This window comes from Loxodonta africana, chromosome 8 (assembly GCF_030014295.1).
Source record: "Loxodonta africana isolate mLoxAfr1 chromosome 8, mLoxAfr1.hap2, whole genome shotgun sequence".
Classification (NCBI taxonomy): domain Eukaryota; kingdom Metazoa; phylum Chordata; class Mammalia; order Proboscidea; family Elephantidae; genus Loxodonta; species Loxodonta africana.
In genome coordinates this window covers 8,240,309-8,521,104 of record NC_087349.1, presented here as the reverse complement: position 1 = coordinate 8,521,104, position 280,796 = coordinate 8,240,309, and the positions used below count along the sequence as shown (strand labels likewise).

The window sequence follows — 280,796 nt, the reverse complement described above, 5'->3', positions numbered from 1 at the left end:
AAACAGCAGCATCGACTGCTGCTGCTGCTGGGGAGATCAAACAGTCTGCTGCCTCAGGAGATCGAAGCTGACACACAGGTGCAAAACACGTGGAGTCCAACTGGCGAAGTCCCTTTCGGGTAGTAAAAAGTTGACATTTAAAAAAAAATAATGCCCAGCTTTCCCGACTTCATTTGCCACTGTGTGGATTGACAGCTCTACTCTGCCACATGGGCTGCAGTGAGTCGGCCTGGACTTGACAGAACCCAACAACAACAGTGAAGGACCATATTCCGTAGGGAGAGCTGTCACCCAAGAAAAAATGGGGCTTGCAGCAGCCTTACCAGAGCCTGTGAAGTTATGGAGGGTGGGGGCTTTCTACATGTTTTTTTGTTTGTTGTGCTACTGCATCATTAATTAACCCAAACGTACAAGTACATTAAAGCTGAGTATAGAGAAAAGATTACCCCCAAAACGCGGGCAAACACTTTGACGAACTTGACGCACAAGGAGTTCCTGTGGCTTTTCCCTTGCTCTGTTTGCTGGCACTCCTTGTCGGACATCACGGGGGCCTCCATGTTCTGCCGCAGGTCGGGGTGCCTGCCTGAGGAGGGTGGGACCAGGGAGCCCTCCTGCTCACAGCTGTCACGTAGCCTTTCCCCCACCCACAGTCTCACTGGTCTTCTCTCTCTCTCTCTCTCTCTCTGTGTGTGTGTGTGTGTGTGTGTGTGTGGAGGGGTGGGGATAAGGGATGAGGAAGCGGGGAGAAGTGGCCGTAGGCACATTCGTGGGAGTACCGCTGAGGATGGTGAAAGCAGTTTTCTTTCTCCCAGGTCTGTCTTGGAGGAGGACAGGGTTCATGCTCTCAAGACCTGTTCATGCTCTTGGAGCTGTGTGCTACGTGGAAGTGGGGCACAGCCTCCCGGATGGAGTGGCCTCTGCCGGCCAAAACCCAAGGGGGAGGCAGCAGAGCTCTCAGCCCTGGGGAACGTGGTGGCGTGGCCTTTGGGCAGGGCCCCTGTGACAGCCCCCTCGGGTGGGATCTCCTATGGTCCCTGCCCTCCTTCACGCACAACCATGGGCATGTAGCCATCTGCAGGGAGAACCGAGAATTCCGGCACCTGTGTGAAGCACTCACCACCGTTGTCGTGGCTCCAGTCCAGCCCTGAGAGCAGACACTTGGTACCTGGCTTCACATTGCTTGTAGCGAGGGGGAGAGGCTGGACCTTCTGGTTGAGGATGGCTGGCTTGGCCAACTTGATGAGCATGAGGTCGTCCTGGGGGTTGCTGTGATTGTAGTTCCAGTAGTGCACTATCTGGATGGGGTTGATCACCTGCTCCGTCCCATCTCTGACTCTGGTCTTCAAGTTCCCCAGCAACACTTTCAGGTTTCTGGGGGGAGAAGGGGCTGAAAGTCATTGTCATCATCATTGTCATCAGCATCATCATTGTCATCATCATCCTTATAGCTAAGGTATTGATTCGTTATAATGTGCAGGTGCCGTGCCAATTGTTTTATCTGGTCTCCTCATTCAATATTCACAGCAAGCCTATGGGGTGGATGCTGTTTTTGTCCACATTTTACAGATGGAGTCATAGAGACCCATTCGCACACTGGGTGGTAGAGCCGTTAACCTGAGCTCCAGTAATGAGAGAACGCGACCTGGCAGAGACTGCTTCTGTCCCTGCTCTCTGGAGCCAGCCTGTCCCATGGGAGAGGCAGGAGAACAGGTGACCAGGTGCGGATATCTCCTGGCCTCTTGCCAGATCCACTTACATCCTGACTCCACCTGCTCTGCACCTTCCTAAGGGACACATGGGATCAGTCATGGGCTTGCCTGACCTCTGGGCTCCCACTGGTTGTGTTCCTAATGGGAAGCAGCAGAAGGAAGCTGCAAGGAGAAGAGTGAAGATGGACTCTTCATTGTCCCAGCCCTTCCTGAAGTGTGGCCACACATGGGGTCCCTGAGCAAGGGGTGCATCTCCAGGTAGTTCCCTCTCTCTGTCTTCCTGGAGCCATGATTTTCTCTTGCCCCTCTAGATCTAGGGTGATATCTGAGGCTGGGTTCCAGGACACAGAGAGAGCAAAAGCTAGTGAGCTTGCCAGAACATCCATATACATTGGATGCAAGCCACAACCCCAAGGAAACTCCCCTTACAATTGATCACATCATGAGATCACATCATGGAGGTGATTACATTATATCACAAAATAGAGGATAGTAACATCATTACATAACTGCCAAATTAAATCATTACATAACTGCCAAACCACTGAGAATCATGGCCCAGTCAAGTTGACACCACAGCCTTAACCATCGCAGTCTATCCCTTGTTGACTTGGCATCTGGACACATCTCCTTAAACCATACATAATCTCTAAATAAAGACAATTACAAAGCCATTTTTGCACCTAACATGATGCAACTAACATGTCTACAACCAAAAATGCACTAGCCCCATTTACATCTCATACTTTATAGGTGAAGAAAACAAAAACATTTGATGCACACATACAAGGAAAAAATACTCAACATTTACAGTCCTTGTTTCTGCAACTGGTCATGAGGTCATAACTAGTATTAGAACTACCTAAATCTTAATTCCTCAAAGGTCTGGGCCATTAGTAGTCGTGTCAGAATTGGGGTGCTGTAGTTTCCATTGACTTCAATCACAGGCCATGGTAGTACTAAGAGATGCCCTAAGGGATTTCCTGTATTCCAGACATACTCTTCTTTACTTCCATTATGCAGCACCAAACCAATTTCCACTTGGTAATCAGGATCAATCACACCAGCCAATACAGTAACTCCCTTCTTTGCCCATTGATCCAGATGCATGAGGAGCCCAAAATGGTTGGGTGGCATTCTTAACTTCCAGTTCAATGGAATCAGTAATGTGTCTCCAGATGGGAGCATTCTTTCCTTTGGAACTAAGACCTAGAGACTCGCGAAACATAGGGTCACAGGGACAGGAAGCAAAAATTTTGCGAATGGGCCACTAAGAGTAGTGGTGAGTGGAGCCACTCCCATTTTGACCCCTTGATTCCTATAACCATGAATCCTGTTTATGGGAGAAACAGCACCATATACTGGACACTGGTTTAGAGCATATACAGTCTCCTGGAGAATGTTTTCCCAACCTTGCAAAGTATTGCCACCTAGCTGGTGCCATAATTGTGTCTTTAGGAGACCATTCCATCATTCTGTCAGGCCATCTTCTGGATGATGGTGAACATGGTAAGATCAGTGAATTCCATGAGCATGGGCCCAATGCCGCACTTCATTTGCTGAGAAATGAGTCTCTTGATTTGAGGCAATGCTGTGTGGGATACCGTGGCCGTGGATAAGGTACTCTATGAGTCCACAGATGGTAGTTTTGGCAGAAGTGTTGCATGCAGGGAAGGCAAATCCATATCCAGAGCAAGTATCTATCCCAGTAAGAATGAAATGCTGCCGTTTCCGTGATAAAAGCAGTCCAATGCATCAACTTGCCACCAGGTTGCTGGCTAATCACCTTGAGGAATAGTACCATATTGGGGACCCAGTACTGGTCTCTGCTGCTGGCAGATTGGGCACTTAGCAGCAGCTGTAGCCAAATCATCTTTGGTGAGTGGAAATCTATGTTGCTGAGCCCATGCATAACCTCCAATCCTGTCACCATGGCCACTTTGTTCATGAGCCCATTGGGCAATGATGGGTGTGGCTAGGGAAAGAGAATGACTGGTTTCCACAGAATGTATCATCCTATCCACTTGATTTTAAAATCCTCCTCTGCCGAGGTCACCTTTTGGTGAGCATACACATGAGACACAAATATCTTCACTTCTTTGGCCTGTTCAGACAGGTCCGTCCACAAGCCTCTTCCCCATACCCCCTCGTCACCAATTTTCCAATCCTGTTCCTTCCAAGTCCCTGACCATCCAGCCAAACCATTGGCCACAGCCCATGGATCAGTATATAGTTGCATATCTGGCCATTTCTCCTTTCAAGCAAAGTGAACAACCCAGGGCACTGCTCTAAGTTCTGCCCGTTGGGAGAATTTCCCTTCACCACTGTTCTTCAGGGAGGTCCCAGAAAGTGGCTATGGTGCTGCCACTGTCCCCTTTTAAGTGGTGCCTGTGTATTGCGCAGAACCATCTGTAAACCAGGCATGAGTTTTCTCTTCCTCAGTCAAATGATCATAAAGAACTTCCCACGAGGTCACAGGTGCAGACTGGGAGATGGAATGTAATGTGACAGGAGTGGAGACCATGGGCATTTGGGCCACTTTCTCATGTAACTTACTTGTGTCTTCAGATCCTGCTTGGGCCCGATTTTGTATATACCATTTCCATTTAATGATGGAGCGCTGCTGTGCATGTCTGACTTTATGGCTCTGTGAGTCAGACAACACCCAGTTCATGACGGGCAGCTCAGGCTGCACGGTGACTTGGTGGCCCATGGTTAAGCATTCTGTCTCTACTAAGGCCCAGTAAAAAGTCAAAATCAACTGCCAAAGCATTGAGAATCATGGCCCAGTCAAGTTGACATACAACCTTAACCATAACAGGTGGTAATTACATCTTTCTAACAGCAACCCTGGGGGGACTTCACTGTTCTTTGTGTTTTCTGCATAACTTGTCCATACCTTTGTAAATAGTTCCCTCATTAAACACTTCTCAATCCACCCAATGTGAGGACACTGTCAGCATCCTGGGGGACCCCTACCTGATACAGTGTATTCATATTGCCAGTAAAAAACTTGAAAAACACTGAGGGGAGTTGAGGAGGCATAATAGGTAGAGAAGGGCTCCTGACAGTGAGGGCACTGCTGGTGTTTGAGTGGGCAGTTCTCTGTCTGGGCACTGTCCAGCAGCACCTGTGCCCGGCCTCTCTCCACTGGTTGCCAGAAGCACTATCCCCACCCTCCAGTGGGACAACAAAAATGTTGTCTTCCACCATTGTCAAATGTCCCCATAGGAAAATGGCCCATTTGAGGACTGCTGAGGTAGAAGGAGCAGCAGCTGCTTTGGACTGGGGGTGCCACCACTCACGGTAAGTAGCAGTGGGCTGGGGCTAGCACCCAGCTACTTTTGATGAGGACGCCCACACAGGGACCGAAGTGAGACTTGAGGTACACCAAATAGGGGGCGGGGTCTTCTTTCTGCACCGCCGAGTGAGCAGAGAAAAATGTACCTGAGAAAATAATTAATATTTTTAACACAAAACCCTCTCAGAACAAATAAGACAATCAACTGTTTCCTAGTAGAAAAGGAATATGGACAACTTTGAAGAAGCAATCAGTTGGTCAAGAAATGCTAACACATTTATATTTGTTATAATAAAAATGTAAATTAAAGGGCTATACCATTGTATCATTTTTGTTTAAAATTGATAATATTCAATCCAAGGAAGACTATGAGACAGACTGTCATTAGTGCTTATGGGAATGTCAATTAATTCTATTGATACTCCTTGAAAAGCAGTTTATGAGGAGGCGTCAGGAATTGTCAGTTTTTCACCACCCAAGACTTAGTAATTCCAATCCCAAGAACCCATTCTAAAGAAATAATCCAATGTTGACAAAGACTATGTTCCTTTTCCTGCTGTTTAGTATTTCTAAATTTTCTAATATGAATATGTAATATTTTAATAAATGAGTTACTTAAAAAATAATCTATAGAGGAGCAGGGAGTAAGGCTGGTTCCAGTATCAGGAATAACGTGCCTCTGTTGCCTTTGCTGCCCTTGTCCTCTTGTTCCTCCTGGGCCTGCACCTCACCACACCCTTCTCTGTGTGATCAGACACCTCAAGGGGAAATGGTGTCTGCGTAACAAGGAGAGGGCATCGGTAGCTCAGGGGTAGAATTTTCACCTTCCAGGCTAGAGACCCCAAATTTGATTCCTGGCCAATGAACCTCATGCATGGCCACCACCCGTCTGTCAGTCGAGGTGTGCATGTTGCTATGATGCTGAACAGATTTCAGCGGAGCTTCCAGATAAGATGGGCTAGGAAGGAAGGCCTGGTGATCTACTTCAGAAAACCAGCCAATGAAATCCATATGGATCACAAATATCTGATCCAAAACTGGCCATGGGGAAAGTGCAGGATCCAGCAGAGTTTCGTTCCATTGTGCATGGAGTTACCATGAGTAGGGGGCCGACTTGATGGCAGATAACAACAACATTAATAAGGGCAAGGGCTAGCATGTATTACTGACCACTAACTCTGTACCAGACACTGTCCCTCTCCAGAATATGGAGCTGTTTGAGGTTTCATTTTATCTTCAGAACAACTTGATTGTTGTTGTTGGGTGCCATCGAGTTGATTATGACTCATAGTGACCCCACATGACAAAGTCTAAGAGAGGGGAGAAGGACATCGTGCTTGGTAAAGTGGAAGGTCAGTGAAAAAGAAGAAAACCCTCGATGAAATGGATTGACAGTGGCTGCAACAATGGGCTCAAGCATAGCAATGATCGTGATGATGGCAAAGGACCAGGCAGTCTTTTGTTCTGTTGTACATAGGGTTGCTATGAGTCAGAACCGGCTAGGCTGTACCTAACAACAACAACAACAGGTGGGGGGGACCCCTTCTTCCACTCCCGACAGTGTTTCTTGTCTCCTTCCTCACTCCACACTTCCCCTGTCCCTCACTTCCTCCTACATAGCCTGTGCCTTACAGGAAGGAGTAGAAGGCCATGGGTACATACCAGCAAGGACCCCCACAAAGAGGAGAAGTTCCATGGTGATCCAGGTCTTGTCCTGCAAGACATAGAAGAAGGTCGGCCAAGTAGGGGCCTCAGCCCAGGCTTCTCAGGAGTGCCATGGAATCAGTGGGTAGGGTTTGGTGTGGGACATCTAGCGGGTTTGGAAAGTAGCTCTGGACAGGCAGGGCAGGAAAAGGGCTCGGGAGGACAGATGGAAGCTTTCTGCCTTGGGAGGGTGGGGCTGTGCCTCTATCCTATCCAGTCCTAGGGGGCCGGGTCGGGGAGAAGCCTGGCTCCTTCACTGCCTGGCTGCAAATCCCTCCACCCGCTGCCCCCAAATCCCATCAGTTTAAAAGTAGCCTAGCTGCCTGTGGAAAAGAGAGCTTGGGGCTCAGGCCTTCTACCTTACAGAGTTCCCAGGTCGGGACTGTGGGGAGAGGAGTCTCCACCTTAGCTCAAGGGGACAGTGTCCCTGAAGTTTGCTCTGAACCCACTGATCCTCCCCTGAAGCCCCTCCCATCTTTGTTACACTGGCTCACCTGCCCTTGATGACTATGTCATCACCCTGTCATCACCACCCTCTGGGCCTGTGTTGTGTTGGCAGCAGCTCTGAGCCAGCAGGACACAGCTGGGATGAACATCACAAAGCAGCTATCCTGGCATGGGTTGGCTCACAGGTCTAGGAGCTGATGTGTTCTGGGGCAACTCAGAAGGCAGCGCTCGTAAATACTTTCACCTGATTGAAAGATTCCTCAGGCAATGACATCAAAGAGATTACCAATTGAGCAGCTGATGTTCTGAGCCTTCCCAAGCCCAAGCTAGGCTCTTCACACCTTGTCAGTGTGACTTGGCAGCAGGTTCATCTGAGTTGTAACTTAATCACACTTGGTATCTTTCCAGTCCTGTAAAGTTTCTGAGGCCCCTCATTTCACCCAATCTCAGAACAACCCTGGAGAGGGACTATAGGGCTGAGGCCGGTATCATTCCTTCCAGGTCTGTAGGTGATCGAAATGAAGCACAGAGAACTTCAGTGCATTTCCCAAAGCCTTGCACTGTGGCAATAGTTTGATCTTGTTCTCAACACCCACTGCCTTTCCATTGTATCCTCTCAGTTTCTGCACCTCAGCCAGTGTCATGAATTGAATTGTGTCCCCCCAAAATATGTGTATCAATTTGGCTGGGCCATGATCCCCAGTATTGTGTGATTGTCCACCATTTTGTCATCTGATGTGATTTTCCTATGTGTTGTAAATACTGCCTCTATGATGTTAATGGACGGGCGGGGGGGGGCGGATAGACGGCAGTTATGTGAATGAGGCAGGACTCAATCTACAAGATTGGATTTTGTTTTGAGCCAATTTATTTTGCGATATAAAAGAGAGAAGTGAGCAGAGAGACAGGGGAACCTCATGCAGCCAAGAAAGCAGTGTCAGGAGCAGAGCGTGTCCTTTGGATCCGCGGTTCCTGTGTGGAGAAGCTCCTAGTCCAGGGGAAGATTGATGAGAAGGACCCTCCTCCAGGGCTGACAGAGAGAGAAAGCCTCACCCTGGAGCAGATGCCCTGATTTTGGACTTCTAGCCTACTTTACTGTGAGGAAATAAATTTCTCTTTGTTAAAGCCATCCACTTGATAACTAAGACAGCCAGTGTTCACTGATCTTGTAGACCATGTGATCCCTCATGAAAGGGCCCTAAGTGTGGAATGAAGATCAGAAATGGCAGTGCTCCCCTGAGCAGTACCACAAATGTAGGGCTGTATTGGGGAGTAAGACTGGCCAACGACATGCACTTCGGGTTTGAAGGTGGGGTAGGGCTGGGGAAGATCTTCTGTGGTGGTGGTGGTGTTAGTTAAGACAGATGAAAAGTTGAGAAAGATATACCTAATCATGAGGCTGTTTCTCCTAGATCTTTTGGGCCAGGAAGGGAGGTTGAGGCCTGGCTTGGGAGTTTGAGGGCTAAGAAGCAGGGTCATTTCTGGGAGAAGGTCTCCTCAGATTTTTCTGGGGGAGGTTGGTCCTGGGGACTCCTGCCTGTCTATGGCTTTTGAATTGGCCTCTCCAGCCCGTACCATCAGTCCCACATGTATAACTGTCTCATAGAAACCACTGTTTGTAACTCTTGAAGCCCTTGAAACTTAGCCTGGCATCATTAAATCCTCACTTCTCTAGCCTTTCAATTCCCTTCCTTACTTCTTCAGCCTTTCAATTCCTTTCTTTTGGGAATAACTTTACTTTTCCCTTGTTTAATGTCTCCCTTTTCCTCACCACTCCCCTTGCCAACCCAACAATCACAAAATCCACCCTCCTTGCAGGAGCATTGTGAATCCACCCATCTTTCCACTCCCACTGTGGTCATCCCAATCTAGGCCGTCATCTCATCTCACCTCAGCTAAGGTGGACACTTTCTACAGGGCACAGTCAGACATTCTATCTTTTGCTCAGAGCTGTTTCTTTCTAAATTGTCCTGTTGCCTCAGAACAAGGCCAGACCCGCGATGCGGTGTGAGGGCCTCTCTGGACCCCCCCATCCCGTTTTTGCCTCCTTCGTCCCCCTTCACACCCAGACCTACTGAATCACTTTCAAGAATGTGTTTTCTGGATTCAATACTGATGACTTTTTATATTACTCGTAGTCTTTGGATGGCATCCTTTAGTTTTCCAATCCTATTTTTTTTTTAACTCCTTTTTGTTTTAGGATGCTAATATCTCATATTTGAAACTGCTTCTCTTTGAAAAAATAACTTTAGAACCCTAAGGATATGAGTGTGTGTGTGTCTGCGTGTATGATAGTTAACATTTCTATATACTTTTGTAATTGTTTTGTTATTAATCTATTAGTGTCTTCATAGATTTATAGATTTCACGTGCATATGCTGCCGTCTGTTTCCAATCTCATTCCACAGAATGTCTCAGGTTTATAGAGTTCCTAACTGTATTTCCTAATATATTCTTGTTGTCCCACCATCCTAGCTGATTTTCTTTTTAGATAATATTATTGCTATATTTGACCACCAAAGTTCAGTTTCTACTCACACTTACTGATGAACAGCAGCTAAGAGAGTGGGAAGAGAGTGTGTCAGAGAGGACAGTGTGGAGGTGGGGACAGATTGAGGGTTCTCTCCAACCATAACGACTGGCATGGTGGAAACTTATGCACATGGTGTCTGTTGCTATGGGCTATAATCTGTACAGGGGAAACACTTCTGAGGGACTGGACTCAGTGTAACATCCACAAAGGGAAGGGTCAGAGGGATGGGTCACTGAGGCATCATCAGAGCAAGGCAGGCAGGAGATAGACCCATGGACTGGATGCTGGTCACACATCACAGAGAAGGAACTAGTGAGGAGAGGAGCAGATCTGGGGAAGGCACCGGGGGTGAGTTTTGACCCCACAGAAGTGACTCCATAGACAATCTGCTTGGGTCCTACTTGGAATTCTTTTCCCCAGTTGAGGAAGATGAGGTGCAGATTCCTGGACTCATTTTCATAACACAGAATGTTTCCATGCCCACTGATAGAGAGATAGAGAGCGTGTGACGGATGACTCCTTTTCTGTACTAAGGATCAAGACATTCAAAGTGAACCCCTGAAAGGAGAGACCTCGAGATGACGGGCTTTTCTAGAATCCACACCCCCAGTTCTCACACCTAAACCTCCTCCTGCTGTTTAAGGATCCCCATGTCTTAGACTGGGTTCTCTAGAGAAGGAAAACCAATAAAGTGTATAAATATATCTATAGATAGAGATTTGTATTAAGGAGATGGCTCACGCGGTTGTAGAGGCTGGAGTGTCCCAAGTCCATGGGTCAGGCATGAGGCTTCTTCTGAATCACGTAGCCACACAGGCTGGCAAACCTAAGATCAGCAGGTCAGACAGCAGGGCTCTGACTTGCAGGGTGCGAAAACCAAGGAATTCCAAGATGGGCAGGCAAGACGTCAGGTAAGCTGCTAGCTCAAATCCCAAGAGCTGGAGGACAGATGAACAGGGGCCAGTTGTAGGATCCAGAGCAAGCAACAGCCCACAAGCCTTGCCAGAAAATCCACTTATATTGGATGCAGGCCACACTCCCAAGAAAACTGCCTTTCAACTGACTGGCTACTCACAGTAGATCCCATCATGGAGGTAATCACATTGTATTAAATCTCATCATGGAAGTGATCACATCATCATATGACTGCCAAACTACATCATAACTTCCAAACCACTGAGAATCATGGCCCAGCCAAGTTGACACACAATCTTTATGATCACACCCAGGCAGGACAGAAGTCCTGTCCATGTTCCGTGGTGGGAGTTCTCTTGGTAGCCTTACCCTCATGACAGGACTCAGGTGTCAACATGAAGTGTGTCATTTCATCCTTGCTGATAGAGACAAGTGGCCGGTAGCATCTCTTTGTACATTTGTTTAGGACTCTATTGGGGGGTGAGACTGTGGAGTTGTTGGAGTGTGAGTGTGGGTGGGCCAGGTGAGTGGCTGAAACTTAGCTTGGCAACTCTCTTTGTCAAATTGATTAGGACTCTACCAGGGATGAGGCCATGGGGCTGTTGGAGAGCAAGGGTGGGTAGGCCAGGATCATGAGAGTTTGGGAAATAGATAGCACATTGGTCAAACCTTTTCTGTACCAGCACAGTGATTTCCAGACCTGGAATGGAGACCTTTTTTTTTCTGGGCTCAACACCTCTTCTAATGTCTGATGAGATTCTTGGGCTGAAGCATGAAGGCTAGAGGGAGGATGGAGGTGGGGGCTTGGGAATCTATAAAAGACATAAAGAGCAGAAGCAGCAGGCTTTTCCTCTCTGGGCTTTGAAACAAGATGCATAGTTATAATCACCATCATCATCATCATCACCCCCATTACCATCATTGCCTCCACCACCACCACCACCACTGTAAAAGCCCATACTTACATAGTGCTTGTATGCCAGGCAATGCTCTAAGTGCTTTCTACACATTAACTCTTTTAATTCTCATAGCAAATTTATAAGATAAATATTATTATTGTTCCCATTTTATAGTTAGAAAAAACTGAGGCACAGAATACACAAGTACCTTTCCCATAACAAAATTAATGTGACTTTGTAACTAGGAAATTCTGAAACCGGCCATTTTGGAGTCAGGAGGGGACCTGGCTGTGTCTTCTGAGCATTCAGGTTGCAGCACCTTGGTCTGCTTGCTGAAGGGCTGTTTTGCACTTTCTCAACAGAAAAAGATTCTTGAAACTATATTAGAGAGCTGACAGTTACTGAGCACACATTATTTATATGCCAAACGCTCTTCTAGTAATTACATACATCGACACCTTCAATCCTCTTACCAGTCCTGGGAGGGAGTTCAGTTATGATCTCAGGGTCCACATAGACAATTAAGATGCAGGCGTCTACGTTTGGTTGCCCAAGTTCACACTGGTAGAATGGGTGGTGCCGGGATTTGAATCCAGGCTCCCATGGACAGAGAATGACTATTGTATCGCACGTAATTGCTGTCTCTACAGTCTCTCCCCATGGAAGCTCATGCCAGTGAAAGTGTCATTGTCTTCCATTCCTTTCTGGGGGAGTCATGATGCCTGGTCTCAGGGAACCCCTGCCATTGACTAGTAAGAAAGGTGGGAAGCCATAGGAAAGGCTGCCTGACTGGGACTGAGGGTGGAGTTCAGAGCCCTTAGCCTCTGAGTGACTGGAAACGGTTCAGCACTCTGGGCAGCAGAAGGACAGGTGAAGCAGTAGCGTGGGGTCAGGATCCTTGAGTCAACCACCATTCACCAATGGTGGGACTTTCGGTGAGGGTCCTTATGTCATGTTCTTATCTGTAAGATAATGTAAAATTTACCCATCTCACTTTTTTTTTTTTGGTGGGGGAGGGACATGTGTGTCTGTAAAAATTAAACAATAAAAACCTCCAATTATGTAAAAGGTTGTCTCACATACCTTGGACATGTTATCAGGAGGGATCAGTCCCTGGAGAAGGAAGTTATGCTTGGTAAAGTAGAGGGTCAGTGAAAAAGAGGAAGACTCTCAAGGAGATGGAATGACACAGTGGCTGCAACAGTGGGCTCAAACATAACAAAGATTGTGAAGTTGGCACAGGACCGGGCGATGTTTCCTTCTCTCGTACTTTGGGTCGCTAGGAGTTGGAACCGACTCATGGGCACCTAAGGACAGGTGCTCGATGAGCCCTGTTGTAGTAGCGAAGTGGCTGAAGAGCTCCACTGCTAACAGAAAGGTCGGTGGTTTGAGCCGACCAGGTGCTCCATGGGAGAAGGATGTGGCAGTCTGCTTTCTTTAAAGATTACAGCCTTGGAAACCATATGGGTCAGTTCTACTCTTTCCTATAGGGTCCATATGTGTCAGAATTGACCCAAGAGTGATGGGTTTGGTTTTGTTTTTTTTAGGTGCTCAATAAAGGTATATATTGATATTATCTGACACCAAACAAACAAACAAAGAAACAAACAAACCAGTTGCCTTCCAATTGATTCTGACCCATTCGATCCCGTGTATGTAAGAGTAGAACTCTGCTCCGTAGGATTTTCAGTGACTGTGACCTTTCAGAAGTAGATCAGCAGATCTTTCTTCTGAGGTGCCTCTGGGTGGGGTCCAATCTTTTGATGGTAGCTGAGTGTTTAACTATTTGTGCTGCCCAGCAACTCCTGTCTGGCGCCGGTGTCCTGGTATCTTCATATCCTCCCAGGTTCCCTTTAATTGGCTCAGTTTTTATCCCTTGATCCCCTTCTCTGTGTCCCAGGTGTCACTTCATTTCCTGTGAAGACCTGGGAAGGTTGAATCATCTCCTCTACCTGACATACCTGAATTCAAGTTACCAGCCCTTCGTGAGGACCCTGATGGCCCCTTGCCCTCCCGTGAGTGCTAAAGCCAGCTCACTGCCTCTTACTGTAAGTGAGGGTGCTACAAGGTTGGCATGAAACACTCTGGGAATCCTACCCAACCTGTGCTGCCAGGGTGTCCTAGGGCCATGACCGTGAAGGGGAGCTCAGCTTCTTGACACACCTGCCTAAGGAACATCCCACTTTACCACTAGCAAGGAAAAATAATTAGGATATAATGCAAGGTCTTCCATACATGTAAAAGTAGCCCCCAAGACCTGTTCTGCTGTTTCTCTCTGCAGTTTTTAATATTATATCCATTATAAATACTGACCTTAAGCTTCCTTTGTTCCACTTACTGTTTTACAAATAGAAGGAAGGGCCTTGCCCGATGGTTCATCACAATATGGAGAGAGATAGATGTCGGAGCCATTTTCAGGAATCTCTGCCTATTTTGAGACACTTTTTATAAGTTGGGTCCATTCTTATTAACTTACTTTTGGGTCATATGCAACATTTTGGCTTTGTGCATGCCGTTTATTTAAAAAAAATATTAGCCAGTTTTTTTTTTTATATAAAAACAATGCATGCACATAATAAAAAAATAGAGTAGGCAATGAAAAGCAAATTTCCCTTTTAACCGAGATCCTTGTGAGTTTGGAATTGGTCCATTTCATCTAAGTTGTTAAATTTATGTGTGAAGAGTTTTTGATAGTATTGCCTTATTATCTTCTGTTATTGTCCTGTTGATGTCTGCAGTATCTGTAGTGATCCCAAAACCTACTGCCGTCGAGTTGATTGAGACTCATAGTCACCCTATAAGACAGAGTGGAACTGCTTCATAGGGTTTCCAAGGCTTTCATCTTTACGGAAGCAAACTGCCACATCTTTCTCCCACGGAGTTGCTGGTAGGTTTGCACAGCTGACCTCTAACCACTGGGTCACTGGGCCACCGGGGCTCCTTCTGTAATGATAAAAAAAAAAAAAATAGCTTCTGTTTAATTTCTAATCTTGGCAATTCGTGTATTTTCATTTTCTTTCTCTCTTTCTTGCTCTTTTCTGGGTTTGACTTGATAGAGGTTTGTTAATTTTATGGATATTTTCTCTCTAGCAACTTTTCGTTTCATTGATTATTCTCTATTTTTTGTTGTTCTTTTTTTTTTTCTTACTTGTATTATTTCCTCCTATTTGCTTTGAGTTTAGTTCACCCTTTTTCTTTCTTTCTTTTTTTTTTTTTTGAGCGGGGGAACTGAAATTACTGAAATTACTGAAATTACTAATGTTATGCATTTCCCTCTCAGTGCTTTTTTAGTTGTGGTCCACAGATTTGACATTTTGTATTTCACTTTCTATCTGTTCTATGTATTTTTAAAATTTCCCTGGAGACTTTCCCTTTGATTCATGGGTTATTTAGAGGTGTATTGTTTAATTTATATGTTATTCCATGTGTTTGGAGATTTCCCTGTTGTATTTTTATCGATTTTTAGTGTGATTCCATTGTGGTCAGACAATACACTCTGTGTGATTTCAGTTCTTTAAAATTTGTTGAGGTTTTGTTTTATGAACCAGGATATAGTCTAGCTTAGTAAATAACCCATGGGTGCTGGAAAAGAATTCATATTTTGTTGGATGGAATGTGCTATACATGCCAATTAGATCCTGTTGTTTGATGGTGTTGTTGAGTTCTTCTGTATCTTTGATGATCTTTCATCTAGTTGTTCTGTCAAATGCTGAGAGAGGGGTGTTGAGATCACCAGCTATAATGGTGGATTTGTGTATTTCTCCTTTCAACTCATATCAGTTTTTGTTTCATGTATTTTGAAGCTCTGTTGTTTGGTTGCATTCGCATTTAGGATTGCTTTGTTTTCCCGGTGGATTGACTTTTTATCCTTATATAATGTTTCTCTCTGTCCCCGGTAATTTGCTTTACTCTAAAGTCTACTTTATTTGGTATTAATATAGCCAATGCTGCTTTCTTTTGATTAGTGTTAGCATGGTATATCTTTTTTTATCCTTTTACATTTAACAATCTATATCAATATATTTGAAGTGAGTTTATTGAAGATGGAAACCCTGGAGGCATACTGGGTAAGAGCTACAGCTACCAACCAAAAGGTCTGCAGTTCGAATCCACCAGGCGCTCCTTGGAAACTCTATGGGGCAGCTCTACTCTGTCCTATAGGGTTGCTATGAGTTGGAATCAACTCGACAGTGGTGGGTTTCGTTTGGTTTTTATTGTAGATGGATATAATTGGGTCATTTTTTAAAAATCCATTTTGTTCATCTTTGTCTTTTAATTGATATATTTAGAACTTAAGTAATTATTGATATTTTAGGGCTTCAGTTGGCCATTTTATTTTTTTGTTTTCTGTTTGTTCCTTCTGTTTTTCATTTCTTTCTCTTCTTTACCTTTCTGTGGGTTACTTGAACATTTTTTAGAATTCCATTTTGGTTTAATCTGTAGGTGGGCAGCACCCACCAGTCAACGGATGGGAACCTCGACTTCCACATGCGTAGGTTGTTGTTGTTCAGTACCGTCAAGTCCGTTCTGACTCAGCGACCCCATGTAGAACAGAAGGAAACTTTGCTCTGTCCTGCACCATCCTCATAATTGTTGTTACGCTTGAGCCCATTGTTGCAGCCACTGGATCAATCCATCTCAATAAAAGTCTTCCTCTTTTTCACTCACCCTCTACTTTACCAAGCATGACGTCATTCTCCAGGGACTGGACCCCCTGATAACATGTCCAAAGTATATGAGATGAAGCCTTGCCATCCTTGCTTCTAAGGCGATTTCTGGCTCTACTTCTCTAAGGCAGATCTGTTTGTTCTTCTGGAAGTCCATGGTATATTTAATATTCTATACCAACATCATAATTCAAAGGCACCAATTCTTCTTCAGTCTTCTTTATTCACTGTCCAGCTTTTGCATGCATATGAGGGAACTGAAGATACCAAGGCTTGGGTCAGGCACACCTTAAAGTGGCATCTTTGCTTTTGAACATGTTAAAAAGGTCTTTTGCAGCAGATTTGGCCAATACAATGCACATTTCTTCTGCCAGAAATTCAATCTGAATTCAGAAATGGATGTGGAATGAGGAATATCATTGCTAATGTCAGAAGAATCTTGGCTGAAAGCGGAGAATACCAAAAAGTCATTTACCTGGTTTTATTGACTATGCAAAGGCATTCAACTGTGTGGATCATAACAAATTATGGACAACATCAAGAAGAATGGGAATTCCAGAACACTTCATTGTGCTCATGAGGAACCTGTACTTAAACCAAAAGGTAGCTGTTCAAACAGAACAAGGGGATACTGGATGGTTTAAAATTAGGAAAAGTGTATGTTAGGGTTGTATCCTTTTACCATACCTGTTCAATATGTATGCTGAGCAGATAATCCGAGAAGCTGAACTATATGAAGAAGAACACGGAATCAGGTTTGCAGGAGGACTCATTATCAACCTGCAACATGCAGATGACACAACCTTCCTTGCTGAAAGTGAAGAGGACTTGAAGCACTTACTGACGAAGATCAATGACTACACTCTTCAGTGTGGATTACACCCTAATATAAAAAAAAGAGAGAAAACAAAAATCCTCACACCTGGACCAATAAGCAAGTTCAGGATAAATGGAGAGAAGATTGAAGTTGTCAAGGATTTAATTTTACTTGGATCCACAATGAACACCCATGGAAGCAGCAGTCAAGAAATCAAAAGACACATTGCATTGGGCAAATCTGCTGCAAAAGACCTCTTCAAGTGTTAAAAAGCAAAGATGTCACTTTGAGGACAAGGGTGCACCTGACTCTAGCCATAGTGTTTTTAATCGCCTTATATGTATGTGAAAACTGGACAATGAACAAGGAAGACCAAAGAAGAATTGATGCCTTTGAATTATGGTGTTGGTGAAGAATATTGAATATACCATGGACTGCCAAGAGAACAAACAGATCTGTCTTGGAAGAGGTACAGCCAGAATGCTCCTTGGAAGCAAGGAAGACAAGATTTTGTCTCACATACTTTGAACATGTTATCAGTAGGGATCAGGTCCTGGAGAGGACATCAAGCTTTGTAAAGTAGCGGGTGAGTGAAAAAGAGAAAGTCCCTTATCGTGATGGATTGATCCAGTGGCTGCAACAGTGGGCTCAAGCATAAGAACAATTGTGAGGATGGTGCAGGACCGGGCAGTGTTTCATTCTCTTGTATATGGGGTCACTGTGAGTTGGAACCAACTTGATGGCACCTAACAACAACAACATAGTTGTGTGGAAGTCCAGATTTCCCTCTATTGACTGGTGGAGGAGGGGGGAGGAGTGCCTTGTTACTTCTGGGGGGGAAGTTCAGGCTCTTCACTAAGCCTTCATTGATACTACCCTAGATGGAGAAGGAGGGCTGCCTCATTACTCTTCTCCGCGTGCAGCCTCCATTGACACAGATGTGGTGGGGTGGCTTACTGTAGCTGGGAGGTGGTGACTCCAAGTTCCCCACTCAGCCTTCTCTGATACCACTCTAGTGGGGGAAGGAGAGGTGCCTCATTATTGCTGGGTGAGGGGATCAGTCTAGGCTCTCTACATAGCCTCTGCTGACACTGGCTTGGAGGGATGGATGTGGGGAGCCTTATTAGTTCTGGCTGTAGTGAGAATCCAGACTTTCCACTAAGCCTCCTCTGACACCATCCCAGCAGGGATTTGGAGGGTTTCCTCACTATGGACAGATTGTATTGGAAGTCCAGGCAACCCATGTGGTCTTCACTGACACCATGAGCGTGAGGGGGCTGAGGGTAGTCTTGTTAGCTATTGGGGATGGAATTCTGGCTCTCTACTCAGCCTTCTCTGACATCATCTCCACCAGAGCTGGAAGGGTGCCTGGGTACAGGTGGGCAAGAGTGGAGATCTAGGCTTCCTTTCGGCCTTTGCTGCTGCTGTACAAGGGGGCCATTCTTCTTCCTATGGTGTTTGGCTGGATTGTAACAGTTATAGTTTATAAGTTTTTTATATTGCTAGGCTGATCATTTCCTGGTCCGTTGGCAGGAGAGAGCAGGCTCTTTTGGGGATTTTTTAAAAAAAATTATATTTCGTTTTGTTTTCAGTGAAGGTTTACACATTAGTTTAGGTTCCCATTCAACAATTTCTACACAGATTGTTAAGTGACATTGGTTACATTTTTTACAGTATGTGAATATTCTCAATATTTCTGTTCTGGTTGTTCAGTTTCCATTAATCCTGTTTCCCTGTCCCCTTATATTCTCATCTTTGCTTTAAAGTAGTAGTTGGCTGTTTAGTCTCATATAGATGATTTTTTAAAGGAGCACAGTACTCATGGATGATGTTCTCCATTTTGTGAGCCAATATGTTACTTAGCTACAAGGTGACCTCAGGGGCTAGTTTTGTTTCAATGTTTAAGAGTATCTCAGCACAATCCATTAAGTCTATTTTTTACTTTTCTTTTCCTTTCTTTCTGTTTTTTTTTTAGGAATTGCAGGTTCCATTCCACATTTTTATACTCCTCTTTCAGGATCCCTTTATTGTGGCCTTAAAAAAAAAAAAAGTCTGTATCAATAGTATCTGGGTGGCAGGTTTCTCCAGCACCCCATCCCAGATATTTGAGGCTAAAAGAAATCCCAGGGAACTCACTACCACGTCGTTCCTTGGATTCCAAGATCCTGGGATCACTGCTCTTTTCTCTCCACCTTTCAGAGTCTTATGTTTGTTCTGCATCTAATGTCCAGGGGTTTTAGCTATGCTTATCAGACAACTACAGAGAAGCGCGTCTTTTTTGTTCAGAACTAGAAGCACTCTTGCCTTAAAAAAATGTATGTGTGTGTGTGTTTAAATCACATATGTTTGTATGTCTAAACAGAAATTGTTTAAGTTAGCTGTTGTTGAACTTTATAAAAATGAAATCAGAGTATAGGAAATCTTCTGGACTTATTTTTTTTAACTCAGTATTTTTATACAATATTATGATTTTAAGATTTACTCTTTAAAAGTTGCTTTATTGCAGGTCTTCTAGTGGTAAACTCCCTGGGTGTATAATTTTATGTTGTCATTAATTTTCTCCCACTCTTTTGAGCATATTATCTCACAGTCTTTTGGTTTCTGCTGTTTTTGAGAGGTCTTTTGTAATTCTTTTAATCATTCATTTGTAAATTATTATTTATATTGAAGATGATCTGTCTTTCAGTTTACTATTTTTCAAAAAACATTTTTGTTGAAGCAAAAGAGACAAACTATAGGTGCACAAATCATGAAGTGATTTTGCCCATGTAAACACCAGTTAGGTGAAGAAATTAGAACATTGCCAGCATCCTAGAAACCTCTCTCATGCCTTCTCCCAATTATCATCCACTCCCTCTTTTCCAAAGCTATTGATTTTTCCTGCTTTGAAACATTCTATGAATGGAGCCATAGCATGTAATCTTTCTAGTCTGGATTGTTTCACTCCACATTATGTTTGTGAAATTAATCAGTGTGGTCAAGTATACCTGCAGTTCACTCATTTTCATTATTGAATAGTATTCCTTTATATGAGTGTACCACAATTGATTTATCCTTTCTGATCTTGATGGACAATTGAGTTTTCGGATATTTATACTACACAAATGTCACTGTGAACAGTCTTGAATATGTCTTTTGGTAAATGTATGTGTGAATTTCTGAGAGTACATATATTGGAGTGGAATTTCTGAATCGTATTTTGTTCAGGTTTAGTAACTAGCTGTCAGTGATATTGCAAATGTACTTACTAATTTAGACTCCCACCAGCAATGTAAGAGATTAGTTCCAGTGGCTTCAAATCTTCCCCAACATTTAGCCAATCTGGTTGTGTGTAATTGTACCTCACTGTGGTTTCAATTTCATTTCCCTGATGAAGTTGAATATATTTTCAAATGTCCTTTGATCTTTGAAGTCTCTTGAACATATTCTTTCTTTCTTTTGTTTTTTGAGTTTGACAATTTACTGGTATTTTAGTAAAGACATTCGTCTCAGCCGTTTCTCTCTGGCATCTTGACCTTAGGTAAATATTTCAATTGGGTCAAGAAAAGGATATGTAGGAGAGGGATAATTATTATTTTACCATAAATAGTAGAATGAATGAAAATAGAAAATTTGCCTACATTAAAGTAAGTTAAAATTAAATTCACATATCTTGAGACAAACAAACCACATAAGTAAGAACTAATAGTTCTAGATACATTTCCATTGTTCTGTCCTTAAGTGCCCTTGAGGTTTGTTTCAATTCATGGTGACTCCACGTGCAATAGAATGAAACACTACCTGGTCCTGTTTCATCCTCTCAAATGTTATGCTTAAGCCCATTGTTGAAGCCGCTGTGTCAGTCCATCTTGTAGAGGGTCTTCCTCTTTTTCACTGACCCTCTACTCTACCAAGCGTGATGTCCTTCTCCAGGATGATCCCTCCTGATAACATGTCCAAAGTATGTGAAATGAAGTCTTGCCATCCTCACTTCTAATGAGCATCTTCGCTGCACTTCTTCCAAGACAGATTTGTTTGTTCTTCTGGCAGTCCATGGTACATTCAATATCATGGCAGCTCCCAACACCATCATTCAGTGGTATTGCTGAAGATAATTCAAAATCTATTGCAGCAGTAGGTCACCACCCATGGAAACAGCAGTGAAGACATCAAGTAACTTATTGGATTGGGCAAATCTGCTGCAAAAGACCTCTTTAAAGGGTTCAAAAGCAAAGATGTCACTTTGAGGACGAAGTTGCACCTGACCAAAGCCATGATATTTTCAATCACCTGGTATGCATGTGAAAGCTGGGCAGTGAATAGGAAGACCGAAGAAGAACTGTTGTTCTTGTTGTTAGGTGCTGTCGAGTCGGTTCTGACTCATAGCGACCCTATGCACAACAGAATGAAACACTCCCCGGTCCTGTGCCATCCTTACAATCGTTGTTATGCTTGAGCCCATTGTTGCAGCCACTGTGTCAATCCACCTCGTTGAGGGTCTTCCTCTTTTCCGCTGACCCTGTACTCTGCCAAGCATGATGTCTTTCTCCAGGGACTGATCCCTCCTGACAACATGTCCAAAGTATGTAAGATGCAGTCTTGCCATCCTTGCTTCTAAGGAGCATTCTGATTGTACTTCTTCCAAGATAGATTTGTTCATTCTTCTGGCAGTCCATGGAATATTCAATATTCTTCACCAACACCACAATGTAAAGGCATCAATTCTTCTTCGGTCTTCCTTATTCATTGTCCAGCTTTCACATGCATATGATGCGATTGAAAATACCATGGCTTGGGTCTGGCGCACCTTAGTCTTCAAGGTGACATCTTTGCTCTTCGACACTTTAAAGAGGTCCTTTGCAGCAGATTTACCTAATTCAACGCGTCTTTTGATTTCTTGACTGCTGCTTCTATGGCTGTTGACTGTGGATCCAAGTAAAATGAAATCCTTGACAACTTCAATCTTTTCTCTGTTTATCATAATGTTACTCATTGGCCCAGTTGTGAGGATTTTTGTTTTTTTATGTTGAGGTGCAATCCATACTGAGGGCTGTGGTCTTTGATCTTCATCAGTAAGTGCTTCAAGTCCTTTTCACTTTCAGCAAGCAGGGCTGTGTCATCTGCATAACACAGGTTGTTAATGAGTCTTTCTCCAATCCTGATGCCCCGTTCTTCTTCATATAGCCCAGCTTCTCGGATTATTTGCTCAGCATACAGTTTGAATAGGTATGGTGAAAGACTACAATCCTGGCACACACCTTTCCTGACTGTAAACCAATCAGTATCCCCTTGTTCTGTCCGAACAGCTGCCTCTTCATCTATCTAAACGTTACTCATGAGCACAATTAAGTGTTCTGGAATTCTCATTCTTTGCAATGTTAGTCATAATTTGTTATGATCCACAGAGTCGAATGCCTTTGCATAGTCAAAAAAACACATGTAAACATCCTTCTGGTATTCCCTGCTTTCAGCCAGGATCCATCTGACATCAGCAATGATATCCCTAGTTCCCCGTCCTTTTCTGAAACCGGCCTGAATTTCTGGCAGTTCCCTGTCGATATACTGCTGCAGCCGTTTTTGAATGATCTTCAGCAAAATTTTGCTTGCATGTGATATTAATGATATTGTTCTATAATTTCCACATTTGGTTGGGTCACCTTTCTTGGGAATAGGCATAAATATGGATCTCTTCTAGTCAGTTGGCCAGGAAGCTGTCTTCCATATTTCTTGGCATAGACGAGTGAGCACCTCCAGCACTGCATACGCTTGTTGAAACATCTCAATTGATATTCCATCAATTCCTGGAGCCTTGTTTTTCCCCAATGCCTTCAGAGCAGCTTGGACTTCTTCCTTCAGTACCATCGGTTCCTGATCATATGACACCCCTTGAAATGGTTGAACATCGACTAATTCTTTTTGGTATAATGACTCTGTGTATTCCTTCCATTTTCTTTTGATGCTTCCAGCATCATTTAATCTTTTCCCCATAGAATCCTTCACTATTGCAACTGGAGGCTTGAATTTTTTCTTCAGTTCTTTCAGCTTGAGAAACGCCGAGCGTGTTCTTCCCTTTTGGTTTCCCATCTCGAGCTCTTTGCACATGTCATTATAATACTTTACTTTGTCTTCTCGAGCTGCCCTTTGAAATCTTCTGTTCAGTTCTTCTACTTCATCAATTCTGCCTTTTGCTTTAGCAGCTCGACGTTCAAGAGCAAGTTTCAGAGTCTCCTCTGACATCCATCTTGGTCTTTTCTTTCTTTCCGGTCTTTTCAGTGACCGCTTGCTTTCTTCATGATGATGTCCTTGATATCATTCCACAGCTCATCTTGTCTTTGGTCACTAGTGTTCAATGCATCAAATCTATTCTTGAGATGGTCTCTAAATATACTCAAGGTCATATTTTGGCTATCGTGGACTTGCTCTGATTTTCTTCAATTTCAGCTTGAACTTGCATATGAGCAATTGATGGTCTCTTCCACAGTTTTTTTTTTTTTCCACCGTCGGCCCCAGGCCTTGTTCTCACTGATGATATTGGGCTTTTCCATTGTCTCTTTCCACAGATGTAGTCAATTTGATTTCTGTGTGTTCCATCTGGTGAGGTGCCTGTGTATAGTCGCCGTTTATGTTGGTGAAAGAAGGTATTTGCAATGAAGAAGTCGTTGGTCTTGCAAAATTCTATCATTCGATCTCTGGCATTGCTTCTATCACGAAGGCCATATTTTCCAACTACTGATCCTTCTTCTTTGTTTCCAACTTTCGCATTCCAATCACCAGTAATTATCAATGCATCTTGATTGCATGTTTGATCAATTTCAGACTGCAGCAGCTGAAAAAAATCTTCTATTTCCTCATCTTAGGCCCTAGTGGTTGGTACATATATTTGAATAATAGCCGTATTACCTGGTCTTCCTTGTAGGCATATGGATATTATCCTATCACTGACAGCATTGTACTTTAGGATAGATCTTGAAATGTTCTTTTTGACGATGAGTGCAATACCATTCCTCTTCAAGTTGTCATTCCCAGCATAGCAGACTATATGATTGTCTGATTCAAAATGGCCAGTACCAGTCCATTTGAGTTCCCTAATGCCTAGGATATTGATATTTATGCATTCCATTTCATTTTTGACGATTTCTAATTTTCCTAGATTCATATTTCGCACATTTGAGGTTCCGATTATCAATGGATGTTTCCAGCTGCTTCTTCTCGTTTTGAGTCATGGCACATCCACAAAAGAATTAAGGCCTGTGAATTATGGTGTTGGTGAAGAAAACTGAATACACCATGGACTGCCAGAGGAATGAACAAGTCTGTCCTGGAGTACAGCCAGAGTGCTCCTTGGAAGCGAGGATGGCCAGACTTGGTAAAGTAGGGGGCCGATGGACAAAAGGAATACTCTCAAGGAAATGGATTGACACAGTGGCTGCAACAATGGCCTCAAACATAGCAGTGATTGTGTAGGTGGCGGAGGACCAGCCAGTATTTCGTTCTGTTGTACATAGGGTTGTTATGAGTCAAAACTGACTCAATGCACCTAAGAAGAACAACAACAGTGCAATGGAAAGAAACCCCCACACTATTTTCTTATGTCCTAGACACCATTGCATAGGGTTTTGTTTTGGTTCAAGCACTGACGAGTTCTCAGGTGGGAGGGAAGTTCTGATCCCTCTGTTCTCTCTGGCTTGTGGTCACAGCTGCACCAGTCATATGTGGAAATGAATTACAAGGAATTTTGTCTTAGGCAATTGACGTATTTTGAGAGGATACCTTAGTATCTTCACTGACCTTCACAGTGACATTCCATGGATCAAAAATGTTATTTCTTCAAAGTCCACTGACACCCACCTCCACTGATATCCTTACCTCCCAGCTGATCCAGGGCAACCATGTTGGGCACCCCAGGTGCAGCCCTTTCCTCGGATCTAGGGTTCGTTGGAATTTCCTCAGAGGTCATGATGACCCATGAGTGTTAGTATGACTCCAGTTCCTTTAGTGGCATTTTTGTTCATTCTCACAGCATGAGCAACTGTTTGAACCATTGAAATTATAAATGCTGGGCTGAAGAAGTGGAGCGCACCTAAGAAGTTTTCTGAACTCCACCAACTCAAAAGCTCTGTTAAAATACTCTCTGATTTATGCTAAGAGCACAAAAGACAAGTGGAAATTGAGGACAATAACTACCAGGAGTTTATTTTGGCAGGACATGGACCAAATAGCTGAGCAGCAATTTACTGAGAGGTGATTAGATGATTTAGTAATTCTTCAAATGACCAAGTGCCTCCAGGGTGTGTGTGAATGTGTGCCTGTGTGATTGCTGTTAATGTTTCCGTTAGCTATTTTTATGATCTATATAATTCAGGTTTTGCTGAAGTTTGCTGAGGTCACCCAAAGGTCAGAGTAATTTTTGGAATAAAAATTTCTGCAGTTTAAACTGTAGCCGTAATACACGTTATGAATATCAAGGATTTTATAAATGGTAGGATGAGCTTTTTCCCAGCGTATTTTCCTTCCAGTTTGCTGCTCCTTTGTTTGTTTCAATCACGTGTGCTTTCTGATAGGAGAGCAGAGGAGTGGACACTGAGGATTTTGCCTGGGCGTTTTCATACCTGTCCTGAATGCAACTCTGTACCATGCATGCATTCATGAACACACACTTTCATATCCAAGCACACCCAAAAGATACTTGGTACTCCAAAAATGTGTTCTCTAAATGTTATTTTCATGAATCCATGATAGTTTAAAGTGAATTTAAATTAAAGCTTATCCATTTTCATATAAAATATTGATCAACATCGTGATAAATGGGGAAAAGATTGAAGTTGTCAAGGATTTCATTTTACTTGGATCCACATCAACACCCATGGAAGCACTGTCAAGAAATCAAAAGATGCATTGCATTGGGCAAGTCTGTTGCAAAAGACCTCTTGAAAGTGTTGAAAAGCAAAGATGTCACCTTGAAGACTAAAGCGTGCCTGACACAAGCCACGGTGTTTTCAATCGCCTCCTGTGTGTGTGAAAGCTGGATGATGAATAAGGAAGACCAAAGAGGAATTGACGTCTTTGAACTGTGGTGTTGGAGAATATTGAATATACCATAGACTGCCAAAAGAACGAACAAATCTGTCTTGGAAGAAGTACAACCAGAATGCTCCTTAGAAGTAAGGATGGCAAGACTGCATCTTACATACTTCGGTCATGTTGTCAGGAGGGATCAGTCCCTGGAGAAGGGCATCATGCTTGGTAAAGTGGAGGGTCTGTGAAAAAGAGGAAGACCCTCAATGAGATGGATTGGCCAAGTGGCTGCAACAATGGGCTTAAGCATAACAACGATTGTGATGATGGTGTAGGACCAGGCAGAGTTTCGTTCTGTTGTCCGTAGGGTTGCTATGAGTAGGAACTGACTCAATGGCACCTAACAATGACAACAAAGTGGTTGGACATGGGAAGTATGTTTCTACTTTGTTCTATGTTGTGAAACATTGGGATTCTTTTTGTACAAATTGCTATCCAGTTGATATAGATCACCTCCTCTTTATTTTTACAAAGCTTCACAAAGCCAAGAACTCTTGCTTTTGAGAATGTTATGAAGATTAAGTACTGACGTCACTCACTTCTGAGTTTCACCCTTCAGCCCAAGATTAGACAGGCCCATCAAACAAACAATAATACACATAGCTCAGCCACATATAGGAGACTAAATGGGCACACCAGCACAGGGGCAAAGATGAGGAAGCAGGAGGGGACAGGAAAGCTGGACAAATGGAAATGGGGAACCCAAGGTTGAGGAGGGTAGAGTGTTGATACGCCATGGGGTTGGCAACCAATGTCACAAAACAATGTGTATTAAGTGTTTAATGAGAAACTAATTTGTTTTGTAAACCTTCAACTAAAGCACATACACACACATAGAAAAGAATGTCATAGAGATTAATGTGGGGAATGCTCAGGGTATGCAGAGTAGGAGAACAAGACTTGATAGTGGTTAGTAATGTTAACAATACCAAACCTCTCACCCTTTTGTTACCTAGTTAATTCATACTTCAAGTTGCTAGAGAAAACCATTATCCTTACTTATTGGATGGGAGATTGTGTGTTGCCCTCAAGCAACTAAGGTGGTGGGAACCTGAACTTCTCATTGAGAAGTTCTTTCTAACCACCTACCCTCACCCCTGTCATCATAATATAACGTCCCTTTATTTTTTCTGGCCTCATACTCACAGAAGAGCTCACTGCCTCCATACTACTGCAGAGGTTCTAAACCAAATCACGTTCTTTAATTACAAGTCTTCCTCACTGATTGGGTCATCCATTCCTCAATTATGGGTTATGTGTACTTCCTCATCTCTTCTGGCCTTGAATTTTCTTGGTATGAATTTCCTTCTCTCCATCTCATCTTACTCCCCAATATAAAAAAGGAAAATTTCTCTTTCTGTCTATCTACCTAGCTACCTAGTTGTCTGTCTGTCTATCTGTCTGTCTGTCTGTCTATCTATCTAATCTGTCTATCTTCTGTCTGTCTCTCTGTCTGCCTGCCTGCCAGCCTGCCTACCTCCCTATCATCTATCACTTAGATGGAGCAGTTCAGAACACCATTCATTCTTGGAGAGTGTGAATACTTTTCTAGTTATTGTATCAATTTCCCCTAAACTCTTCTTCTGTATGTGATTAGTTGCTAGTTGGCTTCTCCATAACTTCTATTTTGACTTGGCCTACTATGAACTTCAGGGAGCCTGGATGCATACTAGTTGGGGAGATTGGAGTGGTACATGGACTTAGCATACCGTGACCTTAGATTGGTAGCCTATCCCTAACTGTAGGCAGAGGATATCAGGTAGAGTGTCGCAGGGTTTCTCTGAGGACTTGGGCCTCAGGAGAACTGGGTGATGACGAGAAAATTATTCACAGAAACCCATTTGGTGGCCTCTGAGTTACTGATGTGTGTCTTGGAGCTTTTGTGGGATCTTTTGCTCAGGGGCAGCTTCAAGTCTATAGGGCTAAAGAAATCAGGGAGAGGCCTAGAGGAGAGCAGGACCTGGCCCTTCACAGCTGGGACTGGTGGTGATGATGAGGGCTTGGGAGGAAGGCAGCCTGGCGTTGAGAGGCTCCTGACTGGGGAAATTTCAAGTTTGTCCACTAGACTAAACTTTTCAGCATCTAGAACTTGATTAGACTCAGGAGGGAAGGGCAGAAAATTTCTCTGGCTTTCCCTTGACTGCATCCCTAGGGTTCCTGTGAACCTGAGAAAATTTAGCTCCTCAGTGAATAATGCTCTTTGGGGACAGGTAAGGAAGAGAAAGGTGGGAGAGAGAGAAGGAGATGGGGAGACAATCAGGCACTCTACAGAACTGTGATTTCTGGACTTGTCCTGAAGTGCTGGTGTGAAGATACCTCCTGTGTTCTTGATGGTAAAGCAGCAGCTGCTGGCCCACAGAGCATGCTCACCACTTGTTGGGCAGGAGGTGGCCTGGGCTGACCCAGACAGCTGTAGAACTTTCCACCCAGTCCCTTTCTTTGGAGGTGAGTGTCTTCTCAGGGGTTCAGGCAGAGGACAGCATCGGCGTGGGAGGTCCTTGGCTGCCTCCTAGAATGAGGACCACAGGAGCCTAAGAAGTGGCTCAGAGAGCTGCAGAGAGGACAGCTCATCTCCCAGTCACTCCTGCTCAGCAGAAGGCAGGTCAGTCCTTCTTTGCCCAACCCAGGGATACACACAGCTCTTGCCATCACCTAAGGCCCTGATTGCTCCTTTCTCTTCTGGTTCTGGCTAGAGATTGTGGAAATTAGACTACTGAGCTCTCCTCACAAATCTGTTTTGCTCCAGTTGCCATTCTGTAAGGGGTCTCAGGGAAAGGGCTGCATGTTGAAACGGTGGTCTCAGTGAGGATAGAGAGAAGCAGAGCTTGTCTCAGAGTTCACCACAGCCAGCACTGGATGATCTTTGTTCATAGAGTCATTCATTAACTAATGGATTCACCAATTCTTCATTCCAAGGTATTCGAGTGGCAGCTCACATGTATCAGACACAGTGGTTAGGAACGAATGACAGAGCCCCTCTTTCACGGTGCTTACTTTCTAAAATGGAGAAAGAAAATAAGCAGAGAGTACACACACAACCTCCGGTGATGAGCACTAAGCACATCAGCAGATCCTGCAGAGGTGGTAGAGGGTAGAGTGCAGAGTGGGCCTTTAGTGAGGATGGGGAGGGAAAGCTTCCTGTGCTTGGATGCTTGAGCCAAGACATGAAGGAAATGAGGGCTGGAAACCCAAATCCTAGGCACTCAGGGCTTAGGAACTATTCTCTGTTAGTGACAGATGACTGTTAATTTCTCATATAGTTTTGGAGGGAAGACACAGATGTAGAAGAAACATTGTCTCTGGGGGAAACTTTCAAGATTTCTGTTGGACTGAGGCCCTGGCCAGTTGTTTATAGAGTGTGCACTGGACCGAGTCCACATTAGGTGTCTTTGACTCCTGCTGGATTCAGGGCTTCAAGCTTTCCTGAAAGCAGAGAAGGAACGGTGCCATTGGACCTGAAGCCCCTTGTCTGCTGGCCCCAACATGAGGTTGGTGAGGGACAGATGGAGGCTGAGTATGGAAGTTCCTCCAATGCTCTCCTCTGGACCCTTCTCCATCAGTCTGGTGATGAGGGAGTCAGAGTCTGGAGAGAGAAGACCCTCACTGACTCAGCCCAGGCTCTGTCCTGATTTGGCCTCCTGAGAGAAAACACATTCACCAGGGAGAGAAGTGAGAAAGGCTACCAACACAAGACAGAGAAGGGGAAAGGCAGTAGACTGGACTGTGGGCTGGGAACACTCGGTCCTTGCCTTCATAATAGCTCAGATTGTATGGAAAATATTCTGGAGGACTCCCCACCCTCACTCTTGCCAACACACAGCATGATGATCCAAGTGAAGCAAAAGTTTTAAAAGGATGTAGGGAAAAACTATAATGTAAACCAGGAATGGGGCCTCGGTGGGGTTGCACAAGAATACTCTTTTGCAGGGAGAGTTAGTAGAACTGGAGTTGAAAGGAGAGAGTACTCTTGGCAGACAAGACAGATTCAGGCATTCTAGATGGATTGGGTTAGTGTTAAAAGGAACCCACTGTGGCCAAGGCATAGAGTGGGAGGTAGGTGACCTGTGGATGGAGAGATGTGAGATGGCATGCTGGGGTGAGTGGAGATTTCATGCCTATAGTACAGCACTGGTAACTGGGCTCATCTTCTTGGCCACATTCAATTTTTATTCATGCACTGTGTATGTTCTTAAATAATTTAGCACTGGCAGTGCACAGAGAAGAGTAGAATATGAAGGCTGTCTGGTCATGTTGTGGAGCCTGGGAGCAGGAGGGGATATTTCCTCAGCCTCAGATATTTCCTCAGAGATATTTAGTTCTTTGAGATCAGAAGGAGTATTATCTCTCCTTTGCTTTCTAGATTTCACAAGGAGTAAGAGCAGACTCAATGTTGGAGAACTACTCTAGTGCCACTGAATTTTACCTCCTTGGCTTCTCTGGCTCCCAAGAACATCGCCATATCCTTTTTGCCACCTTCTTGTTCCTCTACTCAGTGACAGTAATGGGGAACTCAGTCATCATTGTGATTGTGCTGATAAGCATCTGAAGTCCCCCATGTACTTCTTCCTCAGCCACCTCTTTTTCCTGGAGATCCTGGTCACATCCATTGCAGTACCAGTGATGCTCTGGGGGCTGGTGCTTCCTGGGATGCAGACAATATCATTGACTGTCTGTGTTGCCCAACTCTACTTGTACCTTTCTTTGGGGACCTCCGAGTTTGCATTACTGGGAGCAATGGCTGTGGACCGTTATGTAGCTGTTTGTAACCCTTTGAGGTACAACATCATCATGAACAGCCGAACCTGCACCTGGGTGGTGATTTTGTCATGGGTGTTTGGGTTTGTTTTTCAGATCCGGCCCATCTACGCCACGTTTCAGCTTAGCTTCTGCAAATCCAATGTGTTAGATCATTTTTACTGTGACAGAGGGCAGTTGTTCAAACTATCCTGTAATGACACTCTGTTCACAGAGTTCATCCTCTTCTTAATGGCTGTTTTTGTTCTTTTCAGTTCTTTGATCCCCACAATCATTTCCTACATCTGCGTCATTTCCACCATCCTCAAGATTCCCTCAGCCTCTGGCCAGAGGAAAGCCTTCTCCACCTGTGTTTCTCACTTCACCTCTGTTGTCATTGGCTATGGCAGCTGCTTTTTCCTCTATGTGAAACCCAAGCAAACTCAGGCAGCTGAGTACAACAGGGTAGCATCACTGATGGTTTTAGTGGTGACACCTTTTCTGAACCCTTTTATCTTCACTCTCCGGAATGAAAAATTCTTAGTGGCCTTTGGAGATGGCATGAGACACTGCTATCAACTCCTCCAGGATTAACTCTGTCCTAAGGACATTCCTGTTCATGGATTTGAGTCTCACTCCAATCTGAAGTGGTCATTGTCACCATCAAATAGTTTGTGATCTACAAGGGAATTTTAAGGTACTGGCAGTACTCCATTTTGTAACTAGCTGGTTCTTCTGTGGTAGTTCACTTTGTTTGTTTTTTGTTTAGTAGAATAAAGACATTTAGTACTCCTGGTGGTGCAGTGGCTAAGAGCTTGGCTGCTAACCAAAAGGTAGGCAGTTTGAATCCACCAACCACTCCTTGATAACCCTATGGGGCAGTACTAGTCTGTCCTAAAATGTTGCTATGAATCAGAATCATCTCCGCGCCAAAGACTTTGGTTTTGGTTCTATAGTCATAATACATCTCACAATAGAAAGATGGCAATTGCAAATATACCAATTATTGGTGACTCCTTTTGAACAGTCAGCCCATGAAGGGGAAAAGCCAGAAACAGAATTCATTCTCTGATAGCAGTGGCTGCTTGATCCTGGGTGCTGGGATCATCTTCATGCATGTAGCCCTGTACTCTCACGGTGTCTCATAGTTACCTAAAGCTCCTTGTTACTTTCCTGAGTGAGCCCAGTTCCAGCCTCAAACTTTGACCATCTTTACCTGCACCGCAAGGATGCAATCAACAAAGTCCAGACTATGGGAAACTCTATAGTCAAAAGACCTTGGGTCTTCAACAGCTAGGTTGTAAGGAAAAGAAAAAGACATAGAGAAAATCTGTAGATAAAAGAGGACTGAGAAGATATCAAATAAAAAAAAAATGGGCAAGACTAACTAAGCTATGGTGTCTCCTGATGTAGAGTTAAGTGATGTAACCATCAAGAAATGCAAAGAAGTGATTACTACAAAACAGTGATAGTAGTTACTTTTGTAGCAATCACTTTTGGAGAAGTAAAGACTGGAATTGGAATGGGGCACATGGAAATGTTCTGGAGTTGCTATCAAAGTTGTATTTCTTGATCTGTATGGTGGTAACAAGGGTTCCCACCCCAGAATAATTTATTAAGCTATACATATGTTTGGTGTGATGTTTCTCTATCAGTGTTGTATATAAAATAAAATGATTATAAACAAGCATTTTATATATTCTACTAGTTTTTTTTTTTTTTTTAGTTTTTGATTTTGAAGTCTATGGTTTTAAATGAATGATTATCTATTTTGGGGCATGGTGAATGGTTGGTGGCAGCCTGCATTCTCTAAGCAGTATTTCTGGTGATGGAGTGGTTAAGCACTTGGCTGCTAATCAGAAGGCCAGTGGTTTGAATCCACTAACTGCTCTATAGGAGAAATATGTGGCAGCCTAAAACAGAACCTTAGGGAAGGATTAAAGGGTGCAATCCCAGTGTAGGGAAAATGAAAGAAGGGGGACAGGGACACATACGCAATGTGATGAGTTACCACTCTTCCCTAATGAGTTACAGTCTTGGCCATGCATGATCACTGTGGCCAGGCTATATGGAGAACTGAGGCCACAGAAGTTCATGGAAGTGAGGAAGGGAGAGAGAATTTATTTCTCCCATTATATGTCTCCTAACTTTCAACTGATTTGTCATCCAACCCTTCCCAGTATAGCATCCCAAGTCCTGGGATGTAGCATTTCATCTGAAATGCAAGTAACTAGAGAAGAGGATTCTGGGAGGGGAGCCGGTTTGCCTGAGGAAGTATAATCGAGCCAGAGGCTGAGGAAACAGGTAAGGTTGACAGTATGTGAGAAGAAACATAATAAAGCAATAGGGATCTAAGGATAGTTTCCCATATAGATAATAGTCCCAAAACAATTTATTGAAAAAAACCCCAAGCCTTTGCACATTGATTTGAAATGCCATTCTATTATATAAGTGCTTTTATTTCATGGGTTTGTTTCTGGGATTTCTATTCTATTTGCATGATTTATGCTTCTAGTACAAATGCCATACAGCTTTATAATAACACAATATTAGTAGGGAATGGCCAACCTTTTTTTTTTTTAATTAGTTTGACTAATTTTGAATATGTTCAAAATGCTTTCATATGAATTTTTTTCAATTTTCTGCAAGAACACTGTAAAGATTTTGATAAATTTTTCATTGATACTTCCCCAATCATTTTATGTGACCAGCAGCACCCTAACACAAAACGAAGACAACACAAGAAAAAAGTGTTAACCAGTGTCTCTCATGAAAATACATACACACAGACACACACCAAACCTCAGCACAATATTAGCAAATCCAGCAATACACAGGAAGGAAAACGCTTCATGAACAAGTGGGGTTCATTTCAAGAATGCTAAACTGTTTCAATGTTACAAAAAAACAAAAACAATATAGTCTGTTATTTTATCAGACTAAATATGAAAAATTATACAATCTTATTAATCAATATAGGGAGATTTTAAAAAATAATATTCAACATCCATTCATTATAAACACTCTTAAAAAAAATAAACTAGCAGTAGAAAGGAACTTCCTTACCTAAAGGGTATGTTGTTGTTGTTGTTAGGTGCCGTCGAGTCGATTCTGACTCATAGTGACCCTATGCTCAACACAATGAAACACTGCCCGGTCCTGCGCCATCCTTACAATCATTGTTATGCTTGAGCTCATTGTTGCAGCCACCACGTCAATCCACCTTGTTGAGGGTCTTCCTCTTTTCTGCTGACCCTGTACTCTGCCAAGCATGATGTCCTTCTCCAGGGACTGATCCCTCCTGACAACATGTCCAAAGTATGTAAGACGCAGTCTCACCATCCTTGCCTCTAAGGACCATTCTGGGTGCACTTTTTCCAAGACAGATTTGTTCATTCTTATGGCAGTCCATGGTATATTCAATATTCTTCCCTGACACCACAATTCAAAAGCGTCAACTCTTCTTCGGTTTTCCTTATTCATTGTCCAGCTTTCACATGCATATGGTGTGATTGAAAATACCATGGTTTGGGTCAGGTGCACCTTAGTCTTCAGGGTGACATCTTTGCTCTTCAACACTTTGAAGAGGTCCTTTGCAGCAGATTTGCCCAAAGCAATGCGTCTTTTGATTTCTTGACTTCTGCTGCCATGGTTGTTGATTGTGGATCCAAGTAAAATGAAATCCTTGACAACTTCAATCTTTTCTCCATTTATCATGATGTTGCTCATGGGTCCAGTTGTGAGGATTTTTGTTTTCTTATGTTGAGGTGTAATCCATACTGAAGGCTGTGGTCTTTGGTCTTCATTAGTAAGTGCTTCAAATCCTCTTCACTTTCAGCAAGCAAGGTTGTGTTATCTGCATAACACAGGCTGTTAATGAGTCTTCCTCCAACCCTGATGCCCTGTTCTTCTTCATATAGTCCAGCTTCTCGTATTATATGTTCAGCATACAGATTAGACAGGTATGGTGAAAGAATACAACTCTGACGCACACCTTTCCTGACTTTAAACCAATCAGTATCCCCTTGTTCCATCCGAACAACTGCTTCTTGATCTATGTAAAGGTTCCTCATGAGCACAATTAAGTGTTCTGGAATTCCCATTCTTCACAGACTAAGACAGACTAGGAAGAAGGACCCAGCAGTCTACTTCTGAAAAGCATTAGTCAGTGAAAACCTTATGAATAGCAGCAGAACATTGTCTGATACAGTGCTGGAAGATGAGCCCCCCGGTTGGAAGGCACTCAAAAGATGACTGGGGAAGAGCTGCCTCCTCAAAGTAGAGTTGACCTTAATGACGTGGATGGAGTAAGCTTTCAGAACCTTCACTTGCTGATGTGACACGACTCAAAATGAGAAGAAACAGCTGCAAACATCCATTAATAATCGGAACCTGGAATGTACAAAGTATGAATCTAGGAAAATTGGAAATCATCAGAAATGAAATGGAATGCATAAACATCAATATCCTAGGCATCAGTGAGCTGAAATGGACTGGTACTGGCCATTTTGAATCAGACAATCATATAGTCTACTATGCTGAGAATGACAACTCGAAAAGGAATGATGTTGCATTCATCATCAAAAAGAACATTTCAAGATCTATCCTGAAGTACAATGCTGTCAGTGATAGGGTAATATCCATACGCCTACAAAGAAGACCAGTTAATACGCCTATTATTCAAATTTATGCACCAACCTCTAGGGCCAAAGATGAAGAAATAGAAGATTTTTTTCAGCTGCTGCAGTCTGAAATTGATCAAACATGCAATCAAGATGCATTGATAATTATTGGCATTTGGAATGTGAAAGTTGGAAACAAAGAAGAAGGATCAGTAGTTGGAAAATATGGCCTTGGTGATAGAAACAATGCCAGAGATCGAATGATAGAATTTTGCAAGACCAACGACTTCTTCACTGCAAATACCTGTTTCACCAACATAAGTGGTGACTATACACATGGGCCTCGCCAGGTGGAACACACAGAAATCAAATTGACTACGTCTGTGGAAAGAAATGATGGAAAAGCTCAATATCATCAGTGAGAACAAGGCCTGGGGCCGACTGTGGAACAGACCATCAATTGCTCATATGCAAGTTCAACCTGAAACTGAAGAAAATCAGAGCAAGTCCATGAAAGCCAAAATATGACCTTGAGTATATCCCACCTGAATTCAGAGACCATCTGAAGAATAGACTTGAGGCATTGAACACTAGTGACCGAAGACCAGATGAGTTGTGGAATGACATCAAGGACATCACCCATGAAGAAAGCAAGAGGTTACTGAAAAGACAGGAAGGAAAGAAAAGACCAAGACGGATGTCAGAGGAGACTCTGAAACTTGCTCTCGAATGTTGAGCAGCTAAAGCAAAAGGAAGAATTGATGAAGTAGAAGAGCTGAACAGAAGATTTCAAAGGGCCTTTCGAGAAGACAAAGTAAAGTATTATAATGACACGTGCAAAGAGCTGGAGATGGAAAACCAAAAGGGAAGAACACGCTTGGCGTTTCTCAAGCTGAAAGAACTGAAGAAAAAATTCAAGCCTCGAGTTGCAACAGTGAAGGATTCCATGGGGAAAATATTAAATGACGGAGGAAACATCAAAAGAAGATGGAAAGAATACACAACATCATTATACCAAAAGAATTAGTCGATATTCAACCATTTCAAGAGGTGGCATATGATCAGGAACCGATGGTACTGAAGGAAGAAGTCCAAGCTGCTCTGAAGGCATTGGGGAAAAACAAGGCTCCAGGAATTGATGGAATATCAATTGAGATGTTTCAACAAGCGTATGCAGTGCTGGAGGTGCTCACTCGTCTATGCCAAGAAATATGGAAGACAGCTTCCTGGCCAACTGACTAGAAGAGATCCATATTTATGCCTATTCCCAAGAAAGGTGATCCAACTGAATGTGGAAATTATAGAACAATATCATTAATACCACACGCAAGCAAAATTTTGCTGAAGATCATTCAAAAACAGCTGCAGCAGTATATCGACAGGGAACTGCCAGAAATTCAGGCCAGTTTCAGAAGAGGACGTGGAACCCGGGATATCATTGCTGATGTCAGATGGATCCTGGCTGAAAGCAGAGAATACCAGAAGGATGTTTACCTGTGTTTTATTGACTACGCAAAGGCATTTGACTGTGTGGATCATAACAAGTATGGATAACGCGAAGAATGAGAATTCCAGAACACTTAATTGTGCTCATGAGGAACCTAAAGGGCATATTAAGGAAAAAAAAAAAAAAAAAAGTAAAAAATTTTGAACCTTCTGCTAATATCATACTTTGTAATGAGAGGTTGAATACTTTCTCTGTCAGATTGGAAACAAGGCCAGGAAATCCTCTCTTACTATTCTTATTCAACATTGTACTGGGTGCCCTAGCTAGTGCAATTGAGTAAGAAAAGTAAATACAGGACATATGGATTGGAAAGGAAGAAAATAAACTGTCTTTAATTGCAGATGATATAATTAATTGTCAGTGTAGAAAGCCCGCAAGAGTCTATGGAAAAACTCCTGTATCTATTAAGTGAGTTTAGCATGGTCACAGGATACAAGTTCAATATGCAAATGTCAATTGTTTTCCTATATATTACAATGAAAAATTAGAATTTGAAATAAAAAATACCATGTACAATAGCATCCAGACAAAGGGAAGTACCGGGTATAAATCTAATATGTTTAGCATCTCTATGAGGAAAACTATAAACTACTAATGAAAAAAATCAAAGAAACTCTAAATAAATGGAGAGATAGATCATGTTCATGGGTTGGAGGACTCAATATTGTCAAGATGTTAATTCCTCCAAATTTAATCTATAAAAAAGATTCAACAAAATCCCAATAAAATTCCAGCAAGCTTCTATGTAGATATTGATGAAAAAATTAAAATTTATATGGAAAAGCAAGTTAATATAAGAGCCAAAACAATTCTGAAAATGAGGAAAGAAGTCAAAGGACTTACACTGCCCAATCTCAGGACTTTATATAAAGCTACAAAGATCAAGACAGTGAGATATTGTAAAAATAACAGACACATAGATTAATGGAAGAGATTAGAGAGGCCAAAAACTGACCTAAACAAATACAGGCAACTTATTTTTGATAAAGTTGCAAAAGCAATTCAATAAGAGTTACTATTTATTTTTTTTAATAGTGTTGTACTGGAACAATTGGATGTTCATATGCATTAAAATGAACGTCAACACATATCTGGCACCTTACACAAGAATTAGCTAAAATGACCAAATGTAAAATGCGTAACTATAAAACTTATAGGATAAAATCTGCATGACCTTGGGCGATGCACTTTGACGTACAACACCAAAAGCATGATCCATGAAAGAAAAAAATGAAAAATTGAACTTTATAAAAGTTGAAAACTTTTGCTCTTCAAAAGACACTGCAAAGAGAATGAAAAGACAAGGCACAGACTGGAAGAGAATATTTGGAAATCATATATTTGATTAAGGGCTCGTATCAAGAATGTATAAAAAATTCTAAATAAAACAAACAAAAAAAATCCCAATAACAAAGTGGGCAAAAGATCTGAACAGACACACCCCAAAGAAGGCATAAGGATGGTAAGTCAGCACATGAAAAGATGATCAACATCACTTGTCATTAGGAAAATGCAAATTAAACCACAATGAGATAGGAAAAACAGACAATCCCAAATGTTGGGGAGAACATGGAGTAACAGGAAATTTTGTTGATTGCGACTTGGAATGAAAAATGTTACAATCATGTCGGAAGGCGTTTTGGCAGCTTCTTATAAAGTTAAACAGACTTAGCGTACAATCTGCAATTGTACTCCCTGGACATTTACCCAAGTGAACTGAAAACTTATGCTCACACAAAAACCTACACATGGATGTTTATAGTTCTATTCAAATTTCCAACACTTAGAAACAACCCAACTACCCTTTGAATAGATTACCCGAATGGATGAATGAAGAAGAGTGGTACATCCACCCAGGGTAAAAAAGATGCTGCTATTCAGTAATAAAAAGTAAAGAGCTACAAGGAATCCAGACTTTTTGGAGTCATTTAGGCTGGGTGAGCCCCAAAACTATTGCCCTGAGATAATTTTTAAACTTTTAATCCAAAACTATCCCCTGAAGTCTTCTTTGAGTCAAGAGTTAGTTTATCTTAGTTGGTAAAGTACACCTGCTTTGAGAATTATGCTCTTTTAAGAAATTATCTATATGAGATAAAATTGACCATGCCAACACGAAAGGTTGGGCGGCAAGTGTTGCCTGATTAGGACGCCAGTGGTTAATGTGACAGCAACACAGGCTGTCTTTATGGAGTCCCGAAAGGCAATTTTACATTCTTGTTGTTCTTGTTAGGTGCTGTCGAGTGTGGTCCGACTCGTAGAGACCCTATGCGCCACAGAAGGAAACACTGCCTGGTCCTTTATCATGGTCACAATTGTTATGTGTGAGCCCATTGTTGCGGCCGCTGTGTCAGTCCACCTCGTTGAGGGTCTTCCTCTTTTCCGCTGACCCTGTACTCTACCAAGCATGATGTCCTTCTCCAGGGACTGATCCGTCCTGACAACATGACCAAAGTATGTGAGATGCAGTCTCTCCACCCTTGCTTCTAAGGAGCATTCTGGTTGTACTTCTTCCAAGACAGGTTTGTTGGTTCCTTTGGCAGTCCATATATAATATTCTTCTCCAGCACAACAATTCAAAGGCATCAATTCTTCTTCAGTCTTCCTTATTCATTGTTCAGCTCTTACATGCATATCATGTGATTGAAAATGCCATGGCTTGGTTCAGGTGCACCTTATTCTTCAAGGTGACATCTTTGCTTTTCAATACTTTAAAGAGGTCTTTTGCAGCAGATTTGCCAAATGCAATGTGTCTCTTGATTTTTTTATTGTACTTTAGATGAAGGTTTACAGAATAAACTAGTTTCTTATCAAACAGTACAACCGCATGACATATCAACACTCTTCCTTCTCAAACTTGGGTTTCCTGTTACCAGATTTCCTGTCCCCTACTGCCTTCTAGTCCTTGACTCAGGGCTAGTGTGCACCTTTAGTCTCGTTTTGCTTTATGAGTGTTTTGCTTTATGAGACTTTCTGATCTTTGGCTGAAAGATGAACCTCAGGAGTGATTTCATCACAAAGCTGAAAGGGTGTCCAGGGGCCATCCCGTCAGGGTTTCTCTAGCCTACGTCCACCCAGCAAGTCTGGTCTTTCTGTTTTGAGTTAGAATTTTGTTCTTCATTTTTCTCCGGCTCTGTCCAGGTTCCTCTATTGTGACCCCTGTCAGAGCAGGCATATATATATATGTCCATCCTTTGATTTTTAATAACTTTATGTCTTTGTTTCTAATGTGTGTCTCTTGTAGACAGCATATTAATGGATCCAGTTTTTCATCCATTCTGTCAATCCATGTCTCTTTGTGGATGCATTTAGGCCATTCACATTCAGTGTAATTATTGATAGGTGTGAGTGTATTGCTGTGATTTTGTAGTGCTTTTTTTTTTGTGGTGTTGACATTTTGTCTGTTCCTCTTACTCTCCTTTGGTGAATTCCTTTTGTTTGTGGGTTTCTTTTTCATTTCTTTTGTTTTTACTGGGACTTTATGTTTTTCTTCTTTATTTTGATGAGTAGGTTTGTTAACTTTCTTTGTGGTTACCTTGAAATTCACCTTTATCTTCCTAGGTTTAAACTAGTCTGTTAGTACTTGCTATTGCCTTGTCTTCCTTTCCATTAAAAAGTTCTATACCGACACCATTTATTCCCTTTTTTATTGTTTTTACCTAGTTGTTGTTTATAGATTAACCTCTCGGGTTCCGTGTTGCAATTCTTTTGTTTTTGGATAGTCCTTGAGATTTCATTTCCTATATTGGTAACTGGCTGGTACAATCTTGCATCCGATGTTGATCTGATGTTGTTTCTTTTCAGACCAATGGACTCTCTTTAATAATTCTTGTAAGTTTGGTTTTTACATATTCCCTTAATTTCTATTTATCTGGAAATGTTGTAATTTCAGTATCATATTTGAACGAGAGTTGTGCAGGATATATTAATCGTGGTTGGTAATTTTTTTCTGTCCATGTTTTATATATGTCATCCCATTGCCTTCTTGCCTGCATGGTTTCTGCTGAATAGTCAGAGCTTAGTCTTATTGTTTCTCCTCTGTAAGTGACTTTTTGTTTTTCTCAAGCTGCTCTCAGGATTTTTTCTTTGTATTGATATTAGCAAGTGTGATTATGATATGCCTTGCTGATTTTCTTTTGTGGTCTATCCTATATTGGGTTCATTGATATTCTCGGATGGTCGGCTTTTCATCTTTCAGGATATTAGGGAAGTTTTCTGTCAGCAATTCTTCAATGATCCTTTCTGTGTTTTCCGTTTTCTCCCCCGTTCTGGGACTCACTAGGAAATTTTTGCTTTTAATTGTACCCCCACATAATTCTCAGGGTTTCTTCATTGTTCTTCATTCTTTTTTCTGATTTTTCCTCAAGCAGAGTTGTATCCAAGTGCTTGACTTCAATTTCACTGATCTTGTCTTCCATTGTTTCAGGCCTGTTCCTCAGACTTCCTATGACACTCTCCGTATCTGAAATCTCATTGTTTATCTTTTGGATTTCTAATTGTTGTTTTTGCATGGTTTGTAGTTGTGAATTTATTTTGGCATTTTGTTCCTGTATTGTTTTCCTGAATTATCCCATTTTTTGGTCTGTATTTTCCACAAATTTGTCTATGTTTTCCTCATTTTTATATGCTTTTTGCTTCAACCCTTGGATAGTTCTGAATATTAGAGATTTGAATTCCCTGTCAGGTAGTTCTAGTGCCTTTTCTTCTACTGAAATGTCATCTGGTGTTTTATTTTGGACGCCTACTGGAACCATCCTGTCTTTTTTTTTTTTTTTATAAGTTTGGAAATTGTCTGCTATCTTCAGGCTATTTAGTGGTTATTCATTTATTTATTGTAGTTTTGTTTGTTTTGTCTTGCTCTTTTGTTTTATTTTGTTATGTCTGAGCAGGTGGGCTGTGCATTTTTTGTTGTTTGCTTGTTTCTGGTCACGATACTTTTCACTTCCTTGTCCAATGAATAGGACTTGTCACTCAGCTATGGTGCAGCAAGGCAAGTGCAGCTGAAGGGGAGAGGTGGAATGGGTTGTTTGTGGCATGTACTAGGGCTGACAGGGCGGACTGGGAATCAGTGTTGGGTAGGTTCTGGTATGCTGTGCCTGTGCTGCTCAGCTCACCGTGCAGGTAGGCAGTAAGCAGGGAGGAGTTTGTGATGTGTGGAGCTAATATGGGTATGGGGAAGAGAAGAGAGAGAAGAGAGAATCAGGAGCCAAAAACAAAAAAACAAAATGATAAAAAGGGTGCTAAGCGTTCTTGCCATTTGAGTGGAGAGATGAGAAACTGAGAAATAGAGAAAAACATAAAAGAAAAAAGGGAAAAAGAAAGAAAAAATAACTAGATAAAAATTTTGGGGAAAAAAAAAGAAGTGGGTCTGAGGCTATGCAGTATAGCCTGGCTAGAGAGGGCTTAGATATCAAAGAGTACTAGGTATTCAGGAGACAGGAAAAGAAAGTAAGTATAGAGAGATGAAAACTGAGAAATGAAGAAAGACAGAAAGGAAAAAAGAGAGAAGAATAAAGAGAAAGAAAAACAAAATACCCCCAGGGGATGTGCAGACTGGGGTAGTGGCTCTTAAGCCATGCAGTGCAGCATGGCTAGAAGGGGTTCCCAAGCAGTGGAAAGAAAAAGAAAACAAAGAAGCAAATGAAACAAAACAGAACAAAATAAAACAAATCAAAGAAAAAACCCTGGAGTTCACACCAGCATGGTGTCATGGGCTGGGGGAGTGGTTCCCCAGTTGAGCAGTGCTTCATAGCCTTTCAAGCAGAAGCAAAGATGGCACACAGAGCCAGGTGTTTGAGAGAAAGGAAGGGGAGGTGGTGAGAGGCATGGAAGAAACCAAAAGAAACAGAGGAAAAGCAACATCAGCAACAGAGAAATGGCACTAAGTGAGTCAGCCATTGTGGGTGGGGTGAATCCAAGCCTTCTGGCCAAAGCAGTTGCCTTCTGGCCAAGAGACTGTGGCTGTTGAGAAAGCATATATCGCTGATTATTGGGTGTTCTGTCTCCTGTTGGGAACTTCATGAAGCTGCTTTCCTGTGCTCCCTGTCTGAAGATCTCTGACAGGGGTCCAAGATGGTGAATCCATGCTGTGTTAGCTGATAGGGATCCTCTGCATGTACCTATCCTTGCTCTCTGTTCTCTGTCAATTTCATAGTCCATTCAGTGTTTGGCTGAGTTCTTTATCTCTTAATTTGACACTTTGGGTTCCAGGAATGAAGTTTGTCTAAGTTTTACTTAGTTTTTCGGGTTTTGCTGTGAGGGACAGTGTGGTGCTTCTGACTATGGAGCCATGTTGGGCAGAAGTCTCTGTCTCTTGATTTCTTGACTGCTGCTTCCATGATGTTGATTGTGGATCCCAGTAAAATGAAATCATTGACAAATTCAGTCTTTTCTCTGTTTGTCGTGATGTTGCTTATTGGTCCAGTTGTGAGTATTTTTGTTTTATTTTGAGGTGTAATCCATACTGAAGGCTGTGGTCTTTGATCTTCATCAGTAGGTGCTTCAAGTCCTCTTCACTTTCAGCAAACAAGATTATGTCATCTGCATAATGGAGGTTGTTAATGAGCCTTCCTCCAATCCTGATGCCCTGTTCTTAGTACAGTCCAGCCTTTTGGATTATCTGCTCAGCATACGGATCAAACAGGTATAGTAAAAGGATACAACCCCAACGCACATGTTTCCTGACTTTAAACCACACAGTATCCCTTTGTTCTGTTCAAATAACCGCCTCTTCATCTATGTAATTTTGCATTAGAACTTATATATCACTGTCGCAATGGTTAGAAGTGTCTTTTTTGGCACGTAGCCCTCAGATGGAGTGGCTGGATAATTACAAAAGACTCAATTAGACTAAAGAGATACATGCTGGACATTTCCTCATTAGGCTAAAGATTTACAGACCAGACACCTGGGTTCTAATCTTCATGTGAGGGCTCATAAGTCACAGGTGTCTGACAGAACAAAACACAGTCATTAACAAAAGTATGCAGGAAGGAGAAGGCGGGCAGAAAAAAAACTTATAGGTTCATCATGGCGTTAGTTATATCAAGCTCTCAATCGCCCGTTTTGAAAAGAAGCTTAGATGGCAGTGATTTTACAATAATGATGGTGGAATAATTTGGAGAAGGATAGCAAGAATGGTAGCATAACTTGAAGAATATAACTGATAATGAATTATACATGTAGAAATTGTTGAAATGGTATATCTTTGGCTATGTGTACTTTCACTAAAAAAAAAAAATTTAAAAAGTAATGAGTTAACAGTTCACGTAACAAGACAGATGAATTTTAAGTGCACTTCACTAAGTGAAAGAAGCCGTACATGGACACATATACTCTAATTTCTCTAAATAAGAATATATGTATCCGTATATTCTAATATCCACATCTAAGGATGTTAATGATAGTGGCTTTTGTTAGTTTTGTTTTGCTCCCTCAATGATCTCTGTTTTCCTTGAAATTTCTTTTTTCCATTTGCTTCTTTTTCTCAAATACCTGATCCTTCACTATTGTGTACTTTTTGTTTATTTTTTTCTCTCACTGTTTAAGGTTATAAATTTTTTGTCTGTAGTCCTTGGAGCCAGAGCTTTCCCAGTTCAGTGGTTTTTCTGAGAATGAAAGCCTTGCCTCCTCTAGGTATTGTGGGTGGGAGGAATGTGAATGGGGTGAACAACTGTCTTGGTTTCCCCTGAACAGAGCAGGTTCTCAAATGGAGGACAGTCCTGGGCAAAGTGAGACCATTTCGTCCCCCTAACTGTGGAGCAGGCATTTCTTTGGCTACACAGAAAATGCAAGGGGACTTGGTCTAATTGCTCTGTATACAGACTCTTAGCCAATATCCTTGGTTTAACCCAAGCTTCACCCTGCTACCCAAAGCAGGTCCTGCTTGGTGAGGCTTCTGGTCAATAAAGACACAGCGAGGTGAGGAGGGAGGAAAAGCCTTTATTGCAAGCACACAGGCAAAGATCAAGGATGTGTATACCTCAAATCAGGCTCTCTGAACAAAGGGAGGCAGAACTTTTTATACGGTCTCTCCTGAGGGAGTACATACAAACATTATGGGCTACATAGGTTATCATGGTGCTTAGGGGCAAAAAGACTAATTGCATTTTTTTTCCTTGTCATGTAGACAAGTTAGACTAGTAAACTGGGTTTGACTGGCTTGAACCATGTGTAGCACTTGGAGGGCAATGGACAGAAGGGGGCAGGTTCTGCTTGGTGTCAGCAGCTGCTAATTGGGCTGCACCCAGTGCTGTCACTTAAAGCTTTGTTAAAAGCTAAGTGACTCCCGGCTGCCTTGGCTATCAAGTCCACCTCCCATGGGAGCTGTGCTCTCCATCTGCAAGCCCATGGGTGGTTCCCTTGTGTGAATGGACTTGCTTCCTTTCGGCATCTCCCTTTGCAGGCACTTAGTTTGCATTTCACAAACTCTTTCTTATCTAGGAAGCATTCTTCCATCTGCTTTCAATTATCAAAAATGAAGTGCAACATATTCATTGTATCTTTTTTCCCATTCTCTTTGTCCTAGTTGATTAATTCCTTTTTCTTCCTGTAGCATCTTTGAGGAGGGAGTAGAAATAGTCAACAGTAAGTCAGGCAGCTGAATTCTTCTTTCCCTTGGAACCTTAACTATCCTGGAGAAAGGCCAACTGTGTATGCTTCAGGAATCTTGATCTGCCATATAGCCTTGATTTCCGGTCTTCTGGCCCCTGATTGATTTGGGCACGTGGGAGTTATTAGGGTACTCAGGGGAGTGAATGTGGTCCGGCATGGCCCAAAGGGAGAGAGTGAACTAGACTTGCATATGTGTTTTGGGGGAGAGGAGGATGTAAGGAACAAAGAGTGGAATGGTTCAGGAGCTGTGCCTCCTCTGAGATCCCTCTGGTGTTTAATCTGTTTCTGGATTCATGGGGAGAGGATGTGTGCATGAATAGCTCTGGTCACAGAGCCTTGGATAATATCTTCTTTTCTTGGACTAAATTGAGCCTGGAAAAAGGGCCAGGATTAGGAAAGTATGAAAAGAATAGATTTAAGTAGGCCCTAAATAGCACAACACACCAGATTAGGTCATTTGCAAGTCAATGTCATTGACACTATAAGCCCAGAAACAAATTGCAGCAGAGATATTCACGGAGCTGGTACCCACTGGTCTAAAGCTGGTCATGGTTGGTGGGGAGGTGGAGAGGGCCTGTGCACGTATGTATGCATGTACACATATAAGGATATCTCAGAAACACAACCTGTGGACATGAATCTCTAGTTAAGATTAAGCTTCTTCCTCCTTAATTAAGGTTCTTCTACAAATGCACTGGACAGTAGATGGAGTGCTGTCCATCTCTGAGCATCTGTGAATCAGATGAAATGTTTTTCTCCACCTGAAAACTTTCTCTGTACTAACTCACAAAGGACTAATTATTTCCTCACTTGGAAAACTTTGTAAGGAGTTAGAGCAATTATCTCCTTCTTAGTACAAAACTTCACTCAACTTGTTCATGAAAACACTCAGCCTTTTCTCTTGGGAGGCTCTCCTGCAACTCTCCCAACCTCTTAATCATCTACCTCCATCAGCAATCAAGTACAAAAACATCTCTCCTTCTATCTCACACTCCCCTTTTGAAGTGATAAAATTCTTGACTTCTGAGCTTAGAATAAAATAATTTTCCCTAATTTCTGTTGTACATTGGGTTGTTATGAGCTGGAACGGACTCGATGGCACCTAACAACAACAACAATTTCCCCATAAGGAGCCCAGGTGGTGCAATGATCAAGTGCCCTGTTGCCAACAGAAAGGTTGGTGATTTGAACCCACCTAGCCACTCCCTGGGGGAAAGACCTGATGATCTCCTACTCTAAAGATTACAGCTTATGAAACTCTATGGGGCAGTTCTACTCTTTCTTATAGGATCACTATTTGTTGAAATCGACTTGAGGGCACCTAACAACGATTTTCCCATATCACCAGCATCACACTGAACAGTTCTGTCTGAGATTTAGACTAACCTAAAATAAAATATATTAGGCACCTATTGTTGTTGGAAAACCTGGTGGTATAGTGGTTAAGAGCTATGGCTGCTCACCAAAAGGTTAGCAGTTCGAATCCACCAGGCGCTCCTTGGAAACTCTATGGAGCAGTTCCCTGTCCTACAGGATCATTATGAGTCGGAGCCAACTCGAACGTAACAGGTTTTGTTTTGTTTTTATTATTGTTGTTGTTGTTAGGTGCCATCGAGTTGGCTCTGACTCATAGCAACCCTATGTACAACAGAACAAAACACTGCCTGGTCCTGTGCCATGTCATAATGATTTTTATGCTTGAACCCATTGTTGCAGCCACTGTGTCAATCCATCTCCTCAAGGGTCTTCCTCTTTTGGGCTTACCCTCTACTTTACCAATCATGAAGTCCTTCTCCAGGGACTGGTCCCTCCTGATAACATGTCCAAAGAATGTGAGACAAAGTCTCACCATTCTTGCTTCCAAGGAGCCCCATGGCTGTGTTTTTCCAGGACAGACTTGTTTGTTCTTCTGACAGTCCATGTTATAGTCAATATTCTTTACCAATGGTGTTGGTGAAGGCATCTATTAGGCAGATATTTTCCTAATCTCAGGGATCTGAAGACCCCTGCTTAAGGGATATTTTAGGAAACATTTGCCGTTAATTTTCTGAAGACCTCCTTCCTTGGCAGCTGTCTCCCAGATCCTATTTCTGGAGATAGGACCTGAAAATTAGAACCCCAGGATTCTTAAGTCACACTTTATGTTAACTTGTTAGCTGAACTACACCAAATGTTTCAGTGTCTATAGCCTCATTAGAATTGGAGGGAAAGGCGTGATAGAGGTTGTGGGACACCAGCCCTGGTGAGTCTGATGCACGGTGTATTTGGTTCCCTTATATTTTCTCTTGCTGGGCAGGGGCCATGGTGTGTGGAATGCCATGTGAGAAACTCATGTGTGGTGTTCACGTAACAGGACTTACCAGCCTGCTGATGGAATCCTTATAACTGAGCAGCATCTAGGAAAGACTCCTCAAATGTAAGAGGTGTGGGCTGAGTCAGAGATTCAGGTTGAAAGGGACTTTGGAAGTCACTAGTGAGAGGTGGGTCTGACAGGAAGCATCAAAAGGAGATGGAAGGAACACACAGAGTCATTAAACCAAAAAAGAATTGGTCAATGTTCAACCTTTTCAAGAGGTGGCATATCATCAGGAACCAATGGTACTGAAGGAAGAAGTCCGAGCTGCACTGAAGGCATTGGGGAAAAACAAGCCTCTAGGAATTGACGGTATAGCAATCTAGATGTTTCAACAAATGGACGCAGCGCTGGAGGTGCTCACTTGTCTATGCCAAGAAATATGGAAGACAGCTTCCTGGCCAACTGACTGGAAGATATACATATTTCTGTCTGTTCCCAGGAAAGGTGATCCAACCAAATGTGGAAATTATAGAACAATATCATTAATATCACATGCAAGCAAAATTTTGCTGAAGATCATTCAAAAATGGCTGTAGCAGTATATCGACTGGGAACTGCCAGAAATCCAGGCTGTATTCAGTGAGAACATGGAACTAGGGATATCATTGCTGAAGTCAGATGGGTCCTGGCTGAAAGCAGAGAATACCAGAAAGATGTTTACCTGTGTTTTATTGACTATACAAAGGCATTCGACTGTGTGGATCATAACAAATTACGGGTAACATTGCAAAGAATGGGAATTCCAGAATACTTAATTGTGCACATGAGGAACCTGTACATAGATCAAGAGCAGTTGTTTGGATGGAACAAGGGAATACTGATTGGTTTAAAGTCAGGAAAGGTGTGCGTCAAGGTTGTATCCTTTCACTATGCCTATTCAGTCTGTATGCTGAGCAAATAATCTGAGAAGCTGGACTGTACGTAGAAGAATGAGGCATCAGCGTTGGAGGAAGACTCGTTAACAACATGCATTACGCAGATTACTGAACCTTCCTTGCTGAAAGTGAAAAAGACTTGAAGAACTTACTGATGAAGATCAAAGAGCACAGCCTTCATTATTGATTGCACCTCAACATAAAGAAAACAATCTTCACAACTGGACCCATGAGCAACATCATGATAAATGGAGAAAAGACTGAAGTTGTCAAGGATTTCATTTTACTTGGATCCACAATCAACAGCCATAGAAGCAGCAGTTAAGAAATCAAAGGACCCATTGCATTGGGTAAATGTGCTGCAAAGGACCTTTTTAAAGTGTTGAAAAGCAAAGATGTCACCTTGAAGACTAAGGTGTGCCTGACCCAAGCCATGGTATTTTAAATTGCATCATATGCATGTGAAAGCTGGACGATGAAAAAGGAAGACCGAAAAAGAATTGATGCCTTTGAATCGTGGTGTTGGCGCAGAATAATGAATATACCATGGACTGCCAAAAGAACAAACAATGAGCTCAAGCATAACAACAGCTGTAAGGATGGCGCATGACCAGGTAGCGTTTCATTCTGTTGTGCACAGGGTCACTATGAGTCGGAAATGACTCAAAGGCACCTAACAACAACAACACCACCACAATAATATAAAATTTATACCAAAAACAAACAAGCAAAAACCTTTTGGTTAGTGCCAAGCTCTTAACAACTGTGCTATCAGGGCTCCATAAAATGTCTTTTGTTGTTGTTGTTAGGTGCTTTCCTTATGGTTTCATCTCATAGAATCCCTATGTACAACAAACGAAACACTGCCCAGTCCTGCACCTTCCTCACAAGCATTGCTACGTTTGAGCCCATTGTCGTAGCCTCTGTGTCAACACATCTCATAGAGGGTCTTCCCCATTTTCACTGACGCTTCGCTTTACCAAGCATGGTGTCCTTCTCCAGGAACTGGTCCCTCCTGATAGTATGTACAAAGTAGGTGAGACAAAGTCTCACCATCTTTGCTTCTAAGGAGCAGTCTGGCTGTACTTCTTCCAAGACAGATCTGTTCATTCTTCTGGCAGTCCGTGTCATGTTCAATATTCTTCACCAATACCACAATTCAAATGTGTCAATTCTTCTTTGTTCTTCCATATTCACTATCAGGCTTTCTCATGCCTATGAAGAAATTGAAAACACCATGGCTTGAGTCAGGTGCACCTTAGTCCTCAAAGTGACATCTTTGCTTTTTAACACTTTTAAGAGGTCTTTTGCAGCAGATTTGCCCAGTGCAATGCGTCTTTTGGTTTCTTTTTTTTTGAGCACATTACTTTTTTTTTTTTTCAGGTGTACTTTAGATGAAGGTTTACAGAACAAACTAGTTTCTCACCAAACAGGTAGTACACACTTTGTTCTATGACATTGGTTAACAACTCCACAACATGTCAACACTCCCCCTTCTCAACCCTGGGTTCTCTATTGCCAGCTTTCCTATTTCCTCCTGCCTTCCAGTCCCTGCTCCTGGGCTAGTGTGCCTCTCTAGTCTCGTTTTGTTCCGTGGGCCTGTTCCATCTTTGGCTGAAGTGTGCATCACAGTAGTGACCACATTACTGAGCTGAAAGGATGTTCCGGGGCCATACTCTCAGGATTTCTCCAGCCTCTGTCAGGCCAGCAAGTCTGGTCTTTCTTTTTGAGTTAGAATTTTGTTCTGTGTTTTTCTCCAGCTCTATCTGGGACCCTCTACTGTGATTCCTGTCAGAGCAGTCAGTGGTGGTAGCTGGGCACCATTTAATTGTTCTGGCATCAGTCTGGTGGAGGCTGTGGTAGATGTGGTCCATTAGTCCTTTGGATTAATCTTTCCCTCGTATCTTTAGTTTTCTTCATTCTTCCTTGCTCCTGAAGGGGTGAGACCAGTGCAGTATCTTAGATGGCCGCCCACAGGCTTTTAAGACCCCAGATCCTACTCACCAAAGTAGAAAGTAGAACATTTTCTTTATAAACTACGTTATGCCAATTGAGCTAGATGTTCCCCGTGACCTTGGTCCCCACAGCCCTCAGCCCAGCAATTCAGTCCCTCAGAGAGTTTGGATGTTTCCATGTAGCTTCATAACCTTGCCTTGTACAGGTTGTGCTGGCTTCTATGAAATGTTTTTCCATCCCCATCCCTCCCCTCCCTGGTAACCATCAAAGATTGTTTCTTTTTGTAAGTTTTTACAGTAGTGGTCTCATACAATATTTGTCCTTTTGTGATTGATTTATTTCACTCAGCATAATGTCCTCCAGTTTCATCCATGTTATGAGATTCTTCACAGATTATCATTGTTCTTTATCGTTGGGTAATAATCCATTTTGTGTAGGTACCACAGTTTGTTTATCCATTCATTTGTTGAAGGGCATGTAGGTTGTTTCTATCTTTTTGCTATTGTGAACAATGCTGCAATGAGCATAGGTGTGTGTATGTCTATTTGTGTGACGACTCATTTCTCTAGGATATATTCCTAGGAGTGGGATTGCTGGATCATATGGTATTTCTATTTCTAGCTCTCTAAGGAAGGTCCATATCGTCTTCCAAAATGGTTATATCATTTTGCATTCCCACCAGCAGTGCATAGGAGTTCTGATCTCCTGGCTGCCTCTCCAACATTTATTTCCTGTTTTATTGATTTGTGCCAGTAATGCTGGGGTGAGATGGTATCTCATTGTGGTTTTTTCATTACTCTAATGGCTACAGATCGTGAGCACTTCCTTATGTGTCTGTTGGCCACTGGAATGTCTTCTTTGGTGAAGTGTCTGTTCATTTCTTTTGCCCATTTTTTAATTGGATTATTTGTCTTTTTCTTGTAGAGGTGTTAGATTTTCTTGTAGATTTTAGAGATTAGACCTTTATCTGATTCGTAATAGCCAATTTTTTTTCCCCTGTCTATATATTCTGTTTTTACTCTTTTGGTGAAGTCTTTCGATGAGCATAAGTGTTTAATTTTTTAGAAGATCCCAGTTATCTAGCTTAGCCTCTGGAGCTTGTGTGTTGATGGTTGTGGTTTATATCCTGTTAATGCTGTGTATTACGGCCTCTAGCATTGATCCTATTTTTTCTTCTATGAACTTCATAGTTTTTGGCTTTCTATTTAAGTCTTTGATCCATTTTGAGTTAGTTTTTGAATATTGTGTGAGGTATGAGTCCTGTTTCATTTTTTTTTTTTTTGCAGAGGGACATCAGTTTTGCCAGCACCATTTGTTAATAAGACTGTCTTTTCCCCATTCGATAGACTTTGGGCCCTTGTTGAAGAACAGATGACCGTAGGTGGATGGATTTACATCTGGGTTCTCAATTCTGTTCCATTGGTCAATGTATTTGTCATTGTACCAGTACGAGGCTGTTTTGACTACTGTAGCTATATATTAGGTTCTGAGGTCAGGAGGTGCAAGTCGTCCTGTTTTATTCTTCTTCAATAGTGTTTTACTTATCTGGGGCTTCTTCCCTTTCCATATAAAGTTAATGATAAGTTTTCCATCTCTTTAAAGAATGTTCTTGGTATTTGGATAGGGATTGCATTATATTTCTAAATCACTTGGGTAGAATTGTCATTTTCACAATGTGGAGTCTACCTATCCATGAGCATGATATGTTTTTCCATTTATGCAGATCTCTTTTGGTTTCTTGCAGTAGTGTTTTGTATTTTTTTTGTACAGGTCTTTTACATCCCTGGTTATATTTATTTCCAAGTATTTTATTTTTTTAGGGACTATTATAAATGATGTTGTTTTCCTGATTTCCTTTTCATCTTTCTCTTTATTGGTGTATAGGAATCCAACTGATTTTTGTATATTTATCTTGTATCCTCTACTCTGTGGAATCTTTCTATTAGTTCCAGTAGTTTTCTGGTGCAGTCTTTTGGGTTTTCTATGTAAACTATCATATCATATGCAAATAGGGACAGTTTAACTTCTTCATTGCCAATTTGGATGCCCTTTATTTATTTTTTCTTGTCTTATTGCTCCAGCTAGGACTTCCAACACAGTGTTAAATAAGAGTTGTGATAAAGGGCATCTTTGTCTTGTTCCTATTCTCAGGGGGAATGTTTTCAGCCTCTCTCCATTGAGAATGATGTTGGTCGTTGGTTTTGCATAGATGCCTTTTATTATATTGAGAAATTTCCCTTCTATACGTATTTTATTGAGAGTTTTTAATCAGAAATACGTGTTGGACTTTGTCAAAAGCCTTCTGTGCATCGATTGAGATGATCATGTCATTCTTTTCTTTCCTTTTATTTAAGTGGTGAATCACGTTGATTGATTTTCTAATGTTGAACCATCCTCGTGTACATTGTAGGAATCCTACTTGGTTGTGGTATATTGTAGTTTTGATATTATGCTGAATTCTATTGGCTAGAATTTTGTTGAGAATTTTTGTGTCTATATTCATGATAGATTTTGGTCCATAATTTTCTTTTTTTGTGGTTTCTTTGCCTGGTTTTTGTATCAGGGTTATGCTGGCTTCATAGAATGAATTCAGAAGTATTGCTTCCTTTTCTATGTTCTGAAATATTTTGAATAGTACTGGTATAAGCTTTTCTCTGAATGTTTGGTAGAATTCTTCAGTGAAGCCTTCCGGGCCAGGGCTTTTTTTTGTTGGGAGTTTTTTTTTTTTTTTTTTAATTACCTTTTCGATCTCTTCTCTTGTTATGGGTCTGTTCAGATTTTCAACATCATTTTGTGTTAGTTTGGGTAGGTAGTGTGTCACTTGAAATTTGTCCATTTCCTCTAGGTTTTCAAATTTCTTGGAGTATGGTTTTTCATAATACTCTGTTATGATCCTTTTTATTTCAGTTGTGTCTGTTGTAGTGTCCCACATTACATTTCTTATTTGGGTTATTTGCATCCTCTCCTCTTTTCTTTTGTCAGTTGGTCCTGTGGTTTGTTGATCCTTTCGAATAACAAACTTTTAGTTTTGTTGATTCTTTCTATTGTTTTTCTATTCTTGATTTCATTTATTTCTGTTCCAATCTTTATTATTTCCTTTCTTCTGGTGGGTGTGGATTTCTTTTGCTGTTCTTTTTCTATTTGTTTGAGTTGTGTAGTTAGTGTTTTGATTTTGTCTCTTTCTTCTTTTTTGACGTGTGCATCTGTTGCTATAAATTGACCTCTGAGGACTGCCTTTGCTGTGTCCCAAAGGTTTTGGTATGATCTGTTTCATTCTCATTTAATTCTAGGAATTTTTTATTCGATCCCTGATTTCTTCTATTACTCAGTACTTTTTAAGCAAGGTGTTATTCAGTTTCCATGTAATTGATTTTTTTACCTTACTCTTCCTGTTGTTAATTTTTACTTTGATGGCATTGTGGTCAGAGAAGATACTTTGTATCAGCTCAGTGTTATGGATTTTGTTGAGGGTTGCTCTGTGTTCTAAGACGTGGTCTATTCTGGAGAACGTTCCAAGTGCGTTGGAAAAGAATGTGTGCTTTTCAGCCATTGGGTAGAGTGTTCTATATATGTCCATGAGGTCAAGTTGGCTGATTGTGCCCTTTAGCTCTTCTGTATCTGTTGAGTTTCTTTCTAGATGCTCTGTCCTTTAATGAGAGTGGTGGGTTGAAGTCTCCTACCATCACCGTGGCACTGTCAGTTTCTCTTTTCAGTGCTATTAGAGTTTGTTTTATGTATTTTGGAGCCCTGTCATTGGGTGTGTAGATGTTTATTATGGTTAAGTCTTCTTGATGGATTATCCTTTTAATCAATATATAGTGCTCTTCTTTGTCTTTTATGGTGGATTTTGCTTTAAAGTCTATTTTGTCTGAGGTTAGTGTTGTCATTCTTGTTCTTTTTTGGTAGTTATTTGTTTGATATGTTTTTTCCCTTCCTTTGATTTTTAATAAATTTATGTCTTTGTTTCTAAGGTGTATGTCTTGTAGACAATGTATTGATGGATCCTGCTTTTTTATCCATTCTGTCACCCTGTGTCTCTTTATGGGAGCATTTAGGCCATTTACATTCAGTGTAATTACTGATATGTGTGAGCTTATTGCCGTCATTTTGTAGTTTTTTTTTTTTTTTTCCTGTGGTGCTAACATTTTGTTTGTTCCTCTTACTCTCCTGTGCTGAGTTCCTTTTGTTTGTGGATTTTTTGGATTTCTTTTGTTTTTGTTAAGAGTTTATGTTTTTTTGTCTTTATTTTCATGAGTAGGTTTGTTAACTTTCTTTACGGTTACCTTGAAATTTACCCTTATCTTCCTAGGTTTGAACCAGTCTACCAATACTAGGTATCACCTTGTCTTCCTCTGCATTAGAAAGTTCTATACCTAGACCATTTAGTCCCTCTTTTATTGTTCTGACGTCATTGTCATTTACAGATTAATCTCTCTGGTTCCATGTTGCAATTGTTTTGGTTTTGGATCATCCTTGAAAGGTCATTTCCTACTTTGATAACTGGCTGGTACAATCTTGCATCCTACCTTCAGGCTGTGGTCTGATGTTATTTGTTCTCAGACCCAAAGACTCTCTTTGATAATTCTTGCAGGCTTGGTTTGGTTTTTACATGTTCCCTTAATTTTTGTTTATCTGGAAATGTCCTCATTTCACTGTCATATTTGAATGAAATTTTTGCAGTATGTATTATTCATGGTTGGAAATTTTTTCTTTCAAGGTCTTATATATATCATCCCATTGCCTTCTTGCCTGCATAGTTTCTACTGAATAATCAGAGGTTAGTCTTATTTTTTTCTCTTCTGTATGTGACTTTTTGGTTTTTTTGAGCTGCTTTCAGGATTTTTTCTTTGTCCTTGTTTTTAGTAAGTGTGATTATGATATGCCTTGGCGTTTTTCTTTTGAGGTCTTTCCTATATGAGGTTCATTGTGCTTCTTGGATGGTCAGCTTTTCATCAAGATATTACAGAAGTTTTCTGTCAGCAATTTTTCAATGATTCTTTCTAAGTTTTCCATTTTCTTTCCCTGTTCTGGAAGTCCAATCACTAGGAAACTTCTGCTTTTGATAGTATCTCACACAATTCTTAGGGTTTCCTCATTTTTCTTCATTCTTTTTTCCTCAAACAGAGTTGTATCCAAGAGTTTGTCTTAAATTTCACTGATACTGTCTTCCATCATTTCAAACCTTCTCCTCAGCCCTTCTATGACACTGTCCATTTCTGAAATCTTGTTTATCTTTTGGATTTCTAATTGTTGTTTTTGTATGATTTGTAGTTGTGAATTAATTTTGTTCCTGTATTATTTCCTGAATTTTTCCATTTTTTTGTCTGTATTTTCCATGAATATGTCTGTCTTTCCCATAAATTTGTCTAATTTTTCCTCATTTTTGTCTGTTTTTGCTTCAACTCTTGTATAGCTCTGAATATTAGAGATTTGGATTCCCTGTCAGGTAGTTCCAGTGCCTTCTCTTCTACTGGAAAGTCATCTGGTGTTTTATTTTCGATGCCTACTGGAACAATCCAGTCCTTTTTTTTTTTTTTTAAATATATTTTGATATCGTCTGCTGTCTTCAGGACATTCAGTAGTTACTTTCTTCATTTTAGACTAATTTGTTTCATTCTGTTTTTTTTTAATTTGGCTACATATGAGCACGTGGGCTGTGCATTCTTTGTTGTTTGCTCATCTGTAATCGTGATATTTTCACCTCCTACCCAATGGGCAGGGCCTGTCACTCAGCTCTGGTGCAGCAGGGCAGGTCCAGCTGATGGGGACGGGTGAGATGGGTTTTCTGTGGCATGTACTAGGGCCAACAGGACGAGCCAGAAATCAGTGTGGGACAGGTTTTGGTAGGCCATGCCTGTGCTCCTTGGAGGTGTAATGTTCAGTGCATGGTGCAGGTAGGCAGGAAAATGGGGGCAGTTGTGATGTATGGTGCTAATATGGGTATAGGAGAGAGGGGAGAGAAACAGGAGGGAAAAACAAACAAAGAAAAAAAAGAGTGCAAAGGGAGTTTGCCATTAGAGTGGAGGCATGAGAAACCAAGAAATTGAGAAAAGGAAAAAGAAAAAAAGAAAGGGCAGTAGAAAAAAATAACTGGATAAAGATTGGGGGAAAAAAAAAAAAGGAATGAAAAGCCCCTGGGGGTCCCACTGGTGTGGCCACAAAGCTTGGGGAAGTTTCCCAGGCTGCACCGTATAGTCTGGCTAGAGGAGTTATAGATGTCACACAGCACCAGGTATTCAGGAGACTAGAAAAGAAGACAAGTATAGACAGGCAAGAACTGAAAAATGAAGGAAGGCAGAAAGGGAAAAAGATTGTGGAAAAAAGAAAAAAAAAAAAAGGAAAGAAAAAAAAAACAGAAATGCCCCCTGGGATCCCACCTATGTGGCTGTGCAGATTGGGAGAGTGGCCTCTAAGCTGTGCAGTGCAGCCTGGGAAGACGGGGGTCCCAAGCAGCCAAAAGAAAAAGAAAACAAACAAAGCAAAAGAGAACAAAACATAACAAGCAAAAAATAAATAAATAAAGCCCCATGGATGCCACCAGCAAGGTGTTGCAGGCCAGGGGAATTGTTCCCCACTTGAGCAGGACTTCACAGGCTTTCAAGGAGAAGCAAAAATGGCACATGGAGCCAGGTGTTTGAGAGAAAGAAGAGGGAAGTTGTGGGAGGCATGGAAGAAGCCAAAGGAGTTGGAAAGAAGCAACACCAGCTCAGGGACCACGCCGGCGGGGGAAGTCCAAGCAGCCCCTGGTGGAAGTAGTTGCCTCCTAGCCAAAAGACTGTAGTTGGTGGGAAACAGAGGAGGACAAAGGGAGAGGAAGAAGAGTTGGGTTAGGAAAGTGTATATTGCTCGTTACCGGGTGCTCTGTCTCCTGCTAGGAACTTCATGAAGCTGCTTTCCCGTACTCCCTGTCTGCTGATCTGCTTCTTGTCATTGCTAGTATATAGAAATACAACAGATTTTTTTCTGCATCAATCTTGTGTCCAGCAACATTGCTGTATTTATTAGCTTTAACCGTTTTATATTGTGGTTTCTTTAGGGTAAAGCCAGGTTGTTGATCTGAGCTGCTGCTTCTTTTTTGCATGTGCATTTATAGCTATAAATTTTCCTTTGAGAACTGTTTTTGCTGCATCCCATAAGTTTTGGTTTGTTGCTTTTTCATTTTCATTCATTTCAAAGTATTTTATAATATCCTCTGTGATTTCTTCTTAAACCCATTGGTTGTTTAAGAGTATGTGTTTAGTTTCCACATATTTGTGACTGTCCAGTACTCCTTTTTTTTTTTTTTTTTTATTGATTTTTAGCTTTATTTCATTGTGCTTGGAGAAGATAGTTTGCATGATTTCTGTGTTTTTAAATTCATTGAGTTATTTTGTTTGTGGCTACCCTAGGGATTATAATGAATCTTTTAAGGACCTAACAATCTATTCTGAACGGATACCAACTTAACTTCAATAGCATTTTGAAAACGTGATTTCTATACAGCTCTGCTCCTTCCTTTTTATGTTGTTGTTATCACAAATTACATCTTTATTCACTGTGTGCCCATTACATAGATTTATAATTATTGTTTTCTGCACTTGCCTTTTAAATAATATAGGAAAAAGTGAAGTTACAATAAAAAACATGATGGTACTTGCTTTTTTGTTCATCTATGTTTTTTTTTATGTAACTACCTTTACCAGTGTTTTTTATTTCTTCATATGGATATGACTTTGAGTTACTGTCTAGAGTTCTGTCATTAAAAAAAAAATTGTTGTTGTTTTATAGATATGTAACATAAATTTGCCTTTTTAACCATTTTTAAATGTACAATTCAGTGGCATTAATTATAGTCACAATGTTGTCCAACCACCACCACTATTTACTTCCAACTGTTTTTCATCACTCCAAGCAGAAACTTAGGAACACTGTGAGGAATACCTGTCCCTGTATTCCCTCCCATTAGCCCCTGGTAACCACTAATTTGTGAATAAATAAATAAATGGAAATGAAAGAAAAGCCCTACTTTAGAGTACAATGCTAAGTAAAAGTATAGAAGGATTGATGTATTTAGACTATCACAGCAGATACTAAAGCTGGTTAACGAAGGTTGGATGAACATGATATTTACATATCTTAAAATTACAAAGTTACTTGTTAATTACAAAGAAAAAATAGTGACTTTAAAGCATTGAATTTTGGTGGATACAACCAAAAAGAATAGATGACAGATGGCATCACCAATATTGTAACACAATGATACGTACTTTGATATCATGCACCAAAACGGTCACACCATCATAGCATCTGCAAATTAGGCTTATTTTGAATCTAATTATAAGGAAACTTTAGAAAAACACACAGTGAGAGATAGTCTACAAAACAGCTATCCTATTCTCTTCAAAATATTAAGGTCTAGAAAGACAAAGAAAGCAGAAAAACTCTTTCTGAACTAAGGAAAACTAAAGGGACATGGCAACTGAGTGCATTGCAGGATCCTGGATTGATCCTAGACTTGGGGAGAGATATTCATGAGGACCATCAAAAATATTTTAAGCTAAATTATAAACATCACTTATCAATTAATATGATATATGATTAATATGACATATCAAAACTTCCTGGATGCACCTAAAGCATTGCATATAGGTAAATATGTTTATATGCATATATCATAAACGATGAAAAGGTTGAAAAAGCAATAATATATATTTTCATCTCAGAAAGCTAGAAAAAGAACAGCAAATTTAACCCAAAGAAAATAGAATTAAGGAAGTAATTATGGTGAGAGTATAAGCCAATGAAATATAAACCAGGCAAGTAATAGAGAAAAACAAAGTTAAATGTAGCATCTTTGAAAAGATTAATAAAATTGATAAATCCTTAGTAAGAATGATCAAGGGGGAAAAAAAAGAGAGAGAACGAAAGAACATAAATTACCAGTGTCTGAAATGGAAACAAGTGTTATCACAGTAGATAAAACAAGCATTAAAAGTATAAAAATGGGTATTATGAACAACTTTATGACAATGATCTTGACTATTAGATGAATTAGACAACTCACTTGAAAAACACAATTTATCAAATGGACACAAACTGAAATAGACATTCTCAATAGTCCTATATGTATTAAAGACATCGAATGTGTAATTAAAAACTCCCACAAAGGAAACACCTAGCCTGCATGTTCTCACTGATGAATAATCCCAGACAATTCAGAAGGAAATAATCCAATATTTTTTCCATAAAATGGAAAAACAGGGCACATTTTTCAATATATTTAATGATCATCAAAATGACCTTGATACCCAAATCTGATGGGACCTTACAAAAAGGAAACAGGACCAGCCAATATCTCCTAAGTGCGTAGAGGAAACAACCCTAAATGAAAAGTTCACAAGTAGAATTCAGCAATGTGTAGTAGGGATAATAGATGTCAGAATTTCCTCAGAACCTTTCCCAGCCAGTCTCCCCTCAGCATCACGACAGTCACATCAAACGCAGGTTATTTTGCCCGCACTAGCTTTTTTAGAGCATTACGTGAGTTGGAAATGACTCGACAGCTAAAGGTTTGGTTTGGTTTAGGTTTACAGCACTACATGATATCATGTACACAGTGTTTGGTAGTTGCCTTTTTTCATTCAGGGATCTGTATCTGAGATCCATCAGGTTACATACAGTAATAGTTAAGTCTCATGAGGACTGGGAGATAAAAAGAAAGGTTTTCACGGAAGCCCATTTGATGGTCTCTGCGTTATTGATGGGTGTCTTGGTGTTTGTGTGGGGCCTTCTGCTTGGGGGCAGCTTCAGCTCTGTAGGGCTGAGAGAACCTACAGAGGTAAAGGGAAAGGCCCAAAGGGGCAGAGCCTGGCTCTTCAGAGCTGAGAAGGTTGGTGATGACCAGGACTTGGGAGGAAAGCAGCCTGGTGTAGAAACCTCCTGATTAGGGAGGTTTCAAGTTTGCCCACGAGAACAAACTTTTCAGTGTTTAGAACTTTATTAGCCTCAGGAGGGAAGGGTGGAAATTTTCTCTGACTTTCCTTTGACTGCATTCCGAGGGTTCCTGTGAACCTGGGAAAATTTAGCTCCTTGGTGAATAACGCTCCTTGGGGACAGGTAGGAAAAAGGAAGGAGGGAGAGAAAGGGAGAGAGGCCGCTGGACTCCCCTCAGCACCCTATTTCTGGACTTTCTCCTGAACTCCTGTGTGAGGACGGTGTTCTTTTTCCCTGAGAGTGCAGACAGCACAGTCTCCATCCCCTGATCATGTTTCCGTACTAGCAAGGCAGGGGGTAGCCTGGGTTGACCTGGAGAGCCATAGAGTTTCCATCCAGTCCCCTCCTCTAGATGTGTCTACTCAGGGGTTCAGAGCGAGGAGAACATCAGCACAGTAGGCTCTGCCTTGGGTACTTTTAGCATAAGGACAACGGGAGCCTGAGGAGAGGCTCGAGAAGCTGCCGAGAGGACAGCACATTGCTGAGTCCCTCCTGCTCCGCAGAAGACAGATCAGCCCTTCTCTGCCCAAGCCAGTGACAGGCAGAGGTCCTGCCATCACCTATGACCCTACTTGTCCCTTTCTCTTCATCTCTTCCTTACATCTGCTTGCCTTTTCATAGGGAATCTGCAGGAAGAGAGATTCAAGGTTGACTGGGCAACACCTTACTGAAGAGTGGATGCAGGGAGAGCTGGTCAGGATGGTCATCTGTTCATTCATTGATATGTTCTTTGACTCATTCAGTCAATAGTAAAGAGCATACACGTACTGTGCTAGGACTTTGTTCTTTGCACTGTCAATTGGACAGTGGACAAGAAAGACAAAGCCCCTGCACTCGAGGTACTTACCTCTAATGTGGGGTTCGTATGGCAAGTGAGTAAGCAATATAATTTCAAATATTGGTGAGAGCCCATCAGAAGAAAAATGCACCCTGGTGGGCAGTCAGAGTAAAAGTGAATGTGTTGTTTTAGGGAGGCCAGTTGGTGAGGACCCATGAGGAGGAGACAGTTGAGCAAAGACCTGAATGAGGTGAGGATAGACCCAGACATCCCATGGAGCTCAGTGTGGTCCATTTTGTTGTCTGGTGACACTTTTCCTTACTGCCAGTGCTCTGGAGAAAATAGGTGGTCACAGACAAGCTGACCTGCTCTGGAAACATTTCCAAACTGCTCTTTCGGACTGAGACCACAGCAGGTGGGATAAGGGAGAAGACTGCCCAGTTGGAGGTCTTGGGCCTTGGGAACTGAGAAGTCAGGGGACGTCGACTCTACCACACAGCCTTCCATCTCCCAGCCCCAGGTGATGACTGTGCAGGGCAGATAAGAGTGGAGATTAAAGGTCCAGCATCTTCATCCTCCTGGAGTCCTCCCCAGTGCCATCTGGTGACAAGAGGAATCAGAATCTCAGAGTTTGTGGCTACTAAGTGGGAGCTGGCCAGGCTCTGCCTGCTCAGAGGAGACACATCACTCAGGATAGAGGTGGGCACAGCTTTTTGTCTAAGAACACATAGGAAGAAGTGGGTAATCTACCCCAGAGAGCCAGCTCCCTGAATCAGGGAAAGCCCTACTACTCTGAAAATAGCTCTTATATGATAATGTGCTAGACAGTCCCCACTTCCCAGGTAAAGATACCTGACATGAAACCTTTGACACAAATGGAATGCAAATGGAACCTACAGTCAGAGGGCAGAAGGGAAAGAAGTAACCAGGCCTGGGTGACGTTGGTGAAGAGCAATTTCTTATAACCGCTGAAATGCAGCAGGATTTTGCAGACAGGAACTTCACAGGAGAGAAGACAGGTTAGGGCATTTAAGGTGGAAGGGATGGTGGTAAATAAGCATGCTGTGGTCAGGGGTTAGACATGGAGGTGGAGGCAGGATGTCCAGGGAGGGGTACATGCTGGGTGGGGGCTTTCTTGCCTATGGTTTGGGCTCATCTTTTTGGACTTTTATCTGTATGTATTACATAGACTCCTCTTAAAATATCTAGCACCAACCTTGTGCAGAGAGTAGTAGATCAGACTGTGGAGCCTGGAAGCAGGAGACGATATTCTCTCAACCTGGAGATACCTCTATCTCTTTCAGACCAGAAGCAGCATTGTCTGTTCTTTGCTTTCTAGATTTCACAAGGAGCAAGAGAAGAATCAATGTTGGGGAACTACTCCAGTACCACTGAATTTTATCTCCTTGGCTTCCCTGGCTCCCAAGAACTACACCATGTCCTTTTTGCCACCTTCTTGTTCCTCTACTCAGTGGCATTAATGGGAAACTCGGTCATCATCATGATTGTCTGTGTGGATAAGCGTCTGCAGTCCCCCATGTACTTCTTCCTCAGCCATCTCGCTGTCCTGGAGATCCTGACCACATCCATTGTTGTTCCCGTGATGCTCTGGGGGCTTCTGCTCCCTGGGATGCAGACAATATCCCTGACTGCCTGTGTTGCTCAGCTCTTCTTATACCTTGCTTTGGGGACCACAGAGTTTTCGTTAATGGGAGTGATGGCTGTGGACCGTTATGTAGCTGTCTGTAACCCTTTGAGGTACAACATCATCATGAACAGCTGCACCTGCACCTGGGTAGTGATTGTGTCATGGGTGTTTGGGTTCCTTCTTCAGATCTGGCCCGTCTATCCTACATTTCAGTTTACCTTCTGCAAACCCAACATGGTGAACAATTTTTTCTGTGACAGAGGACAATTGCTCAAACTATCTTGTGATGACACTCTGTTCACAGAGTTCATCTTCTTCTTAATGGCTGTTTTCATTATTGTTGGCTCTTTGATCCCTACAATTATCTCCTACACCTATATCATCTCCACCATCCTCAAGATTCCTTTAGCCTCTGGCAGGAGGAAAGCCTTCTCCACTTGTGCCTCACACTTCACTTTTGTTGTCATTGGCTATGGCACCTGCTTCTTCCTCTATGTGAAGCCCAAGCAAACACAGGCGTCTGAGTACAACAGGGTTGTTTCCCTGATGGTTGCCGTAGTAACTCCTTTCTTCAACCCTTTCATCTTCACCTTCCGGAATGACAAAGTTGTAGAAGTCCTGCGGGATGGGGTGAAACACTGCTGCCACCTATTCAGGAACCAGCCCTGCCCTAGGGCAGCTTTATGAATGAAAACATTTGTTATGGATTCTAGAGTAATCCGGAAATCACATATTCATCTTTGAACTAGTCATAATCGTAATCATCATCTAATAGTCTGTGTGCAAGCAAAGACATAAGCTCTATTAGCCATGGTTTTTAACATGGTTGATTGTTACACAAAATTCACTTTACTGTTTTTAAGTTCTCTGTATATACATGTGGAAACCCTGGTGGCATGGTGGTTAAGTGCTAAGGCTGCTAACCAAAGGGTCGGCAGTTTGAATCCACCAGGCGCTCCTTGGAAACTCTATGGGGCAGTTCTATGTGTTGGAATCGACTCAACGACACTGGGTTTGGTTTTGGTTTGGTTATATATACATACAGATGTGTATATCTGTATGTGTGTGTATGTACCTTTTATACCCTCTATATGTGTTATGTACTCTTCTCTAGTCATAGTACACCTCACAATTGTTTTTGTTAGTTGCTTTTGAGGCTCCAATGCATGGCAACTTTACGTTTAACAGAATGAAATGCCACCTGGCCCTGCACCATCTTCATGATCATTGCTATATTCGAGTCCATTTTTTTTGAGGTTATTGTGTTGATCCATCCATTGAGGATTTCTCTCGCTTTTGCTGACCCTCTACTTTACCAAACATGAAATAGACATCTCACAATAACGCTTTTAAATATCAAATATAGAAAACAACATGCATGATATCTAGAGTTTGGAAGAAAAACCCAGTAAATCTAGAGTTTGGAAGAGGAGAAGCAAAACATTCTTTGACTGCAGGGTGACGACTGGATTCTAGATCCCTGGATTGTCTTCCCATAAATTGTCCTGCGCTTTATGAATTCTGGCTGTGTGCATCCCCTATGCCTTCCCTGGTCTAGACCTCAAGCTTAAAAATATTTCTTGATTTCCTATCCCTAAATCCTGTTGCCTCAGTACCTTCAGGGGGTGAGAAGAAGGTCTCAGAGAGGAGGCTCTTCTCCGACATCACCCATATCACCATCCCAGCCTGAATGCATGTGGGCTGTGGAGCTGCGGTGCTGGGAGTTGAGTGGACAGGAGAGAGCTGACCTTGCTGTGCCCTGGGCTGAGAAGAGTGCAGAGAGGGAGAGAAGGGGCAGCCTTGGCCATCTCCCTGCATGTCCCACAGTCTTCAACCCTGACATGGCCCAGGCAACCTCACAGTTCCCTTCCTCTACCACCTCTCCTGCCTACTTTTGTTCTTGATTTCTTTTCATGGCTCTCTGTGGTTCCATTTCCAACTTCATTTCTAGGTTCCCTTTGCCTCTCTTCCCTTACAACTCCAAGTTTGCCAACGCTATTATCCAGCTCTTCAAGCACCGCCCTAACACTTCATTGCCAGAATTGCTCAACCTCGGCCCTGCCCCTTGTCAGACCTACTTTGTCCCCCAAAATGTGTTCATTTTTTATCATATAAGCAGCATTTTTTGTAGTAAGAAAATATTGATATTCCAATGGAATATCCATCAGTGCCTGGTTAAAAAAATTGTTTCATCTCTACAATGAGGTAGTACGCAGCTGTTAAAAAAAAAAAAAGTGGGAAAACTCTGCAGTAATTAGAAAAGATCTCCAAGGTATTCTGTTAAGCGAGAAAAGCAAAGTGCAAAACACTGACTTTAGTATGCTACCGTTTGTGTAAGAAGGAGATAAAAACGAGTATGTATTTGTATTTGCTTGTGGAAGGTAACAAGAAGCCAGTAAGTTGTTTCCTGTGGGATTGTGGGAGTGGAAAGCGGGCAGATGGAGTACGGGAGGGGGCAAGACTTTTCACTGTAGGCCTTCTAATATTCTTTTTATTTTTGCAAACGTGTGTATTGCCTACGCAAAAATAAAAATAAATCCATTTATCTTATGTGTCTTAAGGAATGTATTGATTCAGCCTCACACCTCTTTTAATGATCCAAGGATACCTGCTTATTAGAATACGTATATGTTCCTAAGAATTTTCTTGGCTATACTTAAATATTGACTCATATAATTTTTAGAACCAAATTTTCAAGTTCCAAACAACTGCTATTGGGATTTTGATTGGAATTTCATTGAGTTCACAGATAAATTTGTCAAGAATGCACACTTTTATGACATGGAGGTTTTCTTTCCTTGAAATAGTATTACTCTTTTCATTCAGACCATTTAAAATGTCCTTTTATAATGTTCCTCTTAAATGTTGAGTAGATCTTTTGTTATGTTTATGCCTGGTTATCTTATAGTTTTATTGCTGTTGTGAATGGTAATTTTTCTATTCTATTTTATGATTGCTGATTAATATTTATTTGAACATTGTTTATTTTTGAATGTTGATCTATGTCTTGCAATATTGCCAAGTTTTTACGGAGTGTGATAGTTCATCATTTGCCTTGGATTTTCAATGTAGATAATCATATCATCTGGGGAAAATGAGAACTTTGTAACTTCTATTTTTGATTTTTGTAGTTTTTCTTTTTTGTCATATTGCAGTGGCTGGGGCCTCTAGCTCATTAATAAGTAATGGTGACAGCAGACATTTCTTGCCTTGCCTGTTTACTGCTTTATGATTCTACACTTTCACGGGATTTCTATAGGTTTTGGTAGGTACTTTTTATCAGACTAAAAAAGTTTTTCTTTTTTTTTTTTTTAAATAGCATGAATAGGAAGTAAATTTTCTGTATGTTCTTTCTGCATGTATTGAGATAAACACATAGTTTTTCTCATTTAATCTGATTTTGCTGACCTTTACTTTGATTGGTTTTCTAGTGCGAAACTCTCCTTGGAGCCCTGGTGGCTCAGTGGTTAAGAGTTCAGCTTCTAACCAAAGGATCGGCAGCTCAAATTCATTAGCTGCTCCTTGAAAACACTATGGGGCACTTCTACTCTGTCCTATAGGGTCACTAGGAGTAGGAACCGACTTAATGGCACCTAACAACAACAACAAACTCCTTTGCATTTTTTGAATAAAAGCTGTAAGATACATAATACATTGTTTAAATACATGTTTGTATAGTGTTGGATTGCATTGGCTAATGTTGTATTTATACTTTTAGCTAAGTGAAATAAGTATATTCTTTTTCTTTTCTTTTCTGAGTATTATTGTCCAATTTTACATTCAGTGCAATAATGCTGGGCTTAGAAAATGAGTTGTGTAACTTCCTCTGTGTATTGGACACCCCTTTTGTCCACCTCATGTCATTGTGCTCTGCCTGTTACCCCAACTATTGCTGCAGCAACAAGATTTGCATGACATGCCCCAGCTGTATCTCTCCCTTTCTACTTCATGGCTTCTTTTATGCTGTGGTGGGGGTACCTGCAGGAACATGCTTAGCGCTCGCATATGTGCAAGCGTAGTAGGTACAACAGGATGAATGTACTAGCTGTAGTCTCTGGTCAGTGGGGAATGGGAGCTGGTGTATAAATGCTCTCCTCTCTCATTCATTAGGTGGACAGTTCTGAGATACTTTGTATACGGTCCTTCAGGGAGGATTGGACCCCAATTTTCAACTACAGTGGCCAGATTAATAATTTACCCTTTATGACTTTCTCTGTTTTACTCTTTCCAGTCACCAGTCTGATTCTTTAGGGTCGTTTCCACACACTGCCTGCACATAAGCCCTTATTTAAGACTCTGTTCTGGTGTAGACCTAGAAAGCAGTTTCTCAGGATGGGATTCTGGACCTGGCTGCTTCACTGGTCAGGTGGCAGTAAGGATCCTGGGGGTGGTGATAACCTTTGCCATGATGATTGCTGTGATTTCCAAGGTGCTAGAAAGAAATGAGGTTCAGATCAAAGGTGAAGCATTAGTGTCACAGGCTGGGCTCTCTGGAAGCAGATGCTGAGACACAGTTTGGGGTACCAGATATGTATCAGGAATCAATATTTGTGAAAGGAATGAGGGGAGACAGAATTGGCAGGAGCGACAAAGATCCAACCAACCCACCCCAGAGCCCTGGAGCAAAAATTGCCTGTTAGAGTTCTTCCCTGTCAAGAACTCCTGCATATGAACTTCTGAAAAATGCTCATGATAGCACTCTTCACATTAGCAAAGACCTGTCAGCAACCCAATTGCACATCAACAGGAATAGTCATGATTTAGTCACATAATGGAATATTATGCAGTAGTCAAAATGAATGAACATCAACAATATGGATGCATCTTATAATATTAAGTGAAAAAGAGGAGGTTCCAAAAGATTCCTTGTAGCAAAATACCTGTTTATAAAGAGAAAAATAATATATACACAACAATGAGATGAAACTGAATAAAAAGAAAAGCAATTGAATGATGAACACAGGATTCAGGATGGTGGTTACCTGAGCTGGGTATAGGAGACCTCACAGGTAGATATTTTATTATAAAAATTCTTGTTTCCATGTTGGGTGGTTTCATGGTGATTATGACATTTTTGTAGTTAAATAAACAACAAAAAAGTACATAAAAGAGGACCATGCATGTGCCAATTATAGGAGTGTTTCATGAATGAAAGATTATGATTAATTCAATTCTTTGCAACAGAAATTGAGAGAGAGACCATGGGTTGTGGCTTGAGAGATAATTAGACACTTCTGCTGCCCCAGACCCACGAGCTGGCAGTGAAGATGGCCTGAGGGATCATGAGACCCATTACAGGGGCTTGGGCTACTGAATGCTGAATTCCAGTCTGTCAGAGGTGAGGGTGGAATTGAGGGGTGCTATTTTTTTTTTTTAAGAGTATTACTGCACTATTATTCAGTCTGTGCTGAGACTCAAGAAGTGAAGCAGGGCTAACCAAAAAGGCAAAGATCCCCAGAGGACAGGGCTTCTGGGGGTGAGCTGGCAACAGTAGGCAAAATAAGCAAAGGCAACCTGTAGCTAAGGAGTCGCTGGATGGTGCAATGGTTAACACGAAAGATTGGAGATTCATATCCACACAGAGGTGCTCCAGAAACAGGGCCAGGTGATCTACTTATGAAAACTCAGCCATTAAAAGCCTTATGGAGCCCGGTTCTACTCTGATACACATGGGTTCACCATGAGTTGGAGTTGACCTATAGCTAATGCTTTCAATCATGAATCCAGGGATGATCTGTAAACTTCTGAGGACAGTGGTCAGCGACTTTGGTCATGAGACTAGTTACTCACACAGAGAGTAGGGTAATGTGTACATACTCCAGAGCTGTGAAAAGTAGAATTTTTTAGGCACCCTTCCTTGACGTGGGCTGATTTTCATTCCCGTAGTAACCCAATTCCCATAGTATAGGTATGTAAACTTCTAAGAAGTTATGTGGCTTGTCTAAATTCAGCTTCCAACAAAATGCATGGTCACATGCTGGTTGAAGACCTCAACTTCAGACCTTCTACAAAGTGCTCCCCCTATTGTTTATTGCCACTAAGGCACAGAGAGATGATCTTCTTTAAATTTATATACAACATCTTCTGTACAATGCATACAACATTTTTGTGAGGTGTGTATGACTGCCCCATTTTATAGGTAAAGAAACTAAGGCACGAAAAGGGTAAGGAATCTGTACAGACTCATGAAGGAAGCATAATTAGTAGCAATGTTAGAACTCAAACCCAATGGTTTATTAACATTCCATTGTTTTCTTTTTAAATTGTACCACTGCTGCCTAACAAGGACCACATTGACCTACTCTTCTAAGGATCCCACAACTCCCCCAGTAATGAACTTAGACCTGTATAGACACACCTCCTCATCTTAGGGGACTTTCAGGCTGTCTACTTGGGAGATCGCTGATGGTGCTTATGACATTTTTATAGTTAAATGAACAACAAAGCAAATACCTAAAAGAGGACCATGCACGTACAAATTATGGGAGTGTTTCATGAATGAAAGATTATGATTAATTCAATTCTTTGTACCAGAAATTGAGAGAGAGACCATGGGCTGAGGCTGTGGCTCATTTTCTGACTGTAAAAAGTTGCAATTATTCTGTCATAAATCAGGAAATGTGCCAGCTAGAGTTCTCCCTTCTAGAAGCAGGAGGATTGCAGTTCCCTCTGTGTTGTCTGAATTCTGGGGCTTGCTCTTGTTTGGAATTCTGTTTATTCTTCTCTCTACCACAGTCTCAGCCTCTCTTTCCTTAGCTCTGGTTCTTATTCTTTGCTGGCCCAATCAGAGAACGCACATCTCCACAGGGCACTAATATTCTAATTTCAACATCCACCCCCTACAACACAGATTATTTCCAGTAACTTCCTTCAAGCAAGCTGTACACCTGATGTATTATCTCATTTTTTTTAATTGCAAGTGGCTGTGCTAAGGAACCCAAAACTATGAAACTTAGAAATATAGAAACAGAGCTTTCTGTTGCAATAAAAATGAAACCACGGCAATTTAGTGTGATATACATGTAATGATATGCACAGTTGTTATTGGGGTACATTATTAGACACAAATGGCAAGCAGCTTATGTAGGTGACTATGATTCCCGTTGATTTTATACAGCCTTCCATGGTGGTTTAGTTCTTATTGCTCCAAATGCACAAGGCTGCCCATGTCTCCTTTCTATGCATGGAGGAGTGGGTGGCTAAGGTTGTGTCAGGAGTGTGGAGAAGAGTCAGGGCCTCAAAACTTTTTACCTGCCTTCTGCCTTTCTTTGAGGATGACCAAATGAATTCCCCGTTCCCTCCCTCACATGGCTTCCATTTGTCTCTCGTGTCCCCCTTCCACTTTCTGCCTCTCCTTGCTTCACCCAATACTTCCTCTTGGGTCAGCTGGACCAGTCTGGGTCAGTGGGATGCCAACCGGTTCAAGGCTTGGGCCTTCGGATCAATAGGCTATCCCCGGCAGCAGGAGTCTCTCTAGAACTGAAGGGAGGACTGTGTTGTGATCTGTGGGGCCCAAGTGTCTCTCCCAAATTCTTAAAATATACTCAACACAACATGGTCAGGTCATCAAACCTGCAGAGCAAAGGGAATCTGCTTATTCAAATTATGGTTGCACAGGAGCTATATTCAGCTCAAGTGTCTCTTCAGGGCTTTGCTGAAGAGCAGACAGCCAGTTTTTCTGGGCACTTGGCTGCCTGATCATCTTCCGAGGGACCTCTGGGCAGAGTCCTGTTCTAAGCAGACCCCTCTCCATCCCCATGAGCAATGCTTTCCCTGCGCCAGGCTCTGCTCCAGGTGCCCTTCACTAGGCCTGGCCTTGCTTCAGACTGAGGAGGCCTCTGCTGTCCCACCCAGGGACTCACGTGGACAGGGGTCTCTTGGGAACAGGGGTGGGGTCACAGAAGCTGAGTTTATCCTCTTCCACCAATGAGGCTCTCTAAATAACCTTCACACCTGAGCTGTCTGCAGTTTCTCCCTCATGGTGTGGTCACAGCGATGATAAAGCAAACCCTGGCCACAGGCTAAACTCTGCCTGCTGGTCAGTCAGCAATGCCAAGTTCTCTAGAAACAGATTAGTTTCCATAGCACATGAGTTGTCTCCATAAAACTGACTCTTTTCCTGAGAAGGCTATCACCTAGCCCCAAAGCAGAGCCTAGAAGCTCATGCCCCCAAATAGACAGGGACCTCTACCATTGACAGATGGCAAAGAGGTCATTGACCAGACAGCCTTGTGGATCTAAAGTGGGCCACAGGTAAAACTCTCACAGGAAGGGGTCTTGGGAACTGCTGGACAGAACAGGGATTTAGCCCAGGTGTATCATGTGAGTGTGTTTGTGGAGGGATGCCTGAGCTCTGGGGTCTACGAGGGAGCTGGGCAGTAGCCTGTGGGTGACTGGCGCAGTGGTCTGATGCTCTGCATTTCCTGGACTAGTTGTAAATATTCTTTCTGCTGCCTCCCTGAATGTATTTGGTGATCTCGTCAGACACCACGGGGACTGTGGTCATTTGGCATTCTTCTCGCAGATCCAGCGGTGGTTGATGTCGCAGAACGCTGCATCGAATGTCTTTGTTAGGCCTATGGTCGCACAGTTGAAATTCTGGCGGTAGTTGGTGACACTAGTGAGAAAGAAGGCACGGTTAAGGCCCCACTGGGTCCAGAGTGCGGGTCTCAGAGGAGTGTGAGGGAGGCGTGGGCGGCTGACCAGGTCCATGCTCTCATCCTTGGAACCAGCCTTTTTTCCCACTCAGGACCCTCTGCTGCCCTCAGCTGCCCCCATGAGCTTCTGTGGATTCAGAGTGTTGGATTAATTCACTCTTGTGTTTGGTCAAGAACATCTCATGAGCGTCCTCCTTTCTCCCAGAAACAATGTTGTAGACACTAGAGTATGTACTGAGTTTACAGCAGGAGGACAGAAAGGAGAGGGAAGAGATTCCTCCTCTTGTCCTAAGTACCAGCTGTCTTTAGACATGACCTGGTGATGGTAATGGTCATCCTTTTATCTGTCATTCAGCCTCTCACACTCTGACAGGAAAGGATGTGGTTTCATGGAAAGACCATGAGCTTTGGAGTCAAGTGGATGAGGGATCAAATTGTGGCTCTACCATCTCCCAGTTTGGGGATACTCAGCACACTTCTAAACATCTCCGTTTCTCAATTCTACCATCTGTTAAATGAAGGCTGATGAGAGCTCTTTTTTTTTTTTGGTGATCTGATGAGACCACCCTCATGAATACTGCAGGAAATATAATGCGTGTGGAGAACTCTAAAAATTTGAGGTGCCATAGGTCTAACTGGGGAGATTTCAGAACTAAAATTAAGCACTCCATTCAGAAATTAAACTGAGAGCTTTACTTCTACGTTCCTCATAACCTTTGCTGTTATTGTGTGTGCTGTTGAGTAGATTCCAACTCATAGCCAACCCTATAGGAAGAGTAGAACTGCCCCATAGAGTTTGAACTGCTGACATTTGGTTAGCAGTCTGCGCTCTTAACCACTTTGCCACTAGAGCTTCTCGTAATGATTAGGCTTCCATTAAAGTTTGCTGTTTTAAAAACAAAGCTCAGTCATGTTTATGTTAAGAGTGTTCCTACAACTGGCCTTAGAAAAAGCTTCATTGAATTGTTAAGATAAATTAGAGCCTATATGTAAACATACTGTTTTAACTGCCTTAAAGAAGTTCCCCAGCAAGCACCTAGGCATTATCTCTTTTCTCTCAGTTAAATAAGCAGAGTTTATTTACAGTTTCCTAACTATTGGTCGGAAACCTGGTGGTGTAGTGGTTAAGTGCTACAGCTGCTAACCAAAGGGTCGGCAGTTCAAATTCGTCAGGCGCTCCTTGGAAACCTTATGGGGCAGTTCTACTCTGTCCTATAGGGTCGCTATAAGTCAGAATCGACTCGACTAGATGGCACTGGGTTTGTTTTTTTTTTTTTAAACTAATGGTCAAAGATTCTAATTAAGTTGGCCCAGCTGCAATTGTATTACTACCTTCTATATTGCTAAACCTGCATGTCAAAATTGTTTATACTTTTCATTTAAGAAACATGGCCTTAGTTAAAATGAATCAAGTATGAGAGGTTTATGTTAGACTAGAAACTGATATAAAGAAAGTTTTATAGTTAACTGTCACCCTTGTAATACCTCCTCCTTTCCCACCGTTGCTTTGATGTGAAGTTGTTATCTCCACTCACTCTATTTGTTAAATATCTCTTTGTTTTGCCTGTAAGACAGAGCATACCTCTACAGACAAACTGAATGCGTGCTCTCCGGTGGTTCATTCCTTCAATGAATTTTATTTGTTTAAATATCAGATTGAAGTGTTGGTTCAATGACTTCATGAGGACAATGTGTAAAGTGTTTACCATGGTACTTGGTCTTTTCTAGACATGTATGAATGCTAATTTCCTCCCCTCTTTGGGGAAGCCCTGGAAACCCTGGTGGCATAGTGGTTAAGTGCTAGGGCTGCTAACCAAAAGGTCAGCAGTTCGAATACACCAAGTGCTCCTTGGAAACTCTATGGGGCAGTTCCACTCTGTCCTATAGGGTTGCTTTGAGTTGGAATCCACTTGAAGACAACGAGTTTGGTTTGGTTTGGGGAAAGCCAGTTAGAAGTTAGAGAACTGACTTGCTCTCTGTCAGACTCAACATTCTCATATAAGCCCTGGAATGTTGTGTTCTCCACCAACTATGGAATCATTCATAGGAGACAGCATTTGGGAGTTGGAAGTTCATGGCTTTAAGGCATAGACAAGTTTGTTATAACCTTTCTTTAGATAAAGAAGCCATTGCTGAGGAAACCTCTAGGAATGCAGTAATCAAGTGTGATCTATGGGTTAAAAGAGACCTGTGAGATGTACCAACCGGATGCTCTGTGGATAGATTTGCTCGGATCCTGATTTGGACAAAATGTTCCATTATATGAATACTCTTCTCCCTACTTACGAATGTTTGATGTTTTCCATAATAATTACAAAAATTGTGTCTCCAGAAATAGATGGTGCTATAGATGGAATTATGTCCCCCCAAAAGTTATGCTGAAGTCCCAAACCCTGTACCTGTGGATGTGATCCTGTTTGGAAATGGGGTTTTTCCTTTTGTTATGTTATGTCATACCAGAGTGGGGTGGTTCTAAACCTAAGCCCTTCTGAGTAGTTTTATAAAAAGAGAAAACAGACACATATAAGGGGAGACACCGTGTGAAGATGGAGGCAGATGAATCTACAAATGTGGTAACGCTAAAGATTGCCAGTAGCTATTAGAGCTGAAAGGAATAAATAAGGGCCTTCCCCTAGAACTAGTGCCCTGAATTTGGACTTCTAGTCTTCTGAACTGTGAGAAAATATGTATCTGTTCTTTTTCTGTTTTTTTTTTTTTTTTTTTGTTGTTGTTATAGCAGCACTAGCAACTAAGACAGATACTCTGGAAGAAAAGAGACACATAGAACAAAGACCCACATCCCAGCTTTGTGCTGTGCCAGACAAACCCGCTGAACCTCAGGTCTGGTCTGTCGGGGCAAACCGAGGTGCCCAGGGAATGTGGGGTGTTCACGTACTTGCCGTTGAACTCGTAGTTGTTGATCCATCGCCATCTTTTCTCTGCAGGCTGGTATGTTAAGCCAATGAAGTACATCTCAGCACCAGCTATGTCCTGGAGAAACTTCTAGATATTAAAAACAAAAACCAGTTTGACAACAAGTTCTTTACAGCTGCCTCCCTTGTGCCAACAGGCCTGTGACTGCATCTGATTCTGGGAATCAAGAATGCTGGTAGGGCTATGGGGCTGGCTGGCCCTGGCACTCACCATCAACCCCCGAAAAGTGGCTCTTAGACTCAAGAGAGCATCAGGACCACCTGGAAGGCTTGCTAAGACAGGGACTTCTGGGCTTCTGGGTCAGTAGGTCTGGTGTAGGAACCAAGAACTTAATGCATCTAACAACTTCCAGGTGATGCTGCCGCTCTCTGAGTACCACACTTTGAGATGAAGGGGAAGGGACACTGTGCCATCTAAACCAGGTTTTCAAGTAAATCCTTTTAATTTTGCATGCCTCTCTGCATAGGATTGTTTTCATTGCCAGAAATTCTACCTACCAAACGAGGGTGGGTCAGGCAATAGTAAATTGTGCTCATGTTCCCTGAGTACTTAGCAAGGGGACATAGCTTCGGAATTTTAAAAGTGTGGTGCCAAAGCAGATAATCCAAGGAGAAATAACCAAGTATTGGGTATTTGCTAAACTGATACTAGCCCAAGGCATCTTCTTTTGTGTATTAAGTTAATGAATCACAGATCACCAAGCCAGAAATCTGAGAGTTCCCTGGACTCCTTCCTGTCCTCTTCACATACCTCCCACGATCAGTGAGCATCCAAGTCTTATTCTCTTCACCCTCTAGACTACTGCCTTAGTTCCTTCTTCTTCAAAACTCTCTTTCCCTGAAATATCTCATTTTCTTAATTTTTAAAATTAATTGCTGAATTTACTCACTTAACAAAAATTTTTGAGTGTTTATCATGTGTCAGGCATTGTGCAAGGCTGGGGACATGGAAACAGGCCTATTCCTCCTCAAAGAAATTAGAGTCTAACAAGTCTTGGCAAAGTATAGCCAAGGCGCCAAATCTAGACTGCAGCCTGTTTTTAAAAATAAAATTTTATTGGAACACAGCCGCACTCATTTGTTTACATATTGTCTGTGGCTGCCTTCGAGCTAAAACGACAGACTTGAGTAGTTATGATGGAGACTATGTGGTTAGAGGCAAAGCCTACAATATTTACTATCTGGTCTTTTAAAAAAAAAATTGTTGGCTCATTGTCTAACACAAGGGTTCTTAATCCTTGACTGTCTACTGGAAGCCATGGATGGTTTTCAAGGAAACCTGTGAAGCCCCTGAAATTTGACTCAAAATATTGTGTTTATGTTATGTTTCTGGGAAGAGGTACACAGCTTCATCACACTTTTTAAAAAAATCAGTGACGCCAACAAGTTTGAGAACTGTGAGTCTAACAGGAGAAGACAGGTGGTTAACTGGCATTCTAAGATGTCACAGGCATGGTGGTAAGAAACATCTGGCCCAGGCACAAAGAGGGAATGACCGATTCTATGTGGATTTGGGGTTTTCTGAAAGATCATAGACGAGGTGGTACTTGAGCTGAATTTTGGGAGATAGCTAACTCTTTATCAGGTGAACGGTAGACAGGGTGTGGGTCAGGATTGGGCTTCCTAGAAGAGGGGGCTTTGGAAGCCACATGTGGAGCAGTCTGGAGTGTTTGGGAACTATGAGATGTTCAGTCTGGTAGGTGCAGAGGTGGACCTGAGGTGTGTTGAGAGATGAGGTTGGAGAGAAGTCAGAGGCTGGACTGTGCAAAGTCTATATGCCATGCTAGGAAAACTGGACATTAACCCATCTAATTTGGAAAACAGCAGAGACCGTTTAAAGTCTCAGAGATGTTATTATGTTAGTTCTGTGGAAGGCAGGCCAGAAAGGAACACGACTGGGGGTTAAGAGGTGAGCTAGAGGAATTCTAAAAGTATCCAATTGCAAGCTGAACTAATGACTGTGGGGACCGAGAGGACAGGACTTGGTTAGTAGCCTATTTAGGAAGTTAAGAAGAAGGTGAAATCCTAGAAAACTGAGCTTCTGTCTTGAGGGATAGGACTACTCACCCAGATTGAGCATACAAGAGGAGGAGTAGGTGGGCCAGTCAAACATAACTGACTTGGTTTTGAACATGTTGAGTTAGTGGTGCTTTTGAAACATCAAGATGAGACTTGATGTACTGTATGATCTAGAGAAGAAGGCTGAGCTGGGGATACAGACTTCAGTGTCATCAGCAAACCACCAATGTGATGAGCTTTTCCTGGGGCAAGCAGGGAGTTTAAGAGGTGGAGAAAGCCAAGGATGGGACTGGGATGCACCAAAACTTAAGGATGACATCCTCTTCCTGTCTGATTTCCCTCTACCCCTCTTTTCCCCTTCCTTTCCCTTTTCTCCTCCCGTCTGGGTCCTGGTCTTCTACTGTAGGACATTTTTCCTACCCCCCTGGGCTCTTAAGCCTAGAGCATCTGTAGCATCTATCCGGACCCTTGTCCTGTGTTGGAAAGCTAAGTACCAAGATTCGGTGAGGAAGATCCTCTTCCAAGTTCTTCTATATCAGAAGACTTTTAGAGGAGGGGCTGGGGGATGGAAGGAGAGAAGCAAGTAATAGGGTATCTAGCACAGTGCCTGACACTCAGCAAATGTTAAGGGTTTGCAGGAGAGATGACTATAAGTAAGCTTAGTTAAGAGTATGCATTTTGGGCAGGTAGATTTGAATTCAATTTCATGTTCTGTCACTTTATAGTAGTATGACCTTGGTCAAATTATTTTCCGTGCCCTAATTTCCTCATATATAAAATGTGGCTGATAATACCTCCTTCTCAGAGGTTATGAGGAAAAAAGAAGATGATAAATTTAAGCTCTGTGCATAGTGTTAGGTATTTTTGTTATCATTATCATAAACTGCAATCCCAGTTCTATGACTTCTCTGTTTTTCATATTACTAATTTTTGTTTTGTTGTACATAGGGTTGCTAATGTGTTGGAACTGACTCAACGGCACCTAACAACAACAACAACAACAATTTGTTAGTTCACATCTTCCTTCATTTACTAGGCAGACATTGACATTTCACATCCATGGACTGTTCTGTAGTTTTTGAACAACTGTTACACACAGCAGCTCATTGGGTCATCCCTGCATGTGTTGGACCATACCCAGAACGCTAGCCCATGCCGTGCCTGACGGGAAAGGCCACCAAGAGCAGATTTCTGTGGCTCAGCTGGACCCGAGAAACACACCCCACTCTAATGAGGAAAGTCTGCACCCCAGGCTCAGAACGAGGGGCCTCAGCTGTCCTTTCCCACATCCCCATCATCCTACCATCTCCCCCGACAGCAGCTGCTGCAGGATGGGCTGTGCTCCCGACCCCCCCATACTCTCACCAGCTTCTCTGGGGTGTTGACTATTGCCAGGGTAGATCCTTCTTCTTTACAAAAGCTCCTGCTTTTGTTCCAAGGTGATTCAAAGATGGACAAGAGGAAGCATTTCCCTTGATGCAGATCCCACCCAGCGGGGCAGACTAGAAACACCGGAGAAGAGAGAGCATGAGAAGTTATACTAGCTGTGTGATATTGGGCAAGTTACTTAACGTCTTTGTGCTTCCATTCCCTTATCTGCAAAATAGGATTTTACCTCACGTCTTAAACACAGTTTAAATAATAGATGAAAGTGCTTAGAACAGTGCCTGGTGCACAGTAAATGATCCATAAGAGTTAGCCAGTGTTGTCCCTTAATATATTACAGTGTAATGGATTGCTTTTGTGTGGCCTTTCATGCCGTGGTCTTGTAACTCCCACCCAGGTGATCGGGGCGGGGCGGGGGCGGGGGGACTGTGTGATAGGGTAATTGTGGCCCACCAAAGGGAATGATCAGTTTTACCATCCTGCTAGGCTTGAAATGAGCCACCCCAGTGGTGGGAAGGAGAAGAGCCCACCTGCCAAGGTAGGAAGGACTGGCAGGAGAGACTGCCAGGGGAGACCCACAGGAGACGGCACATTGGGCTTCCCAGCACATGGAGAGAGAAAGTTGAGCGTCTTTGGGCAGAGACTGAGGGCCTGGGAGAGGTGTACCTGCAAGTATGGCTGGGAAGAGGCAGTCTTGATGGAAGGCCTGTATTCTTGAGTGTTCCTGAGCCTGAACTGTAAACTGTTACTTCCCTGATAAACCCCATAGTCACGAAAAAAAAAAAAAAAGAAGTTAGTGGTTGGGGTGGGACCGCTGCCGTATAGTGTTTTCTAGGCTGTAATCTTTATGGAAGCAGATGGCCAGGTCTTTTTCCCTCAGAGACACTGGATGGACTTGAACTGCCAACCTTTTAGTTAGCAGCCAAGCACTTAACCGTTGAGCTACCAGGGCTCCTTTGCATTTACAGAAATCAACCTCAACCCAAGATGAACTCCGAGGCTCAGAAATTTTGCGCCATCTGGCCTCAGTTTCCCTGTCTGTAACACAAAGGGAATGAATTTGAAGTCTGGGGGCCCCTTTGAGCAAAGCAATTCTGTGGGAAAAGGGGCAGTGGGAGCCTCTGAGGATTCGGCACATAAGAACTGGGGGCGCGGAGGTTAGAACCATGCACTTTGCCTGTTCCGGAGCTCCCTGTGGGGGTGAAGCTGGCAGTGACCGTCTGTGGGACTGAGAAGAGAGGCGAAGCTGGAGGTGGCTGCGTGGGGAGCACAGCGCTCGAACCTCCCAGCAGCCTGCGACTAGTTGTGGCAGCAGTGAGCTCTGCCTCTCTGTGCTAGGATCTTCAGCCACCTTCCTTCTCTGATCCTCCCATCTCCCTACCACCATTATGTGCCTCACCATACCTGGGGCCTATTTCTTGTCCTTTGGGAATGCGTTAAAAAACAAATAAACAAACAAAAAAAACCCCATTGCCAGTCAGTTGATTTCGACCCATAGCAACCCTATAGCACAGAGTAGAACTTCCCCATAGGATTTCCAAGGAGTGGCTGGTGCATTTGAACTGCTGACCTTTTGGCTAGCAGCTGAGCTCTTAACCACCGCGCCACCAGGACTCCTTGGATGTGGTAATAGGTGTGAAATGCTGAGGAAAAAAACCCAAAACAAAACAGAAGAAAGGAAGAATAATGGCAGAATTCAGCATCAGAGGGAAACCCTCTTGCTTCTTGCCTAAAGACACACCGTTTGGCATTGTTTTCCCAAAGAGCTGTTTGGAGCACTTCCGCCCTGACACCCACACAGCATCCTATTTCTGGGGTCCCAGTACCTATGGGAGCACTCATATTCCTGACAGGCCAATCATGGGCTCTTCTCTCATCTTTACGCAGTGGCTGATTTTTTATAAAGAAATTGTTCTATATCTCACTGTGGTGAGTAGCGTCTGGGGTCTTAAAAGCCTTCAAGTGGCCTTCTAAGATACATCTACTAGTTCCATCCTGGCTGGAGCAAAGGAGAATGAGGAAAACCAAAGACACAAGGGAAAGATTATTCCAAAGGACTAACGGACCACAAGTACCTCAACCTCTGCTAGACTGAGCCCAGAACAACTAAATGGTGCCCAGCTACTACCACCAACTACTCTTACAGGGAACACAATACAGGGTCCCAGACAGAGTGGGAGAAAAATGTAGAACAAAATTCAAATTCACAAACAAAACAAAACAGACTTGCTGGTCAGACAGAGACTGAAAAAACCCAAGAGTGTGGCCCCTGGACACACTTTTAACTCAATACTGAAGTCACTCCTGAGGTTCACCCTTCAGCCAAAGATTAGACAGGTCTACACCAGCCACTCTTTGGAAATCCTATGGGGCAGTTCTACACTGTCCTATAGGGTTGCTAGGAGTCGGAATTGACTCTATGGCAATGGGTTTTTTTTTTTTTTTTATTAATAGAGTTGTTATGAGTTGAAATCGGCTTGATGGCAATAGGGCAAACAAAAACACATGTGGGGAATGTGCTTGGTAGTTCAATCATGTATACGAGACTAAATGGGCACATCAGCCCCAAATCAAAGATGAGAAGGCAGGAAGGGACAGGAAAACTGTACGAATGGAAACAGGGAGCCTGGGGTGGAGAAGGGGAGAGTGTTGACACATTGTAGGGTTGGCAACCAATGTCACAAAACAAAATGTGTATTAACTGTTTAACGAGAAATGAATTTGCTCTGTAAATGTTCACCTAAAGCACACACAGAGTCCTTTCACATTATATGACAATGGTTACACACAAATCATTCCCATGCCTGGGAGGGAAACTGAGGCTCAGAACGTTCCTGCAGTCTGGCCTTGGTTTCCACGTCTATAAAAGGAAGGGAATTAATTAGAAGAACTTTATGGATTCTTTGAGCAAAAAAAAAAAAAAACTCTTGTGAAAGGAGGCCCTGAGAAAGCTTTCAAAAAATGGAGCAGAAATGCTGAGTTTTTCAGGTATATAAGAAGTGGTAGTGGAGGGTCAGCATCATGCACTTTACCTGTTCCGTAGCTCTCTGTGGGGATGAAGCTGAAATTACTTTTGCCAAAAATCTGTGGGACTGCAAAGAAAATCAGTAGTTGGTCAGCCTGGAAGGCGGCCACATGAGGCACATGAAAACAGACGTCACCAGGGGGGCTGCCGGCCCCTGTGACTATTACTGTGAAATATTGAATTCCTCGGCTCAGGTCAGCAGGGGCGTGCTGGGTTTGTGGTGCAGAGGCTCACTGATTCATAGTTCTTTCCTGCTTTCTGAAGTGACAGGAATTGCACCTTCAGACTGGGCAATGAGAACAGCATCCCCTACCCAACCGCTGTCTCCTAATCACACTTCCTTCCTCATTTATTTTTTTTTCCACCGAGTCTGGGCTGCGGAAGAGTCGGCTGGCTGCGATTGCAGTAAAATCCCATGGTATGAACCCTCTTTTTCCAAGCATTTGGATGAATTAATTTCTATGTACAGAGAGAGAAATTTCCCTCTTGGGTAAATGCCGTTACAGTATAATGCAGCTGTTACCTCAGCCTTAACACCAGTCAATCTTGAACTCTATTTTCAGAATTTGTCAACAATAACCACCATCTCTGAGTACTTTGGCTCAGCTTACCCAACTAATTCTTTCATAGCAAAAGCTTTGTGTAGGCTTCTAAGTATCAGAGTCTGTTCCATTCTTTTTTTTTTTTTTGAGTTTTTTTTTTCATTTTTATTAAGCTTCAAGTGAACATTTACCATTCCAATCAGTCTGTCACATGTAGGTTTACATATATCTTACTCCCTTCTCCCACTTGCTCTCCCCCTATTGAGTCAGCCCTTACAGTCTCTCGTTTCGTGCCAATTTTGCCATCTTCCCTCTCTCTCTATCTTCCCATCCCCCCTCCAGTCAAGAGTTGCCAACACACTTTCCCGCGTCCACCTGATTTAATTAGCTCACTCTTCATCAGTATCTCTCTCCCCTCCACTGACCAGTCCTTTTCATGCCTGATGATTTGTCTTCGGGGATGGTTCCTGTCCTGTGCCATCAGAAGTTCTGGGGAGCATTGTCTCTGGGATTCCTCTAGTCGCAATCATACCATTAGGTGTGGTCTTTTAATGAGAATTTGGGGTCTGTATCCCATTGGTCTCCTGCTCCCTCAAGAGTTGTCTGTTGTGTTCCCTGATAGGGCAGACATTGATTGTGGCCGGGCACCAACTAGTTCTTCTGGTCTCAGGATAATGTAGGTCTCTGGTTCATGTGGCCCTTTCTGTCTCTTGGGTTCTTAGTTGTCGTGTGACCTTGGTGTGTTCCATTCTTTATCTCCAAGGCAGAGCAAGGAACCTGGTCCATTTTGTGAGCCAGGAAGGGAGAAGGGCGTTGTCAACTGACCTCAGGGTGTCAGAGACTCTCAGGTGGAAAGATTTGAGCAATTAACCTTTACATGCTACCTTGCCTTCTCTGAGGAGTCAACAAGAGCACATGGGGCTGGGGTAGGAGGTTGCTCGAATACTCACAATGCAGCAGGAATAAGGTCATTCCGACAACTTTTAGGACCACCACGATCAGCACCGAGATGATCATGCACCAGTTCATGGTGGAGAAGGGGAAGGTGCTGTAGGGACCAGAGCAGAGAGCTGTCAGAATCTGGGCGCATGGCTTATTATCACCAGGCCACATCCCGGCCTGTTTCTCGGAGCACTCTTGGGGGCTTGGAAGATAGGGATGCCATGGCAGGTCCCAGGAAGGAACCCAGCATCAGCCCAGCTGGTGGGGAGGCTTTAAGACTGGCAAGCTGCCTCTCTCCACCCATCCCCAGCTCTGCGCCTCATCCCCATCCTAGTCTGTGGGCCCTGAACTCTTTGCAAATATACTGTGGACTGTTAGAAGAACAAGCAAATTGGTCTTAGGGAAATACAACCATAACGCTCCTTAGAAGCAAGACTACAGAGACTTCCATTTGCTTACTTTGGACACGTCATCAGGAAAGACTAATGGCTAGAAAAGGATATCATGGTTGGTAAAGTAGAGGGTCATCGAAAATAAAGGAATGCCTCAATGAGATGGATTAACACAGTAACCTCAATAGTCAATGATCATGAAGATCGCACAGGACTGGGCAACGTTTCGTTCTGTTGTACGTGGGGTTATCATGAATCAGAGCAGACTCAATGGCAACTAACAACAACAACAGCAGCAGCAAACTCTTGTGATAAAATAAATCCTCTCCCTGGCGTTGAGAACCCTCAGTCCTGAAGTGAGCCTTGCTCCACAGGACCCTGATTTGTAGGCCTGGCTATACTGTCTTCAGCTGTTGGAATCCTCAGTTTTGAAAAGACTGTGCCAGAGGTCTCTGACAGCTAGGGCAGGTGTCCCTGAGGGTCTTGGCATTAGGAAAGAACCCACCATTTGTGCAGCTAGGACAGACAGAGAGACTTACCTGCTCTCCCCCGGAGGGCTGGCTGGCTGGCAGACGGTGTGGTAGGCAGAGGCTCCTTCTTTCAGGAAGATGACCCTTCTGTTCTGGTGACACCCTTTCTCCTTTACAGTTTCTCTGTGTGGGCAGCATCCCTGGACAAGCATTGCTTCCTGTTCTGTGATCTTGGCAAAAGGGGGGGGTGGGTAAGAAGGGGAAGGAGTCTGTAGCTTCCGCAAGAGGAAGGTCACTGCTTGGGAGTCCGGAGGCTATCATCCAGGGGAACATCTTTAGGAGAATTTGGAGAATAAAGCACCTCGACATTAACTTGCCTCGTCTCTGATTCCCCTTGAAATACAGTGGGAAGAACATGTAAAACGGTAACAAACAGGGAGTCTGAATGAAGCATGTCTGGAAATTCTTTGTACTGTTCTGGCAACCTTTCTGTAAGTCTGAAATGATGTCAAAACAAAAATTCTTATAAAAGAGACACAGTTGAAACCATTGATATTAGAGGGCAGGTCCTCTTGTGTCCATCTGCTCCATTCCTTGCCCCACAGCTCTACCCTCCCCCCTTTGTCATGGACCCCTCCTCTCTGGTCCCACTGCTCATGTTCCTGAGCATGTGCTGTGGTGTGAAGATTGTGCCCACCTCAGACCATCAATGTGATGCCTCCTTCAGAATGATCTGAGCACGGCACTGTCCTCAATGCGGGGTGCACAGGGTGGAGGGTGGGGAATACCATGATGAACAAGACTTCAGTCTTGTCATCCGGGAGTTTTTCTTGCATATTAAATTCAAAGTTTTCCTTTTATTATATTTTCCCTACTATAAAAGCTACATGTGCTCATTTCAAAAAAAATGATTAGAAAATGTTGGCAAGGAAAAACAAGGAACTGAAACCATCCATGCTGTTGTTGTTAGTTGCCAACTCATGGTGACCCTGTGGGTGCAAAGTGGAATTGCTCCATAGAGTTTTCAAGGTTGCAACCTTTCAGAAGCAGATCGCCATGCCTATCTTTTGAGGTGCCTCTGGGTGGGTTTGAACAACCAACTTTTCAGTTAGTAGTGGAGCGCTTAACCTTTTGTGCCATTTGGCTGTAATCACTGTTGTCACCTGTGGGTGTATTCTGTTTTGGAAAAGTTGGAAGGTAAAATGTAGAGAGATCAGAGGCAGAGATTCCTCTGAAACTTGCATGGCCACTCCCGCTTTGAGCAGGTGAGTAAATTGGAAGTTCTACTGTGGAGGGGCGATGGGGCAACAATCATTTAAGTTAGCTGACATGGACATCCATCCGTTGTTAACCAGGTACTATAGCACCTGGGAAGGGAACATGTATGCTCAGCAGTAAGGCTTCCTGCTTAGGTTGCCTCTAGCCTGGCAAAATAGAGCCAAAGCAAATAAATAACTCCCCCCACCTTCCTTCATCAGGTCCTAGAAGATTTGGCCCTTATTTTAAATATCTATAGGGTTCTTTTGGGTTGGAATCAACTCTGTGTTAACAGGGATTTTTTTTTTTTTTTTTTAATATCTATCAGAACCCACCACAATTCTGAATATGGGGAAAACTCATCTCCCCTGCAAAGATTACAAACAGGAAAAGACATATGAAAATACACAGTAGCTCAAGATAAGGTGACCAATATGAAGAAAGAGATCAATGTCTGCCTGTGAGATGAAGTCATTACAAGGCACAGAGGATGTTAGAAAACATCCCATTCATGTTTTCATTAAGATTTTAGAGACACTGATTCTATAAGGAATATGACTTAATATCATGAAATGGACAAGCAAACGCTTTGAGATTAAAAATGCAATTGCTGATTTTTCAAATCGTTGGCGTGTAGGGCACTGAACAGCAGGTTAGATACTGCAGAAACAGAGTGGGTGAATTAAAAGATGTTACTGAAATTCTAATTCAGAAGTCCTAAGAAAAGGAAAAAAAGAAAGAAACATGATTAGAGCAGAAAGAGAGCAAGGCATTGCTATGAGATCCAAGAGACCCTTTATCTATGCTAGTAGATACAGAAGAACAATAATCAAAGAAATCATAGAAGAAAATGTAAGTGAAAGAGGTGAGGATTAGGCAAATTTAATGAAAAAGAGATCCTCTAGATAAATACTGGTGATTTTTTTTTAATTAAAAAAGAAAGGAAAAAAGAAATACTATTCAGACCTCTGGGTAGAAAAATGAATGAAGGAAATAAAATGCTAACTTTGTTTCAGATTTTTATTCAAAAATTCTAAATCCCAGGAGATCACAGATCTTGGTGGAGAAGCTTTGAGCCTCAGATGCTAGTAATTTCAGCCAAGTGCAATCCAGTGTTTAACCTTGAGTTGCTCATGGGGTGACCCAAGCTTGTGGCCATTCCCCACCCCTTGTATCAGGAGCTCTCAGAGCACGCCTGTGATTTCTGGACTCCAGGCCTCACTGTCAGAACCTAGGAAGAGGAAGGAGCTTGTCTTCTCTCTGGTCTGGAAAATCAGTTGCCCTCAGGGGAATTCCTCAGGGCCTTGTGTTTGCCCATGACCCCTCAAGAGAAAAATGTCAGCAGCATATCACAGTCCATCGTTGTATTCTGGATGTTGTTGTTAGGAGATGTTGAGTAGATTCCAACTCATGGCGACCCCATGCGTTACAAAGTAGAACTGCACCATAGGGTTTTCTAGGCTGAAGTCTTCACAGGAGCAAATCGACAGGTCTTTCTCTCAAGGAGCCACTGGGTGGGTTCAAACTGCTAACCTGTCAGCTAGCAGCTAAGCTCAACCTAAATAGCACCATCTTAAGAGCTCATTTCACGGTTCTGTCTCAGCTCCTCGTCTTGTGTGAGAGAGTATTCCAACAAAAACCCTCTCTTTCATCCCATGGGAGAGAGGCTGCAAAGGGGTGGCCTGCATTTTGCATTCTGCATGCAGCTATATTTCATTTGATCCAATCAGCATTAAAAAAAAATTGTATCCTTATTTTGAAATTTGGGAGATGTCCTCAGATATCCAGGTTTGTAGAAGACCTGACACTACCAAGCACATATTCCCACAGGATGGACATTGGCTGGAGCAGGGGCCAGGGCTCACCCCATCCGCAGCGTCCGCACCTCAAAGGGAGAATCCAGTCGCCACTTATCATCATGACTGCAGGCTGTTTTTTCTTAGAGACATAGTTGTTTGAATTCTTGCTTCTACCAAAAGAGGGAACCAAAAGATAGAATGAAGGGGCCACATGGTTCCAGAAGAGTAGGAGAGAACATAGTCTTTTGTGAGAATAAGATATTTTTATGTATTGAAAATGTAAAATATGTCTTTGCCAGTCAGGAATGAAAAGGCAGGAGGGGACTGGAAAACTGGTAATGGGGAATCCAAGGTCGAGGAGGGCAGAGTGTTTACATGTTCTGGGGTTGGCAACTAATGTCACGAAACGATATGTGTATTACTTGTTTAATGAGAAACTAATTTGCTCTGTAAACCTTCATCTAAAGTACAATTTAAAAAAAAATGTGTCTTTGCCAAAAAAGACAACTTCAAAAAATTAAAGAACTGCAATTGCTACATAGAAAAGACACACAATGAAAACTTTACTAGCTGAAGGAACGAGGATTTCCACAGGGTTAATTTCTGAATGCAAATAAAATGAGACGCCGTAGTGAAAAAATTGCCATAAAACCTTTTATAAGCGATGAGTTTGTGAAAGATGGTCTATGGAGTGAAGAAGAAATTATATGACTCATGCAGAATTAAACATTCACAAACACATCCTAGCGAGAAATATTGTTGCTCAGAAGATTGAGAATGGCTGAGAACTTTCTAGAGAAAAACTATGCAATCTGTGATGTTTTCTACCACAGATGATCAAAGCAAAGATATAAATAATAATTCCAGCAAGTTAGAATACTTACTTGTAGTATTTATGAAAAATTTTATGTAACCAATGAATGTATGAACATGGTACCCATAATACAACAACATCAAGAAATGACTTAATATTGTGTGCTAAGAAGTCTTGTGGAAAAGTCAAATGCGTGAGCATGACTCGGGAGAAATTCTGTGATGGTGCGTGTTAAAGTGAGACATGTTGATGAACTTAAAGCCGTTGAAGGAACATTTCACAATGCAAGGAACTGAAGTCTGTTGCATAATTCACCAGGAAGCATGTTGTGCTAAAATACTCATGGCCACAGTCATTCACACAATATACCAGACATGACCCAATGTCTGGAACCTCGTAATATTCGATGTTTCAATGATGAGTTGGATTCACAATCCAATAGTCTGTTGTCCTCCATGCACACACTAAACAACATTTGTTGTTGTTATTAGGTGCCGTCAGGTCAGTTCCGACCCTGTGTACAACAGAATGAAACATTACCAGGTTACAATTTTTGTCATGCTAGAGCCCATTTTTGCAGCCACTGTACCAATCCGTCTTGTCGAGGGTATTGCTCTTTTTTGCTGACCCTCTACTTTACCAAGCATGATGTCCTTCTCCAGGGACTGGTCCCTCCTGATAATGTGTCCATGGTATGTGAAACGAAGTCTTGCCGTCTTCGTTTCTAATGAACGTTCTGGCAGTACTTCTTCCAAGACAGCATTAGAAATGAACAAAAGGAAATACACACACAGAAAGATTTAAAATATACCATATTTCATTGACTCTGAGATGGACATTGTTGTTGTACCATGGTGGCATGTTGCTGTGATGCTGGAAGGTATGGCCACCAGTATTTCACGTACCAGCAGGGCCACCCTTGGTGGACAGTTTTCAGCAAAGCTTCCAGCGTAAGACAGGCTAGGAGGAAAAGCCTGGCAATCTACTTCTAGAAATTAGCCAAAGAAAACCTTATACATCACAACAAAATATTGTCTGACTTGCTTGCTTTGGATACATCATCAGGAGGTATCAATCAATGGAGGAGGACATCCTGTTTGGTGAAGTATGGGACCAGTGAGGGTCAGAGCCACCCTTGGTGAGATGGATTGGCACAACAGCTTCGACGATAAACTTGAACATCCTGGTGATAGAAAGGATGGTGCAGGGCTGGGCAACGTTTTGTTCTGTTGTATGTAAGGCACCATGAGTCGAAGTTGACTCAATGGAGACTATCTCTCTCTCTATCTTTTTATTTCTCTTCTGTGAAATATGATAGCAAGAGAATACTATGAACGAATTTAAGCCATTGAAAATCTAAGCTTAGACAAAGTAACTACCTATGCAAATATAATACGTGAAAATTGTCTCAAAAAATAGGAAACCTGGAATGGTTTTGCTACAAGCTGGTCTTAGGATTTAGGAGGACTTGTGAGGTATAAGCTGCAAAAAAGGTTTATTTTAAAGTGGCAATTTTTGTGTTGTTAGAATTAAGTTCCTAGTCACTTTTTGGGAAGATTATTCACTGGTTTTAGAAAAACTTTTGAATGGGCCAGATACACAGGTGTAAAGGCAGGACCCATACATTTTATGGTGGCGGCTGGTGCAAGCAGTGACTCCACTGCTCTAGAGCTGCATAAGCTGTGACTTTCATCATTTTGTTTGGTAATGGATGTTGTGTATAATATACTACCAGAGGTAGGCCTCAGGAATTTCACATCCCCTTCTTTTCTTAGTGAAGAAATACTTTTTCCTTTAGATGTTTCCATAGCGTTGTGGCCAGGAAACCAGTGGTTTACAAACTCAAATACCTACAAAGGCCTGCAAATTAAGGTAACAAATGAAGTGAACTGTGTTTAAGGAGAACACCTGTCAAAACTATAATGAAACTTAATTTTTGCTGAATTGAGCTCATTAACACAAGCATGTCTGATATCGGAGATGATAGGTTAAATTCATTGAAAAACACAAACTGAAAATTGGAAATGTCTCATTACTAAATCATACTTTCTTAATTTTCCATGCCTCTGATTTGGAACTGGAAATCTAATAGTTTTTCTTCAACAGATTACAATTCCAGGTTCATACTGTGCGTTCTCATGGTTAGTATAGAATTCAGCCTGGATCCTTTAGCTAGCAGTGATATTGCATTCCTCTTCATAACAAGAATTAGTTGTTTTTGGGTAGAGTTTTTCTAAATATGAACAGAATCTTTGTCCGATAATAGTGAAATCAGAGAACATATGCTAGAATTTCATCTTTTATTTTATAATCTTAGATATTTATTTCATGTTATCTTTTCATTTCTGAAAACTAATATTGGTGTAGGAAAGTAAACTAGATTATTTCTTGCTAAATAAGTTTTCAAAAAACACATTTTTTCTAGGCAAGAGAGATTGCAGCTATACAATTGTGTATCAACATATGAGTGCCCTGGTAGAGAAATATTCAAAGTGGTTAGATGCGTGTAATGTCTTAGAAGAAATATAACTGGAATGCTCCTTAAAAGTAAGGATGACGAAACTTGGGCTTTCTTACTTTGGACACATCATCAGGAAAGACCAGTCGCTAGAAAAGAACATAATGTTTGGTAAAGTAGAGGATCAGCAAAAATGAGGAAAATAAGAAGCGTTGACACCAGAGTCTCAACAATGGGCTTAAATGAATCACAAAGATGGCCCAGGGCCAGGCAATGTTTCTTTATGTCATGCATAAGGTCAGGAATCCTTGGGTGGAGCCAACAGTTAAGTGTCTGACTACTAACTGAAAGGTTGGCGATTCAAACCCACTCAGAGGCACCTCAGGAATAAAGCCTGGTGACCTGCTTCTGAAAGGTCACAGCCAAGAAAACCCTATGGAGCAGTTCTACTTGGCACACCTTGGGTCACCATGAGTTGGAATAAACTCGACCGCAACAAACACCAATATTGTCAACCAATCAGAGCCACGGTTTTGATGAAATCTTTAAAAATGTATATATCATGAAATATTTCAGGCCTACAAATAAATAAAAAGGATAATACAATAACCACCACCTATATCCCCATCGCCTAACCTAAAAACATTACATTATAGTGAAATCCCTGTTGTATTACTCACCAATTTATCCCTCTTTTCTTTCATCAGCGGCAACCACCCTCCTGAATTTGGTGTTTATAATTCTTTCACAGTTCTTCGTACACTTACCACACACCTGTGTAACCCTATAGAATATGTGATTGTGGTTTGCAGGTATTTAGCTCTACATAAATGGGATCATACCATATAAATTTGCTTAAAACCTTTTTTGTTCAACAATATGTTTGTGAGATCACCCATGTTCAATTTCTCTGCGGTGCGGTATACCATCAGATGGCTGTATCACAGTTTATTTTTCCATTTATCTATGAATAGATATTTTGGTGCTTCGAACTTAGTCAGTGTTGGAGCTGAGATGTGGAACTGTGAGGCCCAGTGGCTCCAGAACCCCTGAGCTTCACCACTGACTACCCTATCCTGATAAGGCAGTAGTGCTTCTGTGGTAGCCTTCCTGCTTTCCCTGTGGGAGGCTATGCTCAACTCCTGGCCAATGTGTCTCAGGCACGGCAGCCACCTGTCTGTTGTGGAGGCCCGTGTGCTTCTATGATGTTGAGCAGGTTTCAGTGGGTCATCCAGAGTAAGACAGACTAGGAAGACAGGTGTGCCAACCTACTTCTGAAAATAAGCCAGTGAAAACCCTGTGGATCACAATGGTCTGATCCATAACTGATCATGGAGGTGGTACACGACCTGGCAGTGTTTTATTCTGTTGTGCATGGGGTCACTGTGAGTTAGAGGCTGACTCGAGGGTAGCTAACAACAACAATCCTATCCCAAACTGAATTGTCTCCCTGAAATTTCATATCCTACAAGTAAAGAGTAGTGAGAAAAAGCATCTGTACCTGATTTCAAAGTCACTGCTCAAGGATCCAAATGAAAAATAAAGGATAAAATGTGCAGTGGGAAATCCCGAGAGAGAGATTGACTTCAACGAAATTGTTCACAGGCAGTTGTGGGGCTGTAAGTCCCTAATCTGTAAGTCAGGCTGCAGACTAGAGACTTCTGCTGGCTCACAGGGTTGCAAGGCCTGACGACCCCAAATCTGCAGGTCAGAGACTTCTGCAGGCTTATGTCCCAGGAGTCAGAGGTCAGGCAATGAGAAGAGTGCAGGTTGAGAAAGAGCTTTGCCAGAACATCCATTTATATGTTGGGGCAGGCCACACCCCGAGGAAACTCCCCTTTTCAATTGATTGGCTGATCCTATCAGATCCCATCATGGAAAATTATTCTGTTATATTACTATGGAAGAGCAACCAATCCAGAGGCTGCTAAACCACGGAGAACCACAGCCCAGCCAAACTGACACATAGTGTTCACCATCATTGGATCCATCAGGGTAATTCAGGTTGATATCCTCATCTCGGGATCCTTAATACCTTTGCAAAGACCCTTTTTCCCAATCAGGTCACTGAAATCAGGTTCTGGGAATTAGGACGCAGACATACCTTTTTTGGGGGGATATAATTCAACCTGCTATAGATACTTTGTCATCAGCAGTTCTCCTTTTTCAGTTTCCCCCACCTCCACTTCTGGCCTGGATACTCTGGCACTCAGAGCCTATCTGCTGAATGACTGGGAGGAGAGATCCTAGGGGATGAACAGGATTTGGGGGTCATTTTCCCTAATATAAAAGCATGTATGGCCTTCCCTGAGCAGACAAGTGTATGTTTTTGACAGCTTTGTCATTCCCTCCTCTTCCCCACCCCCTTTTAAGCACAACATCTTCTGAGGCAGTATTTAAGTAAGCAGCACCATTCATTACATAAATATACTTTTATCTAAACTTAATCACATGTCAAGTTAAATATGTCTTGCAAACACAATGGGCCAAGTAGAATAAAATGTATTATGAAAGTGGCTCTAACAATAACCCACTCCCTAGATCCTGGCTGACTGTTCACCTGTTTTGGATCACTGAAGTTGTTGTTACTCTTAGGTGCCATTGTGTCAGTTCCGACTCATAGATGCCCTATGCACAACAGAACAAATCATGGCCCCGGTTCTGCGCCATCCTCACAGTCTGTTATGCTTGAGCCCGTTGTTGAAGCCACTGTGTCAATCCATCTCGTTGAGGGTTTTCCTCTTTTTTGCTGACCCTTTACCTTACCAAGCACGATGTCCTTCTCCAGGGACTGATCCCTCCTGATAACATGTCCAAAGAATGTGAGACAGTCTCTGCACGCTTGCTTCTAAGGAGCATTCTGGCTGGACTTTTTCCAAGACAGATTTTTTTTGTTCTTCTGGCAGTCCACAGTATATTCAATATTTTTCACCAACACCACAGTTCAAAGGTGTCAGCTCTTCTTTGATCTTCCTTATTCTTTGGCCAGCTTTTGCTTGCACATGAGGCAATTGAAAACACCATGGCTTGGGTCAGGTGCACCTTAGTCTTCAAGGTGACATCTTTGACACTGAAGTTAGTCCTCCATTATGTAGCTCTCCCCGAGTCTGAGCTAGGGCATCCTAAGAATAAAGCTTTTTCCTCATCCACAACTAACTTAGGTGGTTGTTTCTTCTCTAGATGTCTGATCATGGCCTAATTTGTCCCATTTCTGTGCTTTTGTACCACACGTTGTGTCTTAACTCTTTTGATTGTGAGTGTCAGCAATTTAATTCAAATGAACTTAGGCATCGATGGGATATACTGGCTCACGAATATGGTGAAGGATCATGCGATGAAAGCAAAGTGGGGCAAGGGTGCAGCTGGGACTCAGGAACATTGGGAACCGAATAAAGCCAGGTTTTGTCATCTCCACCTCTTGCCTCTGCTCATTTCTGCTGGGGATAGGAGACATGGCGGGGGGACAGAGCTGGGGGAAGCTGCTGGATTTCATCCCTCATGACTTTTTGTTTTTTGAATGAAGTTAGAGAAATTCCAAGAATGGACTTCGGCAGGCCTGGAATATCCCCACTAAATATGGTCAGGGAAAGAATCACGGGGCATATCCTGGTTGGAGTAGTAGGAGGAACAGTTACCTTTGGAGAAGGTGCTTGTTCTCAGAAGAAAGAAGGTGCTGGGAAAACCAAAAAAAAAAAAAAAAGGGAAGACAAGAAAAAGTCCATTGCAACCATCCTCACTATCTCTGGCCCTCTTGCTCCTTCTAGAACCTCTCTATTCTTGCCAACATTTTTACTTTACCAACTCAAAAATACCTTTTTCAGCCTCGTCTCTCTTTTGATGACCACAAAGTCATTTCTAGTTCTAACCTTTAATCTAAATTTTAGCTCTTCATTTCCAAAAATCTGTTGGTGTTCTCCAACTAGACAACATGATGTCAACCCAGTGATAATAAACCCAAGCCATATTTATCCTTTCTGCCACGTTCAGACCAACTTCCTCTCTTAACTTCTTTATTTTTATTGGTGATTACATATTGCAACTCACACTCACATGCTGAAACCCTCCTTGCTTCTTCCTTCTGTATCAACCACCATATTAAGACACTAGTTGAGGATGTTTTTCAAAATCTCCCTCACATCTGTTCCACCTTCTCCATTTCCACTACCCCATCTGGTTCAAATCTCCTTTCATTGCATTCAGAGTGCAAATGGCTCAAGCTCCCTGTCTTCTCCCCTTCAAACCAGACCAACTCAATGCCACTAGAGAAATATTTATAAAATCACTGCTGTAATCATATCACTTCTCTATTTAAGGTTCTATTATAACCAAAACAAAACTAGTTGCCGTTGAGTCAATTCCAACTCATGGTAACCCATGTGTGTCAGAACTGTACTCCATAGGGTTATCAGTGGCTGATTTTTTTGGAAGTAGGCTGCCAGATCTTGCTTCAGAGGCGTCTGTGGGTAAATTTGAACCTCCAACCTTTTGGTCCGCGGTCATACACATAACCTTTTGCACTACCTAGGGACTCTAAACCATTTAACCCTTTGCCGTCGAGTTGGGTCCGACTCATAGTGACCCTATAGGGCAGAGTAGAACTGCCCCATAGAGCTTCCAAGGAGCACCTGGTGGATTTGAAATGCTGACCTTTTGGCTAGCAGCCATAGCACTTAACCACGATGCCACCAGGCTAGGGACTCTAGCACCGTGAAAAAGCCTCGGCTCTTGAGTTTGACCCCATAACCTGAACTTGACTTACCTGTACAGAACATGCCAGGTTTATTCCCACCTCTACACATTTGTCCTTGCTATTTCACTTAAGCTTTGACCTGAACTCTACTCACACTTTTTACTTATGCCAGTAATTTTGGCATTTAATTCCAGACAGCCTCTTATCATTACTTAAGCATTTCATACATGTTTGTGTGTCTCCCCCAACTAAGTTATAAGATTCTACTATAAACAGATAATGTTTTGTTACTCTTTGCACCAGAGCTAACTCGAATTCCCTAAGTCGTCTACTCAACTGCAATCCCCCTGCTGCTTTGCACTCTCCTTCCCCTAAGGTGTTTCTTGTTAAATACTTGAATACAGAAAGCTCAAGGGAGGAACTCCTTGTGGAATGTTTTATTAAAGGAAACTTCAAAGAGATTCAATTGGAACACAAAAATAGGTTTGAAATGGCACTTGAGTCTTATCCCACGAGTCCCAGTGTGGGCTGATTGGGTCTCCGGTGGAGAAATGACTCAGGGAGGGGCAATTGGTCAACTAGCCTAGGTGTGCAAAACGCTGAGTGTGTCTTCATGGTGAAGACTTGATCAGTGGGGCATCTACACTGGGTGGGCTCTCTGAAGAGTTCAGTGCTAATAGTTTAATTGCAAATAAGGATCAGAATGAGACTAGAGGTCTAAGAGTTTGCATTCAGAATGTGGTCTAGCCCCAGACTTAGGTGATGGGTAAAGTATTTGAATAGATAATCTCTGAGGGTGCCCTCAGTCTGGCATTTGATTAGGTATCTAAGATATGGTTTGATGATGTATGGCCTTGGCATGAAAATTAGGCTTTAGTACCAAATTGGCCAGAGTACATGGTAAAATTAGGGTTCCCCTTGGATCAGGATTAAAGATCATAGGGAGATTCCCTCCCTTGGAACACATGGGCAGAAAAAAATCAAAAGATAGAAAGAAAATGTTTTTTTTAAAAAAGTGAAAAATAGGAAAAGATAATACTTCAATGACTTCCCATTAGCTCTCTCTCCAAGTTTTGGACCAGTTGACATCACTGAGGCTCTTGGGGGTCTAACTTGTGAAATGTAGTAATGAGGTTGGGGAGGTAGATGAGAAGGTGGTGACTCCCCTGGGGGCCTTGGAAACAAACTCCAGATAGGGTCAATGCAATGAAATTTACACCCAGGTACATCATAGTCAAATTTCTGAAAACCAAAAAAAAGTCTTCCAAATGGCCGTAGAAAACTGACACATTGCGTGTAGGAGAACAGCAAGAGAAGTGAGGACTAATTTTTCACCAGAAAAAACTGGAGTTAAGGACATAATGGAGTGACATTTTTAAAATGCTGAAAGAAAAAAAAATTAGCAGTATTCTATATTTAGCAAAAATATCTTTAAAAAATGATGTCTCAGTAGAGATGTTTTCATGGACACACAAAAAAATGAGACATATGTAGCCAGCAGACTTGCACTGCACAAAATGTCAAAGAAAAATTTTCTGGCTGAAGGGATACGACATGAGATAGAAAAACCCGTGATCTACAGAAAGGACTGGAGAGTACCAGAATAGTAAATAAGTGGGCAAGTATAAACAACTAACTTTTTTCTTCTCTTCATTTCTTTAAAAGATAACAGACAGTTTAAAGTAAAATTTACAACATTTTATTGTTGGGCTTACAATTAATGCAGACGTAAAATTTATGGCAAACATAGCACAAGGGATGGGGGATAGTGGTAATTGTATTGACATAAAGTGGTACAATATTAACTGTAAATAGACAGTGATGAGGACTGGTACTGTCATCCCTAGAGCAACCACTAAAAACTTAATGAAAAGACGTATAGCTAAGACACCAAGAGAAGATTTAAAATAAAATACTAAAAGAGCTTTATTATCAAAAAAGAAGGCAAGAAAGAAGAAACAGAAGAGCGAATACTAATGGGACAAAACAAAAACAAATACTAAAATGGTAGACCTAAATCCAACCATATAAAAAGCATTCTAGTTGCCTGAATTCTCCTTAGAAGCAAGGGTGGTGAGGCTTCGTCTCACATACTTTAGATGTGTTATCAGGAGGGGCCAGTCCCTGGAGAAGGACATAGTATTTGGTAAAGTAGAGGGTCACTAAAAAAGAGGAAGACCCTTAACGAGATGGACTGACACAGTGGTTGCAACCATGAGCTCAAACATAGCACTGATTATGAGGTTGGCATAGCACCGGGCAATGTTTCATTCTCCTGTGCATGGGGTTGCTGTAAGTTGGAACTGACTCAATGGCAACTAAAAACAACTACTTGCCTAGGCCATGCAGAGAGCTATAATTATTTTATTCTTCTATGGGTGAGTCCATTGTTGTAAAGTGGAGAGATTCCCCTTTATGTTTTAGGGAAGAAATTGGAACAGTTTGAAGGCTTCATGGAGAATCAGAGGCATGTCCACAAAGAGGCCCTTTTCATGCCCGTGCTCAGCACAGTGCCCGGGGGTCTGCCTTTTGCTTGACCCTTACGTTTAGGCTTCTCTGCATCCAGAGTAGAATGGTCTCCACGGCCCTCCTTAGCTTGCTGCTGCCTGAGATCAGGATAATTGAATGACCAGAGGGACATACTGCCATGACTGCAACACAAACCATGACCCCTATCTTGTTTTGCCACCACATAATTAAGGGCACTGAGAGAAGGGCAGTGCAGAATGCCACCACATAGAAGCAGAGGAAGGAGATGAGCAACTTGAGAGCTTTGATGTGGGCCTCCAGGCTGGGGTCATGAAAGCCACTGGCATTGGCCCTCATTGTCCTCATGTGCCTCCCCAGCGAGACAATCAGCAGCCCTGAAGAAGCCAGAAAATAGAGAGAAGGGAGGATGGACCCCAGATTGCAGAAGAGGAAGGAATAAAAGAAACGGATCTTTGCATTTTCTTCTTCTGTACTATTCATGAACAGCAGAGTTGTGACCATTAAGCGAGATCTCTTGCTGAAGTCCCATAAGCAGAGGAACGTGCAAGCACAGGAGAAAAGAATAACTCCCAGCAGCACCTGGGGGATCTTCCTGGAGAACCTGTGAACCACGCAAAACAGGGTGGTATGGGAGATGTGGATGATCTTGGAGCAGCAGAGAATGCTGAGGCTGGTGGCGAGCCAGAGGCTGACTTGATTGGTGACCATCCAGAGAACGAGGATGGTCTGGTAGCTATGGCTCAAAGGGGCCTTCATCCGTTGGAAGTGGGTGAGCTGGATGGCATCCAGAAACAGCAGCCCTTGCAGGAATAGCCGGATGACACTGAGACTCAGCAACACCAGGTCACAGTTGCTCAGCGGCTGCCTCTTCACCATGTCCCAGAAGTTCACCAGGAAAATGAAGGCATTGGCCAGGACGCTGACCACAAACTCCAGGATTGAAAGCAACTGAAATGCACTCTTGACCTCATGGGGCACAGTTACGGTGGGAGTCAGAGTCAACATGACGTCTCTTCTCTAGTTGGTAGATGGTCTAAGACTGAGATGTCACCTGGAAGGGAGGATAAGTGTGTATCCTGAACTAGGACCATCCAAGCACAAAGTGTTTTCTCTTGGCCTATCCCAAATGGGGCACATACAAAGTTCTGACAGGCAACCTAGAAGAATGTTGTTGCTGTAGAAGCTATCTTGGATACGCACAAGGACTCATCGTTAGAAGTGGAAAACTGATGATTTTACCTCTTGGCTGGGACAGACGTTTCTAACAAACTCAAGTGTTCCTTGTGCTACGGTCTCCCCAGAAGGCCTCATCACAGTATCAGGGATGCAAACAAGATCGACTCTTAATTTCCCAATCCTAGCTTTGCATATCCACCTGGACTGGTTGGTTGGATACAAGAGTAGCATTTGCTTATGGGTTTCAAGGACACTGGGAGCAGGCAAAGCAGATATTCTTGGTGGACGAGGGCTTGGTATGGTGTTTCTTTTACCTTCTATCACCTCTGAGGCATCACTTTTATCGTTGGTGACATTTTCTTATAGACAAAAGTGCATTTCCCCAGTGGCACCTGTGTCTGACTGCAGGTTGAGTTGTCATTGGCAAAGGTTTTGTTCAACCATCTTTATTTTGCCAGGTGCTGTGCTTGGCAAGAGGAGCATTAAGATGAACAAGACCAGCACTTTGCCAAGAAGGGAGAAAGTGGGAAATCTTGCCTGGATTATGGCTGACACTCTTAACTACTCTCCCTGCTTCCCACTCCTCCATTGTCTCACTCCCAAGTCCCAAAAAGGAACCACAGTGATCATTAAAACACAACTCAGATCATGCCATTGTTGTGCTCAAACCATCCAGGGGTGCCCCTCTCATCAGAACAAAGCCACGTCCTTACAATGGCCACAGAGCCCTCTGTAACCGGAGTCCTGTTCCTTCTCAGATGTTGTCTGGGGTACTTGCTCCCTTCCTCTGTCTACTCCACCCACAGTGACCCTGCCCTGTGAACTTACCAAGCACATTCCAACCCCAGGCCATTGTCACTGCTCTTGTGCTTCCCTCTGCCTGGAGTTCTCCTCCCTATACACTCTTGTGTTTTGCTTTCTTCTAATCTACTCTCAGAAGTTACCTCATCAGAGAGAGCTACTCTGACCACCCGATGAACGACCCCCTCATCCCATCTTGGGTGCTACGATCACAGTTAAAACAAACAAACGAATGAACAAACAGTTGCCATTGAGTCAACTCCAACTCATGGTGACCCATGTGTGTCAGAGTAGAACTGCGCTGTAGCGTTTTCAATGGCTGTAATCTTGTGGAAGCAGATTGTCTTAGTTATCTAGTGCTGCTATAACAGAAATACCACAAGTGGATGGCTTTAACAAAGAGAAATTAATTTTCTTACAACCTAGGAGGGTAGAAGTCTGAATTCAGGACACCAGCTCCAGGGGAAACTGTTCTCTCTGCTGGCTCTGGGGGAAAGTCCTTGTCATCGATCTAGCAGCTTCTCAGCTCAGGGACCCCTGCTCCCGGCTCTGCTTTCTTGATGATAGGAGTTCCCCAGTCTCTCTGCATGCTTCTCTTTTTCATATCTCAAAAGAGATTGACTCAAGATACAACCTAGTCTCGTAGATTGAGTCCTGCTTCATTAACATAACTGCCTCTAATCCTGCCTCATTCATATCATAGAGATTAGGATTTATAACATATAGGATGATCACTTCAGACCACAAAATGGTGGATAACTACAATACAGGGAATCATGGCCTAGCCAAGCTGACACACATTTCTGGGGAATACAATTCAATCCATAACACAAATCACCCAGACTTCCTTCTGAGGTGCCTTTGAGTGAGTTTGAATAGCCTACCTTTCAGTTAACAGTCAAACACTCAGCCATTTGCCTTGCCCAGGGACTCCTCGTTAACCTGTTGTATATTCCTGCATATAGTCAATTGTTCATCTTCTTTATCCACCCTAACCACACTAAAATGTTAAGTTTCATGAGGGCATGTCCTAGGTAGTCAATACTTTTTGAATGAATAAAATTTTTGCAAATGAAACATTTAGTAGTCTATAGCATCTCATGGATTGCATCTAGGACATTCTTTCACATTTCTAGAGATTATATTCTAATGTTGTTGTTGTTAGGTGTCATCGAGTTGGTTCTGACTCATAGCAAACTTCCGTACATCAGAACAAAGCACTGTCTGGTCCTGTGCCATCCTCACAATGGTTATGTTTGAGCCCATTGCTGCAGCCACGGTGTCGATTCATCTTGTCAAGAGTCTTTTCTCTTTTTTTGCTGACCCTCTACTTTACCAAGCATGTGTCCTTCTCCAGGGACTGATCTCTCCTGATAACATGTCCAAAGTATGTGAGAGGAAGTCTTGCCATCTCCGCTTTTAAGGAGCATTCTGGCTGGATTTCTTCCAAGACAAATTTGTTCATTCTTCTGGCAGTCTATGGTATATTCAATATTCTTTGCCAACACCATAATTCAAAGGCATCAATTCTTCTTTGGTCTTCCTTATTCATTGTCTAGCTTTTGCACGCATATGAGGCTATTGAAAATACCATGGCTTGGGTCAGGCTCACCTTAGTCCTCAAAGAGACATGTTTGCCTTTTAACACTTTAAAGAGGTCTTTTGCAGGAGATTTACCCAATGTAATGCATTGTTTGATTTCTTGGCTGCTACTTCTACGGGTCTTGATTGTGGATCCAAGTAAAATGAAATCCTTGACGACTTCAATCTTTCTCCGTTTGTCATGATGTTGCTTATTGGTTCAGTTGTGAGGATTTTTGTTTTCTTTACTTTTAGGTGTAATGCATACTGAAGGCTCTAGTCTTTGATCCTCATCAATAAATTCTTCAAGTCCTCTCCACTTTCAGCAAGCAAGTTTGTTTCATCTGCATATCGAAGGTTGTCCTGATGCAACTTTCTTCTTCATATAGTCCAGCTTCTCAGATTATTTGCTCAACATACAGACTGAATATGTATGGTAAAGGTTACAATCCAGACACACGCCTTTTCTGATTTTAAACCATGCAGCATCCCATTGTTCTGTTTGGACCACTGCCTGTTGGTTTATGTACATGTTCCTCATGAGCACAATTAAGTTGTACCAGAATTCCCATTATTCGTTATGTTACCCATAATTTGTTGTGAGCCACACAGTTGAATGCCTTTGCTTAGTTAATAAAACACAGGTAACATATTTGGCTGTAATTTTTGAAATCCAGCTTTCTCCCCCTTTAAACATTTCCATATATGTAGTGAACTCTGGTCTTCTGGCATCTCTATTTCTCCTTGATCTCTAAAGGAATATGGACTGATTTCCCGATCACTTCTGCACACTCTGTGAACATTCTGGCTAGTTGATTATCTGAGCTTGAACACTGACGCTATTCAGAGACTAGATGCTATTTTGTGACACTTCCCCTGGGTCTGAGGTATCTTTTCTAAACTCTTAGAAATGTTGTTGTTGTTGTTTTTTTTTAAATAATTTTTATTGTGCTTTAAGTGAAAGTTTACAAATCAAGTCAGTCTCTCACACAAAAACCCACATACACCTTGCTACACACTCCCAATTACTCTCTCCCTAATGAGACAGCCCGCTATCTCCCTCCACTATCTCTTTTCGAGTCCATTTCGCCAGCTTCTAAACTGCTCCCCCCCATCTCCCCTCCAGGCAGGAGATGCCAACATAGTCTCAAGTGTCCACCTGATCCAAGAAGCTCACTCCTCACCAGCATCCTTCTCCAACCCATTGTCCAGTCCAATCCATGTCTGAAGAGTTGGCTTCGGGAATGGTTCCTGTCCTGGGGCAACAGAAGGTCTGGGGGCCATGACCACCGGGGTCCTTCTAGTCTCAGTCAGACCATTAAGTCTGGTCTTATGAGAATTTGGGGTCTGCCTCCCACTGCTCTCCTGCTCCCTCAAGGGCTCTCTGTTGTGTTCCCTGTCAGGGCAGTTATCGGTTGTAGCCAGGCACCATCTAGTTCTTCTGGTCTCAGGATGATGTAGTCGCTGGTTCATGTGGCCCTTTCTGTCTCTTGGGCTCATAATCGCCTTGTGTCCTTGGTGTTCTTCATTCTCCTTTGATCCAGGTGGGTTGAGACCAATTGATGCATCTTAGATGGCTGCTTGCTAGCGTTTAAGACCCCAGATGCCACTCTTCAAAGTGGGATGCAGAATGTTTTGTTAATAGATTTTATTATGCCAATTGACTTAGATGTCCCCTGAAACCATGGTCCCCAGACCCCTGCCCCTGCTCTGCTGGCCTTTGAGGCATTCAGTTTATTCAGGAAACTGCTTTTGGTTTAGTCCAGTTGTGCTGACCTCCCCTGTATTGTGTGCTGTCTTTCCCTTCACCTAAAGCAGTTCTTATCTACTATCTAATTAGTGAATGCCCCTGTCCCACCCTCCCTCCCTCCACCCTCTCGTAACCACAAAAGAAGGTGTTCTTCTCAGTTTAAACTATTTCTCAAGTTCTTAGAATAGTGGTCTTATACAATATTTGTCCTTTTGCAACTGACTAATTTCACTCAGCATAATGCCTTCCAGGTTCCTCCATCTTATGAAATGTTTCACAGGTTCCTCACTGTTCTTTATTGATGCATAGTATTCCACTGTGTGAATATACCAAAATTTATTTACCCATTCAGCCATTGATGGGCACCTTGGTTGCTTCCATCTTTTTGCTATTGTAAACAGTGCTGCAATAAACATGAATGTGCATATATCTGTTTGTATAAAGGATCTTATTTCTCTAGGATATATTCCAAGGAGTGGGATTGCTGGATCGTATGGTAGTTCTATTTCTAGCTTTTTAAGGAAGCGTCAAATCGATTTCCAAAGTGGTTGTACCATTTTACATTCCCACCAGCAGTGTATAAGTGTTCCAATCTCTCCACAGCCTCTCCAACATTTATTATTTTTTGTGTTTTGGATTAATGCCAGCCTTGTTGGAGTGAGAAGAAATCTCATTGTAGTTTTGATCTGCATTTCTCTAATGGCTGATGACTGTGAACATTTCCTCATGTATCTGTTAGCTACCTGAATATCTTCTTTAGTTAAGTGTCTGTTCATATCTTTTGCCCATTTTTTAACTGGGTTATTTGTCTTTTTGCAGTTGAGTTTTTGCAGTATCATGTAGAGTTTAGAGATCAGGCACTAATGTCATAGCTAAAAACTTTTTCCCAGTCTGCACTGGGTTTCTGGGTTGGGTAGGTAGTCTTTTTACTCTTTTGATGAAGTCTTTGGATGAACACAGGTGTCTGATTTTTAGGAGCTCCCAGTTATCTAGTTTTTCTTCTGCATTCTTAATAATGTTTTCTATACTGTTTATACCATGTATTAGGGCTCTTAACGTTGTCCCTATTTTTTCTTTCATGATCTTTATCATTTTAGATTTTATATTTAGGCCTTTGATCCATTTTGAGTTAGTTTTTGTGCATGGAGTGAGGTATGGGTCTTGTTTCATTTTTTTGCAGATGGATATCCAGTTATGCCAGCACCTTTTGTTAAAAAGACTGTCTTTTCCCCATTTAACTGTTTTGGGGCCTTTGTCAAAAATCAACTGCTCATATGTGGATGGATTTATGTCTGGATTCTCAATTCTGTTCCATTGGTCTATGTATTTGTTGTTGTACCAGTACCAGGCTGTTTTGACTACTGTGGCATTATAATAGGTTCTAAAATCAGGTAAAGTAAGGCCTCCCACTTTGTTCTTCTTTTTCAGTAATGCCTTATTTATCTGGGGTCTCTTTGCCTTCCATATGAAGTTGGTGATTTGTTTCTCCATCTCATTAAAGAATGTCCTTGGGATTTGGATTGGAATTGCATTAAATGTATAGATCACTTTTGGTAGAATAGACATTTTTATAATGTTAAGTCTTCCTATCCATGAGCAAGGTATGTTCTTCCACTTATGTAAGTCCCTTTTGGTTTCTTGTAGAAGTGTACTGTAGTTTTCTTTGTATAAGTCTTTTACATCTCTGGTAAGATTTATTCCTAAGTATTTTATCTTCTTGGGGGCTACTGTAAATGGCATTGATTTGGTGATTTCCTCTTCAATGTTCTTTTTGTTGGTGTAGAGGAATCCAACTGATTTTTATATGTTTACCTTGTATCCTGATACTCTGCTGAACTCTTCTATTAGTTTCAGTAGTTTTCTGGAGACTTCCTTAGGATTTTCTGTGTATAAGATCAAGTCATCTGCAAATAGAGATACTTTGACTTCTTCCTTGCTAATCTGGATGCGCTTTATTTCTTTATCTAGCCTAAATGCTCTGGCTAGGACTTCCAGCACCATGTTGAATAAGAGTGGTGATAAAGGGCATCCTTGTCTGGTTCCCGATCTCAGTGGGAATATTTTCAGGCTCTCTCCATTTAGGGTCATGTTGGCTGTTGGCTTTGTATAAATGCCCTTTATTATGTTGAGAAATTTTCCTTCTATTCCTATTTTGCTGAGAGTTTTTATCATGAATGAGTATTGAATTTTGTCAAATGCCTTTTCTGCATCAATTGATAAAATCATGTGATTCTTACCTTTTGTTTTATTTATGTGGTGGATTACATTAATTGTTTTTCTAATGTTGAACCATCCTTGCATACCTGGTATGAATCCCACTTGGTCATGGTGAATTATTTTTTTGATATGTTGTTGAATTCCATTGGCTAGAATTTTGTTGAGGATTTTTGCATCTACATTCATGAGGGATATAGGTCTATAATTTTCTTTTCTTGTGGTGTCTTTTTTACCTGGCTTTGGTATCAGGGATATGGTGGCTTCATAGAATGAGTTCGGTAGTATTCCATCCTTTTCTATGCTCTGAAATACCTTTACTAGTAGTGGCGTTAACGTTTCTCTGAAAGTTTGGTAGAACTCTGCAGTGAAGCCGTCCGGACCAGGGCTTTTTTTGGGAGGGAGTTTTTTGATTACCTTTTCAATCTCTTCTTTTGTTATGGGTCTCTTTAGTTTTTCTACCTCTGTTTGTGTTAGTTTAGGTAGGTAGTGTGTTCTTAGGAATTCATCCATTTCTTCTAGGTTTTCAAATTTGAGTATAGTTTTTCATAGTAATCTGATATGATTCTTTTAATTTCGGTTGGGTCTGTTGTAATATTGCCCATCTCATTTCTTATTTGGGTTATTTGCTTCCTCTCCTGTTTTTCTTTTGTCAGTTTGGCCAGTGGCTTATCAATTTTGTTGATTTTTTCAAAAAAACAGCTTTTGGTCTTGTTAATTCTTTCCATTGTTTTTCTGTTTTCTATTTCATTTAGTTCAGCTCTAATTTTTATTATTTGTTTTCTTCTGGTACCTGTGGGTTTCTTTTGTTGCTCCCTTTCTATTTGTTCAAGTTGTAGGGATAATTCTTTGATTTTGGCCCTTTCTTCTTTTTGGACGTGTGCATTTATTGATATAAATTGGCCTCTGAGCACCACTTTTGCTGTGTTCCAAAGGTTCTGATAGGAAGTGTTTTCATTCTTATTGGATTCTATGAATTTCTTTATTCCATCCTTAATGTCTTCTATAATCCAGTCTTTTTTGAGCAGGGTATTGTTCCGTTTCCAAGTGTTTGATTTTTTTCCCCTGCTTTTCCTGTTATTGATTTCCACTTTTATGGCCTTATGGTCAGAGAAGATGCTTTGTAATATTTCAGTGTTTTGGACTCTGCTAAGGCTTGCTTTATGGTCTAATATGTGGTCTATTCTAGAGAATGTTCCATGTGCAGTAGAAAAGAAAGTATATTTGGTTGCTGTTGGGTGGAGTGTTCTGTATATGTCTACGAGGTCAAGTTGGTTGATTGTGGCATTTAGATCTTCCGTGTCTTTATTGAGCTTCTTTCTGGATGTTCTGTCCTTCACCGAAAGTGGTGTGTTGAAGTCTCCTACTATTACCGTGGAGGTGTCTATCTCACTTTTCAATGCCGATGGAGTTTGTTTTATGTATCTTGCAGCCCTGTCATTGGGTGCATAAATATTTAATATGGTTATATCTTCTTGGTGTATTGTCCCTTTAATCATTATATGTATCCTTCCTTATCCTTTCTGACGGATTTAACTTTGAAGTCTATCTTGTCAGAAATTAATATTGCCATTCCTGCTCTTTTTTGATTGTTGTTTGCTTGATATATTTTTTTCCATCCTTTGAGTTTTAGTATGTTTGTGTCTCTAAGTCTAAGGTATGTCTCTTGTAGGCAGCATATAGACGGATCTTGTTTTTTAATCCATTCTGCCACTCTCTGTCTCTTTATTGGTACATTTAGTCCATTTACATTCAGGGTAATTATGGGTAGGTATGAATTTAGTGCTATCATTTTGATGTCTTTTTTTGTGTGCTGTTGACACCTTCTTTTTCCCACTTGATTTTATGTGCTGAGTAGATTTCCTTTATATATTGTCTTTTCCTCATATTTGTTGTTGTTGATTTTGTTTCTGCTGAGTCTGTGTTTTTCCCTTGTATTTTATTTTGATGAGTAGGATGGTTTGTCTCCTTTGTGGTTACCTTATTATTTATCCCAATTTTTCTAAATTTAAGCCTAACTTTTATTTCTTTGTATCGCCGTATCTGCCTCTCTGTATGGAAGGTGTATGATTACATTTCTTAGTCCCTCTTTATTGTTTTAATGTTGTCTTCTTTTATATAATAACATTGGTGTTACCCTGTGTTGGGCTTTTTTTTTTTTTTTTAAATCTTGCTTTGTTTTTTTTGATTTTCCTGTCTGGGTTGACTTCTGGTTGCTCTGCCCAGTGTTCTAGTCTTGGGTCGATACCTGATATTATTGATTTTCTAACCAAAGAACTCCCTTTAGTACTGCTTGTAGTTTTGGTTTGGTTTCGATGAATTCCCTCAACTTGTGTTTATCTGGAAATGTCTTAATTTCACCTTTGTATTTAAGAGACAGTTATAATGGATATATGATTCTTAGCAGGCAATTTTTTTCCTTCAATTTTTAAAATATGTCATCCCATTGCCTTCCTGACTGCATGGTTTCTGCAGAGTAGTCCGAGCTTATTCTTATTGGCTCTCCCTTGTAGGTGACTTTCCTTTTATCCCTCGCTGCTCTTATAATTGTCTCCTTATCTTTGGTTTTGGCAAGCTTGATTATAATATGTCTTGATGACTTTTTTAAAAGATTTTTTTATGTGGAGTTTGAAGAGCATCTTGGATAGATATCTTCTCATCTTTCATAATATCAGGGAAGTTTTCTGCCAACAAATCTTCAGCAATTTTCTCTGTATTTTCTGTTATCCCTCCCTGTTCTGGTACTCCAATCACTCGTAGGTTCTTTCTCTTGATAGAGTCCCACATGATTCTTAAGGGTTCTTCATTTTTTTTAATTCTTTTTTCTGATTTTTCTTCAAATATATTAGTGCCAAGTGATTTATCTTTGAGAAATTACAGCTTGTACTTGCTCAATTCTGCTCCTCTGACTTTCTATTGAGTTATCTAATTCTGTAATTTTTTTGTTAATCTTCTGAATTTCTGGTTGCTGTCTGTCTACGGATTTTTCCAGCTTATTAAACTATAAGGTATTGTATTAGTTTATGCTTGCTTACTGTGTCGTAGCTACTTACTTTGTTTTGTTTTGGTATACCCCTATGGGTTGCTTGAGTGAACTAGCTTGATTATTTTCACCTTTGGAGCTCTGGTGTCCTGTCCCCAGCCCAGCTGGCTAGGGCTGTTATCAGGTATATCAGTCTAGGAGTCCATTCAGTTTTCTTGTATTAATTCAGCTCAGGTTTCCAGGTAGCTGATATCAAGTGTGTGGTACAGGCTCTGTCCTACAGTCTTAGAGGGGCAGGGGTGATTGGTGTATATACTGGTATCTTATTGCAGGAGGGGGTCACACTCTGAACAAGGCAGGGTGCTGAGAACCGACCCCCAAATGTCTCTGAGGAAAATGCATCTCTGTTCCCTAGAGTGTGCTGGTGGGTGGGTTCTGCAGAGGGACCTTGGGCACCCAAAGTTTTTGGTTGTAAGGACTGGGAGGTACCAGTTCTTTTTGGACCCCTGTCGCAGGTGGCTGGGTGACCTGAGTGGAGCTATCAGTTCTTAGGTCCCTGATGTGGGTAGGTGAGGACCTTGTTTAATAGGCAAAGCAATGTCAAATGTCAAACACCCACCTTTCCACCGCACAGCAGAATTGTTGGAGTTTGCCATCTAGGGTTTATTCTCCCAAAATAGGCCCACACAGGTCCATGCAGAAGGGAAAGGTGCTCAAGGTCCACGGACAGTTTATGCCTGGACAGGAGCCGCTTCTGCCATGAGCTCCCCCAGTTAATGGAGCTAGCAAATTATCTTTTCCCCCCAGTTGCAAATTTTTTTCCTTCCCGAAGGCGAGGAGGATGGCTCCAGGTGCTCACCAGGGTCGATCTCAGGCCCAGGGATTCAGCTGCTGGAGCCGGCTTGGGGGCGGGGGGAGGGGGCGGTGAATTATACGCAAGTACTTAGCTTTTGTCGAGAGCACCGTTCTCCTCAGGATCTGGAGGTGTGAGCGGGCTGTATGGCTGCTGCTTCTGCCTGAGGAAACTGCGTGCTCCTCAGGTTCCGGAGGTGTGAGTGGGCTGTGTGACTGGCTGCTTCTCCCTGAGGAAACTGAGGCCAAACACTAGGACCAGCCCACCGCCGCCACAGCCGCCGCGGCTGCTCTAGGAGTGATGCCTGAGGGCTCCCTGCGATTCAGGTCTGGTAACTCCTGTCTGCTTCTGAATGGCCTCTTCCTTCCCCTGCCCCTCAGTTCGTTGTCCAAGCTTGCCTTTGATGCTCAGGGCTCCCAGCTTGTCACAAATATACTGGTTTCACTTGTTTTTTCTGGTCTTTGTTGCAAAGAGGGCTCAATGGAAGCGTCTGTCTATTCCGCCATCTTGGCTCTGCCTCCAACTCTTAGAAATGTTTTGACTTTTATTGTTGTCCTCCACACTTTGTTCACTCTCTCATTCATTTTGAATGAGGATGGAAGGAAAGGAGGAGTTGATGGTTCTTTCTTTTGGTCACTTTCTGTTGTATGATTCAGTTTCCTCTATATCCTGGGACATCCCCACCCCTGGCTCTGCCACTCACTCTCTGTGTGATCTTGGCAAATGGTTGAGCCTCCTTCTGCCTAAATCTCCTCGTCTTTGCAATGGAGGGTTGTGAGGAGACTTGAATGGACTCAGGTGACGTGCTTGGCATCGGGCTTAGCACATGGTATCCATTCAGTGAATGCCAGCTATTATGACCAGGGCTCTATCATGTTTCTCTTTCATGTTCATATTGTCCCCTTTCCTGTATATTCATTTAAAGCTTTCCTTAACCCAAGGGATTCTTGCGTGCCCCATTTGTTTCTGTAGACCACTCCTCATTGTCTTTTTCATGCTTTCTTTCTCCTGCAGTCCCTTTACCTATCAGTAAAGTGACACAAGTCAGTGATTATTAAACTGCTCCCATTTTATTCTGAATTGTTGATGCACAGATATTCACACAGTCCTTCACGTACATACTTGCATAGCAGCGATGCTGTATTTAATTCGTTGTATTTTTTGACACCTCATTTGGGTCACTCATTCTTACAGAATGCCAGACACTGAAACGTGAGCTCTGTACTTTCAACTGAAACTATCTTTCCTCTTCTCCTAACCACACCAGATGGTGGTGTTGTGCCAAAGGTGGCTAGGAAAGGTGCCTCTTTCCTGGAGTGTCCAGATGGAAGCAGCCTGCTCCACTGTACTAGCAGAGATATGTGATCACAGAGTAATAACATTTTAGATCAATGTTATAACCTTTCATATCAAGAATCAATAAGGGCATTGATCTATGTCATAACCCACAGTAATCTTTCAATACTCAGGGCTCTCTGAGAGTGGAATAGCACAGACCTCACTGATATCCCTCCTAGACATTTGACTTATGGTCATGAGTGTTTGGAATTATGTAAACTACTTTCTGTGTGAATAGTCTTTAGTAACCTACTGTTTTCTGAAAACTGATTCACCCAGGAAGCAAACAGCTTAATTAATCACAGCACTCATGAGAGCTGCAGCAGAAAAACTTTACTTCATCATATGTAATCTGAAATCTGCCCGTCACTCGGACTCTGAAAACAGGTGTTAAAAGTTCCAATAAGCATATAAATTTGTGTTTGGAGTTTTGTTGCCATTTGTTTTCGGGCATTGGAACTGAATACTTTGAGTTGATTTTTTAAATTGCTTGTGGTTAGCTTGGTGCAGCACGCTGTTACTAGCGACATCAAACCTTGTTGCAGTAGGGTGTTCTGCTTAAGTGTTTGCAGTGACTATGTAGATGGATATGGTCAACAGTATTTACTCAGAACAAATATGTTCCAGTTGTGATAGGAACTGGAGACGTGCAAGTAAACAGAGGGGCAGAAGAAGAGCTGAAAGAGTGTGGAGCAGGAGCGTGGTCATCAGATGGGGAGAAAGGAGTTGGTCAGAGAAAGCTTTGTGAGGACTTGAATTTGAGGTTGAGCTCTTAGGATGAGTAAGAGATTCCCTGTTATAGAACACATGGAGCCATCTTAGTATGAAGTGATAAAACCAAAAAACCTGAACCCATTGCTGTTGACGATTCCAACTCATAGTGACCCTATAGGACAGAGTAGAACTGCCCCATAGAATTTCCAAGGAGTGCCTGGTGAATTTGAACTGCAGTTATAGCTCTTAACCACTACCCCACCAGGGTTTCCAGTAAGTGATAGTTGCCCTAAAATTTACCAACAAAATGAGCAACAATCTAATATAGCAGAGCCCAACAAATATCCAGCACTTTATCAGGCAATGTTCCGCTGCTATTCATAAGGTTTTCACTAGCTAATGCTTTTCAGAAGTAGATTGCCAGGTCTTTCTCCCTAGTCTGTCTTAGTCTGGAAGCTCAGCTGAAACCTGTCCTCCTTGGGTGACCCTGCTGGTATCTGAATACCGGTGGCATAGCTTCCAGTGTCACAGCAACATACAAGCTCTCACAGTACGACAAACTGACAATATGGATTGCACCTCAACATAAAGAAAACAAAAATCCTCACAACTGGACCCATGAGCAACATCATGATAAACAGAGAAAAGATTGAAGTTGTCAAGGATTTCATTTTACTTGGATCCACAATCAACAGCCACGGAAGCAGCAGTCAAGAAATCAAAAGACACATTGCATTGGGTAAATCTGCTGCAAAGGACCTCTTCAAAGTGTTGAAGAGCAAAGATGTCACCCTGAAGACTGAGGTGCGCCTGACCCAAGCCATGGTATTTTCAGTCACATCATATGCCTGCGAAAGCTGGACGATGAGTAAGGAAGACCGAAGAAGAGTTGATACCTTTGAATTGTGATGTTGGTGAAGATATACCATGGACTGCCAAAAGAACAAACAAATCTGTCTTAGAAGAAGTACAGCCAGAATGCTCCTTAGAGGCAAGGAGGGCGAGACTTCGTCTTACATACTTTGGACATGTTGTCAGGAGGGATCAGTCCCTAGAGAAGTACATCATGCTTGGCAGAGTACAGGGTCAGCGGAAAAGAGGAAGACCCTCAACGAGGTGGATTGACACAGTGGCTGCAACAATGAGCTCAAGCATAACAACGATTTTAAGGATGGTGCAGGACTGGGCAGTGTTTCGTTCTGTTGTGCATAGGGTCGCTTTGAGTTGGAACCTACTCAACGGCACCTAACAACAACAAATATCAGATGCAGTGAATGACTTTAGCTACTGCCCATTCTAGAGAGGAGGTGACATTATTTTCAAAAGGCTTAAATTTTGTTGTTGACTTTGTTTTGTTGTTGGTTTGTGACTTTGGAGACCCCATGCGTTGCACAGTAGAACTGCCCACAGGATTTTCTTGGCGATAAATCGGCTGTTTCTTCTGTGGTGCTGTTGGGTGGATTTGAACTGCCAACCTTTTGGTTACCAGCCAAGTGCAAACAGTTTGCACCACCCAGGGACCATAAAAAAAGAAAAATAGAAGACTTAAACTTTGATAAATAAATTGTATTTGGTTTAAAATGCTGAACTTTGGTATAAATTGTACTTTGGGATTACAACCTTTAAAAAGATACAGAAATGCATAACCATATATGTATGTGTGTGTTTATATATATGTGTGTTTGTGTGTGTGTATGTGGAACCCTGGTTGCATAGTGGTTAAGTGTTCAGCATTCACCTGCTAACAGAAAGGTCAGCAGTTTAAATCCACCAGCCACTCCTTGGAAATCCTATGGGGAAGTTCTACGCTGTCCTATAGAATTGCTGTGAGTTGGAATCAACACAATGGGTTTGGTTTTTTAACAGGTTTTGTGTTATAGGGGTGCCATGGTGGTGCAGTGTTTAAGAGCTTGGCTGTTTGAGTCCACCAGCCGCGCCTTGGAAACTCTGTCCCATAAGGTCACTATGAGTTGCAATTGACTCCATGGCAAAGGGTTTTTTTTTTTTTTTTTCGGTATAGGGTCATAATGAGTTGGCACTGGGGTATGATTTTTTGGTTTGTGTTTCACACAATCGGCATTCTAGACTCCACTTGCCCTGACAAGGCAAGTGAATATCCTTTGACCTCACAGTTACTCTTCGAAGAAGGCAATACCCTTTCCAGTTCACTGTTGAGAAATTGGAGTGTCAGGAAGGTAAACTGGTTAAACATTACTTTCAGCCAAGGGAGCTAACCTAGAGAGTGAGGAGCGGGATTCTGACTCCAGGTGTTTTGAGTTCCCCTCTGCTTCTCTTTGCCCTAAGACTAGCTACAATCCAGGCGCAGGGTGGAAGGGAGCTCTTGCCTTGGTAAGATGCCTGGTAATGTTCTGTCCACTTAGCTCTACTTGACTAGGCTTATTTGGGGGGGGTGGAGATTGAACACTTGTGGCGCCCTCTGGGTAGGGGTGGGGGTGACCGTTCTTACCATTCCTGGGAGAAGTAGGGAAGGGAGTCTGGGGGTGCACAGCTCAGAGACCACCATTCTGCTTAGGGAGCATCTCTGTGTAAGGCTCCTTAAAGGTCATTGGAAGAAGTGTTCATCTGTCCAGGAGGCTCACACAGGCTTTAAGAAGTTAGGGCCCTGGAGTAAAAAGGAAATTCCTCAGGCAGACCTGAGGCTACACAGCAGGTGGTGAGAGACTTCTATCCACTGATCTTCGGTGCAGAAAACATGTTTGAATCCCAGAAGTTCACTAGATTTGAGCTGGGTCTACACACCACATTCATAGGAAAGGAAAGTGGATCACATTATTACCTGGGGTGTAAAGTGAATGGCCGCATGGATGCATAAAAATCCAGTCATGTGAACACATAACTGGATACAGAACTAGACCCTCCACATGCATGAAGAGCAAAGAATGAGTAATATATAATCCTGTTCTTGAGGAACTCGATGTAATTGAAGATACATACATTTGAACGATAAATTTTAAATAAAATATGGTCAGTGCTACAGTAGTGTTGTGAGCAAAGTGTGCTGGAAGCAAAGAGCCACAGGAAGCTATAGAAAGGGAGAGGAGGCCAGCCTGCTCCATGTCTGTTTGCTTGTCACTTTGTTGTTATTGTTAGGTACCTTCGCGTCAGTTCCAACTCACAGTGACCCTACAGGACAGAGTAGACCTGTCCCATACGGTTTCCAAGGAGCAGCTGGTGGATTCGAACTGCTGACCTTTTGGTTAGCAGCCGAACTCTTAACCACTGTGCCACCAGGGCTCTTGTCTTATCACTAGAGGCGGAAAATACAAAGCGCAAGAGAGGAACAGAAAGGAAGGACACCACTGCTTCCTGCATTCTGAGGCGTACTGTTCTTGTTCACTCATAATTGCTGAAAGGACGTGTGGAGTATCGTGGTGGGGGGAGCATTTGTGTCTGTTTCCCTCCCTCATCATTGGCTCCTGCTACTAATAGATCCCACCGTCAGTTCTTTCTGGGTCTTCTGTTGAGAAAGAAAACATGAGTTGTCTAGTTTAGTTACCAAGAAGCCCTGGTGGTGCAGTGCTTTTGTGCTCAGCTGCTAATCTAAAGGTCTGCGTGCGGTTCCAGCCCACAGCTGCTCCACTGGAGAAAGATGTGGCAGGCTGCTCCTGTCAAGATTACAGCCTTGGAAACCCCATGGGGGCAGTTCTACTCTGTCCTGTAGGGTCACTATGAGTTGGAATTTTCTCGGTGGAAATGTGTTAATGGATTAGTTTAGTCACCAACCAGCCCCTTTGTAAGATGCCGGCTAAGTTAAGGATTGGCAGGCTTTGGCTTTCGTGCCCATCCCTGGTCCAGCCAGATTTGGGGCCTGCATGGAATCTATGATTAAGGACATTGAGCACCTCCCTCAGCAGGAAATCTTGGGTAGGGAAGCCTAAAGAGCCACTTCTGAACCTTTCCTAAACTTCGCTTTGTCCAGAGCCATGGGCTAAAGGAAGAGAGATTGTAAGCCCAAGCTGAAAGTGCTGTAAGACAGTGGGTGCTGATCAGTCCTGCTCTGTTTCTTTCCAACAGAGCATAACACTGAGGAGCAAGAGAACGTGGGTAGCACTGGCACTTTGAGGGCCCCTGTCTAGCACGTACAGTGTCCCCCGAGAGACAGCAGCACCCAGAGAGAGACATGGGGACATAGTGAGTCCCAGGGAATGGGAAGGGGAAGAGGGAAGTATGTAAGAGAGGGAGGTCAGTCAGAGAAGAGGGCAGGCACGAGAGAGCCTGTACATGGGTTAAGATGTGTCAGCATATTTCCTAAGTGTTCTTGTCACATTCTACCCCTGGGCATGGCCACATGGAAGACAGCATTCCTGTCAGAAGCTTGTCACAGGGGGAAATTTCTGTACATTTTAGTGTTTTATGTTGAAAAAAGTACGTGAATTTGCATGTCAATACACTATATTGTCACATTTTTATAATAATTTAAAATACTGATTTAAATTCCTTGTTTTTCCCCAACAATCTTTGACTAAAACTGAATCCCCAAGAAGATATGCTATGTACCTCTTAATATACCACCACATACCCCCTAGGGTCCATGTCCCCAGATTTGAACAGTACAATTCCATGGGATGCCAAGCAACTTGGAGGGACTTTGTGGAGATTTGGAAGTCCTATAATTGCAGGTGGATACAAAAGCCAGGAAAACACCAGTGGCTGGAGGATAATTTGTTGTTCATAGGATAGAGTGGAGTGGTTAGAGACTTTTGGAAGAGATATTTACACTGGACAAAGGAGACAATGAGAGCCTTTCATAGCAGGTTAATAGACACCACTTGGCTGTCCAGCACAGAAATTCACAAAAGCTGGCCAAAAGTAAGGATGATGATGATGATGAAAAGGACAAGAAGGAGAAAGGGGAGGGGGGAAGAGGATAGTGATGATGGTGATATTGACGGTGGTGGTGGTGGTGGTGGAGGTTGTGGTGGTGGTGGAGGTGATGGTAATGATTGTGGTGATGGTGATGGTTAGTAATAGTGGTGGTGGTGATGGTGGTGGTGATGGTGGTGATAGTGATGGTGATGATGGTGATGGAAATGCGATGATAGTGGTGGTGGTGGTGATGAAGATGCAGATGATGGTGGTGGTGATGGTGTTTGTGGTGGAGGTGATGGTGATGGTGGTGGTGGTGACAATAGTGGTGGTGATGGTGGTGATGATGGTGATGGAGACGATGGTGGTGATGATGGTGATGGAGACACTGGTGATGGTGATGGCGTTGGTGGTGGTGACCATAGTGGTGGTGGTGGTGATGGTGGTAGTGGTGGTAACAATAATGGTGGTGATGGTTAGTAGTAGTGGTGGTGGTGGCAGTAGTGGTAGAAGTAGAGGTGGTATTTTGGTGAAGAAATGGGGAAATCACATGAAATTCTCTTGTAGGAAGTCCCTTGGCCATCACAGAAATTGGGAGAACACCGGCAGCTCGATTCTCTGCATTTCCTTCTTTGGACTTGAATGGTCTGTAATTTCTGTTACTGTCTACGTGTCTATTCCATTCTTTCTTGGACAAGTTTTCAGTAAAGCTGGTTAATTTCTGCGTCTCAGTGACACCTCATGACCTTATAGACTGAGTTTCTAGCCCCATCTAACCTTGTAGACTGAGTGAACAATGCAATCTGATGGATTCAAACTTTGAGTCTCAAACCCTATTTCTGTGAGGGAGACTCTAATTAGACCAGCTTGGGCCAGCTTTCCAGTGCTGGCCCAATCAGCTGTGGTCAGCGGGTCAGGGAGATGTTGGGATTTCCTTACAAGAGTGGAGGAAATGGCGGGAATCTCTAGTACAAAATTTAGGTGTAACGAGAAGCAGCCTTCTCTGAGGTAAAGATGGTAGAATTTGATAATTGACGGACATGAAGTTTTCCAGAATGGGGGCTTGATACGGGGAGGTTGAGTTTTGAATTTGTTGAATGAATACATAAATTAATGAATATCACTCTGAAAAAGTAATCTTCTGGATTTTCTAACCAGATTCCATGTGAACACGGGATGACTAGATTGGAATTAAATTAGTATGAGTTTGACTCTGCCACTATTTGTGTGATCTTTAACAAATTATTCTTCTGAGTTTTGGTGTCCTTATTTACACATGGGGTTTAAAGATACTACCCCATCTCATAGATTTGTCGCGATCAAAGGGATGATACAGCTTAAAGTGCTCTGAAACCTGCATAGCGCATACACACGCGAAGTTTTATTACTAACATGTGGACACTGGGTAATGCATTATTCACCGTAACTCTCTCCTTGGACTCACACCTGGGTGTGCATGTGCTCCTGTCTGGGGTGGAGGGTGGTATAGGTGGGGAGGAGGGCAGATGTGCAACACTGCTAAGTAAGAGATATTTCACAAGAGAAGGAAACACCGTAATCTTCTTTGCAAGTCACTTCTACTCTCACCTTCCTCTGAACATTTCAAGACAGAGAAATTACTCCTACCCCAAACAATTTCTTTTTTCCCATGCCAAGGCCTGTGGTGTGAAGGACTTATATTTGGGACAGAAGGAAACCACTTGGCAGCAATAAAAAGAGGTACAATATAGCGTTTGTGGGTATGGAGGAGAGACGGTTTGTGATGGAAGAGGGTTGGCTGGCATGTGAGATGAGTTGTGTGCTGTGATGTGTGCTTGTGTGTGGGAATGTGGGGTGGGCTGCTCTCTGCTTGTCTCTAGCATGGTGGTCCATGGATGGAAGAGAGCACCCCTTCCAGCCCAACCTGGGGAGGCTCTTCCTGGGGTTGGTGAAGAGGAGGAAGTGTTTGTAACAGAATTTAAGCTAATGATACTGCTTGCTGGGTTTTGTTTCAGAAGAGACAAGATGGGGAGGGCTGGGGCACTGGATGTCAGATACTCTTAGCCAAGCTTTGTCTCATGACAGTGTCATGAAGGGAGCACTATAATCCTCATTTACAGAGAGGGCTGCAGAGCTCCAAGAAATTTAAATGACTGCCAGGGTCTGCAGACTCTGGTTGGAACAATCTCTTTCTCTTTTTTTAATCCAGGGACTTGTGGCTACCACCAGGTGGCATCGGGGGTGTCAGTGTGTAGTATAGGGTCTTGTGCAGAGTGGAGTGCTTGACAAGTTTTCTTTTTTCCACATTCATGACCACCTGCTGAGCTCAGATTCCCTGTATGAGGATAGGATGAGATATTGGCATAGCTGGGGGATCTTGGATTGGGGTCCAGGGTCTGAGTTCCAGGTACCGCTGTGCCAGCTGCATAATGATAATAATTATAATGGACACTACTGAGCATTTTCCATGTAGCACAAAGTATTTTACTTGCATTATTTTGTTTACTACTTATCTTATTGAATAGGTACCATGTTAAAAATAAGCTTAATTTTTTCAGAACATTTTTAGGATTACAAAAAAAGTGTGCAGAAAGTACAGAGAGGTTCCATGTACCCCCTCCCTACTACATGCAGTTTGCCCTATCTACCATCTTGCATTCCTGTAGCACATTGCTACAATGGATGAACCAACATTGACACATTACTATTAACTAAGGTCCATAGTTCATATTAGGGTATAGTTGTTTGTGTTGTACAGTCCTGTGGGTTTTGACAAATGCATCATGTCATGTGTCCACCATTACAGCATCATACAGAATAAGTTCATGATCAATGATACCATTGTTCCTTTGTTCAAGTTAAGGAAATGGAGGCTCACTTGCCTACGCTTCCCTGCTGGTCAGCAGACCTGGTGCTGCCTGACTCAGAGCAGGACCTTCTAGTCACTACACTGTGCCACACAACCTCACAGAATTCCTGGGTCTCCATTTTCTCATCTGTAAAATGAGAAGACTATCCTGGGTGATCTTCAAAGTTCCTTACGGACAATAGCAAATGGTGGAACTCATGTGGACTCTGGTGCTTGGACATATGTGTGATGGCAGCTTGGACCCTGGCTGCATTTGCTAAGCCTCTTAACTGTTATAACCATTTGTGAGATGTCCATTCAACCAGCTCCTGCCTTCTCATCTTGCCTCCGGACAGGAGCTACCCATTTAGTCTCATGTGTCTACTTGAGCTAAGAAGCACACTCCTCACCAGTATCATTTTATGTTTTATAGTCCAGTCTAATCTTTGTCAGAAGAGTTGGCTTTGGGAATGGTTTTACTTTAGGGCTAATAGAGAGTCTAGGGGCCATGTTCTCTGGGGTCCCTCCAGTGTCAGTCAGACCATAAAGTCTGATCTTTTTACTAGAATTTGAGTTCCGCATCCCACTTCTCTCCTGCTCCATCAGGGACTCTCTGTTGGGTTCCCTGTCAGAGCAGGCATTTGTGGTGGCCAGGCACCATCTAGTTCTTCTGGTCTCAGGCTGATGAAGTCTCTGGTTTACGTAGCTCTTTCTGTCTCTTGGGCTTCTATTTATTTCTTGTGTTTTTGGTGTTCCTCATTTTCTTTTGGTCCAAGTGGGTTGGGACTAACTGATGCATCTTAGATGGCTGCTTGCTAGCTTTTAAGACCCCAGACTCCACTCACCAAAGTGGGATAGAGAACATTTTCTTAATTAACTTTGTTATGCCTATTGACGTAGAGGTCCCCTGAAACCGTGGTCCCCAAACCTCTGTCTCTGCTACTCTGTCCTTTGAAGTCTTTGGTTGTATTCAGGAAACTTCTTGGCTTTTGGTTTAGCCCAGTTGTATTGACTTCCTCTGCATTGTGTGCTCTTCCCTTTACCTAAAATAATTCTTGTCTATCTTAGTTAGTGAATACCCTCCCCCACCCTCATAACCATAAAAGAATGTTTTCTTCAATGTTGAAACCTTTTCTTGAGTTCTTAAAATAGTGGTCTTGTACAACATTTGTCCTTTTGTGACTGACTAATTTCACTCAGCATAATGCCTTCCAGATTCCTCCATGTAACGAGATGTTTCACAGATTCGTCGTTCTTTATCATTGTGTAGTAGTCCATTGTGTGAATATACCATAATTTGTTTATCCATTCATCCATTGATGGGCACATTGGTTGTTCCTATCTTTTTGCTATTGTAAATAGTGCCGCAGTGAACATGAGTGTGCATATATCTACTCATGTGAGGGCTCTTATTTCTCTAGGATATATTCCAAGGAGTGGGATTGCTAGATTGTATGGTAGTTCTATTTCTGGCTTTTTGAGGAAGTGCCAAATCAACTTCCAAAGTGGTTGTATCATTTTACATTCCCACCAGCAGTGTATAAGTGTTCCAGTCTCTCCACAACCTCTCCGACATTTCTTAATTTATGTATTTTGGATTAATGCTAGCCTTGTTGGGGTGAGATGGTATCTCATTGTAGTTTTGATTTGCATTTCTCTAATGGCTAATGATCGTGAGCATTTCCTCATGTATTTGTTAGCCTCCTGAATGTCTTCTTTGGTGAAGTGCCTGTTCATATCCTTTGCCAATTTTTTAAACTGGGTTATTTGTCTTTTTGTTGTTGAGGTTTTGTAGCATCTTGTAGATTGTAAAGATTAGATGCAGATCAGATTTGTTGTAGCCAAAAAATTTTTCCCAGTCTGTAGGTTGTCTTTTTACTCTTTTGGTGAAGTCTTTGGATGAGCATAAGTGTTTGATTTTTAGAAGCTCCCAGTTATCTAGTTTCTCTTCTGATGTTTGTGCATTGTTAGTAATGTTTTGTATTTTTTTTATGCCACGTATTAGGGCTCCTAGCGTTGTCTCTATTTTTTCTTCCATGATATTTATTGGTTCAGATTTTATATTTAGGTCTTTGATCCATTTTGAGTTAGTTTTTGTGCGTGGTGTGAGGTATGGGTCTTGTTTCCTTTTTTTGCAGATGGATATCCAGTTATGCCAGCACCGTCTGTTAAAGACACTGTCTTTTCCCCAGTTAAAGGACTTTGGGCCTTTGTCAAACATCAGCTGCTCATAGGTGGATGCACTTACGTCTGGATTCTCAGTTCTGCTTTATTGGTGTATGTATCTGTTGTTGTACCACTACTAGGCTGTTTTGACTACCGCGGTGGTATAATAGGCTCTAAAATCAGGTAGTATGAGGCCTCCCACTCTGTTCTTCCTCAATATTGCTTGCTTATCCAGGGCCTCTTCCCTTTCCATAGGAAGTTGGTGATTTTTTTCTCCATCTCATTAAAAAATGCTATTGAAATTTGGATCGGGATTGCATTGTATCTATAGCTCGCTTTGGGTACTAAAAACGTTTTCACAATGTTGAACCTTGCTGTCCATGAGCACGGTATGTTTTTCCAATATGTAGATCTCTTTTGGTCTCTCTTGCAGTACCGTCTGGTAGTTTTCTTTGTATAGGTCTTTTATGTCTCTGGTTAGGTTTATTCCTAAGTATTTTTTTTTATCTTCTTGGGGGCTGTTGTAAATGGTATTGATTTGGTGATGTCATCTTCAAAGTTCTCTTTGTTGGTGTAGAGGTATCCAACTGATTTTTGCGTGTTTATCTTGTATCCTGATACTTTGCAGAAATCTTTGAATAGTTCTAGTAGTGTTCTTGCGGATTCTTTGGGGTATTTTGTGTATAAGATCATATCATCTACAAAGAGAGATACTTTTACTTCTTCCTTACCAATTTGGATGCCCTGTATTTCTTCTTCTAGTCTAATGGCTCTGACTAGGACTTCTAACACAATGTTGAATGAGAGTGGTGATAAGGGGCATACTTGTCTGGTTCCCATTCTCAAAGGGAATGCTTTCAGACTCTCTCCATTTAGGATGGTGTTGTCTTTTTATAAACGCCCTTTATTATGTTGAGGAATTTCCCTTCCTTTTCTGTTTTGCTGAGATTTTTATCATGGATGGGTGTCGAACTTTGTCAAATGCCTTTTCTGCACCAATTGATAAGAGCATGTGGTTCTTGTCTTTTGTTTTATTTATGTGGTGGATTACATTGTTTTTCTAATATCGAACTATTCCTGCAAACCTGATATGAGTGCCATTTGGTCATGGTGAATTATTTTGTGTGTGTGTGTGATATGTTGTTGAATTCTATTGGCTAGAATTTTATTGAGGATTTTTGCATCCATGGTCATGAGGGATGTTGGTCTGTAATTTTTTTTTTTTTGGCTTCATAAAATGAGTTTTGGAGTATTCTATTCTTTTCTATGCTCTGAAATACCTTTAGTAGTAGTGTTGTTAACTCTTCTCTGAAAGTTTGGTAGAATTCTCCAGTGAAGCCGTCAGGGCCAGGGATTTTTTTTTGTTGTTGTTGTTGGGAGTTTTTAAATTACATTTTCAATCTCTTGTTTTGTTATATGTTTATTTAGTTGTTCTATCTCTGTGTTAGTTTAGGTAGATAGTGTATTTCTAGAAATTTGTCGATTTTCTCTAGGCTTTCAAATTTGTTAGAGTACAGTTTTTCATAATATTCTGTTATGATTCTCTTAATTTCAGTTGTGTCTGTTGTGATAGCACCCATCTCATTTCTTACTCGGGTTATTTGCTTCCTTTAGAGTTTTTCTTTTGTCAGTTTGACCAATGGTTTATCAATTTTGTTGATCTTTTCAAAGAATGAGGTTTTGGCTTTGTTAACTCTTTTGATTGTTTTTCTATTCTCTATTTCACTTAATTCTGCTCTAGTTTTTATTATTTGCTTTTTTTCTGGTGCCCAAGCACTTCCTTTGCTACTCTCTTTCTATTTGTTTGAGTTGTAGAGTTAATGGTTCAATTTTGGCCCTTTCTTCTTTTTGGATGTGTGCATTTATTGCTGTAAATTGACCTCTGAGCACTGCTTTTGCTGTGTCACAAAGGTTCTGGTAGGATGTGTTTGAATTCTCATTTGATTCTATGAATTTCTTTATTCTGTCCTTAATTTCTTCCATAACTCAGTAGTTTTTGAGCAAGGTGTTGTTCAGTTTCCATGTGTTTGATTTTTTGCCTTGCTTTTTCTGTTATTGATATCTACTTTTATGGCTTTATGGTCAGAAAAGATGCTTTGTAATATTCTGATATTTTGAATTCTGTTAAGTCTTGCTTTATGGTCTAATATGTGGTCTATTCTGGAGAATGTTCCATGTGAGTTGGAAAAAAAAGAAAGTATATTTGGCTGCCGTTGGGTGGACTGTTCTGTTTATGTCTATGAGGTCAAGTTGGTTGATTGTGACATTTAGATTTTCCGTGTCTTTATTAAGCTTCTTTCTGGATGTTCTGTCTTTCATTGAAAGTGGTGTGTCGAAGCCTCCTACTGTTACTGCAGAGCTCTCTATCTCTCTTTTCAGTGCTGTTGAGTTTGTTTTATGTATTGAGGGCTGTTATTGGGTAAACAAATATTTATTATGATTAAGTCCTCCTGGTATAAAAAATATTGACCCTTTAATCATATATAGTGTCCTTCCTTATCCTTTGTGGTGGGTTTTATTTAAAGTCTATTTTGTCAGAAATTATTATTGCCACTCCTGCTCTTTTTTGATTGTTGTTTGCTTTTTATATTTTTTTCTATCCTTTGAGTTTTAGTTTGTGTCTTTAAGTCTAAGGTGTGTTTCTTGTAAGTAGCATATTGATGGATCCAGTTTTTTTATCCATTCTGTCACTCTCTGTTTCTTTATTGCTGCATTTAGTCCATTTACATTGTGTGTAATTATTGATAGGTATGAATTTAGTGCTGTCATTTTGATGTCTTTTTTTGCGTGTGTGTTGTTGACAGTTTCTTTTTTCCACTTAATTTTCTGTGCTGAGTCATTTCGCTTTATATGTTTTGTTTTCCTCTTTTTCATTTTGTATTTGCTGACTCTTTATATTTTTCTTGTTTTTTTATTTTGATGTGTAAGATTGTTAGTTTCCTTTTCGGTTACCTTAATATTTACCCTTATTTTTCTAAGCTTAAACCAGTCTTTTGTTTCTTTATATTGCCTTGACTTCCTCTCCATATGAAAGATCTATGACTATATTTTTTAGTTTCTCTTTTTTGTTTCAATGTTGTCAGCTTTTACATAATTATGTCTCTGTTTCCCTGTTTTGAGGTTTCTAAATTTGATTTATTTTTGTGATTTCCCCATCTGGGTTGATATTGTGTTGCTCTGTCCTGTGTTCTAGTCTTGGGTTGTTATCTGATGTTATTGATTTTCTAACTGGAGGACTTCCTTTAGTATTTTTCTTGTAATTTTGTTTTGGTTTTTACAAATTCCCTAAACTTCTCTTTATTTGGAAATGTCCTAATTTTGCCATCATATTTGAGAGATAGTTTTCCTGGATATACAATTCTTGGCTGGCAATTTTTTTCCTTCAAGGCTTTATGTAAGTCACCCCATTGGCTTCTTGCCTGCATGGTTTCTACCGAGTAGTCCAAGCTTAATCTTATTGACCCTTCTTTGTAGGTGACTTTTCGCTTATCCATAGATGTTCTTAAAATTCTCTCTTTATCTTTGGTTTCGGCAAGTTTGATTATAATACGTCTTGGTGACTTCCTTTTGGGATGTATGTTGTGTGGGGTTCAATGTGCATCTTGGTTAGATATTTTCTCTTCTTTCACTATTTCAGGGAAGTTTTCTGTCAACAAATCTTCAACAATTCTCTCTGTATTTTCTGTTATCTCCCTCTGTTCTGGTACTCCAATCATTCATATGTTGATAGAGTCCCATATAATTCTTAGGGTTTCTTCATTTTTTTAAAAATTCTTTTATCCCTCCAATTTGGACTTCCATTGCCTCAATTCTGCTCCTATGACTTTCTATTGAGTTGTTTAATTCTGAAATTTTATTGTTAATCTTCTGGATTTCTGTTTGCTGTCTATGAATTCTTGTAGCCTGTCAATTTGTCATCATGCTCTTCTATAATCTTCTTAAGTTCCTCTATTTCTTTGTCTGTGTGTTCCTTGGCTTTTTCTGTGTTTTGCCTGATCTCTTGAAGAGTTCTGTATATTAATCTTCTGTATTCCACCTCTGGTAATTCCAGGAAGTTCTCTTCATCAGGAAGATTTTTTGATTCTTTGTTTTGGGGCTTGCTGAAGCCATCATGGTCTGCCTCTTTATGTGATTTGGTATTTACTGTTGTTTCTGAGCCATCAATAAGTTATTATATTTATTTGTTTTATGTTTGCTTACTGTGTCCTAGCTTCTTGTTTTGTTTTGTTTTGATATGCCCAAATAGATTGCTCAAGTGAGCTAGTTGGATTATTGGTGCTTTGAAGCTCTAACATCCTGTTACGAGGTGGTTAGAGCTGTTAGCAGGTATGTGAGCACAGGAGTGTGTTTCCTTTTCTTGTATGGATTCAGCTCAGGTGTCCAGGTAGTCAGTCACCAAGTGTGTGGTGCAGGCTCTCACCTACCGTCTTAGACAAGCAGAGGTGATTGGTATAGGCACAGGTATCTGGTTGCAGTAGAGGGTTGTCCACTGAGCAAGGTAGGGGACTGGCAACCAACCCTGAGTGCCTGTGAGGAAAGTGTGTCCCTGTTCCTAGAATGCATAGGTGTGTGGGTTTTGCAGCCAGACTATGGGCACCCAGTGCTGTTGGCTGTAAGGACTGGGAGGTACCATTTAGTTTTGGACCCCTGTTGCAGGTGGCTAAGTGGCATGGGTGGAGCCACCAGTCTTCTTGCCCCTAATGTGGGTAGATGAGGACCCTGCTTAATAGACAGAGCGGTGTCACGGAACTACCACTCCCCACTGGAGCTGATACAATTGAAATTAGTCTTCAAGTATATACAGTATTGTGCTGTGCTAATGAGGGCCTATGCTGTTGAAATGAGCCCAGACAGGTCTATGCAGGGGTGAAAGGCATTCAAAGTCCATGGACCCCTTTTGCTTGTGCCTAGGCAAAGGAGCTGTTTCTGCCCTGAGTTCCTAGCTTAGGGGCATCAGCAGATTATTTTTGCCCTGTTTGTTAATTTGTTCCCTCTCCAAGGCCAGGAGAATGGCTCAGGGTGAGTGCAAGGTCCTTCTTCTGGCCCAGGTTATGTGGCAATCTCTGAAGCCAGCTCAGACTCAGTGCAGAGCAGAAAAGGGGCAGATAAGTGGGAGAGAGGCTTTTCCCAAGGGGGTGTTTTTGATCCTTGGGGTAGGTTAGACACAAGTACTTATCTTTTGCTGATTGAGTTCCGTTGGAGGGTTGCGTAGACTCACCACTGCTTGGTCTCATCCTATGTGGAAAACACCTCCCGAACACCACTGCTTGCCTCACTGCTGGCATGAGCTGATCCCGAGTTGCAGGGTGCTGGTTCCTGCTGGGCAAGTTTTGGCAACTCCTCACTGTTTCTGAACATCTTTCCCTCCCTCTGCTGCTCAGCCCAATTCCTCAACTTTGCCTTCTATGTTCAGGTCACCTAGACTGTCATATATAATCTATTCACTTGTTTTTTCGGGCCTTTGTTATAAGGGACTACAGAAAGTTTCTCACTACTTTGCCGTCTTTGCCCCGCCTCCACAGGCTATTTTTGTAAAATAAAATAAAAATGATTTATTAGAAAAATAAAACATAAAAACAAAGACAAAAATACAGTCTCCATTTTCAAATTATTAAGGTCAATAGGAGGGCAGTGGTGTTTCAGTGGTAGAATTCTCACCTCCCATGTGGGAGACCTGGGCTTGATTTCTGGCCAATTCTTCTCAAGCACAGCCACTACCCATCTGCCAGTGGAGGCTTGTACGTGCTAGGGTGCTGAACAAGTTTCAGCAGAGCTTCCAGACTAAGGCAGAGTAGGAAGAAAGGCCTGGCAATCTTAAAAAAATCAGCCAATGAAAACCCTATGGATCACAACTGTCTGATGATGGGGATGGTGCAGGACCAGGCAGTGTTTCATTCTGTTGTGCAAGGAGCTGCCACAAGTCAGGGGCCAACTCAATGGCAGTTAGCAACAATAACAGTCACCAGTCATAAGATTACTCTGTAAAATTGCAAGGAAAGCGTCTAAACCCTTATTCTCAATTTCTGTACTTATTTATCTCTTTGGGGACTAGCAACTGCAGGTTTGTTTTCACACTTGGGGTTGAACATTGGGGAGGATACTGTCTGACTTGGGGACTGGTTGGTTCGTGATAGAGCTGGCTCTTAACCAGAGAGCATGTGAACTTTGACTGAGAAAATATTTGCATATGTTTTCTTTGTCAGCCTCTACCTGAGACTTAGCGCACTGTGTAAGTGTAAAGTTAGGTTACAAACTACTGCGGTGTTAGCAGTCCCTATGACTTCGGCTGCAGGAAAGATTAGATTTTCATACCATATGCTGAAAATAGTCTCAAAATATTGTTTTTACTTGTCCCTATTTTGGAACTGCACTAGCTATTAGACCTGCTGCCAGGTGTGGTTAGTTAATACATTATTAAAGAAGTACATGTAATACTATACGTATTGTGTTGTTGTTGTTACGTGCTGTCAAGTAGATTTCAACTCACGGCGACCCTGTGTGACAGAGTAGAACTGCCCCATAGGGTTTCCTAGGCTGTAATCTTTATGGGAGCAGATCGCCAGCAGGTCTTTCTCTAACAGAGCTGCTGCGTGGATTAGAACAGCCAAATTTTGGGTTAGCAGCTGAGCGCTTAACCTAAAAAATATTGTAGTAACTGTACTTCACTGTAATAGGTGTCCTTTGTAGTTTTGTGTATCTTATTTCTTGCACTTAAAAACACTATTCTGAGAGGCATGGGGCCACTGGTGTCACCAGGCAGACTACCAAAGGATTTCCATAGCACAAAAAGTTCAAGGCCACCTTTTCCAAAGGCAAGAAAAGAAGAACACTGTTGTGAAAACAATTTTCTTCAAGCACAAATCAACAGATTGTGTCACTAAAGGTAATCGGTCCTTGAGAGATTAGGGGTCACTGGGAGAGGGGTTTCTCCTGGGGCCCCCAGTGGTGATTTGCCCCATTGTCTCCAGATGGACTCAGTCCTGCCTTCTCTCTCCAGGCCTTGGGGTCTCCTCCCTACCACATCCAGTGCCTGTGGGGCTGGAGGGTGTCAGGAGTAGCTTCCTGCTCCCAGGTCTTGGGGATATTCTCTGAGAGGATGATCAAGATTACTAATTAACTAGCAGTTCTGGCCTGGGGATTAAGGCTGGGCAGCATTCAGCATCCAGAACCATTAGCGTTTTCTTGATGAGCCTGTTTCCAGCCTGGTAAGCAGCTAGGTGGCTGCAGCTGCTTTATTAGGACCTTGCTGCTCCTCACACGTTCTGCTGGGCCATCCTTCTGAGGGTGTGGAGTAGCGGCCAGGTGACAAGGTAGGTTCCTGAGCTTTGGTGGTTCCTTTGTGGGTGTAGACGTGTGCGTGCCCACGTGTGTGGATCCGTGCTCATCTCCTTTAGTCAAAATGCCTTTGTGAATTTGTTCAATACAGACAAGTATAAACAGCGTCAACAGCAAACCAAAGACATTGCATGCACGTAACACAAACCCCAGTTCACTTATCCTTCGCTGGTGGTGGTGGTGGAGTGGAGTTGTGGACTCCCCTGGACTCTGGCTGCATCGGCAAGCCCAAGTAGTGGAACCAGAGTGTCTGCGTGTGTGCTGGTGTGAGGGGTGATTTAACACTGGGGAAGACAGGAGGCAGCGATCACTTCTGCTGTGGGAGAGGAGGAGTTAGGATTTGGGAGTGAGACTAGGGTACTTAGGACACACCATGTAAGAGGAGGTGAGGTTGTGATAGAGGAGTGGTGAATCTTAGTCAGGAAACTGAGGAAGCTCTTGCTTTCCTAGTGGGTTTCCTGTCTGTATTGATCAAGGAAAGAACTATATTCGGGAAGAGCGTAAGGGCATATGTATGTAGGTCTGGATATATGTACGGTTTGTGCACAGTGGGCTTCTAGAGATTTCATGTGCGGTCTGGAAGGAGGCTTTAATAGGAAAGAAACAGTATCCGGGAGGCAGTGGAGTGTGAAGTAGAGTGGGGTGCCGGGGAGAGGGGAGGAGAGGCGGACAGTCAGTGTGAGGTAGAGTGGGGTGCCGGGAGAAGGGAGGACAGGTGGACAGTCACTAGTCCCTCCCTGGTAAAATGTAGAAAATGGGTCTGGTCCTCATGTGTTGCTGGAGTCTAGCATTTCTGACTGGCCTCTGAGGTAGGAAAGAGGAGTTATTACTGAGGAGGGGGAGACAGGCCAAACCCGCTCCCCCTGGGTCTCACTGGACAAGTGGGTTCCTGACATGGGGCCTGAACAGTGGCTTTAATGATGCTGTCTACCTGGTGCTCAAGCATAGCAACAATTGTGAGGATGGCACATGACAGGGCAGTGTTTCATTCTGCTGTACATAGGGTTGCTATGAGTTGGAAACTTCTCGATGGCACCTAACAACAACAACACCTGGTGCTGAGGTGTGGGACAGTAAGTGCATGGGTGTGGGCGGGCAGGGAAAGGGGAGGGAGGATCCTTGTTGTGATGAGTAGGCCAAAGCTCTAGTGGGCCCAGAATGAAGTGGGCCCAGAATGGAGACAGCTTATAGCTATTTCAACTGCACCTACCCAAGATGCTGATGGTGTTTTGTTGCCAGGCCTGCCCTCAGAAATTGAGTTTAGATGCTCGAGTACTATTGCTTTACAGACTGCCCATGGCGTGGGCTGCTAAGGAGGGGTGAACTGAGAAAGTCGCCACTGGCAATCAGAGTGGGAGATAGCTGTGGACGGAGCCAAGGAGGATGAACCTCTGTAGGTGCTGAGGTCACAGATGGTCACAGCTGTCCCCTAGAGATGACTACTTTGTGGTTGGGATATGGACATGGGGACCTAAGAGGATGAAGTGGTTTTTCTTGGATAAAGCCAGAGCTGACTCTTAGTCCTCTGCATTTTGGTTGGGATCAGACTTGTAAAAAATTCTATCAGCTACTTTTTCCTTCCCATTCTCCAAGTAGTTGGGAGACAACGGACCAACTCACCAAATTTTTTCCAGTAGTTTTGAGGGATAGCCATGACTTACTAAGGCCTTTTCACAAGTTCCTCTTGGTCTCTGTAAAACGAACACTCTCATCCCATTAGACCTCAGTCATGTATCACCAAAGGCTCGGAAAGGAATGTCTTAGTGCCATATACAAGTTGGACATCAGCTGTAACTCTGAAAAGAGGACAATTACCCAGTTTTTCCAAATTCGTTTGGGCCTAACATGGTCTAAATAATATAGATTATCTGTCTACTTTGCCTAAGTAATAATTATAGTACCAAGAAAGTGAGCTTGACAATTATTCGTATAACCATGTAATTCAAGAGGAAAAAAAATACTTTTTGGGTTGGTATAATTCATGTACAGTAATCCTTCTCATCTTCTGGATTCTGTGGGGAAAATATTAAATGATGCAGGAAGCATCAAAAGTAGATGGGAGGAATACACAGAGTCACCATACCAAAAAGAATTGGTCGATGTTCAATGATTTTAGGAGGTAACATACGAGTAGGAACCAATGGTACTGAAGGAAGAAGTCCAAACTGCACTGGAGGCATTGGTGAAAAACAAGACTTCAGGAATTGATGAAATACCGGTTGAGATATTTCAATAAACAGATGCAGCACTGGAAGTGCTCACTCGTCTATGCCAAGAAATTTGGAAGACAGCTACCTGGCCAACTGACTGGAAGAGACCCATATTTATGCCTATTCCTAAGAAAGGTGATCCAACCAAATGCGGAAATTATCGAACAATATCATTAATATCACAAGCAAGCAAAATTTTGCTGAAGAGTATTCAAAACAGGCTGCAGCAGTATATCAACAGGGAACTGCCAGAAATTCAAGCCAGATTTAGAAGAGAATGTAGAACCAGGGATATCATTGCTGATGTCAGATGGATCCTGACTGAAAGCAAAGGATACCAGAAAGATTTGCATGTGTTTTATTGACTATGCTAAGGCATTTGAGTGTGTGAATCATAACAAATTATGGATAACATTGTGGAGAATGGGAATTCTGGAACACTTGATGTGCTCATGAGGAATCTGTACATGGATCAAGACAGAGTCATTCAAACAGAACAAAGGGATACTGCACAGTTTAAAGTCAGGAAGGGTGTGCGTCAGGGTTGTATCCTTTCACCATACCTATTCAATCTGTATGCTGAGCAAATAATATGAGAAGCTGGACTATATGAAGAAGAATGAGGCATCAGGATTGGAGGAAGACTCATTAACAACCTGTGTTATGCAGATGACACAACCTTGCTTGCTCAAACTGAAGAGGACTTGAAGCACTTACTGGTGAAGATCAAAGACCACGGCCTTCAGTATGGATTACACCTCAACATAAAGAAAACCAACATCCTCACTACTGGACCAGTGAGTAACATCATGATAAATGGAGAAAAGATTGAGGTTGTTAAGGATTTCATTTTACTTAGATCCACAATCAACAGCCATGGAAGCAGCGGTGATGAAATCAAGACACCCTGCATTGGGCAAACCGGCTGCAAAAGACCTCTTTAATGTGTTGAGAAGCAAAGATGTCACTTTTTAAGACTAAGGTGTGCCTGACCCAAGCCATGGTATTTTCAATTACCTCATATGCATGAGAAGACTGGACGATGAATAAGGAAGACCTAAGAACTGACTCCTTTGAATTGTGGTGTTGGTGAAGAATATTAAATATACCAGGGACTGCCAAAAGAACAACAAGTCTGTCTTGGGAGAAGTACAACCAGAATGCTCTTTAGAAGCAAAGATGGCGAAACTACGTCTCACATACTTTGGACATGTTATCAGGAGGGATCAGTTCCTGGAGAGGATATCATACTTGGTAAAGTAGAGAGTCAGCAAAAAAGAGGAAGACCCTCAATGAGATGGATTGACATAGTGGCTGCAACAATGGGCTCACGCACAGCAAAGATTGTGAGGATGGCACGGGGCCAGACAGTGTTTCGTTCTGTTGCGCATAGGGTTGCTGTGAGTCGGAACAGACTTGACGGCATCTAACAACAACAACCCTTCTCATTTGTTTAGTCGTTAAAACCTAGTTAGACCACAGCCCTAACCTCCACATTCCTCTTCTTTTCCCCTTTGCTTTTTAGTTTTCTCTAGGAACCCTGGTTGTGCAGTGGTTAAAGCACTCAGTTTCTAACCAAAAGGTTGGCAGCTTGAACCTATCAGCTGTTCCTCAGTAGAAACATATGGCAGTTTGCTTCTGTCAAGATTACAGCCTGGGAACCCTATGGGGCATTTCTACTCCTTCTTATAGGGTCACTAGGAGTCAGAACTGACTTGATGGCAAAGGGGCTGAGTTAGTTTTGTTTTAGTTTTCGCCAAAGCTGTTATCACAATTTATCCTCACAGCATATTAGCTCAACCATTGTTTGCTATTATTATCATTAGAATCTCACATTCAATTTTATGTCTGTCATATAAAAAGAATATTCTAAGATTTAAGACAGGTTGCCAAGTAGCAGTTTTTTTAAACATTATTTTTCTTTTAAAAGCAGATAAAGCTCTTTAAGCGATTTCCCTTTGCTATTTCCTTTTGCCATTCTCTTTGAGCTTAGCTTTTCCTTAACCACATTCAGAACTGAGATAGTTGGCAACCATCGATGTTCCTGTGATCTGGGAAAGAAGTCAATCAGATGATGCTGAAGGGTTTTGTTATTGTTGTTTTCCTAATGTTTAGGGAAATGTTTCTCTTCTACTTCTAGAAAATCGATGTATTGTGCCATAGAACAGGTAACCATAACTGAATATATGAAGCAAAAGAACTCTTGATAAGAGGCAAGTAGAGTTTTAAAAATGCAAATGATGTTTTATTCAAATCTCACATTTATCCATGTGTATTAGTTATCTATTTCTGTGTAACAAATTACCTCATAGCTTTATTGTTGTTATTAGGTGTCATGAGGTCAGTTCCAACTAATAAAGACCCTGTGTACCACAAAACGAAACACTGCCTGGTCCTGTACCCACCTCACAATCATTGTTATGCTTGAGCCCATTATTGCAACCACTGTGTCAATCCATCTCATCGAGGGTCTTCCTCTTTTTCACTGACCCTCTACTTTACCAAACATGATGTCCTTTTCCAGGGAATGGTCCCTCCTGATAACATGGCCAAAGTATGTGAGACCAAGTCTCACCATCCTTGCTTCTAAGGAGCATTCTGGCTGTACTTCTTCCAAACAGATTTTTCCCTTCTTCTGGCAGTCCAAGGTATATTCAATGTTCTTCACCAATACCGTAATTCAAAGGCATCAATTCTTCTTCAGTCGTCCTTATTCATGTCCAGTTTTTGCACGTATATGAGGCGATTAAAAACACCATGGCTTGGGTCAGGTGCAACTTAGTCTTCAATGTGACATTTTTGTCTTTCAATACTTTAAAGAGGTCTTTCCCAGCATATTTGTCCAATTCAATACATCGTTTAATTTCTTCGCTGCTGCTTCCATGTGTGTGGATTGTAAAATGAAATCCTTGACAATTTCAATGTTTTCTCCATTTATTCCCATAATTTTAACACCTTAAGACAACAAAGATTATCTCACGGTTTCTGTGGGTCAGGATTATGGGAGTGGCTCAGCTGGTTGCGTCTGGCTCAGGGTCTCTCATGAGGTTGCATCAAGCTACCCATCAGGGCTGTGGTCACCTGAAAGCTGGGTGAGGGTTAGAGGAGCTATTTCCAAGATGGCTCCCTCACATAGCTTTTGGCAGAAGGCCTCAGTTCCTTCTAGCTTTTGGCCCTTTCTATAAGGCTGCTTTTATTTTAGTTTTCTCTAAAGCAGTTATCACAATCTATCCTCACAGCATATTAGCTCAACATCGTGTGTTCACAACATGGTGGCTGGCTTCTCCCAGGATGAGTGAGCTAAGAGAGAAGGAAGAAGCTGCAAAGCCTTTGATGATCTAATCTCAGAAGTCAGACACCATCTGCTCTGCCATGTTACATTTCTGCCATATTACATTTTTTAGAAACAAGTCAGTAAGTCCAGTCCACCCCTCACTGGGGTGAGATGATTGCTCTATTTCTTGAAGGGAGTAGTGTCAGAGAATTTTTAGACATTAAAAAAAAATGACCATACCATGAATTTAACTAATAATGAATTCCATTTTATTTCTCATATTCACCCAGTCCCTTCTCTAAGGATATCTACGGTGCTGTCAATCTTTTGCTGCAATGTAACATGTAATGCTGCAGTGAAAAACTTTATCTGTTCATCCACCAATTCTCACATGTGTAGGTGTATTCATGGGTTAAATTTCTCACATGGAATTGCTGGGTTATGGGTATGAGTAATTTTTTTCCCCATTTAAACAGCATTTATTTATTTGAATGTTTTATTGTGTTTTAGGTGAAAGTTTGGAAACCCTGGTGGCGTAGTGGTTAAGTGCTACTGCTGCTAACCAAAGGGTCGGCAGTTCAAATCCGCCAGGTGCTCCTTGGAGACTCTGTGGGGCAGTTCTACCCTGTCCTATAGGGTCGCTATGAGTTGGAATCGACTCGACCGCACTGGGTTTGGTTTTTTGGTTTAGGTGAAAGTTTACACAGCAAATTAGTTCCCTACTCAACAATTCATACACAAATTGTTCCATGACTGGTTGGTATCCCTGTGATGGGTCAGCACTCTCCCCATTTCCACCCTGCCTTCCCCATTTCCATCCATACACTTTCCATGCCCCTCTTTGTCTTCTCATCTTTGCTTTTGGGCAGATGTTGCCTGTTTGATCTCTTATTGTTGATTGTTTTAAAAAGCACATTCCTCATGGGTGTTATTGTTTATTTTATAGGTCATTCTATTATTTGGATGAAAGGTGACCTTGAGGGGTGGGTTCTTTCTAGATTAATAGTGTGTCTTAGGGTGATAGTCTTGGGGGTTCCTAAGTCTCTATCAGTCCAGTAAGTCTGATCTTTTTTTGAATTTGAATTTTGGTCTACATTTTTGTCCTGTTCTAACCGGGACCTTCTGTTGTGTTCCTGGTCAGAGCGGTTGGTAGTGGTAGCCAGGCACCACCTAGTTCTTCCAGTCTCAGGCTAGAGGCTGTGGTTCATGTGACCCATTAGTCCTGCGGATTGTTTCTTTGAGTCTTTGGTTTCCTTCACTCTCCTTTGCTCCAGATGCAAGGAGACCAATAGTTGTATCTTAGATGGCTTCTTGCAAGCTTTTCAGACCCCAGACACTACTCACCAAACCAGGATATAGAACATTATCTTTATGAATTATGTTTTGCCAATTCACCTAGATGTCTCCCTAGACTATGGTCCTGTGTCTTCGAACTCAGTGACTCAGTCCCACGAGGTGTTTGGATATGTCTAGGAAGTTTCCTTAACTATGTCCCCATGTGTTCTTTTATATGTATGAATAGATACGCAGCACATACAGATATGTGTGTATAAATGCCCACAGCCATACCTATATATGGATGCATATGTACTTCCATATGCCCTCCCACACTTACATAGCATACATATCTATCTATGTAACCATTCACATATTTTTGGTTGTTATTATTGTTGTTGTAGAGCTATGTATGTTATAGCATTGTCCTTTATTCTCGTGTCTTCGTTTACCTTGGTCACATTGTGCTGCCTTCCCCCGTATTGAGTCTTGCCTTTCCCTTCACCAGAATTAACACGTGTCTACTAGGGTTTCAGTGGGTGACTATCTAGTAAGTGATTCTCCCTTCCCCCCACTCCGTCCCTGGTAACCATTAAATAACATTGCCTTCTGTGTGTAAATCTATTCTTGACTTTTATAAAAGTGAAATCATTTAATGTTTCCTTTTGTGATTGGCCTATTTCACCCATCATAAAGTTCTTCAAATTCATCCATGTTATAAGATGTTTTGCAGACTCATTGCTATTCTGTGTCATTGCATAGTATTCCTTTGTATGTATGTACCACGTTTTGTTTATCCATTCATTCATCGATGGACACTTAGGTTGTTTCTTTCTTTTTGCTATTGTGAATAATGCTGCAGTGAACATGGGTGTGCATATGTCTGTTTGTGTCACTGCTCTTATGTCTCTAGGATATATGTCTAGGAGTGGGATTGTAGGATCATATGGTATTTCTATTTCTAGCTTTTTGATGAAGAGCCATACCATTTTCCAAGGTGGTTTTACCATTTTACAATCTCACCAGCTGTGTATGAGTTCCAATCTCCCCACAGCCTCCCCAGCATTTGTTGTTTTCTGCTTTTTTGATGAGTGCCATTTTTGCAGGGGTGAGATGATATCTCATTGTGATTTTGATTTGCATCTCTCTAATGGCTAATGATCGTGAGCATCTCTTCATGTGTTTGTTAGCCACCTCTCTTAGGCTGAGTTCTCAGGAGGAAAATCAGTGAAGCATATATATATACACACACACACACACATATATATGTGTGGTTTTTTTATGTATATATATATATAGAGAGAGAGGTAGGTTGATTTCAAGGGAATGGCTCATGCAGTGGTGGACACTGGCAAGTCCCAAATCTGTTGGTCAGGCATCAGGCTGGAGGCTTCTTTTGACTCACACGGTTGTAGGAGCTGACTAATCCAAAACTGACAAATCAGGTGGCAGGCTGCGGGCTCATATCCCCAAAACGGGAGGTCAGAAGATGATGAGCCCGATGCAGGATCAAGGGAGAGAGAGCTTTGCCAGAACATTCGTATGTATTGGATGCAGGCCACACCCTCAAGGAAACTCCCCCTACATCAGATCATAAAATAAATGATAATTAAATAATACCGAGAATCATGGCCTAGTCAAGTTGACACACAACATTAACCATTGCACTGCCTGCATGTCTTCTTTGGTCACGTGTCTGTTCGTGCCTTTGCCCATTTTCTGATTGCATTGTTTGTCTTTTTGTTGCTGAGGTGTTGAATTTTCCTATACATTTTAGAGATTAGACCCTTGTCAGATAGGTCATTGCCAAATTTTTTTTGGCAATGTATAAGTTCGCTTTTATTCCTTTGGTAAAGTCTTCTGATGAGCATAAGTATTTAATTTTTAGGAGGTCCCAGTTATCTAGTTTATCTTCACTGTGCCTTTTCAGTTATGTTTGATAGTGTATTTATGTCATAAATTAGGACCCCTAGCTTTGTCCCTCTGTTATCTTCCAGAAACTTTATAGTTTTAGGTTTTGCATTTAGGTCTTTGATCCATTTTGAGTCAGTTTTTGTGTATGGTGTGAGGTATGTATTCTGATTCATTTTTATGCAAATGGATATCTAGTTTTGCCAACACCATTTGCTAAAGAAACTACCTCTTTCTCATTGAATGGACTTCTACCTTTGTCGAGGATCAGCTAACCATAGCTGGATGGATTTACTTCTGGGTTCTCAATTCTGTCCCACTGGCCTACGTGTCTGTTGTTGTAGCAGTACCAGGCTGTTCTGATTCACTTTGCTGTATAGTAAGCTCTGAGAATGGGAAGTGTGAGGCCTTCTATTTTTTCTTCTTCTTCAATAATGCTTTAGCTATTTGGGGCTTCTTTTCTTTCCATATAAAGTTTTTCCATTTCATTAAAGAATGTTGGTGGGATTTGGATTGGGATTGCATTGTATCTATAGTTTGCTTTGAGTAGTATTGACATTTTCACAATGTTGTTTTCCAATCCATAAGCATGGTATGTTTTTCCATTTATGTAGGTCTCTCTCTCTCTTTTTTTTTACTGTAGTGTTTTGTAGTTGTCCTTGCATAAGTCTTTTAGATCCCTGGTTAGATTTATTCCTAGATATTTTATCTTCTTGGGGACTATTGCAAATAGTATTGGCTTCTTGATTTCCGTTTTGTAGTTCTTGTTAGTGTGGAGGAATCCAACTGATTTTTCTATGTTGATCTTATACCCTGCCACTTTTCCGAATGCTTCTATTAGTTCCAGTGACTTTCTTGTGGAGTCTTTGGAATTTTCTATGTGTAGGATCATGTCGTATGTGAATAGGAATAGTTTTACTTCTTACAAATTTGGATGCCCTTTATTTCTCTTTCTTGCCTTATTGCTCTGGCTAGGGCTTCCAGTACAATATTGAATAAGAGTGGTGACAGTGAGCATCCTTGTCTCATTTCTGCTCTCAAGAGGAATGCTTTCAATCTCTCTCCATTGAGAATAATGTTGGCCATTGGTTTCATAGTTGGTTTTGTACATGCCCTTAATTATGTTGAGGAATTTCCCTTCTATTCCTATTTTTGCTGAGAGTTTTTATCAGGAAAGAATGTTAGATTTTATCAAATGCCTTTTCTGCATCAATTGAAATGATCGTGTGATTCTTTTCGTTTGTTTTATTTATGTGGTGGATGTTTGGTAGAACTCTTCAGTGAAGTTATCTGTGCCTGGGCATTTTTGTTGTTGGGAGTTTTTTTTTTTTTTATGACATCTTCAATTTCTCCTTTTGTTATGGATCTATCTAGATTTTCTACCTCCGTTTGTATTAGTTTTGGTACCTAGTGTTTCTAGAAATTTGTCTGTTTTTTCTAGGTTTTCAAGTTTGTTAGAGTACTTTTTTTGTAATATTCTGCTATGATTCTCTTCATCTCGGTTCTATTTTAATATCACCCATTTCTTTTCTTATTTTGGTTATTTGCATCTTCTCTTTTTTTTTCCCCTTTGTTAATTTGGTCAGTGGTTTGTCAATTTTGTTGATCCTCTCAAAGAACCAGCTTCTAATTTTGTCGATTCAATTGTTTTTCTATCTTCTTTTTCATTTATTTCTGCTTAAATCTTCATTATTTCCTTTCCTCTGCTGACTGTGGACTTCTTTTGCTGTTCTTTTCTATTTGTCCAAGTTGTTGGGTTAAGTTATTGATTTGGGACTTTTCTTTTTTGATGTGTACATTAATGCTATAAATTTTCCTATGAGCACTGCTTTTGATGTGTCCCAGATGTTTTGGTGTGTTATGTCTTCATTCTTTTTGGGTTCTAAGAATTTTTTAATTTCATCTTTAATTTCTTGTATGACCCAGTGGTTTTTAAGTAACATTTTATTCAGTTTCCATGTATCTGACTTTTTTTCCTTGCTCTTTCTTGTTACAGGTTTCCAGTTTTATAGCGTTATGGTCAGAAAAGATACTTTGTATTATGTGGATGTTTTTTAATTTATTGAGGCTTGCCTTGTGGACTAGAATATGGTCTGTTCTGAAGAATGATCCATGTGCATTGGATAAGGATGTGTAGGGTGCTGCTGTTGGGTGGGGTGTTCTGTGTATGTCTATGAGGTCAAGTTGGTTGATTGTGTTATTTAGATTTTCTGTATCTTTATTGAATTTTTTTTGTATTTGTTCTGTCCATTGATGAAAGTGGTATGTTAAAGTCTCCTAATATTATTGCTGTTCTTAGGTGCTGTTGAATTGGTTCTGAGTCATAGTGACCTTCTGTACGATAGAATGAAACACTGCCCAGTCCTGCACTGTCTTCACAATCATCACAATGCTTGAGCCTATTATTGCAGCCACTTTGTCAACCCATCTCATTGAAGGTCTTCCTTGTTTTCGTTGATCCTCTATTTACCAAAGATGATGTCCTTCTCCAGGGACTTGTCTCTCCTGAATATGTTCAAAATACATCAGATGAAGTCTTGCCATCCTTGATTCCAATGGGCACTCTGGCTGTTCTTACAAGGCAGATTTGTTTGTTCTTCTGGCAGTCCATGGTATAGTCAATATTTTTCGCCAACACAATCATTCAAATGTATCAGGTCTTCTTTGGTCTTCCTTATTCATTGTCCAGCATTCACATGCATATGAGGCAATTGAAAATATCATAGCTTGGGCTAGGCGCACTTTAGTTCTCAAAGTGACACCTTTGTTTTTCAACACTTTAAAGAAATCTTTTGCAGCAGATTTGCCCAATGCAAATTAATATTACTATAGAGCTGTCTTTTTCTCTTTTCAATTCTGTTAGAGTTTGTTTTATGTATTTTAGAGCTCTTTTATTGGGTGCATAGATGTTTATTATTGTTATGGATTCTTGGTGGATTGACTCCTTAATCATTATGTAATGTCCTTCTTTGTCTCTTACAAATTTTGCCTTAAACTCTATTTTATCTGAAATTATTATTGGTACTCCTGCTGTCTTTTGGATACTGTTTGCTTGATATATATTTTTTCATCCTTTGATTTTTAATGTGTTTATGTCTTTGTGTCTAGGGTGTGTCTCTTTTAGACAACATATTGATGGGTCATGCTTTTTTATCCATTCTTCCACTCTGTGTCTTTTGACTGGTGCATTTAATCCGTTTACATTCAGTGTAATTAACAATAGGTATGGATTCGTTGCTGTTATTTTGTCATACTTTTTTATAATGGTGTTGTTTATTTGTTCTTAATTTTCTGCGCCGAGTTCTTTTTATGTATAGATTTTCTTTTCCTATCAATTGTTGTTGTCATGTTTACTGAGTTGCTTTCGTTTTCTTCTTTATTTTGGTAAGTGGGTTTATTACTTTTCTTTGTGGTCACCTTGAAGTTTAGCTTAATCTTCTTAAAATTAAAATAGTTCACTATATCTTGACATCATCTTGACTTCTTCCCTATATGGAAGTTCTATAACTACATCTTTTATTCCCGGTTTTTGTTTTGAAATTGTCTTCATTTACATTTTAACTCCTCTAGTTCTCTGTAGTCAGTTTTTCAGCTTTATTTTACTTTTGTGAAGTCTTTATCTGGGGTTTGTATCTGCACAATGTTGTGTGTTTTTATCTTAAGCTGTTGTCTAATGTTGTTGGTTCTCTATCCAAAGGACTCTCTTTGTTTCTTGTAAGGTGGTCTGGTTTTTACAAATTCCCTTAGTTTCAGCTTATCTAGGAATGTCTTAGTTTCAGCATTATTTTTGAAAGACTATATTGCTGGATATATGATTCTTGGTTGGCAATTCTTTTCCTTTAGGATTTTATATATGTCATCCCATTGAATTCTTGCCCGCGTGGTTTCTTGCAAGAAATTAGTGTTTAGTCTCATTGGTGCCTCTTTGTAAGTGATAATTCCTTTTTCACTAGCTACTTTAAGAATTCTTTCTTTGTCTTTGGTTTTGGAAAGTTTAATTATATGTCTTGGTGAATTTTTTTTTTGGTATCCTGTCTGGGGTTCGCTGAGCTTCTTGAATGGTAACCTTCTCGTCTTTCATGATATTTGGGAAGTTTTCAGCCAATATATCTTCAAAAATTCTCTCTGTACTTTTTTTCTTCCACTTCTAGAATTCCTATTACGTACGAATTATTCCTCTTGATAGTGTCCCATATAACTCTTAGCCTTTCTTCATTCTTTTTTCTGATTGTTCCTCAAACAAATTATATATTGTATCAAAAGACTTGTCTTCTACTTCACAGATTCTTTCTTCTATTGATTCAATTCTACTTCTGTGTCCTTTCATTGAGCTATCTATTTCTGATATTTTATTGCTAATATTCTGAATTTCTAGTTGTTGCTTTTATAATGTTTCTAATTGTCTATCAAGTCTGTCATTTTGTTTTTGTATTGTTTTCCTGAGTTCTTCTAGAGTTTTTTCTGGGTTTTTCTTGATCCCTTTGAGAACCCTTTATATAAGTCTTTTGAATTTCTTCTCAGGTAGTTCCATTATTGTTTCTTCCTCAGGAAGGTTTTCATTCCCTTAATTTTGCTCACACGTTTGAGCCTTCTTATCCTGTTTTTTTTTTTTTTTTCATATAATTTGTTATTGTGTGCTGTCTTTGAGGCATTAAGGTGTTATTTTATCAATGTGTTGATTGTATGTTTGTTTATTTTGTCCTGATATTTTGTTTAAAATGTGGGCTGGCAGGTGTGCTCTGCTGATTGCTAGCCTGGTGGAACTTGGAATGTTCACCACTTGTTCCTGGGTAAGCAGGGCAGTGGCAGGCAAGATGATAGCAGTTCACTATTCGCTGGACATGCGGGGTGTCTAGAGGTGGGCTCGGTTGGCATGGTCTTCCACCTGTCGTCAGCCCAGTGATGTGGGAGCATGTGATGGAACTCGATGGGTGGCAGAGTGGTGGGCCTAGGGGTGCGGTGGTGAACCAGGGGTGCAGTGTGCTCTCTGCCACTTGCTGGGTGGGAGTGGCCATGGCTGGGGAATGTGGTGGGTGACTGGCAGTATGGGAGGACTCATTACTGCTTTCCAGGTGGGCATGGGGTGGTAAGCAGTGAGGAGCTGGGTGGGAAGAAGGGGCTGGGACCACAGTCCCCAGGCTGGTGGAGAGGCAGGGGTAGGGAGGATTCACACAGCTAATAACCATGAAAGCATGGGGCTGGGGAGCATGATCCTCTGGTTACCAAGTGTGGGTGTCTGAGCACTCCCCACTGACTGTAGCTAGCAACTGGGGCCTAGTCTCAAGCAAGTACTGGAGGGGGGCTGTCCAGAATCTGGTCAGATGGGGGACCTTCTGCTGATACTCTATGGATCTATCACTCTGTGTGCACCACCCACCCTAATGGCCAGGGACCACTGCTGGTGAGTAGTCCTGCTTCTGGATCCTGGCTCCCTCCCAGCTCTATGGCCTCCAGAATCCCTGGAGCTCTCATCCTCCTTCCTGTACTTTTCCTTCTTACTTCTGCTTCATGACCTGCAAACCTTGCTTCACTCTGGGTTTGTCTATACAGTTTCTCTGTTTCCTACTGGGAATTCCTTGAAGTTGCCTTTCTATGTTCCTCACCTGGGATCGCTGATGGCTTTGTCTCAAGATGCCATGCTGTGCTGGGCCAGCTAGGGTACCTCCTTTATGTATCTCTCCTTGTTTTCTCTTTTTGTTCAGTTTTTCCTTCCAATTGGTGCTCATTCTAATTCTTTATCCTTCTGTTTGATGCCCAGAGCTCCAGGTTGCCATCTGTATCTGTTTTACTTAGTTTCTCAGGTATTTTCTGTAAGGGGGTGGCATGGTGTGTCTGACTAAGCTGCCATCCTGGGCCATCTCCTGGGCATGAGTAATTTTAATAATATTTGCCAAACCATCCTCAGTTCAGCATGTTGTTTACAGTTTGTCCAGCAACGTGCGGATGTCTTTTTCTCCATAGTGTCTAATACAGTGTGTTAAAAATTTGGAACTTTAAAAAATGTTAATATAAATAATAATCTCCCATGTCACAACTGTTAACAACCACCAAAGGAACATGATCATTTTGGTAGGGATTCTGACTACTCTCTCCTGCCAGTGATCCTGAGATCATTCCTTTTCTTTTTGTCTAATCTAACTATATGTGTCAGGGAAGGTTATTCATACTTACGGGATTTTACTAGTAAGATAAGTATTATGGGGTTTCTTATAAAGTCTTTGGGAATGAAAGGTAGTGGAGGTAGTTCAGGTAAGAAGGACTAAGTTGGGATAATTTATTCTAGAAAAAATAAAGCAATCCTTGCTCTGGAGAAAGGGGTCTCTCACAGCTCCACTTCGTTTTGCGCAGTAGGGTATCGCTTTGACTAACAGTAAGCTGTCATTGACTTACGAGAAGCAAATTCTTTTGTCACCTAATCCTTTGATGAAGGACTCAGCAGCCCTCCTCTGACTGAGGAGACAGTGGAAGTTGTGCGAGGATACACCTGTGTGGTGGAGAATGAGGCTACGAGGAATTTCCATACACCACAGCTGGGCTGAGGACTTAAGACACCCTAGCTTGGGGGTCATGAAGTAAGGCTCGGGGGAAGAAAGGATGAGGTGCTCTTTTTGAGTAGAGAAAGTGTGATTTACAAGCAGTCTGGGAGAGGAGTGGTGGGTGGTGGTTGGAGAAAGTGGGCTTGGATGGATAAGACTGTGCCCCACCTGTTCCTTTCTGGATTTCTGCACCTTTGGTCTGAGATTATGAGTGTATTATCTGGTGCATGGGGCCATAAAGCACTTAGCAGATAAGAGCTTGTATCAAAGCATGTTTATAAGGATGGCAGCAGGAACGTGCATTGGCCCCTCCCAAAGCCATGAGTCAGCTGCACAACCATGCCCATGAATGTGAGGTTGTCATATGTCTTAGGAACATTCTGTTTCTTACCCGAGACTCACCACTGTCCTCTCTAATGACAATGTTATTGTAGTTAGGTGCCATTGAGTCAGTCCCCATCTCATGGTGACCCTATGTACAATGGCACAAAGTGCTGCCCAGTCCTATGTCATCCCCATTGTGGGTTGGACTGTTGTGATTCATAGGGTTTTTTTGGAAGTAGATCACTAGGCCTTTCTTCCTATGGTCAATAGTAGTAAAATGGTACCTAATGCTTAATAATTTAAAGCATTTTCATATGATTCTCAAAAACAGGAGGTGGTAATAGGTAATAATGACAATAGACATTATTAGTTCCATTTTGTTGTCGTTAGGTGCCATTGAGTCAATTCTGACTCATAGTGACCCAATGTACAGAAGTAAACACTGTGTGGCCCTATACCACCCTCACAATGCTTGCTTTGTTTGAGCCCATTGCTACAGCCATTATGTCAGTCCATGTCATTGAAGGCCTTCCTTTTTCTCACTGACCCCCTACTTTACCAAGCAGGATGTCATTCTCCAGGGACTGCTTCTTCCTGATAACATGTCCAAAGCATGTGAGATGAAGTCTTTTCATTCTCACTTCTAGAGAGCATTCTGGCTGTACTGCTTCCGAGACAGATTTGTTTGTTCTTCTGGAAGTCCATGGTATATTCAATATTCTTTACCAACACTGTAACTCAAATGCATCAGTTCGTCTTTGGTCTTCCTTATTCATTTTGGCCAGCTTTTGCATGCATATGAGATGACTGAAAATGCCATGGCTTGGGTCATGTGCATCTTAGTCCTCAAAGGGACATCTTTTCTTTCTAAAACTTTAAAAAGAGGTTTTTTTGCAGCAGATTTGCCCAATGCAATACACTGTTTGGTTTTACAGCCAAGAAAACTGATACTTAAGAACACTTAGTAAATTGTTTTGGTTACTGCAAGGAAGGGTAGGGTTGGGGATCAAGCTCAGTTCTTCTAATGCTCTATGTAGCACTGCCCTCAGTCCTGAGAAGGGGAAAAATGAAAACACTAATAAATATTTAGCACAGGCATCTTTTGGGGAAGAGAGGAGTGAAGAAGCAAGAAAATTGTGTAGCTCGCTCAGACATAACATATTAAAAGCTGGCTGGGAGTTTATAGATCTTCTAGTTCAACTTCTTTATCATTGAGGAAACTGAGATCCAGAAAGATCAAGTTAATTTCCTAAGGTTATCTGGATAGCTATTCTCAGAAGGAGTAATAAAATTCAGGTCTTTTGATTCCCAAGACTGGAGTACTCTTTCTACCTTGCATTGTTTCTGTTGTGAAGAAGGATAGCGGCTTCATTTTCTCTTATAGACTGAAGGTTATAGAGTCTATGTAGCCCTAAGAGAAATGTCTCCCTTAATCTGGTTTAGGTATCAATTGTGGAGGTAAGACTTTCTGTTGGCAGCACTCCCTTTTGAGTGGCATGTTTGTGTATTCTAATATGACTATCCATAGTTTCTCATGCTTCTGGAGAAGTGCTACATTTGTGTCCAAAGACATATATTCTTCCAAAAAATGTGAAAGATAGAATGTACCCTTATGTGAGTTGGAAATGTCATGAGGAGATCCCTAATGTTGAAGTTGGGGCCACTAATTGTCCTGCTGATATATCCTGAGTCTTGAATAAGTGTCAATAAACCACTGCACTTCAGTTCTTTCATCTGGAAGAGAGGGAAGTAAGCTTTGTCATTCTTATATGTCACTGTTTTTGTGAATGCTATCCCTGTAGGATGTTGCTATCCTAGGTAAACGGATAGGGTATTCTTGGGGTTCTCAGAGCTTCGCTAAGCCTATGAAAAGAAAAGTCAAGTCTTCCCTTTCAAAGACAGTAAACATTACCTAATTAAAAAAAAAAATCTGTTGGAATTTGCAGAAGTACCCAAAGGGCGCATTTTAGTTAATGTTTGAGAGATAATGCAAGAATGTTGAGCTGCACAGGACAAGCTTTTTAATTAATGACAGTGGTAGGTTCAGAGGACAAAGGAAGGGGTGAGGGGAAACCCTAGGAAGGAGGTGAACAGAGTGACGGGGGTAATGCCACCACTTAGTGCAGAACCAAAATGGCCCGTGACAAAGGGCACTGAGGGAGATTTCTAGAAAGGCCTGCAGGTGAGGCACAACTCTTATTTCAGTCTGTGTGTTATGGTTAAGTCAGTGGCAAGAAAACTCTCAAAAGTGGTGTGCACCTTCCTGGTTGAAGACTGGGGAGCCTTCCCAGAGGACTGGTTTCAGTGGCGTAGGGTGACAGTGACAAACCCTATGGTCCCTCATTGAGTAGTAGTCAGTTCTTCCCCTCTTCAGTCCTCATTTCTTGTTGATCGTGAGACCTCTCCTTAGGTATGTGACATTTTACTTCTTTGTTTGAACATTTGCTATGTTTCTGTGCTCCATATCTGGGCAGACAACCAATCCAACTTGCAGGGCCAGGATATCAACATCCTTCCCTCTGAGCATTTACTTCATCTCTGGGTACAGTTTTCCCTGTGACTTCCTACCAAGGAAAGACTGAATGAGAGTGCAAATGCCTCATCCTTCCCCACTAGTGGGAAAGCCCCTCAGAGCCCAATTAATGGTGGGCCTTTGAACATAATGAATGACAGTTTAGATTTTGAACTGTACAGATCTTAAGAGTCAAATTTTGACTTAAAATACTATCTATTTACACTTAGCTTCTGGATAAGATGTGCTTCATGCTTTTGACTTCAGTGTTCTGTGGTTCAGGAGCACACAGGATTCCTGATGCATTGTAGAGATACTGCAGACTGCTTGGCAAGGAGCTCTGAATTGGAAAGCATGAGACTTCATCAGGTTCACAGGAAGAACACCGTCCATGTGGAAATTCTGTGGTAGGAGGCCATGAAAGCAAGAGGTAGCTACGAGGAGGACATTCAATTCCAAGGCAGCTTGCTACAGCCAGTTGATATGCATCAAGTCCTTTATAACCAGGAATACAATGCCTTACACTCAAATCTGATGGAAGCAAGGGCAGAAAGAGGCCACTCGGAGATCAAGAGCAGGTTGAAAGAAGGTGACAGGAATAGGTCGAGGCCCATGGCTCAAGACTAAGGTTGTGGTAGACTCTAGGATGTTCCATTCTTTTGGTACCAACCAAAAGTCACCGGGATAGATACACTAGTCAAAGAGAACTATGTTCACCTGTTCGGACAATTTGATCAAGGCACTTATCCTACTCTATCTTATTTTATTTATCTGTAAAATAGAGGGGCTAGACTAATCATTAGTTCCACTTTTTTTTTTTTTAACTTCACAGATGCCGCTTTTGAATGTTTTTGCCTAATAATCAAAGTGTGTTTATTACAACCTGCAGACCTATAACAGGGTCTCTGGTTCTGGAACATGCAACATCAGAATCATTGATGGAGTTAAAAAAAAATCAGAAATCCAGGCTTCACCCATTAAGTTTCTGATTCAGTAGGTGTTGAGTGAGAGATAGGTGCTGAGTGTCTAATTTTTCGTCTTCACAAAACATTCTAATCCCTAGCTAAGGCTAGGTCCCTACGTGGTGCAAATGGTTCGTGCTCAACTGCTAACCTAAACGTTGGCAATTCAAACCCACGCAGTGGCACCATGGAAGAAAAGTTCTAGTGATCTGCTTCTGTTGAGATTATGGTCAAGAAAACCCTATGGAACAGTTCTAATCTGTAACACATGGGGTTGCCGTGAGTTGGAATTGACTCAATAGTAACTAACAACAACAACACTAGCCAAGGTTATGTGTAATTTCCATAAACTGCTTGAAATTGCAAATCCTCAAGGACCCCTGGGGACCCCAAAGACCACCACAGGCTAAGATGATTCATAAGGTTTTTTCAGTTCTACAATTCTAAGTTAAATTTTCCCAGCTCTCATCCTGATTATTTCTAAATACTATTCTCACGAGAAAGAACCAGGGCTCCTTAGAGAAATGGCTGACTCCAGACCTGGGACAGAAAATTATAAGATGAGCCTGGGATATCATGTTAGCAAGGAAGCTATCAAAAGCTGCTAAATTTGTGTCAACAGGACTCAAGAACCAATGCGAAGAGGCTCCCACAGACCAAAGATGGGGCAATATGAGCCTTAATAGCAAAATTAATAACTGCAATGGATTAAATAAATTTTTTTTTTTTTTTTTTTTTAGTGCAGATAAATTGTGCTTAAATCCATGAGTTCATATAGATATTGGCCAAAAAAAAAAAAAAAAAAAAAATCTCATGGGTCTCCTTTAGAGAATTCTAGGGAAACAATTCTTTAATTTGAAAACCAGTAAATAAAGAAAAATAAGTCTTCGTGGCACAATACTTAAGTGCACAGCTGCTAACTTAAAAGTCAGTTGTTCGAACCCTCTAAGGGAGAAAAGACCTGATGATCTGCTCCTGTGAAGATTATAGCCTTAGAAACCCTATCGGGCAGTTCTACTCTGTCTTATGGGGTCACTATAAGGGTTTGAGGTCGACTCAACGGTATACGACAACAACAAATAAAGAAAAAGGCCCTGGTGTGCAATGGTTAAGCATTTGGCTGCTGACCTAAAGGTTGGTTGTTCTAACCCACCCATCGGCTTCGAGGGAGAAAGACCTGTTGATTTGCTCCCATAAGGATTAACTGGAAACCAAAACTGTTGCCTTCAAGTTGATTCAGATTTGTAGCGACACTGCAGGACAGAGTAGAACTGCCCCATAGAATTTTCAAGGAGTGGCTGGTGGATTCGAACTGCTGACCTTTTGGTTAGCAGCCGGATGCTTAATCACTGTGTCACCAGAGCTCCGCCATAAAAATTACAGCCTAGAAAATCCTATGGGCCAGTTCTACTGTGTCACATGGGGCATTTATGGGTCAGAAATTGACCTAATGGCACCTAACAACAACAAATAAAGAAAAAGAGTCAAGTATTCATCCTACCTTTCCTATATGAGAGAGGTTCTAATACCTCTAGGAAGCTAATAATAAATGAGGGAAAATTTCCCTATATAGGAACACTTCAGCTAATAAATAGGAAAGATGAAATTGGGATATCATTATCTCACAACACTTAATGAAACAATGGGTCTAGACAGCACTCATCGATGGCTGTTAACGTCATGTGAAGAGAATCAAGGAGGTATTATGTGTCTCCTGCTGGGAGATGCTGTACCACCTATACAGCATTCTTGCTAGAAAATCAAACATGAATCTCATCAAACTTCTAGATCTAATAGTTAACTCATAGGAAATGTAAGAGTGGGGAAACATGGTAGTATGCATGAGGGTCCAATCAACAAAATCCAGATTGTGGGAAAATCTACAGAACAAAAGACTTCAGATGCTAACCAAAAGGTTGGCATCTCGAAGCCACTAGCTACTCCTTGGAAACCTTTCAGGACAGTTCTACTCTATCCAATAGGGTCACTATGAGCTGGAATCAACTCTAAGGCAACGGGTTTGTTTTTGGTTTGGTTAACCAACATAAACAAATTACAATATATAAATCTTACTTTGATGCTTGCTAGAGTAGAACAAACTGTAAAAAATTTATGAGACAATAAGGGGAATTTGAACATCTTAGAGATATTTCATGACATTAAGGATGTATTTTTAATATTTTAGGTGTGATGATAGTATTTTGATAATATCATTTCTTTTGTAAAGTTTGTTATCCTTTAAAGAAACCTACTGAAGTATTTTCAGAGTAAGGTATATGAAATTTGAATGGTCTGGGGGTAGGGACAGAGAAAACAAGATTGGCCACGAGTTGATGAGATTTTCCATGAAAAGTTTTACTAGCTGTGTATTAAATAAAACCAAAATTTAAAATTATCCTCTCTTTTTTTACAGATGGCAAGAAAGAAGTTTACTTCTTTGGAGTTTATGCTCAGTGTTCTTCTGCTGGTGGTATTTATTATCACCATCCCTATATTTGTGCTTTCAGCCAGACATTCTTTGGAATCAGAAGGTAACATAGAACTCTCATGTTCTCTGCCCATATATTCTTATCAGAGCAAAACCCTCATCAATGGCAGACAAGTCCTGTTTCCACGTTCATTGGTGTGTGTGTGTGTGTGTGTGTGTGTGTGTGCGTGGACTTGGGTATGTCGATGTGGATTGTATGTGTGTGGGTAAAGGTTACTAAAATTGTGGCAGCTGAGCAGAGATACCCATTGTAAGCTCAGATACTTTCATTTCTCAATTTTATTAGCATAGTTCAGGATTGCACAATGAACACTTGAAGTATATTTGTTGAATTTCATTGAATAATCCTAATTCTGTTAACAATGATAAAATACTCTTATATGGAAGGCAGCCTAATAAAAATACAATCAATTATAGTCTCTTAGGCCAAAATCTGGTTCTTCTTGAAAAAACAAAATAAAACCCTACCTAAATTATTTGATTACAACTTTATTAAATCGCTTTATTCAAGAGGAGGGCTGGACTGTGCTGAGTCATCCCACGCTCTCTTCTCTGGTTCATCGAGCGGCAGCTTCCTAGGAAATCCAGTTAGTAAAGCAAAGCATCAGTGTGGAGCTAAAGGAAAGCCTGCCGGCCCCTCCTAGCCTGCCCCCAGCCACAGCAACTTCTACTTTAATGGGAAGTTAGATTAGATCTCCTGAAAGTTTGTTCAGCTCTGAAAATTCTGTGATCCCGAAGATGGAACAACCAGCGCTTTGCAGGAATTGGCACAAATATGGAGTTCTGCTAATCTACCACTTCTGAATTGGAAATCCTAAAGAAAATAAAGCCAATCAAAAGCCTCTCTGTTTTGGCTGAATGCCATTATTCATTTATTGTAAAGCGCCTTCAAGAGAACTCAGTTCTTTGCTTTAGAATGGAATAAATGCATCTTTTAAATTTTACTAATTTTTAATCTGAAATCAAAGCTCTCTAACCCTTAGGTAGGTCCTAGCGGCCAATTTCTACACCGATAGGCTCCCTTTATGTTGTTAGGTCTCATGGTGGCGCAGTGGTTAAAGCAATCGAGTGCCACCCAAAAGATTGGTGATTCGAAGCCACCAGTGGCTCTGTGAGAGAAAGATGTGGCAGTCTGCTCCCACAGAAATGTACAGCCTTGGGACCCCTACGGGGCCGCTACCAGTGGGAATCTACTCGACTGCAGAGGGTTATGCGATTTACATTTATGTAAAGATGGACCCTGCTGAAGTGGTGGAGCAGTAGCTGGTGGCTGACGCTTTGGAGCTGAGCTATGATCATGCAACAACACGCACATGTGTGCAAAACATGATCTCAACCAGCAGCTAGGTGTGGAAGCAAAGGGCTAGAGAAGAACTTGGCAGATTTTTTCTGTGAAGGTAATGTTTTAGACTTTTAGACCATACCGTCTCTGTCACAACTAGTTGACTTGGCCATTGTAAGGAAAAAGCAGCTAAGAAACCACATAAACAAGTGGTGTGGCTGTGCTCCAAAAAAAAAAAAAAAATTGTTTTGGCCCTCGGGCCCCAGTTTGTACACCGTGGATAGAGGAAGGGTACTTGGCAAGCTTTCCATCTAGTGGTGGAGTCAAACTTCTAGCTCTTGCATGTACTGTCTCATAGTGGGAGGGACTTGGGGGTAGAAGGAGCCGATGCAGGTATTAAAAAAACAAACCCATTGCCGTCGAGTTGATTCCGACTCATAGTGACCCTGGAGGACAGAGTAGAACTGCCTCATAGAGTTTGCAAGGAGTGGCTGGTGGATTTGAACTGCTGACCTTTTGGTCTTATTCGCTGTGCCACCAGGGATCCAATGCAGGTATATGCAGAAGTAAACCCAGTTGAAAGAACAAGCTGAGGTTTTATGAAGTGAACAAATCAATTCTGAGGACACCAGCAAGAAACCTGATCCACAGTGGAGTTGCTGTAATCCGAGGAGTTGAGGACGATGGGGGTGTTGCATGCCTGTGATGTTGATGTCTGAAACCCATTTTATGTTTGCTTAGATCCTGGGACAAGTGCATCCCCTATCTCTGCGGAGTGCCCTGTGGTAAATGAACAGGAGCGGATCAACTGTATCCCTGACCAGCCACCAACAAAGATTTGCCATATGGGTCTTTTCTGCATTAAGAGTTTACACCAATGAGCATTTTTTCTCTAATTGTTATTCTGGGAGAGTTTGCATTACAGCCAGTGATGGTCCAGAAAAGTAATCTCCATTCATGCTTGTATGGCTGCCTCTTGGGGAGAGGAAAACCTGGAAAATTCTCTTGAATGTAGGGTTGTTGTCAGCCTTAGCAAATAAAAATAGGCCACCCAGTTAAATGTAAATTTTGGATAAGCAATCAGTACGTTTTTAGTATGGAAACACTGGTGGTGTAGTGGTTAAGTGCTATGGCTGCTAACCGAAAGGTCAGCATTTCGAATCCACCAGGCACTCCTTGGAAACTCTCTGGGCCATTTTTAGTATAAGTATGTCCCATGCAATATTTGGGACTTACTATACTAAAAAGGAGCCCTGGTGGTGCAGTGATTAAGAACTACAGAAGCTAACCAAAAGGTCAGTAGGTTGAATTCACCAGCTGTTCCTTGGAAACCCTATGGGACAGTTCTACTCTGTCCTTTAGGGTTACTATGAGGAATCAACTTGACAACAGCTGGTTTTACATTAAAAAAGTGTGTTTTACCTGGCAACGCTTCTTGCTTACCAGTTCTCTGGCTATATCACTGCCTGTTTCTTGCCCTCTCTGTCTCTCTTTCAACTTTCCGAATTCCAAAAGGTTAGTAGGTTCTACAATAAAAAGTGGTACAGGTACGTAAAACATGAGCTGAAATAAGGATGAAGTTTCCAGCACCATGTATTGGAAGGAAGAAGGTACATAACTGTAGATTAAAGATAGCACCAGCATCTGAGCAGTTATTTTGGGCCAGTGCTTACTGACCACCAGCTAAAGTCCAGGGTGCACTGTACACACCACACCAGGCTCTGCTCACTTTGAGAAAGATATCTGAATGAAAAACAAATGAGGTCCTCTAAGGGAAGTCCCCTGATAAGCATCAGGAGGCTTGGGCGAAGCAGTGAAATGAGAGTCCTGCATTTGGTACTTTGGCACCTGGTGTTCTGTATCTCTCGCTGTCTCTGTCCTAACCTCAGCAGCCAGGAATCATCACTGATGTTCTGACAGTTGTAGTTTTGGTTTGCCTAAAGGTCCTCGGTGCCATACAACTTTTTTCTTTGTTCCTGTTAGATGCTAAATCAGTCCAGTGGATTACTCTTCTTGGGGGATGAGTAAGGGGGGAGGTAGGTATTCCTGTGGAAGGAAGAAGTCAAAATCACCACCTTGGATGTCTTGATTAGGCAAAGGTAGAAATGACTAAAGGCAGAGAAATGGACAAGGACTGAAATCTTCATCAGGAAGCATGATGTTTCCAAATATCCAGATGTTTGGTGCATTCCAGCTCAAGTTCTGGTAGTTGACTTGAGTTGCCCTTTTCATGAGCACTTTATTGTTGGGTAGATCATGTAGGCTGGAGCGTGCCTGGAGGAGGAAGAACAGCATCGAGTCCAGTGGGACTGCAATAGCGTGAGATGGGGAGAATAGTAGGAGATGATGTCACAGGGGAAAAGACGTGTGCTGCTGGTAATGGGGTTTCAGATCCCGTAGAGCCTGTGAGTGATTATAACACCTAGTATTGTCCATGGGTGATGCAAATGGTCAACACTCTTGACTGCTAACTGAAAGATTGGAGAAGAGAGTGCTGGTGATTTCCTTCTGAAAAATCAGCCATTGAAAACCCTATGGAGCACAGTTCTACTCTGACGTATGTGTGGTTGCCATGAGTTGGAATCAACTCCCAGGCTATTGGTTTTATTGTCAATTCATCAGAATATTTGATTAACCATTGAGGGGTCCTGACTGTAAATATAGTTAGGAGTTTCAAAATGGGAGAGACCGTGGAAGCCAGGCAGAAGCTATCTTGGTGCTGGGACATGTGGTGTACTATTGGTCCTGAAGAGCAGGTGACAGTGTGGCTGGAAAAAGAGCTTCTGATAATAAAGGCACAGAAATGGGGTCTGTGGAAGTAGGAATTGTTCCACATGGGGCCTTTGGCGGTGGCTGAGGTAGCATAGAAGCTGAGCCAAGGAGGGCTTAGACAGCAAAGCCTGAGAAGACCAGTGTCTGGGTGTGGGATGTGATAGACGGGGATGGCGGGGGGAGGAGTACAGACAGAAGAAGGAACCAGAGACAGACTAGTGTGGCTTGGAGTAGAGGAAATGCCTAGAACTGCGGGTAGGAGCCGAGTGACAGCTGAAACTAGTTGGGAAGTCTAGAGGATGTATTGACAGCAAGAGAGAGAGGTTGGGTCAGGTAGATAACTCAGGACCATGATCCCCTGGGGCAGGGTGGAGCAGTGCCTGACTGATGTGGGGGAACTAAGGGCAGTCGTCTTGGACAATAAGCCCGCTGAGGCAGGAAGGAGCCCTGACTGAGACCAAGGCGCCTTCCAAGGCTTCTGCAGTGTTCGGCCCTCCCCGACATCAACCCCTGAGGGAAGTGGACTGGTTTCTGTTGGATTCTGCTGGGAGCAGGAAGGAGTGAGGCTGAGCAGAGAAGGTGGATTTGAATTTTGAAATACTTTAGAAGTCAAGTAGAGGAGCTTGGTTTTGATGTATATATAGCAAAAAAGGCCAGTCATTTAAGGCTGAAAGGAGTCAAATAATGGGGGAAAAATAGAAAAAGGACAGCAAAAGACCTAGAAACAAACACAAGGAAATGTAGAGGGGAGAACAATAAAGAAATGGTTCACTGTGGAAACAAATGCAACAAATGTTAGAATTTTGGGTCATAGGTTCAATTAAAGTAAGCAATTTTATTGTCATACAGTCTAGTGATAGAGATAAGCTAAAGAAAAAAAAAAATGAATGAAAAAAACCCTGTAATATAAACCAAAAAGAATGTAAGAGCTACGGTGGGAATCACAAAGTAGAAGAGATTATCCTCAGGGAAAAGGTAACAGTATGGAATTGAAGAGAAGTAGGGTTTGACAGAGATAAGTGAGTTTAGAAAGTGAATTCAAAACAGAAGAGATACTGTAAACAAAGCTAGAGAAGGGGGTTGTAGGCCGTACATGTCATAGGGAATGCTCCCATATGGCCAAGATAGAGGGTGGGTGCCAGAGACAAGACTTGGGTGGCCTGGAGCTGGATGGTGGAGGACTATTTCTGAGCTGCTTTGTTGGTAGGAATGGGAAGCTGTGACGTAGACATACCCTACCTCAACGGAGTGTCTGGTGTCTTAGGTTTGCAGAAGGTTGAACCATACCCACTCTGCTGACCCTGTCATGTTGTGCCAGGAAATGTGTTGCTGAGCTGCCCAGAAGGAAGACTAAGGCATCCCGAGTCTTCTCCCAGCACCCATCTTTTTATTTGTTTTTGATGAATTTCAGATATCATTGCTGCTTCAGTAATAGACCTTTGGTGCTATTATTGTGAAGCCTTTTAATAAGCACTGTGTTATCAAGATGGTAATTCAATAAACGACCTTTGGCTTTTTCTGTATGTTGGGCCCAACTGAATTAGCCCATGGCCTTGAAGCTTACTTATTCGCATGCTCTACTTTGCCTCTGCCAGAAAGAAAACTCTGGGAACATTTTCCGTGATCCATGTTCTCACACAAGACAAATTGTAGGCTTGCTGCTGTATTTTTTGAGCACCCTGGGTGCTCTATGCTGATACAGACTGCTTTTGAGGACCTGGGTCTGTGGATAATGTTTCACTTCTATGATGCACACGTTAAGAGGAAGCTGTGTGGAGGAGGAGGTGGGAAGAAGTAACTGAAATGAAAGGCTGGCTGGGTAGAACGTCCTGGAGCTGAAGCCACCACTCTGCGATTATATTACCCCATCTCCTCCTCTCCCCCAGGATTACATAGAAAAGGGCTAATAGCCTAAATGAGGCTTGGTTGCAGTTGGCCCCTGACTCATGGTGACTGCATGCATAGTGGAATGAAAAGCCTCCGGACCTGCACCGTACCCAGGAGAAGATGTGGATTAAACCATTGTGTTTCAGAGGGTTTTCACTGGCTTCTTTTTGGAAGTACTTCATCAGGCTGTTAGTCTGGAAGCTTCGGTTATACATGACCAGCTTCATAACAACAGGCAAGCCTCTATGGATAGATGGGTGATGGCTGCTCACGAAGTACATGGGCAGGGAATCAAACCTGGACCTGCTGCATGGAAAGCGAGAATTCTACCATTGAATCATCACTGAGCAGCAGCTCATTGTGGTACATTGGGTCAAGTCCAAACACTTTATACTGCCATCTAAGGCTCCATTCAGCCTTCCACACACCAATATAGCTCCCCTTAGACAGTCCCCCATGCAGATTTAGAGACACTTGTCTCAAACATACCCATCCTTGAGAGCACATCACTGTTTACTTACTGGATGAAGCCCTTTCAACTCAGAGTTGAAAGAGCCATTGATGCCAGGAAGCACAAAGATTGAGTCAAACTCCAGATATCCAGCTCAGGAGAGAGGTGGCAGATCACAACTGTAAACACTTTAATGTCCAGGATGAGGCTGCACCATATAAACCCAGGAGACCAGATTTACACGCATAAAGCAAACCTGCGTGCCCTGCGTAACCACTGCAGAAGGACTGAGCGCTGCAGAGTGCCACCTGGTAAATGCACTGGAGTGGATGAACTGTATGCCTGACCAGCCACCCACGAAGGTTTGCCTTATGCATCTTGTTTTCATTAAGAGTTTATGCCAATGAGCAGTTTCTCTCTATTTGCAATTCCCAGAGACTTTGCATTATAGCCAGTGATGGGTCTGGCAAAGTAATCTCCATCCGTGCCTGTATGGCTGCCGCTTGGGGAGAGGAAAAGCTGGAAATTTCTCTTGGGTTTAGGGTTGTTGCCAGACTTAGCAAATAAAAAATAGGCCACCAAGTTAAATGTGAATTTCATATAAGCAACAAATAAGTTTTTAGTGTAAGTATGTCCCATGCAATATTTGGGACCAACAATAATAAAAAATATTTGTATTTTATCTGGCAACCTTTCTCGGTTACTAGTTCTCTTTGGATATATCACTGTCTCTGTTTCTTGCCCTCTCTGTTTGTTCTTCTTTCAACTTTCTGAATTCCAAGGAGTTATCTAGGCTGTATAACAAAAGGTCGTACGTATACATAGAACATGATTTACAATAAGAAAGAAGATTCCAGCGCCATGTATTGGAAGGAAGAAGGTAATTAACTGTAAATGAAAGATAGCCCCAGCATCTGAGCAGTTCCTTGTGCCAGTGCTTCCTGGCTATCAGCTAACGTCCAGCTGAATATCTGATTACAAGGTGCACTGTACACACCACACCAGGCTCTGCTCGCTTTGAGAAACATCTGAATGAAAAAAAAAGAAAAAACGTGATTGGCAGCCTCCAGTGAATCAGTCAAAGTAGCGTTCTGCATTCGACTCTTTGGCACCGGGTGTTCTGCGTCCATCTCTGTCTCCCTCCTAATTTCAGCAGCCTGGGTCATCACCGATGTTCTCAGAGTTTTGATTTCTCTAAAGGTCCTTAATACCACACAACTTTTTTCTTCATTGCTGTTTGATGTTCAACTGCCCAGTGGATTACACTTTTTGAATGATGACATTATCCTTGGGTGGTGCTAATGGTTAACAGGCTTGACTGTTAACTGCAAGATTAGAGAAGAAAGTGCTAGTGTTCTACTTTAGGAGAATCGGCTATTGAAAACCCTATGGAGCACAGTTCTACTCTGACACACGAGGGGTGGCCATTAGCTGGAATCATCTCCCTGGTTATTGATTTTATGGTCAAGTCATCAGAATATTTGATTAACCATTGAGGGCTCCTGATTGTAAATACAGTTAGGAGTTTCAGAATGGGAGAGTCCATGGGAACCAGGAAGAAGCTATCTTGATGCCGGGACATGGGATGTAAATATGGGTCCTGCGGAGCAGGTGACAGGCAAGGTGAGAGTGTTCCTGGAAGAAGGGCTTTTGACAACAAAGGTACAGAGATGGGGACTGTGGAAGTAGGAATTGTTCCAAACGGGTCCTTGAATAGTGCCTAAGATGGCACAGAAGCTGAGTCAGGGAGGACTCAGGCAGCAAAGCCTGGGAAGACCAGTATCTAGGTGTGAGATGTGATAGATAGGGGTCAGTAAGGGTGGAGTAAAGGCAGAGAATGGAACCAGAGACAGACTAGTGTGACTTGGAGTAGAGAAAATGCCTAGAACTTCAGGTTGGAGCACAGCGATGGTCAAAACTAGTCAGGAAGTCCAGAGGGTGTGTTGACAGCAAGAGAGAGAGGTTAAATCAGGTAGATAGCTCAGGACCATGAGCCCTTGGGGTAGGACGGAGCAGTGCCTGACTGGCTGTGGGGGCACTGAGGGCAGCAGTCTGATAGTAAGCCTGTTGAGGCAGGAAGGAGCCCAGAGTGAGACCAGTGCAACTTCCAAGACTGCTGCAGTGTTGGGCCCTTCCCCAGCATCGTCCCCTGAAGGGAGTGGACTGGTTTCTACTAGATTCTGCTGGGAACAGGAAGGAATGAGGCTGAGCAGAAAAGGCAAATTTGGATTTTGAAAGACTTTAGAAGTCAGGTAGAGAAGTTTGGTTCTGATGGGTAGAGAGCAACAAGGAGCAGCCATTTAAGGCTGAAAGGAGTTATGTAATGGGGGTGGGAAGAAAGAGGACAGCAAAAGACTTAGAAATAAACATGAAGGAACATTAGGGGAAAAGGAAAAAGAAGTGGTTCAATATAGAAACAAATGCAACAAAGGTTAGAATTTTGTGTTGTAGGCTCAATTAAATCAAGCAATTACCTTGTCAAACAGTCAAGTAGGAGAGATAGGATAAACAACTAAATTAAAAAACCCTATCGCAGTGGTTAAGAGCTATGGCTGCTAACCGAAATGTTGCAGTTCAAATTCACCAGCCTCTCCTTGGAAACCCTATGAGGCAGTTCTACTCCATCCTATAGGGTAGCTGTGAGTAGGAATCAACTGGACAATAATGGGTTTGGCTTTTGGTTTTTATCATATAAACCAAAAATAATATAAGAACTAGTATGGCAATCACAAAGTAGAAGAGATTATATTTAGGGAGAAGTGACAGTATGGAATTAAAGATAAGTAAGATTTGACTTTTTTTTTATTTTTAAGATTTGACAGAAATGGGGGGGGTGAAGAAAGTGAATTCAAGATAAATGAGAGACTGTAAACAAAGTTAGAGAAGGGGGACTGTAGGACCATACATGTCATAGACTATCTACCTACCTGTTGCTGTTGACTCAATTCCAACTCATAGTGACCCTCTAGTACAGAATAGAACTGAAGAATAGGGGCTTCAAGGAACAGCTGGTGGATTTGAACTATTGACCTTTTGGTTAGCAGTCCTTAACCACTGGACCACCAGGGCTCCAAGTAACATAAAGAATGGTCCCATATAACCAAGATGAATGGTGGGTGGCAGAGAGGACTTGGGTGGGCTGGAGCTGCACGGTGGAGGACTGTTTCTGTGCTGCTTTGTTGGTAGGAATGGGAAGCTGTGGTCTAGACATGCCCTCCCTAAACAGGATGTCTGGTGTTTTAGGTTTGCAGAAGGTTGAGTCATATCCTCCCTGTTGGCTCAGTCATGTTGTGCTAGGCAACAAGTTGCTGAGCTGCCCACAAGGGAGACTGTCCACTCTCCCAGCACCCACCTTTTTATTGTTTCTTGGTGAACTTCAGATATCATTGCTGCCTCAGTAATAGATCTGTGATGTTTTTATTATGAAACCTTTTTTAATAAGCACTGTGTTATCAAGATGGTAGTTCAATAAATGACCTTTGGCTTTTTCTGTACATTGTTCCCAACTAAATTAGTCTACAGCCTTGGCCTTCACTCATCTGCACGCTTCTTTTTATCTAGTCCAGATAGAAAACTCTGGGATCCGTTTCCGTGATCCATGTTCTCATATGAGATAAATTGCAGGCTTGCTGTTGTATATTTGTGTATCCTGGGTGCTCTATGCTGATACAGACTGCTTTTGAGGGTCTGGGCCCATGGATAATGGACAACATCTATGATGCACACGTTAAAGGGATGTGCAGAGCTGTGTGGAGGAGGACGTGGGAAGAAATTAGTGACATGGCAGTCTGGCTGGCCAGAACATCCTGGAGCTGAGGACACCGCTCTGCCATTCTATCACTTCTATCTCCTCCTCTCCAACAGGATCACATAAAAAGGACTAACAGTCTAAACCAGGCTTGGCTGCAGACCCCAGTGTCTCTTGCTTCTAATAATGGAGGAGATCTGGTGTCTGTTGTTGTTGTTGTTACGTGCCGTCAAGTCGGTTCCGACTCATAGCTACCCTATGCACAACAGAACGAAACACTGCCCGGTCCTGCACCATCTTTACAATCGTTGTTATGCTTGAGCTCATTGTTGCATCCACTGTGTCAATCCACCTCGATGAGGGTCTTCCTCTTTTCCGCTGACCCTGTACTCTGCCAAGCATGATGTCCTTCTCCAGGGACTCATCCCTCCTGACAACATGTCCAAAGTATGTAAGACGCAGTCTCGCCATCCTTGCCTCTAAGGAGCATTCTGGCCACACTTCTAAGACAGATTTGTTCGTTCTTTTGGCACTCCATGGTATATTCAATATTCTTCGCCAACATCACAATTCAAAGGTATCAACTCTTCTTCGGTCTTCCTTACTCATTGTCCAGCTTTCGCAGGCATATGATGTGACTGAAAATACCATGGCTTGGGTCAGGCGCACCTCAGTCTTCAGGGTGACATCTTTGCTCTTCAACACTTTGAAGAGGTCCTTTGCAGCAGATCTACCCAATGCAATGCGTCTTGATTTCTTGACTGCTGCTTCCATGGCTGTTGATTGTGGATCCAAGTAAAATGAAATCCTTGACAACTTCAATCTTTTTCTCCGTTTTATCATGACGTTGCTCGTGGGTCCAGTGGTGAGGATTTTTCTTTTCTTTATGTTGAGGTGCAATCCATACTGAAGGCTGTGGTATTTGATCTTCATTAGTAAGTGCTTCAAGTCCTCTTGACTTTCAGCAAGCAAGGTTGTGTCATCTGCATAACGCAGGTTGTTAATGAGTCTTCCTTCAATCCTGATGCCCCGTTCTTCTTCATATAGTCCAGTTTCTCGTATTATCTGTTCAGCATACAGATTAAATAGGAATGGTGAAATAATACAACTCTGACACACGCCTTTCCTGACTTTAAACCAATCAGCATCCCCTTGTTCTGTCCAAACAACTGCCTCTTGATCTATGTAAATGTTCCTCATGAGCATAATTAAGTGTTCTGGAATTCCCATTCTTCAAGTGTTATCCATAGTTTGTTATGACCCACACAGTCAAATGCCTTTGCATAGTCAATAAAACACAGGTAAACATTCTTCTGGTATTCTCTGCTTTCAGCCAGGATCCATCTGACATCAGCAATGATATCCCGGGTTCCACATCCTCTTCCGAAACTGGCCTGAATTTCTGGCAGTTCCCTGTCAATATACTGCTACAGTCATTTTTGAATGATCTTCAGCAAAATTTTGCTTGTGTGTGATATGAATGATATTGTTCTATAATTTCCACATTCAGTTGGATCACTTTTCTTGGGAATAGGCATAAATATGAGTCTCTTCCAGTCAGTTGGCCAGGAAGCTGTCTTCCATATTTCTTGGCATAGACGAGTGAGCACCTCCAGCTCTGCATCTGTTTGTTGAAATATCTCAAATGATATTCCATCAATTCCTGGAGCCTTGTTTTTCACCAATGCCTTCAGAGCAGCTTGGACTTCTTCCTTCAGTACCATCGGTTCCTGATCATACGCCACCCCTTGAAATGGTTGAACATCGACTAATTCTTTTTGGTGTAATGACTCTGTGTATTCCTTCCATCTTCTTTTGATGCTTCCTGTGTCGTTGAATATTTTCCCCATGGAATCCTTCACTATTGCAACTCGAGGCTTGAATTTTTTTCTTCAGTTCTTTCATCTCGAGAAATGCCGAACGTGTTCTTCCTTTTTGGTTTTCCATTTCCAGCTCTTTCCACATGTCATTATAATACTTTACTTTGTCTTCTCGAGAGGCCCTTTGAAATCTTCTGTTCAGTTCTTTTACTTCATCAAATCTCCCTTTTGCTTTAGCTGCTCGATGCTCAAGAGCAAGTTTCAGAGTCTCCTCTGACATCCACCTTGGTCTTTTCTTTCTTTCCTGTCTGTTCAATGACCTCTTGCTTTCTTCATGGATGATGCCCTTGATGTCATTCCACAACTCATCTGGTCTGCGGTCACTAGTGTTCAATGCATCAAATCTATTCTTCAGATGGTCTCTAAATTCAGGTGGGATATACTCAAGGTCATACTTTGGCTCTTGTGGACTTGCTCTGATTTTCTTCAGCTTCGGCTTGAACTTGCATATGAGCAGTTGATGGTCCATTCCACAGTCGGCCCCGGGCCTTGTTCCGACTGATGATATTGAGCTTTTCCATCATCTCTTTCCACAGATGTAGTCAATTTGATTTGTGTGTGTTCCATCTGGCGAGGTCCATGTGTATAGTTGCTGTTTATGTTGGTGAAAGATGGTATTTGCAATGAAGAGGTCTCTGGTCTTGCAAAATTCTATCATTCAATCTCTGGCATTGTTTCTATCACCAAGACCATATTTTCCAACTACTGATCCTTCTTCTTTGTTTCCAACTTTTGCATTCCAATCACCAGTAATTATCAGTGCATCTTGATTGCATGTTTGATCAATTTCAGACTGCAGCAGCTGATAAAAATCTTCTATTTATCTTTGGCCCTAGTGGTTGGTGCGTAAATTTGAATAATAGTCATATTAACTGGTCTTCCTTGTAGGCGTATGGATATTATTCTATCACTGACAGCGTTGTACTTCAGGATAGATCTTGAAAGATTCTTTTTGATGATGAATGCAACACCATTCCTCTTCGAGTTGTCATTCTCAGCATAGTAGACTATATGATTGTCCGATTTAAAATGGCCAATACCAGTCTCTTTCAGCTCACGAATGCCTAGATATTGATGTTTATGCACTCCATTTCACTTTCGACAATTTCCAATTTTCCTAGATTCATACTTCATACATTCCATGTTCCAATTATTAATGGATGTTTGCAGCTGTTTCTTCTCATTTTGAGTGGTGCCACATCAGAAAATGAAGGTTTCAAAAGCTTTAATCCATCCACGTCATTAAGGTCAACTCTACTTTGAGAAGCCAGCTCTTCCCCAGTCATCTTTTGAATGCCTTCCAACCTGGGGGGCTCATCTTCCAGCACTATATCAGGCAATGTTCTGCTGCTATTCATAACGTTTTCACTGGCTAATGCTTTTTAGAAGTAGACTGCGGGTCCTTCTTCCTAGTCTGTCTTACTCTGGAAGCTCAGCTGAAACCTGTCCTCCATGGGTGACCCTGAATACCGGTGGCATAGCTTCCAGCATCACAGCAACCCACAAGCCTCCACAGTATGAAAAACTGACAGACACATGGGGGATCTGGTGTCTAGGGAAGGATAAAGCAGTCTGTCCAACCACCTAAGTAATCTTAGGAGTCTTTTTGGAGACAATGGAACCCTAGAGCCCCTTTCATGGGTACTGGCAAAAGGATGGCTCTGTTACCTAACTCTCTAGTCCTGGCTTTGGTTCTGGGCTGGAACTGTCTGCTGGCTGCAAGGAGCCTACCCTTGGGTGAGCAGAACTCATCACCTCCTCACCAAGTTTGCTTTCCCTTCTCATGGTCAGAGTTCTATAAGTGGTTCTATTATTCTTGTAGCCTCCTCGGCTGAAACATCAGAACTTTTGCTTGTCTGTTCCTGCCAACCTTTTGGCCAGTATTTCATGTGTTTGAAAGAATTTTCCTTAATATTTTCTAAAATGAGTCCTTCTCATCCATGTTCACTGCAAGCACATGAGATCCTTAGTACCTTCTGCTTGGATTAGTGCAGTCACCTCCAAACGTCTCTTCCAAGATCCAGCTCTCCCGCATGTGATCTGTTACATATGTGATCAGACTACTCTCTTTCACGTCTTACTTCCATTATCTCTCTACTCAACTCAAGTACTGTGTTCTTGTTAGCTGCAGTCAAGTTGGCCCCTGACTCTGGGTTACTCCATGTATAATGGAACAAAATGCTGTCTGGTTCTGCACCATCCTTACGATCGGTTGTGAATTAAACCATTGTGATCCATGGGGTTTTCACTGGATGATTTTCAGAAATTGCTCACTAGGCGTTTCTTCCTAGTGTGTCTTACTCTGGAATCTTCAAAAGAAACATGTTCAGCTTCATAGCAACATACAAGTTTCTACTGTTAGATGGGTTGTGGCTTTGTATGCAGTGCATTGGGCAGAATCAAACCCTGGACTCCAGCATGGAAGACGAGAATTCTACCACTGAATCACCATTCTGTATTGTGGCAGTTCATCGTGGTATGCTGGGTAAAGCCCAAACAGTTTTTACTGCCATCTAAGACCCTATTCAGCCCTCCACACAGCTCCATAGCTTCCCTTAGAAGGCCCCCCATGCAGATTTTAGAGACAGCTGACTACACTTATCTCAAACCTACCCATCCTTGAGGGCACATCACTGTTTACTTACTGGGTGAAGTGCTTTCAACTAAGTGTTGAAACACCGCCAGGAAGCACAAAGATTTAGTCAAACTCCAGATATCCAGCCCAGGAAAGAGATGGTAGATCACAATTTTAAATACTTCAATGTTCAGGATGAGAACTTACTATATAATCATGGTAGAGCAGATTTACATGCTTAAAACAAGCCTATGGGTCCTACGTAACCATTGCAGAAGAGCTAAGTTCTGTGGAGTGCCCTGTGGTAAATGAACTGGAGTGGATCAACTGTATCTCTGACTAGCCACCAACAAAGTTTTGCCATATGCATCTTGTTTTCATTAAGAATTTATGCCAATGAGTTTATGCCAGTTCCTGGAGAGCTTGTATTATAGCTGGTGATGGATCTGGCAAAGTAATCTCCATCTGTGCCTGTATGGCTGTGGCTTGGAGAGAGGAAAAGTTGGAAAATTCTCTTGGATTTAGGGTTGTTGCCAGACTTAGAAAATAAAAAATAAGCTACCCAGTTAAATGTAAATTTCGTATAAGCAATGAATAAGTTTTTAGTGTAAGTATATCCCATGGAATATTCGGGACTTATAATAATAAAAACATTTGTATTTTATCTGGCAACCCTTCTTGGTTACTAGTTCTGTTTGGATATATCACTGTCTCTGTTTCTTGCCCTCTTTGTCTATTTCTCTTTCAACTTTTTGAATTTCAAAAAGTTATCTGTGATGTTGTTGTTGTTGTTAGGTGCCGTCGAGTCGATTGCAACTCATAGCGACCCTATGCACAACAGAACGAAACACTGCCCGGTCCTGCACCAACCTTACAATCGTTGTTATGCTTGAGCTCATTGCTGCATCCACTGTGTCAATCCACCTCGTTGAGGGTCTTCCTTTTTTCCGCTGACGCTGTACTCTGCCAAGCATGATATCCTTCTCCAGGGAATGATCCCTCCTCTGTGATGTAGAACAAAAAGTCGTACATATACATAGAACATAGTTTAAAACAAGAACGAAGATTCCAGTGCCATGTATGGGAAGGAAGAAGGTTACTAACTGTAGATTGCAGATAGCACCAGCATCTGAGCAGTTCCTTGTGCCAGTGATTCCTGACCATCAGCTAAAGTCCAAGTTGCACTGTACACACGACACCAGGTTCTGCTCACTTTGAGAAAGATATCTGAACAACAACAACAAAATGTGCTCCTCTGAGGGAAGTCCAGTGATAAGAATCGGCAGGCTCGGGTGAGGCAGTGAAAAGAACTTTCTGCATTAGACTCTGCAGCTGCTGATGTTCTGTATCTGTCTCCGTCTCCCTCCTGTCTCAGCAGCCCAGCGTCATCGCTGATGTTCTGACAGTTGCGGCTTTGGTTTCTCCAAAGGCCCTCAATACCACACAACTTTTTCTTCTTTCCTGTTAGATACTAAATATGCCCACTGAATTACTCTTCTTGGATGATGGGTTGAAAGGGAAATAGCTATGAATATTGAAGGAAGAATATCAAAATCACCATCTTGGATGTCTCAATAGGAAAGGTAGAAATGAGTAAAGACAGAGAAACGAATGAGATTGAAATCTCCATCAGAGAGTGTATTTCCACATATCCAGAGTTTGGTGTGTTCCAGGCCAAGTTCTGATACTTGACTTGAGTTCCTCTTTTCGTGAACACTTTATTGTTGGGTAGATCATGCAGGCAGGAGTGCGCCTGAAGGTAGAAGAATAGCAGTGGTGGTGGGGAGAATAGTAGGAGATGATGTCATAGGGCAAAGGGCATGTGCTGGTGGTGGTGGGGTTTCAGATCCTGAGGAAACTGTGAGTCATTATAAGAACAATGCCCCTCCCCAGCACCATCCCCTGAGGGGCAAGGACTGGTTTCTCTTTAATTTTGCTGGGAACAGGAAGAAATAAGGCTGGGCAGAGAAGGTAGATTCGGATTTTGAAAGACTTTGAAAGTCAGGTAGAGGAGATTGGTTTTGGTAGACAGACAGCAAAAAGGAGCAGCCATTTAAGGCTGAAAGGAGTCAAATAATGGGGGCAAAAAGAAATAGGGCAGCAAAAAACTTAGAAATAAACATGAAAGAACATAGAGTAATGGAGAAGTGGTTCAGTATGGAACCGAATGCAACAAAGGTTAGAATTTTGAGTTTTAGGTTCAATTAAATCAAGCAATTATCTTGTCATAAATTCTAGTAGTAGAGATAAAGTTAATAAAATGAATTTAAAAAGTCTATAATATAAGCTGAAAATAATATAAGAACTACTATGGGAATCACAAAGTAGAGAAGGCTATCCTTGTGGAGAAGGTGACAGTATGGAATTAAAAATAAGTAGGGTTTTTTTTTTTTTTTTTTAGGGTTTGACAGAGATGGGTGAGTGTAGAAAGTGAATTCAAAATAGAAGAGGTACTGTAAACAAAGTTAGAGAAAGGGGGCTGTAGTCCGTACATGTTGTAGGGAATGGTCTCATATGGCTAAGATGGAGGGGTGGGTGCCTGAGAAAAGGCTTGGGTGGGCTGGAGCTGGATGGTGGAGGACCATTCCTGCGTTGCTTTGTTGGTAGGAGTGGGAAGCTGTGGTGTAGGCATACCCTGCCTCAACAGGATGTCTGTTGCCATAGGTTTGCAGAAGGTTGAGCCACACCCAACCTGTTGACCCTGTCATGTTGTGTCAGAAAACAAGTTCCTGAGCTGCCCACAAGGAAGACTAAGCCATCCTGAGTCTGTCCACTCTCCCAGCACCCATCTTTTTATTGGTTCTTGATGAATTTCGATATCATTGCTGCCTCAGTAATAGACCTTTGGTGCTTTTATTATGAAACCTTTTAATAAGCACTGTGTTATCAAGATGGTAGTTCAATAAACGACCTTTGGCTTTTTCAGTATGTTGTGCCCAAGTGAATTATTCCATGGCCTTGATATTCACTCATCTGCACACTTCTCTTTGCCTCATCTGAAGAGAAAACTCTGGGGTTTTTTTCTGTGTTTTCATAAGACACAGATTGTAGGCTTGCTGTTGTATATTTGAGTATCCCGGGTGCTCTATGCTGATACAAATTGCTTTTGAGGGTTTGGGTCTGTGGATAATGGTCAACTTTTATGATGCACATGTCAAAGGGAAGCTGTATGGAGGAGGAGGTGGGAAGAAATCAGTGACATGGCAGGCTGGCTGGGCAGAACATCCTGAAGTTGAAGCTACGACTCTGCCATTCTATCATTCCTATGTCCTCCTCTCTCCCAGGATCACATAGAAAAGGATTAACAGTCTAAATGAGGCTTGGTTGCAGATCCCAGTGTCTCTTACTTCCAACAATGGAGGGAATCCTGTGGCCAGGGAAGGATAAGGCAATCTGTCCAACCGTCTGAGTAATTTTAGGAGACTCTTTGGAGAGAATGAAGCTGCAGAGTCCCTTTCATGGGTCTTAGCAGGAGGAAGGCTCTGTTACCTAATTCTCTAGTCCTGGGCTACAGCTGGACTGGCTGCAGGGTGCCTTTCCTTGGGTGAGAGGAACTCACCACCTCCCTCCTCACCAAGTCTGCTTTCTCTTCTCATGGTCAGAGTTCTGTTATTGGTTCTATTATTCTTGTAGCCTCTTCAGAACTTTTGCTTGATTGTCCCTGCCATCCTTTTGGCCAGTATTTCATGAATTTGAAATCATGTCCCTTAATATTTTCCAAAATGAGTCCTTCTCATCCATGCTTACTGCCATCACACGGGATCCTCAGTACCTTCTGCTTGGGTTAGTGCAGTCACCTCCAAACACCTCTTCCAAGTCCCATCTTTCCCCCATCTGATCCACTGCATGTTCATTAAACTACTCTCTTTACTGTCCTACTTCCATTATCTCTCTACCCAACTCAAATACTGTGGTATTGTTGTTACCTGCCATTGAGGTGGTCCCTGACTCATGGTGACTACATATACAATGGAACAAAATGCTGCCTGGTCACACACCATGTCCATTTTTGGTTTTGGATTAAACCATTGTGATCCACAGAGTTTTCATTGGACGCTTTTAGGAAGAAGCTCTCCAGGTCTTTCTCCTTAGTCTGCCTTAGTCTGAAAGCTTTGATGAAACATGATCAGCATCATAGCAACATGCAGTCTTCTACAGATGGGTTGTAGCTTCACATGAAGTGCATTGGGAAGAATCAAACCCGTGTCTTCAGCATGGAGGGTGAGAATTCTACCACTAAATCACCACTGACTAACAGTTCATTGTGGTACATTGGGTCAAATCCAAACATTTTATACTGCTGTCTAAGACACTATTCAGCCTTCCATGTACCTCTATAGCTTCTCTTAAATGGTTCCCCATGCAGACTTTAGAGACAGCCACTATATTTATCCTAAACCTACCCATCCTTGTTTACTTACTGGTTGAAGCCCTTTCAACCCAGAGTTCAAAGAGCCATTGATGCCAGAAAGCAGAAAGTTTTAGTCAAACTCCTGATATCCAGCCCAGAAAAGAGACGATAGACCACAATTTTAAACACTTTTGATGTTCAGGATGAGAATGTACTATATAACCATGGGAGAGCAGATTTACATGCTTAAAACAAACCTACATCCCCTACGTGACCATTGTAGAAGGACTCAATAGAGCACAGTTTACAAGGGAAAAATTTCCATGAATAATAATAATAATGGTAATCTGAATGATGATATTTGGGAGAGGTAGGTGTTTTAGTCATCTAGTGCTGCTATAACAGAAACACCACAAGTGGATGGCTTTAACAAAGAGAATTTTTTTTCTCTCACAGTCCAGTAGGCTACAAGTCCAAATTCAGGGCATCAGCACCAGGGGAAGGCTTTCTGTCTCTGTTGGCTCTGGAGGAAGGCCCTTGTCATCAATCTTTCCCGGGGTCCAAAGGATGTGCTCTGTTCCCGGTGCTGTTTTGTTGGTGGTATGAGGTTCCCCCTCTCTGCTCACTTCCCTTTCCTTTTATCGCTTATAAGATAAAAGGTAGTTCAGGCCACACCCCAGAGAAACTCCCTTTACATTGGTTTAGGGATGTGACTTGAGCAAGGGTGTTATATCCCACTGTAATCCTCTTTAGTGTAATCTAGTATTGCCTCATTAACCACAGGTGGAGATTAGGATTTACAACACATAGGAAAATCACAAAATGGTGGACAATCACACAATACTGGGAATCATGGCCTAGCCACATTGATACATGTATTTTTGGGGGACACAATTCAATCCATGACAGTAGGTAATTGTATTTCTTATTTCAGAAACTATCATATTTTATAGCAAACACATTTGGTAATTATTTATTTTTGTTTTTTAGCTTTTGATACCTTTTCCCAAATTCCAGTTTCTTGTCAGTATGTAACTAAGGGATAAAGTTTTATTATGACCCAGTAAATACATTGCATTTGGCCAAAATCATCAAGCGTCTCCACCCTTATAACAACTGCATGTTTCCACAACTTCTGCTAAGAGCTGCCAGATGACCCTGGCAAGAGCTCAGAGCTGTAAAACTCCAGGTGTAGACTCAAGTTCATAGATTTTGTGCCTAAAAACGATCATGTAGCCATTGGGAGGCAGCATGGCGGGGGCGCCAGGGCCCTAGCTTCTAGTCCTGACTTTGCTCCTGAAGGACTCTGTGACTTGGCGAGGTCATCAGGGAATGTTTCCTTGCAGACTCTTAAACACCTTATCTGTGAATGACAGTGTGATCAGATACATTAACCCATTAAGCGCATGGCTACTGAACATGTGCCAGGCACTTGTGTTTACAAAGATTGTAAAATAGTTCAGGCTAGTGATCTCTAAGGTACCAGCACAGGTTCTCTGAACACCCTACTGTTGTCTGATTATGGGGACTAGAAGCTAGGACCATGTCATTGCAGAGGAGAACAAACCCATTGCCATGAAGTTGATTCCAACTCATAGTGACCCTGTAGGACAGAGTAGAACAGCCCCATAGGGTTTCCAAGGCTATAATCTTTGTGGAAGCAGACAGCTACAGAGCCAACCTTTTGGTTAACAGCTGAGTGCTTAACCACTGCACCACTAGGGCCCCCTTAGAGACATCAGTGTCAGAGAGGACATGCCAGTGTAGAAGTAGTTGCTGTCAGAGCTCACCTTGGGATGGAAGGAAGTGGCCAATTCAACTTTCAAAATCTGACACAAGATGTACATCCTGGGAAAGAGTCTATAATTAGCGCCACTGAGATGTGATTAACTGTACTCACCACTTCATTCCTTCATTCATTTGTTCAAACTTGCTGCACCATAAAAATATCTAGGGAGCATTTTAATGAATAGAAAGTGATTTGAAATTCCAGTATCATCAAGTGTTTTTCATCCTGAATCTATCGTTTTCCTGGTTCCACTGTTTTGTTCACAGCTTCATGTTCTTCTGACATTTTATAAAATAAAGGCTTTACCACCTATGCTATCAAATGGCAATAGGGATGTAAAAACTGCATACTTAAGAAAAGTATTTGCATTTGGATTTGGAATCTAGTTCATTTGAATGAGGGCATCGAGTGCTTTTAGGATGCCCTGTAGCTCAAAGATGAAGCTACTTGGAGAAGAGCTGGCAGTTGTGAGCCTTGTTGCTTCTAAATTGCTCTACAACTCCCCTGCCCCCCAACCCTGCTGGGCTAACTAACATTGCCTCCTGTAAGTCTCCTGTTTCCTGGAGTACAGCCTCTCCATTTATCTACTCCTACAAAACAGACTACCCCAAACTTAGAGGCTTCAAGCAACAATTGCTTTATTATGTCTCCTGATTCAGTGGGGAGAGATTTGGGCAGGGCTTGGCCGGGTGGTTTTTCCATTCCATGTGGTGCTCAGTTGGTGGCTGATGTGGTCTGGAGGGTCCCACAGGGTTTATGCCCTAAGCCGGGTGCCTTGGTGAGGATGGCTCTATGGCTCGCCTGGGCCCTTCCTGCTTCCAGGAGTCTCAGAGTCCCTCTCCACGGTCTCTCTGGCAGGCAGTTGGAGCTTGAGGCTGCAAGAACTCAGGGTGTCAGCCACCGGTCCTCTGGAAGGCTGGGCCCAGAACCGGCTGGCATCACATTAGCTGTTCTTGCTTGGTCGAGGCAGTCATGGGCCAGACTGGATTCTACGGGAAGAAGCAGACCCACAGCTTTTGGGGAAGAGTGTCTGAGAAAGCGTGGCCCTCTTGGAACAACCACCAAAAAAAAAATCCTAACCAGTGGCCTTCGAGTTGCTTCTGATTCATGGAGACCCTATGTGTGTCGGAGTAGATCTATACTCCATAGGGCTTTCAGTAGCTGATTCGTCAGAAGCAGATTGCCAGGCCTTTCTTCGGAGACACCTCTGGGTGGACTTGGACTACTAACATTTTGGTGAGCAGCTGAGCACTTTAACCATGTGCACCACCCAGGACTCCTGAAACACCCACAGAAAAATGCTTATTCTGCTCCGAGAAGGCATGAGTGAGGATGTGGGGAGGCTGTGCAAAAAAAGTGCAAAGCCACCAACAATACAGAAAAGGGCAGGACTGGGTGGTACAGGTCAGGGGGCCAGCATCAAAAAAGGGGTGGTTGGTGGACCAGATAACTGAGGTCCAAGACCACTGACAGTGATCCCTCCACCAGGGTCCCTCCCCATCCTCTAGCACAGGAGATGGCCAGTGCTGCTGTCTCTGCTGGGGCCAGGATCACCTTCTCTAACCTGTGTGCATTTGCCTTTGCAACTTCACCCACCTTCTTTCCCAGGTGCTGCCCTTCTGAGGTCCTGGTTGTTTTAATCTTGGATTTGTTCTTTCTAATGGAGCCCTAGAAACACTGGGGGCATAGTGGTTAAGTGCTATGGCTGCTAACCAAAAGGTTGGCAGTTGGAATCCACCAGGTGCTCCTTGGAAACTCTATGGGGCAGTTCTTCTCTGTCCTATAGGGCCACTATGAGTCGGAATCGACTTGACAGCAATGGTTTTTTTTTGGTTTAATGGAACCCTGGTAATGCAGGGGTTAAGAGCTTGGCTGCTAACCAAAAGGTCAGCAGTTCAAATCTACCAGCTGCTTCTTGGAAACCCTATAGGGCAGTTCTACTCCACGTCTACTCCACAGCCATGGGTTTGGTTTTAGTTTTTTGATAATGGTCTAATGCTGCGTGAATTCCGAGGCACGTGCAGTCTTGTTAGTAAATTATTTCCAACTGACATTGTGGAAAGTTAAGTGGAATTACTTCTGAAAAAGTTTCTGGCTGATAACTGATTTCACCTTTGACATATGCTTTTAAGTACATAGGTGTCATGGATTGAATTGTGTTCCCCTAAAATATCTGTCAACTTGGCTGGATCATGATTCCCTTGTATGATTGTCTACCATCTTATCATCAGACATGATTTTCCTGTGTTGTAAATCCCATCACTATGATGTAATAAGATGGATTAACGGCAGTTATATTGATGAGGGCTACAAGGTTAGATAGTGTCTTAAGCCAATCTCTTTTGAGATGTAAAAGAGAGAACCATGCGGAGAGATATGGGAACCTCATACTACCAAGGAAAGCAGCCCCGGGAGCAGAGCGCCTCCTTTGGGCCTGAGGTTCCTGTGCTGAAATGCTCCCAGACCAAGGGAAGACTGATGACAAGGACCTTCCTCCAGAGCTGACAGAGAAAGAAAGCCTTCCTCTGGAGCCAGAACCCTGAATTCAGTCTTATAGCCTATTGGACTGTGAGAGAATAAACTTGTCTTTGTTAAAGCCATCCACTTGTGGTATTTCTGTTACAGCAGTACTAGATGACTAAGACAATAGGATACAATTTCTCTTGTCTGTACTAAAATATTTGGGGAAATTACTTTCGAAAGTAAAAGGCCTCTATGTTCACAATAGGAAATGGTAGGAAGGAAAGTCTGTGATGGATCTTTTTAGACTTCTTTTGGCTCTCCTCTTCTACCCATTACCTTCATGAGCATAACTGAGGATTGGGGGCTCCCTTTCCTTCCTTCCTATAACAGCAGCGTAAGTCCTGGCTTATCCTTAGTGGGCTTTGTTTTCATCTTACTTTGTGTGTCTCATCTTCACCATCCTTGGATTGGCATGAACAGTGTATCTCATGGTTTTGCTGTTCCAGAGCCCTCCTTCTGAGCCCTGGCTGTACACTAGAATCAGGGGAGAGGTTTTAGAACATACCTCTGTTGTGCTCCACCTCCAGCTCTTCTGATTTAAATCCATGGCGGAGCCAAACCAGGAAAACCAGTTGCCATCGAGTGGACTCCAACTCATGGCGACCCCATGTGTCAGAGTATTACTGTGCTCCATAGCATCTTTGATGGCTAATTTTTCAGAAGTAGATCTTCAGACCTTTCTTCTGAGGCATCTCTGGGTGGATCCGAGCCCGCACCCTTTCGGTTACCAGCTTAGGGTGTTATCCATTTGCAGGGACTCCATTGCCAGGTGATTGTAAAGTACAGCCCAGGTTGGTAACCTTTGTTCTAGAGCAATGGTTCTCACACATTGGTGTGTAGTCAGATTGCCTGGGGAGCTAATGAAGGCCAGGAGGCTTAGCTTCATGGAAACAGGATGAGGCTGGGGCTTTTGTGCTTTTACTACATTTCCCAGGCGATTGTGATACCACAAAAGTTTGAAAGCATCTGCCTCAAGGGGCAAAGTTTGTACATCTTTCAGCAGCTGTTTCTTTAGTTTATTATGTTGGAATGGGAAGGGATTTTGGTGAATATGGAGAGCTTTCATTTTTTTTTTCATATTTGTTACACATTATTGTTATCGCAATTTCGAGAGTTAGAGCCGCCTGCCGCAAAGAGCCAATTCTTGAGACGGGGTGAGGTGAGTAGCAAGAGCTTTATTAGATATACCGGTATATGGAGACAGAGGAGAATGATCTCCTCCTAAAGTCGTCTGTCTCACCAGACTACCGGTGGGTTCTGGTTTTTAAGGGAAAAGGGGTCATAAGTTTTAGGGACTTGCGGAATGTGCGCTCTCTTTCTTCTGTTTGGTTTTGGTGGTCGTATCTCAAACATGTTGATCTTGTCCTGCCATTATCCCATCAGCTCAGGGGCTAGCTGGCGCCATCCTTCGTCTTATTTGACAGGCTTAGATCAATATCACTTGTTTTCCACAGCCTTAGAGGAAACATTGGTTAACACTTAACCATTTGGGGAGCTAACATCAGGATCTGACTTGGAGGCAGGGATGGGCTAGGGGAGGGAAAGAGGACAAAGAAGAAAGAAGAAGGAAAAACCAATTGGCTCAGGTACTGTTCAAGATCTGGCTGAGCAGCCTGTTTCAGCATTATGAAGGACTTCTTGGTAACCCAGTATATGGAAGTTTGGAAAATATCGGTGAATTTGGAACTGAAAACATAGGGGAAAATTGAGAAAAGAGGAATTTCTTGGTTATTCTCACCTTGGTAATCTATCTTTGTCTTTTAATTATTTAAATCATGTGATAATTGACATATTTACATTTTTTCTAAGGTCTTGTTAAGTATTTTTTATGTACTGCTTCCCACCCCTTCTCCTGCTTCCTCATTTATGTCTTGTTTTCTACTCTGTCCCATAGGATCGCTATGAGTCAGAACTGACTCGATGGCAATGGGTTTGGTTTTTTGGTAATCCTTAGATTTGGGAATAAGGATTTTTTTTCCCTAGAGTTTCTTCCTCAGTACTGTTTTGGAAGGTATACACTCTATAACCTGTAGGAAGACTCTTTAACATCCTGAATTATGCAGATGACACAAATTTGCTTGCTGAAAGTGAAGAGAACTTGAAGCACTTACTGATGAAGATTAATGACCGACCACAGCCTTCAGTATGGATTACCCCTCACCATAAAGAAAACAAAAAAGCTCACAACTGGACTAATAAGCAACATCATGATAAACAGAGATAAGATTAAAGTTATCAAGGATTTCATTTTACTTGAATCCACAATCAGCGCCCATGGAAGCAGCAGTCAAGAGATCCAAAGACGCATTACAAAGGACCTCTTTAAAGTGTTGAAAAGCAAAGATGTCACTCTAAGGACTAAGGTGCACCTGACTCAAGCCATGGTGTTTTCAACCACCTCATATGCATGTGAAAGCTGAGCAATGAATAAGGAATGCCAAAGAAGAAGAGTGGACACATTTGAATGATGGCATTGTTGAAGAATATTGAATATACCGTGGACTGGCAGAAGAACAAACAAATCTGTCTTAGAAGAACAGCCAGAATGCTCCTTAGAAGTGAGGATGGAGAGACTTCATCTCACTTACTTTGGACATGTTATCAGGAGGGACCAGTCCCTGAAGAAGAGCATCAGGCTTGGTAGAGGGTCAGTGAAAAAGTGGAAGACCTTCAATGAGATGGATTGACACAGGGGCTGCAACAATGGGCTCAAATATAGCAATGATTGTGAGGATGACACAGGATCAGGCAGTGTTTTATTCTGTCATATATAGGATCTCTAACAACAACGTTCTCTCTAAAAACCACCCCCGCCTCCAGTGTTCTTGCTTACATATATCCTGCTCTGTTTCTCTTCTCACTGCTCCTTACAACTAGCTCCACTGAAGGGTCTGGAAATTTAGAGTTGGCCAAGGGAGACAATTTATTTTCCATGCTTCTTAGACCTATCTGATATTTGCCCTTTCTAGTTCAATGAAGAAATTACTAATATCCAGGGAGCACACAAAAAACCATTCTGTTGAACACATTTTCAACACCCTTCTCTTTTTCTGTCATTGTTGCTGGGTGGAAACCCCAGGTTCTGCTCAGCATGACTGGCCTCAGCAGATAAATGAGAAACTGAGGTGGGAGAGTGGAAAGGTACCTTTATTTCATTGTGTAAGGAAAGGAAAAGTTGGGGCTACTGCCACCAAGGCTGCCCAGCAAGGATGAGGGGGAAGGTTACTTTTAAGTAGTTTACAAGTAGAAAGTTTATACAAGTTACATCAGCAACGTTCTTAATCACACTACGCAGGCGCAATCAGATTTACAGACCACTTCATGCCTCACATGTTCAGAAAGTGGTGGTTAAACTCCAGCCAGAGGCAGGGAAGTCACTATGTATGAGGTATTTAATGAGTTAAAGGTTATCCGGAATGTCAACATGGCACCTAAACTGGTTTCCACCAACTTATTCTAGTTTGGGGCAGCAGTTAAGGAGAGGGGAAACAAGATTTTAATATAAAGCTATGAGGTGTGCCAAGCAAGCTGCTTGAGGCAGTGGAATTTTCTGGAGCCTAGTGACCAGTGTCTTATCGTTCTGAGGTATGACATCTTAAAAAAACCCATCTTAGCGAGCTTTAAAAGGAAAAGACAATCACAAACAAACACTGCTAGTTGAAGCTGACTTCACAGTGAAGGCTGATCCCACAGCAATATAAACACAGATGGGCAGGGCTTTTCATCCTTAATATTAGCTGTTGGTGTAAACTTAGTATGTGGCTAAATTTAATTGTTCTGATATGTCAGCAAATATTCTCTGTTACCATATACAACACGTTGTCACATCCTCCTGGAAATGTGCTTTGCAGAAACTCAGCCCAGAGTTCACCAGAAAGGAAATGGGTATCATGAGAACTAATTGGCCCTTCCCTTTTCAATAGCTAACTAAGTAACCTAGTGCATGTCCCTTCGCCTTTTGAACCTTGACCTCTTGGCCTGGTTCTTCACTTTTAGAATGATGTAGAGGTTGGTTAGTTATCTATTTCAGGGTAATACATTACTCCAAACCTAATGGCTTATGGCGACATTTATTTTCTCAGTTTCTGTGAGTGGGAATCTGGGTGTGGTGTAGTGGGGCCTCTGGCTCAGTGTCTCTCCCAGGCTGTAGTCAAGGTGTCATGGAGATGGCGGGATAATCCTTTTTATAGCTCACACTGTGGGTGCTGGCAGGACTCAGCTTCTCGAGGCTTCAGTTCCTCATTTTCTGGCTGTTGGTGGAAGACACCCTCAGTTCCTTGCCATGTGAGCCCCTTCATAATGCAGAGATCACTGCACCCAGAGTGAGAACCCCGACAGGGAGAGGGAAAGAGAGTAAGCTAGATGGAAATCAGTCTTTCTCTAATCTCATCTTGGAAGCAACACCCCATCACACCTGGTGTATTCTAGTAGTCAGAAGTGAGGGCAGTGGTGGTTCAGTGGTAGAATTCTCATCTTCCGTGAGGGAGACTTGCGTTCGATTGCCAGGTGACACACTTCATGCACGGCTACCACTTATCTGTCGGTGGAGGTTTGCGTGTTGCTGTGATGCTGAACAGGTTTCGGCAGAGCTTCCAGACTAAGCTGGACTAGAAGAAAGCCTTGGTAATCTAGTAAATACCAGGAAGTGGGTATCTTCGGGGCCATCTTCACTGTTGCTGTTAGCTGCTGTTGAGCTGGCCTCCAACTCATGATGATCCATGCACAATGGCATTGGATTATTGTGATCCACAGAGTTTTCACTGACTAATTTTTGGAAGTACATCACTAGGCCTTTCTTCCTAGTCCATCTTAGTTTGGAAGCTTGGCTGAAACTTGTTCAGCATCATAACACGCAAGCCTCCAATGACAGACGGGTGGCGGGGCCATCTTGGAAGCTGCCTATTGCACATGATTAATTTTTTCCTCAAAGATTCAGCCTTTTTTTTATATTGATTTAATTCTAAAGTTGAAGTGACCTTAAGTGATCATCTAAATCATTTGCTGGTCTTAACAGGTAAATAATTAATAATGCTAATCTAATAGCATATATCCTTCTTTGAAGAATTTTTTAAATGGAAATTCTCCAATTTCCTTTGATTATTTATTCAAACATTTTATCTCTTTACTAGTCTTCAAGTTTATAAGTCCAGTTACATTCTCTTAAACATTCTCTTACTTTAATTTGTTTAATTTTTATATTAACTTATCAAAATTTAATTTTTTATTTTAATTAATTTATTTTAATGTCAATTTATTTATTTTATCCCACTTTAATCCTAAATAAGGATTAAAATCTATTCAGGTGTCGGAAAGATTACTTCCTGCCTTAGGAGAAGTTAAAAGATCATTTTCTATGTATTTATAATGCATAGTAAAAGCCAATTAGTTTGATTTCAAAACCTCCAAATAAAGTTGGTTGCACAGTCTTAAAAAAAAAAAAAATGTCAAAGCCAGTATAAATGAAGTTCCACTTGGAAGTTTGGAGTGTGGTTTAGAACATCGAGGTACAGGCTTATCAGCTTGATTCTGGTGAAAGGAATGGCAGGCACTGTGCTCAGAGGGCAAGGTAGCACCGTAGTGTGGAAGGGCACTGGTCAGAGAAATGCGTGCGAGTGCGGCTCTGCCATTGCCTGCCTGGGAAGTGGCACAGCTTCGCTGACTCTCGGTGCCGTCACTTGTACCATGAGGTTAGTTAATGAAACCACAGGCTCAAAAGACACATGCGCTGTACTTCATAAATGATAGTCTTCTACGATACACGGAGTTCCTTTGACAATCTTCCCTTGTTTCAGGCCACGTGTGACCAGCGAGGCTGCTGCTGGAACCCTCAGGGAACCATCAGTGTGCCCTGGTGCTACTATTCCAAGAGTCACGGCTATCAGACAGAAGGAGACCCTGTGAACACAACGGCAGGTAAGCCAAGCGGATGCTGCAGGAGGCAGGAGCTCTGGGCCCTTGGGGGTCAGCTCAAGACCCCAGAAAAGAAAAGGTGGGCTACTATGCACAAGAAGGTGAGCACACTCTGAGACATGGTCTAGTGAATACTGCCACCAAGGGCACGTGGCTCTGCCTCAGGAGTTCAGAGACCATCTCCACTCCCGGCTCCACCAGTGCACCTTCGTGACCTTGGGCAATCCTGCCTTCCTTGGCTCACTGCATTCTCATTTTGAATGTGAAGGTTTTGAATTCAGCAATCCCTGTGACTATTTCCAACTCCGTTGTTAGTTGCTTTGAGTCAGTTGTGACCCATGGCCACCCCATGTGGCAGAGTAGAATGGCTCCATAGGGATTTCTTGGCTGTGATCTTAAAGAAAGCAGGTCACCAGGCCTCTCTTCTATGATACCACTGGGTAGGTTCAAACCGTCAACCTTTAGGATAGCAGTTGCTGCAAACTGTTGGCACCACCCAGGGATCTCACTATTATGCAGTTTTAATGATAAGGATGCAATTCCAACTTGACCAATATTTTACGGAATTTACCTAGTCACTGTCTATGTTCATGAACTGAACACCCTTCTTTCCCTTCCCTCCCTGAAGGGCAGAGGGAGTGTAATAGTGGGCATTCTGGGTGATACCAGAAGATTGTTACTATGGAGAGGGGCTCTTAGCATAAGGAAGAGGTGTGTCCCCTCCAGTGGCCCTTGGCCCAATGAGCTCTACTCTCCTAAGGTCCTGAAGCTCACCTGGCTCACCGTGGACCTCGTGACTTGAAACCAAGTTCTAGGAGCCCCTGTCACGTCACAGGAAAATGACTGAGAAGGGAGAGTGTCTACTTACAACACAGAGCAGCTGAGGGGCTGCAGGAATGGGAGCTGAGTCTTTGGGGAGGGGGGGATGTGCAATCAGACTTTGTATAAGAGATACCTAGGTTTCTAGAAAAGGTAGTAAGAGTCCCTAGCCTCAGGGTCTGGCCCCAGGTAGGGCATGTGGATAAACAAAGGCTCTTCTGACTTAAAGCCTAGTTTTTATGTGGCTGTCATTTGCAAATCTACAGAATGAACTATGAAAATCTTTTCTCCCCTCACACGTTAGGATTCACAGTCCAGCTGAGGAGGCTGCCTTCTCCATCCCTGTTTGGAAGCGATGTTGACAATGTCCTCCTCACAGCAGAATACCAGACATCCAACCGATTCCACTTCAAGGTTGTGGTTTACCTATTTTTAAAAATCTCTTTGGGGGATTCTTGTTCCCTTCTGGGGACTGAAATTACTACAAAATAGAAAATTTTGTGAAAGGAGGTATTTTTCGCTATTATCATTATTCCTATTTAGCTCCTCTAGCCTTTCCTTAGTGTGATAGCTTCCTAAACATGTATTATAGATTTGATTGGTGAGCTTTGATGTTCGTTAATTTGCCCTAGATACCACGTGAAATGTAGTCGGGAGGTGAAGAAAAGAATTATCACAGCTTTGAGAATTCTAGGGGCAACTCATCTCTTTTTACCCACGTGTTAGCCATTTGAATTTGGTGGTGTCCAATGTCATAATGATGTCATTGGGTCAGTGTCCGAGTTCTCCAAGCACAGATACTGAGAAGCACCGATATGGTTGGGAGAATTTTCCACTTTGGCTCTTTTCCCTTCCTCTCCCTGGACAGTTAACTGACCAGGACAAAGACAGGTACGAAGTACCACATGAACACGTGCAGCCTTTTGAAGGAAATGCTCCTTCTTCATTGTCTTACAAAGTGGAAGTCTCCAAACAGCCGTTCAGCATCAAAGTGACCCGCCAAAGCAACAACCGTGTTCTGTAAGCTTTGAAGATGTGTCTGTCTGGGGATCAAGGTGGGAAGGTCACAGGGGTCTTCCAACAGTATTCCTGAAGGTTGTAAGCCCACTGTTGGTGACAGGCTGTCTTTCTACCTCCAAATGTGTACTTTCTCTGCCTTCCATCTTCTTTCCTTTTTCTCATTTTTTTTTTTTTTTACTTTTCCCTTCGTTTCCTTCATCCTAACCACTTATCCAGCAGGCAGTACTTACTGAATAACTACTGTCCTAAAAAGCATAGTGTTTTTGTCACATGGCATAGTGTCTGGGGACAAATCTAAGAAATGTGCCACATGTACCAGCCCTCAAGGAGTCCTGGCCTCTTGGCATCCATGGAAAAATGCTGCCAGAGGGTAAATTGTGAAGATTAAATAGGGAGCACTGGTGGCACAGTAGTTAAGAACTCAGTTGCTAACCAAAACTTATGGGGCAGTTCTGCTCTGCCCTATAGGGTTGCTATGAGTTGGAATTGATTTGATGGCAATGAGTTTTTAGTTTTGGGTTTTACTGAGTCACCAAGGAGGCTCTGGATGGTGCAAACGGTTAATGCACTCAGTTGCTAACCGAAAGGCTGGAGGTTCGAGACTACCCAGGGGTGTCTTGGTAGAAAGATCTGGTGATCTACTTCCAAATTCAACCACTGAAAACTGTAGGAGCACAGTTCTACCCTGTCACATATGGGGTCTCCGTGAGTTGGCATCAACTCAATAATTGGTTTGTTTTTTTTGAATTACATCATCGAGGTATAAAGAACACTTTTCTAAGCAGTTGTGTTCTCTCCACCCCACTTGCCCACCTGTCTCTGTTTTTCCCACCTGTGTCCAGGTTTGACTCAAGCATTGGGCCCCTCCTCTTTGCCGACCAGTTCTTGCAGTTATCCATCCTCCTGCCCAGTGCCAACGTGTACGGGCTGGGGGAGCACGTGCACCAGCAGTACCGCCACGACATGAACTGGAAGACCTGGCCCATCTTTGCCAGGGACGCATTCCCCAACGAGGTGAGCTCTCAGTGGTGGTGGTGGGGAACGCTCCACTATCATGGCCTCACTGTTGGAGGTTGTCTCTAGCAGTACACTGTAGTAGTTCAGAGTAAGATTCCGGGAGCAGACTTCAGGGCTTGAATTCTGGCTCTGCTACTTCCCAGTTACGTGGTCTTGTACCTTTAGCCCCTCATCTATAATGTGGGTGCTATACTACCTCGTAGGGCGAGGAACAAATGCACTGATACATGTAAAGTTCCCAGGTGAGTGTCTGGCACATAGTAAATGCTCTGTAAATGCTGATAACTTTAAATTACACTTTCTCTTTGAACCAACTAGTTGCAGAGAAAATGCAATGAATATCTGGACTCTGTTCTGCATGTTGGTTATGCTCTCCATATTTGTAGGCTTGATACTTAAAAATCATCAGTTTACCAGGTTTGTCAGCAAAGTAGGATAAAGTATCAGCCAAAACACTGTACTAATCATTTCTTGTGTGAAGAATGGTTGGAGCAGTGAAAGAAAAGACAGACATTTTCCCCCCTTTTTTCCTTTTGTCTACTTTTGTTTGTTGTTTGCTTTGAGTACTAAACTCAAAGCAGAATATTTTCTAGGCTCAGCAATATTATATTCTGGGGTGTTCCTGATTAAGCAAAACCAGCGGTTGAATGAAAGGGGGGCATGGGAATACTTTATTAAGCAAGTGTTTTTATACAGTTACAAATAGTTTGTCTCTATTCACCAAAAGAACCCACAAAAAAAGTCTGACTAACTGCATTTAACAGGCAAAGGAACTGAGGCTCAGAGAAGCCACATAAATAGCAAAGTTCAGAAAGTCTGTAGATAACAGAGCTGGGATCTCGGCCCTGGCCTGTCTGCTTTAAAGCCCATACCTTCTGCTATACCATTTGCTCATGAGAGAATCAGAGAAGGTGTTGAGCCAGAGCAGCTCATCTGGAAAAATCTGGTGATAACTGCATAATTACAGAGCCCCAGACCTTTGCACTCAGAGGGCTCTTTCTTGGCTCAGGCACTACTGAGTTGTCAGAGAGTCAGGCTTTCAGGGCCTCCCTCCATCTACTGAATTAGAACCTGCATTTAAATAAGACTCCCACATAATTCAAATGCACACCACATTTTGAGAAGCACTGTTTTAGAGCAGTGATTATTAAACGTGACCCCACACTGGGGAAATTTAAATTTAAGTATCACTGTCTTCTCTCATCCCCAGAGATTCTGATTTAATTGCTCTGGGTCCAGCCTGGGTTGAGAGCTATGGTGGGAAGTCTAGAAGCCTAGCTAGATGCCTAAACCGGAACTCCATCTGGTTGCATGTTAAAAAGGCACCTGATTCTCATTAAGACTTGATGGTACCTTTACAGATGGCTTCAAGTCAGGTGAAGACAGGCCTCTTTGAGAGGGGAGATTTTTGGAACATGATTTCAGAATTCCTGCCCTCCTGTCTCTTAACAATATCATAACCTTTCATAGTCCTGCTAGATATATGGTGACAGCTGGTCCATTCAATAAGAAAACACTAATTCCCTTGGTTAACATCAACCACAGATAGACCCATATTCTTAAATTCACTTGTGTCCTTTCTGACCATGAGTCCCCTGTTAATTGAGTAATTCCTGCTGGTTGATTATCCGATTAAGACTGATTTACTAAGCCATTCCCTGCAATGTGGAGTTTAGACAACTAGGTCGTGAATGTTTGGCTTTTTGTGATTTTTCTGCAGGATGTAAAGAACCTGTACGGCACGCAGACGTTCTTCCTATGCCTTGAAGATGCTAGTGGCTTGTCGTTTGGGGTGTTTCTGATGAACAGCAATGCCATGGGTAAATGATCAAAGATACATGTTCATGAAAAAAAGCACAGGAGAAGTTTTTAGTTTGATTCTTTATAGCACTATGGTAAAAAGAATGGGATCCTTTCAGAATGGCTGGGCCATAGCTAAGGGTGGAGTATGTTGCTGGTCATTCCATCTCTACTTCATTACCTGTTGACCCCTGGGAGCCACGAGTAGGGATTCTTCTCCTAGCTTATTCAGATCTTCCTGAATCTGGCTCTCTCTGTTGAAATATTTTCTATTGTGGAGTTAAGAAGACAGCCCACCCTTTCCTATAATCTACTCTGAGACGGTTTCCACCAGCTTGTTCTTCTCCCTCCTGAACATTTCCTCCAGTAAACAAACAAGCCAGTTGCCGTTGAGTTGACTCTGACTCATGGCTCCCCCATGTGTGTCAGAGTAGAACTGTGCTCTATAGGATTCTCAGGGGCTGATTTTTCAGAAGTAATTTGCCAGGTCTTTCTTTCAAGGATCCTCTAGGTGGACTTGAGCCTCCAACTTTTTGCTGAGCAGCCTATTGCTTAACCACCACGCAAGGACTCCTTCCCCCAAGTAAAGGCGTTGATATGAATGCAGGCAGGAAAAAGCCAGTTGCTCTGGTCCTAACTATGAGAGCATCCAGGGCTAACTGGGAGATACAACTGAGCAGATAATGTTATGATCAGATGTTCCGAAGGCAGAAAGGTCAAGTGCAGTGGCAAGAATGATATGCAGAGTAAGATCAGATTCCTTCAGATCGAACAGTGTAACATTGTGTTGTTGTTGTTAGGTGCATCGAGTTAGTTCTAACTCATAGTGACCCCGTGTACAATAGAACAAAACACTGCCTGGTCCTGTGTAATCCTCACAATTGTTGCTATGTTTGAGCCAACTGTTACAGTGTCAGTCCATCTGCTTGAAGGTCTTCCTCTTTTTCACTGACCCTCTACTTTACCAAGCATGATTCCTTCTTCAGGGACTGGTCCCTCCTGATAATATGTCCAAAGCACGTGAGATGAAGCCCTACCATCCTTGCTTCTAAGTAGCATTTTAGCTGGATTCCAGAAAGTGTCAAGCTTCTCCATTTTTGATCAATGATTCTCAACATTTTTTCTGCTGTACCAATAGCAACAGCTGCCAGTAGCAATGAATCACAAAAGAGAAGGAACGAGTATCAGAATCTCCCGGGGTTGACAGCAGGCATAGGCTCATGAGGCCCTCTTCTTCTCAATTGAGAATCCTGGGAGGAGATCAGTGCTACCAAAGAATGGTGCTCGGAGAGGTCACAGACTGTGTTTCAGGTCTACAGTGAGATACTAGCAGACACTGAAAGTGAGCATTGCTGTTTCACCCAAGTGCATGCACAGGCCTTTTCCTAGTAGTTCATTTTCATGTCATTTTACAAAACTATGAATTTGCAATGGAAATTAAAAAAGAAAAAAAAAATCTCCTTCACCACAGATTGTTGGAGAAGCAGAGGACTGGATGATCTCAAAGGCCCAGCTTAGCTCATTAGTTTCCAAACTACCAGGCAGGGAGAAGAGACTGAGTGATGCAAGGACATTACTGAGTAATGAAGAACATCACGCTTTGTAAAGTAGAGGGTCAGTGAAAAAGAGGAAGACCCTCGACCAGATGGGCTGACACAGTGGCTTCAACAATGGGCTCAAGCATAAACAATGACTGTGAGGATGGTACAGGACCAGGCAGTGTTTCTTTCTGTTGTACATGGGGTCACTATGAGTTGGGACTGACTCAACAGCACCTAACAACAACAATGAAAGGAATGTACAGTTCCAGGTATGAGACAGGGACCAGCAACAAGCTCTGGCTCAATGGGAAACTCCTGGAACCTGGATTTTCTGTGTGGGCTGTTCCTGTAATCAAGAAATATAGTTCGGTAGACTGTAAGGCCTTTTATTTCTAGATGCAAACCAAAGCTATAAGGAGACCTCACCTCTAAGAATGGCCTTTGGGGTGTACAGCAATTTTGAATGTATAATATAATCTCTGCCATTGTCGAGTTTGGCTCTTGCTTGGTGTGAGATTCAAAGATTAGGCAAGAACCTTAGTGTGTCTCATTGGGTTGTGTTTCTGAAGTCACATGGGGTATGGATGGGGTAGGGACAGTGTGCACCGAGGTCGTGGATGTGGTTGATTTTTCTTCAGAGTCTGGGGCTGAGCACAAGAAGTTAACATGCTCCAGTCACACATTGTTGAAGTCTGTCATTGACTCCAGTGCTTGGGATCTTGTGTGCCATGATGGCAGGCCTTGGACATCAGAGTTCGTCACTTTGTATACAAAATGCAGAACTTCAGGATCACCTTATTAATGTTGACACAGTTGTAGTCTTCTGGCCTAGATACTTGTGTTTATTTCTCTAGGATAAATTCTAATTTTTACTGTCTTCATTTTTAATTCAAGATGTTGTCGTCCAGCCTGCCCCAGCAGTCACGTACCGTGTCATTGGGGGCATTCTCGACTTCTATGTGTTCTTGGGAAATACTCCAGAACAAGTTGTTCAAGAGTATCTAGAGGTAAATGTATGATTTTATGATCACCACCAAGGAAATCCTAAATAACACAAAGAAAAGTAAATTTAATATGGAGGTGTGACTCTCAAAAATCTGCTATTATAAATTTCTAGCATTAGAGAAATGGAAACCTGCCTAACAGCATTTGTATGTTATAGATGAAGGTGAGAGAATTCAAAGAAACATGACCTTAACCACTATGATTTTTAAAGGGGTTGAGAAAATAAGATTAACATTCCAACAGTAAGGAAACAGTGAGCTGAAAGATGAAGTATGTTTGATACTCCCAAAATGAATGCTTTGAAAAAGTTTTATTGAAAATAGAATATCTGCTAACATGCATTTCATTTACTTCTTTCAGCTCATTGGACGGCCAGTCCTGCCCACATACTGGGCTCTTGGGTTTCATCTCAGCCGTTATGATTATGAAAGTCTCGACAATATGAAAGAAGTGGTGGAGAGAAACCGAGCAGCTGGGCTCCCTTATGTAAGTTGTTGTTAGTTGCCATCGAATAGGTTCTGACTACAGGATGACCCAATGTGCCGCAGAACAAAATACTGCCTGCTTCTCTATTGGACAATATTCTGTTGTGATCCTCAGGGTTTTCATTGGCTAGTCTTCAGAAGTAGATCGCTAAGCCTTTCTTTCTAGCCTGTCTTAGTTTGGAAGCTCCACTGAAACCTGTTCACCATGGGTGACCCTGCTGGAATGTGAAATACCAATGGCATAGCTTCCAGCATCACAGCAACGCACAAGCCATCACATGCAGTATGACAAACTGACAGATGGTGGGATGTAAGTTAGGCTTTAAAAAAAAAAATCCTCCCAAAAAGGAACAATAACAGAAATAAAAAAACCCACTGCTGTCGAGTCGATTCTGACTCATAGCGACCCTATAGGACAGAGTGGAACTGCATCATAGAGTTTCCAAGGAGCACCTGGTGGTTTCAAACTGCCGACCTCTTGGTTGGCAGCCATAGCTGCTAACCATAACAAAAATAAGAACAACCAATTATACTTTCTTCCCTTAGTGTTTTTTTTTTGTTATTAAAAAAAAATTATGTATTTACGTCCTATCAAAACCTCTGGGACACAACAAAAGCAGTGCTCAGAGGCCAATTTATATCGATAAATGCACACATAAAAAAAGAAGAAAGAGACAAAATCAGAGAACTGTCCCTATAACTTGAACAAATAGAAAGCGAGCAACAAAAGAATCCATCAGGCACCAGAAGAAAACAAATAATAAAAATTAGAGCTGAACTAAATGAATTAGAGAACAGAAAAACAATTGAAAGAATTAACAAAGCCAAAAGCTGGTTCTTTGAAAAAATTAACAAAATTGATAAACCATTGGCCAGACTGACTGAAGAAATACAGGAAAGGAAACAAATAACCCGAATAAGAAATGAGATGGGCCATATCACAACAGACCCAACTGAAATTAGAAGAATCATATCAGATTATTACAAAAAACTGTACTCTAACAAATTTGCAAACCTAGAAGAAATGGATGAATTCCTGGAAAAACACTACCTACCTAAACTAACACAATCAGAAGTAGACCAATTAAATAGACCCATAACAAAAAAAGAGATTGAAACGGTAATCAAAAAACTCCCAACAAAAAAAAGCCCTGTCCCGGATGGCTTTACTGCAGAGTTCTACCAAACTTTCAGAGAAGAGTTAACACCACTACTACTAAAGGTATTCCAAAGCATATAAAATGATGGAATACTGCCCAACTCACTCTATGAAGCCACCATTTCCCTGATACCAAAACCAGGTAAAGACATCACAAAAAAAGAAAATGACAGACCTATATCCCTCATGAACATAGATGCAAAAATCCTCAACAAAATTCTAGCCAATAGAATTCAACAACATATCAAAAAATTAATCCACCATGACGAAGTGGGATTTATACCAGGTAAAAAAAAATTAAAAAAAAAAAATTTTTTTTTTATGCAAGGCTGGTTTAATATTAGAAAAACCATTAATGTAATCCACCATATAAATAAAACAAAAGACAAAAACCACATGATCTTATCAATTGATGCAGAAAAGGCATTTGACAAAGTCCAACACCCATTTATGATAAAAACTCTCACCAAAATAGGAATTGAAGGAAAATTCCTCAACCTAATAAAGGGCATCTATTTTTATACAAAGCCAAGAGCCAACATCACTCTAAATGGAGAGAGCCTGAAAGCATTTCCCTTGAGAACAGGAACCAGACAAGGATGCCCTTTATCACCGCTCTTATTCAACATTGTGCTAGAGGTCCTAGCCAGAGCAATTAGGCTAGATAAAGAAATAAAGGGCATCCGGATTGGCAAGGAGGAAGTAAAATTATCTCTATTTGCAGATGACATGATCTTATACACAGAAAACCCTAAGGAATCCTCCAGAAAACTACTGAAACTAATAGAAGAGTTTGGCAGAGTCTCAGGTTATAAAATAAACATACAAAAATCACTTGGATTCCTCTACATCAACAAAAAGAACATCGAAGAGGAAATCACCAAATCAATACCATTCACAGTAGCCCCCAAGAAGATAAAGTACTTAGGAATAAATCTTACCAAAGATGTAAAAGACCTATACAAAGAAAACTACAAAGTACTACTACAAGAAACTAAAAAGGACCTACTTAAGTGGAAAAACATACCTTGCTCATGTATAGGAAGACTTAACATAGTAAAAATGTCTATTCTACCAAAAGCCATCTATACATACAATGCACTTCTGATCCAAATTCCAATGTCATTTTTTAATGTGATGGAGAAACAAATCACCAACTTCATATGGAAGGGAAAGAAGCCTCGGATAAGCAAAGCAACACTGAAAAAGAAGAAGAAAGTGGGAGGCCTCACTCTACCTGATTTCAGAACCTATTATACAGTCACAGTAGTCAAAACAGCCTGGTACTGGTACAACAACAGACACATAGACCAATGGAACAGAATTGAGAACCCAGATATAAATCCATCCACATATGAGCAGCTGATATTTGACAAAGGCCCAGTGTCAGTTAAATTGGGGAAAAGATAGTCTTTTTAACAAATGGTGCTGGCCTAACTGGATATCCATTTGCAAAAAAATGAAACAGGACCCATACCTCACACCATGCACAAAAACTAACTCCAAGTGGATCAAAGACCTAAACATAAAGACTAAAACGATAAAGATCATGGAAGAAAAAATAGGGGCAACCTTAGGAGCCCTAATACAAGGCATAAACAGAATACAAAACATTACCAAAAATGACGAAGAGAAACCAGATAACTGGGAGCTCCTAAAAATCAAACACCTATGCTCATCTAAAGACTTCACCAAAAGAGTAAAAAGACCACCTACAGACTGGGAAAGGATTTTCAGCTATGACATCTCCGACCAGCGCCTGATCTCTAAAATCTATATGATTCTGTCAAAACTCAACCACAAAAAGACAAACAACCCAATCAAGAAATGGGCAAAGGATATGAACATGCACTTCACTAAAGAAGATATTCAGGCAGCTAACAGATACATGAGAAAATGCTCTCAATCATTAGCCATTAGAGAAATGCAAATTAAAACTATGATGAGATTCCATCTCACTCCAACAAGGCTGGCATTAATCCAAAAAACACAAAAGAATAAATGTTGGGGAGGCTGCGGAGAGATTGGAACTCTAATACACTGCTGGTGGGAGTGCAAAATGGTACAACCACTTTGGAAATCTATCTGGCATTATCTCAAACAGTTAGGAATAGAACTACCATACAATCCAGAACTCCCACTCCTCGGAATATACCCTAGAGAAATAAGAGCCTTCACACAAACAGATATATGCACACCCATGTTTATTGCAGCTCTGTTACAATAGCAAAAAGCTGGAAGCAATCAAGGTGTCCATCAACAGATGAATGGTTAAATAAATTGTGGTATGTTCACACAATGGAATACTACGCATCGATAAAGAACAGTGACAAATCTGTGAAACATTTCATAACATGGAGGAACCTGGAAGGCATTATGCTGAGCGAAATTAGTCAGAGGCAAAAGGACAAATATTGTATAAGACCACTATTATAAGATCTTGAGAAATAGTATAAACTGAGAAGAACACATACTTTTGTGGTTACGAGGGGGGGAGGGAGGGAGGGTGGAAGAGGGTTTTTTACTGATTGGTTAGTAGATAAGAACTGCTTTAGGATAAGGGAAGGACAATACTCAATACATGGAAGGTCAGCTCAACTGGACTGGACCAAAAGCAAAGAAGTTTCCGGAATAAACTGAATGCTTCAAAGGTCAGCGGAGCAAGGGCGGGGGTTTGGGGACCATGGTTTAAGGGGACTTCTAAGTCAATTGGCAAAATAATTCTATTATGAAAACATTCTGCATTCCACTTTGAAATGTCGCATCTGGGGTCTTAAATGCTAACAAGCGGCCATCTAAGATGCATGAATTGATCTCAACCCACCTGGATCAAAGGAGAATGAAGAACACCAAGGTCACACGATAACTAAGAGCCCAAGAGACAGAAGGGGCCACACGAACCAGAGACCTACATCATCCTGAGACCAGAAGAACTAGATGGTGCCTGGCCACAACCGATGACTGCCCTGACAGGGAGCACAACAGAGAACTCCTGAGGGAACAGGAGATCAGTGGGATGCAGACCCCAAATTCTCACAAAAAGACCATACTTAATGGTCTGACTGAGACTAGAGGAATCCCGGCGGTCATGGTCCCCAAACCTTCTGTTGGCCCAGGACAGGAACCATTCCCGAAGACAACTCCTCAGACATGAAAGGGACTGGACAGTGGGTAGGAGAGAGATGCTGATGAAGAGTGAGCTATTTGTATCAGGTGGACACTTGAGACTGTGTTGGCATCTCCTGTCTGGAGGAGGGATGGGAGGATAGAGAGAGTTGGAAGCTGGCAAAATTGTCATGAGAGACTGGAAGGGCTGACTCATTAGGGGGAGAGCAAGTGGGAGTACGGAGTAAGGTGTATATAAACTTATATGTGACAGTTTGACTTGATTTGTAAACGTTCACTTGAAGCTCAATAAAAGTTAATAAGAAAAAAAATTATGTATTTAGAAAACTAGACATTTTTGTTTGGACCAGCCATTTCTCCAAGAAACTATGGTTCATTTTATTGGGAAATAGTGTTTAGAGACCACAATTATTGGGTTAAAAGGCAATCTGTTCTTGCTTCTATTTTCTTATCACAACAACGTTCTTAGTTTTTATTAGTAAAATTTTCTTGTGCTTACTGTATTAATTGCATTTTACATGACTTGTTTTTATCTGGGTTCACAAGATTTCTTTCTCTAGCTTGCATGGGTGGTGCAAACGGTTTGTGCTTGACTACTAACTAAAGGTTGAACCTATTCAGCTGCACCCCAGAAGAAAGGCCTTGCAATCTGCTTCCGTGAAGGTTACAGCCCAGACAATCCTGTGCAGCAGTTCTACTCTGTAACACATGAGAGCACCACGAGTCAGAATCGACTCGGTGGCAACGGGTTTGGTTTTTGTTTTCTCAGTGGGATTTGTATCTTTTTACACATGTCCCTGATTGGATTGTTGTGACCAGAAATAGTTACGGCAGGAACTGGCCATGGGAGTGATAGCATATTTTTAGACATCCCTCTGAGATTCTGGTATACACTTGATTCTTAGGTTTCGTGTCTGGTAACAGATATTTTAGGGGGAAACTGAGGAGAGGGTTAATTTTAGACCCCAAGGATTTAGGACAAAAGAATTGTACTCCCGGACATGACGTCCGTGCACTAGGTTAACATCCCTATTTCACACAAGAAACTGAGGCTAAGTTAAGAGGCGGCTTGACCAAGACGACCCTACTAGTTAGTGACTACACAACTAGTTAGTGACAGAACTGATATTACAAGATTGAATGGACTTTAGAAATCACACAACAAATTTTAAGTCCCTCTATTTTTCGCTGGTGTTTTGATTGGTGTGGAATTGGCCTTAAGCAGAGTTTGCCTCTGCGTCGTATGGTCTTTTGGTATTGAAGCAGACCTTCAGAGGGTGTTTTGGAGTTGGGCAGGAGGAAGGTCCATAAATAATACATGTAAAAGGACCTTTGAACAGAATTGATATCCAAAAGCATAGGGAAACCAAGAGAAAAAGGGGAGCTCAACACTCTGAGTGGACAAAGAGGTTTGGGTGGGGGATTTGCTCTACATTTGGGCCTCAGGACTAACCAGTCCCAGCTCCCAGCACTCACTGCTTTATATACATGAGTATAAATGGATTTTATTGGCTAATTTTTAGAAGTATATTACCAGGTCTTTCTTCCTAGTCTGTTGGGAGGGGTGGTAAGGACGTAACAAAAGGATTGGTAGAGGCTGTATGGAGGTGAAGGATAACAGGCACAGCCACTGCAGAGCCAGAGAGAGCTCGTGAATCCCTGCTGGGGCATGTACTAGACACCGTCCTTCTTGTTAGTTGCCGTGAACTCATGGTGAGCCCAGGTGTGCAGAGTAGAACTGCCCCATAGGGCTTTCAAAGTTGTGATCTTAAAAAGCAGATGGCCAGGCCCATCTTCCAAGGTGCCTCTGGGTTGGTTTGAACTGCCAGTCTTTCTGTTAGTAGTCCAGTGCTTAATCTTTTGCAACACCCAGGGACTCCTTAGTCCCAACAGCCTCATGTTAGTATTGGGAACTAGAAGGACTGATTTTCCATCTCAGCTCTCTAGCACTGTAGTGGCTGTCCATTTTTAATTTTTTTTATTGTGCTTTAAGTGAAAGTTTACAAATCGAGTCAGTCTCTCATACAAAAATTTATATACACCTTGCTACTCCTGGAAACCCTGGTGGCATAGTGGTTAAGCGCTACGACTGCTAACCAAAGCGTCAGCAGTTAGAATCCACCAGGCGCTCCTTGGAAACTCTATAGGGCAGTTCTGCTCTGTCCTATAGGGTCGCTATGAGTTGGAATTGACTCGACGGCACTGGGTTCAGGTTTTTTTTTTTTTAATGTACTCCTAGTTACTCTACCCCTAATGAGACAGCACATTCCTTCTCTCCACCCTGTATTCCTCGTGTCCATTTGGCCAGCTTCGTGGCTCTCTATTTTTGATGCCACTCTTCTTATACACTATTAACAACTAGACATTTTCTTCTAAAGTAATCTGGGGAACAAAATAGATTGACAGTTACCGGGACATGGTGGAGCGGGATGTGAAAGGGAGCATTTAGATGTGGAACTGAAGTCTGTGGACTCAGTTTAGTGAAAAAAAGAGGGGTCTTATTTTGCCAAGTCTAAGTGAGCAAAAGGACACACTACATGCAATGTGATAAATGTTTTTATGCTTTGAGTGGCTCTGGCGGTGACATGGATTGAATTGCGTCCCCAAAAATGTCTCTCAACTTGGCTAGGTCATGATTCCCAGTGTGTATGATTGTCTACCATTTTGTCATCGGATGTGCTTTCCCTACGTGATGTAAATCCTGTCACTATGATGTTAATGAGATGGAGTAGTGGCAGTTATGTTGATGAGATCTACAAGATTAGATAGTGTCTTAAAGCCAATCTCTTCCGAGATATAAAAGAGAGAAACAAGCAGAGAGACATGGGGGTCCTCACAGCACCAAGAAAGTAGCACTGGGAGCACAGCGTGTCCTTTGGACTGCGGTTCCTGCGAAGAGAAGCTCCTAGACCAAGGGAAGATTGATGACAAGGATCTTCCCCCAAAGCTGACAGGGAGAGAAAGACTTCCCTTGCAGGGGACACCCCGAATTTGGACTTCTAGCCTACTAGGCTGTGAGACAATAAATTTCTCTTTGTTAAAGCAACTACTTGTGGTATTTCTGTTATAGCATTACTAGATGACCAAGACAATCCCTAAGTCCCTGGAGTAATCCTCTTCCATCTCCCTTACTTGCTCTCTTGGAGGCAGTTACTGAGGCCCCCAAACCAAAAAACAAACCTATTGTTGTCAAGTCTATTCTGACTCATAAAGACCCTATAGGACAGAGTAGAACTGCCCCATAGAGTTTCCAAGGAGCACCTGGTGGATTCAGAATGCTGACTTTTTTTGGTCAGCAGCTGTAGCTCTTAACCACTATACTACCACGATTTCCCATTGAGTAGATTCGGGCACATAATGACCCTGTAGGTCAGAGTAGAGCTCTCCCATAGGGTTTCCAAGGAGCAGACAGTGGATTCAAACTGCCAGCTTTTTGGTTAGCAGCCGAGCTCTTAACCACTGCACCATGAGAGACCCCAGAGCAAGACTGAATTTCATTCTGGGTTCCCCTGTTTTCATAAGTGAAATTAGGAAAGTATAACACCAAAGCAGCCTGGAAGTAGAAAAGAAGAAACCAGAGCAAATGGGGAGAAGAGCAAGGAGAGGCAGGCCCTTCCCCCTTCATCTTGTGATTTAGGGAGCAGGTGTTTTTTGACAGCCTTCGAGGCTTGTTGTAGTTGTGTGATTTATTTGCTTGATTGACTAGGTGTTTAACACCAGAGAACCTGGCAACCAGGGCAGAATGAAGTCGTTAACCCTGATTGCAGGGATGGGTGCAGGCCTTAGGGGACAACGGGTCATTTGCTCTTCGAATTACTATCAGAAAAGAAGCACTTAGATGCCAGGGACTGATTAAGACCTCAGCTCAAGGCCCAGCACAAAGTGGATGTTTAATGTGAATAATAAAAACCAGTTTTCATGGATTCCTTTCCTACTCAAGGTAACTTCCTGTGTGTCAGAGGAGAACTGTGCTCCGTAGGGTTTTCAATGACTGATTTTTTGAGAGTAGATCCTCAGATCTTTCTTCCAAGGTGCATCTGGGTGGACTCAAGCCTCTAACCTTTCAGTTAGCAACTGAGTGTATTAACCATCCAGGAACCCCTAACGTGAATAATCAAGATGACAATTGGTCTGATTTGCTTGAAAACATAAATTCCTATGCCCTGAATTGTGGACATTGTCTATTCTTTCAGGATGTTCAGCATGCCGATATTGATTACATGGACCAGAGGAAGGACTTCACTTATGACTCAGTCAATTATAAAGGCTTCCCTGAGTTTGTTAAGGAGTTACACAATAATGGACAGAAGTTGGTCATCATTGTGGTATGTGGCACCCTCTCATTCCCCCCCAACTTGGGTACTTGCTCCTTCCTTGTCATTATAACCACCTCCCCCTCCCTGACTCCCAATTCCCAATCTCCCTCCTGGGCCTCTGTCTCAAGGCTGGTTTCTTCTTTGTGTTTCCCCTCTTAGGATCCAGCCATCTCTAACAACTCTTCCACAAGTAGCCCATATGGCCCCTATGACAGGGGCTCAGATCTAAAGATATGGGTGAATGCTTCAGATGGAGTGACTCCAGTCGTCGGGGAGGTAATTTAATGGGGGGAGCAGGGGGCTGGTGGTAGGAGGGGGGAGCTGTGGCAGTGTGTGCGTGATGTTTTCGTTTTACATTTTCAGACGCATTGTATATGTTGCTGTTGTTAGGTCCTGTTGAGTTGGCTCCAACTCATGGTGACCTTAGGTACAAGAGAACAAAACTCTGCCCGGTCCTCAAACTTGTTGCTATGTTTGTGCCCATTGTTGCAGCCACTGTGTCAATCCATCTTGGTGAGGGTCTCTTTCTTTTTCACTGATATGCTACTTTTATCCACCTGACCCAAGCTCCTTGAGTAGATTCTGACTCATAGTGACCCTATAGGACAGAGTAGAACTGCCCCATAGGGTTTTCAAGGAGCAGCTGGTGGATTTGAACTGCTGACCTTTTGGTTAGCAGCCAAGCTCATAACCCCTGCTGCACCAGGGCTCCCCTTCATTCCCTGACAACCATGCTCCTTTCATGTCTAAGTCCCTTTGACAATAGCTTACACACCACGCAGTGCCCACTTCCTCACTTCCCATCCGCTCCTCACCTGACTGCATCCATCTCGTGACCTACCTGATGCTGCTCTGGAATGGCCTCTGACCAGCAACTTCCCGACTCGAAAATCCAATGGAATGGTTCCGTTCTTCATGCTACTTGGTTTCTCTGCATCATTGGACAAGTTTGACCATTTCTCAAACCTTTATTTGTCCTTGTTTTCCGTGAAGTTGTTATCCGCTGGTCCATCCATGTCTAATTCCTCAAACAACCCTCTCAGTATATAGTGTTGGTGAGGAATTGGGTAGGAGAGGAACAGAGAAAATAACTAGAGGCTTAGGGCCCACCTGGTGATAAGTGGTTCCAACTTGTAATGGGCTAGTCCACATTTATACAGTACTCTCTTTCTTGACTATTCCTAGTATTAGGAATAGAGATAGCAGGAGGGAAAGGAGAACTGGAATTGATGTCTGGTAAATAAGACGATGCCTTTATCCGTGAACTTGTTCATTAAGGACTTAGCCATTATTTTTACATTTTACCTCAAGTGACTATTTGATTCCCCTGAAGTTTATTCTAAGCAGAGAGCCCAGCATTTCTCCCTGGAAAGGCCATATCCCTGGACACCTCTGTTATATGGTCATATTAGGATTTCTTTGCAAAGTATCCTATTTTACTCTATATTCATTTAATTTATTCTCATTGGTGTTTTTTTTTTTTCTTCTGCAGGTCTGGCCAGGAAAAACTGTGTTTCCTGATTACACCAATCCCAAATGTGCTGATTGGTGGGCAAATGAATTTCAGCTTTTCCACAATCAAGTAGAGTTTGATGGAATATGGATTGTGAGTTCTTTTTTTAAATTATTTTATTTATTTTGTTGTTGTTGAGAATATACACAGAAAAAATACACCAGTTCAACAGTTTCTACATGTACAATTCAGCGACACTGATTATACTCTTCGAGTTGTACAACCATTCTCTCTCCTTTTCTGAGTTGTTCCTCCCCCATTAACTCACTGCACCCTAAGTTTCCTACTAATCTTTCAAGCTGCTGTTGTCAATTTGAAGATTGTGAGTTCTTAACAATTTGATTATTAGGTGGCTAATAATCAAACTGGCTTTGTCTGTATCTATATTTTTGAGTCATGGAACATAGTGGAAACATGAGGAAAGAAAGGCGAAGGACAGGAAATACAACAGTAATTGTTAGGTTTCTCTATCTTACTATTCAAATAATCTTAATAAAACATACAGCTAAGTATCAAAATCAGAATGTTAGAGCTGGAAAAAAACTCGGAAATGTTTTTTTTTTGAGTCCAGGCCTGCTCTTACAAATGAATGAGCTAAAGTCAAAATAGGTCACATATTCCTTACATTGTTGCAAAGGTCATGGATTGTCCAATTGCCAGTTCAGGATCTTTTCACTTGGACATGTTGAACTAACTTATCAGAACACAGTACCCAGGTCCGTGAAAAATTGTGGCACGGTGAGGTGAAATGTCTCGTGTACTGACAAACAAAAACAATTGCAACAAGGCTGATGTTTGGCAAAATTTATGGAGTTGTGGAGTTTTTTCTATTTATAAGAGAACCTTAGAAAGTTCAAACAATACAGAAAGCTAAAAAGATCAAAGCAAAATTCCTCTAAAATGTCATCAACCAAAGACATTAACCATCAGAATGTTGGTACGTGGTGTCTTTCCAGACACATGATTCTTACTACTGTGGTACACGCACTGTCTCTCCTATGTGTGTATATGTATTTGCGTGTGTGTGTATTCATTGTTACTTTAGCACTGGTGGCACAGTGGTTAAGCGTTTGGCTGCTAACCAAAAAGCTGGCAGTTTGAATCCACCAGCCACTCCATGGAAACCCTGTGGGGCAGCTCTACTCTGTCCTGTAGGGCCGCTATGATTGGAATCGACTCGATAGCAACAGGTTTGGTTTTATATATATACACACATATATATGTATACATATATACATATATGTGTAATCATACTAAACAAAATTATTTTGAAATCTTTTTTCGTTGTTTAATATGTTTTGGAAATTGTTCATTTTCTATGATTTTAGACAAATACCATTTTGAGAAGATTTTAAAAAATCTCTCTCTTTTTTTTAAGGATCAGAGAAGACAGGAATATTTCACCCCATGTACACAAATACCCCTTTTAGAAAAAAAAAAAAAATCTGGAATTACTCCTCTGATCCTTAAAAAAAAAAAAAAAAAGATACCATTAGTGCAATGTAGTGGGCATGTTACTTTTTCTCAGCAGTTTTTCATCTCTTTGTCTTGTAGGATATGAACGAAGTCTCCAACTTTGTTGATGGTTCAGTTTCAGGATGTTCCACAAGCCATCTGAATTATCCCCCATTCACTCCCAGTGAGTCTTTGTGTGCTAGGCCTGATGACAGTGGCAATGTGTGTTTGATATTTTAAGTTCATAAAGATGGATAGGGAGTTTGTACAGAAATGTGCGCAGGGAAAGGAACAGGTGGATAATGCAAAAAGGAAACTGTGACAGAAAATTAAAATGCCCTACGCTTTCCTAGGAGCTCTGGTGGCACATGATTAAGCGCTTAGCTACTAACTGAAAGGTTGGCAGTTCGAATCCACCAGCTGCTCTTTGGAAACCCTATGGGGCAGTTCTACTCTGTCCTATAGGGTAGCTATGAGTCGGAATCGACTCAACGGCATCGGGTTTGGTTTTGGTTTTGGGATGCTTTCCTAAATGAGACATAAATCAAAAATGGACAGTGGAATCCTCCACCTATATTCTGCGCTGGCTCCAGGGAAAAGTCCAGAGAGGATATGGTGGAGAAGCCAGAGACTGGTGATTAGTCGGTCACTCTTGAGTCTGGATTCCTGCAGGTAAGGGCTTTTCAGGAGAGACCAGGAAACCAGGCCTGGACTGCAGAGGAGGATCAAGGCCAGTGATATCAGCAGTGTGGAGGGCCTGCAAGAACCACAGAAGGAGAGCAAGCCAGAGCCCAGGCCCTGGGAGTTCAGAGTCAGAGGCGGCAAATGTGGTGCTAGTGAGCTTTGATTGACCTTTAACCAATGGGGCCTCCCAGGGTGTGGCCCTGGACCCAGGCATTCCTTGTAGTTAGAAAAAAGCTAGAGGCCCACAGGCAAGTTGTATCTTGATTGAGAAAGGAATGAAGCATCTAGATCAAACCATTTTAGGAAGGCTTCCATTCTGGTGTGCAAATGGCTGCTAACCAAAAGGTTGAAGGTTCAGGTCCACCTGGAGGTGCTTCTACTTCTGAAAAATCAGCCACGGAAAACCCTATGGAGCACGATTCTACTTTGACACACATAGGGTCTCTAGGAGTCAGAACTGACTCAACGACAACTAGTGTAGTTGGCTGGCTGGTCCATTCTGATGAGAAGACAGGCAATCAGGGCAGGTAGGCCAGAATCCAGAGTTGAGGGCCTTGGGTGAGAACTAAACAGTTTACACTTCACACTTTTGATGATAGAAGCTATTTATATTTTAGTAAGAGGAAGTGTCAAACTTGAATGATCTTGGAGAGTAATCTGGCATTAACGTGCAGGATGAACTAGAAGGGAGGCCAGAAATAAAGAGGCCACTGAGAAGCTATTTCAACAGTTAGGTCCAAATGTAATTTGGATCAGGGCAGAGTGGGGCAGCAGGAGTGGAAAAGAATAGTTGAAGGAAAGAGAGGTTGAGAAGTCATTCCTTATAAGACACGGTCAAGGGAGAGGAGAGATCAGAAATTAATTTATGCTTTCGCCCAATTCTTGGGCCACTTAACTTTGCTCGGTTTGAAGAATTCAGCTTGAACCTCTACTTGAGGCTGAGTAGATCCTCTTGCTCCAAATGCCCACCTCTAGTCACAGGAGGACCCGGGTGGGAGGGTGTGTGAGGTCAGCACAATTTATTTCTGTATTGGAGAAATGACCCCAAAGCATGATTGGTTACAGGCTGGCCACAATCCATGGTGGCCCACGATGCCACCAAGCAGGTTCCATGATACCCAAGGCGCTGGGCATCCCAGGCTCTTGCTGACCACCCACTCTCTCACTCCAGGTGTCCTGGACGGGTACCTGTTCCGCAAAAGCCTCTGCATGGATGCCGTGCAGCACTGGGGCAAGCAGTACGATGTCCACAACCTGTATGGCTACTCCATGGCGATCTCCACTGCTGAGTAAGACCACACCTGCTGTAGACTGAGTACATGCCCAGTTATCCATCTTCGTAGATGTCGGGTGACTTGTGTGCATTATCTTTCAAAAACTCTGCAAAAAAAGTATGGTCATCCTTACTGAATGAATAAAGAAACTGCCTGGCACCTAGGAAGCATGGAATCCAATAAAAATTGTTGAACATATAAAATGAAGGAATGAGTGGATATCTAGAACAAAGGTAGGAAGAAAGAAGTGCAGTAACTTGCTCAAGATCAAAGAGCTAATAAACAGCAAAAGTAAGATTTAAGCCCATTTCTGCATTTGTCCAAAGCCGGTAGTTATCCCCCATGCCACTTATACAGACTGGAGTGTAGAGGGTATGCGACTTGTCAACATCGATGTGTTTTGGGGTTTTAGATACTGGGTCAACGTCCTTCTACCATGCTGTGTCTGCCTCTGTGTGTAGACTCAGATTCTATAGTGAGGAAAAGGCATTGAAGGTTTACTATACTTACTGTAACAGTGACAGCTGGAAGCCAGATTCTACCCCCTGCAAAAAAAACACATTCGTACACTAGCAATGCCATGCATGTAATTGTACCCATTTTGAAAGTTGTTGAAGAAGTTCTATACCTAAAGTTTTAACATATAAGTATAGACTTCTAATTAAAGATATATAAATTGTATATATTTAGGTATCATTATAAAAGCACACACATACACATATAGTTTTAAAATGTGTTTTCTTATTACAAAATGATTACCAAAGAGTTTCTACTTAAAGACAGTTTAAGTTCCAATAGGCTGTTTATAAATCTAGTTTTGTGAAGTCACACAATATGAAAGAACAAGAGATACACATCTGTTGTTCTGTAAAAATTGTATGCCTCTACGTACTAGGCTTTTCAAGGCAGGTTTTGAAATTCTTGGCCATTATGAGGTTAATGGTATACACAAAACACATTAAAGCCAAACACAAACATACTCCATGATGCAGACTGCTCCTACTAGCAGCTCTCACTCTACTGGGAGAGAATGAGAAGGGAAGAACGGGGTATTTGCTTTTCAGATCCTTGGTATCCTTACTGAAGTCCCTGGGCTGAGACAAGCTAAGGTCACACACTGACTCCCTAAATCTCTGTCTGTTTCTAGAGCTGTCAAGACTGTATTCCCCAATAAGAGGAGCTTCATTCTAACCCGCTCTACCTTTGCGGGGTCTGGCAAGTTTGCAGCTCATTGGCTAGGGGACAACACGGCCACCTGGGACGACCTCCGATGGTCCATCCCCGGCGTACTTGAGTTCAACCTTTTTGGTATTCCAATGGCAAGTACTCATCCCAAGTTCCCCTCTGAACCTCAATCCCCAGCAAGCCTCATTCTAGAAAGCTCCAAACCATAAAGCACCACTCTCCTGCCCACTATGGCCTAGGGATTTAATGTCTTAAGAGCACATGCTACAGCTGCGTCAGTATGGCTCTGGTGCCACCACGTTCTTTCTGTGCTGCCTTATAAGGATAATGCAACCTTGAAATACTATCCCTGGGATATTTCTTCTTCTTGAAGTACAGCATATATACAGAAAAACGCACCCAGCACTAAGCACATAGCTGATGAACTGTACAAACTGAACACAGCATCTGTGAATCCAGCACCCGGATCAATAAACAGAACATTGCCCAAACCGTAGAGGTGGTTTTGGCATCTTTTAGTTAAATTCAACATATATAGTAATTAATCTCCTACTGTGTGCCAGGCACTGAGCTAGGCATGAACGGTGAGGGTGAAGAAAAGCAAAAGTAACAAAAACACCCTCTCTTCCCCCAAGGGTTTACCGTTTACTAAGAGGAGCTAGATATGGAAGCAAATAATTGTGCAAGCTGAGAGTGCTAACTGGGACGTGTAATTTAACGTTCAGGGAGATTCTGAGAAAGGGACTTATTAACCCTGACGAGATTATGTGGGACAAAGAGTCGGGAAAGAGAGTCAAGAGAAACTTAATGGAAAAGATGGCACTTGTGTTTACTGTGAAAAGTGGGTCTATTTCACCAGACTAACTGGGGAAAAGGTAATCTTAAGGGAGTATTTGTGGTGCATAGGATTCCTGGGGAGTCTGGGGTAGAAAATGTTGCTGGAAAAGTGGATTGGGGCCAGGTGGTGAAGGGCTAATAGGATAAGCAGTAAGGAGACCCTGGAAGTGTCCAAATAGAAAAGCAATGGATCAGAGTCTGGCAATGGGTTTGGTTTGGATTTTTTTTCACTCATCAGAAAGGAGCCCTGGTGGCACATTGCTTAAGCACTAGGTTGCTCACTGAACGGTCGGTGGTTCCACGGAAGAAAGATATGGCAGTGTGCTTCCATAAAGGTTACATCTTTGGAAACCCTGTGGGTTAGTTCTACTGTGTCCTATAGGGTCTTTATGAGTTGAAATCAGCTCGAGGGCAATGAGATTTATTCATTTAAAAGCTACTGTATGCTTAAGTGGCATTATGTAATTAAAAACCCATTGCCGTTGAGTCCGACTTACAGCAACACTATCAGACAGAGTAGAACTGCCCCGTAGGGTCTCCCCAAGGAGCGGCTGGTGGACTCAAACTACAGCCCTTTGGCTAGCAGTCAAGCTCTTAACCACTGTGTCACCAGGGCTCCATGTCTAGATAATTGTTGTTTGTTTTTAGGTGCCATCAAGTTGGTTCCAATTCACAGGGACCCTGTGCACCACAGAATGAGACACTGCTCCGTCCTTCGCCATGCTCACAATCATTGTTATACTTAAGCCCATTGTTGCAGCCACTGTGTCAAACCATCTTGTTGAGAGGCTTCCCCTTTTTGTGCTGACCCTGTACTCTACCAAGCATGATGTCCTTCTCCAGGGACTGATCCCTCCTGACAACATGTCCAAAGTATGTAAAGACACAGTCTAGCCATCCTTCCTTCTAAGGAGCATTCTGGCTGTACTTCTTCCAAGACAGATTTGTTCATTCTTTTGGCAGTCCATGGTATATTTAATATTCCATGTGTCACTAGCCTTTCAGTAAGAAGTGTTAGCAACCCCAGCTGGAAGGAAAGGAAGGTGGTGAAAGCGGGGCGTCCCACTGTCCCTGTGTCCTCTAGGTGGGTGCTGACATCTGTGGCTTCTTGATGGATGTCTCTGAGGAGCTCTGCAGAAGGTGGATGCAGCTGGGAGCGTTCTACCCATTTTCCCGGAATCACAATTGCCAAGGCTACAAGGTGAGGCTCCCAGGGGATATGATCCGCAAATTTGTGGTGTACGTTAGCACTGGGTCTGTCCTTATCCTGGCCAAAAAACCTTTTGAGCCAACTTCTGACATATGCCTCCCTCATGCGCATTTTCTCCGCTGTTTGCACCCGTACTTCACCATTAGATGTGCCATTCCTACCAGTAACCGGTTGCTGTTGCATCAGCTGCGACTCGGGCAACCCTGTGTGTGTCAGAGTAGAACCGTTTCATAGGGTTTCCAATGACTGATTTTTTGAAAATTGATTGCCAGGCCCTTCTTCTGAGGCACCTCTGGGTGGACTCAACCTTCCAACCTTTTGGTTAGTAGCTGAGCACATTCACTATTTGCACTGCCCAGGGACCCCCATTATTTCTGCTGTTGGCCTGTCTAAAGGGTTTCCTCAAACCTCTGTGCACTTTGTCAATGGTATTCATGTTGTAATGAAAATCAAAGACTTCAAAATTATTTAAATGGTAATTTTCCGAGGAAAATGCTAAAACAAACACATTGATTCTGACTCATAGCGACCCTATAGAACAGAGTAGAACTGCTCCACAGGGTCTCTAAGGAGCAGCTGGTGGATTCAAACTGCCGACCTTTTGGTTAGGAGTCAAGTTCTTAACTACTGCACCACCAGGGCTAGGGAGCTAACGAGGCAGGAGGTGTGCTTGCTTTGTGAACTGATGTCCCTTTACCTGTTGGCACTGCTCAGAGTCCAGTGTGGAGTGAAGGCTCCAGGCTGCTCAGCGATGAGACTCTTGGTTGCCGGCCATGAATGAGGGCTGGAATTCTCCAGTGCTTCTGCCATTCCACAGCCAAACAGAATTGCAACCGTCTGTCTCTTCCCAGGCTCAGGACCCTGCCTCCTTTGGAGCTGACTCCCTGCTGCTCAACTCCTCCAGGCACTACCTGAACATCAGATACACCTTGCTGCCCTACCTGTACACCCTTTTCTACCATGCGCACACCCGCGGGGACACAGTAGCCCGGCCCCTGCTGCACGAGTGAGTCTGCCTAACCCAAAGGGGTCTTGTTGATGCAACCAGGTGACATTGCCTATAACATCAGAGTGAAAATTAAAACAATCCAAGCCATTATTCATATATTTTTTCAAACTGGAATAATAATAACCAGTGGCCCTCAGGTTGACTCCGGCTCATGGCGACCCCAGGTGTGTCAGAGTGGAACTTTACTCTAAAGAGTATTCAGTGGCTGATTTTTTTTGAAAGTAGATCTCCAGGCCTTTCTTCCAAGATGCCTTTAGATGCACTCAAACCTCCAAACTTTTTGGTTAGCAGCTGAGCGTGTTAACCATTCTCACCACGCACGACTCCCAAACTGGAATATCTAGATGGTTTTGTGAGGGCATTGCTGTCTAGATACTACTCAAGGGATGTATGTAAGTTTTATATCCTGATTCCATTTGGGGATAGCAGTGGCCTCAAAGTCGTGGACTCGAGGTCCTTTCTTTGTTCCCCCTACTCACACTGTAATGGAGACAAATTATTCAAGTTCTTTGATCCTTCGGTCATAATTCAAAGGTTTTGGTAGTTTGATCAGGAAGGTCTCTTCCTGTCATGATGCGCTATGATTTCAGGTCTATTTTCAGGTTCTAGGAGTGGGCCAGTCATTTGTACACAGAGAAGAATATTCTAGAAGATTTTTAGAACTCCAAAATTCTAATTAGCAGCCACTGAGTATCAGCCACTGGGTATCTCTAACTCAAGTCTAAAAAAACTGTGCTTAAATGCCTTTCCTTGTCAAAATATAGTCGGCTCCACTAAGTGTCTGACACACAAGGCTCTCAGCACATATTTCCACCATTATATATTCATTTATTTGTCAAAGATTTTGCCATTTCCTGGAATTGCCTATTAAAAGGCAGATACCCTAGAAGATAGAAGGGTAAAAGCTTAAATTAGCTGATTTTCACGATCAGATCCATGTCCTGCTTGTAGGTCAACTGAAGTTCTAAAAAATTTTTTTTTTTTTTTTTTTTTTAAGGAGAGGGCACATAGAGTCATAGCCTGGGATCTCCCAGTATAGATGTTAGGATGGGAACTTCTGACCAACCTGAGGGAGGACTGGGATGCTGCAGGGACTGGGGAGAGGCCGGCAAGTGGGTCTGTGAGTGGGGCAGGGAGGTGGGTTGAGTGAATGTCACGGAGTAATTTGGGGGGTTGACCCAGCAGGCAACCTGTGTGTTACGGACAGGCTGGGGAGAGTGGCCAGGGACACTGGCCCGAACCTCAGGGACAGTTTCTCTGCTAAAGATTACAGCTACGAAACTCTATAGGGCACTTCTACTCTGTCCTATAGGGTCGCTGTGAGTCGGAATCAACTTGACGGTGACGAGCTGTTGTTATCGTTGGTAACATGTCCTACATACGAAGTTGCAACATATAATTTGCTGACGTCATCCTTCTCGTGTCTCCAGGTTCTACAGCGACAGCAGCACTTGGGATGTGCACCGGCAGTTTCTGTGGGGGCCAGGCCTCCTCATCACTCCAGTTTTGGATGAGGCAAGTTTCCTACAGGGATACATATGTGCTGTCTGCCTCTCTTCCTGCTCCCTACTTGAGACCTTTCTGTTGTCTGCGCTCCCGGCCCTTTTCCAACGCTGTGGCCGAGCCAGCCTCGGGTGGGCTGTGCTGGGACTTTGGGACACTGGACCTCGGATACTCTCACATTTTCTTCTCCAGAAGACTTCTTCTCTTGACCAAGTTCCCATTCAGCATAGGACCGGCTGCAGCACCTGGGGTAGTTGTCAGTTCTGATGGCCGATCCCTTCTGGCTCCGTGACGCAGAGCCAGGAGAAGCAGTGGCTGCCCTCAGACTCTAGAGTCACGGCGGCCCCAGTGGGTTGTCACCTCTGCCACTTAGCACCTATGTGGCTGGGGGCAAGTGAAGGTGCCGGCTCCCCACCTCTAAAAGTGGGGTTCTGGAAGGGTAGATGAGGTAATCCTCCCAGACTTGCAAAGCTGGAACTTGTACCACAGTCCATGCTGCATTTTTGTTACTGGTTTTTATTATTATTCTCCCAAATGTGGTCCCATTGGGATTTTTCTGTGGGTTGCTAAGTCATCACCTCTCTTATTCTGAGAGGAAAGGAAGAAGAAAAGCACAATTGGGAAACAGGGGAAAGAAAGGTTATTTCTGCCTTCTCGGTGTATGACTAGGGAGTTCCCCTGGGGAATGCTGGGAAACCCGCTTATCCCCTTCAGAGGCTGGGCCACAAGGGGCAACGTTCCTTTGACTTTCAGGGTGCAGAGAAAGTGCTGGCCTACGTGCCCGATGCCGTCTGGTACGAATACGAGACTGTAAGTAGCTTTGACTTCATGTCAACTTCAGTCCACAGGGGCCACTGGCATGGGGGTGCTCTGGGGGTGTTTCTGTAACTTCTCAGCAGAGTGGGATAGAGTGAGCCAAGTCACCAACGTCATTCAGGATGGAGGGCTACAAAGAGGATTGTCAGATATCTTACTCAGCCATCAGATACAGAGTCAGAGTCCCCATGAGCGAATCCTGGAGGACCCTGTAGGCCATTGGAGCTTGGTCAGGACCAGCTTGCTCATCTGGAACTCTCCATTCGTAGGCCAGCCTCAGCAGGCATCCATGTTTGACAAACCCCCAACTGAGACCAAAGCCTGTTGTGCCTATTATTTTTTTCCTTGTTGTGTTTGGAGTTGCCCATCGAGCTGATGGAAAGGGGAGAGCTGTAGATAACTCAGCCATGGACCACTGGGGGAGAAGAGTGTCCTGCACACGCCCATGTCTTTGTTTATCTGCACACTTAGGGGGCCCGAATACGGTGGCGTAAGCAACAAGTTGAGATGGAACTTCCTGGAGACAAAATCGGACTCCACCTCAGAGGAGGCTACATCTTCCCCACCCAGGAACCCAGCACCACCACTGAGGCCAGGTACATGTGGCTGTGGGCTGCGTTTGATCGGTCTCTCCTGCTCCCATGTGCTGATCACACTGAAGACAGTGTGTTGTGGGAGGAAGGGCACTGGTGTGTGTGGGGGGGACATCAAACTGTCCCCTGAGTTTCCTGCAGTCCCTTTTGTAGGAGCTGCAGATTTAGAGCTGTGTCTGAGTGGATTTTGAAAGGGCTTATTCACTGTCCTTCCTTAACCACCACCCCCCCCCCCGCCCCAGTTTCTCCTCAAAATGCACTACCTGCCAGGTGCTCAGTGTCCTGGTTGGCCCAGAACTGTCCTGGTTTAGTGCCTAGTACTGTCCTGGGAAACCCCTCAGTCCCTCAAACCACATGGCTGTCCACCCTCCCTGCTCTGACGGGGCCTTCCATCCATGGAACTTACGACTCACTCACTCCCATTTCTAGAGCGTGGGGTTCCCCCTCCACCCCTATAATCTGAGCAGCCCACTTCTTTACTCCCACTGAACTCTTTCCTGTGGTTCATGACCAGGCTAAAAAGTTACTCAGCCTCCCAGGAGACACACATCTCCCCTGTGCCACTGATTTCTCCTTTATGCACCTTTGATACTAGAATTGTAGACCTCCATCTCCATCTCCATCTGCACAAAGGTGATTTAAGAGTTGCACGGTTATACCTATGGGTCTCTAAAAGTCTTCTTCTTTTTTTTTTTTTTTTACACTAGGAATGCTTTGGAGGGTGGGGACATGTCTTTTCTTTAGAACCTTCTTTGCTACCTGAATTTCTCAAACTGTAGATGATTTATGATACTAATGGAAGATAGGAAATCCTGGTATGGTATAATGGTTAAGTGCTAAGGCTGCTAACCAAATGGAAGATATACCTGAATCCAATACCAGCTGGTTTCTTTTTCTGTAATTGTTCAGCTTCAGACTGTTCTACACTCTGATACCAAAATTGTCTTTCTAAAATGAAAATCTCAGTTCATGTTTCCCCTACTTGAAGGCCAAAGTCTTGAATTAATAGAACGTTCAAGGCCAATCACAATCTGCTTCCCAGTTACCCTCACTGCTATATCTCCTGCCACACCTTAATACTCACTGATAAACCAGCCATGCCAAAAGTCTTGCTGATACAAAAAAAGACCAGACTTACTGGCCTGACAGATACTGGAGAAACGTCAAGAGTATGGCCTCTGGATACTGTTTTAGCTCAGTAATGAAGTCACTACTGAGGTTCGCCCTTCAGCCAAAGACGGGACAGGCCCATAAAATAAAATGAGACTAAAGGGGCACACCAGCCCAGGGGCAAGGACGACAAGGCAGGAGGGGATAGGAAAGCTGGTAATAGGGAAGCCAAGTTCGAGAAAGGGAGAGTGTTGACATGTCATGGGGTAGTTAATCAATGTCATAAAACAACATGTGTACTAACTGTTTAATGAGAAGCTAGTTCTGTAAACTTTCATCTTAAGTATAATTTAAAAAAAATACATTAAAAAAAATCTTGCCAATAGGCAAACATATTCACCCATTTTACTGCGTGTGAGCATCTGAACCTGTTGCCCTTTCCAACATTCTTTGCCTGGTGTACTCTTTTTTTTTTTCCTTTTATTTCATTTTGTTGTCACTTATTTATTTTTTATTTTGGTAAAAATATGCACAGCAAAGATATACCATTTAAACAATTTCTACAGATACAATTCAGCGACATCGATTGCATTCTTCAAGTTATGCAACCATTCTTGCTACCCAGTTCCAAATTATTCCACCGCCATTAACTCAAATTTACTGCTCCCTAAGTTTCTCATCCAACCTTTTGAGTTGCCGTTGTCAATTTGATCTCACATAGACCATTCTGTAATAGGACACAAAGCTCAGGGCAGACATACTTTACTAATTACGTTAGATTATTGTTTCCTCCAAAGAAGACTTCAGGGGATATTTTTGGTCTAAGTTTTAAGGTTTAAGAATTATCTCAGGGCAATAGTTTCAGGGGTTCATCCAGCCTCAGTATCTGCAGAAAGTCTGGATTCCACTGAGTATTTGAAATTCTGTCCCGCATTTTCCCCTCTTTGATCAAGATTCTTCTATAGAATCTTTGATCAGAACATTCAGTAATGGTAGCCAGGCACCATCTGGAGTAGAACTGGTCTCATAGAAAAGGAGCCAGTTGTTCACGGAGGCAATTAACCACACATTTCACTTCCTCCTCTGATTCTTGACTCTTCTTCCTCTGTTCCTCCATGTGAATGGAGGCCTGGTGCTTTCTTAATGATCCTTCAGATTACCCCAGGTTTCACCTTCAGGAACACTCCCCAACTCTTCCAGCAGAGGCTGTGCTGCCACTTCCAGCTTTCTGGTCATTTCGTATGCAGGCAGTTCCCAACTTACGACATATCTGAGTTATGGTGAACTGCGCTTACAACCATTTCTTCTGTACATCTTATCGTTAACAATATGTACTGCGTACAGCATTGCAGCACAGACTTTGCTGATGCTACCATTCTCATGCCAACCTCCAAAGACAAATGAAGATCAGATTTATAAAGATACTGATAGTAAAAGTCAATAATAATGAAAACTAAGAAAAAAATGAGGTATTCGACTTACGTCAGAACTGACTTGCGATAGAATCGTTGAAACAGAACCCCGTCGTAAGTCTGGGACCACACGTACTTTCTTGGTCCTTAGTTGATTTCCAGAATACTTTAAAAATATTTTAATCATAGTCATTTTATACTCTGTATCTGAAAATGTTATTGTCTGAAGTCTTTGTTGTTGTTGTGTGCCATTGAGCCAATTCGGATTCACAGAGACCCTATAGGACAGAATAGAACAGCCACTTAAGGTTTCCAAGGATGTAATCTTTATGGAAGAAGACTGCCACATCTTTCTTCTGTGAAGTGACTCGTGGGTTCGAACAGCCGACCTTTCAGTTAGCAGCTGTGTGCTTAACCACTGTGCTACCAGGGCTCCTTCTGAAATTCTTAAAACCACCAAACCAAGCCTGTTGCCTTCAAGTTGATTCCAACTCATATGGACCCTATAGTTCAGAATAGAGCTGCCGTATAGTGTTTCCAAGGCTGTAAATCTTTACAGAAGCAGACTGCCACATCTTTCTTCCTTGGAGCAGCTGGTGGGTTTTAACCACTGACGTTTCAGTTAGCAAGTGAGTGCTTAGCCACTGCCCTACCAGGGCTCCTCTGAAATCCTTAAACCAAACAAACCCGTTGCTGAGTCGATTTTGACTCATAGCGACTCTATAGGACGACAGTAGAATTCCCCTATAGGGTTTCCAAGGAGTGGTGGCAGATTCTAACTGCCGACCTTTTGGTTAACATCAGAGCTCTTAACTACTGTGCCACTAGGGCTCCCTGAAGTCTATAGGAGAGTTTAAATCTGTCTTTAGTTATGTTTGCTGACTTTCATTCCTACTGGCTTGTTTCCTGGTGTTCTTAGTGATTTTCAAAATGTGGTCACCTCGAAGACCCAAAGACGGGTCTCATTCCTCTAGAGATGATTTACTTTCTCTTTGGTCACAAGCAAGGGAATGCTGCCAACTTGGGGTCATGTTAGTTCCCTTCAAGGATCCCAGCTTCACACGGGAATTAGAAGTTCAGGTTCTCTTCTTTGGATCACCAGGCTCTGTAGCCTGATTTTAGCATCGGTGTAAGCTTTTGTCCTGTGACAATGTTGGGTTTTGCTTAGTGAAGACGCTTCTGATTTAAAACAAAACAAAAAACCAGCTGCTGCTGAATCGACCCCAAGTCATGGTGACTCCACACGTGTCAGAGTAGAGCTGTGTTCCATAGGATTTTCAATGGCTGCTTTTTTGGAAGTAGATTGCCAGACCTTTCTTCTGAGGTGGCTCTGGGTAGACTCAAACCTTCAGCCTTTCAGTTAGAGGCTGAGTGCTTTAACAGGTTGCACCATCGCCCAGGGACCCCCTTCTGGTTTTAGCCTACCGTTTTGTTTTGGTTCACCATTGCTGTTTTTTTGGTCTCTTGGCTCTATCCCTTATTTTCTTACAAGCCGAGCAATGTTATAATAGGAATATGTATTGTAGTTTACCTAGTATGAAGTAGTATTTTGGTGGGTGTGTCCTCCAGAATATCTAGTCCACCACCCTGCTGGACTCCTATCATATCTAAAATGACCTCTTTTGTGTCACTGCAAACAGATGGTACTCAGTGCGTGCCTGTTAAATGAAAGCAGGTGTTTTTGTTGGTAGCGGAGCCTGGCTCGCTGGCACAGTGGGAGGCTGGCCGTGAAGGTATACCACATGGCATGATAGGGAAGACTACGCCAGGGGCAGGCATTGAGGGTTATCCCGAAGGAGTGGTGAGGTGAGGAGAGGCTCCAAATGAAGCTCTCTCGGCCCCCGCCCCCCCGCCACGTCCACATATCTGAGTAATGCTGTGTGTTTTCTGTTCTAAATCATAAAGTAGATCATTAAAGGGTTTTCTTTTTCCCTCAAAACAAACTAATAACGAATCACATAAAGAAAGTTGCCATTATAGAGTTGGCTTATTGTGTTGTCTTATTGTTTGCTCTGTAAAAATGGTCCTGAGGCAAGGAGGAAGTTATGTCCTCCCCCCATCCCGCTTCTCCACACTTAGCATCTCTACAGTGAGCAGGCTGCACCAGCTACCGTCTTGTCATCTTTCTTTTCTAACAGTCGACATTCTCAGTAACAGTCGCATCAGCAGCTTTTACTGAAGCTACTGCGTTGATTCTAGGGCTTAGATTCTTGGCTCCTTCATTGTTTCTTTTCATACTGCAAATGTTTCAGGTTTTCTCTCTCCTGTGACATTACCAATATCAGAGAAAGATGCTCCTGTCAATTTTGCCTTTATGCCTGGTGGAAAGCAGAGTCATCTGCTGCTAGTAACTTCTGTCCTTTGAAATATAATGTGTCCAGCTCATGTGGCAACATTCCCAATTCCTAAGTCTTTGTCTCTTACATAAATCTTGTTTCCTACAGTCGACGGAACCCTCTTGGCCTCATTATTGCCCTAGATGAGAACAAAGAAGCCAAAGGGGAGCTGTTCTGGGACGATGGGGAAGCCAAAGGTGAGCACCGCCGTCATAATGCCGCCAATTCTGAACCTGCATCTTCGGTCCATGGCTCTTCCCACCTGCTGGTCACTGAGTGTGATTTTGTTTCTGGCTGCACTGCTTGGGCGTAGTGGTAGAGGAACCACAAATGGAGGAACACCTCATCTCTAGCTCTTAGAATTCTACTGTCCACCAGCAGCATAAATAGATAGTCATTTGATTGTCAACCAGCACCTGGAAGAAATGTTTGCAAGACTGTAGCTATAATTCAATGTATAAAAAAAAAGTATGCATTTCTCTAAATACACTTATGGACAAACGATGCTGATGTGAAAGACATACTCACGTTAGAGAGGCAATGACGATGCGCTTTTGTAGAGGGTATTCATTCACCTGCTGTTGTTAGCTGCTGCTGGGTTAGCACTGACTCACGGTGACCTTACGTTCAACAGAGTGAAACGTTGCCCAGTCCTGTGCCATCTTCATAATAATTGCTATGTTTGAGTCCATTGTTGGGGCCATTGTGCCAATCCATCTCACTGAGGGTTTTCCTTGTTTTCGCTGACCCTGTACTTTACCAAAGAGTATTCATCTATCCATGCTTTTTAGCACATTTTTCTGTTTCCAGTATACTAACAGGCTTTGTTGCTCAAGCTTAGGAAATAGATTTGCTTGAGGCATATGTCTCAGAAGCACTTGGAAGGGAATCTTTTCAAGGTTATGGTAGAAAGGGGAAGGATGAGCAGTGGCTTGGCCTTGGAGACTCTGGTCACAATCTCATCATTCTCAAGATGTAGCTTTGTGGTGAGGGGTTAATATGTCCCTCAACATATGTACACGTCAACATAAAGGAAAAAAAAGCCCTCACAACTGGACCAATAAGCAACATCATGATAAATGGAGAAAAGATTGAAGTTGGCAAGGATTTCATTTTACTTGGATCCACAATCACCGCCCATGGAAGCAGCAGCCAAGAAATCAAAGGACACATTGCATTGGGCAAATTGGCTGCAAAAGACCTCTTTAAAGTGTTGAAAAGCAAAGATGTCACCTTGAGGACTAACGTGTGCCTGACCCAAGCCATGGTGTTTTCAGTCGCCTCATACATATGCGAAAGCTGGATGATGAATAAGGAAGACCGAGGAAGAATTGGTGCCTTTGAATTATGGGTTTGAAGAATATTGAATATACCATGGACTGCCAGAAGAACAAACAAATCTGTCTTGGAAGAAGTACAGCCAGAAGGCTCTTTAGAAGTTGGAATGGTGCAACTTCGTGTCCTATACATTGGACATGTTATTAGGAGGGATTAGTCCCTGGAGAAGGACATCATGCTTGGTAAAGTGGGAGATCAGTAAAAAAGAGGAAGACCTTCAACAAGATGGATTGACTTAGTGGCTGCAACAATGGGCTCGAGCATCACAATGATTGTGAGGATGGTGCAGGATCAGGCAGTGTTTCAATCTGTTGTACGTAGGGTAGCTATGAGTTGGAAATGACTCGACGGCACTCAACAACAACAACAACATGTCTCCCTCTTGCTTTCAGATACTGTGGCCAATAACATGTATGTCTTCTGTGAATTTTCCGCCACGCAGGTGAGTAGCATACTTTTCTGAATCTTAAGTGTGGGCTTTTACCTGGTCATTAGCTCATGTGTGTTGGTATCTGTGTACAGTTATATTTGTGGCTTCATATACATTTCTGAGTACAGGTGAACATGTTTGAATTTATGCCTCAACTCTCAATAATTGAATCATCCAGGCTGGCATAAGGAGGCAATGACATGGATGAATCAAAGCAGTCAGTGTCTCTAAGTGCAGTTTTTAAAAATGTCTTTCTGTGTGTGTGTGTGTATGTACATATGATCCTGTTTATTTTTTTTAATTTTTGCTTAGGGGATTACAAAGTGTGTTTATATTCCATGAGCACACATTAGTAGAGATAGCTAAGAGGCATTCAGAGTAGCTGGACGTTTGGTCTGTGACGGATATTTAGGTGACTTGAGAATCTGTGTATGACAGGCAGCACTTTCGCATATTTGTTTTGCAGAACCAATTGGATGTGAAGATTTTGCAATCAGCCTACAAAGACCCCAATAACTTATCATTTAAGGAGATTAAAATCCTTGGGACCCAGGAACCTGGAAATGTTATAGTGAAGCACAATGGTGTCCCAAGTCAGATTTCTCCTAAAGTCACTTACGATGCTAACCTCCAGGTAAAATCCCATACGTTGAGATGGCTTATGAAGAATTCGTTGTAGCCTCATGGTGTTCCTTCTTGAAAGTTGCATGGGATCTGGAAGGAGCAGAGCACAACCTGAGGCCTGTGGTGGGGAGGGATGCGGGGTGGGAAAGAAAAATAGGAGGAGGAGCCACAATTAGGTGAGTGAGGACATGCCGAGGCACTGGAAGAAGGTAAAATGGCCTTTTCATCCTTGCCTTCTTCTCTGTCCCTTAGTCTGGTTTCATTGATGAAAAATAGTTGTAATGGGACAGAAAAACAACAACAACTACAACATAGGGATATGGGGAACAAGGTTATAGGAAAAGGGATCTGAAAGCTGCTGGTTGATGCTGGAAAATAAAGATGGGAGGTGGAATCTCAATTAATTAAGAATTTGAAGTGCAGTTTTTTCTGGTGGCACAGTGGTTAAGCGTCCAACTGCTAGCCAAAAGGTCAGCAGTTCGAATCCACTAGCTGCTCCCTGGAAATGCTATGGGGCAGTTTTCTTCTGTCTATGTGGTTGCTATGAGTTGGAATCGACTCGACAGCAACGGATTTAGATTTTTGGTTTTCATTGAGGTAGACAGACATTCATGTCAGCATATACATTTTTAAGAAATATTTTAAAACAAAGAATTTCAGAATCCTAGCTAATGGCTATTTATTTGATTAAAACCCATTCCTGTCAAGTTGATTCCGACCCATAGCCACCCTATAGAACGGAATAGAGCTGCCCCACAGGGGTTTCCTAGGCTGTAATCTTTATGGAAGCAGACTGCCACATCTTTCTCCTGTGGGGCCGCTAGTGGATTCAAACCACCGACCTTTCGGTTGGTTAGGAGCTGAGTGCTTAACCACTGTGCCATCAGGGCTCCTTACTTATTTGATTAGACAATAATAATACAATAATTTTTCCTCACCTGTAATGAGACTTGATGTTATGGAACAGGTTATAATCACTCCTTTTGCTCTCTTAGCATTTTGAGGAATCCTTTCCGAAGTACTCTTTTTTTTTTTTTTTTTTTTTATGGAACTTTAGATGGAGGTTTACAGAACAAACTAGTTTCTCATCAAACAGGTAGTACACACATTGTTGTATGACATTGGTTAACAACCCCAGGACATGTCAACACTCTCCCTTCTCAACCCTGAGTTCCCTATTGCCAGCTTTCCTGTTCCCTCCTACCTATACACATTATTGTATGACATTGGTTAACAACCCCAGGACATGTCAACACTCTCCCTTCTCAACCCTGACTTCCCTATTGCCAGCTTTCCTGTTCCCTCCTACCTATACACATTGTTGTATGACATTGGTTAACAACCCCAGGACATGTCAACACTCTCCCTTCTCAACCCTGAGTTCCCTATTACCAGCTTTCCCGTTCCCTCCTACCTTCCAGTCCCTGCCACACGGCAGGTGCACCCCTCCAGTCTTGTTTCTTTCCATGAGCCTGTTCAATCTTTAGCTGAAGGGTTAACCTCAGGAGTGACCTCATTACTGAGCTGAAAGGGTGTCCCAGGGCCATACTCTCAGGGTTTCTCCAGTCTCTGTCAGGCCAGCAAGTCTGGTCTTTCTTTTTGAGTTAGAATTTTTTCCTAATTTTTTCTCCAGCTCTGTCTGGGACCCTCTATTGTGATCCCTGTCAGAGCAGTCTGTGGTGGTAGCTGGGTACCATCTAGTTCTACAAGATGCAGTCTGGTGGAGGCCATGGTAGATGTGGTCCATTAGTCCTTCGGACTAATCTTTCCCTTGTGTCTTTAGTTTTCTTTATTCTTCCTTGCTCCCAAATGGGTAAGACCAGTGGAGTATCCTAGATGGTCACTTACAGGCTTTTAAGACCCTAGATGCTAGTCACCAAAGTAAAATGTAGAACATTTTCTTTATAAAATCTGTTATGCCAATTGAGCTGGATGTTCCCTGAGACCATGGTCCCCACAGCCCTCAACCCAGCAATTTGGTCCCTCAGGGAGTTTGGATGTGTCTATGGAGCTACCATGGCCTTGTCTGGTACAGGTTGTGCTGGCTTCCCCAGTATTGTGTACTGTCTTACTGTTTACCAAAGTTACTGCTTGTCTATTGTCTATTAAGTGTTTTTCCATCCCCACCCCTCCCCTCCCTCGTAACCATCAAATATTGTTACTTTTTACATGTAAACCTTTTCATGGGTTTTTATAGTAGTGGTCTCACACATTATTTGTCCTTTTGTGATTGATTTATTTCACTCAGCATAATGTCTTCCAAATGCATCCATGTCATGAGATGGTTCACAGATTCATCGTTGTTCTTTAGCATTGTGTAATACTCCACTGTGTGCATGTATCACAGTTTGTTCATCCATTCATCTATTGATGGGCATCTAGGTTGTTTCCATCTTTTTCTATTGTGAACAATGCTGCAATGAACATGGGTGTACATATATCTATTCATGTGATGACTCTCATTTCTCCAGGATATATTCCTAGGAGTGGGATTGCTGGATCATATGATATTTCTATTTCTAGCTTTCTAAGGGAGTGCTATATCATTTCCCAAAATGGTTGTATTATTTTGCATTCCCATGAGCAGGGCATTAGAGTTCCAATCTCCCCGCAGCCTCTCCAACATTCGTTATTTTCTGTTTTATTGATTCGTGCAATTAATTCCGGGGTAAGATGGTATCTCATTGTGATCTCATTGTGGTTTTGATTTGCATTTCTCTGATGGCTAGAGATTGTGAGCATTTCCTCATGTGTCTGTTGGCCGCTTGAATGTCTTCTTTGGTGAAGTGTCAGTTCATTTCCTTTGCCCATTTTTTAATTGGATTATTTGTCTTTTAGTTGTAGAGGCTTTGGATTTTCTTGTAGATTTTAGTGATTAGACCTTTGTCTGATTTGTAATAGGCAATTTTTTTCCCCAGTCTATAGGTTCTCTTTTTACTCTTTTGATGAGCATAAGTGTTTAATTTTTGAAGATCCCAGTTATCTAGGTTATCCTCTGGAGCTTGTGTGTTGTTAGTTGTAATTTGTATCCTGTTAATGCTGTGTATTAGGGCTTCTACCATTGATCACATTTTTTTCTTCTATAAGCTTCATAGTTTTTGGCTTTAAATTTAGGTATTTGATCCATTTTGAGTTAGTTTTTGTGCATGGTATTAGTATGGGTCCTGTTTCATTTTTTTGCAGATGGACATCCAGTTTTGCCAGCACCATTTGTTAAAAAGACTGTCTTTTCCCCATTTAATGGACTTAGGGCCCTTGTTGAAGATCAGGTGACCTTAGGTGGATGAATTTACATCTGGGTTCTCAATTCTGTTCCATTGGTCAATGTATCTGTCGTTGTACCGGTACCAGGCTGTTTCGACTACCTTAGCTGTGTAGGAGATTCTGAGGTCAGGTAGTGTGAGTCCTACTTTATTCTTCTTCAACAGTGCTTTACTTATCTGAGTCCTCTTCTCTTTCCATATAAAGTTAATGATAAGTTTTTCTATGTCTTTAAAGAATGTTATTGGTATTTGGATCAGTATTGTATTTATCGTATTTGTAAATCTCTTTGGGTAGAATTGTCGTTTTCACAATGTTGAGTCTACCTATCCATGAGCATGATACGTTTTCCCATTTATGTAAATCTCTTTTGGTTTCTTGCAGTGGTGTTTTGTAGTTTTGTTTGTATAGGTCTTTTACATCCCTGGTTAGATTTATTCCAAGTATTTTATTTTTTTTTAGGGCTATTATAAACGGCATTGTTTTCTAGATTTCCTTTTCATTGTTCTCTTTATTGGTGTATAGGAATCCAACTGATTTTTGTATGTTTATCTTATATCCTCCTATTCTGCTGAATTTTCTATTAGTTCCAGTACTTTTCTCATGGAGTCTTTTGGATTTTCTAAGTATTGTATCCATCATCCACAAATAGGGACAATTTAACTTCTTCATTACCAATTTGGATGCCCTGCGTTTCTTGCATTATTGTTCTAGGTAAGACTTCCAATATAACATTAAATAGGAGTGGTGATAAAGGGCACCCTTGTCTCTTCCTGTTCTCAAGTGGAATGTTTTCAGCCTCTTTCCATTGAGAATGATGTTGGCCGTTGGTTTTGCATAGGTGCCCTTTCTTATTTTGAGAAATTTCCCTTCTATACCTATTTTATTGAGAGTTTTTATCAGGAATGAGTGTTGGACTTTGTCAAATGCCTTAGATTGAGATGATCATGTGATTCTTTTCTTTCCTTTTATTTATGTGGTGGACTACGTTGATTGATTTGCTAATGTTGAACCATTCTTGCATACTGGTATGAATCCTACTTGGTCATGGTGTCTTATTTTTTTGATATGATGCTGAATTCTATTGGCTAGAATTTGGTTCAGAATTTTTGCATCTATATTCATGAGAGATATTGGTCTGTAATTTTCTTTTTTTGAGGTATCTTTGTCTGGGTTTGGTATCAGGGTTATGCTGGCTTCATAGAACAGATTTGGAAGTATCACTGCATCCTTTTCTATGTTCTTAAATAGTTTGAGTAGTACTGGTGTAAGGTCTTCTCTGAATGTTTGGTAGAATTCTCCAGTGAAGCCATCTGGGGCTGGGCTTTTTCTTTTTTTGCTGGGTGTTTTTTTAAATTTTCCAATCTCTTGTCTTGTTATGGGTCTGTTCAGATTTCCAGCGTCATTTTGTGTTAGTTCAGGTAGGTAGTGTGTCTCTAGAAATTTGTCCATTTCTTCTTGGTTTTCAAATTTATTGGAGTACAGTTTTTCATAATACTCTGTTCTGATCCTTTTTATTTCAGTTGGGCCTGTTGTAATGTCTCGCATTTTGTTCTTGTTTGGAATATTTGCTTTCTTTCCCGTTTTTCTTTTGTCAGTTTGGCCAGTGGTTTGTCGATTTTGTTGATCCTTTCAAAGAGCCAGCTTTGTGTTTTGTTGATTCTTTCTGTTGTTTTTCTATTCTTTATTTCATATATTTCCACTCTGATCTTTATTATTTCTTCTGGTGGCTGTGGGCTTCTTTTGCTCTTCTCTTTCTATTTGTTCAAGTTGTTTAATGTTTTGATTTTGTCCCTTTCTTCTTTTTTGATGTGTGCCTCTATTGCTATAAATTGACCTCCGAAGACTGCCTTTGCTGCGTCCCAAAGGTTTTGGTGTGATGTGTTTTCATTTTTGTTTGATTCTAGGGACTTTTTGACTCCATCTTTGTTTTCTTCTATTACCCAGTGGTTTTTAAGCAGGGTGTTATTCAGTTTCTATGTAATCGATTTTTTTTAATCTTCCTGTTGTTAATTTCTACTTTGATGGCATTGTGGTCAAAGAAGATACTTTGTATTGTCTCAACATTTTGAATTTTGTTAAGAGCTGCTCTGTGGCCTAAAATGTGGTCTATTCTGGAGAACGTTCCACGTGCATTGGAAAAGAATGTGTACGTTGCATCTGTTGGGTGGACTGTTCTATATATGACTCTGAGGTCAAGTTGGCTGATTGTGCTCTTTAGCTCTTTTATATCTTTGTTGAATTACTTTCTAGATGTTCTGTCCTTTACCGAGAGTCGTGTGTTGAAGTCTCCTACTATTATTGTGGAACTGTTAATTTCTGTTTTCAGTGCTGTCAGAGTTTGTTTTATGTATTTTGGAGCCCTGTATTGGGTGTGTAGATGTTTATTATAGTTAAGTCTTCATGATGGATTATCCCTTTAATCATTATATAGGGCCCTTCTTTGTCTTTTATGGTGGATTTTGTTTTCAGGTTCATCTTATCTGAGATTAGTATTGCCACTCCTGCTCTTTTTTGTTAGTTGTTTGCTAGATATGTTTTTTTCCATCATTTGATTTTTAATAAATTTACTTTTTGTTTCTAAAGTGTGTCTCTTGTAAACAGCATCTTGATGGATCCTATTTTCTTATTCATTCTGTCACTATCTGTCTCTTTATGGGGGCATTTAGGCAATTTACATTCAGTGTAATTATTGTTAGGTGTGAGTTTATTGCTGTCTTTTGTAGTGATTTTTTTTTTTTTTTTTTTTGTGGTGTTAACATTTTGTTTTTTCCTTTTACTCTCCTGAGCTGAGTTCCTTTTTTTTGTGGATTTCTTTTTTTTTTTTTTTAGGTTTTGTTTTTATTGAATCTTTATATTTTTCTTCTTTATTTTGATGAGTAGGTTTGTTAAATTTCTTTGTGGTTACCTTGAAATTTACCCTTATCTTCCTAGGTGTGAACCAGTCTATTATTACTTGGTATTATCTTGCCTTCCTCTCCAATAGAAATTTCTATACCTATACCATCTATTCTCTCTTTTATCCTTCTAACATTGTTGTCATTTAAAGATTAACCTCTCTGGTTCCCTGTTGCAATTATTTTGGTTTTGGATAGTCCTTAAGTGTTCATTTCCTAGGTTGGTACAATTTTGTGTCCTAGATTCAGGCTGTAATCTGATGTTGTTTGTTCTCAGACCAAAGGACTTCCTTTAATAATTCTTGTAACTTTGGTTTGGTTTTTACATATCCCCTTAATTTCTGTTCATCTGGAAATATCCTAATTTCAGCATTATATTTGGATGAAAGTTTTGCAGATATTTTATTCTTGGTTGGCAATTTTTTTCTTTAAAGGTTTTATGTATGTCATCCCATTGCCTTCTTGCCTACATGGTTTCTGCTGAATAATCAGAGCTTACTCTTTTTGTTTCTTCCCTGTATGTGACTTTTTGTTTTTCTCTCAGAATTTTTTCTTTTTCTTTGGTTTTAGCAAGTGTTATTATGATATGCCTTGGTGTTTTTCTTTTGGTGTCTATCCTATATGGGGTTCGTTGTGCTTCTTGGATGGTCAGCTTTTCATAATTCATGACATTAGGGAAGTTTTCTGTCAGCAATTCTTCAATGATCCTCTCTGTGTTTTCCATTTTCTCTTCCTGTTCTGGAACTGCCATCACTCAAAAATTTTTGCTTTACAGCCTTTCAGGAAGAAGCAAAGATGGCACACAGGGGCAGGTGTTCCAGAGAAAGGATGGGGAGGTGGTAGGAGGCACAGAAGAAACCAAAAGAGATGGAAAGAACCAGCACCTGCTCAGGGGCCTGGCCATTGTGGGCAGGGTGAATCCAAGCAGCCTGAGGCCAAAGCATTTGCCTCCCAGCCAAGAGACTGCAGTTGGCAGGAAGCCAAGAAGGCTGAAGCGGGGGAATGGGGGAGCTAGGAAAGCATATATCACTTGTTATTGGGTGGTCCGTCTTCTGCTGGAAACTTTGTGAAGCTGCTTTCCCATACTTCTTGTCTACAGATCTCCAGCATGGATGGGGCAGATCAAAGTGGCACAGATATTGCACTTCCAGGCCAACCGAGTCACCGCAGCTAGCCAGGAAGCTCAAAGTTTGAGCAGTGGAGAGATAATGGGGGATGGGAAAGTGTGTACTGCTGGTTACTGGTTGCTCTGTCTTCTGCTGGGAGTTCTGCGAAGCTGCTTTCCCATGCTCCCTGTCTGCCGATTCCCAACTGGAGTCCAAGATGGCAGGTCCATGCTGCATTAGCTGATTGGGCTCTCTGCATGTATCTGTCCTCGCTCTCCATCTTCTGTGAGTTTCCTATTCCGTTCAGTGCTTGGCAGAGTTCTCTATCGCTTCATTTGGTACTCCAGGTTCCAGGAATGATGTTTGTATGTGTTTTACTTAGTTTTTCGATCTTTGCTGTGGTAGGATGGCATGGTGCTTCTGTCTATGTTGCCAGGTTGGACAGAAGTCTCTGTCAGCAATTCTTTAACGATCCTCTCCGTGTTTTCCATTTTCTTTCCCTGTTCTGGAACTGTGATCACTTGCAAATTTTTGCTTTTGATTGTATACCACATAATTCTCAGGGTTTCTTCATTTTTCTTCTTCCTTTTTTGTGATTTTTCCTCAAACAGAGTTGTATCTGAGTGTTTGTCTTCAATTTCACTGATTCTGTCTTCCGTCCTTTCAAACATGCTCCTCAGCCCTTCTATGACACTGTCCATTTCTGAAATCTTGTTGTTTGTCTTTTGGATTTCTAATCGTTGCTTTTATATTATTTCTAGTTATGAATTTATTTTGACATTTTGTTCCTGTATGAGTTCTCTGAAATGTTCCATTTTTTTCTGTATTTTCCATGAATTTGTCTATTTTTTCCTCATTTTCGTCTGCTTTTTGCTCCAACTCGTGGATTGCTCTGAGTATCAGAGATTTGAATTCCCTGTCAGGTAGTTCTAGGGCCTTTTCTTCTACTGGAAAGTCATCTGGTGTTTTATTTTGAATGCCTACTGAAACCATCCTGTCCTGTTTTTTAATATGTTTTGATATTGTCTGCTGTCTTCAGGACATTCAGTAGTTATTTTCTTCATTCCTTGATTGTAGATTTGTTTGTTTTGTCCTCTTTTTTTGTTTTATTTGGTTATGTCCGAGCAGCTGGGCTGCACGTTCTTTGTTGTTTTCTCATCTGTAGTCATGATACTTCTCACCTCCTTGTCCAATGCGTAGGACTAGTCATTCAGCTATGGTGCAGCAGAGCAGGTCTAGCTGAGGGGGAAGGGCTGGGATGGGTTGTTTGTGGCACATACTAGGGCCGACAGGGCAGGCCAGGAATCAGTAGCTGGCAGGTTCCAGTAGGCCGTGCCTGTGCTGCTTAGAGGTGTGATGTTCAGTGCAAAGTGCAGGTAGGCAGGGAAAAGGGGGGAGGTTTTGATGTGTGGAGCTAATAGCGGTATGGGAAAGAGGAGAGAGTGGAGAGAGAAACAGGAGCCAAAAACAAACAAGCAAAAAAAGAAAGAAAGAAAAAGAGAGTGCTAAGGGAGCTTGCCACTGGAGTGGAGAGATGAGAAACTGAGAAATAGAGAAAAGCAAAATAAATAAAAGGAAGAAGAAAAAGAGAAAAAGAAAGGAAAAAAACAGCCTGATAAAAATTTGGAAAAGAAAAAAAGAAAAGCCCCCAGGTGTCCTGGAGTCCCACCAGTGAGTCAGAACCAACTCGAAGGCACTAAACAACAACACTATAATGGCATATTGATCACATTTGACATCTTGTGCTGACAATGCACATTGGTGATGCATAGATTATTAACTTAGAAATAAAGAATGATATGGTTATGTGGATGGCAATATATAAGCCATTTGGAACGAAACACATGTGACAATAAGCTCAGTATATGTTTGTTAATAACTTACTTAATTTAAGACCAAAAGAGCTCTTTTATCCCTCGAATTTGGGTAAAGGGAAGACACAAATTATACCCAAGAGACTATTAGAAAGAGGACAAGGAACGCAAACTAACATATAAGGAAATGTTAGTGTTTATTATGTCAAGATCTACCCTGAAGTACAATACGTCAGTGATAGGATAATATCCACACACCTACAGGGAAGAACAGTTAATACGGCTATTATTCAAACTTAGCCACCAAACACTAAGACCAAAGATAAAGAAATTGAAGAATTTTACCAACTTCTGCAGTCTGAAATTGATTGAACATGCAATCAGGATGCACTGATAATTACTGGTGATTGGAATGTGGAAGTCGTAGACAAAGAAGAAGGATTGGTAGTTAGAAAATATGGCCTTGGTGATAGAAATGATGCTGGAGATGGCATGATTGAATTTTGCAAGACCAATGACTTCTTAACGGCAAATACTTTTTTCACCAACATAAACAGTGACTATACATATGGACCTTGCCAGATATGATACACAGGAATCAAACTGACTATATTTGTGGAAAGAGATGATTGAAAAGCCCAATATCATCAGTAGAACAAGGCCAGGGGCTGACTGAGGGACAGATCATATGCAAATACAATTGAAGCTAAAGAAAATTAGAACAAGTCCACGAGAGCCAAAGTACAACCTTAAGTATATCCCACCTGAATTTAGAGAACATCTCAGGAATAGATTTGACACATTAAACACTAATGACCAAAGACCAGAGGAGCTGTGGAATGACATCAAGGGCATCATACATAAAGAAAGTAAGAGGTCATTTAAAAGACAGGAGAGAAAGAGAAGACCTAAATGGATGTCAGAAGAGACTCTGAAGCTTGCCCTTGAATGTTGAGTAGCTAAAGCAAAAGGAAAAAATGATGAAGTAAAACAGATGAATAGAAGATTTCAAAGGGCACCTCGAGAAGACAAAGTATTACGATGACATGTGCAAAGACCTGGAGATAGAAAACGAAAAGGGAAGAACACGCTCAGCATTTCTCAAGCTGAAATAACTGAGGAAAAAACTCAAGCCTTAAGTTGGAATACTGAAGGATTCTAGGAGGAAAATATTAAACAAAGCAGGAAGCATTAAAAGAAGATGGAAGTAATACACAGAGTCACTATACCAAAAAGAATTGGTTGACATTCAACCATTTCAGGAGGTAACATATGATCAGGAGCTGAAGATACTGAAGGAAAAAGTCCAAACTGCACCGAAGTCATTGTTGAAAAACAAGGCTCTGGGAATTGATGGAATACCAATTGAGAAGTTTCAACAAACAGAGGCAGCCCTGGAAGTGCTCACTTGTCTCTGCCAAGAAATTTGGAAGACAGCTACCTGGCCAACTGAATGGAAGAGATCTATATTTATGCCTATTCCCAAGAAAGGTGATCCAACTGAATTTGGAAATTATTGAACAATATCATTAGTATCACATGCAAGCGAAATTTTGCTTAAGATCGTTCAAAATCGGCTGCAACAGTATATAGACAGGGAACTGCCAGAAATTCAGGTCAGATCTAGAAGAGGACGTGGGACCAGGGATATCACTGCTGATGTTAGATGAATCGTGGCTGAAAGCAGAGAATACCAGAAAGATGTTTACTTGTGTTTTACTGACTATGCTGAGGCATTCGACTGTGTGGATCATAACAAATTATGGATAACATTGTGAAGAATGAGAATCCTGGAACACTTAATTGCGCTTACGAGGAATCTGTACATGGATCAAGAGGCAGCCGTTCAAACAGAACAAGGGGAATCTGCACGGTTTAAAGTCAGGAAAGGTATGTGTTAGGGTTGTATCCTTTCACCATACGTATTCAGTCTGTATGCTGAGCACATAATCTGAGAAACAGGACTATACGAAGAGGAATGGGGCATCAGGATTGGAGAAAGACTCGTTAACAACCTGTATTATGCGGATAACACACCCTTGCTTGCTGAAAGTGAAGACGACTTGAAGCACTTACTGATGAAGATCAAAGATCATAGCCTTCAGTATGGATTACACCTCAACATAAAGAAAATAAAAATCCTCGAAACTGGACCAATAAGCAAGATCATGATAAATGGGGAAAAGATTGAGGTTGTCAAGGATTTCATTTTACTTGGATCCACAATCAACAGCCATGGAAGCAGCAGTCCAGAAATCAAAAGACACATTGCATTGGGCAAATTGGCTGCAAAAGACCTCTTTAAAGTGTTGAAAAGCAAAGACGTCACCTTGGTGACTAAGGTGTGCCTGAACCAAGCCATGGTATTTCAATCTCCTCACAGGCATGCTAAAGCTGGACAATGAATAAGGAAGATCTAAGAAGAATCGATACCTTTGAATTGTGTCGTTGGTGAAGAATATTGAATGTACTATGGACTGCCAAAAGAATGAACAAATCTATCTTGGAAGAAGTACAATCAGAATGCTCCTCAGAAGCAAGGATGGCTAGACTGTCTCACATACATTGGACATGTCACGAAGAGGGATCAGCCCTGGAGAAGGACATCATGCTTGGTAAAGTAGAGGGTCAGCGAAAAAGAGGAAGACCCTCAACAAGATGGACTGACACAGTGGCTGCAACAGTGGGCTCAGGGATAGCAACAATTGTGAGGATGGTGAGGATCGGGCAATGTTTCGTTCTTTTGTGCATGGGATCACTACAAGTCGGAAGAGATGCGATGGCACCTAACAACAACAACATTGTAAAATCTATTTTATTATGTCTATTTTAATTGTAAGACAGACTAGGAAGAAGGACCTGGTGGTTTACTTCTGAAAAAACACAGCCAGGAAAAACCTTACGAATAGCAGTGGAAACTTGTCCGATACAGTGCTGGAAGATGACACCCTCGGGTTGGATGGCACTCAAAAGATGACTGGGGAAGGGCTGCCTCCTCAAAGTAGAGTCAACCTTAATGACGTGGGTGGAGTCAAGCTTTTGGGACCTTCATTTGCTCACCTGGCACGACTCAAAATGAGAAGAAACAGTTGCAAACGAGATGGGTTGACACGGTGGCTGCAACAATGGGCTCAAGCATAACAAGGATCATGAGGATGGCGCAGGACTGGGCAGTGTGTTTCCTTCTGTCGTACAGGGGGTTGCTATGAGTCGGAACTGACTCCACAGCGCCTAACAACAACAACAACATTGTAAAATCTGTAAGAAAACTTGAGAATGTAATGTTTAAGGCTTACTGAGTGATTGAGTAAACTTCTAGGGGGAGGCAGGGCTAGAGCTGGGCCTTGAAAGATGGTGTATCAGGTAGGACTGTATTTAGCTGCAAGTGATCAAAGCCCAGAAAAGTGGTGGTTTGAACCCAGGCTTCAAACTGATTCATTCTGGTTTGATCATCTGCTGAGAATTTACATTTCCACCCAGATATACTGAGTCAGAACCTACACTTTAACAAGATCCCTAGATGATTCTTATGTACGATAAACTTTGAGAACTGCTGCTATACTAGTGGTTCTAAGAACTGGTCTATAACCAGCAGTATTAACATCCCCTGGGAACTTGTTAGAAATGCAAGTTCTCTACAGCCGTTTTGTAAAATGATATGGTGTTTCCTTAAAAATCTAGAAATAGAAATGCCATTCTATCCAGCAATCCCACTCCTAGGAACACATCCTAGAAAAATAAAAGCCATCACAAAATAGATACATGCACATCAGTGTTCACTGCAGCAATAGCAAAAAGATGGAAACAACCTAAGTGCTCATCAATAGATGAAGGGATAAACTAAGTATGGTACATACACACGATGGAATACTATGCAATGATAAGGAACACTGAGGGATCTGTGAAGCATCTCACAACATGGAAGAATCTGTAGGGCATTATGCTGAGTGAAATAAGTCAATCACAAAAGGACAAATAGTGTATGAGACCACTATTATAAAAACCCAAGAAAAGTTTACACACAGAAAGGAACAATCTTTGATAGTTACGAGGGACGGGATAGGTGGAGAGGGAAAAACACTAGCTAGACAATAGATAGTTGATAACTTTGGTGAAGGGTACGACAGTACACAGTACTGGGGAAGTCAGCACAACTCGACCAATGCAAGGTCATGGAAGCTTCATAGACACATCCAAACTCGCTGAGGGACCAAATTACTGGGCTGAGCGCTGCGGACTATGGCCTTGTGGGACATCTAGCTCAATTGGCATAACACGGTTTATAAAGAAAATGTTCTGCATCCTACCTTGGTGAGTATTGTCTTGGGTCTTAAAAACTTTTGAGTGGCTGTCTGGTATACTCCACTGGTCTCACCTCCTTTGGAGCAAGGGGAATGAAGAAAACCAAAGACACAGGGAAAGATTAATCCTTTGGACTGATGAACCACAACTACCATAGCCTTCACCAGGCTGAGCCCAGCACAGTAGATGGTACCCAGCTACCACCACAGATTGCTCTGACAGGGATCACAATAGAGGGTCCCAGACAGAGTTGGAGAAAAATATAGAACAAAATTCTAACTCACAAAAAAAGGCCAGACTTTTTGGTCTGACAGAGACTGGAGAAACTCTGAGAGTATGGCCCCTGGACACCCTTTCAGCTCAGTACTGAGGTCACTCCTGAGGCTCACCCTTCAGTCAAAGATTGGACAGGCCCATAAAACAAAATGAGACTAAAGGGACACACATGTCCAAGGGGAAGGACTAGAAGGCAGGAGGGGACAGGAAGGCTGGGAATGGGGAACCCAAGGTCGAGAAGGGAGGAGTGTTGACATGTCGTGGGTTGACGACCAATGTTGCAAAGCAATATGTGTATTAACTGTTTAAGGAGACAGTAATTTGCTCTGTAAACCATCTAAAGTACGACAACAACAACAACAAAAATAAATTAAAAAGCTTAAAAAAATGAAGCACACACACACAAAAAAAAGATGCAAATTCTCAGCATGGATTCAAACCACAACAAACTGGTTTGAAGCCCTGATTGAACAGTCTGGGTTTTTTATGTAGGCAATAAGAAGTGTAGAAGGTGGTCAGTGGTTGGCATTGCTCAGTGGCTTAGTCTCTTGGGGTTGGGGTCTTTTCTTCTCTTGTGACTGGAAGTGGTTGCTTAGCTCCAGTCACTGTGGTCCTGTTCTAGCAGAAAAAAAAAAACAAAAAAAAAACAGGAAGCAGGAGGAGGAGGTAAAGGTGAGGCGCAGGCCCTTAAATCCAGAAGAAACAGCAGGCCCCAGGGAACTTGTACTTGCTAATAACCACAGCTGTGTTACATGGGTTGACAATGTAGTTCTTTACTGGGAAATTTGGCATCCTAAACTAAAATAGTGGGTAAGAAGAGTATGAAAAACCCTGGTGGTGCAGTGGTTAAGCAAGCTTGGCTGCTGATCAAAAGGTCAGCAGTTGGAGCCCACTAGCTGCTCCAAGGTAGAAAGATGTGGCAGTCTCCTTCCATAAAGATTACAGCTTTGGAAACCCTATGGGGCAGTTCTACTCTGTCCTCTAGAGTGCTATGAGTTGGAATCAACTTCATGGTAACGGGTTTTAAGAAGGGTTCATAGGGCTGGCAATAAGCAGTGTACTCCACAAGTGGGCACTGTTGGCCTAAATGATACATTTCAGGTTGAGACATCAGAACAAGCCAACCCAAGGACTGATAACTGCCTTCTATTAGCCTGTGAATCCGGTATGAGCAGAGTAGGTAGCATTCGCTTTTGGAAGGAGGTCAGTTTGGACAGATAACATTATGGCTGGATTTTGGAGGGTCTTAGGTGCCAGAGGAGTCCCTGGGCAATGCAAACAGCGTGCTTGGCTGTTAACTGAAAGTTTGGAGGTTCAGTCTGCTCAGAGGCACCGTGGAAGAAAGCCCTCAAGATCTACTTCCGAAAAATCAGCCAATGAAACCCTACGGAGCACAGTTCTACTCTGACACTCATGGGGTTGTCATGAGTTGGAGGCGACTCAACAACAAATAGCTTTTACTGGTAGGTGCCAGAATGAGAAGGTCATACATGATCTAATTCTCATATTGATGCCTCTTTTTTTTTTTGTTCTGTAGATGAAAGTTTACAGCTCAAGTTAATTTCTCATTAAAAATTTCATACACATATTGTTTGTGATATTAGTTGCAACCCCCACAATGTGACAGCATGCTCTCTTTCTACCCCACGTTCCCTGTGTCCATTCAACCAGTTCCTGTCCCTTCCTGCCTTCTCATCCTGCCTCCAGACAGGAGCTGCCCATTTGGTCTTGTGTATCTGATTGAACTAAGAAGCACATTTCTCACCTGCATTATTTTTTGTTTTATGGTCCTGTCTAACCTTTGTTTGAAGAATGAGCTTCGAGAATGGTTTCAGCTCTGGGTTAACAGTGCATCTGGGGGCCATAGTTTCTGGGGTTCCTCCAGCCTGTGTCAGACCATGAAGTCTGGTCTTTTTACTTGAATTTTTCACGTGCTCTGTCCAGGACTCTCCGTTGTGTTTGTTCCCTGTCAGGGTGATCATTGGTGGTAGTCGGGCACTATCTAGTTCTTCTGGCCTCAAGTTCATATCGATTCTTGAACCAAGCCTATGCCATGGCGTAAGCATTTTTCTGGGGTGGAGTAGCAAGACATGGAAGTGGAAAATGAATTTACACTAGGGAGGGACTGGAGGAAGGATGACCATACTCAGAATGTGATCTTATTACTCCAGACAAATAAGAAAGTTCCCTGTGGCAATTGCTATTGAAAGAAGAGACAAATATAAGAAAAAATATTTAGAAGAAGTATTAGATATTTGAACAGGTGACTGGGATTCCAAGGAGAAGTTTTCAAGCATTGAGCCTCACACTCAGAGAGGTAATGAGGCTGGGCTGTTAGAAATGGAAGGAAATTTAATGATTTTGCTGACTCACTGGTTTTGCAAAACTGAGACCCAAAGAACTGAAATAATTTGTCTAAATTTCCACAATGGAATGGGGATGAGAACTCAGGCCAAGTGATTCTCACTCCTGTGTTCTTGCTGCCAGCCCAGATCAGTGGGGAACTGGTTTGGGGAGTGGAGGGCCAGAAGATAAGCTCAATTTCTGTGTTTGTGTGTTGTGTTACAAGGGGTAGTGTGGAAGGAGCACCATAAGAAAACAAGGAGGAGAAAGAGGAGTCAGGGAAAGAGAGAAAAGGAGCGATGAGAGAGAGTCGTATTGACCTGAGCCTTTCCAACGTGTCTGCCCAAGATTCCGACAGTGACTGCTACCAGTGGTTATCTACCCGTTAGGGCTCTCTTCATATAAGCTCCAGGGCTTTGCTGCTTGGATTGATGAGCCTCAGGCTGATTTCTATTTCCTGTCCTTCAAAAGCTTCAGACCTTACAAGGCATTAGCCTGAGGATGGATGTCCATGTCACTTCCCATTCCTGCAGGTTGCTGTTATCACAGAGCTTGACCTTGTCCTGGGGGAGGCTTACACGGTGGAGTGGGATCTGAAGATAAGTGACACAGAGAAAATTGACTGCTACCCTGACCAGCAAGGTGCTTCTGCGGAGAACTGCTTGGCTCGTGGCTGTGTCTGGGAGGTGAGCCCGCTGATGGCTGTGATGGGCATCAGACTCTGGTCCACTCCATTTGCAGTGTTCATGAGCATAGCACTGGCAGCTGTGTAACCTGCAGGGGGGAAGGACTTCCGAAGGACCCTGAGCTTTACTTGGATGTGAAGAATAGGTGGAGACAGGAGTGGGGTGGTTTTGCAAAGAGTTTTCCCAGGGACCAGGAATTTAAAGGGTCTTATGTCACCACCAGATGGTATATAACCAAATGAGGGACTGAGCTGGCTTTCTGTCACCGTAAATTCTCTTTTGTAACCCCTTCTCCTGGGTGATCCTTGCACCCCATGCTGACTTGGGACTTTGATCTTCTGTTTCAGGAATCCAGTATTTCGGGAGTCCCTTTTTGCTATTTTGTCAGTGATCTGTACTCTGTCGATGTTGTTCAGTACAAGGCAGATGGGGCCACTGCCGACATCTCCTTAAAGACTGGTGTTTATGCCGATGCCTTTCCTTCAACCCCCGTGACCTCCCTCCGCCTGGACGTCACCTACCATAAGGATGACATGCTGCAGTTTAAGGTAAACACAGTGGAAGCACCAAGTACCAACTAGGTTACTTTCAGCTCCCTCACATTTTGCTAGAGGTCAAGGTTTTTGCTGTTTTTGTGTGTCGTCAATTTTGGCTCATAAGCAGCCCTTTAGGACAGAGTAGAACTGGGCTATAGGGTTTCCAAAGCTATAATCTTTATGGAAGCAGATTGCCAGGTCTTTCTCCCACGGCGCAGCTGATAGATTCAAACAACTGACCTTTCAGTTGGCAGCTGAGTGCTTAACCACTGTGCCAAGAGGGCTCAGGTCAGACCAGTGTGGTATCGTCTAAGAGGCGATTTATAGCCTGACATCGGCTGGATGATGCATTCTTTTACTTCAGGCACAATGCTCCGTTTATCTGCATCCTCACCAGAGTGCCGGCATGGTGGGGGGGCCACTTAAAGGGGTTGAAATGAACCAACTTGCCTGGGTTTCCAGCCTTAACTCCTGCCTCCACCTACTCCTACTCTACCCACCACACAGTAACCCTCTTCAAAGCATTTGCCTTTCTAAGTTCACATCAATACTCTGCGCCTTGGTGTTTGCTATTTCTCTACTTAGAGTGAGTTTATTCCGCTTCTATACTTGGTTGATGGCTACGAAGCTTTTAGGACTCAGCTTGTAGCTCCTCCATGAAACTGCCCCAGTCTCCCAGAAACACTGGTAGGCTCACAGCCCTTCTGTATGGCTCTACATTAGCATGTATCACTAAGGTATTGTGGCCATCTCTGTCCCACCTCCCATTACATAGGACTTCCTCAAAAACAATAACCCTGCCTTATTCAGTTTAGTATCTGTGTTAGTCATCTAGTGCTGCTATAACAGAAATACCACAAGTGGATGGCTTTAACAAACAGATGTTTATTCTCTCACAGTCCAGTAGGCTAAAAGTCCAAATTCAGGGCGCCAGCTCCAGGAAAGGCTTTATCTCTCTGTTGACTCTGGAGGAAGGTCCTTGTCATCAGTCTTCCTGCGGTGTAGGAGTTCTCTGTGCAGGAACCTCAGGTTCAAGGGACACATCCTGCTCCCAGTGCTGCTTTATTGGGGGTGTGAGGTCCCCATGTCTCTATGCTTGCTTCTCTCTTTATATCTCAAAAGAGGTTGGCTTAAGACACTAATCTTATAGATCTCATCAGTATAATTGCCACTAACCCATCCCATTACATCATAGTGATAGGATTTACAACCCATAGGGAAATCACATCAGACGACGACAAAATGGTAGACAATCATACAATACTGGGAATCATGACATAGCCAAGTTGATAGATATTTTGGGGGGACACAGTTCAATCCATGACAGTATCTGTGGTGTCTGGTATGGAGTCAGACAGGAATATACAATAAAACTGGTGAAAGCCAGAACCTGTGTAAGGTGGAAACTTGTCAGAGAAGGAAAACTCAAATATTTTCCACTAATAGAGAGTGACAGAAAAGTGGTAAGACTGCTCCCTGTCAAAGGTGGAAAACTTTTGAGACCTGGAAGAGCAAGGCAGTCCCATCGAGCTGTGGCTCTCACAAGTTTCACTGTAGTAGGTACTGAATAAATGAAATTAGAGGCCATTTTTAGCAAGGATATCTATGATTATTATAACCAAATAGAGTTTATATTTTGGGGGGACTGGTTTCTCAATTCAGAAGTTTTCAGGTATGTATTTATATATACTCATACACCCACATACAAAGTAATAAAACATATATTCGTAAACACCAAACTGATTTCAGACCGATTTTCCAAGATGCAACAATGTCAAAATGAGTGTATTATTTAATAGAGGCCTTACAATTAAGATGAGGCAGACTCAGATAAAAAAACTTGGACATAGTTCTTTGACATCGTAATTAAATCCCAGGTTGTTGGTAGGTGTCGTTGAGTTGGTTCTGACTTAAAGTGACCCTGTGTGCAACAGAATGAAACACTGCCCGATTCTGCACCATCCTCACTATCGTTGCTGTGTTTGGGCCCATTGTTGCAGCCACTGGGTCAGTCCATCTCATTAAGGGCCTTCCTCTTTTTCACCGACCCTCTACCTTACCAAGCATGATGTCCTTCTCCAGGGACTGGTCTTTTTTGATAACATGTCCAAAGTACATGAGACGAATCTCGCCATTCTCACTTCCAAGCAGCATTCTGGCTGTACTCTTCCAAGGCAGACTTGTTCTTTCTTCTGGCAGCTTGCGGTATATTCAATATTCTTCACCAACAGCATACTTCAAATGCATCGATTCTGCTTCAGTCTTTCTTATTCATTGTCCAGCTTTCACATGCATGTGTGGCGATTGAAAATATCATTGCTTAGATCAAGTGCACCTTAGTTCTCGTAATGGATTGAATTGTGTCTCCCCAAAAATCCGTGTCATCTTGGCTAGGCCATGTGTGGTTGTCCTCCATTTTGTGATTTTTCTATGTGTTATAAATCATAATCTCTGTCTGTGGTTAAAGAGGATTAGGGTGGGGTGTAACATCCTTGCTCAGGCTACATCCCTGATCCAAAGTAAAGGGAGTCTCCCTGGGGTGTGGCCTGCACCACCTTTTATCTTTATCTTACAAGAGATAAAAGGAAAGGGAAGCAAGCAGAGAGTTGGGACCTCATACCACCAAGAAAGCAGTGCTGGGAGCACAGGGTGTCCTTTGGACCTGAGGTCCCTTCACTGAGATGCCCCTAGACCGAGGGAAGACTGATGCATCACAAGGACCTTCCTCCAGAGCCAACAGAGACAGAAAGCCTTCCCCTGGTGCTGATGCCCTGAATTTGGACTTGTATCCTACTGGACTGTGAGAGAATTAATTTCTCTTTGTTAAAGCTATCCACTTGTGGTATTTCTGTTACAGCAGCACTAGACGACTAAGACAGTCCTAAAAGTGACATCTTTGCTTTACAACGCTTTAAAGAGGTCTTTTGCAGCACACTTGCCGAAGGCAATACGTCAAACCTCAAGTATGATGAGCTTAAAGAGGACAAATACAGCATTCATATTCTTTGTCAAAGACATCAAGGTTCTGTTGAGGATATAAGTTTTAAGAGAATTGTCCTTGTCTAAAATCTATTTCCTCTGGCCCTAGATTTATGATCCCAACAATAGTCGGTATGAAGTCCCAGTGCCTCTCAACATACCTAGGACACCATCCAGCACCTCTGAGGGTCAGCTATATGATGTCCGCATTAAGAAGAATCCGTTTGGGATTGAAATTCGCAGGAAGAGCACAGGCACCATCATGTAAGTGGCTCTCACCTTGTTGGGAACTGATATACATCCCCAAACATTCCCTGGTAGGGCCATTGTCCTGCGTGGTGTCCTAGCTCCAGCCATCTCCGGTCCATTTCCAGACTCATGAATAAGTTGTTTCTTTTGGGGTTGTTCTTCTGGGAAGTCTTTGGCAGTCTGGGAATAATGACTGAGGCAGTTGCATGCACCTGGGCCTTCATTCAACCAACGTTTACGGATGCTTCTACACAGAAGCTACTCTAAGCACCGTGGTTATATATATGCGAGTTGCTCTCCACAAGACAAAAACCAAAAAACCAAACCCAGTGCTGTTGAGTCGATTCTGATTCATAGCAACCCTATAGGACAGAGTAGAACTGCCCCATAGAGTTTCCAAGGAGCACCTGGCAGATTCAAACTGCTGACCCTTTGGTTAGCAGCCGTAGCACTTAACCACTTCACCGCCAGGGTTTCCCACAAGACAAGAGATGGTAGTAAATAGCAAAGATAATTTAAGTTAAAATACAAACAAGAAAGTATAGATGGTGATGACTGCTGTGTAGGATAAAGAGCAGGGTAATTGGGAGTTTTGAGGAGGTTATTGCTTTTGATACTGTGGACAGAGGTCTCTCTAAGGAGGTGACATTGGAAATAGGACCTGTATGAAGAAGAGGAGCTTCCCATGTGAAGATTGGGGGAGGAGGAGGACACTCAGGCAGAGGGAATACTAAGTGCTCAGGTCGTGAGACTGGGGTAAACTGGGCATTTAAAGAATGGGAGAAGCTGCAGTTGTTGGAGCAATGCGGCAAGTCAGGAGGTGGCATTGGGAGATGAAGCTGGGTGTTAGGTAGCCTTCAGGTCAGAGGTGGCCTCGAAGGCTTCATAAGATGTTTGATTGATAAGGCACTGAACAATTGTAAACAGGGGAGTGATATGATGCAAGTTGTTGTTGTTAGTGGCTGTGGAGTTGATTCTGCAGAGTAGAACCATGCACCATACAGTTTTCAAGGCTGTGAACCTTCGGAAGCAGATCACCAGGCATTACCTCCAAGGTGTCTCTGGGTGGGTTTGAATCACCAGCCTATTGGTTACTAGTCCAGCACTTACTGTGAATGCTATGTAGAAAATGGGCTGTGAGGGTCAGGAGTAGAAATGAGGGCTGGGATGGAGCAGTGCAGTTGAGACGGTAGGAAGTGTTAGGTTTCATATTTTGGAGAAAACTGGAAAGAGACAGTGATAAAGAAAAAGAGAGATATGAAGGTTGACCCTGGGCTCTTAGCAAGGGTATCTATGATTATTTTCATCAAATGGAGTTTATGTTTTGTTTGGAGAGGAGCAGGTTCTGGGGAGGGCAAATTAAGAGTTACTTTAGCCTTGAAAGTGAGCTCCTTGAACTCATTTCTTCTCCAAATCTATCCTTTGTGTCATAGCTGGGACTCTCAGGTCCTTGGCTTCACCTTCAACGACATGTTTATCCGCATCTCCACCCGCCTCCCCTCCCGCTACCTCTATGGCTTTGGGGAAACTGAGCACACGGCCTTCCGCAGAGACCTGAACTGGCACACGTGGGGCATGTTCTCCCGGGACCAGCCCCCAGGGGTAAGGACAGAGTGTTTGGGCTTCGTGTCCCTGCCCCTCTCCATCACACCATGCACACTTCATGCTGCATCTTTCCAGACTCAACGTGGATGGTCATGGCCTGTTTTTAGAAAAGTGGGCCAATTCCCATGTTCCTTTGTTTCTCATGGATTTAATTTAGTATGTCATGGAGAAGACTGGACCAATCTTACCAAAAAAAAAAAAAAAAAAAGCCAAGCCCGTTGCTGTCAAGTCTGTTCTGGCTCATAGCAACCCTATAAGACAGAGTAGAACTGCCCCATAGGGTTTCCAAGGAGCACTGGTGGATTCGAACTGCCAGCCTTTTGGTTAGCAACCATAGCTCTTAACCACTACACCACCAGGGTTTCCTGGACCCATCTTAGTGGTCACTTTTTGTTAAGTTTGTCAGCCACAACGTCTTTCAACCTCCTACTACTTTTCCCCTGTGACTTCCCCAGTACAAGTTGAACTCCTATGGTGTGCATCCCTACTACATGGCGCTGGAGGAGGATGGCAGTGCCCACGGAGTGCTCCTGTTCAACAGCAATGCCATGGGTAAGATGATGGCAGCATCTCCTCTTATCTTCATGAGCCAATCATTCTTCGTTAACTTCGGAGGTGTTTGGCTTAGCTGCTTAAAAAAAAAGAAAAGTCAAAATTGTATCTGGTGGGCAGTGTTTTTTGTTTATTTTTTATTTTCTCTGTTTGCCCTTTCTGTTTTGTTGAGTTCTATAGCAGGTAGTGATAAGAACTAAGCCAATTCTTGTTTGACAAAAGTCACTTAAGAAGGAATAACGTAGCCAAGAGAGTCTCAAATATCCTTCCTGAAGGTCAGCCTGTGAGAGCCATCTGTATATTTTGGATTAGTGAAGCCGTGGGTCGGAGCACTCACCCTGGGGGTGGAGTGTGCTGAAAAATTGTATGGTATATGGGAAAGCCTTAAATCCAAGGGTAGGAAAACATGGATGCATGTAAAAGCCAGTGAGTCCAAAAGAAGTCTATACCTGAGTTTAGGTTCTTTATCAATGTCAATTTCAGTGGTTTTGACAATGTACTATTGTTATGTAAGATATTATAGTTGGAGGAAGCTGGGTAATGTGTACACAGGAACTCTTAGTGTTATTTTTATAACTTCTCATGAGTCTTAAATGATTCTAAAATAAAAAGTCATAATAATACCTAAAAACAGAGAAGAATGATCAACCATATAATAATAAAACATACCAAAGGGAGGGTGGGGAACCAAGTAGGCTTTTACTTAACCTCTTCATCTCTAAGAGGGTTTAGTGAAAAATACCTGCTGTCATTTCTCTACAACAGGGGACATGGGGCAAAAGGAAGAAGGCATGAATTTCAGGAGTAATAGCTCATCTTGAAGGTATTCAGCTTGGTTGATATCCTCCTATATTTTCAGATGTGACATTCCAGCCCATGCCTGCCCTGACGTACTGTACCACAGGAGGAATTCTGGACTTTTATGTGGTTTTGGGGCCAACCCCAGAGCTTGTCACTCAGCAGTACACTGAGGTAGGAGGGAACTCAATTGGTACCAAGTGTTTATACAGCCCATCTGTGTGGCACAAACCATCTTCGGCAGATTTGTTTCTATGGCTCTCACATGATAACTGGAATTGTTGATTTTTCTTGGAGGCAGGTAGAATATAGAATAAAGGGCAATAAATACATTTTAATAACCATTAAGTTTGTTGCCTGTCTAAGCATTGCAGAGTAATAGAAGTAGTAGTGGTGGTAGTGGAGGGTGGGGGTGGTAGTAGTCGTGGTAGGGTGATGATGGTGGTGGTAATGATGTTGGTGATGGTGGTGGTGATAGTGGTGGTGGTGTGACGGTGATGATAATGATATAATGATGTTGGTGATGGTGGTGGTGATGGTGATGGTGGTGATGGATGGAAGTATAGGGAGGGATGGGGCGATGGTGGAGGTGGGGATGATGGTGATGGTAGTGATGTGGGTGGGGTGGGGTGAGGGTGATGGTGGTGCAGGTGATGGTGATGATGGTGGTGGTGTGGGTGTTGCCTAGTTAGGGTCCGTGCTCTGGAGCAGTCGAGCCAAGGAAACGTACTCCAAGTTAGAAAGAGAGAGAAAGTTTATTTAGGAAGTGTCTACCACCAGAAATCTGACAGTAACACCGACTGTCTCTATGGAGTACCAAAAAGCAATTTTACATTAGAGCTTACATATGATTTTTATAAGGGTTAGAAGTGTCTTTGTAGCCCACAGATGACATGGCTGGAGGAGTTACTCATTATAAGATAATGACAAGAGTCTCTTTATCAGATTAAAGAGATACATACTGGACATCTCCTTATCAGGCTAAAGATATACATGTCAGACATCTGGGCTGTAATTTCCCTGTGGGGGGTTGTAAGTCACAGGTGGCCAGACAGAACAAAACAAGGTTATTAGCTTCAGATCAAAACAAGGAACAAAGTTATTTACATCAGATCAAAACAAGGTCATGGACAAAGGTATATGGAAAAGAGAAGGCAGGCAGAGGAAGGAAAAAAAAAAAACTTACAGGTTCATCATGGCCTTAGTTATGTTAAGCTCTCAGTCGACCATTATGAAGAGGAGAAAACACGCTGGGGAGTATTAGGATCACATGGGTGAGATAGGGTGGGAAAGGAGTGGTGTGATGGTGGTGGTGGTTGTCATTGCAGGAGCGGCAGACACAAAATACTGCATGCTAGGCATCATTCAGAGCACTTTACATGCTTTAACTCACTTGGTCCTCACAAAACACTATGAGGAAGATACAATTATTACCCCCAATTTACAGGTGAAGAAACTGAGGCATAAAGATCCTATTTCTATCTTGCCCAATGTCACGCAGCCACCAGGGACGGTAGCCTGTATGCTAACCTAGGCATTTTGCCTCCAGCGTCTCTGCTCTCGACCAAATAGCTTGGCTGCCTCTCTGGTCCGAGTAAATTCAGGTTTTCCAGAATGCCTAGAGAGAGAGTGCCATTTAGCAAGAAAGGCCTCCCGAGCTCCCCAGTGGTTCTGCATTCCCTCAATTTCCCTCTGGATTTGAATTTGTGATTGCCTAGCTCAGGGCACGGGAGAAACGTCTTCTAACCTTGTGTACGACCTCAATTTGGTTTCTCCTTTTTAAGGTCTAATGTTCCTATTTTCTAGTTGATCGGCAGGCCTGTCATGGTGCCATACTGGGCCTTGGGGTTTCAGCTGTGTCGCTATGGATACCAAAATGACTCAGAAATTGCCAGCTTGTATGATGAAATGGTGGCCGCCAAGATTCCTTACGTAAGTTCTAGTCTGTGTTGTGCTGGCCAGGGGACCTCACAGCTAACTCTGGTCATCTCTGTGTCTGGATTCGTTTGGCTGGTTTTTTGTAGGGTTCTACAAAGTTACAAAGGAGTCCTGGTGGTGCAGTGGTTACGTGCTCAGCTGCTAACTGAAAGGTCGGTAGTTAGAACTAACCAGCCGCCTTGTGGGAGAAAGGCCTGGTGATCTGCTCCTCTAAAGATTACAGCCTGGGAAATGCTGTGGGGAAGATCCACTCTATCCTATAAGGTCACTATGAATCAGAATGGACTTGATGGCAGTGGGTTTTGGAACAAAGTTACAAAGTGCTTTCTCATGCAAAAACACATTAAGCCACACCCCAACCCTGTGACACAGGTGGGGCCATTGTCCCCATTTTATAGGGAAAGAAGCTCAAAGGGTCACAGAGATTTGCCAAAGGAGGAGTAGATATAGGCTCTGTATCTCTAGGGCTCTTTCAACTGTATCATGCTGCTTTTTCTCTTACATGACTTCGAAAGAGTCAAAAGATTGCTTGATAATATAAGAATAAGTGATTCTCCAAAGAGCAGTTCTGCTTAATTAAAAAACAAATTTAAGTCAAGCAAATTTAAATGTCTTTAAAATCTCAATCCCAGCACTTCTCAAACCCGGCAGTGCCTTGTCCCCCATTTTCAGCTCATCACTGGCTCAATTATTAATCCTGGGACTGGCTTCCAAAGGGATTCACCTGGAAGTAATCCCTTCCTTCACTTGAGGACAGGAGGGGTCCAAAGATCAGAGAACTTATCCCGTGAGCCAAGTACATATTTGATTTATTTCATTTACTTTTCTATTGTGTACAAAGTTAATATTAGTGGAAGGCAGAGAACGCAATATCTCTTGCAAACAATTAAGTGCTGACTGCTAACTGAAAGGTTGGTGGTTCCAACCGAGAGGTGCCTCAGAAGAAGACACTGGTGATCTGCTTCTGAGAGGTCACAGCCTTGAAAGCCCTATGGCGCACAGTTCTACTCTGCATGCGTGGGGGCGCCACGAATTGGAATTGACTAGTTGGCTTGGTGTCTGGTACTGACATTGGCAACTATTTGGTTGGTGTCTGATAACGCTCAATACTGAATATTCCGAAAGAATTGTAGGTTTATGTTTTGTTTTGATTTTTAGTAGTTTTCCTGGCCACGATGCACTGGATAATTAACGTCATTTTATTCTCTCTGCACGTGGACCGCTGGTACCAGGCTCAGTATCTTGGGGAAGGTAACAGAAATAATTTCTTACATTGTGAGTTAACAAAGCCTTTTCTCACCCAGTGTTTTCATTTATCCTTGCAACAGCCCTACCAGATAGCCATTATCATCCCTGTTTTCTGCTGATCTAAATTTTGCTGTTTTACAACTGAAAGTTTGCAAGTTAGGTGAATTGCCCAGGACTCAGCAACTAACAAATGACAGAGCCGAGATTTCAAAGAGTCAAGAAGAATATGTCTGGATAGTGGAGGTTGCTCTGCATGGAGCCCAGACTCCTACTACAGCAGCCACCCATGTCCTTGTGTCCTCGTAGGATGTGCAGTACTCCGACATCGACTACATGGAGCGGCAGCTGGACTTCACCCTCAGCCCCAAGTTTACTGGGTTTCCTGCTCTGATCACACGCATGAAAAATGATGGGATGCGGGTCGTTCTCATTCTGGTTAGTCCTCTGTGAACGTGTGGGTCACACATGAAAGGGGTGGTAACAGGTCATCCTTTCCTGGTTAGTCCTCTGTGAATGTGTGGATCATGCATAAGGCCAGTAGGATTCAGGTCATCCTCATTCTAGTTTGTCCTCTGTGAAAATGTGGATCACACATGAAGGGGTTGGGACACAGGTCATCTCCCCTGGTTAGCCATCTGTGAATGTGTGGGTTAAATATGAAGTTGATGGGATGAAGGTCATCTCTTCCTGGTTAGTCCTCTGAGTATGTGGGTCATGCATGATGGGACACAGGTCATCTTTTCCTGGTTAGTCCTCTGTGAGTGTGTGGGTCACATAGGAAGTTGATAGGACACAGTCATCTCTTCCTGGTTAGTCCTCTGTGAAGGTGCAGGTCACACATGAAATCGATGGGACACATGAAAGGGATGGGATACAGGTCATGTCTTCCTGGTTAGCCCTCTGTGAACATGTAGGTCAAACACAAAGTTGATGGGACGCAGGTCTTCTCTTCCTGGTTAGTCTTCTGTGAGTGTGTCGGTCATGCATGAAGTTGATGGGATGCAGGTCATCTTTTCCTGGTTAGTCCTCTGTGAATGTGTGGGTCACACGTGAAGTTGATGGGACACAGGCCATCGCTTCCTGGTTAGTCCTCTGAGAGTATGTGGGGCACACATGAAGGCTGACAGGATTCAAGTTATCCTCATTCTAGTTAGTCCTCTGTGAACCTGTGGGTAACATGAAGTTGATGGGACACATGTCATTTATTCTGGTTAGTTCTCTGTAAGCATGTGGGTCACACATGAAGTTGATGGGACACCGGTCATCTTGTCCTGGTTGGTCCTCTGCAAATGTGTGGAGTCTGGGGGAGAAAGCCTTTTATTGTGTTTCTTCCCATGGTACAAGTAGAGGGATTGAGGTTCAGTAAGGAAAATGCATCACTCAGAATTTGCAGAAGCTCTACCGTTCACATTGAAACTAGGGCCTTCTCTTTTGAGATGTTCTCCTTTTTACTGTCCCTAGTCATTCTATTTTATTTTATAGTCATTCTGTGACTTTGCTTTCCCCACCTGACCTGTGCTTTGTTTCAGGACCCAGCCATTTCTGGTAATGAGACCCAACCCTATCTCGCGTTCACCCGGGGCGTGGAGAACGATGTCTTCATCAAGGACCCAGATGGTGGCATTGTCTGGGGAAAGGTGTGACTCAGTGCCCCAGCCTGGTAGTGTGTTTGTACATGTTAATTTGGGCCCTTTGCATTGGGCTCTGCAGTCAAAACTCTTATCTTCCCAATCAATATTTGTCAACATAGTTAAGGACTTCTTAAGGAATGTAGATGGGATCCACTTCCTCTACATGGATCCTACATGAAAATTGAATAATATTACCCTTGGGTTTTGGAGTCCCTTAGGCAATACTCTATAAAGGAACTTACCCCGTGTATGACATTTGAACAGTTTCCTCTCTTTTTTCTCCCCACAGGTCTGGCCCGATCTTCCTGGTATTGTCATTAACAACTCTCTAGACTGGGACAGCCAAGTGGAGGTAAAGGCCTTTGGGGTATCAGGTGCAGTCAAGATTGCCAGGAAGGGGCATCCATACCTAGGACATAGATGTGCCCATCTGTGAACATGGGATGTGATGAGGGGGTGGCACTGAGAGGGCCTATCCTGTGTGTCTGTCCGTGTTTGATCGCGTTACACATAACATTTGACTGCTGACTGGGAGGCAGGTACTGCTACCCCAGGAGGACTAAAACTCAAAGACCTTAAAGAACTTGTCCATGATCACAAGGTTTTAGGTGACAAAGGTGATTTCAAATTCAGGACTGCCAGATTCCCAAGGCCCCTGAAGTTTCTACTGGATAACAGCTCCAAGACATGCCTTTTCCTTGAATCGGTATATTTGTTGCTGTTGTTGTTGTTGCTGCTGCTGCCTTGGGCTAACCTTTTTGAACTGTTCTCAACACCTGCCTTTAGTGACCAGGCCCTTTACTCTGTGTATCTATTTTACGTGGACAACTTTCTTCATCTTCACCCTTATAAGGTTCCTTGTCCCTACTTGAGTTTCTCAACCTTGCTTTGACTTCTTAGAGTCCAGTCTTACATGAAAACTTCCTTTTCCTGGGAACCAGTTCTTACTTATAATGGGGCCAGATAATCTGCTTTCTGGACCTGAAATTCCCTGCCTCTGCCCGCCCCCCGCCCCCCATTCACTCAGTTTGTTGCTTGAATGAATACCATGCTCCCCATTGGTCCAGAAAGCGTTCATGCCCTATCCACTGACCAAGATGTGTGCCCAGTGAATTGATGTTAGCTGTTTGCTTTGTTGTTACTTGCTCGGATAGTACCTGTGAGCAGGGTCTTGCACTTTGGACCAGTCTTCGTAGCCACTGGACTGGGGTTCTTTATTTCTGACATTGGGTGCACCAGAAACAGCAGAAGCAGAGCCGGGCAGATTTCAGTATTCGGAAAGAATGATGAGTTAGACTCAGTTCAAGGTTGTTTCCCTTTTGTCTGCTCCTGATCAGGTAATAACAGACAACAACAACAAAATAATAATTTTAAAAATGCTAAAAATTTTGGGTTTTTTTATATATGTATATGTGTGCATCTATCTATCTATCTGTCTATCTCTATCATCTGTCTGTCTGTCTATCTATCTATCATCTATCTATCTACCTACTTATCTATCATCTGTCTGTCTGTCTGTCTATCTATCTATTATCTAGGTTATGTCTATGTCAGAGAAGGACTCAAGGGAGAGGACTTAGCTTCCTTCTCCCCTCTTGGTTGTCGTGGAGGGTCACCTGAAGTTTGGTGGTCCGTGCTGCCCACATAGACACAGGGACCTGCCAGGCCAGCAAAGCTAAAGACCATGGGCTCCCTGACTTTTAAACCATCAGGCTGGGAGAGGAGCCACTTCAGCAGCAAAGTGTTTGTTGTTGTTGTCAATTGTTGTCAAGTCAGCTTTGACTCATGGTGACACCATGTACAACAGAATGAAACGTTGCCCGGTCCTGCGCCATCTTCATGATCGTTGGTAAACTTGCATCCATTGTTGTAGCCACTGTGTATTTTGAGAGACTTTCAACCTAGGGGTGTCATATTCCAGGACTATATTGGACAATGTCCTGTTGTGATCCATAAGGTTCCATTGGCCAATTTTCAGCAGTAGATAACTAGGACTTTCTTCCTAGTCTTAGCCTGGAAGCTCTGCAGAAATCAGCCCACCCTGCGTGGTCCTGGTGGTATTTGAAGTACCAGGGGCATTAGCTTCCAGCATCAGAACAACCCTGTAAAATGCCACAGTACAACATGCTGACAGATAAGCGGTTGGCTTCTGCCATGTGAGCCCCACAGTTCATGAGCCAGTGGGGGCAATACTGCTACCTTGAAGGCACTTGGAGATCTGTGGGGCAGTGTGGGTTACTGCAACAGGAGAGCATTTTAGAGGGCAGGACCAGGGGTTCCCATAGTTCTGATTGCAGGGGGTTCTTTGCAAAGAGTTCCCCTACCTATAATGCCAATGACACCCTGATGAGAAATGCTTCATTGGTGGTCATGGAATCTGTTAGGCAGCATATGAAAGTTTCTCAGTAGATAGGACAATTAAAATTATATATATTAATAAGACTCACTCAATGAGGCTGGAGAGGAGGAAGCTACTAGGGTCCGGTTCTGACCTGGCTGACGATAATATCTAGTAAAAGCAATACCCAGGAAGCCGAGGAAAAGCAGATTCCTGGGTCCCATACTCAGAGATTCTGATTCAGTGAGTCTGGGATGGGTTCGGGACTTGGCATTTGGTAGCACACAGTGGATTCCGATCAGTGACCCTGGCCAGACGCACAGGTGGGCACGTAGCTGGTTGGGGGCCAGGGAAGGGAGGGCAGAGAAATACAGCAGGAGCAAGGACAGGCCATTCAGTGGGGAATGGCAGACCCTCTTTAATTACGGGGTTCGATAGTGAAGTCAGTCCACCAGGGCTGATCAGACGCCCACCATGTCCAGTGTAAGGTGCAGTTCTGACTCAGACCCTGCGGTGGTCCGTTAGTCTCGTCCTCCCGCCCCGCTCATAGTTTCCAGCCCTGTCCTCAGTTTCTGGCAACAGGCTCTCAGTCGGGTTCTGCGGTTTCTACCTCATCTGCTAACAAAGAGGTGCTCTGGCCGCCTCCTGCATGTGAGTTCCTCCTGCTTGTAATTCTTTGTGAGCAGGATCCCTGCGTACTGATGTGGCTCTGTTCTCTTCTTTCTGTTCCTCTCTTGCCTTTTACCTGGACACGTGACTTCCTTCTTGTCTCTTTTCCACTTCAAATAAGATAAAAAAGAAAAAGAAAAAACCAAACTTATTGCTGTTGAGTCAATTCCAACTCATAGCAACCATATAGGACAGAGTCGAATTGCCCCATATGGCTTCCAAGATGCAGCTGGTGGATTCGAGCTGCCAACTTTTTGGTTAGCAACTGTAGTTCTTAACCATTGTGCCACCAGCACTCCCAGATAAGATATGGAGGTCCCCTAGACCATATTCTCATTCTGTTTTCTTCCGCCCAGCATTATTTCACTCTTTAACTCTTAAAGTGCACTGGCTAATAAAGATGGACCTGTTTACTGAGACATACAAAGGACCATATAGCACCTGTTAGTCTCAGTCTGTAGTACTGTGCTGGCTTGTGTGTTACTGTGATGCTGGAAGCTATGCCAGTATTTCAAATACCAGCAGGGTCACCAAGGTGGACAGCCTTCAGCAGAGCTTCCAGACTAAGAGTAGGAAGATAGGCCTGCCAATCTGCTTCTGAAAATCAACCAGTAAAAACGTGATGGATCACAACAGAACAGTGTCCGATATAGTGCTGGAAGATGAACCCTGAGGTTGGAGGGAGCATGAGGATAGCAACAACAAAAACAAAAGGCCATAAAGTACTAAAAAAGGCAGCATGGGTGCTCAGGAATTTATGGATGTTTGCTGCTGCCGCCGCTGCTGCTGAGTGGTGTGAATCCACAGCTATACACCTAGCGTTTATTTTACGTCAGTTTCTAAGTAAATGCTGTGGGGAATGTAAAGACCAATCTGAAGGGTCTCAGACAAGGTCTGTGGCCTCAAACAGCTTATGATTCAGCTAAGGAGTTGTACCCTGGTCTGCTTTCCAAGTTGAAATAAAGACATAGCTTTTATTCTTGGAGGGGCGGTGAAGAGAAGCTCTGGGTGAGACTTCCTCTGTAATCCACAAATGTACTTTACACACAGTTAACGTGAGTCCACGTCGTTCTGAAACCACAGAGCACCGGTGCGTGCTGATTAGATATTCTCCTATCATGGATTGTGACCTTACCCCTCCATCTGTTCCTTACTCCCACATTCCCAGTGGGAACGACAGGAGGGGATCCAGGATGTCCCTCCCTCCCTGTGACGGTGCATCCTACGCCTGCCTTTCTAGCGTGGTCTCCCTGGACCCGGGCTTTGTTCCCTGAGGAGCGCTTGGGAAACTGCAGGGCAGGAGTCAAGGGGTGGGCATCTAATATGTGAGGTGGTGATGCTGGGTGCTGACTGTTACCAGTCATGTGGGTGAGAGAAGGAATGCAGTCTACGCGTGCATCCAAAGCTGCAGGTGTGTGACGCACTCCACTGTATCTTCTATGTATACAATGTATTCCTACCAAGCCAAGAAACATGACTTGGCTCTGTTTAGATTACCTAGCACCATGTGTATAAGGCTTTGCACAGCTTAAATTCCCAGTAAATGCCTGTTTGCTTTCTAATGTATTTGTTTGGGAAAAATGAATTGTATTTAATTTTTTACAGCAATACCGAGCTTACGCGGCTTTTCCAGACTTTTTCCGTAATTCAACTATCGCGTGGTGGAAGAGGGAAATGAAGGAAATGCACACCAATCCACAGAATCCAGAGAAAAGCTTGAAGTTTGACGGCATGTGGATTGTAAGTGTGTGTGTGTGGTGTGTGGGTGTGATGTGTGGATATGTGTGGTGTGTGTCTACAGGGTGTGTGTGAGGTAGGTGTGGTGTGTATATGTGGGGTATGTGTGTGTGTGGTGGGGGATAGGTGTGTGCTGTCGTGTGTGTACATGTGGAGGGGCACTGCCTATCTTTGTGTGTCTGAGTGTGTGGTATATGTGTGCATGGTGTGTATGTGGGTTATGTGTGGTGTGTGTGTGTGTGTTTACATGTGGATGGGTGTTGGCTATGTTTGTATATCTGTGTGTGGATGTGTATGGTATATGTGTGTGTGTATATGTGGATGGGCATTGCCTATCTTTGTGTACCCGTGTGTGTGGTGTATGTGTGTTGGGTGTGCGTGTGGTGCCTATGTATGTGTGTGTGCACATGTGGGTGGGTGTTGCCTGTCTCTGTGTATCTGTGTGGTGTGTGTGTGTGTGGTATATATGTGGGGTGTGTGTGTGTACACATGTGGATGGGTGTTGCCTGTCTTTGTGTATCTGTGGTGTGTGTGTGGTATATATGTGGTGTGTGTGTGTACACATGTGGATGGGTGTTGCCTGTCTTTGTGTATCTGTGTGGTGTGTGTGTGTGTATGTGGTATATATGTGGTGTGTGTGTGTGTGTGCACATGCAGATGGGCATTGCCTGTCTGTGTGTATGTGGGGTATATGTGTGTGGGGGGTGTGTATGTGCGGTGTGTGCATGGGGGTGTGTGTAAGTGGGATGTGTGTGGTATATATGTGGTGTGTGTGTGTGCACATGCAGACGGGCATTGCCTGTCTGTGCGTATGTGGGGTATATGTGTGTGGGGTGTGTGTGTGGGGGGTGTGTATGTGTGGTGTGTGCATGGGGGTGTGTGTAAGTGGGGCGTGTGTGGTATATATGTGCTGTGTGTGTGTGGGGTATATGTGTATGTGGGAGGTGTGTATGTGAGGTGTGTGCGTGGGGGTGTGTGTAAGTGGGACGTGTGTGGTATATATGTGGTATGTGTATGTACATGTGGATGGGCGTTGCCTGTATTTGTATGTGTGTGGTGTGTGCATGTATGTGTGTGTGTGGAACATATAGGTGGTATGTGTGTACATGTGGATGGGAGTTGCCTGTATTTGTACATGTGTGGTGTGTGTGTGTGCGTGTGTGGTACATATATGTCGTATGTGTGTACATGTGGATGGGCATTGCTTCTCTGCATATCTAAACATTCGTATCACTGATCTTTAGTCAAGAGGGTGATAATTACCCAAGAAAGACTTTGGATGAATCAGCCTACACTTTCTCCAGTCAGGAACAGCGCAGCTCTGACCCCCGATACCTCATCCCCTGCCTGTAAAACCTCCAGTGTGATTACTAGGGATTCTTTGGATCTGGGCCTGGCCTCACACCAAGGGTGATTATTTTACCCTCTAGCTGGTCATTCTGTCGGGATTAATGAACCTTTGTAGACAGGCCTTCAGGACTCAATGAGTGCCCCCGTGCTGTGGCCGTAATGATCGCTAGATGGTGAATGTGTTCTTCATCACTCCCTGTCTCTGAATTGGCAGGCTAGGACTATTTAAAATCAAGGTCATCTGTGTTTTCATTTCTAGGACATGAATGAGCCATCGAACTTTGTGAATGGGGCTGTCCCTTCAGGCTGCAAAAACCCCACCCTCAACCACCCACCCTACATGCCAGGTGAGGACCACGGCCTCCTCTATGGCCACTCTGGCTGCAAGGAAGGTGACCCCTGCATTAGCCCAGAGGCCGGGGTGTGCCCTGACCTCTCGGCTCATCGTCACTGGTGCAGTGGTTTGTTGGGTGGCCAAAGACAAAGGTACTTCCCACACTTTACTGACTTGGTGTGTGTGAATCACTGGTACTGTTGGGTGAATTTTTGGAATCTGCTCGAAAGCACTTGGCAGTGGTAATATTTCCAAGGGACTCACTAGGCCAGCGTTCTTCCTTTTTCCAGCATGTACTAATGTCTCCACAGGCATGCATGGGCCACAAATGGGCGGAAAATTGAGGCTCCCCCTTATCATGGAGTCAATGGACTTTGGCATCATGCTATCGTATCTTAGCTCTAGAAATTATTCTGTGAATTGCGTGGCCTTCAACAAATTACTTAATGTCTCCAAATCTCAGTGTGCTGAGCTGTAAAGAGGATAGTGATATCTCCTTCCCAGAATTGTAATAAGGATCACATGACATAATTTCATGTCAAAAGTCTAGATCAGAATGAGGCAGAGTAAGCATTCTGTGGGGTGAGGTCTTCCCTGGGGCCCTGTCTTCTGGAGGGCTCTGCAGGGGCTCGTAGTGTTGAACCACCTGCAGGCTCTATGGCAGCTTCAACAGAGCCCAGTCCCCAGGCCTGGGAAGAGGGGAGGCCAGCCCAGGGCTCAGTCAATCCTTGAAGAGACGTCAGGGGTAAAGCAGGGTTGGGTGGTTTTCATGTCTCTGTCTTCTCTCAGCTCTGGAGTCCAGGGACGTAGGCCTGAGCAGCAAGACGCTGTGCATGGAGGGCCAGCAGGTGCTGGCGGACGGCTCCCTGGTGCGGCACTATGATGTGCACAACCTGTACGGCTGGGCCCAGACCAGGCCCACCTACGAGTGAGTTGCAGCTCCCCGCAACCAGCACACCTGGGGGGACACAGGTGATGATGTGGCCACCTGCCTTCTTCTCATCCTTGTCTAAGGACTGAGAAGAGTTTAATTACAATGACAACATAGCAGTTCTCATTTCTGAAACACACACGCACAGAGCACAGAGCCAGGCCCTGTGATTCTCGTCAGGAGGGCAGGCTTAATAAGTAAAGCATGGGCCTGCGGTGAGGGGCTGATCGTGCTGGGGGGCGGGCATGGAGACACCAGTAATTGATACACAGTGTGCGGCAGGGCCGTTGTAACTTAAAGGGCTGGAGCTCGCTCTTTTATTTCAGAAGTGGACCATTGCTATCGGGATTTTTTTATTTTTCCTGGTCATTCTTATTTGATAGCCAGCTGATCTCCTCCTGAATTAACACAGTCCTGTTTTGTGAGCTCAGTTGAAGAATAATAATGACTATCCAAAGGCAAATCTTTTAAAGAAATCTACTTCTTCTTCCTCAAATGCAAGAAACAAAGTAGTGGGTCGGTAAGGAGTGAGAGGTAGTGCTTACTTACCATTTTAGGTGGATTGGCGAGCTTGTTGCTGTTGTGAGCTGCCCTCAAATCAGTTCCGACTCACGGCGACCCATGTGTTATGGAATAAAACAGCCCCATAGGGTTTTCTTGGCTGTAATCTTTACAGAAGTTGATAGCCAGATCTTCTTTTCCACGGAACTGCTGGGTGGGTTCCAACTGCCAACCTTTGGATTAGCATCCAGTTGCGAACCGTTTGTGCCACCCAGGCTCCTATGTGGTGAAGTTCTCTGTAAAGTGCTATGTAGAAACGTGCTGTGCTGTTACTATCTCCGTAGTCTCCTGGGGAAGTGGGGGGCCCTCATTCCGGCTCCAAGTCCCATTCTCTTCCAGACAGGTAGGAAGCATCTTGTCCCTGGCCCTGGGTCCGGAGCTCTCTGAGGGGAAGCTCGGTGGCCTTTCCTCCCCTGCGCTATCCCACTCACCTCCTTGTCCCTTCCACCCAGAGCTGTGCAGGAGGTGACAGGGGAGCGAGGCATCGTCATCTCCCGCTCCACCTTCCCTTCCTCTGGCCGCTGGGCAGGACACTGGCTGGGAGACAACACGTCAGCCTGGAACCAGTTGAAGAAATCCATTATCGGTGAGGCGGCTCGTTCCTGGGGCACATGGGCAGGGAGGAGCCTCAATGGAGGACTGATGAGGGAGGAGGAGGTGGCCAAGTACCCTGACCCCTCCGCTGATGGATGCTGGTTCTCATTGCAGGCATGATGGAGTTCAGCCTTTTTGGCATATCCTATGTAAGTTTCCTTTGGGTCACTCCTGATACCCAAGTAGATGGCAACATCTTCCAGAAATCACCAACAGGCTCGTGTTATTCCATCTTGTTGCAGACGGGAGCTGATATCTGTGGGTTCTTTCAAGATGCAGAATATGAGATGTGTGTCCGCTGGATGCAGCTGGGGGCCTTCTACCCCTTCTCCAGGAACCACAACGGCCTTGGGTACAGGGTAGGACATTCACTCATACCTAGACGTTCTCTCACTTAAACTGATCTCCAGTGTTGAGCTATGAATGAAATTCGTGTTCCTTGGGGACATCCTCAACATCATCGAGGCTGCGTATTTCCATGAACTATATCCCAGTGCTCCCTGGATTAGTTTTTCTATTTACGCAGAGTTGTACCAAACATACGCCAAGAAGAATGTCTTACTGGGGAATGGTATCAGCTGGGAGGGCTTCAGTGACCCCTTTTAGGACTTCAAGAACATTCTCTGAGCATCATTACAATCATCACTGTTTTAGCTGTGCATGGTCTTCAGTTGGAACAAGCTGTTAGTGCCCTTCCTTAGGTCCTTGAGTTCCCCTGGGCAAGCTCTGAGTACTCTTCTTTCTCATTTAGAGACAAGACCCTGTGTCCTGGGATGCCGCCTTTGAGAACATCTCCAGGAGCGTCCTGCATACCAGATACACTCTGCTGCCGTACTTCTACACCCTGATGTACAAGGCCCACGTCGAGGGCAGCACCGTTGTGCGACCCCTTCTCCATGAGTGCGTGTCCCACCTGAGTCCCATTGACCCATGGATAATTCATTCTATATGGTTCCAGTGACCCATGGATAATCCATTCTGTTAGTCCTGGCTACCCATGGATAATCTGTTCTGTATGGTCTTAATGACCAATACATAATCCATTCTATGTGGTCCCAATGACCAATGGATAACCCATTTCATATGGTGACAGTTGAAGAAGTTCTTCCTAATCACATTCATGTCTTGGATTGTCTTTTTCTATAAGCTCTCCAGGGAACATATCATCTATTATTACTCCTTTAGCACAGTGCTATCCATCCCTTAGGTCCTTGATAAAAGGCTACTGGGTGAAAATAATTTTCTAAATGGTACAAGATGGCAAGGAATAATTTATTTCTAATTAGGGCATGGAAACGTCTACCTATCTTTTGTAGCGGTTTAGTCATGTGGACTTAGACCAACATGAGCTCAGTTTACAAAAGAAGGAATTCTAGGGTAGGAGGGTTGAGGGAGGAAGGCCATCCTTGCATTTAAAATATGCCATGGATAAGAATCATATTTTATAGGTGAGAACATATCTAAATCCAATCATTTCTGGAGTTTGGAGAATATGACATCGTATTGGTTTCTTAGGACTGCTGTAACAAAGTACCACAAATAAATGTACTGCATTGTTTCACAGTTATGGAAGCTGGGAGTCCAAGATCAGGGTGTTGGCCGTGTTGGTTCCTTCTGAGGCTTTGAGAGAGGAACTGTCCCTTGCCACTCTCATAGCTTCTGGTGTTGGCCGGAATTCCTTGGTGTTTCTTGGTCTGTAGATCACTCCCACTTATGCTCATCTTCTCTCTGTGTCTCTTCTCCTCTTTTCTAAGGATACCACTCAGGTGGTATTAGGACCCACATATTCTACTATGACCTCATGTTAACTTAATCATATCTGCAAAGACTCTATTTCTAAATAAGGCCATGGTCACAGATACCAGGGGTTAGGACTTCAATGAGTCTTTTTTAGGGACACAATTCAACCCATAACAGACATCTAGAAAGTGGGGCTGTGTACACCTGACTAAGCTGTTCATAAAGTAAGGGGAGAGGATAGCACAGAAAGCAGACTGGATTTCTGACTGGACCTCGAGCTGAGCAGTCTCTCCAGGGCTTGGCCTGAGCCCTGTTGGGAGCCCTGACTGTGGTGCCTTGGTTTCCCTTCTTAGGTTTGTGTCAGACCAGGTGACCTGGGATGTAGATGATCAGTTCCTGCTGGGCCCTGCCTTCCTGGTCAGCCCTGTCTTGGAGCCTGTGAGTAGGGCCTCAGAAGGGTGGAGGGTCCCCTCTAGAAGGTGGGTAGAGGGGATGAGTGAGGAAAAGAGAGATTGCTCTGGGGCTCTGAGATGAACTTCCCTATTCCACCTCTGCCCCTTCCTCTCCTCTGAGGTGAAGTTTGTCACTCAGGTGTTCTGGGGCTTGGCTCCCTTGTCTTTAAAATCTACACAGTCGTTCTGGTTCATAGGACAATTCAGAAGAAATAAACCCTGATGCTGTATTCAAAGATATAGTCATTTCTCCATTAACTGGAGTAAGGGGTATGGGGTCTGGCAGGGGCAGGAGTATGTTCATCACAACTCTCTATGGGCCCAGTAAAACAAAACTGTTCAGAACGACTACTTGCAGCAGTGTGTATAACTTTGTGTTGCCACCTAATCTGTCTCTTCCCTCTGTGAGAGGTTCTCAGGCAACAAAAGCCATTTCTTTAATTCCTTTGTTCATAATTAGGCATCTGATTAAGATACCAGCTAACTGCCTCCTTCCAAATCTTGTTGCACTCTTCATATTTTCTAAAGTATGGGCACTGTAACATCTACAAAATTTTCTCTTGCCCAAGGCCCAACCTTAGTCCATCTCTTACAGAGGGCATGGGGTGACCTACAAACCAATGGTGGTTTCTCTTTCCAAAGCCTTGAATCCCAAAAGTCTCTATGGAAGCCACCAGTTTTGAGTAGGTAAATCTTCAATGTTTGGGAAAGCGGAAGGGAAGGAAAGCGTCCCCTCACTGCTGACTTCTAGAGAGAGGAGGAAAGTGGGTCCAAGGCCATTGCTATTGTTTTAGCCCCATTCCTGTATAGACTGGTTACTCTGACCTGGATGACAGAGCTGGTTCCCTTGCCTTGTTTGTGTTTAATTTTAGAATGCCAGAAATGTCGCTGCTTATTTCCCTAGAGCCCGCTGGTATGATTACTACACGGTACGTTTTCTGATTGTTTAGCCAACCTGGGAGCATGGTTGAGCACAAAGAAAGACCTCAGGTCAAATCCTAACCAAGCTGGTGGAAGCCCTTGGAGAAGTCATCTTTAACCATGGGGCCTCAGTTTTCTCACCTTCAGATGGGGAAGACTGCGTCCCCCACAGGGTTGCTGTGAAGTAGCACAGGCAGCACCTCTCCCAGGGCCTGGTTCTGGTTCGTGGAGGTTCTGTGTCTTAGTCTTTATTTTTCCTTACCCCATCACTATCCAGGGTGGTAGATAAAGGCAGATGTAGAATTCTGGGGCCTTGGTTGTGCCACTGAAGAACATACTTAGAATCTAAGTTCTTAGGACTTTTGCACGATGTAATTTATGGCAAGTGATTTTATTCACTTTAAACTTACTTTTTTTTAGTAAACTTACAAGTCCCTGGGTAAACTTACAGGTCCCTGGGTAGCCCAAATGGATGGTTCTCAACTACTAACCTAAAGGTTGGCTTTTCAAACTCACCCAGAGATGCCCTGGAAGAAAGACTTGGTGATCTCCTTCCATAAAGATTAAAAAAAAAACACAACCCAGTGCCGTCAATAAAGATTACAGCCAAGAAAACCCTACAGAGTACAGTTCTACTTTGTCACATGGGGTTGTCATGAGTTGGAATTGACTCAATGGCAATGGGTAACAAACACCTAGGAGTCCATGTGTGGTGCAAATAGTTGACATGCTCAGTTGCTAACCCAAAGGTTGGGGGTTCAAGTCCACCCAGAGGCACCTTAAAAGTAAGGTGTGGCTATTGTTAAAAATCAGCCATCAAAAACCCTATGGAGCTCAGTTGTACTCTGACGCACATGGGATCACCATGAGTTGGAATCAACCCCACAGCAACTGGTTCTTAGATTTTGGAGTCTGTGGCAGGCCCAGGAAGTAGGGCCCACCCTGAGGAATGTGGTACTCATGAGTGTGCTTCCTTCTACCACCTTCTACCCCCAACCCTACATTGTATACCAGGTGAATCCATGGAAATCAAATATCAGGGGCCAAGAGGGAAGGAGGGTTTAGTTTTGCTCCCTATCTCCAAAGTAACCAAAAAACAACCAAACCCATTGCTTTCATTGATTCTGACTCATAGCAACCCTATAGGACAGAGTAGAAATGTACCATAGGTTTTCTGGGGCTGTAATCTTTACAGAGGAGCACTGGTGGCACAGTGGTTAAGTGCTACAGCTGTTAACCAAAAGGTTGGTAGTTCAAATCCACCAGCTGTTCCTTGGAATCCCTACGGGGCAGTTCTACTCTGTCCTATAGGGTCACTATGAGTTGGAATCTTTCTCCCTCATTGGGTTCAAACTGCCGATCTTTCAGTTAGCAGCAGAGTGCTTTAACAACTGGGCCACCAGGACTCCATCTCCAAAGGAGTGGTTCTTGAATGGGGTAATTTTGTCCCCCAGGAGACATTTTGCAATGTCTGGTAACATTTTGGTTGTCACATCAAGTTTGGAGAAGGAGGTAGTGGCATCCAGTGGGTAGATATGCACAGGACGGCCTCCCACAGCAAAGAATTACCCATCCCAAAGTGTCCGTGGTGCCCATGTGTGGAAGCCCTGGGCTTGCTTGAGGAAATGTGAAAGGGTGACTCCTTTGAACAGAGGGTTTATGCTGGGGCGTGGTAGCACTCCCCCCGCCACATGAGGCAAGATAAAGATGTTAGGCGTAAAGGCAGACATGCTGAGTTGACAAAGGTCTGTAGAGCAAGTTAGCAGACTTTGACATTGTCTGTGAAGTTGTTGCCTAGGTTGGTGGAAGTGAGGGTGGGGGCTGAAGGTGGTGACAGGGCAAAAGTGGGCTCTTGGTGCAAGGGAGGGCATAGAAAAGTCATGTGGAAGGCATATGCGACTAACTGGAATGAGTAGAAGGATTGTCCAGTCTTCGCTGGCAGTGCTTGGGGACACAAAATCGGGATGTGGAGTGGGGGTAGTGTGATCCACCCTATGACCTCGCGTAGCAGATGCCGTAAAAACCCCACAAGGCACGGGGTCCTCGCAAGATGTCATAGCAGCAGGGAGACTTCACACAGCCCCTGGGTGATCATGGGGAGTGTCACAACAGGAGTGTGCTGGAGAGGGGTGAGCAGGCAGCCAGTCCACAGCAGGAGACACGGGGCAGAGGGCAAGTGTCAACTGGAGTGGGCATGGCCACGTGTGTGCATGTGTGTGTGTGTGTGCTGTGTCTCTGTGTGTGTGATATGTCTTTATGTTCCTGTGTGTGTATTTGTGTAAGAGAATGTGTGTTCAAGTGTGTGAGTGGTATGTCTTTGTGTGTGTGTGTCTGTGTGTTGTATGTCTTTATGTATATGTGTGTGTGTGGTATGTCTTTATGTGTGTGTGTTTGTGTGTGGTATGTCTTCATGTGTGTGTGGGGTATGTCTTTATGTATGTGTCTGTGTGGTATGTCTTCATGTATCTGTGTGTGTGTGTGTGCCATGTCTTCATGTATGTGTGTGTCTGTAGTGTGTCTATGTGTGGTATGTCTTTATGTATACGTGTGTGTGGTATGTCTTTATGTATACGTGTGTGTGGTATATCTTTATGTATACGTGTGTATGGTCTTTGTGTGTGTGTCTGTGCTATGTCTTCATGTATGCGTGAGTGTGTGTGTGTCTGTAGTGTGTGTGGTATGTCTTCGTGTGTGTGTGTGTGTGTGCTCTCATCACCTCTTACCTCCTTCTGGCCTGTAGGGCGTGGACATTAACGCCAGGGGAGAGTGGAAGACGCTGCCAGCCCCTCTTGAACACATTAATCTCCACGTGCGTGGGGGCTACATCCTGCCCTGGCAGGAGCCTGCACAGAACACCCACCTGAGGTGAGGGTGGGGCTGGGCCACTGCTTCCCATAACATCCCCATGATACCCACACCCTTGGGCCCTCAGCAGTTGTATTAAACACTTATGGTTTTGTTTGCTGGCTTGATTTTTTTTTTTTTTTAACTATTCTTAAACTCCTTGAACAGTTATTAACGATTATTTCAGATCTAACTAAGTAGGTGAGACAAGAGGGCTGAGATTTTAAAATGGGGTTGAAACAGGAGAAACCAGTATTCCTGAAACAGCTTCAGAAGACCAGGCCTTAATAGACTCTTTGCTCAGAAGACTGATGTCACACTGCAACTGATGTCTGAGGCTGAGGTGCCTCATGAGAAAGGTTTAAAAACTCTAGACTTAGTTCATAATTCATGTAATTAGTATTCTTGTATTAATACTAATATTAATCATATTATATTAATACTAACTACTACATTATAGCACGTTATACAGTGATAGCTAACATTGTGTGAATGTTTACTCTGTGCTGGGAGCTGTACTAAAATGGAGATTTCTCCTTGTGTGTTACCTATTTTCTTCTTAACAAAAGGAAAAAATAAATCCTGTGAGGTAGGTACTCTTATTATTCCCATTTTATGGATGAGCAAAGAGAGGCATCAAGAGACTAAGTGACTTACTCAGAGTCACAGAGCTACTAAGTAGTCAAGCAGAGACTAAAACCCATGTGTGTCTGATGTCAGACCCAAAATTCTTGGATCCTGACTCATTTGATTCCAAAAGCTCAGATAAAAACTGAAGAAGAACTTAGTACATTTATAAACAGAACTCACTGTGTGTGTGTGTAGGAAATTACTGCATGGAAGAAGAAAGAGCCTAACATTAGGATTTTTCCTCAAGAGAGGGAGTAGGGAATCTTATCAGTTTGCTTACAGTTTCTTCAAGAGCCTTAAAGGAAATTCCCCTTGATTGACTGATGTCATTCACTCACTCACTCAATCAATCGCTCTCTCTTTCACTCTCTCACTCACTCACTCATGCATGCCTGGTCTGAATTCCTGTAGCTAGAGGGTCACAGAACCAGGATGAGGTCACCATCTCTTGACTCCCAGGACTTGATTCATTCATTCACTCACTCGTTCCTCCCTCACTCTCTCACGCACTCACTCACTGTCTCACTCACTCACTCATTCACTCTTACACACTCATTGTCTCACTCACATACTCTCTCACTCACTCTCACTCAATTACCCACTTTCTCACTTTCACTCACTCTCACTCACTCACTGTCTCACTCACTCTCACTCTCTCACCTACTCTTTCAATTTTTCTCTCTCACTCACTGTCTCAATCACTCACTCTCTCACTGTCTCACTCATTATCTCACTCTCACACTCTCAGTTTTTCTCACTTGCTCACTCACTCTCACACTCTCTCAGACATTGTCTCACTCTCATTCACTGTCTTACTCCTACACTCTCACTCGCTTTCACACTCACTCTCACTCAGTGTCTCACTCTCACTCACTGTCTCGCTCCCACTCTTACACTCTCTTACTCTCTCACTCACACACTCTTACTCTCCCACTCACTCTCACTCTGATGCTCACTCACTCTCATGCACTCACTCTCACACACTCCCTCACTCTCTTACTCAACCTCTTACTCATTCTTTCACTCACTCTCTCACTCTGCACTCACTTTCGCACTCAGTCTCTACTCACTCAGTCTCTACTCACTCACTCACTCGTTCACTCACTCTCACACTCACTCTCTCATACTCAGTCACTCTCACTCATTCTCTCATTCACTGTCTCACTCTTACACTCTCGCTAACTCTCACTCTCTTGCTCCCACTCTTACACTCTCTTACTCACTCATTCACACACTCTTACTCTCCCACTCATTCTCTTACTCACTCTGATGCTCACTCACTCCCTCACACACTCACTCTCACACTCACTCACTCACTCTCTTACTCAACCTCTCACTCACTCATTCTTTCACTCTTACTCTCTCTTCACTCACTTTTGCACTCAGTCTCTACTCACTCGCACTCATTCACTCACTCTTACACTCACTGATTCAATTACTCTCACCCATTCACTCACTCTCACTCATTCACTCTCACTCAGTCACTCTCAGTCTCTCGCTCACTCACTGCCTCACTCACTCACTCTCTTACTGTCACACTCATTCTCACACTCACTCTCTCTCTCACTCACTCTCCTGCTCACTCACACTCACTCACTCAGTCATTCATGAACCCACACGTGCACATCTGACCTGAAATTGTGTACCGAGAAGGTCACAGAACCAGGATGAGTTCACTATCTCTTGACTCCCAGGACCCAGTCTCTATGCCACAAGGAACTTCCTTTTGCTCTTTTATGTTTTTGCCAAAAACAGTGGTTTGTGCCAGTGACCTTGCTTTGTCTCACATCTCTCCCACTTCGCTGCAGCCGCCAGAATTTCGTGGGCTTCAAGGTTGCCTTGGATGACCAGGGTGCTGCTGAGGGCTGCCTCTTCTGGGACGATGGGTACAGCATTGGTGAGTAAGGCTGCTGGGCTTTACACTGATGCCACCGGCTAAGTTCTTGGGTGTCTTTTTCCATGGTCTAACAATCTTGCACTTTTACGGGTAGCCATTAGCTGCTTTCAGGAGTGTAATCCATATTGTAGAGGGTCCTTCTGCTCGTGTCACTGATGCTTGGCTCTGAATGGCTCACCTCTGCCCACTGGTCTAGTCCCCATGGAAGAAGCAGGGTGGGAGCCGTAGGGAATATTTCTTTGTAGAAGGTTGGGACATACTTCCGTGTAGTCTCTGGTTAAAAAGGGGACATTTAGCAACATGGTGCACTGTCCCAGTGAGAAAAACAATACCTTCCACTAGCCACGCTATTTATTTGGGGAATATTCCATCAGGGGTTTACAGGAATTGGTAAACTTTCAGAAGGAGGACGCGTGTATCAATAGAAAAAGGTGTAGAATGCCTATACCTCTACTGCCCAATACAGTGACCATTAACCACATGTGGCTATTGAACAGTTGAAGTGTGACAATTGCACCTGAGAACTGAATTTTTAATTAATTGAAATTTACACAGCCACACTTGGCTAGCGGCTACATCTTGGACCCCACAGTTTTGGGCAATAGTCCATGCCCCTGATTGGGTGGTGAGTGAATCAGCAAGAGGCCAGCACATGGGAAGAGTGGGAAGCTGTGAGGGCAGAGTGAGAGATGGAATTCCTGTAACAGGCTCCTGATTGGTTCTCCTGCAGTGGAAGGCTGCTCCTTGGATCTCCCTGGGTCTGTGTCATATATTATGGATAAAGGATAAAGTACCAAGACTTTCTTTTGCTCTCTGGAAATCACATTTTAAAAATTGGCTAATACCTTTCACAGATAAGCCCACCAAGATACCAGTCTTGGTGTTTGTGCGTGTGTGTGTGTGTGCATGTGTATACACGCATATGTGCATCTAGCAGAAGGAGGAGACAGGGAGATGTTGGGAACGGTAGACATCGAGGAAGGGAAGTGCTTTAAGAGTGGTGTTAGCAAACTATGGTGCATACGGTGGCTCCACTGGGAAGATGCATCTGTACATACCCACTTAAATCATTTTGTGTAAACTGGGGGTCGGGGGGCAAAGTCTTTTTAGTTCACATAAAACCTGTTGCTGTCAAGTCGATTCTGACTCATAGCGACCTTATAGGACAGAGTAGAGCTGCTTCATACTGTTTCCAAGGAATAGCTGATGGATTTGAACTGCTGACCTTTTGGCTAGCAGCCTGAACTTTTAACGAAAGGGGACTTAAATCACAAAAATGAACTCTGTAAAGAAGAAAAATAAGATAAAAACTAAAACAATCCCTACTCTTTCGACCAAAACAAGCGGGCGAATGGAATTCTATAGCAGAGCTCCAGATGACGTCTACCATATTGTTTGTTTGCAGATACCTATGAAAATGGAAACTATTACTTGGCAAACTTTTCTGCCAGCCAGGTGAGCATGCCTGATACTACGAAGAGAGAATAGAGTTCTACTGGCTTAGCCCAATGCTGGATATCACTGGGGCCTAAAGCACCACCTAGAATCACTTCGTTGCTCATCTTGCCAACTCCCATCCTTCCCCTCTTCCGAATTCAGATGGAGATTCACTCTGCTCATAGGAAGTTTTCTGTGATTAACCCATTCACGTCTTATCAGTAACTTTTCCAGTTCACCATTGCACAGATGGTCAGGCTCTCTCTATGTTATCCAGCCCTGTTTCCTGTTTTCTTTGGCATGGTCTAACATTGTATGGCTTCCCTACACATAGAATATACATTTCCTGATAGCTGACACTCTGTCACCTGCAGAATCCAGGGCAGTTCTACAGAACCTGTAGGTACCTAGTCAAGGCAAGGTGAAGGATAGTTGGGAAAAGGGGACGGAGATCATGGCCAAGATCATGGCCTCCACCATCCAAGGACATAAAATAATGACTCTGGAGTTGTCTTAATTCGTGATCTACCTTTGTGTCTAAAAAGATGTTGGGAAATGTTTGAACTGACTTTGCTTTCTATTTTTCCCCTTTGGTTTCTTTTGTCTCCAATTTGACAGAATACGATGAAGAGTCATATAATTTTAAACAACTACATCTTCAGTACAAACCCTTTGAAACTGGGATATTTTGAGATCTGGGGAGTGGGCAGTATCCCCATCACCAGTGTCAGCATCTCTCTAAGTAACATGGTTATGACACCGACCTTCAAATACAACTCTACAACACAGGTTTGTGACCAGCGAGAAGTCTGAGTGGTATTCCCTGCCCTGAGATTCCTAGTACCATGCCAGCCAGCTTCTCTCCCAAATGACACTCTTCCTGCACATCCCTTTGGGAATCCCTCTGTGTTCGTGGTGTCAGCAGGGGGCAGCGTTGGAGGTTGGGAAAATTTATGGTGCGTCGTAATTGTATTTGAGGGTCTGGACCCTTACTTTCTGTTTTTGTCTTCTTGTCTGCAAACCTATGCAAAGCTCTGTCTTTACTCCCTTACCTTTGCCTCAGAGATCTACTTCCCAAAAAGCTTGAGCTACCATATTTCATCAAATCTAAGACATCATCAATTAAAAGATAGTCCATGACTTCACATGCCACAAAGAGAAAAAGTCAGATAAAACCATGATAAAATGCTTTCCTATCACTTAAAACTTTTGTTTTAAACTTGCAGAGAGTTTTCTAAAACTTCATTAGACATAGGTTATATCATTTTAACATTAGTTATGTATGAAAGAAAACTGGAGCTCTGGTGGCACAGTGGTTAAGAGCTTAGCTACTAACCAAAACGTCATGAGTTCAAATCCACCAACCACTCCTTGGAAACGCTATGAGGCAGTTCTACTCTGTCCTATAGGGTCACTATGACTCCGAATCTACTTGACAGCAAACGGTATAAAAGAAAACTTAAGTGACATATATTGGTTAAGGTATTTTAGTACTTCTTCACATTCTAAATTAAATTGATGTAAAGAATGTCCGTGTATTTCTACCCAATATTTCTCTCTGTGTTTTCAAGGGTTTTGCTGATTCATCTTATAAAGATTCTTCCACTGTTGTCCACCAGACTGCAGACATTCCAAGAATTTGTCATGCCGTTAACATCCATTATGCAAGTTTTGATTCTAGTACTTTCTTCATCTAACCACAGACATCAAGCAGGACTCATGCTCCTTCCTAAAGCATCCTTAAGTAGTTATGCTGTTTGCCTGACACCGGTAGTGACGTTCACACGTACACAGGCAATGATCATTATGTTGAGAGGGCTGCCCAGCCACAGTAACTCTAGGACTGTTGATGGCGTGACAAATTCTGATTTCATGAATGTCAGGTACATGAAGAGGCAGTGGTAGAATTCTCACCTTCTATGCTGGAGATGTATGTCCGGTTCATGGCCAAGGTACCTCCTGCGCAGCCACCACCTGTCTGTCAGTGGAGGTTTGCGTGGTGCCATGTTGCTGAACAGGTTTCAGTGGAGCTTCCAGACTAAGACTAGGAAGAAAGGTCTAGTGGTCTGCTTCTATAAATCAGCCAAGGAAAACCCTACGGATCACAATAGCCTGATCCACAACTGATCAGAGGGATGGCACGGGACCGGGAAACATTTCATTCCATTGTGCGTGGGGTCACCATAAGTCAGGGCCAACTCAAAAGCAGCTAACAACGAATATGTGGAAAATTTGCATCTTGGAATTAATGCAGTGTAGTGGTCCCAACACCTATCGTCCTGATGGTAAAGGGGACCCTTCTTTGTGTGCTTACTTCCTGATCTTTCCTAAACTATTTTTCTCTTATAATCCTTTCTGGTTATGAGGTCTGAAAGAAAAAGTTTCCTTCATCTTTGTGTTTTTCTATTTGTTTTCTCATACTTGTGATTTTCTTGCCAACCAAATTCTCTACTTTCAACAAGAGCACACTGAGGGCTTTGCCCAATTCTGTTGCTAACCGTCTCATGGACTGATGCAAGAGCTAACTTCTGCACACATAGTGGAACCTTATGGAAAGCTTTTGCCTAGAAAAAAGTAGAGATACTAGATTGCTACTGGGAGATCACTGGAGTGCTGTGAGGAAATAGGAGGAGAAAATAAAATGAAGGGATGGGGTGGGGCTCAGAGGAAAGTCAACATCCCAGAAGAATGGCAAATGGGACATTTTCTCCAGTGTGTCTGTGCACGCATTTTTCTGTAGTGATTGTGGGTGGGATTATTTAGAGGCTTGTTATCTTTTCACTATTACTGGACAATTGTCCAATTCTAAGGAACTAGGACACACCTTCCTCACCTGAAAATTTGAGGGCAGTCTGGAAGCTAGAATTGGATTATGAAAGTATAGGAAGTTCTGTGGAGCACTGGCTTGCACCTGATTGTGTGTGTGTGTACAGGAAACGTCAAACACCAGATGCCCCATACTTGTCCTTGTTTCCCAACAGGTGCTAACGGTTGATGTAACCAGCAACAATATCAACCTGCCTGACTTCATTTCATTGACATGGGCAAGCACTCTGTGAATACTCAGAGCAAGAGCCTGACTCTGAAGCTACTTACACTTCATGCTCATAAAATTATTGTGTGTTGCCAATTGGTTCATGCCCAGTATGAATAAATTGTTATTAATTTTAATATATGTTTTATCTGTGAATCCTAAGGGTTGAATCTTAGCCCTGCAGAGAGGGCAGGAGGGTGGGGTGGAAAATCTATATGTTGCCTTAATGTCTCCATGTGATTCGCGTGGTGTTGATGGTTCACCGTGCAACATTTGCTGAAGAGAAACAGTCCGTGATGAAGTGTGTGTATGTGTGTGTGTGTGCATGTGTATATGTGTGTGCATTTGGGAAATATGCCTCCTCCTCTGGCGAAGTACACAAGGAATACCTTGTCAGATAGGTGTTGGTGATGGTTGCGCAACATGATTGATATAATTGGCTTCACTAAATTGTACAAGAGAAAAATGTTGAACTGGCAAATGTTATGTTATTTATACTTTTGCAAAAATGAAGAAAAACAAAAGAAAGAAATACCTCACCAGTTCAGTTTCAGCTCTGACAGCCAACCAACACCTCCAGAAAGAATCCAGAAAGAAAACTTACTCGTTGGTAACAGTGAGGGGGGAACAAGATTCTGAAAGCACAATATAAGGGGAAGAAAAGGCAAACACGAGGAAAGCTAAGCAGGAAAAATCAGAGGAAGCAGAAAATGATGATGAAATTGATCATGACCTGGTAGGGACATCAGGTAAGAATATGAGAGTCAATAGCCTCATGAGGAGAGGGGTGGAGGAGCCTAGTCACTTGAAAGGGAGAAGCGAGGTTCAGGGAAACGTTGTATGGGCATAGGGGTGAGGATGAGATTCAAGCAGGCAAAGCTGAAGGAAGGAGCTTGAATGTCAAAAACAATTTATTTTCACAGCAATGTGCTTTGAAATGTCTAAATCCTATTTCTCTACACTGTGTCTAATGTATATAGCCACATTTCACCCAAACACATGCAGTTTATGTGCCAGAGAAAAATAAAGCAAGTGTGTTTACAAGAGATCCTGAGTTGCATGATGCTTTAACCGTGGGAACTCTCACTCTGAGGTTAAGGTTTCTTCTTGTGCAGCAAACCCTGTGAGTTATCTTTCTGGGTCTTTTTGGAATCTGAGCTCTGGAAGTCTAATCTGCCACTGGAAGGATCTAGATTTATGATTATTCACTCCTTTTCCTACTCCTCTGGCTTGAGTTTTTCTCCAGGTTGAAGTTTATGGATGAGTGCACTTAGAATTTTTTTTTTTTTTTTTAAATCATCGTAGCAGTTGCTATATTTGGTAAGTATCAACTCTGGAAAAAATAGGAGTTGCAACACCGAAGATGGTTAAAATTTTGGATAAAGAGATTATATACTAATGTTCAAGAGGGATGTTTACTTTTAGTATTATGTGTTTGAAATGAATGTGTTTACTTCTCCCATCTTTTCTCTTTTTCTTTTTTTAATACCAGGAGGCCAGGTTCTGCTTGCCTATTCATGTGCTAGCACCCTGTGTAAGGCTACAGACACACAATATTATTAAATTAACTCACTGTTCTAATTATCAAATATCACGGGCTTGAAGATGAGGGCCTAAGCTAGTTAGGCAACTTATGAAACATGGTCACACTTTTATTGGAATCCTTTGATCGAAAAGGTGGGAACTGGGTCAGCAGTCCTTTGTTCAAACCAGGAAGACTACCAAGGAAGCATTAGTTACTTGACATGTAGGAAGTCCTTTGTGTCACTATCAAAGACAGATGGGTGGAAGTTGACTTTGGCAGCCAGAAAGTGCTGAAGGAGAGTCTTTCTGATATAGAACTCTGAATGTCAAGTCCCTGAGGGGTTTACAACATTTGTGGTGTCATGACTCCATCAGCAGTGTGGTGAAACCTATGGAACTCCACCTCAGAACAATGTTTTCAAATGCCTAAAGTAAAATATGTACTATTCCAAAGGAAACCAACTCTATTAAAATGTTCTGGTTGCATCGCGTCGACTCCAACTCATGGCAACTACATGTGTGTCAGAGTAGAACTGTGATCCACAGGGCTTTCGGTGACTGCTTTTTTGGAAACACATTGCCAGGTATTTCTTCCAGGGAGCCTCTGGGTGGACCGAAACCACCAACCTTTTGGTTAGCAGCTGAGTTCGTTAACCATTGCTACCACTCAGAGACTTCTAGTAAAATGTACTTATCGAAATAAAAAAAAAAAAAAGTGAACTTTTTAAATGATCACATTAAATAACAAGCTGTAGGAGTGGAACTAATAATATCATAATTTCAGCCTAATGATCAGCATAAATGATATTTTGAGATATCTACTACAATTGTATCAGTCTTAGAAGAAATAAAGCTGGAAAGCTCCTTAGAAGCAAGGATGATGAAGCTTCATCTGGCTTACTTTGGACATATCATCAGGAAAGAACAATCACTAGAAAAGGACATAATGTCTGGTAAAGCAGAGGGTGAGCAAATATGAGGAAAACCCTCAGCGAGATGGATTGAAACAATAGCCTCAACTATAGGCTCAAACTTATCAATGATCATAAAGATGGAGCAGGAGTGGGCAATGTTTCATTCTGTTATGCATAAGGTCACCGTGAGTCTGAGTTGAGCCAACAGCAACTAAAAACAACAACACGACAACTGTGATGGGTTGTGAAAATCCCTGTGATCTAATTCAAAACAAAACAGAACAGAACTATGCTTTGTTGCCTACATTCATAATCTAAGGAAATGGTAACTTCCAGTTAGACATTAGTGAAAGGAAGATATATCTTTCACATCTATGTTAGCAGGTCCCCTGAGCTTTATCCATGTACCCCTTGACAGTGTGTGGGCCCTAGTTCAAGAAGCCCCTCGGTTAAGGCAGGTCAGCTTCCCAGACACCATCGTGGCAGCTCAGACCCCATGTGGCTGTAGCAGCAGAAAGGGCTCCCAAGCCTCAGTCTGTCTCCTGGCTCCTGAACACATCATCCGTTGGCCTTGGAGCAGCCAGCCCCACATGGACTTGTAGATCTGTGGTCTGGAATTAGAAAGATTGTAAAAGCTCTGGGAAGGGACATTGGAGGAGGTGGGTCTGGGGCTCCTCTATTTTCCCTCCTTGAAGACGACTTGCCAGTTGCTAGGTGTGGGGTCGCCACCTTGTCTGTCCCCATAACAGACCTTAGGTCCATTGGTTGGGGCATTTTATGCTGATCAGGAGCAATTCTTGGGTTTAGAAAAGTTGGTTAAGTCTCTTAATTTCTCTGAGATTATGTTTCCTAATCTGCAAAATGCCCAGTGCTGGACTAGAGCTGGGATTCCTGAACTGTGGGGCTGTCCAGAGCTCTGATGCTCTCCTTTGCCTGCTGGGGTGAGGAGAAGGTGGGTGGCAGAATTCTGTGCTGTCTCCCTGGGTTCAGTCATTCACTTATTTATGTGCTGAAATTCCATTTGGGGAAAGGATTTTAAACATATATATTTTAAAAGTTTGAAAAATCAAGGCACCAAATCAATAGTCCTCAAAAGTTTTGGTTCCAGGATTGGACCCTGTCATGGAATGAATTGTGTGCCCCCAAAATATGTGTCAACTTGGTTAGGGCATGATTCCTAGTATTGTGTGGTTGTCCTCCACTTCATGGTTGTAATTTTATGTTAAAGAGGTTTAGTGTGGGATTGTAACACTCTTACCCAGGTCACATCCCTGATCCAATATAAAGGGAGTTTTCCTGGGGTGTGGCCTGCACTACCTTTTATCCCTCTAGAGATAAAAAGGAGAGAGAAGTGAGCGGAGAGGGGGGAACTCATACAACCAAGAAAGTAGTGCCAGGAGCAGAGAGCATCCTTTGGACAGGGGGTCCCTGCGAGAAGAAGCTCCTAGTCTGGGAGGAGATTGATAAGAAGACCGACAGAGAAAGCCTTCCCCTGGAGCTGACACCCTGAGGTTGGACTTTTAGCCTACTTTACTGTGAGGAAATAAATTTCTCTTTGTTAAATCCATCCACTTGTGGTATTTCTGTTACAGCAGCACTAGGTAATTAAGACAGACCATTTACATTTTTAAAAATTATTGAGGATCCCAAGAGTCTTTGTTTATGGGGCTGTATCTATAGATATTTATCACATTAAAGTTGAAAAAAAAAAAAAAAGACAGAAAAAGAATTAAAACAAAAAATACTTATCCTTGAAAGTAACAATAAACCCTTTAAAGTTAATATAGATAACACATTTTTTATGAAAAATAACTATATTTTCCAAAACAAAAATTTAGTCAGAACACTAGTTTTTTGTTTTTTGTTTTTTTTTTTATAATTTTGCAAATCTCTTGGAAGTCTGGCTTAATAGAAACCAGATGAATTATCCTATCTGCTTGTACATTCAATCTTTTGTAATATCCCACATCGAGTAGACATTGGAAAACCCCACTGTATGCTCATGAGAGAATGAGAGTACAAAAGGCAAATACCGTCTTAGTATTTTTATGAGAATAATTTTACTTCACAAACCCCCTGAAAAGGCCTTAGGAAACCCCAGGGTTGGGCTCCAGACCACACTTTGAGAACCACTGCTATGGAGTCATGTCCATCTGCGGCCACCCCAGAGAGGCCCTAAAACATGGATCTGCTCTCAAACTCCTGGCAAAGGATGGAGTCTTACTTTTTTATGTGCTCACTCTTCTCCAGATCACATAATCTCACTTTATCTCTTCATAGCTGTTCCAAAAGCAAAAATAACAATTCCAGTCCTTTGACTTAAAAGGGAAGAAGTATATTTCTTATTAAAAGCATCATTGTTATAACATTAATTGTCATATGCATGCAAAAGCTGAACAGTGAAGAAGGAAGACAGAAGAATCGACACATTTGAAGTTTGATTTTGGTAAAGAATATTGAATATATCTCGGACTGCCTGAAGGAAGAACAAATCAGTCTTAGAAGAAATTCTACCAGAATGCTCCTTAGAGAAGAAGATGGCAAGACTTTGGCTGGTTTACTTTGGGCACATTATCAGGAAAGCCCCCAAACTAGAAAAGAACACTATGTTTGGTAAACTATAGGGTTAGTGAAAATGAGGGAAACCCTCAATAGATGGAGTGATACAATAACCACAACCACAAACTCAAACACACTGTGAGGATGGTGCAGGACCTGGCAACATTTCATTCTGTTAGGTGTAGGGTGTCCATGAGTCAGCTGAATGACAACTAACAACATCCTGCAAAGAAAAGGTTGTGTTATGCTGGAATGATAGCATTGGAGTCTCACCAATATCCCTTTCTTGTCGTTGCATCGGGAGTTTTACATCTGGCTTGGAGGGTGTTGCTCTGAAAGTTAAGGGTCGTACATACCTTTGGGTTCTGATCTGTTGACTCCATTTCCTTATATCACTTTATGTTGTTGTCAGGTGCTGTCGAATTGGTTCTGACTCGTAGCGACCCTGTGTACTACAGAAAAAAACGCTGCTTGGTCCTGCATCTGGCTCACAATTGTTATGATTGAACCTATTTTTGCAGTCACTGTGTCAATCCATCTTGTTGAGGGTCTTCCTCTTTTTCACTGACCATGTACTTTACCAAGCATAATACCCTTCTCCAGGGACTGATCCCTCCTGACAACATGTCCAAAGTATGTGAGACGCAGTCTTGCCATCCTGGCTTCTAAGGGGCATTCTGTGCTTCTTCCAAGACAGATTTGTTCGTTCTTTTGGCAGTCCGTGGTATATTCAATATTCTTCCCCAACACCACAGTTCGAAGGCATCAATTCTTCTTCAGTCTTCCTTATTCATTGTCCAGCTTTCATATGCATGGCTTGAGTAAGGCACACCTTAGTCTGCAAGGTGACATATTTGCTTTTCAACACTTTAGAGAGGTCTTTCCCAGCAGATTTGCCCAATGTAGTGCATCTTTTGACTTCTTGACTGCTGCTTCCATGGGTGTTGATTGTGGATCCAAGTAAAATGAAATCCTTGACAATTTCAAGCTTTTCTCCATTTATCATGATGTTGCTTATCGGTCCAGTTGTGAGGACTTTTGTTTTATGTTAAGGTGTAATCCATACCGAAGGCTATGGTCTCTCATCTCCTTCAGTAAGTGCTTCAAGTCTTCTTCCCTTCTAGCAAGCAAGGCTGTGTCATCTGCATAAAGCAGGTTGTTAATGAGTCTTCCTCCAATCCTGACGCCCTATTCTTATATATAGTCCAAGTTTTGAGATTATTTGCTCAGCATACAACTGAATAGGTATGGTGAAAGGATACAACTCTGATGCACACCTTGCTTGACGTTCAACCACTCAGTATCCCCTTGTTCTGTTCAAACAACTGCCTCTTGATCCATGTACAGGTTCCTCATGAGCACAATTAAGTGTTCTGGAATTCCCATTCTTCACAATGTTATCCATAATTTGTTATGATCCACACAGTCGAATGCCTTTGTGTAGTCAATAAGACACAGGTAAGCATCTTTCTGGTATTCTCTGCTTTCAGCCAGGATCCAACTGACATCACCAATGATATCCCTGGTTCCACATCCTCTTCTGAATCCTGCCTGAATTTCTGGCAGTTCTGTGTTGATATACAGCTGCAGCAGCTTTTCAATGATTTTCAGCAAAATTTTACTTGTGTGTGTGATATTAATGATATTGTTCAATAATTTCTGCATTGGTTGGATCACCTTTCTTGGGAATAGGCATAAATATGAATCTCTTCCAGTTGGTTGTCCAGGTAGCTGTCTTCCATATTTCTTGGCATAGGTGAGTGAGCACCTCCAGCGCTGCATCCGTTTGTTGAAACATCTCAATTGATATTCCATCAATTCCTGGAATCTTGTTTTTCACCAATGCCTTCAGAGCAGCTTTGACTTCTTCCTTCAGTATCATCAGCTCCTGATCATATGCTACGAAACGGCTGAATCTCAACCAATTCTTTTTGTATAATGATTCTGTGTATTCCTTCCATCTTTTTTTGATGCTTCCTGCTTCGTTTAATACTTTCCCTGTAGAATCCTTCACTATTGCAACCTGAGGCTTGAATTTTTTCTTCAGTTCTTTCAGCTTGAGAAATGCTGAGCATGTTCTTCTCTTTTGGTTTTCTATCTCCAGGTCTTTGTACATGTCATCAAAATGCTTTGCTTTGTCTTCTCAAGCTGCCCTTTGAAACCTTCTGTTCAGCTCTTTTACTTCATCAAATTTTTCCTTTCTCTTTAGGTACTTGATGTTCAAGTACAAGTTTCAGAGTTTCTTCTAACATCTATTTTGGTCTTTTCTTTCTCTACCTTTTTAATGATCTCTTGCTTTCTTCAAGGATAATGTCCTTGATGTCACTTCACAACTTCTCTGGTCTTCAGTCATTAGTGTTCAACATGTCAAATCTATTCTTGAGATGGTTTCTAAATTCAGGTGGGATATACTCATTCCTTGGTTCTCATGGATTTGTTCTAATTTTCTTCAGTTTCAACTTGAACTTGCATATGAGCAATTGATGGTCTGTTCTGCAGTTGGTCCCTGTCCTTGTTCAGACTGATGATATTGAGTTTTTCCATTGTCTGTTCCCACAGATGTAGTCGGTTTGATTCCTGTGTATTCCATCCGGAAAGGTCCACGTGTATAGTTTTCATTTATGTTGGTGAAAAAAGGTATTTGCAATGAAGAAGTCGTTGGTCTCACAAAATTCTGTCATGCAATCTCTGGCATCGTTTCTCTCACCAAGGCCATATTTTCCAAATATTGATCCATCTTCTTCGTTTTTGATTTTCAAATTCCAGTCACCAGTAATTATCAATGCATCTTGATTGCACATTCGATCAATTTCAGACTGCAGAAGTTGGTAAAAATCTTCAATTTCTTCATCTATGGCCTTTGTTTATGAGCTCTGCCAATAGCTAACGTTACTATGCCTTCTTGCTTACTAACGACTGGAAGATATTGGGTTATGTGTTTGTCTCTGCCCTTTAAGATGGCTCCATCACTGACTCACTGGCCAACATAAGCATGTGACCAACATCTTCCACTTGCTACTTAGCAAGAAAATATGGCGAAGTTAGCCCATTTTTTGGATTTGGATGTTAGGAAGTAGGTTTTAGCTGGGAATGTCGCTTACCATTGAAACGTGAATGATGTCACAAACGAGCATGGGACATGGGGAGTTATGAGTCAAGTATCACACAAAGAATAGAAAGATCTTGCGTACCAATAACTCTCTGTTCTTGATCTTTGGCCAACACATCTTCCCAATTTGAAATGAGATCTAAATAAATTTCCCTTCTAATAAAAGCTTTCTTGTAACAGGAAAATGATAACATGGATATGTCATTCCAGGAGTTTATAATGGCAGAAACCAAGTTTCTGTGTGTGTGTGTGTGTGTGTGTGCACGCACACATTTGCCCACACACTGAGCACTTAAGAAAACATGGAGGACTACTGTGGACACTGTATTACTTACGGTTCTCAAATATCATCAAAAGAACCTACTTTACCATTATGCATTGCTGGTGGGGATGTAAAATGGTGCGGCTGCTTTGGAAAACAGTTGGACAGTTCCTCAAAACATTAAAGATAGAGTTATCATGTGGTACCCAGCAATGCCACTCCTAAATATATACTCAAAATAATTGAAAATATATATCCACACAAAAACTTCTACAAGAATGCTCATGGCAGCATTATTTGTCATAACAAAAAGTTGTAACAACCTGAATGTCCATCAACAGATGGATAAACAAAACGTGGTACATACATAAAATGGAGTATTATTCAGCCATAAAAAGGAACATGCTACCACATGGATGAACCTTGAAATCATTATGCTGAGTGAAGAAAGCCAGACACCAAAGGCCACGTATTTTATTATTTGATTTATATGAAGCACCCAGAATAGGGAAATCCATAGAGACAGAAAGTAGATTAGTGGTTGCCAGGGACTGAGGGGAGAGAGGAATGGGAGTGACCATAATGGATATAAAGTTTCTTTTGGGGTGATGAAAATGTTCTGGAATTAGTGGTAATTGGATGCACAACTTTGTGAATATACTAAAAGCCACTTAGTTGTACAGATGAAAAAGGTGAATTTCAGGGTTTATGAATTATACCTCAATAATGAAAAAGAACCCACTTTTTTGGTATATACATAAACTGGAGTATCATTCAGCCATAAAAAGGAATGGAGTCCTGATACATGCTAGACCTTGGATGAACCTCGGGGTAGGAAGTTCTTGAAGTGTGTAAGAAGAGTTTTCACGAGGTGCTGAGATGTCAGCAAGTCTGACTACTAATGGTGCCTTCTGCTTTAAGGTCCTGTAATTTCTATTTCCATGGTGTTCCACTTAGGTAAAATGACTGACGGGCAAGTCTTATTTGAACTAATGAAAAACTGAGTTACCCCAACAGAATCCTGGGGAACAAAATGAAGAAAGGAACAGTGTGCTGAACCAAGAGCTATTCATTCTTTCATTTAAGTATTCAGCAATTATCTCTATGTTGTAAAAAATCTATGTATGTTGGGCAGAGTGCAAAGCACAGAGGATATGCAGGGACGAGATGGACAAGACCCTAGCTCCTGAGCCCTTTAGGCTAGGTGGGCAGACAGGTGAGGATAGTCTAGTGTGGCCAGCAAGGTAACTGGATATGTGAGCAGGAACACAGCCCAGAGAAAAATCCCGCCTTCCCCTTTTCTTAACAAATGGAGCTTCTTCTATGGCGCAGGGCAGGCAAGGGCACTTTTACGGTTTGTTGGAAAACACACTCCTGACCTCCAATTGCCATCAAGTTTACAGGGCAATAAATCAATCACGCGGGGCTGGCTACATCAACTAGTCACCTTTGCTCAGTGCTTCTCAGGATCTCCAAGGAACAGACTCAGCACGAAAAAGATACGGCTATGAGGTGAGTGCTTCCCCATCCAGGTGGTTCTCTGAACCCTAGTGTCTTTCTCTTTGTAAGTGTTCCTGTCTCCTGCTGTGCTGACCCATAGTTTTACTCTGGGCCTGACTTTCCTTCCGTTTCCACAGACGCGAGGAGGCGGTTGAGATAGTGCATGGTGTCTTGGGCTGACTGGAGAGGACAGGTGATGTGTGAGTGTGTACGCGTGAGTGTGTGTGTGAATGTGTGTGAGTGTGTATGTGTGAGTGTGTGTGTGTGCGCGTGCATGTACGTGTATTTGGGTAACAGATGGGAAGTGTCTAGTGTAAAACTTTCCCCTCTGGGAGAAAACAAGGAAGAAATAAATAGACTGGCCCTTCTAGAAACCAGCTAAAGGTGGCATGGATTGGGAGGAGGTGAAGCCATTCCAACTTTAGGCTGGGGGGTTTCTAGGTGGGGAGGGATTCTGATTCAGGGACCCACCCCCCGCCGCAGGTGAATGACAGCAGCTCCTATAACAGGGGAGTGCCTTGGTTGTCCCAAGTGCTTCTGAACTCCCTGAGCACAGGTGCTGAGCTTCCTGCTCCCCTGGAAGAGCCAGGGGATGCGGGGTAGGTGCCTGCTTCTGCTTTGTGTAGGCTGGGAAGAAAACTCACCCCCTGAGAGGAACAATAATGATTGGCAATGTGTTTGCTATGGTACTGGGGAGCCCTGGTGGCACACTGGTTAAGCCCTCGGCAGTTATAGGAAAATTGGTGATTTGAACCTACTAGCTTCTCCATGGGAGAAAGGTGTTGCAGTCTGCTTCTGTAACGATTACAGCCTTGGAAATCCCTGTGGGGCAGTTCTACTCTGTCCTGCGGTGTCACCGTGAGTCAAAATCGTCTTGACAGAGGTGGGTGTTGCTGGGGTATTGAAATGGCTGTACAAATAGGAAACAAAGTGAGCTACTATAGGTGTGTCCAAGTCCCTCAGTCTTGTTCCACAGCCTGAATACCCACCCTTAGAGATTTGTCCTCTAGGGCATAACGCTCCACAGTTGAGACGCTGTGGAGAGAGGGAGTCCTAGATCTTGGTGTTTATATCATCTTCCCCACTAACCATGGTTAGACAAAATTCCCCAACACTTACCTGTAAGATGGGAATCGCCATGGGAGCGGGGTTTTTTTGGGGGTGGGTGGGTGATAGAAATGTTCTAAAATGAGGCAGTGGTGTAGGTTGCTGGACTTTGTGAAGGTATTAAAAATCACTGAATGATACACTTTAAAGGAGCGAATTTCACGGAGGGTGAATTGCAACTCATTTAAAAAAAGAACCCACTTTAGCCAGTTTGAGCAGAAAAGAAAAGCTTTCAAGGGTATTAGTGACTCATCGAAACTCTAGGAGAGCTAGATGCCTGCCAGATCAGTCATGGGAAAGTGGTCATACGATATATATCTTATGGGGATTAGAGTAAAATGTTTGAATAGCTTAGACTAGAGGGGAGCCACTTGATAGATTCAGGTTAACAGGAAAGAATATTCAATAAACCTAAACCCCAGCTTCAATCGTAAACCTCAGTTGTACTGAAGGCTAAGAGTTTTTCCTAAACTCCTCTTGGCAAAACATCTGTAGATCCTTGCTCCTCACCCCATTTCAGTATTAAAGTGCTTCTTTTCTTGGGTCAGGGTCCTTGGGTGGTACAAATAGTTAATATGCTCATCTGTTAACATACGTAGACCTTGGAGGTTTGAGTCCACTCAGAGGCTCCTTGGAAGAAAGGCCTAGTGATCTACTTCAGAAAAATCAGCTATTGAAAACCCTGTGGAGCACAGTTCCATTCTGACACACATGGAGTCACCATGAGTTGGAATTAACACGGCAGCAACTGGTTAGCTTTGTTTTCTTAGTTTATTATACATTAAGCCTGCCTTCAATTAAAAATTGAAGCTATATACTGTAGAAACAGTAGTGTCCAGGGATTGAGAGAAGCAGTCTGCAGGGAAATGGAAAATAAAAGGAGAGGAGAAGTTTAAAAAAAACAGAGAAAGGGACAGACAATGTTTTTTGTCCCCGTCAGCTCGTAGGCTGTCACCGTGTAAGTGCTGGTTTGATATGGCTCAAACGTAGGGGAGAGGAGAGGCTGGGCAGCTGGGCATAGCCAATGTCAGGAGGAGTTTGATTACAGACTGAAGAGTTTATGTTTTATCAGGAGAACCACTAAAACTTGAATTCAGGAGCACGAAATGACCCTGCCTGTGCTGTAGGGAGATCAGTCCACTGCATTGTGGTCAGCGGGTATCAGGGGCAGAAGATGGGGACAAGGAGCCAAATAGGATCTGTCCTCTCACTTCAGCCAGGAGTGATGGCCTGATCAAAGTGTTTCCAGTAGGGATGAGGAGGAAGGATCAGACCTGAGAGATGCTGGGAAAGTAGTCTTCGTGAACTGACAACCGGCTCTGAGGACTCACAGAGGAGGAGAAAAATCTTCCTCAAAAAAGATTTCTCAAAAAGTTGAACACAGAAATCCCATATGGCCCAGCAATCCCACATCTAGGTATATAGCCAAGAGAACTGAAAGCAGGGATTCAAACAAGTAATTGTGGACCAAAGTCCACAGCAACCTCATTCACATAGTCAAAAGGCAGGAACAGCCTAAATGTCCATTGACAGATGAATGGATAAACAAAATGTGGTCTATACATAAAAACAAAAAAAAACCCAAACATACAAACAAACAAACAAACAAACAAACAAACCAGTTGCCATTGAGTTGATTTTGGCTTATAGTGGCCCCATGAATATGAGTAGAACTGCACTGCATAGGGTTTTCAATGGCCAAATTTTCATAAGTAGATTGCCAGGTGTCTCTTCTTCTGAGACACCCTGGGTGGACTTGAGCTGCCAACTTTTCAGCTTTTCAGCCAAGCTGTGAATATTTTTACCACCTGGGATTCTATATACATACAGTAGGCTATTATTCAGCCACACAAAGGAATGAAGTTCTGATACGTGCTATACCATGGATGAGCTTTGAAAACATTACGCTGAGTGAAATAAACTGACACAAAAGGGCAAATATTGTATGAGCCTACTTATAAGAAACGCCTGGAATAGGCAAATCCACAGAGACAGAAAGTACATTAGAGGTTACCAGGGACTCATGGAGGTGGGGACAGGAAGTGACTTCTGAATGGGCACAGGGTGCCTCTTCGGGGCGATGGAAGAGCTTTGGATGATGGTTGCACAACATTGTGAATGTAATGAATGCCACTGAATTGTGTACTTGCAAATGATTAAAATGGCAAATTTTATGTTATATATATTTTATCACAATTAAAAAAAAAAATCCAAAGATTCCTAGATTCTTAAAAGAAATTTTGATTTTCAAGCGATTAATTACAGGCGGAACAGCCAGAAGAGTGGATAGTTTAAGAAGAAGATCTAAAATATGATGAAAACACGAGGAATACCAACACTTAATGAAATAGGGGACTACAAGGAAAATTGAAAAGGAGCCAGGAAAGTAGGTGGAAAGCCAAGCTTGAGTGACATCCAGGAATCCAAAAGAGTTTCAAGAGAAGGGAGTGGTTGATAAAGCTAAATGATTAAGACAGGGCTCATTGTATTCAGCAGTTAACTCCCCGCTGTCCTTGGCAAGAGCAGTTTCAGTGGTATGCAAGAAACAAAGTCATGCCAATCTTATATGAGGAAGTTAATGCAGTATGGATTTCTCCTTTAAAAGGTTAGTTATGAAAGGAAAAGGAAAGTTGTAACGGTACCTGGAGAGGAAGACAGTATCATTAACGGAGTTACAGCAACTTGGGAGATATTTATGAGGGGAAAGAGTGAATTAAGAGAGAGAAAGAGGATGTTAATCCAAAAAAGAGGAGGGATAATGGGTGGAACAAGAGTTTTGAGAAACTCAAAGCCTATAAAATCTAGAGAATAGATGCAGGGGTTAGACTTGGACAATAGGAGGGAAAACTCTTCCATTGAGAGCAGAGGGAAGGAGGTAAGAATTCACCTAGACATGGAAGATAAAGGAAGATCCAAGGAGAATTTTTTAAAATTGTGCTTTAGATGAAGATTTACAGAGCAAATTAGTTTCTCATTAAACAATTAATACACGTATTATTTTGTGACATTGGTTGCCAATGCCACAACAATTCAATACTCTCCCTTTCTTGACCTTGGGTTCCCCATTTCCGTTCGTCCAGCTTTCCTGTCCCCTCTTGCCTTCTCGTTCTTGCCACTGAGCTGGTGTTCCCATTAAGTCTTGTATACATTGTTGAGCTATGTAAGAAAAAATTATTATTTGTTTTATGAGCCTGTCTACTCTTTGGCTGAAAGGTGGACCTCAGGAGTGACTTCAGTACTGAGTTAAAATGGTGACCAGGGGCCATACGCTCAGGGTTTCTCCAGGCCCTGTTAAACCAGTAAGTCTGGTCTTTTTCGTGAGTTTGAATTTTGTCTTACATTTTTCTCCAGCTCTTGGTCTGGGACCCTCTATTGTGATCTCTGTCAGAGAAGTCGGTGGTGGTAGCCGGGCACCATTTAGTTGTGCTAGACTCAGTCTGGTGGAGGCTGTGGTGGTTGTGGTCCATTAGTCCTTTGCACTAATCTTTCCCTTGTGTCTTTGTTTTTTTTCATTCCTCCTTGCTCCAGACAGGGTGAGACCAGGGGAGTATCTTAGATGGCCGCTCACAGGTTTTAAGACCAAAGACACTACTCACCACAGTCAGATGTAGAACATTTTCTTTATAGATTATGCTTTGCCATGTTCTTCAAGACCGTGCTCCCCAGCCCTCAGCCCAGTAGCTTGGTCCCCTCAGGGCACTTGGATGTGTCTGTGAAGCTTCTGTGACTTTCCCCTGCTCAGGTTGTGCTGACTACCCCAGTATCGTGTACTGGCTAACCCTTCACCAAAGTTACCACTTATCTATTCTCTAGCTAATGTTTTTCTCTCCTCACCCTTCCCCTCTCTCTTTACCCCTCCCCTCCCTTGTAACCATCAAAGATTGTTTCTTTCTGTCGGTAAACATTTTCTTGAGTTTTTGTAGTAGTGATCTCGTACAGTATTTGTCCTTTTGTGGTTGACTTTTGTCACCAAGTGTAATGCCCTCCAGATTCATCCATGTTGTAAGATGTTTCGCAGGTCCTTCATTGTTCTTTATCGTTGCCTAATATTCCATTGTGTATATGTACCACAGTTTGTTTACCCATTCATCTGTTGATGGGCACTTAGATTGTTTCCATCTTTTTACTATTGTGAATAATGCCGCAATGAACATGGGTGTGCATATGTCTATTGTGTGACGGCTCTTATTCCTCTAGGATATACTCCTAGGAATGGGATTGCTGAATTGTATAGATATTTTTATTTCTAGCTTTTAAAGGAAGTGTCAGATTGTTTTCCAAAATGGTTGTACCATTTTGCATTCCCATCAGCATTGCATAAGAGTTCCAATCTCCCTGCAGCCTGGCCAACATTTGTTAGTTTTTGATTTGTGCCAGTGATGTTTGGGTAAGATGGTATCTCATTGTGGTTTGGATTTGCATATCTGTAATGGCCAGTGACTGCTAGCATTTCCTTATGTGTCTTTTAGAAACCTGAATGTCTTCTTTGGTGCAGTGTCTGTTTATATCCTTTGTCCATTTTTTAATTGGATTTGTATTTTTGTTGTAGAGGTGTTGGATTTTCCTAAAGATTTTAGAGTTTAGTTCTTTGTCAGATATGTCATAGCCAAAACTTTTTTCCCAGTCTGCAGGTTCTCTTTTTACTCTTTTGGAGAAGTATTTTGATAAGCATAAGTGTTTAGAAGATCACAGCTATTTAGCTTATCTTCCGGTGTTTGTGTATTGTTAGCTATGGTTTATATCCTATTAATGCCATGTATTAGGACCTCTAGCATTAACCCTATTTTTTCTTCTATGATCTTCATAGTTTTGGTTTTATATTTAGGTTTTTGATCCATTTAGAATTAGTTTCTGTGTATGATGTAAGATATGGATCCTCTTTGACTTTTTTACAGATGGACATCCAGTTTTCCCAATGCCATTTGTTAAAACGATTGTCTTTTCCACATTTAATGGACTTTGGGTCTTTGTCGAAGATCAGGTGACCGTAGGTGGATGGATTTACATCTGGGTTCTCGACTCTGTTCCACTGGTGAATGTATCTGTCATTGTACCAGTACCAGGCTGTTTTGACTACCATAGCTGTGTAGTAGGTTTTGAGGTCAGATGGTGAGAGGCCTCCTACCTTACTCTTCTTCTTCAATAGCACTTTACTTATCTGGGGCCTTGTTCCTTTCCATATAAAATCAGTGATTAGTGTTTCCATCTCCCTAAAGAATGCTGTTGGTATTTGGATTGGGATCGCATTGTATTTGTAGATTGCTTTGAGTAGAATTGACATTTTCACAATGTTGAGTCTACCTATCCATGAGCATGATACGTTCTTCCATTTACGTAGGTTTCTTGCAGTTTTGTAGTTTTCTTTGTATAAATCTTCACATCCCTGGTTAAATTTATTCCTAAGTTTTTTTTTTTTTTTTAGGGGCAGTTATAAATGGCATTTTTTTCCTGGTTTCCTTTTTGTAGTTCTCTTTATTGGTGTATAGCTATCCAACTGATTTTTTTTGTTGTTGTTTATCTTGTATCCTGCTACTCTACTGAATCTTTCCATTAGTTTCAGTAGTTTTCTTGTAGAGTCTTTTGTGTTCTTTATGTATAGTATCTTATCATCTGCAAATAGGGATAGTTTTACTTCTTCCTTACCGGTATGGATGCCCTATATTTGTTTTTGTTGCCTTATTAGTCTAGTTAGGACTTCCAGCATAATGTTAAATAGGAGTGGTAATAAAGGACATCCTTGTCTTGTTTCTGTTCTCAGGGGGAATGTTTTTGGCCTCTCCATTGAGAATGATGTTGGCTGTTTGTTTTATGTTAAATAAGAGGAACTACTTTTTTATATATAACAAAAAACCAGACCAAACCTGTTGCCAAAGTCTAGCTGATTCTGACTCACAGGGACCCTATAGGACAGAGTTTGCCCCATACAGTTTCCAAGGAGTGACTGGTGAATTTGAACTGCTGACCTTCTGGTTAGCAGCCAAGCTTTTAACCACTGGGCTACCAGGGATCAATCTCCATGGAACTCAGAAATCTAGATTCCACAAGAATTAAAAACTCCATTCTTCAGAACATACAAGCAAGCATTATGCCAGGGACCAGGCTCATTTTTACTACCAGATTCTTAAAAAGACGAGTGACCTTCAAACAGTTAAACACCTCAGCATTATGCCATGGAATTGGAGTAAGAAGACCTGGATTCAGGTTTCTCCACATTTTTTCTCCTAGAATGTCACCTTCTCCCCCTCTGCACAGGGTGGTTGTGGAATCAAAGTGAGAACAGACATCTAAAAGGACTTTGTGAGCCATCTCAA

General features: G+C 42.6%; 6 protein-coding genes across 7 annotated transcripts in view; 3 read left to right on the top strand and 3 right to left on the bottom strand.

Annotated features, from left to right (window-relative positions):
* PRSS37 (serine protease 37) overlaps nucleotides 1–6,706 on the bottom strand; it is a 7,757-nt gene extending 1,051 nt beyond the window's left edge. Inside the window, exons 1-4 of the mRNA XM_003420209.3 lie at nucleotides 6,673–6,706; nucleotides 5,015–5,156; nucleotides 1,118–1,371; nucleotides 447–583 (exon numbers count right to left, since the gene is read on the bottom strand). Coding sequence (XP_003420257.1) covers nucleotides 447–583; nucleotides 1,118–1,371; nucleotides 5,015–5,156; nucleotides 6,673–6,706 — 567 coding nt within the window. The remainder of the gene's footprint in view (nucleotides 1–446; nucleotides 584–1,117; nucleotides 1,372–5,014; nucleotides 5,157–6,672) is intronic.
* A 23,128-nt stretch (nucleotides 6,707–29,834) lies between these two features.
* LOC100662141 (olfactory receptor 9A1-like) lies at nucleotides 29,835–31,374 on the top strand. Its single transcript, XM_010599762.3, is given in 2 exon segments — nucleotides 29,835–30,569; nucleotides 30,572–31,374. Coding segments are annotated over 2 exon segments (939 nt in total). The 5' UTR covers nucleotides 29,835–30,433.
* A 31,004-nt stretch (nucleotides 31,375–62,378) lies between these two features.
* LOC100661858 (olfactory receptor 9A4) lies at nucleotides 62,379–63,793 on the top strand. Its single transcript, XM_003420251.3, has one exon. It carries the CDS (start codon nucleotides 62,823–62,825, stop codon nucleotides 63,789–63,791), a length of 969 nt encoding a protein of 322 aa, XP_003420299.2. The 5' UTR covers nucleotides 62,379–62,822; the 3' UTR covers nucleotides 63,792–63,793.
* Nucleotides 63,794–70,109: 6,316 nt separating this feature from the next.
* Nucleotides 70,110–84,078, bottom strand: CLEC5A (C-type lectin domain containing 5A). 2 transcript variants are annotated; one of them, XM_064289624.1, is made up of 6 exons: nucleotides 83,540–84,078; nucleotides 82,617–82,714; nucleotides 81,132–81,191; nucleotides 78,079–78,215; nucleotides 74,658–74,764; nucleotides 70,110–71,721 (listed from the first exon to the last, which is right to left on the bottom strand). In XM_064289624.1, exons 1-6 carry the CDS (start codon nucleotides 83,680–83,682, stop codon nucleotides 71,607–71,609), a joined length of 660 nt encoding a protein of 219 aa, XP_064145694.1. In that variant the 5' UTR covers nucleotides 83,683–84,078; the 3' UTR covers nucleotides 70,110–71,606. The 2 variants fall into 2 exon arrangements, with proteins under 2 accessions (XP_064145694.1, XP_064145695.1); XM_064289625.1 differs by lacking the exon at nucleotides 81,132–81,191 and having other exon boundaries at nucleotides 83,540–84,075.
* Nucleotides 84,079–96,856: 12,778 nt separating this feature from the next.
* On the bottom strand, nucleotides 96,857–97,983 carry TAS2R38 (taste 2 receptor member 38). The gene has a single exon (XM_010599761.3). The coding sequence runs from the start codon at nucleotides 97,981–97,983 to the stop codon at nucleotides 96,991–96,993; it is 993 nt and encodes a 330-aa protein (XP_010598063.3). The 3' UTR covers nucleotides 96,857–96,990.
* Nucleotides 97,984–116,222: 18,239 nt separating this feature from the next.
* MGAM (maltase-glucoamylase) lies at nucleotides 116,223–263,619 on the top strand. Its single transcript, XM_064289623.1, has 48 exons — nucleotides 116,223–116,934; nucleotides 148,961–149,078; nucleotides 151,059–151,151; nucleotides 178,084–178,206; nucleotides 179,327–179,436; nucleotides 179,891–180,042; nucleotides 180,885–181,056; nucleotides 182,780–182,879; nucleotides 185,295–185,407; nucleotides 185,766–185,891; nucleotides 194,369–194,500; nucleotides 194,651–194,767; nucleotides 195,984–196,097; nucleotides 197,559–197,643; nucleotides 199,315–199,432; nucleotides 200,565–200,736; nucleotides 202,524–202,640; nucleotides 203,501–203,655; nucleotides 205,089–205,173; nucleotides 205,915–205,971; nucleotides 206,449–206,573; nucleotides 211,537–211,625; nucleotides 213,159–213,208; nucleotides 213,663–213,830; nucleotides 230,353–230,505; nucleotides 230,853–231,053; nucleotides 234,130–234,284; nucleotides 235,703–235,871; nucleotides 236,330–236,426; nucleotides 237,286–237,398; nucleotides 239,031–239,156; nucleotides 240,717–240,845; nucleotides 241,940–242,047; nucleotides 242,331–242,393; nucleotides 246,654–246,788; nucleotides 248,395–248,482; nucleotides 249,259–249,397; nucleotides 250,414–250,547; nucleotides 250,670–250,704; nucleotides 250,798–250,914; nucleotides 251,307–251,455; nucleotides 252,649–252,733; nucleotides 253,620–253,676; nucleotides 256,409–256,533; nucleotides 258,951–259,039; nucleotides 260,445–260,494; nucleotides 261,095–261,265; nucleotides 263,458–263,619. Exons 2-48 carry the CDS (start codon nucleotides 148,961–148,963, stop codon nucleotides 263,533–263,535), a joined length of 5,457 nt encoding a protein of 1,818 aa, XP_064145693.1. The 5' UTR covers nucleotides 116,223–116,934; the 3' UTR covers nucleotides 263,536–263,619.
* The last annotated feature ends 17,177 nt before the right edge of the window (nucleotides 263,620–280,796 follow it).

What these genes read in the sequence shown, in the direction of transcription:
- CLEC5A (XM_064289624.1), bottom strand. Translation starts at nt 83,682, where the DNA reads ATGCTTGTCCAGGGATGCTGCCCACACAGAGAAACTGTAAAGGAGAAA. An exon ending in CACAGAGAGCTACGGAACAG is followed by an intron (nt 78,216 to 81,131) that starts GTAAAGTGCATG and finishes CGGTGTTTCTAG; the next exon opens with TCTGCCCCGCTGGGTGGGAT. An exon ending in AACTACGAGTTCAACGGCAA is followed by an intron (nt 71,722 to 74,657) that starts GTACGTGAACAC and finishes CTTTCTCACTAG; the next exon opens with TGTCACCAACTACCGCCAGA.
- TAS2R38 (XM_010599761.3), bottom strand. Translation starts at nt 97,983, where the DNA reads ATGTTGACTCTGACTCCCACCGTAACTGTGCCCCATGAGGTCAAGAGT.
- LOC100661858 (XM_003420251.3), top strand. Translation starts at nt 62,823, where the DNA reads ATGTTGGGGAACTACTCCAGTACCACTGAATTTTATCTCCTTGGCTTC.
- MGAM (XM_064289623.1), top strand. Translation starts at nt 148,961, where the DNA reads ATGGCAAGAAAGAAGTTTACTTCTTTGGAGTTTATGCTCAGTGTTCTT. An exon ending in GTTCAACAGCAATGCCATGG is followed by an intron (nt 236,427 to 237,285) that starts GTAAGATGATGG and finishes CTATATTTTCAG; the next exon opens with ATGTGACATTCCAGCCCATG. An exon ending in GTTGAAGAAATCCATTATCG is followed by an intron (nt 250,548 to 250,669) that starts GTGAGGCGGCTC and finishes TTCTCATTGCAG; the next exon opens with GCATGATGGAGTTCAGCCTT.